Below are 209,385 nucleotides of genomic sequence, written 5' to 3'. Positions count from 1 at the left end.
ATGGATATTAAGTGTTAACTCATTGTCGTATTATAATTTGCATTTGGGGGGTTGCTAACAAAGAAGAATAGCTCTTTATACTTTTGTTATATGATGTCAAATGACAAAACTAAAACAATGTTGTAGTGAATTCGATGTCCTTTATTCAAGGGAAAACAATCCATGGATTGGGTGAGTACATGCCCCATAAGCAGTGGAACACTCTTCCCGAGGGATTTTGGGCAAGAGCAAGTTATTAGAGCATTGGAAGCAGCAAAACAGAAACAGGGCACGATTGGCTGGTGTTATATATCTGGCCTTATTAAAAAAAAAAAAAAGAAACAAGGAAATAAGTATAGAACCCAGAGTTGACTTGGTGTTTGGAGATTAGCTAACTGGATATATTCCATTTCTGGCCAAGTGAAACATTTACAGGAGCACAAAAGTTTGAGGACGTGGCATCCTGGGCAGGAACGGCTCCATCTTGGGCCTAAAAACTTATTTCAACAATGAATAACCTATCTTTAGCTTTTGCCTTGTTTTGATTAAGTTATCTGCCATTTTCTTATTTTTTTGCAGGGTTTTCTTGTACCTTCCAGATGGTATCCCTGGTCAGTTTTAGACGCTGGGACTATCTTCTGATCTGTCACCCATCTACTAACATTGTCTATAGCCGTGTCCTTTTCAAATAGAGATCTAATGTTTTGATGTAGTCAAATCCATCTTGTTTGAGAAGTCCTGTCTGCTGCGAGATCATACAGCTTCTTCTACCTTTGTTTTCACTTTTCACATCGAGTTCCATCTGGAGGACACCTTTGTATACAGTCTGAAGTACCGATCCAACTTTATTTTATTCTCTAGAGTGAGACAGTTTTCTCAATATCTGTATTCAATTTCTAAGCCTAACCAGGAATAAAGAAATTTGTATTATGGGAGGTGCCACAATGAAGTGACTAAGAGTAGAGGGTGATGGGCAAGTAACAAGGTGACTTATTGCCCTTAATATGCTCCCTAGAAGTGGTACCTTTCCACAAAAGTTTTAAGGTAATATATTGGCATAGTAGTCCTTGAGATTTTAATGATGAGACATCAGAAGAGTGGAATTGGTTAGAAGAAGGGGCTCTGGTTGGGAAAGACAGATTAAACCAGAAGGGACCTAGGGTCAAAAGTGGGAAAAGCCGTCTTGAAAACTCTTGAGGTAGCCTCTTCTGATGAGGGTGAAATGTGGAGTAAAGACAGGTAGTTTTAGAGTGGGCCATTTGTTCACTCACTCATTTATTCATTCACTAAGGTGTTTTTTTTTTTAAGTTTATTTATTTTTGAGAGAGAGCATGCATGTAAGCAGGGGAGGGCAGAGAGTGAGGGAGAGACAATCCCAAGCAGAGATCAGTCAACACAGAGCCCAACACAGAGCTCAAACTCATGAACCGTGAGATCATGACCTGAGCCAAAATCGGGAATCTTACGCTTAACCAACTGAGCCACCCAGGTACCCCCCCCCCCCCGCCCACCCCTGAATCCTTCACTGGGTTTTGACTGCCTTCCCTGAGACGGGTACTCTTCCAGCCTCTGAGGATGCAACCACAAAACGAGATTGACAGGATTACTGCTGCCAGTGCACTTGTATTTCTGTCATAAATTGACATTCTTACATTTCTGGGCCCCTCTCTACATTACCACCCACATAATTCTTCCAAAATGCCGATTTCATTAAGATACACTGATCTTAGGAACTTTTATCAGATTTCCATTGCCTGCTGCAGACTTGGCATGTAACCCAAGGTCATCCGTGATTTGACCACTTGCCTAACTCTCCCACTTCACCTCTTGCTGAGCTCCACGGGCTGGTCTCCAGTAGAACAAACCATCGCATACACTAACCTCGGGTGACCCCAATGTAAGGCGATTCCCCCATCTTGTCATGACAAGAGCACCCCAAAAAAGTTCTAATGGCCCGCTTGAATGTACAAATGTTTGGGGATATCGCTGAAAAGCCTAAATAGCTACCAGTAATATTTAACATATTCACTTAAACAACCAGGAGATAACCTGATAAAATGAAAGACTTTGGAAGAAATCAAATATAAGATGGCCCCTTTCCAAAAAATACCTGGGAGGAGCATCTTGCCTTACAATTTGGCCGTGAGGAGTGATTGCTTTCTATGGTTCCCTAAACCATGCCGTGCCTTTCCAAACCACCACGTCTTTGCCAATATTCCCTCTTCCCATAATGCACTGCCTCGGCTCTTTCCCCCAGCTGCTACCTACCAGTGGGCCCTGTAGCACCATTGTTACTGTGCTTCACACATCAAAAAGCTGTTACATGGCTCCCACACACACCGTGGACTCCTTCAGGTCAGGGGCTGCGTCTTTTGACCCTGGTGTCCTTGGCATCCTTCATAACATCTAGTATCCAGTACTCTTCCACGAGACCTGATGGGGTGGGCTAACAGTGAACCATGATTGAGGGGTTCACCGTGTGATGTATTGTCCAAACCGGACACCCAGAGAGTGCAAACGAGCACTATTGACGATCCTGCCAGGACACGAGGAACGGACCCAAACTGACGTGGGTACACTGGGTGGTGCAGTCATCCTAAAAAGGTGACAAGGGCAGGCAGCCTTAGGTTTCTCAGCCCACAATCATCGGCCAATATTTTTACCTTTCACCCGTCCAGCTTCCTTCCTGCGTATCCCCTCTTTTCCATTGCTCTTTCCTCTCTTACTTTTTCTGTCCTTGCTCAGCAAGACTCATACAAACTTGCTAAACCACAACACTACAATTTTCATCCTTCCCTTCACGAGGTCATTTAAGGGCGAGAAGAGCACACAGAATCCTGACGTCGTGTGTATGGCGCGTGGGGGGCAGGGCAGCAAACACCATGATTATAGCTCTTGGGAGGGATCAAATCTCAAGATCTTTTTTTTTTTTTTCTCACCTTAAAAGGGGTCTTAGTGACCCGAGCAAATGCCCAGTAAGTAGAAACTCTTAGAAGGAAGGAAACATGTGCGCTGTCTTCATCCTGAAGTCCATCATGACCTGGAGGCACAGTTAAGACATGAAATGCAGAGTCAGGCCGAAGGGCGTCACTGCATCATGCAAGAAAGAGAATCTTGGTAGGTTGGGAAAACGCCTTTGTGGGTCCGTGCAAGCCGTGTTCCAGGACAGTGATAAGAGCAACACTTCAGAGCCTGCTAGATCTAGTTTTGAATCCTGATTGCACCTCCTGCCTAGCTGAGTGACTGTGAGCAAGTTTTATTTATTTATTTTTTTTATCTTCTTTAAACTTAGTTATCTTATTTTTTTAAATGGAGGGTTACATCAGACCTACTTTGTGGGCTCATGTGTGAAGATTAAGTGAGATAATGCATTTAGCACTGTGCCAAGCATACAATAAACACTGGCTCAGTGCAAGCCGTTACATTATATGCACATCAGCAAGAGTTGCAAATGCACTCGTTTTGTCTGTATGAAAACAGTTATGCCGGGTTTAATGATCGGTGACCTGAGAAAGCAGAAATCCGGGTGCCTACCATGCGTCTGCCACCATGGAGCTAGGAGGCTCTTAGGTAGTTATTTCACTTCGTTGGTTGTTAGTCTCCTCTGCAAAATGTGTGAACGGGAAATGGTTCCTGTTTGAATTACCCATTGCTATGCCACACACCACCCCGAAACATGTTTGGCTTAAGCCAATAATGATTCAATCATTCTCAGGATCTCGTGAATCGCCTGGGCTCGGTTGGGCGGTTCTTCTGCTTTGTATGGCATAGGCCGTGGTTGTTCAGGCAGCTGCTTGCAGCTGGGTGCCCACCTGGAGCTGGAACATCCAGAATGGTGTCACCCACATAGTTGGCAGCTGTGTTTGTCAGCTTCGGTTCTCCGTCATCCTCCGGGGCCATTCTCTCTCTCCACGGCCCTCCAACCAGATAACTGAGACTCAGGACGTGGCAGCAGGCTTCCAAGAAGGCAAAAATGGATGCTTCAAAGCGTCTTCGGGTCTGGGTCACGTGTCACGCAGTGTTATTTGTAAAATATTTGTCAAAGCAAGTCGGAGGCCAGCCAAGATTCATGGGGGAAAGAAGAGACTCCTCCTGAAGACTTTCAAAGTCACATTTTTGAAAAAACGTGCAGGGTGGTACCGATTACTGTCACTCCTTTTCCAAGCAATCGCCGTAATCCCTATGGTTCATGTTGGCTCTGACCCTCCATATTTAAACCTAAAGTTTCAGGGCAATCCCACTTCTTGATTTGGTTTATGGACTCCATGAATTCCCCAGGGAGCATCTAGGGGGCTCCAGGATTTGAAACTTTCTCTGCTCTCAATTTAGCCCAAATAGAAATCCATTGTTTTTGTCAACCAGTATCCTCTCTGCTTCATTCTGGTGACCAAAATCCAGGGACCTGGTGCAGACACAGCTGGTTAACCAAAATGTCACCCCCCCCATTCTTCCTGATCCCCCCCCCCATTTTTCCAGTTATTTACATGTTAGTATCCTCAGATATGAGGCATGAATCTTCCAAAAGCTAGACATGTGACCCAGCACCGGCCAATGAGACATCAAGGCAAATCTCATGGGTGAACTTCCGGAAAAGATTCTCCTTCCCAAACAGAAGTAAAAGACTTGTAGGGAGAAAGCTCTGTCTCTTCTTTACTGATTTATGATCTCGTTGTGTGAAACTGGCTGTGGAAGCCACTTTGTGATCATGAGGGGTAACCCTAAAGGACCACAGAGAAGTGCCTAGACCTCTGACATGATGTTAAGTTCTGGATTTATCCAATCCTGAACTGCCTACCACTGAACTTCCTGTTACATGAGATAATAAATGAGTCCGTTACCTATGCTCAAAAGTATCCCTCCCCCACCCCTCTGAGTGTATATGTTTCTAGTGACGTTGACTCCACTCCTAACTCCAGGAAGAACACATAACCCATTACTAAGCAACTAGCACATGCCTTCACGGGACCAAGTAGTTACTTCACAGATGGACCAGGGACTCCGGCAGAGCCAATGAGGGTCAATGCAATTTATCTGGGGACCTTTGGAAAAAGGACTTTTTATTCCTGCTGCACCTAAAGGCTGATAGGATATAGCAGCTAGAGCCACTGTGACTGTTGTACCATCCCATGGACTTGAAGACTCAATGAGGAAGGCAGACTCAAGAAAAAAAAAGAAAGAAAACAGATTCTCGACAAGATCACGGAAGTTCTGCATCCAGCCATGCCTGAAGCCCTCATCTTGCATTTTTTCCAATTTATTTGACCCTCCCTTTCTAGAATAAGCTGTCCTGGTGGGCTTTTCTGTCATTTGCAAGGAAAAGACTCCTAACTGAGGAAGTGTGGCTATTCATTAAGAAACCACCCACCGAGTCTCCACGTTGATTTTAGGGTGTTCGCTGCAACTTTTATCTTGAACCTCTGTTCCTCAGCCAAGTTCATCTACTCCTATAGGTATTCTTGCCACCACCTGTAATTCTAGGGTCTAGTCATTAAGAGAAAGGCCTTGGGACTTGGCTTGGCCTTGGGTTCAAATCCCAGCTCTGCTACTGATTGGATCTGTGACCTCGGGCAGGTCATTTAAGTCCCATTAAGTTCTTTAGCTTTGGCATGTTTAAAATTAGGATAATAATGGTGCCTGCCCCCTCCCAGGGTTATCGTGAAGATAAAAGTAGGGAATGCATGCAAAATGTTTAGTCAGCATAGTGTGTGGCACATATGAGGCTCTCACAAATGTTTGCTATTTTCAATGAAAACATTATCTAAGGTGACAGGCAGAGTAATGATCCCTACAAAGATGTCTCTGTCTCAATCCTCAGAACCTGTAAATATGTGGTTTCACTGCAAAGGGGAATTAAGACTGCAGATGGAATTAAGGTTGGTAATCAGCCGACCTTATAATAAGAAGATAATCCCGGATTATCCAAGTGGGTCTAATGTAATCACAAGGGTCCTTAAAAATGGACGAGGGAGGCAGAGGAGGTAACCAGAGTGATGTGTTGTAAGAAGGTCTCGATCTGCTGTTTCTAGCTTTGAAGATGGAGAAAAGGGGCCACCGGCCAAGGAATGTGGGCAGCCTCCACGAGCTGCCAAAGACAAGGAAGCAAATTCTCCGCTAGAGCCTGCAGAAAGGAGTGTAGCCACGTTGACCACTGGACTTTAGCCCAGTGGGACCTGCCACTGAGCCCCTCCTCTACATCCTTCTGTGACTGCTACCACGGACGCAGCGACCAACAAGAAAGTCATAGCTCTACCTGCATGGAGCTTCCGAAGTATGTATTCTGTGGCACCAGGGTCTTTTGAAATCCTATTTGGTAACAAGCATGGGAGTTGCCAATGAGAACAAGAAGGCGTAAGTCCAGGCAGCTATGGGGCCGAGATGTGGCAGAGAAACCCATAAAGAGGGAAAGTAGTGGGTGAATATGGGTCGTTAACTGGGGCAAAAGCTGAGGCAGCAGATGTTTGCGACTCCACCTAAGATGGAGGTCTTGGGGTAGAACCGGAGTCTGGTTCCTCCACGCAGGGACATCAGGGAGGAGAGAAATGCCAGTTTTGATAACAAGGGGCTGTGAGAAGGGGACAGGAGGCATGAAAAATCACACCCTCTATGTACCTTCAACCCTTGCCACAACCTTTCAAGAGATGTTATTAGGCCCCTCTCCTGGAGAAGAAAATCAAGGCTCACGGAAATGAAGTAGTTGACCATATTTACACAATAAGCAAATGGTGAAATGGAATTTTAAAAAATTATTATAATTTTTCCTGACGAAGAACCACAAATTCTCCCCGTTTTCATCCAATGTCGACTTAGTGGTTTCAATGTTCTTTATACGCTGTCCATCTCACATTGTAAATTATTTGGGGGAGCAAACTGTCTGGGCTTATTGGCTCAGAACAGTACACCAGGAAGCGTTACGCTTAAAACCGTATTTCATCAATCCTTAGATGCCATCGGTTGAAATACGCACTAATTCTTCCGTACAGCACGAGGAAAGAAAACATGGTGAGGACCGTAAGACTTTGCAATTTGGGAGGTGTCAAACATGGAAAAAATATGCATCTTGGAGTTTGTAAAATACAGTAAAAAAAAATTTTTTTAAGGGTGTTGAAAGTGTCAAATCCCCTTTTGCGAATCTACTCCCAGCCTTACCATGATGTAGTCTTAACTCAAAATGTTTTTTTATTGAGATATAATTCACATACAGTGTTATAGTAGTTTCTGGTGTCGAATATGATTCAACAATTCTATTTTTTTTTTTTTCGAGTATCAACGTTTTTTTTTTTGTTTGTTTGTTTTTTTAATTTATTTTTGGGACAGAGAGAGACAGAGCATGAACGGGGGAGGGGCAGAGAGAGAGGGAGACACAGAATCGGAAACAGGCTCCAGGCTCCGAGCCGTCAGCCCAGAGCCTGACGCGGGGCTCGAACTCACGGACCGCGAGATCGTGACCTGGCTGAAGTCGGACGCTTAACCGACTGCGCCACCCAGGCGCCCCTCAACAATTCTATATATCACTCGGTGCCCATCACAATGAGTGTACTCTTAATCCTTTTTATCTATTTCACCCGTCCCCCCACCCACTTCCCCTTTGGCAACCACTAGCGTGTTCTCTGTATTTAAGAGTGATTTGTTTGTCTCTTTTTACCTTTGCTTCTTCATTTTGTCTCTTAAATTCCACATATGAGTGAAACCACATGGTATTTGCATTAAAATGTCTCAAGTAAGTTCCCTTTGAGCAATTCTATTGGAAATTTTTCGTTGTTCAAAATATAGTACTGTTAAGGAGACACCTGGGTGGCTCAGTTAAGTATCTGACTTCAGTTCAGGTCATGATCTCATGGTTCATGAGTTCCAGCCCCGCATTGGGCTCTCTGCTGTCAGGACAGAGCCTGCTTCGGATCCTCTGTTCCCGTCTCTTTGCCCCTCTCCTGCTTGTACTCTCTCTCAAAAATAAATAAACATTTTTAAAAATTTAAAAAATACAGTACTGTTAAGGATTATCTCCATAAACATTAATAATGAAATATACACCTTCTTGTGTGCGGGACGCTGTGCTAGGTACAATAAATGTACTATGCATCTTGATTTCTCATGATCATTTTATGAATAATTAGGCTTTTACTATTGCCATTTGCACATGAGACAATTGAGGCTCACAGAAGTTCAGTTCCTTGTGCAAGGCCATCCAGCATGTAAATGGCAGAGGCAAGACTTGAGTCTCTGCCTGGGACTTCAGTGCCTGTGCCCATAACCACTGTTTTTCGTATAAGCAACAACGGGGTGGGGCTGGGAGCGTCTATTTTCCTTTATAAAAAATTCTGCAAACATAACCCTTTGCGTCGTATAATTAATGTCTGCTCTCCCTCAGTCTCCCTGAGCCAGTTATCCCTCCAATAAGTGTTTTTCCTCCCAGTACTCATTTGTTCTTATTCTCTTACGGATCAGTCTCCAGAATTTTAATCATTCTTGGCTCACTTCTCTGACAACCGTACCAAAGACATGTGCTGGAATTGCAGTCAGAACAGCGCCCTGAAAAACGTAAAAAAAAAAAAAAAAAAAAAAAAAAAAATCAACAACCAACTTTTATAGTTCATCTGATCCGCACAGGAAATTAGAAAACACCCCATACTTAACTGGAAAAATACTTGAAATGAAATGAAAAGTGAGGTTTACTGTTACTTAGATTTTGATTAAAAAATGTTTATCCCTTATCTAAGGCTCAGGGACACTGGAAATGAAGGAGCTGAAGGCTCGCTTTATAGAACTTTAATGATCTTCTCTTATTATGTTATATTACTGTTTCCTAAGCCTGTGGTCAAATACAATAGCTTTATTAAAGCTGTGATTCAGTTAGAAAGGGGAATGAATTTTTCTGCCACCAGAGCACTGGTTGGAGGTGAGAGAAGGTGCTGGCACTGGTGGAAGAAAGCTCTTCCCCACAGAGGGGTGGGGGCCAGGGGCTCACGCAGCGTTGTGGGGGGGGGGAGGGGGATGGGAATGGATTCTTCTTCCTAGGAGCTAAGCTTTCCTGAGTTCACTGTGAAACAGCCCCGGGGGGTATTAGCTTCTGGTCCCTGGGAGAAGGAAAACAACCCAAAACAGAGAGGCGTTGCAATTTGAATGCAGGATAAAGCTGCTAATGTTCCCTCTCAAGTTCTCAGGCAGGAGGCGTTGATATAGTGATAAATGCTCACCTTTACGGAGCATTTGCTTGGGGCCAGGCACTGCTCTAAGTACCATGCGTTTGTTACATCATTTAATCCCCTCAACAACCCCATCAGGTGGATACTATTATCCCTTGCATTTTACAGGGGAGGAAAGTGAGGCAGAGAGTTAACACAAGTTCACACAATAAGTGGTGGAGCCAGGATTTGAACCGACATTTCTATTCGACTCCAGAGCCCATACGTGTGCTTGGCCGTGACACTGCACCGCTGACTCCCCACCTGCTTTTGCCAGCAGGTCTGGCACCCTGGAAGCTACTAAGGAGTGGGGGCGGGGCAGCCTCTGAGACACCCAGTAACCTCAATGCAGCCTGAGAAAAGAGGGATTTGGAAGGAAATTGTCGTGGCCTCCTAACCCAAGCAGGACCGGCTCCCTTTGAAGAGAGAGAAACGAAGCAATTTCAAAGAGTCGGGGGGGGGGGGGGGCGGTTAGAGGTCAGGGCTAAGCCACCGTAGCTAAGTGATGTAGCAATGCAAGCCTGTCATTGCTAAAGTGACAAAATAGAATATCAGGACACATTCAAAACAACCTCACATAATTATTATGGAAATTAACTGTTGCTATTTCTGAGACATTTTTGCCATCCATGTGAGGGACATAGGACATCATAAACAATTACTGAGGGGACAGAGGATGAGGAATTGAGACTTGGGGCAGTCATCCGACCTCAGCCAAGTTACCTAACCTCTCTGAGCCTCGGCTCCCTCACTTGTAAATGGATATATTAGCAGCATCTACCTCCTAGCATCCTCTAAGGCTTAAATGATGGTAATGTAGGCAAAGTGCGTGGCCTCATGCAGAGTGCACAGAAAGTGCCCAGTATATGAATATTTGAATTGCTTCTGCTCCTCGGTCAATCCCACCTGCTATGAAACTGAGTCCCATCTGTTTTGAGGGAAATACATTATTTACGCATGAAGCAGGGCGGGGGGGGGGGGGGGTCTGAATACCAGCAAATATTTACTGAGTGTCCTCTATGCCCAGGGAGGGTGTTGGATGCCAGAAATATAGCAAGACTCTCTTTGGCACTGGGTGTTTACAAAAAACCAAGAGGCATTTTCCGATTCTGAGAATAGTTTAGGCCTCCTGCTCCGTATTCCTATTTTGCCCTATCCTGCCTCTTTCCTACTTACGATTGGCAATGCCTGACTCCCACCAGACTATAAGCCTCCCTGAGGAAGTGACTAATTAATGCCTCAAGGGTGCATGTCAGGTGGCTGAGGGGGAGGGCACTCGGGGTAAGAGGCCCCCAGATAAGGGGAAGAGCTAGTGTGAAGTCTCAGAGTCAGTACAGAATGAGGCATGTCAAAGCACTGAAAACCAAAATGATCCAGTCTGGCTGGAGCTCAGAGAGCAAGATATGATTGGTGTTAGGTGAGTGAGGTCACAGAAAGAGCCTGAGGTGGGATTATGGAGGTTTTACAGCTCAGTTGTGGAAGCCAGCTCCTCAGGCGAGCCCCAGAGAGGAGTAGCAGCTTCGTAGCACTGTTCGAAGTCTAGACATTAGGCCCCAGAATGGTAGAATCGTGTGTGTGTGTATGTTTCTATTATTCTAGAAAAGGTAAACAGGGGGGCGCCTGGGTGGCTCAGTCGGTTGAGCGCCGACTTCGGCTCAGGTCACGATCTCGCGGTCCGTGAGTTCGAGCCCCGTGTCGGGCCCCTGTGCTGACAGCTCAGAGCCCAGAGCCTGTTTCAGATTCTGTGTCTCCCTCTCTCTGACCCTCCCCCATTCATGCTCTGTCTCTCTCTGTCTCAAAAATAAATAAACGTTAAATTTAAAAAAAAATTAAAAAAAAAAAAAAAGGGTAAACAGGGAAACAAAGGCCACTCAATATACTCCATGATGGAAGTTATGGTTCAGGGAATCAAAGTTTTACAAAACTGAGCTGAGGGTGGGAGGGATGGTAGAACAAAGGTCAGAAAAGCAACTGCTGGGATTTAGGACACACTCCCCCCAAATATGGCACCTTGGCATAGCGAGCTGAAAGAATTTGAGAAAACAGCAAAACAGGAACCTCATGCAACCGCCCCGTTTCTTCCCTCAAACAGATTGGGAAACTCCAGGGGCGCCTGGGTGGCTCAGTTGGTTAAGCTTCTGACTTCGGCTTGGGTCATGATCTTCTGGTTTATGAGTTCCAGCCCCGCGTTGGGCTCTGTGCTGACAGCTCAGAGCCTGGAGCCTGCTTTGGATTCTGTATCTCCCTCTCTCTCTGCCCCACCCCTGTGTGTGTTCTGTCTCTCAAAAACGAATAGACGTTAAACAAAAAATTTAAAAAAAGATTGTGAAACTCCCGTGTGACAAGTGCCCTCCCTATCTGTACCAGGAGGAAGGAAGACGTTTTTATCCCCAGAGATGGGGAATTGGGGGTCTGAGAAGTCTCCACAGCAGAATAACCTTGTTAAACTTATCCTCATCTTCCTAGCGACTTCCTCGCCTTGTACTTCTGCTAGCCCAAACCCCTCTGTCTTGTCGATTCTTCACAAATGTACTATTTCTTTCTCTTCTCTGAGGCCTTGTTCTCTTGTGGCGTCTCCCATGTGCATGTAAAAATTCAATACCATTTGTACGCTTTTCTTTTGTTAATCATTGTCAATTGAATTTTCAGACCCAGCTAGGCACCTTAAGAGGGTCCAGGAAAACTTTTTCCTCCCCTACGTAGCCTCTGACCCTCGGGTCCGGCTGCCCCAGACTCGGGGATTCTCGAAGGTCTGCCCACCCATGAGTCTGCTTGCAACTACCTCAGGAGAAAAATGGCTTCTCCACTCCTGCCTTCCAAATACCTCCTTAGGGGCTTCTCAGTGGCAGACCTGAACCTGAAAACGTGCAGGGGAAGGGGCGGGAAATCTAGTGCCAGCTCCTAGAGAAGCAGAGAGGGCATTGGCAAACCATTTCACTGTTCAAGAGACGTACTGTGCCACAGCAGATCTAAGACACGCTGCCATTTTATGTACCACGAGAAAAGAAAAACCCTGCCAGTAACACTGACACAATGCTTTCCTGTCATCACCAGTGAGGCACATGCCCATTTCAAAGATGTAAAAATGTGTGTGTGTGCAGTGGAGAAGTGCCTCTTATCACTGATTTGATTTTATTTAAAAAAATTTTCAGTTTATGTATTTATTTTGAGAGAGAGACAGAAACAGCATAGTGGGGGAAGGGCAGAGAGAGAGAGAGAATCACAAGCAGGCTCCGTGCTGCCCAGCGCAGAACCCAACACGGGACTTGAACTCAAGAAACTGCAAGATCATGATCTGAGCTGAAATCAAGAGTCAGAGGCTTAAGCGACTGAGCCACCCACGCGCCTCATCTTACGATGGATTTTAAACAGAAGAAAACGTTAATAACCACTGGCCGTTGTGAATGCTTATGTTCCAAAAGAATATGCACCTTAGGGAAACTGAGGCAATGCTACAGCCTGCCTCACTGTCAGGACCGATGAACCTCTGGGTGGGAGCAGAAGGGCTTGCCTCCCTGCCGCCCTGAACCGACCGCCTTGAATGGTCTCCCAGGCTTCCCTAAAGTGGCCGTGAGGAAACTGCAGATTCCCATTGAACCAGGAGAGCTAATTGCCCTTGCCTGCCTCAAGGCCAACCTCAAGGGTTTTTTCTTTCTCAGCTTTTTATTTTTTGTGAAATAATATCACACAGACCAAAAAGGGCGCAACACCGACAGCTAGCCAAGAAATGCAACATTGCTGGAACCCCCCAGAAAGTGCTCTGTGTACCCTGTCCTTCCTTTTCCCCTGAAGGCAATCTCTGTCCTGACGGCTCTCCCCACGGATCAGTGTTGCCTGCTTTGTAGGTTGTGTCTAAATAGAAATCACCCCGCACCCAGCAGGTCCTCCGTGGGTCTGGCCTCTCCCCCCCAGCGTCGGCTGTGAGATAGCATCCCTGTGATGGGCAGTTGTGGTTCGTTCATCGCGTTGATGTTTAGTTGTCCATTGTAACGGTGGGCATGTGGGCGGTTTCCCGTGTGGGGCTATCGTCCTGAGTGCCGCTGTCAAGATTCTAGCGCTTGGCTCTTGTGCAGGTATGTATTAGATACGTACCCAGGAGCAGAGCTGAAGGCCCATCGGGCCTTAGCAGACGCTACCCGGCTTTAAGTGTTGTGTGCAGACTCCGCTAACCTTGCTGTCGTGCCTCAGGAATCACGACAGGACCGCTCGGGAACTTTTTCAGACAAGCTTCCAGCCAGGGACCCGAACCCTGGAAGCACCGAGAAGAAAACGCCTTTGTTGACGGCAGATGAGGAAAGAAGGGAGCAGGCGCATCCTCTGTAGGCGGGAGACAAAGTTTGAGGCTTGGCGAATATACCAGCCTACAGCTGCAGCTGAAGGATTTCCCATTTTGGAAGTGGCTTTGGGGAGGGTCAGTTCTTGCTTCGCCTTGCTCCGCACCTTGTCACCCGGGCAGATGCAAAGCTCCTGGCTTCAGGAACCTCCATATGCATCCTTCGGTTGTGCAGCCATGGCAACGCGTGCTTTACATACCATCTTATTTCCAACAATGGGAAATTAAACGTTTGATGTGAAGCAATGTCAGGTTTCGGGTTGGAGGGTGGGGGAGGGGGCTAAGACTGTGTCTCCAAGTGGCAACTTGTCAGACGGAATGCCTAATGCAATGCACTTAAGGAAAGGTGTTGATACAAAGACTCCTTTCTCTGTGGCATGCAGGAAAAATATTTCTCACTGCCGGTTTCCCTCAGCCTGTCCTGCCCTTGCGTGCTGATGGCATCTCAGAACGTAAACTGTTACACACACACACACACACACACACACACACACACACTTATGCAGTCAAGCAGCAATTCTTGGGATGAAGCAGAAAAATTGAAAAGAAAGCTACCTATGTTTCAGAATGTGGCACCTTCTGGCGGCTTGCTGGCCAGAGCGGGCTAGTGGTAGTAGGTGCTCACTAAATACGCGGTTACCAGGTCACCGAATGAATGCGAAGCTTTTCAGCAACAGGGTGACATTGGAAATCACGTTTCATTTTCATTTTGTCCACCAGTTTCCTTATTATGACTCTTAATGACTTAATTCTGTGATTATCTTTATGCCCTAATAAAAGCGCTTTGAACAATTAGGGGCCGTCTCTCTGAAGTTGTATTTTAAATTAATTAGGCCGTGGATTTAACAGCTTCCACTGTCTGTTCATGCCAACATGCTTGAGAGCAGGAGGCGGGGCGGTGCAGTCCTGTTGATAGTGACAAGGCTGCGTATCCCTGGGGTTTTGTTTTCTTTTTCTTTACTTTTTGTTTCCTGCCCCCACTTCCCCATCAACATCAAAAGAGAAGGGGTGACAGGCGGGTGGAACTGGCAGGACAGGAAATCAGCTTCCAGGGTGAAAAGCAAGCAAATAGTGGTTCTCTCCTGCTTGTCTCCTTTCATGTTGAAATCGCCGGGCGGGTGCGTGGAGTTTCAGGCACAGAGCCGCACTGGCCCCACAGACTGGAAGCCCTCCTCTTCTCTCCCTGGCGTTGGGTTCAGGGGTAGAAGTTCTCAGCTCCTTGCCGCTTGCAGAGAATGTTACGTTAAGAGGCAGGTTTTTGTTTTTCTAATACACATGCATAAACACACAGGCACCCACAAATGTGTGAGTGCCTCATATTTAGAGTCAAGTCTGGCAGGTGGAAATGAGCCCTTTTGACAAAAATCTCTATTTATTGTATTATTTCACCAACAAAGGCTCAAACGCTAACTAGCTTTGTGAATAATTTGTGGATGGGAATGCGATCATTTTTCTAAGTCAGCCGGTGGGCTCAGTTCATTGCACTCCCCACCTAAAAATAAATTCTCTGGCTGACTGTGAACATACCGATATTGCAAGTGAAGCAAACTTATGGGGACCATTAAAGTGCCAGGGCATTGGAAAAAAACAGGGAAGTGGATACTGATTTGCATTTATGTCATAAAATAACTTGTCACCTTCAATTTATCACAGTAATTGGTACCAGAGGAGAATGTGTGATGCTTATACTGGGTTCAAAGCCACCTCTCCTCATCTCCCACTCCCTGCCTCACCCTCTCCTGAGATAGTAATGGGTGCACTTCTAAAGATAAATGATCTTCGACCTTTCCTAGATCACTGGAATTTGGGAACGGAGATGCAGTGATGTCTTCAAGGAATTTAAATGTCACAAGAATCCCATGAAGTACGTGCTATTATTATCCCCATATCACAGAGAAAGAAACTGAGGCACAGAGAAGTGGAGTAACTTGCCCAAGGTCACACAACCTGTAAGCAGTAGAGCCTGGATTTATGCCCTGACAGTTAAGATCTCAGAGCCCATGATCTCAACCACTGTTACGATCATGGCTGAGGTTATAATGTACATCCTAACATAAACATTGGGGGTGGCACACATCCCCCTGGATGTTCAGACTTAGAAGAAAAACATAGTGCAAATGACACCTCATTTCAAACGAAGAGAGAGACCTGGCCAGGAATAAGTAAGTTATTCCGACTGAGTTTAGAAAAATAACCAGTGGCTTGTGGTTATTAACCAGGGCAGTTCAGGTATGGCTCTCTTGATTACCTGGAATGCTTTGCATCCTGTGATTTGATTTCTCCAAGCTAACCAAAGCCACACATGACAGATAGTTGCCTCTTTATTAGGGAAATTCTCCAGGCCTCTCTCCACTTAGCTATGATCAGAGCATCTGTACATTTTAGTTCTATGAATGATACGTTGACTCCTACTGATGAATTCTGAAGTGTTGCTGAGTTTGGGTGCCCTATATTTCAGGAAGCAGGTGAATTCAGCTTCCTTTGATGGTCTAACATATGAACACCCTGAAAGAGTGGTGTTTTTTCCGGGCATTTCAGAGTATGTAATTCATGCTACATGTGACGATGGGCAGATCAAGGCTTAAATCTCCCCTCTATCACTTCAGTGGAACTGGGGCATCTTAGTGCACCTCTCTGAAAGTTGATTTCCTGCTCTGTCAAAAGAAGCCGATGGTACCTCCCTGAAGATTAAGTAGGGTAAGAAAAGCGCACACATTTAGCTGACGTTTTAGGGCACTTTAACGATTACAGCAATGAATGCCCACGCTTGCTTTCATTTGGCTCACGCTTTGGAAGTACGCTACGTGCACTATACTGCGTGTCTCTCTTTTTAAATCGCGGTAAAATACACATAACATAAAAGTTACCATCTTAAGCATTTTGGAGCTCACGGTTCAGTGGCATTAAGGACATTCACACTGCTGTGCGGCCATCACCACCATCCATCTCCAGAACCTTTTCATCTTCCCTGCCTAAAACTCTGGACCATTAAACACGAACTCCCCATTTCCCCCTCTTTCCAGCCCCTGACGACCACCATCCCACTTTCTGAAATTGACTAGTCTAGGTACCTGATGTACGTGGAATCACACAGTGCTTGTCTTTTTATGTCCGGCTTCCTTCACTTAGCATAACGTCTTCAAGTTTCATCCACGTTGTAGCACGAGTCAGAACTCCATCCCTCTTTAGGGCCAAATAGTATTTCATTGTATGCATAGACCACATTTGGCTTATCCGTTCATCTATCAGTAGGCACTTGGGTTGTTTCCAACTTTGCTATTATGAATAATGCGGCTATAAACAGAGGCGTGCAAATCCCTGCTTTTGATTCTTTGTGGTATGTATGCAGAAGTGGGATCGCTAGATCATACGGTAAATCCGTGTTTAATTTTTGAGACTGGGTGTCTTTTGTATATATTATTTGGAGTAGAAGAGGTGTTGACAGGTACCCTGGGTGATTCTCAGTTGTTCCCATCAGCGCTCAGATTCCTTCGAGGACCTACAGGGTAGCTCCATAAAAACGGGCACGCTACACATTCACCTAGGCTTCTCTGTTGCCTGCCTTTCCTCCCCAGTTACAGGTGATGGATTGCCAGAGCAGGGAAAGTAATCCCAAGGATATTAGTATGCAAACCAGAACGGGGAACAATATGGTTTAAAACTGTTTCTCGACTATTTTGCTATAGATATGTGTCTGAATGTGACACATACCCCACCCCCACAACACTCCCTCCTCTCTCTGCTGGAAGAGCTAAGCCAGGCACATTGGGATGTGTTAACCCTTCCCGAACCAGCATCCGTGACTTCCTCAAAGCATACAGGGTTTCAGCAGCCCTGACGCCGAGCAGTGAGTTAGCTGAGAAGCTGCCAGTTTCTTGATGACATCAATTGTTCCGTAACTGACAGACACTGAAAAAGTCTCATTATCACCAATAACGGGAGTACCTCATCCATATCACACCTGTCAAGGCAGTCAGGTTGGGTCGTGTATGTATCCAAAGAGCCAGCTCTAGCATCACACGCAAGGAGAATCCTGCACTCTGGTGATGTAGCTCACCGATCCAGCCCCGTCCCCGCGGGGAAACTGTAGGAGAACATCAGAAGTCACCATGATCCAGAAACCAAACCCAGTATTGTTGTTACATTGCGTTTAACCTGTTGCTGAGCTTAGCAGAGAGAGGAGCTTTTCAGGGGAAATAGCGTTGACTTAGAGCATGAGCAAATGGCCAGAGGTCAGTAGATCCTAAGCAAATGGTTAGGAGGGAGCTCGCTGAGCCACGGAAGTGCAGTTGACCCTTCAATGGGCGCCTGGTAGAGTCACCTTCCTAAGCTACCCAGACAGGGCTTTCTAGGAAAGTTACTTCTGGTCTGCTTAGAAGGGGAAGTCACTGGGATGGTGTGACCACCATGGGCTCTGGCAGCAGACAGACTGGGCTGCTTTGCATAATTATGCTGCATGGGGCAAATTACTTAACCTCTCTGTGCCTGTTTCCACATCAATGAAAGAGAATTAAAACAAAAAATCTACTTTGCTTTGACCATTTATTTATTTATTTATTTATTTTCAATGGCCCCTGGCCACTTATTAACTATATAGGCTTTGGTAGATCAACTCTTAATGAGCTAATGGGTAGAATAACTCCTATTTCTAAAGGATTGTCATAAGATGAGGTACTTTTTAGGACAAGTAAATGGTTCATATACATATTCAATAATTGTTAGTTATGGGGCCCCTGGGTGGCTCGGTCGGTTGAAGTTCAGACTCGGTTTAGGCTCAGGTCATGATCTCATCGTTTGGTGGGTTTGAGCCCTGTGTCTGGCTCTGTGCTGGCATCCCGGAGCTTGCTTGGGATTCTCTCTCTCTCCCTCTCTCTCTCTGCCCCTCCCTTGCTCACACTGTCTCTGTCTCTCTCAAAATAAATAAAATAAACTAAAAAAAAAAACCCTTGAGCTATAAAAAATTTTTTTTAATTAAAAAATACAAATAAATAATTGTTAAGATATTATCATTTCCAGCTACCTTTCATCCTTTTGATGGTCGAGGGGGCATAAATAATCAGAATGTGTATATAAAAAATAAAATTTGGACTCAAAAAGAAAAATATCTGTGTCGGGTTTGCCTGGGGACGTTGCCACTGCCATTTCTGCCAGGATGTCTGATGCCACCTCCCACACCAGAAGGCAGCTAGACGCCTTTCATGATATTCTGTCATCAGTGTCGTGGCTAAGTGAGATGCCTCTGGAGTCAATAATCAGGGATCAGATCGTGGCACCTCAACGTCTAAGCTTTGTGCTTTTAAACAATTTCTTATTCTCTCTCTTTTTTTTAAGTTTACTTGTTTTTGAGAGAGAGAGAGAGTGAGAGAGAGCACGTGAGGGAGGGCAGAGAGAGAGGCGACAGAATCAGAAATGAAGCTGGCTCTACGCTGCCAGCCCAGAGCCCCATGGGGGGCTCAACTCGGGAACCGTGAGGTCATGGCCAGAGCGAAGAGGGATGCTTAACTGACTGAGACACCCAGGCCCTCCTCTTGGTCTCTTGTATTGTCAATTTCCTGATCTCTAGGACAGAGACAAGAATTTCACCTGCCTCAAAGGCCATGATTAAATTAAATGAGTTAATACTTGTAAAGGGCTTAGCATGCTACCTGGAACGGAACAATGGGAAACGTGTAATACAAGTCAGTCGCTATGATTACCCAGAAGCTTTCCTAGGCAACCCCTGCAGCTAGAGGGGAGAGGCGCAGCTGGCTCACACCGACATAGGAGCGCTGCTGCTGTGTATCTCTTCCCGACTCTGCATATGCACTGAGAGCACCCTGCTAGCCTGAAATCGGCCCCCCCGTGGGAGCTTTCACACCATGAAAATTGGCAAACACTGCAAATCAGTCCCTCTCCCTCCTTCCTACCCAAACCCAGTCATTAAACGTTTACCAACACACTGCTGGGTACGAGGGAACTCATGGTGCCACTAAGGCTGCCTTTGCACAGCTCTGGGGCCAGGTGAGAAGAGGGGTGCCAGGCAGGTCAAAGGCTGCTCCCCAATCAAGCTGATGGGGAGAGGCAGATACTCTGTAGTCTTCATCACTATCTGTCCTTGTGACAATGCATCAGATGAAATACCTGTTGCCAGAGGCCATCTTTCCAGACATCACTTCTCCCCATCCTACTTTTGGAATATTCTCTTTAGTCGGGGATCTTTAATTGTAAGCAACAGAAACAAACCCTGGCAAACAGAAGAAAAAAGAGAAGTTTAACGGTAACAAATCACACGTTCACAGGCTTGAAAGGGAGTTTGACGTAGATGGCTTGGAGCAGACAGGTCCCAGGCAGCTGCAGAAAGTTCTGGTATCACCAACCAGAATAAATAGGCTTTAAACTTTTATTTTATTTTTTTTTCCCTTGCTTAAGAAGCAAACTCTTAGGAGGGAGAATTCAATTGACTGAGTTTTTAGATCTCATGCACACTTGTTGACTACATGAGGGCATGCATCTAAATTTAGGACTCAACCAAACTGGCCACAGCCGGGTATTTTCCCAAAGTAAACCAGATGCACTTGAAGAAACGGATGCTGGGTGGCCACAACCAATGCAAATGCTCATTTTACCTTCAAGTCCTCCTGGTGGGAAAGGTTTTGATGTCCCTCTCTGCAAAGGGGGTGGCCATGCCAGCTGAACTTCACATCATGGTCTTTCACAGAATGTGTTGGCAGCCTAGATCAGTGCAAAAGCCCTAAGGCCCACCAGACTGCAGAACATAATAAAACCAAGGGAAGAGCTGCCTACCTTTGGTTTGAATAATCCCAAAGTTCATGGAGATCATGAGACTGCACTTCGCCGAGCGATCTCCGTGTGGCCTTCTCTGGGGAAAGACTCAAGAACTTAATCAGTCCTTTTCACCTCCAATTTCTCCCATTCCTGCCCAGGGTGATTAATGCCATGATGGCTTTGATGACAGCTCCACAGAATCCCCAGGGATCTATAATCTTGGAATGACAACCTGAGGCTATTTGTTTCCTCCAAGATGCTGCACATTTCTATGGGCACCAACTAAGGCCTCGGGACAGTCTTTTGTAAACCTGTCAGAAGGACCTCTGGGCGTTGGCGTGCCTTTTCTAGTTTGAATTTCTTTTCCTTCTATTCCTCATTGTGATCGATTTCAGAAAGGTGGTTTTATCCTCTTTGGTTTGTTCTTTTTTTTTTTTTTTTTTTTTTTTTTTTTTTAACAGCTCTGTAGATGATGGCCTTGTTTCTTTGACACTGTCTGGATGATCTCCCTTTATTAGCAGGTTTTTGTGGCTTTTTCTTTTTGAGGCATATGCTAAGAAATCACTAGTGAACCCCCAAAGACATACGAAGCCTGCTTTTCAAAGGGCGAGTCATGGGAAGGGGGTCAACATGGAAGCTTCTCGTGAACTATTGATGTGACAGTAACACAGACAGCGTTAGGTGTTTTTCAAGGGGATCATTAAACACAGAATATTTTCCCACACAGGCAGTGGGTGGAAATGGGTAAAAAAGAAGCCACTTAATCTGCCTGTGTCCTAATGGTTAATTCCTAATGTTTCCTGATTCTTTACTATGTGTTAGGTGTTTTTCTAAGTGCTTTACATGTGTTAGCTCATAAAAGGTAGATCTTCGTATTTTCCCTATTTTCAGAGGAGACTGAAGGTCAGAGAGTATAAGTGCCCAAGGTCACAGAGTCAAAAATGGAAGAGCCAGGGTTAGGACCTAGAGTCTTCCTCTAGATTCCAGCCCTCTGCTATTAAGCTATGTATAGTGTCTCCCTAAAGGGCAGGGGTCATCCCCTGCCCTCTGTGCCTGGTACTCGGCAGGTGCCTGCTTACCTTTGCAGCCTTAAATAGCAATTCTCCATCTGGGACCACACTCTCCAATCACACTGACCTTCTTTGATTTCTAGAGAGCAAGCTCCTTCTCCCTGAGCCTCAAACATGCAATTCTTCTGATTGAAATGCTCTCCACTCCCTCTTTTCCCCTCTATGCTGGCTGACTTCCACTCATTGCTCTGGTCTCTGTTTAAATGCCACATCCCTCAACCTCCAATGTGAGGTTGTCCCCTATTAACACTCTCACAGGGCCATGTATTTTCCTGTCATCCCATTTATTACAGTAATGATTTGCTTAATGTCTGTCTCCTCTACCAGGCTTGACACACCAGAAGACCAGAAACTGTGTCTCTAGTTTGCTGACCTGCCCCCCCCCCCCCACCTAACACAATGCTTGACCCAAAGTAAGCAGCCAGGAAATATTTGGGGGATAAATAGATGCTCAGTATCTGCTTGCCAAATAAATGAATAAGGTGAATGAGGCAGGGCAACCAAAGGTAGGGGTTATTTATTTTTTATTTATTTTTAAATGCTTATTTTTTTCATTTTTGAGAGCGAGAGAGAGAGAGAGAGAGAACAAGCAGGGGAGGGGGCAGAGAGAGGGAGAGAGAGAATCCCAAGCAGGCTCTGTGCTTAAAGCCTGACTGGGGCTTGATCTCATGAACCATGAGATCATGACCTGAGCGGAAATCAAGAGTCAGAAGCTTAAATGACTGGGCCACCAAGGTGTCCCTATTTAATTTAATTTTAGAGAGAGAGAGTGGTTGAGCATGAGTACAGGAGTGGGGGAGAGGCAATGGGAGAGGGAGAGAAAATCTCAAGCAGGCTCCATGCTGCGAATTGGGCTCCAGCCCAATTCGGGGCTTGGTCTCAAGAGGATGGGATCATGACTTGAGCCAAAATCAAGAGATGGACGTTCAAATGACTGAGCCACCCAGGCACCCCAAAGATAGGGTTTAGGATGACAACCCTGCTGTTTCATTTGCCTTATACCCAGGGGATGGTATTCAAATTGCATAAGGAGCAATCAAGTCTTAGTCTTGGGACACTGGTCCAAGAGACTTCCTGCTGTTTTAGGTGTTAACCTGTTAGTGGCTGGATCATGGGTATAGGGCATTGTTCAGGAGAAGGGCGGGGGTGCTTGGGAAAGCGGGAGAGGCTCTCTGGGGACTCAGGGAAGTAGGCATTTCTCAACCGAGTTGGAAGTATTTCAATAGTCTAATAACCAATGTAACTGCACTGATATATACTGCCCATATATGAGCCATGAGTAATCGCTTGAAAATAACCCAATAGGGATTTCATGTGGAGCACCAACTTCTGAGTTGCTAAGTCTAGAGGCATTACAATAATTTGTACGGTATGAGTCACGCACCCGGGATCACAGCATCGGAAAGGATACACGCTTTCTTTGGAGTTGGGTCATGAATATATATTAAAGGGAGACTTTGGATAGGTCTCCAACTGCAAATGCACGGAGGAAAACGGGGCCATTCAGCAACATTTTGGAGGACATCTTTTATTAGCTTGATGCCTTGAGAAGTCAAAGATGCTCAACCTCTTCTTCATTAGCATTTCGATGTTGCTAATAATAGATCTCTAGAGATGGTCTCTCTAAATGACAAAACTGATCGTGCTGCCCCTGGAAGTGCAAGGTTGAGATTCGTGTGTGATGGTCACGTTGTTGTTTTCTTCACAAGGTTGGCAGAGTCGGGTCTCGGGTCTTCAGTGTCCAGCAGCCAAAGATCAAGTGGTGATGGCTGGACCTTGCATAGCTGGGAGCTGTGGCGGAGGCAGGAAGCTGACTACAGACGGCAAGTGATTTTCCCTGAAGTTACTTGACCTTTCTTTAATCCTAAATGTCACCTGCAGAGGCCCGTGCTCTTTTGCCTTAATGTGGCATTGCTTTTCCTGATCTAATGCTAATTGAAGGTCAATCTGAGGGCTAGGTGTTCCAGAGGCAAAGGCTGCCCCTTGGCCATTCTACTACATGTGGTTCTTTTTAACAATCCCTCCTCATTGCCCTGCCCTCTTGTTCTCAAGCTTTTCCTTTTTTCTTCCCTTTTAATCATTTTCCTGGCCTATATCTCAAATTTGCTAGTGGCAAACGGAGCAGAATTTGTTATTGACTCCTGGGTCACTTGTTTCATGGATTATTTCAGGTCAAATCCTATTAAAGTAAATGTCTCCACTGTAGGGAAATCTCTGAATAACCAAACAGGGCATTTACTCCTCAAGTAAGGGCCAGCTTATCGCAAGCAGAATTTGATAGCAGGGTTTAGAAAGAGCTCAGGTGGACTTTGTCTCCAGCAATAAGGCAAACTACATGACCTAAAAACCTTCCCTCTATAGAACACCTATAAATGTTTTATAAAATATAACAAACATCTTTTTAAATGCATAGCCGAGCTCATAAAAATGGAAGGAAAATCCCCAGGGGTCCAAAACAGAGAGAATCAAAATCAGAGTGATAGGTGTGAACTGAAACTGGGTCTGCCTTGAGAGAGAGAGAGAGTGTGTGTGTGTGTGTGTGTGTGTGTGTGTTCTTGTGTGTTTCATGTGCTCCAGCTGGGGGTGGGTGGGGACTTTGGATCTTTCCAACACTCTACATAAAGGTAAGACCCTCAACAAAACTATCCTTACAGCAAAGGGAAACGTGAGAGAAGATTGCTGGTCTTAGCCTGAACTCTGGTCTGGGAACAGAAAAGTCTCCGGGAAGACTCCTCCTGATGTTATCCGTGTATAGTACTTAAATTTACATTCCCGTCTGGGACCTCAACTTCCGGGCAAAATAATTGATATGAAAGTGAGCCCGTTATGCCTTTTAGCTTGGGTTGCCTGACAGAAGGGAATGGAACTTCTTGGGAAGGACAGATGTGCAAGTGTCACAGATAAGAGCCTGGATGAGTGTGGGCTTACACTCTGAAATGATAAAATACGAAGCTTTTGGGAGTCAGGCTGCCAGATTTAGGAAAACAAAACAAAACAAGACACCTAGGTGACTTTGAATTTTAGGAAAAAAAAATAATTTTCTATACAAGCATATCTCAAATATTGCTTGCAATATACTTACACTAAAAAATTATTTGTTGTTTATCTAAAAGTTAAGTTTCAATTTAAATTTTATGTGGCAACCCTATATGTGCAAAAGTCAAGAGACATACAAGTAACAGGATCAGACCACCCCAGAACCCCAAAGACTAGACTAATTTAAGTGATTGAATACGTTAAATGATTGAATGCATTTTGAAAACACGAGAAAAGAAGAAAATACTAAAAAATGGGAAGTTTTGAAAAAGAACTGAATATTACTTTGGAAGACAGTTTGGCAGTTTTTTACAAAAGTTAAATATGATCTTATCACCTGACATAGCAATTTCACTCCTTGGTATTTACCAAAGGAGAAAAAAAGCTTGCATACACACAAAAACCTGTGCGTGGATGTTTCTAGCAGCTTTATTTACGATTGCCAAAGACTGGGAGGCAACCAAGACGTTCTTCAGTGGGTGATGGGATACATAAGCTGTAGTGAATCCAGACAATGGAATAGTATTCAGCACTGAAAAGAGATGAGCTATAGAACCATGAAAAGACAAGGAAGGATCTAACTGCATATTATTAACTGGAAGAATTCAATCTGAAAAGGCTACGCATGTATGAATCCAAGTATATGACATTCCAGAAAAGGCAAAACTGGGGAGACAATAAAATGATCAGTAGCCATGCTTCAGAGGAGAGGGAAGAGTTAAAAGGCAGAACAAAGGATTTTTAGGGCAGTGAAGCTATATATTTGGATGTTACTATCATGGTGGATACGTGTCACTGCACATGTGTTTAAATCCGTAGGATGTATAACACTAAGGGTGAAACTTCATGTAAACCTGTACTTTGATAATGATATACAGTAAAACCTTGGATTGCAAGTAACTTGTTCCGCAAGTGTTCCACAAGACGAGCAAACAATTTCTAATAAATTTTAACATGAGAAATGAGTGATGTCTTGCAATACAAGTAGCATGTGATGCTGAATGTCACATGATCACAACTGAGCCAATGGTTCTTCTCTCTCTCTCTCTCTCTCTGCGTCCCCCTCTCACTGTGGGATTGTAGGTGATTGTCTCCCATGCTCTGATGGTCAGTCTCAGCTTGGAGTGTTTGGCAGAAATCAGTGATTTTTCAGAATGTTGGAAGGTGCCCACAACTGGCATGAGTGTATTTTTTGTCACTTCGAAGCCCCATTGGACATCCCTTTGCATTTCCATATGAGCGTAAGCTTAGGAATGCTTTGCTTCATTCTAGGTCAAGTTGCCTGCAGATACAGATCCTTTCCTCTGCAGCCTTATTACCAGTTACATTACATACAGTATATGACAAGAGTTTATTAATACTGTCCTGTAGCCGATATCCACGAGAGTGTGTACAATGGTCCCCGTGCACAAAAGTGTTGAAAAGAAAGGCAGTAAGAAAGAGATGTTTATGGTGGAAGTTAAGAAGGAAATCATCAAGAAGTACAAATGAGCTATGCAAGTGGCCAAAATTGCAAGATTTTGTAAGACGTTTACGTCTGCATCTCCTCTGCAGAGGAGGAGGAGAAAAAGGCAGAGGAATCCCTCACTTCAAATGAGATTGGGGAGATAGTGTAAGATGCAGGAAACAGTGGAAAATTTTGTAGATAACAACCACCAGAATCAAGACGATAGCAGGGTGAGCGATGAATCTGTTTAATGGCAATGCAATGGCACATTTCCACGAAAATCCTCAAAAGGAGGCAAAAGCAAGTGTCATTGGAAAGGTTTCTTGTTAAATGTGCAGGAAAAGGAAAAGATTCCATTGAACCAATAGACAGCAGTGATTCCCTTAGTGAAATGTCCTACACAATAACCCTCCTCTCTTGTCTCCCTCACACCAGCCATGAAGGTTTTCAAGGGTAAGTGCCAGCTAATTTGTTTATTTTTCTTTATATTTTGCATTTTCTTTATTATTTTGTATTATATTACAGTATTGTAATCATTTTTATATGAGTATTTTTGGGTTGTAGAACAAATCATCTGGGTTTCCATTATTTCTTATGGGGAAATTTGCTTTGATATACAAGTGCTTTGGATTACAAGCATGTTTCCGGAACGAATTATGCTCACAAATCAAGGTTTTACTGTGTTAATATGGGTCCATTAATTGTAACAAATTAACACTCTGGTGGGAAATGTCTGCTGGGAAATTATGGTTTGGACATGGTGATAATGGGGATGGTTATGAATGTGTGTGTGTAGGGAGTATGTGGGAAACCTCGGTACATTTGGCTTAATTTTGCTATGAACGTAACATTGCTCTAAAAGGAGCAATTTCTTAAAAAAAAAAAAAAAGAAAGAAACAAAAAGGGGGAAGCTGGCTGGCTCAGTTGATGAAGCATGTAACTCTTGATCTCAGGGTTGTGGGTTGGAGCCCCACATTGGGTGTAGAGATTACTTAAAAATAAAGTCTTTAAAAAAAAGGAAGCAAAAAGAACTTTTGGAAATAAAAATAAAGTTGTTGAATTAAAAAAGACAAAACAAAACTTCAGGGATGGATAAATAACAGTTTACACACTGTTGGAGAGAGAATTAGTGAACTGGAAAACAGATCTGAGGAAATTACCTGGAGGGCAGGATAGAAAAATTAAGAGATGGAAAACATGTACTAGGGGCACCTGGGTGGCTTTGTTGGTTAAGTGTCTGACTCTTGATTTTGGCTCAGGTCATGATCCCAGGGTTGTAGGATTGAGCCCTGTGTCAGGCCCCACACTGAGCGTGGAGCCTCCTTAAAGATTCTCTCTCTTTCTCTCTCTCTGCATCTCTCCCCCACTCCCACTTTCTCTCAAAAATTAAATTAAATTAAATTAAATTAAATTAAATTAAATTAAATTAAATTAAAATTAAAAAAAGAAAACACGTACTAGAACTTGGGCCATGGAGGACAGAGAAAGATGACCTAACATGTGACCAATAATATTTCTAGAAGGAGAAAATAGAAGAATAAGAGAGATCAAACATTTGAAGAGATAATGACTGAGACTTTTTCTAGACTGAAAAAAACAGACTCATAAGATTTAAGAAACACATCATGTTATCAGAGAAAAACAAAAATAAATCCATATCCAACTACATCATGAGATTACAGGACACCAAAAACAAAGAGATCTTAAAAGAAACCAGTTACAAAAGACTAATATTAAGAAAAATGAGGGAATAAAAAAAGAGAGGAAGACAAAAGAGGAAAACTAAAAAGAACAATGTACACTTTGGTATTAGACAGATCTGTCTTTAAGTAGCAACCCCACCTCTTTGACCTTAACCTCTCTGAGGCTTAGTTTCCATATCTGTAAAATAAATATTCAATCCATAGTCATCGCTAATTCCCTGCAAAATGCCTAACACAAAGGCTTGTTTGTTAGTACATGTTAAGCAAAAAGGAGTTATTATTGACAGAAGTAATTTTCCCATGATATACATTCCTATAGCATAACCTTGCCCTTGAACCCAATCTCAGGATAATTAATATTTAAATGTATGCCATATTGCAGAAAGGTGGTGCCATTCCTGAGGCACAAAAACCTTAAACTTAAACCACTAACATGGGACTCCATCAACCCTGCAAGACAAGCTTTAGAGATCAACCCCCCTGTGGTCTTGCCATCAGGACATCTTTAGAATTACTACAAAAATCTCTCTTTTTGTAGTTTCCTTGTCTTCAGGACTTCCCTAAATTCAAAGATAAATCCAAAACCAACTTGTAAGCTTTCCTTGACCTTCTCCCAGAGCAGCTTACAAAGTCCTGCCACATGGTCCCATAGTACTTTCCTTTTTCATAGCATTAATCATGTATTGTTTCTGCTAGATAATGTTCCAGCTTCCTCATTAGACTCTAAGCTCCTTGAAGGCAAGCAACTTACCTATCTTGCTAACCACTGAATCCACAGTGATTAGCACATGGCCTGGAATTTTTAAGGAGGCGCTTAAAAAGTTACTGAATGTTCAGAGAAAAGAAATTGGAAGTTAGGGATGGAATTTATTTACAGAGTTGTTGTATATAAAATCATGGTATTTTCCTAGAGTTGGAAGGGATTCTAGAAAACATCTAGTCTTCCCATTGCTTTCCTGATGAGAAAAATGAGTTTATCGATTCACCTGAAAGTCTAGGGCTATTTATTAAATGGTGGAAATCAGACCCAAATGGTATCGTGTTGCCTCCGTGACCAAGATCATGGCTGTGTAAGTGAAAGAAGCCAGGCACAAAAAGACAAGTCATGTATGATTCCGCTTCTGTGAAATATCTAGAATAGGCAAATTCAGAAAGGCAGAAGGTCGATTAGAAGTTACCAGAGGCTGGGGAGAGGAGGGTTGGAGAGTTATTGCTTAATGATGACAGTATTTTGGTCTGGTATGATGAAAATGTTTTGGAAATAATGGTATGGTTGTACAACAGTGATAGCATAGTATCACTGAATTGCACATTTAAAGATGGTTAAGTTGGCAAATTATATGCTATGTATGTTTCATCACAACTAAAAGAAAAAAGAAATGAAAATCATGGCTGTGGTCATTCCCCACTCGCCTTGCTTCCCCAGGCCGTTTGTAGATTGGGGACAATTTCTTTAATGAGCATTTAAAAAAATCATTGAGGGAGGGTGCAAGCAGGCAGAGATAATGCCTGATGTAGGACCATCAAATTAAAAGTGACATTTCTCTATTATTAACCCACAATTTCTCAGCAAAGTAAAATCTCTAAGCTGGTACTAGAAAAATGCCAGTTCCATAAGCTATTTAATTTTTCTGGATAGGGTGTAAAATAACTGCTAAAACCATAAAAGATATCATATGGCACCAAATACAGGGGGAGAAAGAGTTCTTTTTTGTTGTTGTGAGTACTCAATGAACAATTTATTCTCTATTCTCCTAAACATATTAGGGTGCCATTAAGAGAAAAATTTCAAAAGTGTCAGGAAGACATATCCTAAATGGAAAGAAAGTTGAAAAGGTAAATAAAAATGAGCATTCCTTTCGCTATATTCGGTGGAGTCCTGCAGAGAAAAAAAATTCCAGCAAGGCAGCATTGAGACATAGTTTATTAATGCAGTTTCCCCCACAGCGGGACATAGAAAAGAGAAATTGGTAAAACAGTCACATTAAAAAATTATGACTCCTACATCTGATCTTTAGGAATACACAGAAAAGAAACTGTCCTCCACACATGGTTGGAACAGACTGCAAGTTACCTCCCACATTTAGTGGCTCTTAAAGGTGTTTATAGGCAGAACTTACTGGAAGATTTTGAGCAGTTCTCCTAATTACGTTTCGAAATAAAACCCTTGTCGTTTGCTTTTAAAGATTATACACCATGTATGACGTCTGTATTCCCTTTGGAGAAAAGTTGTAGTAGGTGGTATAAACTGGTTACAAGTCAAATTTCTCCGGAGTCTTAGAGCTGGAAAGGACTTTGCCCATCATCGTCTAACTCAGTGTTTTGCAGTGTGGAGTCTGTGCTTCACTGGTGAGGTATGAAATCAGTTTAGAGGGTCACAGCTAGCACTGGAAAGTAAAGAAGGAGGCGATAGAATAAAATTGAATATTAAAAGCCTTTTGCATATACTGTTTTGAGAAACTTTTGTTTCAGTTGTGTGTGTGTGTGTGTGTGTGTGTGTGTGTGTGTGTGTACACATGTTGGTTCACACTGTAAAGTGTGTGCCTTACTATGAGTTCTGGTCAAAAAAATGAGAAAGTCGCCAATGTAATCGCTTTCTGTTCCAGGTAAGATGCCTGGAGCCAGAGGGGGTAAATGACTTTCTCAATTACCGCGTGTCAGAAGTAGTCCAGATCTCTCGACTCCCAAGATCCTTAACATTCGACTCTGGTGATGGAAGAATACTAGTAGGTGGGTGTCAACGCTTGCCCTGTGGCTTCCATACCGCGGCAGCTGACATTCTAGTCCCCTTTTGGAGCAATTCCTGTGCTTCTGGGTCGGCTGGACTCCCCTTTCTCCTCCACTAATTCTGCCAACCTTACGCCATACAGCATCTGACGCTCTGCGAGGTGGAGCGGGTGTGTAGAGGGACAAACGTCAGTGGCCAGGCGTGGATAATCCACGACTGTTGGGTAGCTTGGAAGGTGCAAAATTCCACCCCTGACTGCAGCCTGGAGCTGACGAGCCACTCGAGAAACAGAATCACAGCCTCCCTGTGAAAAAGAGGGGGTGCCTGTGACCACTCACATAGAAGGCATTCTCAGAAAGGAGACAACCAGCTGACAACTGTGGGCTCTAGGTAATTCCTGCCAGACTCATGCACTCTGGCTGGTCTTCCCGAGCCGAAATAGAAGCATGCAGAAAGTGTTCTATGACTGCAAAGACAAAGCAGGATTATGAAAGAGGATCCTGCCTAGGATTCAAAGTGCCTCTGGTTTGGACTTAGAATGATCACCCTCATCAAGAAACAAACACTTGTAACGCATTTACTATGCGCCAGGTATTGTTCTGAGAGTATTATAAATATTCACTCATTTAATCCACATAGTCAACCTTTAGGCCTTGGTGGACTCTCCTAGTCGCACAAGGTTGAGAAGCATGGAGATGTGTTAAAATAATGTTTTTCTTCCTGATCCGAAGACAGGAGGGTGAGTACTGTTAATAGTGTAGAAACCATGTCACTGATGAAGTGAATTAATCAATAGCCAAATCCAGGGAGAAAAGGTCAACTGCCTACTTTCTCTTGGCCGAAGGAACTGGGGGAGGATTGTCCTTGCGAAGATTCATCACTTTCTGATGCTTTCCAGAAGTGGTGATAGATCTGCAACAAGCCATTTATTTACAAAAAAAATATTACCTTCATATATTTGTAGGATAGCTGCTTTGGTGGTGAGGCATCTGCTTGGGTCCAGAAAACACCCCCTCAAGCCCATGTAGAGATCAAACCTGTACCCTGGGCCTCATCCGGTGCTTTGCATGGTGCTGGGAGAGGGTCCTCAGTACTGTGTTGAATTCATTTATTATCACACTTCAAAAACCGAAAACTGACTTTGGAAACTGCTAGATTTGGCTTTGATGATGAAAATTAGTAGAAGTTTACTGAAGTTGTAAGAAGGGCAAGAGGTTTTTTTTTTTTTTAAGATTTATTTCTTTAAAAATTTTTTTTTAACGTTTATTTATTTTTGAGACAGAGAGAGACAGAGCATGAACGGGGGAGGGTCAAAGAGAGGGAGACACAGAATCTGAAAGAGGCTCCAGGCTCTGAGCTGTCAGCACAGAGCCCGACGCGGGGCTCGAACTCATGGACCGCGAGATCATGACCTGAGCTGAAGTCGGCTGCTTAACCGACTGAGCCACCCAGGTGCCCCAAGAGGTTTTTTTAAAGATGAAAAGGAAGTGAGGGTTTTTTTTTTTTTTTAAGTACCTATTACATGCCCTTATGTTTTATAGGTTAACATTAAATCCCACAATACTCTGATGGAATCTCCATTTCATAGATGAGGGAACTAAGTTAAATGATTTGCTGAAAGTAAATAGGTGAGGGGCAGGATTCAGGATACAGTTTGCCTGCAGAATCCATTACTCTTTCCACATCACGCTGTAGCCCGAAAGTTAAAAAAATTTTTTTTTCGTCATCTGAAAAATGATTTGGCCCTAGCACTATTCACTGACCATGGCAATCTTTAATTGATCTTTCCATGCCATAGCCTACCGATTATCCACGAGGAATGGCAACAGTTAAGGCCTGTTCTCTGTAATTAAGCCTTGGTTCCCTTACCAACTCCACCATGTAATTACACTTACTTCTCGAACAGGCAGATATGGTTCACTAAAGAATCTGAGAACAGCCATTTAAATGATGCTTAGTTTCTTGCTCTGGTTTGGTCAAGTCTGGGCTTGGGCACATAAAGAATGCTGCTGACCCTGAACTCAACAATGCTGATGCTACGTGGGAGTCGGGGTGTATTTCCTGCGTATTCTGTGAAACTTCGAACTTCTTCCTGCTCATCGTTTTCCTCAATGAACATGTCGAGTAAAAATGCAGGTTGCTAAATATTTATCCTTTTCTTGGAGCAGCCTGGGCTGACTTAGGCAGCAAGTCTCATATAGTTATTAATCATCAGAAATGGAAAATGTTTCTTTTTGAAAGGTATAATTATCAGAGGTCTCACACGAACAAGATCTTGAAAAGAAGATAGTATTTGCCATCATCAGTACATTCTGTGGCTGGACTAATGACAAAATTTGGCTTATCCCACAAAGTTTATGGACTTTTTTTTTCAGCTGAAATAAGATTTGGCTTAGCATAAGGCACTAAAAGGGTAAGGATGATATTAAATAGCGAAGTTACGCAGGGCTGTGTTGTAATGTGGAGTGAGAAGGGGAACCCACAGAGATTCAATTATCTTCAGGAGTCTAGAAAACCCTAGGCTTACAAATGCACACCAAATAAACCAACTATTAAAGTAAACAAAAGTTGCTTGGAGTTAAAAGTCATTAAATAAAAATGAGATGACAAGCAAGGTCACTTGGACCCAGAGATCGAATGAAATGTCAAGATTAAACACCGGAGGGTTTAAAACAAACACAAACCAACCCCCCCTCTCCTCTTCCCTCATGGGTCAAAAAGGAGCTTAAGACAATCCAAAAATATTTTCTGAGTTTGAAGTCCCCAAAAAGCAAGGATTCAAAGGTCACATACAAAGTACTGCCCACTTTCTTGGTCTCACCATGGCTATTCTGAGGGGACTGTGCAATTAATTAGTACCTGGGGGGGGGGGGAACTCTTAAGAGAGTTGGAGAGGTCCAGATGTTGGAGATTATGACCTCCTGGATAAAATGGAATTTAACGAAAAGAATTCATTTATGACTTTCTCTCCCTATTTGCAGTATGTGTTCAGCTTATTATCTGTACATATTGTGATGCACAGCAATTACAATGCTGAAAATAATGGGCAACACGTGTCCACTGTAGTTAAGTTTAAAAGGGGGGGCATTTGTCACATTTTAGTCTGCACATCTGGTTCTACATTTGCCAACTAATTAATATAGAAATATATTGCAGTGAAAATCCTTTCATATTAAAGTTTTATTTGCCAGGAAGTAGAATTCTTTCCTTTCCTCTCTCTCCCCCACATTTTATGCTGAATTCTGTAATTTCCAGCACTAGGGTTCATCTGAGCAAACAGGACAGAGAATCTGCTCTTGTCTTTGTTTAATTCTCCAAGTTCTGATAGTGACAATTGGGATATATATGCATCCTTTGTTTTGTAAAGCACATCCACAAGGGAGAAACCCTAAGGCTTATTCTAAAAAGCTGGTAGGGCATCAGATATCTCCCACACTTAAAACCACATAAATTAAATTCTAAATTTTAAACTCCCTTTTATTGAAATATAAGTCTGTTTAGCATATTTACAACACTTTATGCACATATATACACAGAAGGCAAATTCTGTCAAATAAAAAAGTTTTTCTTAATAAAAAATTAAAATAAAAACAAAGTAAAGTGCATGAAATTCATTTTCTTCTGGTGAACATCATCATTGTCAAAATTTTGGTCGATGGGGAGGGGGGAGGAAGAAGAAATTCATTACTTGACTCAGCGCATACAGCCAGTCCTGTATTTGTAGCCCTTAGGCCAAAATGACAAGTGGTAAGGAACAAGTCAGACTCATTGTCAGGGTCTGTAGGACCCCCACCCCGGTTCCGAAGGTCCTGCTCTCTTTGTCCTATCGGGAGCCTTCCCCCAGCTCCTAACAGTGATCTCACCATCACGGTGCTGGAACAAAGGCGGAACACAGGAAGGGGGCTCCACCAGCCAATGTCACAGCCCAGCTCCGGGGCCACCAGCGCAGCGTTTGGTAGGAAATGCAGGATTAGCTCAACGGCTCAAACAGAAGTTTTCCTTTTTCGGAAGGGGAATGCGGGGGCCAAGGAACGGGATGCATCTCCCACGGAGACGGCCACCCGGGGGCCAAACTCCGCAGCCCGTTTCTTCGGATCCAAACTCAGTGCTGGCACAGGGTAGAATCCTTTCAGAGGCTGGGCGGAAGGAATGGTTCACTTCTTCCCCCGGTGAGTTCGTCCTCCCAGAACTTTGAAAGGAAACAGCAGGAGACGGAGAGAAAGGGGCAGGTGGGTGAAGCTGAAGTTTTAGCCTCCCTCCCGCTCCGGCCACTGGCTGGGCGTTGGCCGGCTGGTCCCCCGCGGCGGCCGAAGCGACGGCCCTTCCCCCATCAGCCATTCCTCAGCCAGGGGTCTCTCTCTCTCTTCCTCCAGGGTACGCTAAGTCCCCGGTCGGCGGCCGTACTTGGCCTTACAGTGCAAAATGTGCTTGGCGAGGAAGTCGAGGCGGCGCTGCAGCAGCTGAGCGTGGGGGTCGGCGAGCGCGGCCAGCTCGGGGAAGCGAGGCTCGTGGCGCTGGTAGAGGCGCAGCAGCCGGGCGGCCGCGTCCTGGCCGCGGTGCAGCTCCAGGACGCGCCGCGCAGTCCGCTCGCGGAACACGCACACCGACTGCAGCAGCGGCTCGTTATATTTGTCCCACATGCCCGCCACCCGGTAGCCGTGCACCAAGCCCGCCTCGTTGTCCAGAAAGACCAGCGCCCCGCCGGGGCCGCGGTGCAGGTTGCTGGTGGCGCGCTGCATGACGCGCGGGTCCCACTGCAGGCTGAAGAGGTTGCTGACGAGCCGGTCGAAGTTGGCCGTCAGATAGTCAAAAAGGATCAAGTCGGTCCACTGCACCAGGTCCACCAGCTCTGCCTGGCTGCGGTTGGCCAGCTCGCCCCCGGCGGCACGCAGGGGCCGCAGCTGGCCGTCCTCCGAGCGCCAGGGCGCGGGCACCACCACGTCCGTGAGGTTGGGCAGCCAGCGCGTCAGGCTCACCACGCTGCCCTCCGTCCAGTGTGCGGCACGAAGCTCCTCCTGCACCTGCGCCCACTGCGCGCCGCGAGCCTCCACCCGGGCCAGTGCCAGCGGCGGCACGTGGCGCTGGAGGCCCAGCAGGCGCGCCAGGTAGTAGGACAGGGCCTCGCCCTGTATCTGCTCGGGGTTGATGCCGTAGCGCACGCAGGCGCGGGTGCCGTCGGAAAAGCGGGCCAGCCGGTTGGAGCTGCGCCCGCAGCCGCCGCGCTCCAGGGCCACCACCCGGGCGCCGCGCGCCGCCTCCAGCCACGCCGCCGCCTGCGACTCCGAGAAGCCGCGGGGCACCTGCTCCTCCAGGCCGCGGCTCCAGAAGACGCCCCCGTGCACCACGGCGCGCCCCTCCGGCCCGAGCCGCCGGGCTGGCACGTGTCGCTCACGCTCGCCCGGGGGCCGCCGGGGCGGGCCGTCCGCGCCGGCCGCCAAGGTGAGCAGCGCCCGGAAAGTTTTCAGGGAGCCGCCGCGGGCGTCCCGCGCCAGGGGCGGGGGCAGGGGGAAGCGAGGCGCGGGCCCCGGGCCGCCGCTCCGGGCCGGGCGCCGCGGGAGTCGGTCTTCGGGCGGCTGGGTGCGCGGCGGCAGGAGCCCGCCCCACAGCGCCAGCAGCGAGCCCAGCGCCAGCAGCCAGAGCCCCGCGGCGGCGGCGGCGGCGTCCCGCATCCTCCTGCCCATGCTCCCCCGGCCGTGCCGGGGCCGCCGCCGCTTCAAGCCGAGCCCGGGCGCCCGGGTCCCGGCGGCGAGGCGGGCCCGGCAGCGTGCTGGCTCCGGGGCTCCGGGCGCCTCAGCCCCATCGCGGCAGCGGGGCTCTGCCTGGCGCTCCGCCCCGCGATGGGAACTCGCCTCGCCGCCGCTTCCCAGCTGCTTTTGTATTTCGCTGTGAGACCCTCGGGCGGGCGCGATTCACAGGCGCCCGGACCACGTGGGAGCGAGGGGGATCCCCCTCCCCCTCCGCGGCCGCGGCTCCCCGCCCCCCACTCCCCCGCCCCCTTCCCCTCCTCTTCCCCTTAAAGCGGCGATGGCTCTTTCCGCGCGGGAGAGGCGGCCCCACTTCGGTCGGGGACTTAGCGGCCTGGAGGAAGCCGGGCTGGCGGCGCCCGCGCGGGGGCGTTGGAGGGGGCGGCACCGAGCTGGAGTGGCGCGGGGTAGGAGGGCCGCGGCTCGGTCCCTGGTTGGAGAGGTCGCCGGGTCCCCGCGCCGGGGCAGCGCCGGCCTCCTGCAAAGTTCAGACTGACCCCTGCCGCGCTCTGGGCGCCGCCTGGCGAGTGTTGGGGCGGGTCCCTTCGCCTGCTCGCTTTCCGACGGTGTGATTCACCCTGCCTTTATGTAAATCCCTGGGAATCTCTCCGAGCCACGGAGGATGTGACTCCAGCCCGGTTAGAGGAACCGTCTGTATAGCAAACAACTTTGAACCGACCCCCCTTTCCGACTGTGCTTACCGCGGCGGGCCGCTGCAGGCGTGTGCGCTTTGACGTTGGCGCTTCCGTCTTTCCCGTGGGACTCACGGGGGCATTAAACCTGGCTGTGCAAGTAATAGAACACCCAGGGCAGCTCCTAGCCTTACGTTCATCGATTCAACAAAGCGTCGGTCTCAGGGCAGTAAAACCCACAGATTCTCCCCGTGTTCGAGGAGCTGACGTTCCTGGGAGAGGTTCAGGTTGCTAAGAGAGCATTGTGTAACCCAGGATCCGACCTAGTGCAGGAGGTAGAGGTGCCAGGGACACACACACACTCTCTCTCTCTCTCTCTCTCTCTCTCTCTCTCTCTCTCTCTCTCTCTAAAGAAATGATACAGTTTTGCCCACGAGGACACTGAGACAGGGAGAAGGCTTGCTCAATATGCTAGACTTAGCAAGTGCACAAACTAAAATTCAAACTTGGGCCTTCTGGCGGCGTGCCACCTGATTTTCCCTTCATCAAGAAGCTCATTACTTTATCAAGTTGCCAGCATCTTCATTTTTTTTTTTTTTAAATCGTTGTCATTTAGCCAGTTACTTTCGTCTCCAAAAGTGACTTTCAATTCGAATGAAAAAGAATCCTGATATTACATTTGACTTGCTGGTTTAATGGCTTAAGGGAAAAATAAATGATTGGGGAGGGGGTGGAAGAGAAAAAACCCAAAACAATGACATAACAGACCACATTGTCTTCCAGCCGCCTCTGGGTTCAAGCCACCAGGAAGGCTCTTGGATAAGAATTGACTTTCCCCCTTCCCTCTCTGCAGGAGCGTGTCCCAGAAACAAAACAGGTAAGACACAAGATGGGGGTGGGGTGGGGGTGAAGGTGGAATCCACCTCCTGAAAGCGGGGGTTTGACATGTTTTCTTGCATATGTTTCTTTTCCCTCTTTATCCTCCATCAGGTGCACATGGGGGTTTTTGACTTTATGAGCTCATCAGCTGGCACTGATTATATTTTATTCTCCAAAGAATGAATGTTTAGAGTTACAGGGCAGACGCCCTCATGTTTGTGGCTGAACAGAGGCATCAACAGACCGTATCTGGAGCCTTCTAGTGCTTACCCTATATGCCCTCAAGTGTTTCCATATTGGCTGAAGTGTGGAGTCTTTGTTGAATCTGTTCCACACCACACAGCTATATCATGCCTTTTTATAGATCTTATCTGATGATGCGCTGACTGTGGCTCCCATATGTATGCATCAAAACATATTAATTCAGTAAAAGATACTTTCTGCTCTGTGTATGCTCTGTACCTTCTGTTTCCCTAAAGGGCAGGGACTAATGTTTCTTGACAACCTTTTATTTTTCTTACCACCTAATATAATATATTACACCAAATAGATGCTCAGTAAATTGAATTTGATTTTTTGTCTTTTGGTTTAACTTCTGAGAATTTTTTTTTTTTTTAAACGCGATGCTTTCAGCTTGGGTAAACTGTAAGCAAGATCTCCACCTTGTGGGCACAAGTGGAATATCATCTGTGTATGCATGTTTCACAGGATAATTCATTATTTCAGTTAAATTCTGAGAATATTAGGCGGCTACCACAGTCTGTGACATGTCCTAGGTGCTATGGGGAAATGAAAAGTAGTCAGCGTCTTTGTCTTTTTAGCCGTTAACAAAAACTATAGAGAACTGCCAGGGATAGTTCACTGTAAACTATGAGGCAAGGAGTCCCTCTTGTTTGTTTCAGGGCTGCCTGGCACCGTGCCTGGCACTTAGTGGGTGTTCAATACGATTTGGTGAATAAGTCATTGGAATGTTAATGAGATTAAGTTTCGGCAAGTGGCATGTTGGTTTTTTAATTTTTATTTTTTTTTTACTTTTTTTTTTTTAACGTTTATTTATTTTTGAGACAGAGAGAGACAGAGCATGAACGTGGGAGGGTCAGAGAGAGGGAGACACAGAATCTGAAACAGGCTCCAGGCTCTGAGCTGTCAGCCCAGAGCCCGACGCGGGGCTCGAACTCACGGACCGCGAGATCACGACCTGAGCCGAAGTTGGCCGCTTAACTGACTGAGCCACCCAGGCGCCCCAGTTTTTTAATTTTTTTAATAAAATCTGTGTGCTACTAAAAGGTACAAAATAAGAACTTTCATTCAGTTTAAAAGGGAAAAAATATTGGTGAAGGCTCCACATAATGTAGGAAGAGGAAGCACGTGGCTTTCCTTCAGGGAGAGCTGGCCTCCAACCCAGCAACTCCACATCCCGGAATCTTTCAGTCATGTTCCTGGTACTGACGAAGAAAACTGGGCCTTAAAGAGGTTGGCTAAGCTCTTACCCCTAGGAAGATGGGCTGACCTTATCCTAGCCCTTTGCCCGTAGCTACAGGACTGAACGCACCTCATACCACAATGGGATGCGCTAACAGAAACGAACAAGTGCAATGAAATGCAGAGTTCCGTAAAACCAAAGGAATAAGCCAAAACGAAAACGCAAGCCCCCAATGGAATGCAGTTTTAAAATGGTCTTTGATGATTTTAGAGAGTATTTAAACACACCCCTGTGTTTTTACCTGTAAGATGACCACACTCCCTCCTGCCTTTACTTCCCAGTCCAAGGACACTCCTTGGCCCCCCACTCCTGGCCAAGTCACTGTGGCTCAGACTGTGGGATAGCACAGTCTGACACTTGCTTGCGGATAAAGGAAGGTGCTGCTCATCTGTCCCTATGAACCTATTTTCACCTTGAAAACTTTCTTAATATTCCTCGGAGCTTCTCCCTGAGCCTTGACTTCCAGTTGCTTCAACTTTTTCCATAGTTGTGTTTGAAGAATGATGTGACTCATTTAACAGTGCCTCCTGGGGAAGAGGGTGGGGGTGGAGTGGAGGGTTGGGAGCAGGGCTGGAGGCTTGGAGTTGGAACGCTTCCCAAGTCTGGCATTTCCACATTCTGGCTGTTTCCTTTCTGGCCAGTTATTTCCCTTCTATGAGTTTAGATTTCCACATCTGAGAAATGAGGGTAATAAATCCTACCTACCTCACGCAGTTGTTAGGACGTGCTAGCGAGATATTAATAATCACCACAAAGCTGGCAGCAAACACCGAGTGCTTATTATGGGCTTGGCACGGGGCTAAGCCCCGCACACGTGTTATCTGCTTTAACCTTTCCAGCAAATATGATTGTCCCCCTTTTACAGATGGGAATGCTGAAGCCTAGCCAATGACTAGCCTGAAGCCATATAGTAAGTAAAGGGCAGGGCTGAGATTCTAGAACGATGGAGGACAAACCCTTTGCAAAAAAAAAAAAAAAAAAAAAATTATTGCATTAAATCCAAGTAGACTCAACTCAGATTACATTTTGCTTTGAAATGTTCTCTGGGGTTGCTACTAAGTGAAACGGTTAAGAGACCAAATCCTCAAGCCAAATTGGGTTTAAAACTTCCCGGGCATGTAACCTTAAGTTACTTGACCTCGCTGTGCCTCAGTGTACTCATTTGTAAAGTGTGGTTGTAGGAGTATTGTTGGTGTTACTAATACCTAATGGTAACAATTATGTAACATCTGATGATTAACACTACTTATCGGTAACAAACCTTGTAGGTCATTGTGAGGATTAAATTAGCTCCTGTATTTAAAATGCTTAAAAGACTATCTGAGTTCATTCTTCTAGTACTTGTGTGACTATGTGTGAGTTTATTAGCTCTGTGACCCTGGGCAGCTTTCTAACCTCTCTGGGCCATGGTTTTATTTGGGTCTGCCTTTCCCCCATTCTCTGTCCCATAGGGTACCGTATTTTTCTGCTTGAGGATCACTTTCCCTTCCTTGGTATGTCTCTATTGGGTCTTGAGCTCAAGAATTGCTTAACTGATCCTGTCCTCACATACCTGGCTGCCAGGGGCAGGTATTTACACACCTTGTTCCAGGTAAATCCTGCTGGATAGCTAGAAGGAGGTCAGGAAATGTAGCAGACTTTGCAACTAATCTGTCTGCCTGAATGAGTCCTGCTTTTAAGAATACACCGTGTTTCTGGAGAGAAAGTCAAAATTGACATAAACCCGTAATTTATGGTGAGGATAGCATTTTTATGAACCTCTTTATTCCCTTTTTGACCTGCTTTTGAAAAAGATTCCTGTAGCCACTGGTGTTAGAAACTAGCATCTAAAGGTTAGTACTCTGGCAAATTAATTTAGCAAGTTTTAAAGCCGCTGCCGAGACGAACCTGTCAGATAGCGTCATACTCTAGTTACAGGGTGTGGTGATAAAAATACCGGGCTGGGCATTTGGGGACAGGATTTTTTTTTTCTCTGCTATAATTTAGTTCAACTGCAATTTTGTCTTCAAGTGGCAAAGGCCAAGAACTGGGCAGTAAGTGATGGGCCATCTGTTTTTCTCTCCTCATTAACGCCTGTGTTGGGAGCTTTGGTTGGTTCTCTTCAGCTTTCTCTTTTGTCCTTCTTCCCGGCAGCTCCCCATTCTCCTCCCTGCGCCTGGGGGCTGGAAGAGAAGCTGAGCCCTGGTTGGGCTAAGCCAGTCATGGTGTTTTCAATCCCCTTGCCCGCGTTAGGTGTAGGCATAGGTTTGTGACGCCATTCTGGCCAGTGAGACCTGGAAGACCCCAGAGATGTTTCCGGAAAAGGTATCCATATTATGGCAAAAAGACACGGAAAAGGTGTGGCCCCTTTTCTCCGTGGTTCAGGTCCAGCTGTGAGGGCTGGAATAGGACAGTCACTGTATAACTGCAAAGGGAGCTAAGAGGACACAGTGAGGCGGGCAGAGCAGAAGGAAGGAGCCTGGGTCCTTGGTAATGTCATCAAGCCCTCAAATTAATCCGCCCTGAAGCCACCTTTCCTCTGGACTTCTTGCGTGGTTGAACGCTCTCCAAATTGGGGCTTTTTGCTGTTTGCAGACCAGTGATTCCTAGATGATACCATCTCTCACAGAGGAGCTTACAAACCAGAGAGGAGCCAACACGTGAATAGGTCTCTCCCATCACAACTGTGCTCCTGGGCAGGCAGCGAAGTGAAGTCTTTAGGCACATGTGCCCTGCAGCCGGGTCCAGTCTTGCATTTGCTAGCTGTGCCATCTTGGGAAGGTCACTTAACCTCTCTGAGCCCATTAACTTATCTGAAAAGTGGAGATGATAACTGTGCCTGCCTCGTAACATTATTGTGCGGATGAAATGCACATTAAGCACTTAGTAAGTTGCTCAGTAAATATTATTGATTGCTCTAGTAATTATGGAAATATAAGCTATATGGGAACACGGAGGAGGGAGCAACAGATTCTGTCTACCAGGAAAGGCCAGGAAGGCTTCACCAAGGAGGCAAATGTTAAGCTGAGTCTGGAAGGGTAAGTGGGGGTTTGCAGGTCAGGCTTCGGGGAGAAGGGCATTCAGGCGAGCAGAGGGAACAACATGGGAGCTCAGCAGCCATGTGCCCACGGGCAGATTACCACATCCTTCAGGAGCTCAATTTCCTCATCCTTAAAAGCACTTGAGTATGTGGGATTAGCTTAATCCGCTTTTGATAAAAGAAACAATTCTCAGGCCCCCTCCCTAGTTTGGGAAACCCCGGGTCAGAGATCTTCTACAGCCCCTTCGTCACCCATCTAGGACTGTTTCCCTGCACCCTGAAGACATTCACTCAACAAACATTTCCCACTAAAGGGGGTGGCCCTCCCCAGCTTTGTTGATTTCTTTGTTCATTGCCACCCAGAGCTTTATCCGGTGCGCAATTAGCAATGCTGTCCCCGCTCAGCTTCCTTGGGAGCCCTGCACATCTCATCAGTCAGATAGATGCTGAAGCTTAATTAAGCTTGTAAAGCTTTCTGATTTTCTCAGATGAAAGGTGGCCCATAAGTACCAGGTTTTATTTTGGTGGCTCCTGCCAAGGGTTATTATAAATAGGGCTTCGTGTGCACTGGCTGAGCTCTTAGGTTGATAATGTGTCAAGACCAATCGAGGCTTCTGCGAGTGGAGATATTACCATAATGGTTCCATCATATGCAGTGGGTGTTAATGGAAGGGGCTGTGGAAAAAAAAAGAAAAAAACGTGGTGCAGGCAGCACACCCGGGATAGAGGTGGCTGCCAGTGAAATATCGGCTGCTCATGGGATCTCCATCATAATCATTAGCTATATTAGCCTTGGAGCCATTCCTCTGCCGTCTCTTTTAGACCAGACTCAAACTCAAATAAAAAATGGATGCTTTAACTCCAAATGAAAATATATTCCTTTGCTGCTTTTTAAAATCCATTTACATTAAAATGATGGCCAACAGGTAAGTAATTCATAACCGGGGGCTCCCTGCAGTGCGGACCAGTGTCATCAGAACTGGTGAGCAGCCTAAGTGGGAAAGCAAGAGACCTGCAGACCCGGGAAGGTCATGGCCAGTGGGACTGAATAGGGGCTGCAAGGGGTAGCTAACAGGCACTCGCTAGTGGGGAGGAGTGAATGGAGAGATAGCTTCAAGTCTCAACAATGAGATGGGGGGAAGCCGGCTAGAAGGTCTTCAGTAGCACAGCCCTGGTTATGAGTGTGCCAGCTTCCTGGGCCCCAGGTTGCATCGCCTAAAACCAGTCTTCCGCATCCCATAGGCAGACGGTCAATAACATCTGGGGATGATGATGATGGCGACGGTGAAGATAGCAGCCGTCGTGTGGTGCCTTGTTGTTGGTTGAACCGCCTCCGCTCTTTTGAAATTCAGTTAATCTTTATCCAGATTCCTATTCCACGGTTTGGGAGGGTACAGAGACTTTCCCTCTATTTCTGAGGGTCCCTGGGGCTTTGTTCCTCAAGCTTGTCCCTCTGCACCTGCTTCCTGCGTTCCTATTTGTTACCGTGGCCCCAGCATAAGTTAACGTGGCTGTCAAATTCGGTGTCTTCATGACTCCTCCTCCACCAAATCCACTTGGACCGAAGGTATGAGTTTAGGGACTTTACCGAAGATCTTCGGGGCTTCCCAGACTTGAGCAGGGAGGGTGTCTCCTCACTGTGCAAGGCCTGCGTCCATCTAGCCTCCCTTCCCCGTCCTCTGTCTCCTCCTCTGCCCTTGGTGGAGAAACAGGCAGACTTCCCCCTTACTCCGCGTAACACGGGGCTACTCCCACTCAGGCCTCCTCAGGACCTCACGTTCTATCTCAGGCCAACAAACTGTCAAAGTTTTTCTTGTGATCAAACTGGGAAGAGGATACCGGTGGACACAGATACCAACAGGGGGCTTCCTACACGCAAGGCGGTGTGCTGAGAGCTTTGCACGCACTTAATCTTTAAAACCCACCCCATCCTGCCCTGGAGTTGTTATTCCCCCATTTCACTGATGGGAAAACTGGAGCGTTGTGACAAGTAACACTTGGCCCAGGAGGCTTCCGCTAAGTGACACAAGAGGAATTCCAACTGTGGTCTGCCGAAAGAGCAAAGATACGTTAACCGCAATAGCACGTGGCCTCCTGGGGCTGAGAAACACCCTGGTGAGTTAGCAGAGGGACCTCTTGCTAGGGACTCGTCTCTTCCTCGGTACTGGCACATTGTCTTCCCCCAAGCATCGGAAACAGGTGCTTACTTAGATCTCTCCTGTGTTGCATGATTGAGCCCATCTACTACCGGGAGATATAGTGTGGACTGGAAAGTTCCGTGTGATTAATGTTGTATCAGGTGGGATAAGAATGGCCGGAAAAAAAGTGGGCTGACCTAACTGTCTCGGGGAGGGCGCCACTGCTCTGATTCTGGTCTCAGGGCCGGAATCGCCTGAGTATCGCACACAAGAGTGCCCACTGTAATCTCTCCTCTGATTTCTCCCCTCCCCGAGAGCCAGCTCTGAGATAAGCAGGCCTCTGTGGGGCCGGTCATGTTTGTTACACACCATACACCGCGACGTGCTTTTGAACATCTCTGGTTCCTTTTCCTTTCTGAGGGAAAAAGGAAGCAAGAAACCCCAGAGGCCGTTTCTTGCCTGCCTGAGTTTAAAGAATGGCTGCATTTTAGGGACAATACGGGCCTAAGGAATAGCGGGAGAGGGCTGAGGGTTAATGACGGTGATATATTTATATAACCCTTTGCAGTCTTGCTGAGTACTCTCCCGTGCCAGTCTGTTGGATTTTTATACCATCCTGCTAGGGAGCAGGAGGGGGCAGGTGTGAGTGACTGTTCGATGTGCTGAAGGAGGAAGCTGAGCTTCATTGCGTTGTGTGATGAGCACAAGGTGAGCAGCTAGTTCCTGGTGACCTGGAACTTGAACACACTTCACCTGACTTCCGCCTCAGAGCTTTCCCATAGCATTCCCTCTTTGCTCAGTTGTGTTCACACCTGCAGCCTCTGTCACTATTCTGGTTTTCCACATGGTTACAGGTTTATGTTACATGTATATTACAATGTCCACTAAAGCTCCTCGCTCCGGTAAGGAGGGAGGAAAAAAGAGCCCAGGGACAATTCCTAAAGAGCTAAAATATTTAAAAACTCCTCTCCCAATCAGTGGTGATGTCTATTTCTCCTGCTGGCATCTATGACAGAGAGGAGGAGGGAAAGAACAATCAAGAGAGTTAGGGGAAAAGAGAGGGATTATTGTAAAATCTTTTTCTTGGCTTGGCTCTTTCTGTTGGTTAAATAACCAGAGCATAAACAGGAGCTTTAACCTGAGGGAGTCAGAGGGAGGAAGTGGGAGAAATCACCAATCATTGGATTATTTTCTAAGTGACTTTTTGGGGGGTGGGGATGGGGGGATCATAAAACAACCCAAAGTTGGCAAGGAAGAAATAGTAAGAAACAAAAATATTTCTCTTTGTTCTCTGCTCCTGTGTAGGATACCCTTGCTCACACAGGGCAAAACCAAGCCAACAGACTAAAGCAGGTCTTTTCCCACGGAGGGGATCATTAGTCTGGCAGCTCTGAGTGCCCCTTAAGATCAGCAAGGGAGCTGGACCACAAAGAAGTCCTCCTGCCTTGGTTTTCTCATATGTAAGATGGGACATGAGTGCTTGCTTGCTTTTTGGGAGGTCTGGGAGAATTACATGAGATTATGGGAGTAGGTAAAATGGAGTACGTGAAAGGTCCCGATGGAGTTTCTGGCACGTTGCACATCATAGGCAGTCAGTCAGTATCACAAAGCACATGCCCAGCTGCATAGAGTTGTGTCTGAGAGGATACTTATAAGCTGTCAGTAATATTACTCCTGGAGAAGGGGTGTGTGTATGTGTGTGTGGGGGGGGGTGGGGGGAGGCGCTTCGACTTTTTGTTGTATACATTTTTACTTTCAATGTCCTAGAGTGTTTGGGGAAAGCATGCTGTGTAAATATTAATGGGTGTGTGTGGAGGGTCGAGTAAAAAGTTAGGATCACACAGAAAATAATAAAGAATGGGACATTTTGGTACTTCTGTCTTTGGGTGATTGTAAAATTTGTACCTGCTACATTTGAATTGGCTTGGGTGACAAGCGAAAGAAGCTGACTAAGTCAAGGAGCGAAAATGGGATTTGGTGGAAGGACATTGGAAGAGTTCACCCATGGAAGAACTGGAAATTGGGTGTTGGAAAACACCAGAACTCAGGAGCCCTAGCTAGGTAAGCAGGAGGGCCTCCTGTCAGGGGAACAGGTGTAAGACAGCTTCGCCCCACCCCCCATCACCTTCCACTCAAGCTTTTACATTCCGGGGACAGGGAATCCGATTGGTCCAGTTTAGGACAAAAGTTTCTGCATCATCTGCTCAGCCAGCTTTTACCACCACGTGACAGGGCAGGTGGTATATAGGCGAGCGCTTCCTAGCTGGACCATCATGCACGTGACACTTCTGTGTTGCTTGATTTGGGGCACGTTATCACCTTGCGGTACTTTTTATTTTTTTTTATTTATTTATTTAAAAAAAATTTTTTTTTTTCAACGTTTATTTATTTTTGGGACAGAGAGAGACAGAGCATGAACGGGGGAGGGACAGAGAGAGAGGGAGACACAGAATCGGAAACAGGCTCCAGGCTCTGAGCCATCAGCCCAGAGCCTGACGCGGGGCTCGAACTCACGGACCGTGAGATCGTGACCTGGCTGAAGCTGGACGCTTAACCGACTGCGCCACCCAGGCGCCCCGTTTGCGGTACTTTTTAGATAGGAATGGGAAGACTCTAACAATAAAGTAAGTAGAGTTCAGCAGTCTCGACAGGGTGTATTGTACGCATCTTTGATAAGGAGCCAATGAAAATCAGAACCAAGCAGCAGTCTGCCGTGACTCGTCATTCATGTGCCTAGCGACACGTCACAGGTGACACGCCTGCCTTGGGTCTGGCGATGTTCATTGCGATGGCAGACACACCCACACAACAATAACCGTGCGTGTCTGCTTTGACTCCCCCAGTTAGCAGATCCAGAATTTCCATAAATTTGTTTAGTGATGCCTCTCAGATTAGGAAAGGAGTTTGAGACCTTCCTTATTAAGGTAAATGGAAGTAATAGGACATCTGACATCTGTGATTGTTCTGTCACTAGCTGTTACTCTATGGTGATGGGGAGGCAGGGAACATGAAGAACTTGAATGCATGCAGGATATATTCGGTGGGTGGGTGTGTATGAGAGAGAGAGAGAGAGAGAGAGAGAGAGAAAGAGAATATTTCATTGCCCTAGGGCAGGATGATGTACCCAGTCTTGCATAAGGCAAGCTCAGATCCGGCCCGCATTTTCTGTGCTGACCATCTGTGTTTCCCAGGAAAGAGGAGGCCAGCCAGGGCCTGAGAGGTTTAGGAAAAAGTGAGAAGCAGGAAGCACGGCCAGTCCAGGAGGGGCTGGAGGAATGCTTTGTGTCCTTGCAATGCCTCCTGGCAACGCCAGCACCACAGAGGCCTGGCTTGGCTGCCTCCTCTCCCGTTAGCCCCGGAAGCGTCCTTCCCAGTGTCAGTAAATCCTCTCCCTGGCCACCCACCCGTTCCTTGTGACTTTTTTTTTTTTTTCCTAGGGATGGGTGTTGTTGGGGGAGATCATCAGAAACTACTTATTTGAAGGCAGAAGCCTCATCTCTACAAAGGATGGATAGACTGTTAACAGGTAGCATTCACTGCATCTGGCTGTGTGCCAGGCAACCCCCATACCCTCACAAGCCCTTGCCAGTGGGTTTTATAACCCCTGTTTATAAACAAGGAAACCAGGGGCCTGAGAGCTTCAGTAGATCCCTCAAGTTGGCACAGCTCTTAAACGGAAAAGCCAGAGTGGAACCTGGGCCACTGTGTCTCCAGACCACTGAGACCTAACGCCTTCCCCATGTAGGAAAGCCAGCTCAGAAGGACCCAGGACCCAGCAGCTCTGCCACCCGTCACTGGCTGCTCCGGGACGAGCCACAGAACAGGGAGCAGTCTCAGCCTTAACTATAACAAACAGGGATTTCTTATGCAATATCTTCTCCCCAAGCCAGCCAGCCCTATAATAATATAATTTAAAAAATTTTTTTTAATGTTTATTTTTGAGAGAGAGAGATAGAGCATAAGCAGAGGAGGGGCAGAGAGAGAAGGGGACACAGAATGTGAAGCAGGCTCCAGGCTCTGAGGTGTCAGCACAGAGCCCAACGTAGGGCTTGAACTCGTGAACAGTGAGATCGTGACCTGAGCCGAAGTCAGACGCTCAACTGACTGAGCCACCCAGGAGCCCCTGTGATAATGTGATTTTAAGCCAAGCCTTCGAGGCTATTCTTTTGGGGGATGTTTGGGAGACCAAGGCTCCATGAACTTCCAGGAAATGCTATCCAACTGTGAGAGCCCTCTGAAGAGCCTTTCTTCCTTCCTCCCTCCCTCCCTCCCTCCCTCCCTCCCTCCCTCTCTCTCTCTCTCTCTCTCTCTCTCTCTCTTTCTTTCTTTCTTTCTTTCTTTCTTTCTTTCTTTGCCTAGTGTTTGTTTATTTTTGAGCGGGGAAGGGGCAGAGAGAGAGGAGGACATTGGATCTGAAGTGGGCTCTGTGTTGACAGGAGAGAGCCCAATGCGGGGCTCGAACTCACAAACTGTGAGATTATGACCTGAGCCGAAGTCGGACGCTTAACCGACTGAGCCACCCAGGCGCCCCTGAAGAGCCCTCTTTCTACGGCCCCTGTTGGAAAACTTTGTTCCTCATCTGCAGCTTCAGATGCTGAGTGTTCTCACCTCTAAAGTTGCTGGAACAGGGCCATCAGGCTGAATAGTTTTATTGGAATTAAAAATATTGTGTATTTTGTGCTAACTGCCTCTGGCCGGAACTGGAATAGAAACGACGTGGCTTCAGACGCTACCGTGCACTAATTAAACCAGCAGAGAATGAAGCAACAGAAATACAACAACGACGAAAATGGGAGCTGTGGGCTTCAGGATACTCCCCCAGCAGGGCCGTCGAGTTGAAATTTCTATTATTTTGAGTGAATGTGGCCCCAAGGAATCATGTAGGGATGGTTTTTTTTCTGCGATTTCAGGGCAGTCCGTCTTGCAGCATAGGCATGTTAGTAACGCTATACTGTGCTTGGTTGGGAAAAAAAAAAAAAGTATGAAATATATGTATACCTAGGAAAGAGTCCAGGACGACATAGACCTGTTACCAGTGGGAACCTTGGGGAAAGGAAATTGGAAGAGAAAGAACTTTCTTCTTTTTCTTTTAAAAATGTTTTTATGTATTCCTGGTGTGCTTCTATTCATTACACTCGGCATGCATTTTTGAACAGACTGGAATGACCAAGGAAGGGGATGCCTTAGAGCGAATGATTCATACTTCACGACACTAGGTTGTCAAAAGGCAGATTAGATGGGTGACCATTAAGAAGCTGCCTGGAATGATGGGCCTGGAATGAAGACAGGAAGGGTCTGAGCTTGGCTGGTAGCCAGCGGGGATGGAAAGGAGGTGGGGAGGGGCTTGTGTGTCATTAAGAGCCAGGAGCTGGGGTGTGATAATTCATTTTAGATGGCAGTTTGAATGGGCTAAGCGGTGCCCAGATAGCTGGTGAAGCCTCAGTTTTGGGTGTGTCTGTGAGGGTGTTTCTAGAAAAGATGAGCATTTGAATCTATGGACTGAGTAAAGAAGATCCCCCTCACCAGCGTGGGTGGGTGAACTTCCTTTTGCTTGAACTGGGACATCCGTTGTCTCCTGCCCTCGGGTTTGGTGTCTCTGGGTCTTGGGCCTTTGGACTTGAACTAGGACTTAAACGATTGGCCCCCCGATTCTCAGGCCTTTGGACTTGGGCTGAATTACACCACTGGCTTTCCTGGTTCCCTAGCTTGGAGATGGCAGGTCACGGGACCTCTTGGCCTCCATAACTGTGTGAGCCACTTCCTACAAGTCTCCTCTCTGTGTGTCTGTATAGATCCTACTTTTGTTGGAGAACACTGACTAATACACGGGGGTATCACACAAATGGGCTTAAAGCTTGCAAGGTGCTACTATTTGCACGAGGATGGAACCTAGACATTGGTGATGAGTGAGTGGATGGAAAAATGAATTCCTTCCCAGAACACCCTTTGCTTTCAGATTTAGGCTGAACTCCTTTAAAAGCCTAATTAGGTCCTAAGTAATGGGGGTGTTTCTCATACTTTTCTCCTGACGTCAGCTATTCTTCCCCCAACCAGGGAGGGTTAAGGCCTTTCTAAGAGCTGGACCATTTCCAGACGACTCACTGGGTCCCTTAGGTCTTTTTATGTTCTAACTGTGAGAAACCCTCCTCTGAATGGCTTAGGCAATAAAGAAGTTTGATTGAAGGCACGAGTAACTAGAAGATCTTCTGAGTTGGTTTGATTTGAGGCCTCACCAATGTCCTCAAACTGCTGGTCCAGTCTTTCAAGTTTGGTATTCTGCTCTTTATACAACAGCAGCCTGGCTTCCTCATGGTGGCAAAATGGATGTGGCAGTTCCAGCCCTTACCTCCACAGTATCTAAAGAAGATAATGTTTTTCCCCTAGAAGTTCCTTGAAAAATCTCCCTTCAATTCTCATTGGCTCCAAGTGGGTCATGTGTCCATTCGGGACTGAGTCTCTTTGGCTAGAGAATGCTGACTGGCTTAGGTTTCTGGAGTCAACCACAGTTATATGGGTGTCAACCCACCCTTATATAAACTGTCAGCCCACTTTTCTCCCACCCATAGGGCCCATTACACCATGGGGGAGGGTTAGAAGGGCTATGAGGGAGCTGTCAAGTTCTAGTTTGGGATGATGGAGCAGGAGTGGTCCGTATTTGGGGTGGATGGTGGTGAAAGAGGAAAATGGCCAAGGTAGGTGGTGGATTTTCCAAATTGAGAAGCAGGACAGTGAGTGTGAGCTCTGCTCAGGAGCTCAGAGTCCTCTCTAGAGCAGCACCCCTGAGGCTATGGTGAGGGGCCGTGGAGGAGAATGATTACGAGGTGCTGGGAGAACTGGGCACAGAGAACCAAGGTCATGGGTGCTAGACAAGGGGCCTCCAGGGATTTGCCTAGCTCCGAGGGAGTGAGCCAGCCAGGGAGATGCCTCTTTCAAAGGGTCTGATGGCCTGAGCGGGCAACTGGTGAGTGGACCCCGTGGCAGCATGGAGCAGTGTCACCACACAGCAGGTGGAGGGCCACTGACCCAGAGCAGATCTGTGGCACTGAATGAGTTCATTTACGTAGAACACTTGGAATGCTAGGTGCGAAGGCCATGCCCAATCACTGGTAGCAGTGGTCTTATTTTTAATTTTTTTATTTTGAGCTTATTTATTTATTTTGAGAGAGAGAGAGAATGAGCAGTGGAGGGGCTGAGAGAAACGGAGAGAGAGAGAGAATCCCAAGCGGGCCCTACACCATCAGCGTGGAGCCCAGTGCGGGGCTGGAACTCACAAACCGTGAGATCGTGACTTGAGCCGAAACCACGACTCAGGTGCTTAACTGACTGAGCCACCCAGGCACCCCAGAAGTGGTCTGAGGACAAGGCCAAGATGGCAGAGCCAAGATGGGATCTGGGTGCTTGATGGTGGGATGAGTCACGCAATAACCCAGAGCAGCTTTTGACTGTTTATCTCCGGGCTTCTTTTATTTGAGAGAAATCTAAACCTCTGTCTGGTATAAGCTATTGCTATTTGTGTTTTATATGCAGCCGAGTCTGATCCCAACTGAGAAACTTGTGCCTTTCTGAACTTCCTATTGGGTGGAAATTAAATTCCTCACCGTCTAAACTGTTTGGAGTTGGTGTTGCTTTTACGTGCAATCAATGGCGTCCTCATGGTTTCCTCTTCCAAACCCATACTGTTAACATCTGTGTTGGCGAGTCAGCTACAACACAGGACTGTATTCTTCAATTCTCCGTGGCTTGTGGTGAGAGAGGTCCTAATATTGGGATCCCCACCACGTTCTACATACCTTTCCCGCCTCTAAGCCCCATCTTTAGGCGATAAATAGCTTCCAGAAAGCCCAAACAAAAAGCAGATGTTCCTGCTGGCGGCTCCAGGGGTGGTTCACCGTTGGTGGGAAATTCAGGCGGTTTCTTTGGCATTGACCTCAGCCTGCCATGGTAGTGCCCTCCCACCTGAGCAGGGAGGGTGAGGCTCTGAATAGCCTCCTGTGTGCTCCCGCTTCCCCACTGGCTGTCCTCCTCGCTCCCTCAGCCCGACCACGTGGGGTGCCTCCCACACAAATCCTCGGGGAGAGGAGCTTTTAATAACTCGCAAGGCAACTATTGACTCAGGTTTTGTTTGCTTGCCACTAAGTTAGCATTTAATAAATGCAGGATTCTTGGCTTAATAGGCCGGTCATTGTGTATTATCAAAATGGCAAATTAATTATTCAAAGCTGTGCTTGAGATACACCAGAGATGTAGCAGGGGTGGCCTCTCTCGTTCCTCATTCGCAGTAAACACTGCGTTTCTGGCCAGCCGGTGTGTATTTAAAGTATAATAGCTATCTTGTTAAATCCAAGTCTATTAAACCGAAGTGGAAGTCAGGAATTCGTAGGGGAGGGCGGGGGAGGGCTCTGTCCGTGTGTGTTGAGAGCATCCCAAGCCACCGGCTTCATTACTCCCACCTCGCCGTGAGGATGCCAACGCCCGCTTATAAAGCATGGCCGGGTTAATAATCGTTTGTCCTTCAGGGACAGAACCACCCATCATCCTTAGCCCGAGAAGCTTTCTTTGGATGCAAACCTGCACCGTAATGACCATAACGACAGCCACCCTTTACAAATGCCCGTTACGTGCCAAGTGCTTTAGACCCAGGATCTGCAGTCGTCACAGAAATCCCAGCTTACAGATGAGGAAACTGAGGCCTAGAGGGGTTAAACAGTCTGCCTAAGGTCACACGTGTGTTAACTGGCAGACCTGGGATTCAGACTCGGGTGATTTGGGCTCTAACGCTCATAGTCTCTCGTAAAGACTCCGAGGCCTTGAGTGTGTGTCCTGTGTCTCACACAGGAAGATGCTGTCCCTTGCCTCTTGGCTCAGAACCTGATCACTGGAGCTGTCTGTTTTACTGCCACCCCTGATGGCTCCCCAGTCAGGTTCCGGATTGTCCCGGCTTTGGATGCACCCCGGCCTTTCCCCATTCTTGCAGTGCCTCACTGGGGCCAAGGCAAGAGGAGGCCATCCCGACCTGTCTTTGTGCCTCTCTCCCTTTCCCATCCCTGCGTGCAGGACCGCAGGCTTTGTCCTCAGATGCGAATGAGATGGAAAAGAAATCCCCAAAGAGAAAAAAATATCCCATGTATCTGAGCCACTCATGTAGATTACCTGTTTGGGTTTTCCCCTGCCCTGCTTTGTGAGCCCGTCCGAGCTCCATCAATGCGGGCCTTTGGTTTACCACTGAGACCCAGCAGCCCGCCAGTGGAGAGAGCATAAGACATGAGCAGCTGACTGCCTGGGGACCTTATTCTAGCTCACAGTGTAGGATGCTGAGATGCACGGGTTGACCCTGCATGGGATGTTGCTGAGCGGTCAGGGTGTGTGGTTCGAACCAAGGAGCTAATATGGGGTGATTCTGTTTGTCTTCTGCTTAAAGGAGCCAAGCCATTCCTTCCTTCCTTCCTTCCTTCCTTCCCTCCTTCCTTTCTTCCTTCCTCCCTCCCCCCTCTCTCTTTTTTTCTTTCTTTCTCTTTCTCTTTTCCTCTTTCTTTCTTTCTCTCTTCCTCCCTCCCTCCATCCCTTCCTCCTTCCCTTCCTCCTTCCCTTCCTCCTTCCCTTCCTCCTTCCCTTCCTCCTTCCCTTCCTTCTTCCCTTCCCTTCCCTTCCCTTCCCTTCCCTTCCCTTCCCTTCCCTCCCTCTCCCCTCCCCTCCCCTCCTCTCCCCTTCTCTTTTTTTCATTCATTCATTCATTCATTCATTCACTTACTCAACACATTATTTGTTGTCGGCTTCCTTTGTGTCAGGCACTGATGTGAAGCATGAGGTCTCATGCCGTGTTTTGGAATCACATGGGCACGTCAGAGGAAGAAGCGCTGACAGGACAGAGAGTTAGCAGGTCTGGGTTTGAGTTCAGATGACCGGCTCCCCCGCTTTGCCTGGGACTTCCTGGTTTGGCCCTGAAGGTCCAGCATCCGCGTGGCAGTTGGTTTGAGCGCCTGTTCTGCCATCTGCTGGTCCGTCAGTCAGTCTGTGTTTCTTGAGGGCCAGTTATGTGCCAGGGAGTGTTGCGCTGCTGTGAGAACAGTGGTGAACAAAGCTGGTTTCCTGTGTTCGAGGGGCCCCTTCCAGGAGCAGCAGACAATACCAGGAAGAACAAATAAGATAATTTAAGGCGTGTCTCCGTGCCGTCCAGAAGGTGAATCAGGTACAGTAAGGTGGGTTGACTGCCTGGTGGGAGGGGCTGTCTGAGCTAGGAAGGTCAGAGAAGGCCTCAATGGCCAGTGACAAGGGAGAGAAGCCTCAGTGAAGAGAAAGAGGTGGTCAGGTGAAGACCGGGGAGGGCAGCTTTCTGAGGGCAGAGGCCCTGAGACGGACACACATCAGCCAGGTTTGGGATCAGAAAGAGGCTCAGTGTGGTTGGGTACAGGGGAGGAGGGAGAAGGGAGGAGGAGGGAGGGAGGAGCAGGGGCCAGATGATGGAGGACCTTGGGCTCCACACCAGGTGTGTGCCCTGGGGATAAATCACCGTCAGAAGAAGAGTCAGAGGTTCAGAGAGGTCAGGCAGAGCTGGCAAACATACTTCACAGGGCGATCTCCCCCCACAAACGTGCTTTCTCTGTTAGATTTTCTATCTTGGGGTGAACATCACCATTCACAGTTGTCCAGGCTCAAAAATCGCCTGAGTTCCTCCTTTCCCTCCCACCTCTGTCCCCATTCGGTTAGTCTCCGAATCTCGTCAGCTCCACCTCCCACTCAGCCTCCTGTCTACCTCCCCCTCCGCATCCTCCCCGCCCCTGCTCTTCGGCAGGTCTCTCGCCGTCCCTGTGCTGCACCGGCCTCCTGACTGGTCTGGCCCTTAATGTCTTCCCCATATTGATACACGTTGCCAGAACTCCTTCTAAACATAGGTCACATCCCACCACGTCCTTGCTTAAGCCAGCGGTACTCAGCATATATTTCTCAAGTTGAATTCTCAGAAGCAGATTCAGAGATGGAGAATTGTGTACAGGCATTGGGGGGGGGGGGCGTGCTCTTGGTTCTGACATGGTGAACTACGTGAACTGAATGTTGAGTATTGAACTAAGCTTTCCTTCCTGGGATGAAACCCACTTGCTTATGATGTGTTTTATATATATATACATATATATATATGTATATATATGTATATTTGTATATATATGTATATTTGTATAATGCTGGATTCAATCTGCTAATATTTTGCTAAAGATTTTTGCATCTATGTTCATGGTGTCATGGTATTCACTTATGCTATGTACAGTATTTGCCTGATTTTGGTATGCATGGAATACGGGCCTCCTGAAATGAAGACAGGTTGTGCTGGGCACAGGAGTCTAGGACAAGGGACTCCTGGTTTTATTTTAAGATTCTTAGCACCACCTGGTTTTTCGTTGTTCTGCCTTAGTACAGGAAAATAATTTTATAAAATACAAAAAAACAAAAAAAAAAGGAAAACAAAATTCAAACGTGATTTTTCATGAGTTGATTTTATTTTACTTTTTCCGAGGGGATATAGAGAAAGGAGTAAGGTGGTTGCAGGGGGGCTGGGTAACAGATAAAAGGTGGGATTGAGTAGGCCTGAACTTGACCCTAGGTGACCATTGCCAGACCCAGAGCACCTTCTGTGCCAGGAGCTGTGCCGGGCACTTTGTGTCATCTGATTTAATCCCAGGAGGAGCCTGTATCAGTTAACTATTGCTCTAGGGTAAGCCATCCCCAGACTTGGTGGCTTAAAACAACTGTTTATTCTGCAGTGAACACAGTAATGCAGCAGGCTTCCTTGCCAGAAGCCAGAGAAAGAGATGGGTGGATGAAAGATCCGTCCACAGAACTCTTCTGCCAGTTTATTCATCTGCTTCTTAGAACTGAATGCTGAAGGAGTGATTAAAAAGAGGGCATGTGGGGGCACCTGCATAACTCAGTGAAACATCCAACTTCAGCTCAGGTCACGGTCTCGAGGTCGGTGAGTTCGAGCCTGCGTTGGGCTCTGTGCTGATGTCTCAGAGTCTGGAGCCTGCTTCAGATTCTGTGTCTCCCTCTCTCTCTGCCTCTCTCTCTCTCTCTCTCTCTCTCTCTCTCTCTCTCTCTCAAATAAATAAACGTTAAACAATTTTTAAAAGAGGGCATGTGTACCGGGTAGGCATGTGGACTCATGTCATCCACGGAATAGTGCAAGGTACAAAGGATCATCTCTACACATGGGATGGGTGTTCTGCAATTTGGGCTGGGCAGTTACTCTTTGGTTTTGCCTGGGGTCACTTGTGGCACTACAGTCATCTGCCCATGTGGCTCAACTGGGGTAAAAGGGTCCCGGAAGGTGACTCTCTGGTGGTCACAATGTGTCTGGTGATTAGCTGGGGCTGCCAGTGGGGGTAGCTTGGTTCTTCTCCTGTGGCCTTGCCAGCAAGATACCCTAGATTTCTTAGATGGTGGTGGCAGTGTTCCAAGAGGGCAAACCCAGTGTGCAAACTCTTATCAGCTTCTGTAGGTGTCCCTTTGACAATGTCCCATCAGTCAAAGCAAATCCCATAGCGAAGTCTAGCATCAGTGGGGGAGGGGGACACACAAGGGCACAAGGGTGAGGGGATTCATCGGGAGCATGCAAATGTAACAGTCTGCCACAGGATGCTATGAAGTGAGTATTGATTGTTATCCTCACTTTATAGAAGAGAAAACCAAGTTAAATAGCTTGCCCAAGGTCTTCACTCATGTCTGGCAAGGGTGGAGTGGAGCTGGGTCTCACACTCTCTGCTCTGACTCCAAACCCCAAACCCTAAACAGGACAGGGTTTCTGGCACCCTTCCTTCGCATCAACTTCTTTTGCATAGTCCATTGTCAGATTATCCTGACTGATATGTTGAGACTCCTTTTCTCAGGTCTGCTGCCGGTCTCTTGTGAGTCTGCCCTCAACTGTCCTACACACACACACACACACACACACACACACACACACACACTCAACACTCAAAAGAGCATGACTGAACCATATTCTCTCTTTGCATGTATTCCTGTAAAGGTTTTTCATGGTACTTCCCACTCTGATTTGCTTTATTTATGGGGTCTGGGTGAATGAATGCTCGTCACATTCGTAGAGATAAATGGTATCTTGTACCATTCTGTGGATGAGAGGAGTCTGTGCACCTCCCTGGTACAAATGTCCCATTTGTAATCATCCCTGTGGCATTCAGTGACAAGATGGAAGTGGCCAAGAAGGCAGAAAAGTTCTGTGCTCTTTAATGTATCCATCTTCTTCTTTGGCTTCTGGCAGGGAAGCCTGCTGTGTTCCTTCTCTCCCACCATTCCTAGACCATCAGAGACAGGGGGAGTGGAGCGCTCTCCCAGTCATTGCCATCAGAAACCTTGTAGCATCTGACAGACCGAGACAGATTGCCTCTTACTCAGTGAGGCCTGTCTTGTTGACAGGGTCCAGCCTGAAGTCCCCAAGCAACATTCCAATGTTGTTATTGGCAACGTGATTGAGAGGGAAGCTGGGCCATTTGTCAACTTGGCCTTCACAGGACTATTAGAGTGCAGCAAGAGATAAAATGTATTTTGTTTTCAACAAGGTTCCATTTCTGTCCTACATGATCAACCCCAAAGATGTCATAAAAATATGACTTCTTATTACTCTACTTTTAGAGTATTTTGAAACTGTTAGGAGAGGTGTAAGCAGAGAACTGAATGTTAATCCTTACTGATAAGCACAATGCTCTTCCGTGCTTGTTATTTGTGTGATGGAATAATGCCATCCCCCTGCCCTGCTCCATAGGGGTGTCCCAGGTGAATATGCTTGTTACACAGCAAAGGGAAATCAAGGCTATGGATGGAATTAAGGTTGCTGCTCACACGATTGTAAAACAGGGAGAACATCCTGGGTTATCCTGGTGGGCTCCATGTATCAGAAGTGTCCTGAAGTGTGGTATAGGGAGGTTGAAGGGTCAGTCAGTGAGAAACACTCAACAAGCCACTGTTGGCTTTAAAGGTGCAAGGGGGTCATAAGCCAAGAGAAGAGGGCAGCCTCTAGCAGCTGGAAAACACAAGGAACCTTCCCCCCTTGAGTATCTGGAAGGAATGCAGTGCTGTTGGTACCTTGATTTTAGCCAAGTGAGACCCACTTCAGACTGCTGACCTGTAGAACTGTAGGCTCATAAATCTGTTCCATTTTAAGCCGCCAAGTTTGTGCTAATTTGTTACAGCATCAATAGGAAACAAATACACTACTGTTCGTTAGCTCCTTGAGTAAAGGTCAGTGTTTAAAGAGTACCCTCATGGGGCACCTGCGTGGCTCAGTCGGTTAAGCTTCCCATTTTGGCTCAGGTCATGATCTTGAGGTTCACAAGTTCGAGCCCCGCGTCAGGCTCTGTGCTGATAGCTCAGAGCCTGGAGCCTGCTCAGATTCTGTGTCTCCCTCTCTCTGCCCCTGCCCTGCTTGTGCTCTCTCTCTCTCTCTCTCTCTCTCTCTCTCTCTCCCTCCCTCTCTCTCAAAAATAAACAAACATTTTTTAAAATATGAAATTTATTGTCAGATTGGTTTCCATACAACACCCAGTGCTCATCCCAACAGGTGCCCTCTTCAATATAAATAAACATTTAAAAAATAAACAAATAAAGGGTACCCGCACTGTGTTTGTGGAGGGCTACAGCGCACACCATAAGAGCAGGATTCGTCACTTGTGGTGGGAATATTACGCCACCCATCATGTTTCCAGACAAATCCATATTAGAGCCACACTACTCTTCTACCAGAGAGACTTATCTGATTGGTGAGGCTGAATTAGGAATTAATGAGCTTGCTCTTTTTTCACTATAAGTTTATTTGCTGGACTGACTTAAAATTGTTATTCTCTGTTCTCTGTGGTATCATTGGGTTCACTCATGTGCTATGGTCAGTTGGCACGTTGATTGGGTGTTGGCTGCTCCTGACGGATGTCATTCACACGTTCACCAGTTACCCAAGCTTCCAGCTGGGGTACGCTGGTTTTCATCCTGGGCAAAAGCTAGCTTAGGCTTCCCCACTTGGCAGCTGGGTTCCAGGAGGGAGAATGCAGAGGTCTTTTTTGGTCCTGGCTCAGAAATTGCATAATGGCATTGCACTACTTTCCATTGGCCAAAACAAGTCATAAGGGCAGCCTAGATTCAAAAGAAGAGTCAAGAAATAAAGTCTGTTTCTTGATGGGAGCCGGAGTGACCCCATATTGCAAGGGCACATGCGTTCAGGGGTGGGAGGAATTTGTAGCCATATTTTTCAACCTTCCACACTCTCTATGGCTGCCTTTCTCAGGCTCGATGGCCTGAAGCTGGCATACATTCTTCTGTTCCGGCCTTTTCATGTGGTGAGCCTACTGGGGCCAGCTCTGCCCTTGAGGGGAGAGGCCTACCGTTGTCCAGCTTCTGTGACTGCGAAGAGATGGTTAAGTGTGATTCAGAGAGGAAGGTGTAGAAAACTCATTCAGGCCTCAAGGTCAGTCCCCATGCACCAGTCTGGGTAGCCAGCCATACACCTATTGTTAGGATCTCCTTCTGACTCCTTTGTACTTTTCTCAATTTCTTCAGAACTTGGGGGGGAGAAAGCCATGATCAATTAACGCCTCAGGACTTTAGCAGTAACTACCTGAAGGAAATTGAGAAAGAACCAGTGACAAGCAGGGGAATGCTGAGTAGGGACAAAACCAGGGCACTGTTCTGAAAGAAAAGGTTCAAACTACCAATATACATGAGGGAGTAGGACACACAAGACAAAAGGCTTTCACCATCCTTATGGAGCTGCTATAAAGTGTCCAACAATTTGGATGTTTAAGAAATACTGATAGAATCCTGGAAAGCATTTGCTGGTTTTGCACTTAGAGTCTGGTTAAGTCATTTTTTGCGTGATAGCTGATATTTGGACAAGTCTCCGGAGACAGCAGTGGAGTGTAATATGCACCCGCATATAAACATTCAGACATCTAGTTCATCTTTTTCTTGGACGACCCGAAGGCGGGTATGTTGAACATACACAGACACAGACACGGACACATTTTCACTATTGTTGATGCAACTGATAACGGGACACAGGAAATGAAGGGTCTCCAGGGGTAGGTGAGGTTTTTCCAGTTAGCACTTAATCCAGAAATCATTTTCTTCCCACAACAACGACAGTGATAAATCAGAGCTGTACGGAGGCTCTCGTTCCGTAGCAACAGCAGCAGCAGCAGCAGCAGGGTGGAGAGGCATTGGTGTGTGGCCACAGGCGGCTTCGGCTTTGTGGTTGCAGCAGACACAAGGAAGCGGTGCGCCATAGTGGTGCCCGTGCTCTGCTTAAAGATAGACCTGGGTTTTTCACTCATGGATTTGCAAATTACTCACTTTGAAACCTTGGGGAGGTAATTTTTCCCTCCTCCACCTGTATTTCTCCTGTCAGATGGGGCTCATCATACGCAATGCACGTACCTATTGTAAGAGTTAAATGAAATGCATCTACAATGTCTGCTCCTGTGCCCAGCACACTGCAGGTGCACAATGGTGACAGACACATCAAAACCAGATTTGCGGACCTGATGGCAGGAGCCATGATTCAAGCCATGCCATGGATCTGTGCAGCAGCGAGTGAAGATGGAAACAGCTAGGGTGGTAGAGATGTGGTTGAAAAAGGCAGTTGGGTTTTAACGATTGCCTTTTTAGCGACTACGTAGCCAGAGACAGTGTAGGAACTAACATACCACTTTCAGAGAACTCTCCAGGAACCCGTGGGTCTGGTCTGAAAAGCCACGGGCCAGTAGGACAGGGCTGAAGGGATGAGAGGTTGGTGTAGGATATACTGACAACGGAATGAGCGGAGCTGAGCTCACTGGGACAGTCAGCCCCCCAGGCTGCTCCGGAGCTGTGTGCACCCACTTTTAGTTCCCACTGGCAACTCTCCAGTCTTCCTCCTTTCCTTTCCGAAAACCCTACCTCGAACAGCTCTTGGAGTGCCCTAGCGTAACAGGTAAGTGTGCTGACAGAAATAGCAAGGGCACGCTCTCCCGGTCGAACCCCTGAGCCGGTCTCTCAACAGCTGGGAAAGACCATGTCCAGGCTAAGCTCCTTCCCCCACAAACTAGTTTCCTGGTGACTCTCTCAGATCTTTCTGCAACCTGCTGTAGTTGACAGAGGAGAGATTCAGACCATCTTTCTAAATATCGCCCTCATGTTTCTGACTACCGTGTTATCCTAACAATGGCTCCTTAGGGACAAGGAATCACATGCTACGGTGACTGGCGTCCTTGGGACTGTTCCTTGTTTCTCTCTCTCTCCCCTTGGGGTGGTACAAGGTGAGTGGGGAGGTGGATATGTCTCCTTCCAAGACATGGAGGCAAGAAAGACCTCCCCCCTCTGGATTCTCTGTTGCAGCTGTAGGGCGGCCAGACTTTATGCACTACAGCTCAGATGTACAAAACCAGAAATAAACGTCCTTTATTTTTTATTTTTTTTCACGTCCTTTATTTTAATGATCGATCTCCTACTCCGAAGCCCTATAGAAGTAAGGGAAAACTGGGACACCTGGGTGGCTCAGTCGGTTAAGTGTCCGACTTTGGCTCAGGTCACGATCTCACAGCCCGTGAGTTCAAGCCCCGCGTCGGGCTCTGTGCTGACAGCTCAGAGCCTGTGGCCTGCTTCGGATTCTGTGTCTCCCTCTCTCTCTGCCCCTCCCCTGCTTGTGCTGTACCTATTGTAAGAGTTAAATGAAATGCATTTAATACGTCTGCTACTGTGCCCCTCTCTCTCTCTCAAAAATAAATAAACATTAAAAAATATTTTAAAAAAGAGTTAGGGAAAACCCACAAACAAAACTCCCTGGGAGTTTGCTCGCTTTGCTGGTTCTCTGAGACTTGCTCATTATCTTCCTTCAGGGCCCCAGACCTGGTCAGACCTCCCTGAAAGTTGCAGCTTTCTCCACCGTGTGTCTTAGCGAATCTTTGCAGGCAGGCTCTTCACATCTTAACTCTTAGCTACCTCTACCACCCCTTTCACAGGCTCCTGAGAACTCTCCAGATCTTTTCTGTGCTCTGTCAAAGCCAGGAGACACTTGAAGAGGGATTGGGGGTGGGGCTGTCCCGGTCCCTGTCTATACAGGCAGCCACCTCTGTCCACGCTGCCACGTGGTACCCACCTTTGATGTGCACAGAACTCTTTGGAAATGCAAGTTCCCCTTCCAGGCTTGTGACTGACCCGGTGGTACTTGCGGAAGCAGAGCACCGGCTATCACCTGCCTAGATTTCTCCAGACCCGCCTTGGTGTCCCAGTGAGCACTCACACCCACCCCAGCTTGGAGCTTTAGACCTGGATGGGGTGAGGGGGTCAGGGCTCCAGGTCTCACTTGCCTATCCATCTCTGTTCACCCCTCTGTGCAGCTCCCCCCTCTACTGGAAGTACCCTCTACTCTCCCCTTGTGTCTGGCTGGAACTGTCTCTTTATCATTCTTTCTCCCTTTCATCTGGCCTTTCTCTCCCCCTCCAGTTCCAAAATGGCAGAAGGACTACAGGGAAAGAAACAAGATTTCCAGCAAGAAACAAGATTTCCAGCAAGATTCTGGAATCTCCCAGAAAAAGGGAGATTGCCACCTAAAATTGTTGTGTGAGATGTTATGGTACCTTTTGTGGATTTTGAAATTAGGAAGACCCTTAGGAATCTTCTACTGTAACCTAGGAGAGGCCCAGACCAGTAAAGTGATTTGCCCAAGATTACACCACTGATTCGTTGAATTGGGTCCAGTGTCCATTCTCCTTTGCCACACTACCTCCCTATCACCTGTTAATATCAGTGCTAAAATATTGCAAGTTGACAAGGGAGGAAGTACTAATAGTAATAGCCAGAGGCATCCTTCTATGGATGAAGAGGGATGTATTAGGGTTTTCCGGAACATACAGAAGCAACAGGAAACAGGATGTGTGAATGAATGAATGAATGAATGAATGAGTGAATGAATAAAGAGAGAGAAAGAGAGGACAGGGAGAGGGATAGGGAGAGGGACAGAGGGAGAGGAGCATGGAAGGGAGAGAGAGAGGGATTGATTTTAAACAATTGACTCACGTGAATATGGAGCCTTGGTGAATCTGAAATCTGATGGGACAGCCGAGCAACCTGGAGACCCAGGGAAGAGTTGTAGTCTGAGTCCCTAGTAATCTTCTGGCTGAATCCCTTTTTGCTTGGGGTGTCCAGTCTTTGTTCTATTAAGACCTTCAACTGATTGGATGAGGCCCATCTGCATTGTGAAGGGTGATCTGCTTTCCTCAAAGTTCGCTGATTTACATTTTTTTATTCAAAAAACTCCTTCACAGAAACGTCCAGAATCATGCCTAGCCAAATATCTGGGCAGAAGCTGAGTTGACACATAAAATGAACCATCACAAGGGAGTTAATGGGTTCATCATGAGCTGGGGAGATGTTACCAAAACCCGTTCTCAGTGGGTGAAGTTTCCAGAGAGTTAGGGATTGCATGGATTTCAGTTACAAATGGCTGACTTGGCCTCTGGAACACCACATGAAGAAAAGTGGGAAGGTAAACGATATTAAGGAAGGGGTAGGCAAGGGACGTTTCTCCCCCTGCTTTGTTATAAAGACACAGGAATTTCTTTTGAAACCAACAACAGGAACAAAATGGAGCCTTGGGAGAAATGTCTAGGACTAGAACACAAGCTGGACTCTTCCTGGGTCTCTTGCTTCTGATCTCCTCGGTTCCATTCTTATTCCCTGAAGCCTTGCTTCCTCTGCCTCTTGACCCCTGTGGCAACTGCAACGTATCCATCATACAAGTCCAGTTATCCAACCAAAATCATCCTCTCTTTTTCTTGATTCCATTTCCAGTTCCTGGAGGAACTTGGATGAAACCAACTTGGGTGTGCTACCCACTTCTGGTCCAGTCAGTCATGGCAGGGAATTAAGTTAATACTTTACAAAATAAAAAAGTGCCAGAGTCTCACTGCTGTGGATGAGGAAGGAACAGAGGGTTTCAACACGAACTTGGCAGATAGTGCCAAAAGTGACCTTCCCCGTCTAGTGGGTGAGGATTCCAGGGAGTTAAAGATCATATCTATGAGAATTGGGGTGGGGCTGTCTGCCTCCCCCTGGCACCCTACCCATTCTCCCTGTGGATGATGCTGGCCTCTGTGACATTTGTCAGTAGCTAAAAAGAGAGCCCACAGGAAATGCCAGGCTCCCTCATGCCGCAGCTGAGGGCACACTGGGGCTTGTAGCTGCTAACGGCTGTGGAGAATGGAGGGTCATGCCATGGCATCGACTGAAATGGGATCTCATTCACAATTCAGTTCATGGTCCAAGAAACAAAAATAATATTTAATGAGAAAAGTCCTCTTTGTTTAATTATGGTAAATGTCAAGGTTGAATCCAAGTGCTCTGCTTAAGGTCAAATGCGCAGTGCTATCAAAAAGCATTTAAAGCGGAGCTGATGGGCTATTAAAACCCAGACTAGTTAAAATGAGGCGCTGTCCTTCTGCAGTGATTTATTTTCCCCAGTTGGAAGCAGTAATGTTGGAGCTGGAACGCTCAGCAGCTTGTATGTTGTTCTTCCCTGATGTTCTCTTTAGGCTAATGAGGGACTCCCTAATGAAATCAATGTCCCACGGCTCCCGAAGAGTTACGTCCAAGGCTTAGGAATCCCATTTCCATTAAATCAGCGCTGTATGAAGGTTAGATGCCAGACTTCCCTCCTGGAACTTCTGCTTTCATGGGTCAAGGGTGAGACCCGGCATTGGTAGTTTTTTTTGTTTTTGTTTTTGTTTTTTTTTTTAAGGCTCCTAAGTAGAGTGTTTCTAACATGTAGTGGGGTTTTGAACAACTGGATTAAATGCTCCATCTCATTAACTAAGATGCCAGAAGCTGCTACCCTTATGTGTCCGGAGCTTTCCTCCTATTGTACTGTCTTTGCGCATAGCGTTCATTCAATCCAAATTTATCAGCTTCCCTACTGCCTCTTATTCTCAGAGCCCAGAGCTGCCTCCTAAGAGACTGTCTGTATGGGCGAGCTCCAGAAAGGGCCAAGTTGCAGTGCCGTGCTGCTCCTGTGCTTGGGGTGAAAGGGATGGGAGCCCTCGCCAGAACTTCCCTAGCTCCCGACTAGAGCAATTAGCAGAGATCACGTCTGAAGGCTCAGGGAAGAGATGAGAGTTCGGACTGTGGAATAGGCCCCTTCAGTTCTGAAAAGAATGGGAGAGCAGAATTTTCCTGAGCAGCGAGGAAATCCCTCCCCTGTTATTTATGCACACGGCTTCACTGCTCCTTCTTTCTTTCTTGTCATACAATAGAAATAATGATCCTGGTACTGGACTCTGTGCTGCACCAGGACAATTAATCACCCACCAAGTCATTTATTTCCTCATACTCTCTTCCACCAGGACCATTATCCTGTAGGTAAACAGAGGTGCCAGTAAATCACGGACGGAACACAAGTCGGTGGGAGAATAGTTGATTAAGCGTCCCCATAACTTACAGTTATATAGCGCCTCTCATCCCAGAGGATCTCCAAGCACCAGATAGACTGATGCATGCACTGCTACCCAGCCCCTATATATGTCATTTTCTACTCCATTGCCTCAGGGGGGTGGAATGTTTATTGCCCTTGTCATATAGTTACCCTCGAAACTGTAGGGATGGGTTAGGCGGGCGGAAGAGAAGGAACTTTTCACTTCCTTGTCCTTTCAGGGAGCAGAAATCAACTACCCCAGCAGGAACTTAGCAGCAGAGAGTAACCTACCCACCCTCTTGGGCAAAATTCCTTTGGTTTAGGAAATGCTGCAGATGCTAGAACATTCCACGTTTATTCTCCTGAAGTTGGTGACAACAGAGCGGCCATCTAGGTTGAGTGGTGCACTTGAACAAAATCTAAAGTAACTGTCAGCTGGGCAGAAATGTTTTAGGGTCTGCTGGAATCATAGTCCAGGGGAGAGAATCACTCTCAGGGAGGATAACTTCTCATAATCCTTTAGAACCATTCATGATAACTCTGCTCTTTAAACTTTAGTGATGTGTGGGCCCCTTTAAAAGAAGAGAACAACTTCCACTTCCTTCCCAGTGTATATACTACAATTGTTTGATTATGATGTTACTTTCAAGCTTGTCATTACAGCTCTGATATCTGTTTAAAACCCAAGTCAAGTTAAATTAAGCAAGTTGAATTGAGTTCAGTATACAGTTGATCCTTGAACAATGCAGGGCTTAGGGGCACTGACCATCCATGCAGTTGAAAATCCTTGTATAACTTTTGACTCCCCCCCAAACTTAACTACTAACAGTCTGCTATCGATCGGAAGCCTTGCTGATAACCTAAACAGTGGATTTACATATATTTTGTATGTGATATACCTTGTATACTGTAATCTTACAAGAAGTAAGCTAGAGAAAAAGTATTATTAAGAAAATCGTAAGAGAAAATACATTTACAGTACTGTACTACATTATATATACATATATATATACACATATATATATATACATACATACATACACACACATATAATCCACATATAGGTGTATACACACACACACACACGTACACACACGCACATGTATAATCCACATATGAGTGGATCCACACAGTTCAAACCCATGTTGTTCAGAGGTCAATTGTAACTCCATTCAATACAAGTTAAATTCAAACAAAACTAAAAAGCCAATGTGATGCTATTTAACAACATTAATTTAATGGGAAGGATGATGTTGTTTTGCTGAAACCAAATTATCTCTCAAAGGAGAACATGATATTGACCACTGCCTCATTAATTCTTTTGGCATGTGTATCCTACCGGGTGCCATGTGATGATCCAATTTTCCATCATTTCTCTCTATTTGGACTGCTCTGGAAACTCCCTTTGTGAAGTCTACTATTAATTTATTTGGACTTAATTTGGGGCAAACCCAACATTTCTGTGCTAAGTCTGTATCTGTGCCACTGGAACCAACAAGGCCATTGAGATCCCATGGCATGATTTGATTATATGGGATCATAAGAATGATGCACAAAATGGCAACATTCAGTTTTAACACCATGATCAGAAGGAAAAACCCCCAATTTAAAAAAATCCTCAAAAAATTTTAAGACTCTTCTAGGGTCTATAGGAGCCATGGACCCCATATTAAAACACACATGTTCAAAGTCATTGGGTTTAGGCCAGTGAAAAATTCTGGGGAAGAAAAGCGAAATAAGATAAAGAGATAGCATGCCAGTAACAATCATTCTTTAGCAGAATCATGGACACGAGAATGGAATCTTGTCACAGGCTTGGCAGAGACTACTAAATGTCCAAGCCTGTCTGTCCTCTTTCATTCCCCATTTAGTAAGGGACTCCCCCTGCCACCCCTGCTCCATGGGTGCTCTCAGGTCAGCTGGAGCCCATATTTCTCAGCTTCCCTGGAAGTTTGTCGTGGCCATGTGGCCAGAGTCTTGCTGATAGAATGGGAACAGAACTGTGTAATTTCCACAGCACTCCCCTAAGAGGAAATTGCTTCTTCCCCGTCTCTTCCCCTCTTCCCTCTGACAGTTGCCTACATGTGGTACTGCTGAACCGGCACAGAACATGCAGCACCACCCTGAGAGGGTCCAGAGGAAAAAAGAAGGAACCCCAGGCCCCAGGATAACCTCATAGAGCCGAGGGGCCAATCTCCCCTTCTTACCACTATTCTGTTGTATGAAAGAGACATGAACCCCTCTCTTGCTCAAGTCACTGCATTTGGGGGTCTCTTTGTTATGGCTCCTTAATCTATACTCCAGCTGATATGGAAAGTGATAGCTTAAGATCCTGCTGTCTTCATTCAGCAGTAGGTATTATGTACTTATCGTGTGCCAGGAACCAGAGAGGAAGGTGTTGATTGAGATGGCACATTTCGTTAGGGGTAGATCTGGGGCCAAAGGCAGGTCTTCTGACATCCGGCCCGGTGCTCTTGCCCCCACACGCTTCCTCCTCAGCCAGTTGTGTGGCTCATGCTCAGCCATTGTGATTAATTAGGGGAGGGCCTGGTGTTCCCAGAACTGAGTGTGGCCTGGTGGGCTTTTCTCTCACGTGACTTGTTTGACCCTTGTTCGGGATTATTTGGTGAACGGAAAAGTAGGGATGGTCCAAAACAAATTAAGAGGAGTTACTAGCCTAGAAGAAATGTGCATTCATCACTGCAGGACCAACCCTCTCCCCTGTGGATAGAGAGATGTACAAGGAGGCTCAATGTATTTCAGGAATATGACTTGTCAGAAATAACATTGTTAGAAAAAGGCAGAAATTGGAGGGAAGAGTCCAAGCTAGTGTTTATGCCAGGAAGAAAACAAACCGGAGGCAGTTTCCATGCCCCACCTCAACGTTCCAAAATAGAGTCTGAGAGACAAGAAAAGAAGGTAACAGAAAGCATGATGGGACATAATAGGTTTCCCTTCCCGTTCCCCAAAAGTTGTTCTTTGTCGCATTATCCTGTTTCATTTGCCTTGAAGTGTTATTATAGTCAGAAATTTGTGTCTTCATGTTTTTTTTTGGTTCACACGTCCATCTTCCCTAAAACAAGATATTTCCAGGGATGACTTATTTAGCATCGATTCTCTAGGGGCCTGAACAGACTCTCAAAAGTATTGCTGAAGGAATAAAAGAAGACATCAATGAATGAACGAACGAGTGGGAAGCATGCCGACACGGAACATGAGCTACCTAAGTCATGAACATGCCACAGTTCTGCCCCTTTGGTGACAGTGTAAAGATTTTGTCAATAAAGACAAAGAAGAAAAGCCACGAGGGTTAGCAGTTAGAGAGATGTTACCATTCCAGAATAACCCCCCGCCCTACCACACCCAGATTTTCATTGTCATATGCCCCTGCGGGGGCCCTGGGAGTGCTCCTTGCAGACCTCTTACCACAGAGGGGTGAAAGTGACCAAGGGCTCCGGCTGCTGCCCCTGAAATCCTATGAGTGTGCCGATGTCACATGTCCTTCTCCCAGCCGGTGCCCGCATGGCAGGCCTGGTCCTGGGAAACCGACTACTCTGACAGCTGACTTTGGCTTGAAGACTCCCTGACAGCTTTGAAGAATCCTCCTTGGGCTTCCACCCGACCTTCCCTCCCTGCCTCCTTCACTCAGGACCAGACTCACATCACAGTCTGGTGGCTCTCCCAGCCCCTTCTGACTCCCTCCCTGTTTGCTCTCACAGATGATTCCCCTCCCGAGTCCTCAGATGTTTAATCTCACATTGGGAGTCTGATTCTCAAAGGACTCGGGCTAACACAGCCTCTAGGAACAGTTCTGGGGCCCGTGTTGGTTGGAAGGAAGGCTGGCTGGCTAACCCCGAGGACCATGTAATTTTGAATCCAATGTCTGCTGTCACAGGGCCACCATCCAGCTTGCCTGTCCTAGATCCAGCCTAAATTTGGAAATCCTCACAGAAAAGCAGAGGTATAAGGCAAACGCTATTTATTAGTCCATACTCTTGATACAGGCATTGACAGGAAGAGTAAATATCAGAAGAAGGATAGGAAGTCGAATAGGAAAAACAAAGACATAAAAATCTCCTTTGAGTGCAGAACCTTTCTCGCCATGGGGGAGGATGTCAGCTTTGACAAGTGGTAACGTGTTTATTGAATTTTTGAAGGCAAAAGAAGGGAGATTAGAGAACCCAGGTGGCTATAGCAGCTCTTGGATTGGAGGCACTTAAACATACGGCTTTGTTGGCTTTGTGTAATTACAGAAGTAGGAGGTAATTGGAGAGAGCACGTCAAAAGCGTGCCTTGGAGGAAGACAATGGACGCGAACATTTTTTCTGGCAAATGGATTTTCCAGTCCTGACCTCTGCCGTCTCTGGAACACTCTCAGCCTGGCAAAACACAGAATGTTTTGGTCTTTTATTAAATTCTATCAATTTATACCATAACAAAAGTTATGGCTCAAGGTCTGTCCGTGACTATCATCAAGGTCTCATCTGGGCTGCTGCTGTTTCAAAACCCAGCCGGGGAGGGATGTTTCCATGTGATTGTGAGCCATCTTCAGGGGTTTTTTTTTTTTGGCAGGGCTACCGCACCAAGAGCCTCAGTTTCCCAGTGGCTATTGGCTGGAGGCTGCCCTGAGTTCCTCGCCAGGTGAGGCTGTCCACAGGGAAGCTCACAGTGGTGGAAATGGGGTTCATCAGAGTGAACAGGGGAGAGGGCTAGAGAGGACGAGGGTATGAGAGGAGTCAGAGCCTTTTGTAACTGAATGTTCCAAGTGGCATCCGTCTGTGTGACCACCTTCTATTTGTTAGAAGCAAGCTGAGAGGTACAGCCCACACTCAAGGGGAGGGGATTACACATGGCTGTGAACCCCAAGAGGAGGGATCCCTGGGGGCCCTTTCAGAAGCTGCCTCCCACACAAGACACAAACCGAAGCCTAAATAAAAAAATGAACTTGGCTTGAGGGCCTCATGGAAGAATGACCTGGAAGGGTGAGAAGCTGAAACTACATTTCCCAGGATATTATCCTTTCTAGAGCTTTGTTGGCTTTTGCAGAGGGCAAGTGACTGGCTAGCATTCTCACCGTGCTCGGCAAACTTCTCTACGCACGTCCTCATAATAACCGAATCTTATAAATGTGCCGCACGACCTCAAGCAGCCCGCTGCAAACGGAAAGTTTCCTTAAGTGTTAATGCTTTGTCCCAGCAGTTCACATGCACTGTGTATCCTGGGCCGTACTGTTTGCGTTTGTTTGAATATAAAAATACAAAAACGACTCGCCGTGGAGAACTGATCTTGCAAGGGGAGGCACCACGTGGGTGTAGCTCGGAGAGCCTGACAAAGACTTCACCCACGGCTTCTCTTTCGATGAGTCATCTCTGCTGAGTCATCCGTGCTTGTTTCCTCTGTGACAAGGAGAAGCTAACTACTATCACCTGCTAATAATAGGAAAACATTGAGAGCTTTTGCAACGCCTGTTTATTTTCTGTTACTTTGGGCATCCAGGCTCCCCGTTCACCAATTCTGTGTGGTCCGCACACCAGCCATGTTAAACACCCCTGGAGCACAGCGGCTCTCTCTGGCCTCCGGTTGTGTGAACGTGTAACTCCCTCAGCCTGGACCGCCTTTTCCTGCCTTGTGTCCCTGTGTGATTTTGCTTTCCCCTTTTTCATTCCGTGCAGGGAGTCAGGGGTAGTCTCGGAGAAACAGTGACACGTCATCTGAGTTAAGCGCGGCACCTGCTCTGTGTTTCCAGAGTTACCCTCATGTCAGTGTTCAGACGAAGAAATCTACAGTGACTGTCTAATATGATTCAACATTTCTTCCTCTCGGTGTGAACTGCTTGAGGACAAGGGCTGTGACTTTTCTTCTTTATACTCCAGCTGTGGGTATAAAGTATCCACTATTTGGAATATAACAGATGCTCAGAAAAATAGCTGTGGGCTTGGGCTGAATCAGTGGTTTAGCCAAACGTGTTGGTCGTAAGACCTCTTTATACTGTTAGCATTTCTTGGGATTTCTGAAGAACTTTTATTTATTGGGTTATAGCTACTGATATGTATCATATTGGAAGCTCTAACTGAATAATGAAGCATAGTTACTAAAACTTTTTATTAATTCATTGAAAATAACAAATCCATCATATATGTTGACTAAATGAGAATTTTTCTGGCCCTTATATTTTAAAAGCCTGTATGCTTAGAAGGGTCTAAGCATTTCAAGGCGGAGATAAAAGTTTGGCGGGGGGAACCTCCTAAGTGAGTACAAAGTATTATTCCTCCTCCTGGGTAGGTTCTCCTCCAAGAGTAGCTGTCCTGGACTTAGGGGAATGGGTTTAGAGGAACTGAAGAGTATGGATGTTGGTGGAGCCCTAGCCAGGAGATAGGCCCAGGAAGGGGAAAGAACCCTAGAGGGATGGTGCAGTCTAAGCGGGTTCTCCGGACCCGGGTCCGAGAGAGAGACAGAGAGAAGGGAATGAGAGAGGAGCCGTGGCACCTTTGGTGGTCTTAATGTTTTCCAGGCTCCAGCGTGGCCTGGGAGCAGGAGAATGATTCCAGGCACCCACATGTGTCAACAAAGTTGTGGAGAGATCCCCAGACAAGGAAGGAAGATTGCATCTGGCGGGGGGGGGGGGGGGGGGGGGGCGTCTGGGCCAAAGACACTGGACTGATGGCGGTAAAGTCTGCTGTTCAGATCTCAACGGAGCTCAAGATAGAGATTAAGCTGAGTTATAGAAAGTAAAATTAAAGTCCTTCCTTCACATGAATTTCTGGACCGACATTTTGTAGTTACTGCCACTGTTTTATAGATGAGAAGCCGAACGTTTGAGACAGCAAGGTATTTCCCCAAGGTAACACAGCTGAGTGGCTTGGCTGGATTCAGACATTGGAATCCCGGTTCCTAAACCTGGTGGTATTTTGTTTCCTGGAGGACTCAGCTAAAGGCTAGAGGTATTCAGGATCCCAGGCCACATGACGCTTCAGGGTAGACTTAGCAATGGAACTGTATCTGGTAGCTTGTGCTCTTTTCTAAGACAATGGCATTGAAGGAATATGGTGAAATCCTACGGTGAGTTCTGTTATAGGTGAGTTTCTGCCGACTTTTCTGAAGACCATGAGGAAAACCTGTGGACCGAGCCTCTGTTTTTTAGATCCCGGCTTTGCAGATTACTAACTTTGAAACCTTGGGAAAGTAACTTCATCTTTCACCTACTTTTTTTTTTCTGTGAAATGGGCGTCATGACATTTGTCTCCGCCTTCCTTCCATGTGTGTTGTGCACAGTGACTTCCTTCCAAAGACTGCGTTTGGGAAAAGGAGGAATTTTACAATGGTGAAACCTGACAGATGCCATCACAGCCAGGTAATCGAGGTCAACGTCATCAGTGATAAGTCAAGTTGACAAAGGAACCCTTGCTGATTTGCGCTGAGGAAGGCACTTGAGCTCTCTGGTTTCCTCCCCCAGACTTACAGCCTCAGTCTAAAACCACCACAAAAATCCCAGTTTTGATCTGCAGGACACATGATTAGCTTTTGCTAAAACTATTATAGTCATCAAAAACAAGGAAAGCTTGAGAAGCTTTCATAGTCAAGAGGAGCCTAAGGGGACATGACTAAAACTGATATGCTACCCTTGATAGGATCCTGGAACAAAAAGAGGACATAATGGAAGACGAAGGAAATCTGAGTAAAGTATGGACTTTAGTTAATAATAATAATATATCAACATGGGGTCATTAACTGTGACAAATATACCACACTGTGGAGACATGCGAGAACTCTCCACTCTTATCTTTTCAATTCTCTGTAAATCTAAAACCATTCTCAAGTAAGAAGCTGCTATGAAAAAGGAAAAAAAGCAAGGATATTGGTATGTGAGTGAGAAAATGATGTTGGATATAACAAGGAGGGATCCCTGAATATGTTTATTTGATGTAAAGAAAACTATAATTCTCAAACTCAGTTTTGTATGGTGGTAAAATACACACGACATAAAATTTACCATTGTAACCATTTTTAAGCATACAGTTCAGTGTATTAAATACATTCGTCATGTTGTGCAACCGTCACCACTGTCCGTCTCCAGGAATCTTTTCGTCTTGTAAAACTGAAATTCGGGACTCACCAAACGCTAGTGCCCCATCCCTCATCCCCCAGCCCCTGGCAATCGCCATTCTACCTTCTGTCTCTATATTTGACTACTTGAAGTACATCATGTAAGTATTTGTCTTTCTGTGTCTGGCTTATTTCACTTACCATAATGTCCTCAAAGTACATCCGTGTTGTAGCAGGTGTCGGAATTTTCTTCCTTTTTAAAGCTGAATAATACGCCATTGTATGTATATACCACATCTGGCCTTTCCACTCAGCTGGACATTTGGGGTTGTTTCCACATTTTAGCTACAGTGCATAATGTTGCTATGAACAGGGGTGTGCAAACCACTCTCTGAGACCCGGCTTTCAGTTCTTTTGAGGTAAATACCCAGAAGTGGAGTTGCTGCATCAAAAAATTCTATTTTTAATTTTTTGAGCATCCGCCATACTCTTTTCCACAGTGGCTGCGCCCTTTCACATTCCCACCAGCGGTGCCCAAGGGTCCCAATTTCTCCACATCCTCGCCAACACCTGTCGTTTTTCTGGGTTTTTCCCCCCTTAACATAGTGGCAACCCTAACAGTGGTATTCATCATGGTTTTGGTTTTTTCCCCCTAATGATTAGTGATGTCGGGCATCTTTTCATATGCTTGTCGGCCATCTGTACATCGTCTTCAGAGAAATATCAAGTCCTTTGCCCATTTTTGAATTGAGTTGTTAGTGTTTTTGTTGTTGAGTTTTAGAAATTCTCTGTGTATTCCGTATATGCAAATATTTTCTTCCTTTCTGTCGGCTGCCTTTTTACCCTGTTGGTAGAGTCTTCTGATGCACAAAATTTAACAATTTTTATGAAGTCCTACTTATCTATTTTTTTGTTTTGTTGTTTGTGTGTTTGGTGTCATATTCAAGAAACCATTGCCAAGTCCAACATTGTAAAGCTTTTGCCCTATTCTCCTAAGAGTTTTGGAGTTCTGGGTTTTACAGTTAGGACTTGGGTTCATTGTGAGTTAATATGTATATATTCAAAACTTAATGATAAATGTTTTTAGTAACCAAGCATTAGTGACAAAGTCGTGTGTCAACAAATCCTAGTTTTAACTGCTGGGGTGGGTGGTGCCAATACAGTGCTTTTTTGGCAACTCAGGCTTCTCGATTCAGATTGTCACAGTGCCTGATGTTCTTTCCTGAGCCCAGTCTTTATCTGATATTCACTGCCAGTTGGAGCCAGACTTAGCTGATCATTAGCATCACAGGAAGACTTAAAAAATTTTAAATTATATTTTGATTAACCCAACATATTCAAAGTATTTTAAGCGTTTATTTTTGAGAGAGAGAGAGAGAAAGAGAGCAGGAGCGAGCGCATACATGTGTGTGAGCCGGGGTGGGGCAGAGAGAGCGAGTGAGAGGGAGAGAGAGAGAGAATCCCAAGTAGCCTCTGCGTTGTCAGCACAGAGCCCGACATGGGCCTTGAACCCACAAACCGCGAGAGGTCACCATCTGAGCTGAAGTCAGACCATAACCAACTGAGCCTCCCAGGCACCCCCAAAGCATTTTAATTTTAACATGCAATTAATAGAAAAATATCAATGTGATCGTTTACTTTTTTTTTTTTTTTAAATACTAAGTCTTTGAATTAGGTCTGTATTTTGAGCTTACAGCACATCTCAATCTGCACTGGCCACATTTCATGCCACAGTCGCAGTCCTACACTCTCATTTAGTAAAAGAAAAAACACAGTCTCGCACACACACAACCATGATCTTGGAATTTTTTTTTTTTAATGAAGACATTTAGATGAATAAAGGAACGAATTGCCTTGTCCCTATTGTTCTCTGTCTTCTTTATGACTGTCTTGGAGGGCCACGGGACTTCATAGAGAGGTGTTCTCCGTTAGATACCGCAGGGTACGCTGAGTTGCACCATGGTGTCTGGGACTGCCCCACCTGAGTCGATTCTTTCTTGCATTGACCAGCTATCCCTGAGAGCATCCCTTGTACCAAGCCCAGCTGGGGAGAGCTTGCCGTGTGTGAGCCAAGAGAAGACATCTCAGAACGAAACCTACCTGACCAGCACCTTGATCTGTGACTTTCCAGTCTCCGGAATTGCGTGTGAGAAAAGCGTGTTGTTTAAGGCCTCCTGTCTGTGGTATTTTGTTATGGCAGCCTGAGGTGATGAACACACCGGATGAGTTTGACGTTCATCTAGGTGTTAGAACTCTTGATCTGAGGCAGGAATAGCCGTTAGAGTTCTTCTCCCTCCTATTAGGGAAGGACTTTCCCTTGGTGGAAACAAGTGCTGTATCTAATTGACCATTGATGTTTACCAAGGCTGGCAGGACGAAGGGGTGGGGTGAGGGCATGGGGTGGGGAAGGCGTGGAATTATTTGCCGCAGTGCCATGTATTTGCCATTCATGTATTTCTTTCGAGCTTTAACAGCTTCTGTCCTTATTTCCTCGAGTCCTTTTTTCCCTTCTTGGCATTGTAGTATTAATAACATGTTAGCAAATCCTCAAAGAACTTTGCACCCTTCCCCTTGACTCATACTCATGCTCCTTGGATTTCAAAAACAGTTGCTCAAGAGCCAAGAGTCACTGTCTACATTTACTGCATTGGGCTTTCCCTTTTGGCTTATCTTGTTTTTTTCCATTTCTGTTCAGAGTTCTCAAACAAGCTTGGGAGTGATTCATTAGTCATACGTTCTAACTTTAAAGCAAAAGCATCTTTGGCATTCAAAATGAAAGAAGACAATTAAAATGTAATATTATTGTGTTCCTTATCTTCGCCATCCATCCAGCTGTTATTTTTGAGCACCTTCTAGGAGTTAGTCCCAGAAGGCTGGGCCTTTGGGAGACAAAGATAAATAGGAGATAAAATCTCTGCCCTTGGGAAGCTCCAAGTCAAACGTGAGAGCCAGGTTCCATATCGAATGGTTATAATGTGTTAAGTGCTGTACTGGGAGGTGCTAAGGGATCACGGAGGAGGGCCCACTGCTGTCTGGAAGGGATGATTGAGGGCATTTTGGTTTTGGATTGCTAATCACACCCTTCCCCCTGCGGATTCCTTAATTCATTAAACAAATAAATACGGAGCCCTTCCTATGTGCCAAGCTCTGATCCAGGCACTTGGGATATATCAGTGAACAAAATAAAAATTCCTCCTCTTGTTGAGCTTGTGTGGTAACTGGGGGACCAAATAGATTGGGGCCTCATTTGAAGACCAGCACATCAGATCTATGAGCTGGTGACAGGGTATGAGAGACTGGTTTGGACCTGTGGCTGGGGTCAGTTGCTCTGCCTTCCCTCCCACTGTCTCTGTGGGAGGCAAAGGCTGCCTCATGCTGTCCAGTCTCAGGACTGATCTTCAGAAGGGAGGCCCTGGGCCCTGACCTGGATGTGCTCACCTCAGAGTAGGAGGAAGGGTCAGGCTAGCCTGAAAGAGAGAGCTTTTCCTAATACCGACATTCTGGTGTCATACTCCCCCTTCACACTAGGAGAAGAGAGTAGGAATGGGGCCAGGGCTGGAGAGAAGGACAGAGTGGCTTTCAGGGACCTGGAGGAAGGTGGGGAATGGGGAAGAAAGTCTCCTTTTACTTTAGATCTGGAAAAAGTGCAGCGATAAGGAATTCGATGATGAGGAATTACCCACCAGGCAGATGAGGAAAGAGGGGGTTTTAGTTCAAGAAATTGCAGATGCTGAAGCATAGGCTCTGCCAATAAAGCCCCTGTAATGTTTTTTAACCCCCACTGGATAGATGAGGAAACCGCATTGGGCCCCTCTCGTGCTCATGTCCTCTGGGCCTACCATTGAGTCTAGTCATTGATGCAGCAACCAGCTTGGCATAGGTGTGGCTCGCCTGACCACACCTCATCCAGACTGTACCTCACCTCTCTTGCTTTCTGCTGTTGGGGAGGAAGAACTTTTCCCGTGCCCTCTTCGTTTCCTCTTCTGCAGGCCGGCTCGTTAAACTGACAGAGACAGATTAGCAGGAGGAAAAATGTTACTTGCCTGTGAAAGTTAACAAAAGAAGTAACTAGCTCATTACATGGTTAAAGTTAGAGGATTAGAGACCTAACTTAGTAGGAGAAAGGGGAGAGGGGAAGGAGTTCTTCTTTGGGAAGAACAAATAGATTTCTCTAGAAAAGACAAATAGATTTTTAGGAGAATGAGCTGGAGATAAGAAGGTTTGTGATAATGTTTGCTTATGCAGGTGCAGATGGTCTTTCTGTTTTCCTGATGGCCATGACACTCCCCTGAGAGGGGACTCATGGCAGCCTCATTTCCCAGAAGTTTCTGCTTTTAGTCAGATAAGGAAAACCCTGACAACTGACAAGGTTTCTTTCTGCATCTTTCCATTTTCAATGACTGGCAGCTCAAAATAATCCTTATGCCAAAATAGCCGATTTTAAGGTGGCATATTCCGGCATATCCACTGCCTCAGGACTTCCCCGAGACAGCTGCTGGGGACGTCTGCAGGAACCCATACTCATACTCATGATCTGCGAGTGGATGGGTGGAGGGGTGGACGGTGGAGCCTGTCCAGAGCCAGCCCCTCTTTTGTTCCTTGGACCTTCAACACGGACCCCAGAAGGTCCCTCTACTCTGGGGCCCGGTTGTCCACCGTGGCGGCTAACTCAAGAATACCGCCTGGTGATGACTCTCCCTCCTTTCCTGCTGTACTTCCTCCAGTTCCCAGTCCTTCTCCTAGGTCATGTCCCCAAATACCTGCATACCTGCATAAAAGCCCTTGCTTATGCTCTGCTCTGTGGTGGAACCCAATCTAAGACAGAAACTGCAGTTCAGAACTGGGTGGGGACAGTGCCAAGATGCCACAGATGATAGATCATGGAAGAGGAATCCAGACCTGGGCTTCACTCAAGACCAGGTTCGTTCTTCCTCTTGCGATGGTGCCTTTCTTCTCTGCATGTTTTTAGTTGCTGAACTGTACTCACATTCACTGTTTTGAGTCCTCTAGGCCAACAGCTAAAATAAACCAGGAGTAGAAAAGAAGAAGATATTTTGTAAAGTTTGAAAACAGGAAAGTTACATCTGGTTTCTTGGGACTTTTGAGAGTCATTGCCATCAATAGTTAAATTTTGAAAGTTTGTCAAAATACTGGTTTTGGAATGGGTTCCTTAAAATTATTTGATTTGGGATCCATTCCATGTGGTTTTTATAACACAGAAGTGACTTTTTAAGACAGTGCAAGGCTGTTTGTTTTCAAACTGTTTTTTTTTTTTTGAACCGGACCTCTTAGGCAAAATATTTTTGTAACATTTTTCTACTATCTAAAAATTAAAGAATTTTTAAAGCAAACGGTTTAAAACCCTGTAGAAACCTATTTATCTGAGTACTAAGATTTTTGGATAAGTTTCACACTATTTAACTTCAAAACACTTAGTCAAAATAGCTTGGATCTGGGACAGATTTCAAAGCTGGATACTTTCACATGGCTCATCTAGATAACATGCAAGGATATATGGACCATTTTATTGTCGCAAAACATTGGTTTCCCATCATATAAATAAAGCGTAAGCAATAACTTCACATCATTGCAAAATCAGCTACATATTTGAAAAATTAAAACATCCGTGCAACGTGCAAATGGATTGAAATGTTTTCTTTATCAACAATATGGAAACTGTTTTGCAAAACTTTCAACCCAGCCTCCTCTTTCCCTCCCCTAGGATTGTGACTCCGTGGGTTGTACATCCCTGGATAGAGCCAGCACCATGTGGCCTTGCCTTGTGCTTCCTTGTACTGTCACTTGTAATTTTTCACAGCAGTGCTGTGAGGCACATAAGATTATTATCTCTTTTAACAAACAACCCCCGGGGTCAAAAAAGGTTTTCCTCAAGTACAGGTCCCAGGCCTCCTCTGGCTGCGTCTCTCAGATTCTTAGCCGTGGTACTTCCTGCCCGTGCCCCGTTTTCCTAACTTGGACTCACCGAACCTCTCTCTCGGGGCTGTGTACTTCCCCCTCTTCCTAGTCTTTTGCAGAGTGGATCTCAACGAAAGAACTGCCGTGTACCTGCAAACGGTGGCCAGATCGGTTGCGAGTAATTTGCCATCAGTCCCACCCGTGGATATGAGCTCATAATGATTTAGGTTGAGGCATGAGAGTAGGTTCAGGGCTATCCGTAAAGTTATGTCACTCCTGCACATTCCTATTCATATGCGATTCCCAAACGGGGACGGGGGGAACGGGTGCAGTTCGAGAACAAGACATCCCACAGTCCGTGTGAAAGTAGCACCCTTGGCCCGGAACTGAACGTTTTCTTTACATGTGGTTATTCTAAGCTCAGGCTAGGGCCGTGGGGCAAAAGTTACTGTTGGTGCCTATTGCTACCAGGGGGACAGAATTTGAAAGGGTGAGGGGTGGGAGTAGAGGGGATAGGAAGTGACATTCTGCGTGGTAACAGAAAGAGCTCAGAAACAGGGAATTGTAGGGAAAAAGAAAATATTTCTCCTTCTCCTTATGGGATGAGTATACTGCCTCTGAAGTTGGTGTTCGACTTTGGGTGTGTTTGATTTCAACAGCCAAGAGCCGGACAATAAGGACAAATACGAGGTATGTCCCGTTTCTGGAATGTTTTGTGGGGCCTCATTAAAATACTTTGTCGAAGGGGCGCCTGGGTGGCGCAGTCGGTTAAGCGTCCGACTTCAGCCAGGTCACGATCTCGCGGTCCGTGAGTTCGAGCCCCGCGTCAGGCTCTGGGCTGATGGCTCGGAGCCTGGAGCCTGTTTCCGATTCTGTGTCTCCCTCTCTCTCTGCCCCTCCCCCGTTCATGCTCTGTCTCTCTCTGTCCCAAAAATAAAAATAAAAAACGTTGAAAAAAAAAAAATTAAAAAAAAAAAAAAAAAACTTTGTCGTGGACAGATGACAGCTGCTGGTTAGGGCTCGTCTACCAGAATGAAACCATTTTGCCTCTGACTCGGTATAAACCTGTCAGATAAGTCAAGAATTAAGACAGTTATGCAAATAATGTAGTCTTTGTGAAAATGAGTAATGGGAGACCTCACCAACTGGAGTCAGGATGTCCGCAGTGGGGTTGCTCACACTCTGCCAGTTGCAGACCCAACAGGAATAGACAGACCTTGCCCTGGATACTTCTTTCCTGGGGCAGCACGAGGAAGAAGGTCTTTCCTCCTCCCCCGACAACAGCCCAGCCAATGAGAGACAGTCACAGCTCACCCAGTGAAAAGCCATTATACTTCCAATTCCCAGTTTACCCCAATGGACTTTTTGTTTACAACAGCCTCTCCAGATCTCCTCCTTTCCTCTATAAGTAGTGTTTCTCTGCTTTGTTTGGCCTACTTGTCTATGCTTTTCCGGAAGGTTGCTTGTCTTGGATTATAATTCCCTGTTATCTTGAATAAACCCATCTTTTGCTGGGAAAATAACTGGCGGTTTTATTTTTAAAGTTAACATCTTCAAATATAGTTTTCTCTGAAACATTCATCTAATTAAGGCAAAGGATTTTTTCATTTCGCATAAATTTTCCCCAAACTGCTTTTGGGCTCTGTTAACAAAGCCACTGTCTGTAGGAGGAAATGTCCCAAGATGGGGGTGGGGGGCTGAGTGGAGGGGATGGGGGGTGAGGGTACGGGGTGGTGGAGATAGTTCTGTAGTGAGAGAAATTAGAATTTAACAAATAGAATGGCTGGTTGCCTTTCTGCATTCCAGGGGAGACACTAATTCCCTTTGTTTGTAATTTCACTATATTTTAATTCCCCTTTACAAGTGGGCAGCTTTTGTGAAGGAGATCACCTTGATAAGTCTTGATGGACTTTAAGAATGAGAAAGGTGAGACAGCCCTCTCCGCCCCCAACCCCGTTTCCTGGCTGAATTTGAATGGGCAAGCGTGAATTGCTCTGGAGATAAAGTCCTAAGAATTAGGGTTTGCTAAGCTGAAGCAGAGTGAAGAAGGTCTCCAGAGGGAGAAGGACCCAAAGGGGAAGGAGACAGGAATATATCTTAGAGGAATTTGCCACAGCAGAGAATGACTGATAGATTTTAGGAGTGAAATGCCAAATATTAGTTTTTTGAGCATGTGTGGTTGTATGTATTTTGGGGTAGGAAACAGAGAGAGCAAAGTCAAACAATTTTAAAGGATCTACCATAAATCTAAAATGTTGATTCGGGAAGCCACACTATCTTTGTGTAAATCTCAGGTCCCACTCTTCCTGGCTGCAAAATCCTGCGTAGGCAAGTTCCCTAACCCCTCTGTGCTTCCATTTACCCAACTACAGAACACGGATGATAATGACTCACTCCCGGGGTTGTTAAAGGGAATAACTGATTTTCATCCATGTACCATCTGTAAAGGGTCAGGAACAGTATGTGGCTGCTAGTGAGCACGTTATAAGCACCATATGTATATTGTCTTTATCAAATATTTCTGAGGTGCTTCTCTTAACCCCACTTTGTCTACCCGTGCTGTCCCATTTCTTTGATCCTCTTTGCAGCAAATCATTGGAGTATTGTTTATCTTCTCAGCCTCTGAGGCTTTTCCTCACCTTCTGTCTGGAACCAGTGTTTCTCATGCTTGCTTTTTCGTTATTGTCCCCACAATGCGTCTTTCTGGGTGTTTTTTAAACTGCCTTCTCTCACCCATGACTTGTGAACACCGCAGACATCCTGTGTAGTTACGTACTATATGTTTACCTGTGCTCTAGACATAACAAGAGCAAGGTTTTTTTTCCATCTCCCAAGAATTGATTTTCCCTCCCTTGGGAATGATATCACCCCACTAAGAATGTGTGTCTTAAATCTACTCTAATCCTTCTTTTGTCCCCATTAGAAAACAATTCTCATTCAGGGTCAGATCATTGACCTCCATGTCGCCAAATCCATGGTCAGTTCTCAGTTCCCATCTTAATAGACCGGTCCTTGGCACCTGTACAGCTGATGACGCCCTCCTCCTTCATATACTTTCTTCAGTGTGCTCAGTGCATTCTGTTATCTTTGTTTTTTCTCCTGTTTACTAGTTGTTGCTTCTCAATTCCTTGCGATTCCTCTCTTCTTGTCTTCCTCTTGATATGGATGGAGGACCCTAGGGCTCAGTCCTTGATACTCTTCCCTACACTCACTCCCTTGGTGATGTCATCTGATACTCTAGCTTTGCTACCAAAAGTCTCTCCTGGGGGTGTCTGGGTGATTCAGTCAGTTAAGCATCCAACTCGTGATATCAGTGCAGGTCATGGTCTCTCAGTTCGTGAGATCGAGCCCCACATGGGACTCTGCTGACAGAATGGAGCCTGCTTGGGATTCTCTCTCTCTCCCTCTCCCTCTCTGTGTCTCTCTGTCTCTCAAAACAAATAAATAAAAACTTAAAAAAAAAAGACTCTCCTGGACTCTAGACTAGTATAATAATAACTTCTTACTCCCCTTCTCCATGTGGGTTTAATGGACCTCCTCCATTAACATGTTCAAGATTTAACTTTTGGATTCTTCACCCAAAGTACTTTATCCAAGATCTTTCCCTTTCTCTATTTTTCTTACACACTCAAGTCCATTAAGAATTCTGATACCAAAATAAATCTAGAATGCTCCTTCAAATTTACTCAAATGAACTGAAAAAATCAGGTGTTTACACACAAATGAGCACATGGACGCTTATAGCAGCTTTATTCGTAACTGCCAAAATGTGGAAGCAACCAAGATATCCTTCAGTAGGTGAATGGATAAATAAACTGTGGTACATCCAGACAATGGAACATTATTCCACACTAAAAATAAATGAACTATCAAACCATGAAAAAACACGGAGGAAACATAATGAATATCACTAAGTGAGAGAAGCCAATCTGAAAGGCTACACACTGTATGATTCCACCTATATGACATTCTGGAAATGCAAAACTATGGAGACAGTGAGCAGATTGCTGCTTGCCAGGGATTGGGGTTTTAGGGCCATGAAACTATCGTGTCTAATAACTGCAGTGGTGTATTCGTGTTGCTGTATATTTGTCAAAGTGTATGCCATTAAAGGCACAATACCAAGAATGAACCTCAACGTAAACTATGGACTCCGAGTGATAACGATGGGTAAGGGTAGGTTCATTTCATTGGTTATAACAAACGTGCCTGTGGGATGCAGGATGTTGACAGAAGGTTAAGTTGTGTGTGTGTGAGGGCAGCGGGGAGATGGGAACTCTCCGTACTTTCCACTCAATTTTGCTGTCAACCTAAAGCTGCTCTAAAAAATAAATTGTGTATAAAAAGAAATCCAGAATCTGCTATGAGCTTGGTGGGTGCCACCATCTGACTCTCTCCTAAATGACCACGATTGCCTTTTAACCGGGCTCCATGCAATGGCCTTGTCTCACTGTAGTCTGTGTTCATCCCAGGTTCCCCATCCTACACAGAGAAAGTCCAAAGTCCTGCACATGGCCTTTTTGGCCCTTCTTTCTGACCCTTGTCCTCCTCTTCTCCCTCTTGTTTACTGTGGTCCAGCCACACGGACTCCCTTGCTATTTCGTTAACACACCAGGTGTGCTCCTGCCTCATGGCCATTGTTTCGGCCATTCCCTGTCCCCGGAATGCTCTTCCATGTATCCTCATGACTCTGTCACCTCCTACAAGCCTTTGCACAAACGCTACCTTCTTAATGAGGCCTTCTTGTCCTCCAGTTAAAAACTGTAGCTCTCCTACCCTGCACTCTGAGCTCCCTTACCTGCTGTGTTTGGTTTGTTTTCCCATAGCACATCATTTTTAATGTACTAAATCATTTACTTTTTAATTTGTTGTTTATTTTGTCTTCCCTTGAACAAACACAAGGACAGTGACTTCTATCTTTTTGTTCACTGATGTATCTCAAGTACCTAGAACAATGCTTGGCACATATTAGGTGCTTGATCAGAATATGTCGGATAAGTGGGAGTCCCCCTACCGCCCCTGCCTCCAGGTCCTTCTGTGTAATGTCCTTCTGATGTCCTATGTACATACAGGCATATGAGATGAAAATAAGCCAGTTCTTATACTTTGCTGTATTCTGTTGCTCACAACCTTCAGTAAAAATCTTCTGTACACAATGCTAACACTACTTGGAGGGGCTGAAGGAAAGGAGTGTTCGGCATGTGATAAGTGGGACAGAGAGAAGACAAGAATCAAAAGAGATGAGTCGTGGAATGGAGAGAATCCATCAGAAACACAAAATCATGGTATGGTGGCCAGTAGAAACATACGGTCCCCAAGAATCCTTGGCGTTGTATATATACTGGTTGCCTATTCATTTACTATCCTATTTGAATGATAAATGAAGAAGCCACCGTCTACCAAGATTGGGAGACTTGGTGATATCTAGACAGCAGAGGTCTTGATCAGGATAGAAGCATCATCCCGATTCTTTGTTTCCTGATGCCGAAGTTAGCGTCACTAGGGGCAGGCTCTCCAATAACTGCTCTATAGTTTCTGTTTTCTTCTTTCTGTTGCTTTTATGAGATGATATCGGTTCTGATGACTGGGACCAAAGGTGTGGGTGGAGGAGGATGGGAGATTGTGAAATTGGCTGAAGTTCCTCAGGATCCTGTCCTGTTGGTCCAGAGACAGGTTCCTTCTCCCCCGCTCGCTGATGCAGGGGGTTGAAAACACTAGGACACAGACTCCAAGGCTGGGCTGGCCTCCTCTGGATTTGCACCGCAAATCTGTTTCCTTCTGGCTGTAATGCCTGGGATTGCAGGTCTGGAACATGTATTAGCGGAGCAACGTCTGGGGAGAAGAAGGCGGTGACATGGAAATGCTGGCTGCTATGGCAACAGCTGGAATAATAAACAACTTCTTTTCCCCCCTAGGAAAATCACAGAGCTTGGCCTTGGGGCAGCATTAGGAAGGGGAATAAGTAATACCCAAGTTAGAGCTCATGTTTGGCTTGATTTTTAACTCCCGGGTCGAAGAGGTTTGCTAAGCGCCTTATTGGGCAAATGGAGGGAATTATATGTCATCCAAAAGTTCCTACGCCTCTCTAGAAATTGCTTCAGATGAAGGCAACTCAGAATATTTGAAATGGAGAGTCAAAATTTCCCCTCCCCCGCGTCCGCCTTCCTCTTCTGGGGTAATCAATACTATGTGTTGGTGACAGTTGGGTTTGGGGTTGGGCTGTTACTGAGTGGGTGACGCTTGGTGGGTTGCAGTCAGTAAGCGGTACAATTTCCCTCCCATTTCTTATGTCAAGTGTACTCTAATGATTTCCCTTCTCAATCCCTTGAAGGCATCTCAGATGGTCCCCTAGCTTTTGGACTGCTGGCAGGTGTTAAAAAGTCCAGCCCAGTATAAATGAAAACTTTAATCTCTCATCTCAGTTGGTTTCTTTCCCCACCACGCCCACCATGTTCCCGGACCCCAACTTGGTGCTGACCTGATGGGGAAGGAAGGTGGTAGTGATAGGATCTGTTCTTCTTCTTCTTCTTCTTTTTTTTTTTTAAATTTTTTTAATGTTTATTTATTTTTGAGAGAGAAAGAGAGACAGAGTATGAGTGGGGGAGGGACAGAGAGAGAGGGAGACACAGAATCTGAAGCAGGCTCCAGGCTCCGAGCTGTCAGCACAGAGCCCTACGCAGGGCTTGAACTCATGAACTGTGAGATCCTAAACTGAGCTGAAGTCTGACACTTCACTGACTGAGCCCCCCCAGGTGCCCTTAGGATCTGTTCTTTCATACTTCTTGCATCTTGCTGTGCTTTGTGGCTCTGGGCTCCCCCAGGTTGGGAAGAAGGAATTAGAAGGGTGCCATCTTATTTGATTGGCAGTGTTGTAATCTGTTAGGCAGATGCTCATTTGAATGCTGGCTCTTCAGAGACCCCATGACTTACTCCACAGCAAATCCAGTCTCCTTTATGCCATTTGATGAGTTTATTGCTCCCTAAACTTGGGTCGTACCCTTTGGGGTACATACACCCTGGGATCTACTTGCCTCCTAGCCCTGTTCACTTCCATGGAGTTCTCTTGGCCCAGTGCTGCCCCCAGCCTTGGGCAAAAAGGGTACCAGCCCTGCACCTGCATTCCCCTCCCCCCACACCCTTTAGGGGACCCCATGCTTGCCCTTTTCTATCTGTAGCTCTTCAACTTGGTGAGAAATCAGTAGATCCATGAGGACATTCCCACCTGGAGCTCAGGCAGTCCTAATCCTCATCTGGGTAATGGGAGTCTGGAGTTCCCTACCGGAATGGCCTCAACCCTGTTTCCAAGGTCTTTGTGGTTTTCTTCCCCAGGGCCCCATTGCAGGTATGTACATCTCGAGGCTCAAGGAGTAGTCAAGGGGTGCTGCTTCCTAGGAATGTGGGTGGAACTCATGTGTGGATGTGCTGGAGCAGGAACGTTGGCGGGAAATGAAGGGGAGGCCCCGGAAGGGCCCGGCTTCACCACGCCTTGCATTCAAGCGTGAGTTCCAAGGATCAGGAGAATCTAGCTCCCCAAGTCATTATGGAATTACATTTGTCAAGGTAACATGATAGAGCATGTTTTCTTTAGCTTGATTCATACTTTACAAATATTTAGATATAGGATATGTGGGCCTCCACTTGTATTGTTGGTCTGTGCCCTGGAAATATTACAGGTGGCCGTGACTCAGCCTGTAGGAAAACTCACGCCTCCATGACGTGCTCAACCTTGGAAGCATAGGGGGCTGCTGCCTCCCTCTCACAACTCCCTAGCGTCACAGGTAGCTTTGGCAAGCCCCCACCTTTGTACTTCTCCAGACTAGAGGTGGGCATTTCTGTTTCCCTGTCCGTATCGCTCAAACTCTGGGGGCTACATTTCAGATTCTTAAAGGACTCTTTGGCACTCTACTTAGGTAACAGCACCTGGCGGTGGGTTTGTGAGTTGTCCCCTGGACGCATTAGGTTAGGAAGGGTGAGGTGTAGCCATTTCTCCCGGCAGACAAACCGAGACTGCAGGAGTGGTCCTCTTGGGGAGCATCTCCCCTTGGTCTGAAGCGGAAAGAAGGAGAAACAGGACTGTTTTCTCTACTCCTCTGAATTCCCTCCAAGAGATTTTCCCTCTGGGACCTCTTCCTCTTCCTATGTAACCTGAAGTTGGGCGAGCAGAATTGAAAGTGGAAGGCCTCTTTGCCTACCTCATGGTAAGACCTGTGTGCATGTATCTAGAACTTCTCCTTAGAATGTGTGGGGACTTGTCCCCTAGTTGTTTTCAGCTTTGGGCCTTAGCAGAATTCAAAGGCGGTAAGACAAGTCCCATCTGGTAATCTGTTATACATACACATCTACCCATTTATAGTCCTAAACGGGGCTTTTTCATTTGGGTGATGGTTTACACATTTCTTGAACAGCTACATAACATTTTGGATGCTACATGGGGCTCTACCATAATTTGTGTAACCGTTCTTCTATTGATAGTTATTTAGGTAGGTCTTTGATATTGTAAGTGGTGTTGCAATGAATAATCCTTTGACATATATCCTTGTGTCCTTATGTAAGTATTCCTAGAAGTATGGTTGCTGATCCAAAAGGCCCACACATTTTACATTTTGATAGGAAGCACATTCTGTGTTCTAGTAGGTGGAGTCGATTTGCACTCCTACTAAAAGTCTCTGGGAGTGCCCAAACCCCTGCCTGCACTGAATATTGCCAGAATCATCTAATCGGTGAAAGATTGTACCTCATTGTCACCTTAATTTGCATCTCTCAGATCACTAATAAGGTTCAGCATCTTCTCATACACGTTTTAGTGATTTGTAATCGTGAATTATGTTTATATCTTTCGGTAATGTTGCCTTGTTTTCTATTTAGAACTCTTTGTGTGTTAGTCATAACTGCTTGAACATAAAATATGTTGCAAATCTTTTTCCCTGTTATTCTCCGGATGCTTTTATCGAAAATAGATTCTCAAAGCTAAAGAATTGTTCTGTCCTGAACCAACTTAGGTTGGTATCTGTGGAAAACAGAGTAATGAATTAGATTGGCCAAAGTAGTCTAGCTGCTATAACCGATTACCCCCAAGTTTCTGTAGCGCAATTCAGTCACGGTTATTTTTCACTTTTGCGCAAGTCCCACATGGGTGTCCCTGGTCCGTTCTTTTCCAAGGTGACCCGTGGGCCCAGGATCCTTCTATCTTGTGGTTCTGCTCTCTAGATTCTTGGAGTCTTTTCCATTTAGCGGGCATATGAGGAAGGAGAGAGCAGAGCATTTCACAGGATGTTTTATGTGCCAGGATTGGCAGTGACATACATCACTTACCCCACTATTCCCTTGGCTAGAGCACAATCATATGGCAAGGGACACTGGAAATGAGGTCCAGCTGTGAGCCTGCTGGAGTCTGTGCTATATAGTAGGTGGAGCATCTTAGCAAATATACATACGTCTTCCATTCTCATCGTGTTACTGAAGGAAGCCTAGTGGCTCTGGGATAGAATGCATAGGATGATCCCTGCCAGAGAGTTTTCAAAACACAGAGGACTGTTTGAATGCCAAGAATCATGATTCCCTTGGTTTGAAGTCTTGAATGTGTAACTTCCTTGTGGAACAGGATTTAGTGTTCTTCAAAGGGACAAGGGTTTCTTGTGGATTCTTTTACAGGAGGAAAAGATCATCTGTTAATTCTAAAACACTTCTGGAGGTTTTCCTGCCCTTCCCAGGCTCAGAGATTTTTAGTGTGGTGACTGGGTGGGGGGGCCGAGGTCAGGCAGGCCCTGTGAGGGTTGGAGTTAGGAGCAATGCAGGTGGGGAGGTGGTTGGCCGAGCGCCCATGGGCCAAGGTAGAGCTAGGGGAGAGTTGAAATAAACAAGTGTTAGGGTTGGGAGACCACTGTTGGGGTTTGAGAAGGGGTGACCTGGTAAGGGATAACTTTAATAACAGATCTGGGCAGAGAGAGGAGAAAGACAAAAGACAGACTGGAGCTGGGATTTCTGACTCAAGTTCAAAATGGGAGAGAGGGGGCAAAAGCTAAGGCTGGCGAGGGAATTGCTCCCCAAAAGTGGCACATGAATTTCCAGGCAAGTAGAACGTTTTGTTATCTTCAGCAGGCTTGACTCTAGGCCAGCCCTGTCACACCTTGGGCATTGCGATGTTCCCTAAGCCCACGCCTCTATGTCATTAGGAAGTAGTGCTTCCCCATCTGGGTGGTCATGTACCTGCAGGAGTTGTCCTGGGGCTGCCGTGTGGCTCTGGGGCCCTGAAGGGATTTGGCTACTTGGAGAAATGAGGGTTAGGTGTTCGCAGCTAGAATGCCGGTGAGGAGAACAGTGTCCGGTTCCCCATTTGCGAAATCAGAGGGCTGATCGGAACGACCTTCGACATCACAGTACAACATTCACATTCCTTTATTTTTTTTAACGTTTATTTATTTTGAGACAGACAGAGACAGAGCATGAACGGGGGAGGGGCAGAGAGAGAGGGAGACACAGAACTGGAAGCAGGCTCCAGGCTCTGAGCCATCAGCCCAGAGCCCGACGCGGGGCTCGAACTCACAGAACGTGAGATTGTGACCTGAGCTGAAGTCCGACGCTTAACCGACTGAGCCACCCAGGCGCCCCAACATTCACATTCCTTTAGATGGGATGTTGAGGCCAGCGAGAGTCACGACCTGTTCTTTGGGAAGGGGTAATTAGTCCCAGGACCAAGCGGAGGGAAACAGCAGCCTCTCCCCAAATTACTCAGGCTCCAGTGATGTCCCTGACCTCAGGCAAGTTACTTTCTCCCCCTGGGACTGTTTCCCCATCTGAAAAACAGGGTGGAATCTGTTGGGGTGATTTGCTATATACCTGCTCTGACTTTCTGTGACAAACACAGCATGTAAAAAACCTGAGTTTGCAGGAAAAGAGGGGTCGTGATGCAGTACGATCAGGGTGGCACTGAATTCAGGGATCATCGAGTCGTCTTTATGCTGCCATATATTGCTCAAAGACCTTCAGTCTCCCTCATCACTCACTTGGGAAGATAAGGATGTCCACGCAGAGTGCTTAGTGCTGTGTTCTGGTGGCTTTCGGGCCTGGAACCCCTCCATACCCCGATCCCAGCACATCTCTGATTTCTATCTGGTGGTCTTTCTGTGTTTGTTTCACCCTTTCAACTAAGGGTGATGGTCCCTTAGCTTTGAAATTTGGCTTTGCTCTATATCACAGAGTCCCCCATTCTTTCCAAAAACCATACTCCAAAGCTCATGGGTAAGTCCTAACCAGTCTCACACAGGCTCAGAGTCCTGAGTGTCCCCTGGGGAGAGTTACTGAACAGTTACTGTTACAGCACAGCATTTTGTCTTTCTGTTTTCTTTAAATGTTATTTAATTTTGAGAGAGAGACAGAGTGCATGAGCGCACACGAGAGGGGGAGGGACAGAGAGTGAGGGAGAACAGAATCTGAAGCAGGCTTCAGACTCTGAGCTGTTAGCACAGAGCCTGACGCAGGGTCTTGAACTCATGAACCGTGAGATCGTGACCTGACCTGAAGTCGGATGCTTAACCGACTGAGCCACCCAGGTGCCCCACTTTGTTTTTCTGTTTGACCAAACTTTGGAGGGTGGCAGATGATGGTCAAACGACCTTTAACTCTGAGGGGCTGAGAATTCTTTGGGAAAGTAATGTGAGTAGTGGCATTTCCAATGGCTAGGATTTACTAGATGCTGGGCCATCTTGGAGAATTCATTTGCCCCATATTTTACTAATATGCAAGGAGTTTGGCAATCAAATGTACACTGTTAGCAGCCAACAGGGTCTTGGACAGGGACTGGAAGAGGTCCTGGCTGATGTTCTGGTCCAGTCTTGGGCTATTATTCCTTAAAGTTCTCCCAACATTTGCAGATGTAGGATATTGTTATCATTTAAAAAAAAAAAAAAAAAGCTTGCACCGTTCAGGGTCAAGATGATTGAACAGAACACTGGGCTCATTTTTCCTTATGCCAGGCAGCCCCTTCTAATTTAGCAAGCAGGAATGGATGGTAGTCATTGAGGGAAGTGTTAAATTGGTTAATTAGCTTTTTCAGAATGGCTAGCCAAGTTCTCAGCTGGTATCACTCTCCACTTTGACCAGGCCTGTATGTCCTCTGCTTTATAAGGGCACATCTGGGAAAGAGAAACCAATCTACCAACCCAGAGAGACAACTGTGGGAGAGAAGCTTCTGTGAAGCAGAAAGAATTTTCTGGAAGAACTTTCTCATTCATGGAAACAACCCTAGGCTGTGGGCTCCTTGAGGGTAGGGTCCATGTTTTGATCACTATTGCTTCCAGTGAGTGTTGAGTGGCAGCATCTGGAATGCACAGGTGAACCCAGGGCTTCCCCCAATACCCATGGTAGATACTCCCAGGGCTGGGGTGCCTTCTTTGATGAGTAAAGCCCCACAGTGACTGCCCCATAATTTGGGGCACACATTCTGCTGTGTTCTGAAACCCACACTGTTTCTTACTTTTTTTATTCAACATGGTTTTTGAGACCTAGCCCTGTTCCTACCTGTAAACTATGATTTTTGACTGCTGTATAATACTTCATTATACATTTATACCAAATTCTCTAGAGAGGGGTATGTAGGTTGCCTCCAGCAACGAACTCCAATTCCTAGCTAGCTCGTTCAAAGTATATCCTTGTGCTTATCTTCTTCTGAAATGCAATCTGTCTTTATTTGTTTCATGTTTACTCAGATACTTTGAAGGATTAATTCATTGCTTTCTTAACTAGTTTGTAAGTTCCCTTTGATCAGGTAATCATAGTATCCACTTTTTAGGGTGGTCGTGGGTATGGATGAAATCATGCGTATGAAGTGCTTAGCACATTATCTGGCAAGCAGAACATTCTCAATAGATGGTATGAGCCCTCCAGAGCCTAGAACACATTAGAACTTTAATAAATACCAATTACAGTAATGAATGTTTAATGACCTCTGGTGATCTGGGGTCTTCTTCCTCATAAAACTAGGCCCCAGAACACTTGAAACATGAGTTATTCAGGAGATGGTAATTACGGTGGCCACCATTAATCCTCCCAAATGATTCCCCATTTACAGATGATAAAACTGAAACTCAGAGAGGTTATACATCTTGCTTATGGTCATTCAGCATTGTTAGTGGCAGAATTGGGGCTCAAACTCTGGTCTAGCTCGAAAGCTTTTATTCGTAGCTACCCTGCTATATTGCCCCCCTGCGGGAAAGTGTGCTTAGATTACCACCATTTCAGCAACAACGGCTTTTATTTTCTCCCTGTTATGGATAGCAAAGAACTTAAGATTTAATTAATGTTTACTGAAACTAACACGTGCCAGGCCCTGCCATGGCCATTTTTAGGGTCCATTTGTGGAACTTATTGAAAAGTGCTCCCTCTGGCCAGATACAGCTGTGGGCACATGGCTTGCTCAGTGGAATCTGGGCTGGATTCTGGCCTCTGCCTGTCTCCTCACCTGGGCACCTGTGTGCAGAACACACACTGGCCAGGTGTGCGCTGTGTCCCTACGAACTTGCCGTGTTTCCTCACTGTCGCGACGTTGAATCTTCCTCCCCACACCAGTCCAATGGGGCAAATGCAGTTCTACGTGACAGATGAAGAGAGTGCGGTTCAGAGTTGTGGCATTTCCAAGGCCGTATGGTCTCACGGTATCCAAATAGGAGCGTTCAAATCAGAGTCCTTGGACTCCAAATGCAGAGATTGATCAAATATGAAGCCGAGGGCTCCAGGAGGGTGACACTGCGGGAAGGGAAAAGAAATACAGGAATCCCTGGGCAGTGATTGGGCAGTGGACCGCCCAGTTTGACCGCTCGTGCTCGGATGACCCTTGTGTGCCTCTCTGGCGAGGGGTGGATATGGTCCACTGGAACCCCAGAGGAGACAAAGCGCCTGGCAGGCAAAAGCCCTCTGGTGCAGGATCATCATTGAGCTTGGGGCTGTGGAAAGTGAGTGCCTGGAGGGCATTATAAGCTCCTAGAACAGGCCTCAGGCTTCAGCGCACACCGCTACTTCTGCACAAGGGATTGGTAAATGTACCTGCATTTGCAGAGTGGCACTTGCTCGGCCAAGGCCCGAGAGATCTTTTCACTGGCTGAGTGGAGCGAGACAGGCTGTTGGAGAGCCGGGTCAAGAGGTTGGCCCCTGGAGAAACTGGAGGTTTCCTCATCCTCCTTGTCCTTCTGTGATTTTTCCAGGCCTTTGAAGATTGCATTTCTGATCTCTCTGCAGATGCTTCCGTGTCCCCAAGTCAAACAGAATGTTCTACAAAATCATTACCTCCAGGAGGTATCTGCACTGCCACATTGACAGGAGGAGTGTTATTCGCAGTAGGCAAGGCGTCCACTGGCAGGTGAATGGATAAAGAAGATGGAAGAGGCAGAATGGAATATTTATTATCCAGCCTTAAAAAAGCAGGAAATTCTGTCGTTGGTGACAATACGGTGGAACCTAGAAAGCGTTATACTGAGTGAAATAAGCCAGGCAGAAAGACAACGCGTGGTATGATTTGTATGTGGAATCTTAAAAACAAAAGTGTCGAATTTCTAGAAAGACAGTAGAAAGGGGCAAGGGGGGCGGGAGACCTAGGGCGGGTTTGGTAGTAGGGAGCAGGCGTTCAGTTACAAGATGAATGAGGTCTGAGGGTCTGATGTATAACGTGGTGACCATAGTTAGTAATGCTGTATTATATCATTGAGATTTGCTAAGAGAATAGAACTTAAGTGTTCTCTCTCACACAACAAAGGTAAAATGTGAGGTGATGTGTTAATTGACTCTGTGGGGGAGTCCTTTCGCAGTGTATACGTGCATCAAATCATTTTGTTGTACACTTCAAATATCTTACGATTTTATTTGTCAGTTATACTTCAGTAAAGCCAGGAGTGGGGAAGTGGGAACAAAGATTGTTCTAGAACACCACAGATTTTTCTGTCAGTGAAAGAGATATATATTTGGCGGGGGCATTCTCAAGTTACTCTTTGGAGGCATTTCTTCCTTCCAATGCTGGGACTTTTTCCCTCAAAAACCTGTGCCAGGTACTGGAAATACCATAGTAATATTTCCTGCCTCGATGGAGTGTACATCTAAAGGGAAGCAGATTAATAAACAAGAATTTACAATCCCGTATGAGAGCTAAAATAGGCACAATACTGGGGGAATCAGAGAAGGCTTCCTGGAGGAAGCAATATCTAACCTGAGTCCTGAAGGATGAGTACAACGTGGAACAGGAAGAGGGCTTCAGGGAGAAGGTGCATCCTGTGCAAAGGCCCAGAATAAGTCAAAGCCAACGCGCTTGAGGGACCAAAAGGTTGGGAAACAAAAGACTTTTCAGCGTTGTTGTTGTTGTTGTTGTTGTTGTTTTAGCTACATTCATGCATTTTGCCTTGTTCATGGGCAGTAGGGGTCCTGGAAGGAATTGGAACAAGGATTAACCTGCTGTGAAGTTGAGAAAACCACTTTGGCTCCTTGGGGCAGAGAATTGGGGTGGGGCAGCGAGGGCCATCCAGATGTGGGATTACTTAAGAAAACCTAGAAACACAAGTCTCACTGGCCAGGAGGAGAGAAGACTTCCCGCCCAGGGCGTTACCTCTAGATTCTCTGAAGCCCCCGAGGCTGGGAGAGCCCGAGGTTCTCCTGGCTCCCAACGAATGCTCTGCCCCAAAGCTTCCCCCGGCCCCTTCCCTTCCAAGAACCAGGCCTTCCCTACTGCGGCTGATCCTTCCTTCCCACATCCCCAGGGCCTCCAGACCCATCCCTCATATTTCTTCCTGTGCCCTTTAGTTTTCCTTCCGATTCTCCTCTGATCTTCTCTTGACCTCCCGGGACCGACACCGAGATAAATCTGTCTGCCTCTTGGAGGGGGAGCCCGGTTCCTTTCCAGATCTGGCCTGACACTTCCCCTTAGCTCAGCAGGGCCGAGGCAGCGGCTTCTGTCTGGCCTGGGACTGGGCAGAGAGGCAGTGAAGGAGCTCTAGTTGCTGGGAGGTCTTGCCATATAGACTTTGGAGAAGGCGAGAAGACCTGATTCTGGTCTCCTCCGTGAGGAGTGGTGTGTGTGTATCCTGTCTCAGTGGTTCTCCAGCCTGGCCATAAGATAGAAGCACCTTCTGGCGCCTTTTTTTTTTTTTTTTTTTTTTCAAAAAGGACTGGTTTTCCACCCCAGAGTCTGATTGTATCGTCATGGGAAGAACCCAGACCTCCATCATTTAAAACTGCCCAGGTGACTTTAAGGTGTGAATATCAGCGAAGACAGCTCTCCTAGCGGCATGTTTCAGAGATTCGTAGGCTGAGTGTCAGTTCCGGCAGCCTTTTGGCTGGGCTTGCCTTGGACAAATCATAGCCTGTCTGAGCCTCATGAGTTTTCACCTCTGGCGGGGGTAGTTAGTAAGGACCTACCCTGAAGATGGTGAGGGATCTGCCCAAGCTGGGCATTTGCGATGCTGGGCACATAGTTAGTGCCCAACTGTGAGCACTGACTGCTTCTCTTTCTTATCATTGTACTTCTAGTTATGCTTTGGCCTAGCCCTCCTGTTCCTTTTTCATGCCCAGCCACTCTCGCGCGAGTTAGACGATCAGATTTCTAACACTCGTATGTGAGAGGGTATGTGCTAAAGGAGAAAAGTGCAGGGTTAAAATTCTCACAAAATGACTCAGTAGAAAAGTTGTCTCCAGGGCCCCCAACCCCATGTCCTCTCCCTGTGCCCTCAGGCTTTAGACAGGAGTTGAGGCCAGTGGAGGTCCACGTACCGAATACAAAGCACTTCAGCACTGAAGGACCAAGCATGCCTCTCCAAGGAGCATGGAGAAAGAATTCTTCTGGAAACTCTTCCTTTAATAAGTGGCTTCCGTGCCATTATACAATAAGACTTTCCGTAGCTTTCCTGTCAGAGTGTGTTCCATTGGTCTCTAGATGGTTTAGTCTCTACACCTGTGTGGGCTTTGCCTATGGGTGGACGCTGAGACCCCTCTCGCTTCCTTACTTTGGCTGTGATTCAGGGGCTCATGCTGGGTAGCGTGGTGGGGGGAAGAGTGACTTCTTCTGGGCAAGGTAGCTCTGCAAAGACTCCATCCCCTTCCTCCAGTATCATAAGCGTGTTTCGCTGGGCACAGCAGAAATGTCAGCAGAGGAGAGAAAGGTCAGCGAAAACTCATCACCCTTCCAGGAGAAAAAGCTCACGACACACTTTTCAATGATGAAAGGAGCGATGTGTCTCTCTCAAAATATTTGAGACGCAGAGATAGGCAGTGGTGCTCCAGAGCAGCTGAAACTGAGGCCCAGAGAGAGGCTCAGAGGGCCAAGTGACAGCTAATGGGAGACACCCCTGCGTCACAGCCATTGTGATAGAATTCTAGCTTTATTTTTTTAAGTTTACATATTTATTTTGAGAGAGAGGGTGGGGGAGAGAGAGAGAGAGCATGAGCGGGAGAAGGGCAGAGATTGAGGAGAGAGAGAATCCCAAGCAGGAGAGAGAGAATTCCAAGCAGGCTCCCGACTGTCAGCACAGAGCCAGACTCGGGGCTCGATCTCACAGGGCTGTGAGCTCATGACCTAAGCCAAAGTCAAGAGTCAGAGGCTTACCCGACTGAGCCACCCAGGTGCCCCAGCTCTGATAGAATTCTAACCCAGAGGGTATTGGTTGCCTTTCCATACAGACCAGGCTCTCCATGAAGGCAGAAAACAATGCTTTCAAATATGAGCCCTAAATGGATTGAGCTAAATGGATATGAGCCTTAATGGATTCAGAAACTTTCAGTTTCTGAAAGTTAAGCTATTTTAAGAAGCAGTACATTATCCCGAAGACTTTTTAAATGCTATGACAGCACCTGGATGTCCTATGCATTGAATCACTTCGTAATTCAACAAACACGAGTTGTCTTAGTGAGTATCTGCGTCTTCTGTTTTGCCACAAATACATCACAGGGGCAGACCTTGCAACGGCAGGCATGGATTTAACTATGTGTCCTGGAGAACTGAATGACCAGTTCACCACATAAAAAAGCTCTAATGCAAAATTAAAAACTATCATAACTTGGCATTAATCATTAACAATTATAAAAAATTATTATGACTTCAAAATTAATTTTTATTGTTTCCATTAAACTTTATTTAACAATGGTTAATTATTTCTGCTGAGCCAACCTGGCAATACAGTTAGTGAAAGAAAATATGTCAAGTGCACAGTGTCAGACATTTAAATACGTACACCAGAGGGGCGTCTGGCTGGCTCAGTCAGAAGAGCACGCAACTCTTGATCTCGGGGTCATGGGTTCAAGCTCCACATTGGGTATACAGATTACTAAAAAAAAAAAAGCAAAACAAAAAAAACACAACCAATAATATTAAACTTTCAAAAAGTACATGAATAAATACATAGACAAGAAACGATGGTTTTCATTTTATCATGGGAAAATTATTATTTTTCCAAAAGATGAAGAAAGCATTTTGGGAAGACTTAGTTTTTACGAAAAAGGAATGAATATGGTACTAATCTAATAGCTAGTCTGGGGGCGCCTGGGTAGCTCAGTCGGTTGGGCGTCCGACTTCAGCTCAGGTCACGATCTCTCGGTCCGTGAGTTCGAGCCCTGCGTCGGGCTCTGGGCTGACGGCTCAGAGCCTGGAGCCTGCTTCCGATTCTGTATCTCCTTCTCTCTCTGCCCCTCCCCCGTTCTGCTCTCTCTCTGTCTCAAAAATAAATAAACGTTAAAAAAAAATAAATGGCTAATAGCTAGTCTGATAGTCTAGGAATCACAGTATCCATGATTTCAAATCTAGATGTTCACTGGGTTTTGCCATTTCCTTTTTTTTTTTAATATTTATATATTTACTTAGAGAGGGAGAGAGAGAGAGCATGATCAGGGGAGGGGCAGAGAGAGAGAGAGGGAGACAGAGGATCTGAAGCAGGCTCCAGGCTCTGTACTGACAGCAGAGAGCCTGATGCGAGGCTCGAACTCACGAACTATGAGATCGTGACCCGAGCTGAAGTCGGATGATTCACCGACTGAGCCACCCAGGCGCCCAGCTTTGCCATTTCTTGAATGATCGATCCTATTAGCAGCAGCTACTACAACTATTATTGTAAGTATTATTAGTAGTATGGTCCCATTTGTCGTTGGCATCATTTATTTCTGCTTGCACAGGATCCCAGCCTCAGGCCCTGGATACTGTTTAGATTTTCCTTTGGATAATTACCCCTCCTCATTGGATTTGGTCTCGGATGGGATGTGAAAGTGTCAACCCTCCTTTGGAGGGTGACTCCATGTTAATGGAGCTGATTCATCCTGACAGCAACACCTGGAAGATACCGTCATTAGTTCCTGGGACTTACCTGGGCGCTCTCCTGACTCCTGCTTCCTGGTTCCTTCCAAAGCTTGACCAGTCAACCTGTCCATTGAGTCCCTCTACTGTCTCCAAACCACTCATCACATGTTCTGTTCTTTTTCCCCAGAGGTGATTTGTTTTGCTTGGTAATCAACTCTTACGTAATGTGCAGGAAGTATTATTAGTAAAAGCAGCTCTGATCGTCACTGCCTTTGTTCTCAAACTCATAGTAGCAATAACTACCTTTTACTTCCTATGTACTATGTTCTGGACCCTCTTCTTCTTCTTTTTTTTTAATGTTTATTTATTTTTGAGAGACACAGAGACAGAATGCGAGTGGGTTAGGGGCAGAGAGAGAGACACAGAAGCAGAAGCAGGCTCCAGGCTCCGAGCCGTCAGCACAGAGCCCGACGCGGGGCTCGAACTCACGAGCTGTGAGATCATGACCTGAGCCCAAGTTGGACGCTCAACCGACTGAGCCACCCAGGCGCCCCAGGACACTCTTCTAAGTAGTATTCCATCGTACCCTCATGACAACCCTGGGACGTAGCAGATACACACCATCGTCACCCCAAATGATGCTAGCAAATGTGGTGTCCCCAGCTGTGGCACAGACACCCTCGATCCCTAGGCTGCTTTGCTCTGAAATGACTCAGACAAGTGCCTGGCAACGTGTGAATCCCTTTATTTATATCAATCACCTCTTGAATTTTTGCAGAACCAATCATGTCTCAGTATGAGTTCTGTGTGCAGTTCTACAGGTGAGGAAACAGGGGCTCAGGTGGGTTAAATGCTTTGTGCAAGGTCACTCAGCTACTCACATTCCAGAGCAAAGCCATGGAGGAGAAAGGTCTGAGCCTGTCGGGAGAAGGATGAAGGAAACGGCCAGGTCTGTCCAGACTTAACCTCACTCACTGTGAGCAGAACAAAAGAACCTTTAAAAATGCGGAGAACTGGGCTGCCTTTGCAGAAATCCCCGGAGGTTTCAGCGGAAAGGGAAAACTTCCTTGTACTGAGATAACTTTGAAACCCTCACATCTAGGCCAGTTTTTTTTTTTCTTTCTTTGTTTCTTTCTTTCTTTTTTTTTCTGTCTCCTTTCTTCTTTGAGAATTCCAGACCTGATTAGATCATGCTCTGGACTGAGTCAGCCAAGGGCCATGGTTTCAATCACTGTGATCCTGATGACCTTACAAGAACATCTTAAAAGGATAAATCTATTTGTTTTACACTGAGATAATGGAAAATAAAGCAACCCCCGCTCCTCTCCAGGAGACCTTGCTTGCCAACTTGGTTTTCGTAACATACTTTTACAGTTGATTTATCTCCTCTGAAAAATGAGATTCAAAAACTAAAAAATAAAGAAGCCCTTAGTAGTGCCTGTGCCAAAAACAATGGCAAAAGCCAAGACCGTCTTCACAGAGCCTGTTACCAGAATTGGCAGGTTGATGTGCTTCCAGACATGGGAACAAAGACCCCAAATTCCATGGAGTCTGGGGAAACTTTCAGCGGCTGTATTTCCAGGGGAGTGAGTGAGGTGGAAAGTACTGTGTGGCTGCTGTTTGGCCCCCACCCTCGGCACCAAATCCCAAGGGAATTTTGGCCCTCACCCCAAACTCCTAGGGCAAGTGGGGTTGGCAATTTGAAATTTGTACCCAGGAGGTAGATAGGGTCATCTTGAGAGGATTATCTGGCTGGGGTGATTTTTCCAGGGGATGCTGACAGGGGCGGTGTGGGAGGTACTCAGGGTGATGGCGGAAGGACAAGTGATTTCCATCTGTCCTGCCTTTTGTAGCAGTTATTTCTAGGGGAACACAACTTTTCACAAGCGTGGAAGGATGGGATTGCCATTGACTTACTGTCTCTTTTTGGTAAAATGGGGGTAGTCTGGCACCTAACTCAGCCAAATGGGAGGCTTACATGAGGTGACAATGCATGCATCGTGCCTGGCATAGGGTGAGTGCCTGGGAAATGGTAGGTTCTTACCGTTACCCCCTCCCAGCTGCTTTTGAGCTGAATCACTCTGTGGTCCCACATATGGCCACTGGTCTGCCTTCAGGCGGCTGTGGCCTACTTAGATCACCTCCACATCTCCTCCTGTACTAATACCCTATTGCCCAAGGCCATTCCCCCCCTTTTATAGGTGGATAAAGAAACTGATGCCCCGGAAGGTTGTGCGACTTATTCAAAGTCACACAATTAGTAAATCTAACTCTATTGTTACCAGCTATCTGTTGCCGCATAACAAATTACCCCAAACGTAGCCTCTTAAAGCAATAAGCATGTAGTATCTGACACATTGTCTGAGGCTTAGGGATCCGGGAGCAGCTTAGGTGTGTGGTTCCGGCTCAGGGCCTCCCACGGGGTTGCAGTCATGGCATCGACCAGGCCTGCAGTCAACCAAAGGCTTGGTTGGCCTGGAGAATCTGCCTGCAACTCACTTACATGGCTGTTGGCCAGAGGCCTCCTAGTGCCTTGGCACGTGAGGTTCCCCACGCAGCGGCTCATGACTTCCCCCAGAACAAGTGATCCAAGAGAGAATGCGGACGGAAGCACAGTGGAACCTAATCTCAGAGGTGATGTAACATCACTCCTCCTGTGTGCTGTTGGTCACACAGACCAAGGCAGGTGTGCGGTAAGAGGGGACTCTGTGTGCATGGGCGCAACTTCAGGGGGTGGAGGCAGTGGACACCATGTTGGAAACGGGCTACCACCTACCCCTGGCTACTACACACGACAAGGACAGAAGTCCTTCACGTGACCCACAGCGATCTGTGTCCCTCCCCAGCCTCACTCATTGCCCCCTGGGTTCCAGTTCACATTGGCCTCATTCCTCACGTATCCCACGTTCCCGCCCAGCCTGCCTTTGTGTGGTGCTCTTTCCACCTAGACCACTGCTGTGTCACTCTGTCTCAGCAGTTCCTCTCTGACCTTTAAAGCTCAGCCCTGCCGGCGTGCCTCCAAGAAGCCCTCCCAGATGCCCCAGCCTAGGTCTGCTCTTCCGGTCACATGCACTGTGTTGGCAATAATCGAGTCACGAATCGGCTCACTAATTAATTGATAGTACCAGAGCATGTGGTCTGACGGGCAGGGAGCACAGACCATAAAGTCAGGCCTGCGTTCCAGTTTCTTCACTCAGAATCCTGAGTCCATAACCTTGATAACCACTTAAGATTTTTGTTTAATGTTTATTTAATTTTGAGAGACAGAGAGCATGAGGGAGGGAGGGGGAGAGAGAGGGGGAGACACAGAATCCAAAGCAGGCTCCAGGCTCTGAGCTGTCAGCACAGAGTCCGATGTGGGGCTCGCACCCACAGACTGCAAGCTCGTGACCTGAGCAGAAGTCGGATGCTTAACCGACTGAGTCACCCGGGTGCCCCTTCATAAACGCCTTTTAACGCCTATTCCTAGCAGGAGAAAAATAGCTATTTTGTACCTTGTCCTTCTACAAGGCTCTTTTCATTAGTTCTAAAACTAGGATCATGCTCATTTTCCAGACTGAGCATCTAGCCTGTGGGTTTGCTTCCAGACCCCCTACATTAACCACAAGAAAGCACTTTCTTACAGTATGATCTTTTATTTCCTTATTAATTTGATTCGTACTTGTCAGCAAGTACAGAGTTTTAAAAGTTGCCAGCACCGTTCTTTGTCACAGGTTTTCTTTGGAGATCAAGTCCTGCTTGTAGAATACATTTGGGGGAGAAGAGAATTCTGTTTTTATTTTTTTATTTAAAACATTTTTTTCTAATGTTTATTTATTTTTGAGACAGAGAGAGACAGAGCACGAACGGGGGAGGGTCAGAGAGAGAGGGAGACACAGAATCCGAAGCAGGCTCCAGGCTCTGAGCTGTCAGCACAGAGCCCGACCCGGGGCTCGAACTCACAGACCGCGAGATCATGACCTGAGCCGGAGTCGGAAACTCAACCGACTGAATCACCCAGGCGCCCTGAGAATTCTCTGTTTTTAGCCAGTCTTGCAATTTGGCCCACTGGACGGGCCACTTGGAGCAGAGCATTTAGTCCTTTTCTCTTAGGACATGCACACTCAGCACGCACGGTCACACGCACATCTACTTACACTCTCCCTGACCACTCAAACTCACAAACTCACACAGTCTCCCACACACACTCATGTACTCACATACTCACATACGCCCATACCCACATATACACCCACCCACACATACACACCCCACACCCACACACTCAGTTTTACTCACACTCGCATGTGCTCACACACCCACGCTCACGCACAGTCTTACCCGCTCACACACACACACACACACACACACACACACACACACACTCCTTTGATTTATTTGCTGGGATGATACAGTGGAAATTACAGAATCAGAGATATATACGTACGTGTGCATTTGGGGGCAGAGCAGGGATGTCTCGACTGAGCCTAAAATGGGATTCAAACATGCCTGTGGATGTGGTGGGGAGATTACCACGAGCTGATTTGCAGAAAGGCTCTCCCACCCCTCACTGGGAGGAAAAGGGGCTGGGTGGGAGGACCCCACGTAGTCAGACGCTGTGTCTGGGTCTTGTAGAAGGGAAGCTTGCAAGGAAAAGAACGAGGATCTGTTCGTACAATAGATCCTGGGCACAAGCAGGGGCACAAGCAGGGCCTTTTGGAGGTCTAGGTGACCCCATGTAATTCTCAGTGGGGGAGGGGCCGATCACCTCCCTGGAGAGAGGACCAGAACTTGCTGGCACCTGGAGGGGCCCGGCAGCTGTGGAAATAGTGGCAGGTGGCATCCTTGTGCGGACGTTGGCATTGAACTAGCAGCAGCCGTTAGTTCAGGACACGCTGTGTGCGCTCAGGGGGCTTGTGATGCAGGCAGCATACATGAGTGGGGCGGGAGAAGGGAAAGGCCCAGCGGCTGCCACGGGAGGCGTGGTGTCTGTGGTCACCACTTGCCGTGTGAACCCCCGGGAGATACTTCCAGGGGCGCCAGGGTACGAGTGATCTCACGGGCCGATGTCCTTCCTCTGGGGTCCTATGGAACAAAGAGCCGGGGATGTGGCGGAACAGCTATAATAGGTAGCCTGTTCCCGGGCACAGAGCAGACAGACTTCAGAAACTCAAATCGTGCAGAGTAAACCACCGAAGCTGGAGGCTAAAAGAGACCTAGAGGTCATGTAGTCCCACCCAGCCCTCACTAACCGATGAGGAAGCAGAGCCCGGAAGACAGGCACGTGGTCCAGGGGCGGACAGCTACGATGGAGATCTGGGTTCGAGCCTCATGGCGTCTTGTTGCCTGAGGGAGTGTGGGGAGCTTGGTTTATCACTGTTACCTCCTCAAGAGTGTTGACACTTGGAGGGGTGGGCTGATGCCAGAGGGCAAGCAGGCCCCTAGGTTGGGTGGCTCCGTGCCACGTGACTGGAGGGACAGAAGAAACCCAGGACACTTGAAACATCTCCCCTGACGGCATGCCCTGGACTCAGGAATGCCCTCCCCTCCTCAAGGTCATCCTTTGGTCTAAAGTCTTGTGCTTACTCGAGGAAGCGGGCCCTGGCAGGCAGCTTGGGAGAAGGGTCAGAGAAAGGAGCGGAAGGTCTGCAGCAGCAGCAGAAATGGCAGGTCTGGGAGAGGCCAGGGAGGGGAGGTCCACGGAGACGCCCAGAAAGGCGACCAGATGCTAAAATGGCAACAGTGGGGTGGAAGTGGAAGACAGGGACCAAACGGGCCATTTCCGGTGCCCCTTCAGGCAGGACTCCCTGAGTTTCAAAGGGCCTGATGTACATCCACCATGTGCTGAAAAATCCCCTTTGCCTAGATAAGTGATGTCCCAGGCCGGCCTCACGCTTAGGTTCCTGAGCCTTGTTCCGCTGCACATAAAGAGAGAGAGAGAGAGGAGAGGAGAGGAGGGGGAGGGGAGGGGAGGGGAGGGAAGGAGAGGGGGAATCAAAAGGAGAGAAAGGGAGAATAGAGATGGAGAGTGAGGGAGGAGGAGAGCAGAGGAAGGGGAGATATACAGAGAGACACAGAGAAAGAGCAGGCATGAGCCATAAATTGCTTCCAGGGTGTAAGGAACCACAGACACCCACTTTCAAGACCTTTGGGGGCCACTGTTTCACAGCATCCAGCTGCCTGGCTGCGGGTGGGGCTCTCACCTGACTCCCATTAGAGCTCCTTGCCTCTGGAAACCGGCATGATTTATGGGTCCCTCTGGGCCCGTGGTCAGACAGCCACCCCTCACCCGTCACGTCCTGGCTGACCCTGAGTTGCCCTTCTTGTTGCACGTGGTCTAGCAGGTGGATTTGAATTTCTAATGACTGCAGACACCTGTGTTTCCCTGAGGCGCTTGCCCTGGTGATGGAGACCAGACCCCGGCCTTACCCAGGAGGAAGAGCGCAGCGCAGGAAATATGAGAGACAGACCTGTCGGAGGCATGAAATATCGCGGAAAGCGTGGACCCTGTTCGGTTTCATTAACTGTTTACATTTCCCCGGCTGCATTCCACTGGTCACCTGCCCAGAAACACAATTGGAAACACAAACCTTAAATGAGATCAGATTTTCCAATGAAATATGATAAGAAAAAACCAAAAAAGGATCTGGAGCCAAATCACAGGTAAATGGGCCCAGTCCACCAGAGGGCCATTGTCGAGGAGCTCGGTGTAAATGCAGCCCCGGTCCAGTCTGACTTACGGTTATCCTGCGGCTCCGGGAGGCCTACTCTGAAGGAGAAGGGGTAAAGCAGGTTTGCAGAGCCCAAGGGAGGCACGTATGGACTTGGATTTATTGTGAATCCCCACCGGCTCCCTCCCAACCTCTTAACTTCTTTGGAGAATAGTATGCTGCCCCTGATCACAACTCTGTTGCAGCGGATAGAAACTCAGGATTGAAAGTTTAAGTAAGATCCGTGGTCCAGCCAGCAGTGCAGAGGGAAGAGAAGACCTCGTTACAAGTCCTAAATTCTTCAAGATACGGCAGGATCCATGCTGTGCACCTCCAAGCTGCTGAGCAAAGAGCAGCCCCTTTGTTCTGGGAAGCGTGGTTTGAAAACCACCTCTGTCAGGTCCGGCTAAGTCTGTGGTGCCAGCTTTCAAGGGTCAGCAGTGCCCTGATGCTGCTGCTTAAAGGGGAAAAGTGGTCCCTGCTGAATAATTCATGACTCTCCTTTAGAGCTTATTGAGAGAACTTTTTCCTCTATCAGAAGGATAGAGGAAAAAGTCCTCCTTACTCCTCAAACTTACTCCTTACTCCTCAAACTGTAGTACATAGACCGGCATCATTGGGATTATTGGCATGATTTACGTCCTTGTTAGAAATGCAAATTCTCAGGTCCCTGTCCCACTCCTACCGGATCGGAATAGCCCCATATCAGGGGCTTAGGGTTAGGCCCCTCTGGACATCCAGAGGTGGCAGTAATCAGGTTGGCTTTGGTAAGAAGCAGTCCAGGCTGTTGTGTTGTGTAACCTTGGTCCCTGCTACAGTGGTCATTCTGTTGATGTGCCTATCCTGCTAGGCGTGGGTGGCTGATGACAAATACTAGTTAATGTCAACTGGCTGAGTCATTTTTGTCTACGTGGATATTCCATGCTTATTCCATGCTGGATTCTTTCTTGTCCGCCATGATGACATTTTCTGGTCGTCTTTGGTGGCTGGCCACCCACATGCGTCTGTTCCAGACCTGCTTGGGTCCAGTCCTTTCCTCTCGGGCTCCTCATCAGCCAGAGAAGCCATTTGCCAGGGTCTGTGAGTCTATAAACGTTCTCACTTCAGGCTTCTTCTCCCATGCAAGGCAGATGACTAGGTGCACCACTCAGAGCTCCCCGCAACGGGAAGATTTTCCCTCGGTTCCTTTGTTCAAGTCCACTCTGCAGTGGCTCTGCTCTAGCCACCGTTCATTTTCAGCTCGTACTCACATTCCGAGATGTCCCATCTCTGAACTAAGCTTGAAGATTTTCTCCTTTAGCTATGTGAATTGGGAGCCCCCCCCCCCCCACACTTAACCATCTGGCTCTAGGTCAAATACCTCATATCCCCCTGGCCTCGGCAACACGCTTGGATCTGTTCCTCCAAAAGCAAATGCTGTAGATGAAGTGGCCTTGGTCCAGAACCCCAGGGGCCTATGTTGTGATTCTCCCACTAGGGCTTGAGGTAAGACCTCTGCTGCATGCGTTTGTTTGTTTGTTTTTGTTTTTGTTTTTGTTTTTCCAGCAGTGACACCTCCAACACCAGATGGCCTGCTAGATCATATGCTCCAAATGGCAGAGCTACTTGTACTGTGGCCCCTTCCTTGCTCCGGGCCCCATGCAAAGCTGGCTGCCTTTCAGATTTCCTGGCCCACCGACTGGAGTAGTTTTGCTGGATGTGGAATGTGCCGCCTCTAGAGCCCAACCCAAAGAAGACTGACAGACATTATACTTCATTCCTATGGTAGGGGATGAAAAATGCAGCAATTTGTCTTTCACGTTGGACAGTATTTCTCAGCATGCCCCTGATCTCTGGACCCCTGAAAACTTTACTTTCGTAGGGCTCTCTCCCACCATCTGAAGGGAGTTACTTCACCCAGGCCTCTATTGTGCTAGCCTTCTCTTACTCTCTCTGCTCTGTCATTAATGTGATGGATCAGTGTGATAATTCTGCAGGATGTCCAGAGGGTCCAGACTTCTTCTGCCTATGTTGTGGGAGCAAGAAATTAGCATAAACCTAGACGGTCCTAAAATGCATACTATTGTCCGTTTCACGTGAATGTAAATTTTTTCTGATTCTCTTTTCTGATCGAGCTGGAAAAGAACTCATTGGCTGCATACCATTTACCCCAGTCTGTGTTCATCTGCTCTAATAAAGATCCCATGACTATCAAGACAACCATTGTTAGAACTACTTCTTGGTTGAATGTGTAACAGTCTGTAGTCATTCTATAGGCTCCATCTGCTTCTTCAGGGACCTGACTGGTGAATTAATTTGAGATATGAAGATATGAAAAGGATTGCTGCTACTGCATCATTAAGATCTTTAGGGCTGTCGCTAATCTCTACCATCTCTCCCGGAATGTGATACTGTTTCTGATTCACTGTCTTGGGGAGGTGAAGGTAGTTTCAGAGGCTTTTACTCTGCTTTTCTGTTATGATGGGCATGATCCCATGTTGGAGTTTCATGGCTGCCTATGGCAATCCCAATTATATATTTGGAGACCAGGAAAATGATCACTGGATGGGTCCATGGACCTACTGGACCCACTGTGAGCTAGATTTTGGCCAGGATTCAATTTATTAACTTGTCTCCATATACCCCAGACAGATGGCAACGATGACATTTTGGGTCTCCAGGTATTGAGGTCATCTCAGACTGTGTCCGATACTCAAAACGTATGGGTATTTCCCTTTCCTCAGTCCATAGCCATCTGAGTAAATGATCATGTCTTATTAGAGAATGGTCAAGGGAAACATTACAGTATCTATTTGCCATGGTGTTACTGGTATACTTCCTTTTAGGGAACCATCTACCTCTGTAGCCAATAGTTCTTGGGTATGAAAACTGGCTCAGGGGGTGCCTGGGTGGCTCAGTCAATTGAGCGTCCAACTTTGGCTCAGGTCATGATCTTGTGGTTTGTGAGTTTGAGCCCTGCATCGGGCTCTGTGCTGACAGCTGGGAGCCTGGAGCTTGCTTTGAATTCTCTGTCTCGCTATCTCTCTGCCCCTCCCCTGCTCACACTCTATCTTTCTCTCAAAAATACACATTAAAAAAAAAAAAAAAAAAAAAGAACACTGGCTCAGGTCAAGAAATTGAGCAACGTTCATGACTTCCTATTGGGGTGACCCTCAGCTTCCTGCTTATCTAGTCTTGCTTCTTTGATTGTGTATAATAAGTAGCACCCTCCTTATGTGCCTATTTTGTTCCTAGGGATATTGTGTTCTACTAAACATCTCCACAGCTTCTTGTGGGTCAGGCTGCCTTGGGTTCCTTTCTAATTTTATTGGCTGTGATGGTAATTTGAGGGCCCCCTCATTTCTGGCAATTAAACACCACCACCTGGACTCTGTTGCTTTGAGTCCTCATCATTCTCACTGCTATTAATAAGCCAGGTTCTGTGATATACTTCCAACAGTCAACCCTAACCTGTAGAAGAAAACCATCACTGAATGTCTTAGTGATGCCAAGACCTGTCCCATCAGTACATCCCTGATGGCCTTGGGGAATAGTGTGTTCTCTTAGTCCTTCCACTGAACAAAATCTCTGATGGGGCTTTTCTCCTCGTGTAATATATCTGATCCAATATGCCTCCTTTCCTGGACCATTTAATCCCACTGTCTTCTATGGCATCTCAGGCATTACCACTTTGGTCAGTATGGGCTAATTTTTTCTCCAGGTTTCTTTTTTTTTTTTTTTAATTTTATTTTTGGGACAGAGAGAGACAGAGCATGAACGGGGGAGGGGCAGAGAGAGAGGGAGACACCTAATCGGAAACAGGCTCCAGGCTCTGAGCCATCAGCCCAGAGCCTGACGCGGGGCTCGAACTCACGGACCGCGAGATCGTGACCTGGCTGAAGTTGGACGCTTAACCGACTGCGCCACCCAGGCGCCCCTCCAGGTTTCTAAGAGTAGCAACAGGTTTGCCCACACCCAAGGGTTCTTGCCAGGGCACTAAATCCCATAGTCTTGAAGAGTACTCCCAAGTAAGTGAACTTGTGTTTATCTTTTCCTATGTTCTGTACTCCTCCATGAGGGACCCTCGCAATCAAATCCAATGGGTACTTCTGTTGCTACAGGCTAACCAGTTCTTACAGATCCACTGGGATTTGTCCTTTTCTTTCTTTATCAGACCCATCACTTCCTGAACTGGAATTTAAACCTAGCTATTGACCTGGCAGTGAGAACAGGTCTCGGGGCAGAGTCTTGAGGAAGACACCTGTTGTCTTGCAGTGGCGAGGCCTATGCTGTATCTTCCCACAGAAGGGAGTTCTAGCCCTTCTAGGGACTACAGATCCATCCATCTCTGTAGGCCTGGAAGATTCAGGGGGAGTCAGTGGAACCTCAGTCTTTGGGAGCATCCATCTAGATGACTCAATCTTATGTTTAGGAGTTCACATTTTTCCAGCCAGGGCCCTGATTTTAGCATAGTAGATCTGCTTTGATTAACCATCCAGCTCTCTTTGAAGCTTGGTGACAAAAAATATCAGAACCTGAGTTTGCTCCTCAGCAGTGTCCATTCTCCTGCAGGAGCTACCTAAGAGGACCATTGTCTTTCACGAATAATTTTTAAGTCTGTTAATTGCCCTTAGTTTCTCATGATCCCTCTGTAGGCATCCATTCAGCTTAGTAATCAGCTGTTTCCATTGTCCTCAAATGTGTTAATCCTCCATGATCAGAGGCCCGAATCATCATCTCAGCCAAGACTTTCCTCTCCCCCAGGATGTTCTTTTAAGTAACCACCTGTGAAATTTTTAGCAATTGGATTGTCATCCAGTTGTCATGCCGGGAAGTATCTGTGCCCCCAACACCATTTGGGATGGAGTCTTCTTTGCCAGCTGTGTGCTGAGTGAGGCGGAACCCACACCCGACCTTACCACCTCTTTTTTTTTTTTGGGTCATTCCTGGTACCAGTTGTGTTGGTGGGTTCTCTAAGAAACAGACACCAAGCAGAATTAGAAGTGCAAGACAAATTGTTGGTGGTGAGGCCTGTGAAAAATAAATGGGAGAGGGGAGCAGAGTAGGCAGGGAGTGCTCTGCCGGTCTGACACTAAAAGGCAAGGGGAAACAAAGGAAGATTGAGGAAGATACAGCTGACTTGGGTAGGACCTGGATGAGAGCCTCAGGCTGACACAGCTCTCAGGACTTTTTAGCCAGCCCAGTAGGGGCCCTAGTGTGAATATCACCTAAAGAGAACTCCTGCATTGGGTAGAAATGCCAGCTCCCGTACCCTCATGGACCAGAGGCCACCTGGGCATAGCACGGCCTCAATTCAAAGGCTAGAATTAGGGGCGGGTCCACACATCCACACATACCCCCAAATTGTAGACAAGAATCAGTGTGTGTATATTTTGCTAGGACCTATAGCTTGTCGCTAAATTCTCAAAGGATTTTTGATGCCCAGATGGTAATGTGATATCGTTATCAAGCTTCACTTGGTCATACCAACATTTTCTCCTGGTCTCTTTCATGCCCCCCCTTGTTAAAAGGGTTGGGCGTGTGCTTGTGTACCTGCTGCCCTGGCTTTCTCTGTGTTCCGCACGCAGATGAGGCTCATTTCCACCCAGGGCCTTGGCACTAGCTGCCCTCTCTGCCGGGCACGCCCTTGTCTCAGATGCTCCCATGGCACTTTCCTTCAGGCTCGAAGTGTCACCTTCTCAGGAAGGCTTGTCCTGATTCCTTCCGCAGTCACTCCGTGGCGTACTTCTCTGCTTTGTTTCTAGCATGGCGACTCTCACCCTCTGATCTCCTTCTTCGCTGCTTATATGCCTTTGCCCCATTGTGTGGAAGCTCCGTGAAGCAGGAATCATTCTGTCTTGCTTACCAAGCTGTCCCTGGTGCCTAGAATGTGCCTGACACATAGGAGAGACTCCAAATGTTTCCCTAGACTGAAGAGTAAGTGCCTGCCTGCTCTGTCAGAAAATATTTTCCTATGTCCCCCTTTTATATCTCCCTATTGCACCTTCTTTATAGCACTATAAAATAGAGATCTACTTATCAACAATTCAAACATATCAAAATTTTTCAGAAAATAACAGGTACCTATGGGTTCTCCTCAAAAGATAAACCGATATTTACATTTTGCTCCCAATTGCTTCAGATTTGTCTTTCGCTTCCTTTGTATTTTAGCTACAATTGCATGCCCCGTGTTTTGTGACACCCTTCGTTTTCAGTGATAACTGCTATCTTGGAGGTAGTGTATATCACTTCTGCATACGATTTAACCATTTACTGATTTGCATTTGTATTCATAAACCGTATATGCTATTTTTATGTGTCCTGGGATTTTTATATAATGGCTCGCGTGCCGTGCAACAGCATTGTTGTTGAGCCACAGAATTAAGTAACACTGAAGCCGCCCTACCTGTGGACTTCTTGCTATACAGGGTCGTAAAATACCCTATTGTCTACACCACGTGCATTGGGTTTGTTGTTCCGTGCTGCTGACAGCCTCTGCGCTGTGGGGGTCTCATTCCACGGACACTTCTCGCAGTTGCATCCTTAAGCCGGGGCTGGCTAGCAGTTTCCCTTTGGTCACAAGTGTACCAGGCTATAGACGGGTTTAGTTCCTCCTTTAATCCGGATTGCCCAATTCAGAAACCTCTTGTATTGGTACCTGATTGCTGTGTAACAAATTTAGCAACTTAATACTACACGGTCGATGATCTCATCCAGTGTCTGAGAGTCACGAGTCTGGGAGCACTTAGCTGGGTGGATCTGGCTTGGAAGGTTCTCCTGAGGTTGCAGTCAAGTTGCCGGCTGGAGCCGCAGCCATCCGGAGGGCCGGAGGGGCCGCTTCCAAGCTCATTCTCACTGCTGTTGCCAGAAGTTTCGCTTCCTTTCCGTGTGAGACTCTCCAGAGGGCTGCTCTCACACAACATGGCAGCTGGGCACTTCTCCCAGGGCAAGTGGTCTGAGAGTGAGAACGAGGGGGCTTCTCCAGCACAGCCCCCTTGCACACCCCAGCATCCACGTGGTCATCAGCCGGGAGTCATCCTTGACTGCTGTCTCTCCGTTATTCTCCACGTACATCAGAATCACGGGCCCCATCTGGTTGACCTCCGCAGTGCCTCGCACACCTCCCACTGGTGCAGGCAGAGTCAGAGGTACAAATCTGATCCAGTCACTGGCCCTCAAACTGGTTCCCATTGCCCTTAGGATAAAGTTCATGGTTTTCATAGCCGGCCTACATCTCTAGCCTCCTTATGACATGACCCTCCTCATGTCCTCTCCTGTCCCTACCCTCTATTTTTCTTTAGATCTGAAGCTCAAAGGCACTTCCTCAGAGAAGCTTTTCTGACCCTCCGACAAGATTCCCCTCTGCCTCTGCCAGTTAACATGCTTCTAGAATGTTCCATTCTTACATGCATTGCTTTTCACATTTGCTCCATGTCTCATTGCTTTCTGGTCTGTAAATCCACAAGGTGAGGGACCACACAGGTTTTGTTCAGAGCCATATTCCAAGGATTTGAAATGATGACTGGCACGTAGCAGACAGGCAATAAATTGAACTGAATAAGGGAGCAAATGCTTTTTATCTGGTAAGTATTTGTGCTTTCTCCTTTGCTTCCTTCCATGGAAGAAGTCAACTTGCTTTACATATAAATCCTATTTATCCTAATGAACAATGTAGCAAGATTGAGCCACATAGTCAATGCACAGAACCCCCTCCCAGGCTTTTTTCTGGGTTCTGTGACAAAGACTGTCTCCTTAACCAAACCCTTTTTTTTCTCTTTTACTAGACCTCACCCGTGGGCCTTGTCCTCAAGAGCAAGAATCCCAGCTTAGTGAAAATCTCCCAACCTTGGTATCTGATCACCCAGGCCTACCTTAGCAAGAATCCTGTCAAATTGGTTTAGCCAGAATACCCCCCTCTTATCCCTGAGTTTCCCCTTGATAATTTTCCATCCACTGATTTCTACCCTGTTCCTTGGCTATAAATCCCCACTTTTCCTTGTTGTATTCACAGTTGAGCCTGGTCTCTTCCCTCTACTGCGAAGCTCTGTTGCAGTGGTCTCTTGAGTAAAGTCTTCCTTACTGTCTTTAACAAGTGTCAGAATACATTTTCCCCTAACACTTGGATGGGGTCCATTCAGGTCGGGCCTCTCAACTTGTCTTCAAACAAATGCACCCCCTGTCCCGAGACCTCCAGCTGGAAGCAGAAATGTACAAGGCAGTATATTTTTCAGACATGAATTTCTTTCAAATTAATATAGGAACATAACTTACATCACTAGACCTGAGGAAAATGGTAGCTATTTAATTTCAGTTACATTTCTGAAGGGAGGATTTTTTGAAAACTCTTAAGATCAGATGTCCATACATAGTTATAATAATAGTCACCACTGATTGAGCTACCGTTATGTTAGCCAGCCTCATTTTAATCTTCTCACCAAAATTATAAGGTAGCTATAACCTCCTTTTTTATAGATGAGCAAACCGAGGTTCAGAGAGACCAGTGAACTAGCCCAACTTCAGCTAGCCAGTAGGTGGTAGAACCTTGATTCATACTGGGGTCTGCTAACTACAGTGCCTTTTTGGTGCCAGGGTACCCTGGTGCCTTCCCTTGGAGTTATTCATTCTGCTTTTGTCCCCTTCCCCCCTCAAAATAGCTCAACTGCACAGAACTGTGGAGCTAGCCGCTTGGACCGTGGTCAGAATTTTTGCCAGTGTATTCTGTATAAAGCTTTGCAGTTCAGTTGCGTAGCAGACAGCATTTTTTTAAAAGTGGTTTATAAATACACACGTCGAAGTCAAGAACAGGTTTCCCCAAGCGATTCAGGAGCCCTTCAACTATGAAGGAGGGAAGCTCCCTGGCTTTCAGCAATTTGCATGAAGAATGACATAGAGCAGGAAGAATGTGGCCAGAGAAAGCACCACGCACCTACCCCCTAGCCTGGCTCCCAGTGGAAAGGGAGTGGAGCTGTGCCAGACCTGGAGGCAGAACATTATTGCTCATTGTGTAGGTGAACAGCCGGGATTCATTAGGGCTGGAGGCTTCCATGGTGGGCAGGTTCTAGCAGGCTCCGGTGGGAGGGCACTTTGTCTTTCCCACAGACCTACCCCTCTCTGTCTCTCGGGCCCTGGTTGACTTGAACTTTGCGTTTTGTGCGGCGGAGGAAAACCAAACGTAATTACCCCGTTCGTCTGCGATGTTTCTCTCGGGTTTGCAGACCATTCTACCCTAGCCTTCTTTCCTCTGGCTTTCCCACCGCGTGGTGGCTGCTGGGTGCTGATCCCAAGGTACAGGTTGGAGACCGGGGAGCTGTTGGCATTCATTCACAAGGCAGCCTTCTCAGGGGTTTCTTCCTGTGTATTCACATGCAACCAGCCTCCCTGGTGGCACTGAAAAAGGTACAGGTTTTGCTAGAGTGCCTCATCCTTTCACGTGAAAATTAGTGGGTATTGTGACTTGTAATTAAATGGGTGGCTTGACTCCTTCTACTACAGCCCATTGTTGATTTCTGAGCGCTGATTATAAGTAGATAATTCTTAATTCCAGGCGTCATTCCCTGCTTCCCAGCATGGCAATTTGCCTTTTTTCACCCACGCCTTTTTGGCCATTTACTTCTGCCAGAAGTGGGTGTCGAAGATAAGGGCAGAAGGGGGAGATAACGGCAATAAAAATAGCTAACATTTACTGCATGCTTGGTGTATTTTAGGCACTGTGCCGAGCACTTTACTTCAACCTTCTGGGGGCAGATATTATTCTTCCCATTTAACGGATGACGAAACCAAGGCCATCACAGCTGAGAGAACCTGCCCAGGTGTACATGGGTAGTAAGTGCTCCAGCCAGACTCAGCAGTAGCCAGTGATCCAAGGCAAGTGCTTTTAAGGCAGAAATCAGGGAAAAGCTAGGGGGAAGGCTGGTCCTTCAAATATCCACCGTGTAGTTTGTAGCCTAGACTCAACAATTGTACACATAAAACCACTTTCCCCAAACCCAACAAATATTTCCTCAACTTTTCAGTGTCAGCTTATGAATACCAGTGATTCTGAAATGAGTTGGAAGTTTGTAGATCCTCTTGAGACTTTGAAGAAGGCTATGGCTCCCTCTTCCTCCAAACTGCATGCAAAATTTTGCATATAATTTGGGGAGGTTTGAAGGCCCTCCCAAAACCCCCTCCCAAGAGAGCCCATGGGATCCAGGTTAAGAAGCCCTGATTTAGGACAGTACTGAACTCTATTGCTATGAGAAGTTGAGTTGACCATAATGGGAAGAGAGGAAATTAAACTTGTGTAGGAAAATCGAAATTTGTGTAGGGCTGTACAGCCTCAGGCAAACTACTGAGCTTTTCTGTATCATAGTCCTGGCTTCCCTCTCCCTGTATAAGCCCAGGTTTATTGTGAAGTTCAACAAGGAAATATTGGATCATGCATGGCTTTGAGTTCCCCACAGAAATGTGTCCTGCTTCTTTCTGAGAATTCCTTTCCAGCCTCTGTAGCCCTAGGAAATCTGCAAACCCAAATAAGACAACAAATTAGCAGGGAGCGATTACTACTGTGGGCATTCCAGGAAGAGCAGTGAGGGCCTGTTTCCAGGTTTCTAAGCCTGGAGGAGCAAAGACCTGGCACTAGGGACTCCTTTAGGTTCATCATCTGGAGTCCTGCCCTGTTGGGGTATAGTTGCTGTAGGGGTGAGGCTGCTGGGTAATCAACCCAGGGAGTTTGAATGTGTGTGTGTGGCAGGGGCGGGGGTGGGGGGGCGGCGGCTGGAGATTCAGGATCATGGAAGAAGGAAGTGCTACTGTCAGCTGGTAGTAAGAACAGACTCTTGAGAGGCTCTAATACCTACCATTATTTGGAAACTAAGTCACCTCCTCCCCAGTCCCGTCATCAAAGGACTGGGGCTGGTTGACCAGACATAAAGTGAACCTCCCCTCTTCTCACCTCTGCCTTCCACCCCTTAGATATGCTGCTCTTTGGTATTTCCCACCTTTTTAAGGCTTTTTTTTTTTTGGTGCTTTTTTTAAAATAATTTTTTAATGTTTATTTATTTTTGAGAGCGAGAGGAAGAGAATGAGTGGGGGAGGGTCAGAGAGAGACGGAGACGCAGAATCCGAAGCAGGCTCCAGGCTCTGAGCTGTCAGCACAGAGCCCGATGCGGGGCTTGAACCCAGGAGCCGCGAGATCATGACCTGAGCTAAAGTCAGACGCTTAACTGACTGAGTCACCCAGGTTCCCCGGTGCTTGTTTTAATCAGATTTCACCCAGACAGGGAAGTTGAGGGTGAGGAAGAAGGTCCTTACCATAGGATTTCCTTGGTGTTAGACTGAGGCCCATAATGCAGATAATGATTACTCTTTAAAAAAATTTTTTTTTAGTCTTTATGTTTGAGGGAGAGGGAGACTGAGTGCGAGCAGGGGAAGAACAGAGGGAGAGGGAGACACAGAATCCGAAGCAGGCGCCAGGCTCTGTGCCGTCAGCCCAAAGCCTGACGGGGGCTCGAACTCATGAACCGTGTGATCATGAGCTAAGCTGAAGTCAGACGCTTAACCAACAGAGCCACCCAGGCGTCCCAATGATTACTATTCACTGAGCATTTAGTATGAGGTAGGCACTGTGCTAAGGGCCTTATATACACAGTCTCCCTAAATTCTCCCGTCTACAAAGTTTGATGATTATTTCCATTCTACAGATGAGAAGACTGAGATTCAAAGAGTCAGTTAGCTTGGTTTAGGTCATTGTATTAGGAAGAAAACCCCCAAACCCCTGCCCTTCCTTCTTCTGGGTGTGTCCCCTACTCTTGGATTACTACTATACTCATTTTGGAGACTTCTGATACCAGGTATGTGTGGGTTCCCCCCCCGCCCCCCCGCACATCTGCAACACCAGCTGGGTGTTGTTCTATAATTTTACTCAATCCTGACACTGCCTGGGGGGAGTGCCACATCCCACAGGTCAAGGGCTCAGTCTCATGAGACTGTCCCCCACTTCAGACATCAACCGCCAGTACTAGGTCCCCAAGTTACCCACAACCCCTGTCCCACTTGGCTGCAAATCTGGAGCGTCCCGTGACTTCCTCCTCGTTGGATTCGATTGCTTGCTTGAGGGGCTCACAGAGCTCAGGGAAGCCCTTACATTTACCAGTTTATTAAAGGGTATGACGAAGGATACAAATGAAGAGATACGTAGGGGAGGTCTGGGAGGGTCCCAAGTCAGGAGCTTGGAGTTGGGGTATATCATCCCCCCGTGGAGTTGGGGTATATCATCCCCCCATGGAGTTGGGGTGTATCATCCCCCCATGGAGTTGGGGTATATCATCCTACTGGTACGTGGTTGTGTTCCCCAAGCTGGAAGCCCTCCAAACCTCGTACCGTTGGGATTTTTCCAGAGGCTTTGTCATTTTAGGCATGACGGGCCATTAATTCCATTTTCACCCCTTTTCCCTTCTCAAGAGAATAGGGGGTGGGACTGAAAATTCCAAGCTTTCAGTCATGGCTTGATCTTTCTAGTGACCAGCCCTATCCTGGAGCCCACCCAGAGTTGCCTCATTAGGACCAAAGACGTTCGTATCACCCAGGAGATGCAAGGGTGTCAGCGCTCTGTGCCAGGAGCTCGGGGCAGAGACCAGCATGTATTTTGTGTGATCTCACAGACATAGAGTCAGAAAGTGGTGAATCAAGGTTTTGAACACAGGGCTCTGACTGCCGAGTTCCTGTTCATGGTCACTTCCCTGCAATAGGCCCCAGAAGCAGGGCTGGGATTTAGGAGTTTCTCTCTGAGAGGAGTGCCTGGGCCAGGCCCCTGCCTATCCAGTCTAGCCTGAGCCCTGGGGGCTCTCCCTTCCCTAAGTTTCGCCCATCCTTCTTTCCTTCCACTCCATTGCTTACTGCTTACTCCTAGTCTGTCAACAGTCTCAGAAGTGCTCCCAATGCCAGCCTTGGCCTCCTCCTTCCCTCGGTCTGGATGCCAAGGTGGCTTTTCTTCCTAGAAATTTGCTTCGGGCTCAGCACCCCTGCTCCTAAACCGCCAGAGCCCCTCATTCGCTCCAGAATAAAATCCAAACACCCTAACCACTCGCTTCCTCTTTTCCTGCTCTCTGCCCCATCCACGCGACACACATTGTCTATCCTCCTGAGTTGGCTTTTGTTCTGGTACTGATATTGTTTATCCAAACCGTTAAAGATGTATTTTAATGGTACACATTGCCATGGATCCTTTGGGGACAAGAATAAATATAAAGTTGTACTATACACAGGCAAATACTGATGATTTCCCGGTGGGCCTGGTCAAATTTAGTCCTTCCTCCTAGAAAGGCCTCCCCACGCCCCTGCCTGGGTTGACATCCTCCCTGTCTGTCTCCCAGGCTCCAGGCGAAGCTTCCCCGGTTGAGGTAAACCTCCCGCTGCCCTGGGCCTGAATGATCACTCACTTCTCCCAACATGGGTTCTTCATGTGAGAGTGCAAACTGGGACCAGGCATGGCCTGAAGCCCCAACACTTCCCTGAGTTAGACCTGGCTGTGAATCCTGCCGTGCTGCTTCCAGCTGAGTGATCTTGAGCACGTCACTTCCTCTCAGAGGCTTGGGTTTCTGCGTGCGTGCTGTGTGGACGGGACCGTCTGTTGCACATGCACACAGTGCCTGCGGCACTTTAGCGCCATATTCACAGCATCCTAGGGAGTGGTAGAGCCCGACGGCTACGACTGCTGCCTTTGGACCTGGGTTCAAACCCTGGCTGTGCCACTTACCCACAGCGTGGCCTTGGATGAGCTGTTGAATGCTCATCCACTCAGTTTGCCTCCCTGTAAAGCGGAGATGATAGGTTAATTACAAGGAATGAATGAGTTGATACGTGTAAGGTACTTAGATCCCCGGCACAGACAGATTGATGTTAAAAATCAGCTATTGTCTAGGGGCGCCTGGGTGGCTCAGTCAGTTGGGCGTCTGACTTCGGCTCAGGTCATGATCCCGCGGTCTGTGAGTTCGAGCCCCGTGTCGGGTTCTGTGCTGACAGCTCGGAGCCTGGAGCCTGCTTCCGATCCTGTGTCTCTCTCTCTCTCTCTGACCTTCCCCCATTCATGCTCTGTCTCTCTGTGTCTCAAAAATGAATAAACGTTAAAAAAAAATAAAAAAAAAATCAGCTATTGTCTAATAAGCGTTCTTTCTCCTCATTCGAGATGTCATTTGCTATTCCTGTGTCTAGACTGCTGCTCTCACAACGGAGGCGGCAGGGTCCTCTGTGTTCTTTTATCCCTGAGCCTACTTCCCTGCCTGGCACACACTTTATGCTCCTGAACACTCCATGATTGGGCATCAGGGGAAGATGCCTGTGATGCAGAGGATAAGGTTTTCAAATTGTGATCACCTGGAGGAACTGCTGGGGGGGAAGCAGAACTCGGGGATAGAGGTGGGTGAGGGGGAGGGTTGTCTCCCTTTCTCCTCGGTCAAGGCCACGTTCTTAGTCAGACTGAGTCTGTAGTCCTGGCAGGGTTCCTGTGGGATGATGGTGGGGTGGGGGTGGGGTTTCGGGCCTCACCTGAGCTGCCCCACCGTCCTGCCTACCTTTACCCCCATCAGGGGTGCTACCAGCTCTCCCCCAGCATCACCCCCCCACCCCTGCCCCCACGGCTCCAACCCGGCTCTGGGCATTCAGCCTGACTCAGGCTGGCCTCCTGCCCCGGGCGTCCCTCGGCGTGACCACACCTCCCAGGCCCCGCAAGGGTTAATGCAGCGGAGAGGAGAGGTTTGGGCTGACGTCGCTCTGGCTGAAGGTGGTTCCCCTCGGACGGACGAGGATGAGAGAGCCTGGCGAGCTGAAACCCGAGCTCCCGCTCAGCTGGGGCTTGGGGAGGTCCCTGTAAGAGCCGCCTGCCCCAGCCTCCCATCGGTCCCTCCCCAGCAGTCACTCTGGCACCGGCGCGGGAACGATGGAGCTGGGCTGCTGGACGCAGTTGGGGCTCACTTTCCTGCAGCTCCTTCTCATCTCATCCTTGCCTAGAGGTACTGTGAGTAGCGTTCAGGACCCCCAGGGGCACTTCCCTCCTGGGTATGGAAGGGACCCCCCCCCCCGCCCCTCGGGGGGGGGGAGCCCCGAGAGGTGGTGGTGCTAGGTGGGGGGCTGGGGGGAGCAGAGGCAGCGCTGGTGTAATTTGGGGGGCTTGGCTGCTGGTGCTGGAGCGTCTGTCCTCCCTGAGAATGGGGCACCGTTTTATCATCCCAACTGGTGGGACTGGACTGCCTCAGGAAGGGGTACCAGCTCCAGGGCACTTTCCTAGTTTTCATTTTATCTTCGTAAAGCACAGAAGTACCTCCGGGAATCTATCCAGTCTGATTCACCTCCTCTGACTAGCAAGAGGGAGAAGTTTCCCCTGGAAAGAGCCCCCCCAGAGGTGAAGCGGGAAGGAGAAAAAACGAACCAAGAGCGAGGCTCGCAGCAAGGGTGTTCCTCCCGGTGGAAGTAGCTTGCTGAAATCCTGCAGTCCCAGCCTTCTGAACAGAGCCCCAGCCTGGGGGATTCACCCACTCAGCATATATACACTTCCTTCCCATAAGAATGAGAAAGAAGAGAAAAAAAACACACACACACAAAAAAAACCCCAGCCGGGGTTAAAAGTGCAGAATCGTTTCTGGGGACACACAGTGTTTGTTTGGAAAGAGCTTTGGCTTCTGTGTTTTTCACTATCATTTTCTGCGCCGCAAACCCCATGTCAAATGGGCTCCCGGGACAACTGAGGCTGAAATGTGACCCAGAGCTCCTGTGGGGCCTCTTGACCCCACGAGGGAATGGCAGGCTTGTCTTGTAACTGCTCGCTGGCAGGCAGAGAAGCAGGGACTTCTGGGTGCATCTGTCCTTACCTGGCTCGAGCGGGGCCAGGAGTCAGGAGGTAGGTGAGACGTCCTGAGGGAAGGGCAGGCTGACGTGTGCAGATGTGACAAAACAGGGCAGCTTGGGGAGGAGCAGGGAGTGTGTGAGCATTTGCTACTCGCCTTCTGTGCTGGTCACCTGTCACCTTGCTGGTTACTCGTCACCTGTGTTCTACTTAAGAGGTGGGCGCCCCGTCGCTGCAGGTAGCTGGCGAGTGTCCAGGAATGAATCAGGGTTAAGTGGGGTGCTGAGGGCCTAAAGTCAATAGCCTGCTGTATAGATAGGGGACTCGACCATAGGCACGTCCCTTCATGATGAACAAAAAGCCAGGACACGTGAAAAACCAACCAACCAACCATTTTGGTCAGTACTTTCCACCTGTAGCCTGCCGGCCCCAGGTGAAATCTTCCTTGGCGCTCTGCTCTCAAGCGGGGGTGTTTCATTGGAGTTTTGCCTCAGTGGCATCTGGGGACAATAGATATTGAAGGAAGAAGGAGCCCACGAGGGGCCTGATAGTCCATAAACACAAGTGCTCGCCCAGGGGTAAGTCACCAACTTTCATTAGGATTCCTCCCTGTTCGTCTCTTCCTTTTGGTGGCCCTAGCCCAACTCCATTGGGGGGTTCCTTCCCAGAGCACCAGGGCTCCGAGGACTGGTTCCTCGGGGCTACATCAACCCTCCCCTGCTTCCTTTTTTTGTAACACAGCAGGTAAGATGGCTCAAACCCACGCCAGTTAAAAAACAAAGGTCAGCTGCCCCTCTCTTCTTGCCCGGGATCTGGAAAACAAAACCCATTTACTCCTGACCCGAGAATCTCTTTTACCTTTGGCTACGGAAAAGCTTCGGGAAGGGTGCCTGGCAGTCACGCTGTTGACGGAACCCCGTAGCACCCTCCAGCAGCCTCACGTGCCTAGTGAGGCTATTTTGGTGGTTGAACGTCCACTGTCAGAGGGGAGAGGGAGGAACAGAGTGGAGAAGGGAAATAATTCCTCAAAGAGTGAGTGAGTCCACTCCCAGCTGGAATGCTGAATCTGGCCCCGTCTAGAAGAGCCTGGAAGCAGATTTCCTCTAATTCCTTTTCTAAAACGAGCGTTTGATGAACTGTCAACATCCACTGGATGTTGTGTGGATGGCACAGGGGGTGGTTGTGGCTCATTGACACGGGACACATGCTGCAGGGTGAGAATGCAAACATTAGGCCAAGTGACAACCCAACATAAACAGCATGTGGGGGAGAAACCCGACTCCAGTGACTTCACCAGACAGCAGTAGCTTTGCCAGCAGGATTCTGCCTAAGAGGAAAAACTCATGTAAAATATGTGACTCTTGGGAACGAAACCTTAATGTGGATAATTTTGCAAGTGTTGCTTCCAAGAGACATTAGCTTGCGGGGAACGAACGTAGAGGCAACCGGGGAAGATAATTTGAAGCCCAGATATCCAGTGGGCAGGAGCAACCAGCCGAGAAAGGGAATGTGGAAAGAGAGCAAGGGGAAAGGAGTGGCAAGAAAAATGAGATGTTGGTTTATGATGGGATGTGTTAGCAAACTCCAAGGAGAGAGCTTTGGAAATTGGGCCATCTTGGCTGGGGTGGGTTTTCGTGGGGACCACGAAGACAGTGTTCCCCTGATCGATAACTAAGAGCTGTGGCTTCTCCACTGGGAAAATAATTTGACGGTGGGGCCATGGATTTTTGGAGCTGGGAGCGACTTTGGAGATCACTTAGTTTTGAGCACCTTAATTTCCGACGGCAACGTGATGAAACATCTGTGGACCTTTATGTTGTGCCCAGTCTTTGAGCCAAATTCCGTACGTGCATGAATTCTCAGGCCACCCTAATAAGGTAGGGGCTGTTATTATCCTCATTTTACAAACGGGGTTTAGAGAGGTTCTGTGACCTGTTCAAGGATGCACTGGCCTGGTTTCTCAAAAAAAAAAAAACCTAAACGTTTGACCCAGCAATTCCATTTCTGGGTGTATACACAAAAGAAATGAAAGGGGGGACTCGAACAGGTATTTGTATACCAGTGTCTGTCGCAGCCTTATTTCCAATAGCCAAAAGGTGGAAACAACCCCAGATGTCCATCCATGGACAAAGTGGTATCTATACACACTGGAATACCATTCAGCCTTGAAAAGGAACAAAGTGCTGATACTGACTTTAGCAGGGCTGAATTTTGAAGACATTACATGCTAAGTGAAAGAAGCCAGACACAAAGGAAAAATAAATACTGTGTGGTTTTACTCATAGAAGGTGCACAGAGCAGGGAGATCCAGGAGGGGCTGGGGGGGAGGAGAGTTGGGCGAGTTCACGTTTAGTGGGCGTGGAGTTTCACTGTGAGATCATGAAAAAGTTCTGGAGATGAATAGTGGTGTTGTTTGCACGAGCTACTGAACGGAACACTGAAAAGTGACTAAAATGGTAAATTTTGCATTACTTATAGTTTGCTGCAATCATGATGAAAAAGACAAAGAATGCACAGGCAGATGAGTGGAGCCTGGGGTGAGCTCAGACTGTCTAATTCCTGAGCTCAAACTCGCCTGGTACCTGGGTGACTTAAATTCCCGCATCTAACGGATGGATTGATTATGCTGACGTACATCTCCGCTTGGGATGGCTTCAGGACCCATGTGGTAGGGGAGAGTCCTTCCTAGCTCCAGTTTCGGTGGCACTGGTTGCCTGCGGCGAAGAGGGAGACTCGTAGAGCTGAAGGTCTGGCAGTCTTTGGGTCGAAATGCCTGCAAAAGTATTTAGGTAGTATTTGAGGTAGGTTGGTCCTCTCTATGGCCAGACACCCCACCTTTTCAACCTACGTGTATGTTCCTGGCTACTTCCTACTGGCAAGTGAGATTCTGACTGCGTTCCTGAGAGGGGCGGGGCGGAAAGGGAGAGTGAAAGCCAGAAGGCAGAGCGCTCAGTGCTGGTTGGGGAGAAACACATGAGAGGATTGAGTAGCTTGACAGGACTCTTTATTTTATTTTATTTTATTTTATTTTATTTTACTTTATTTTATTTTTAATGTTTTTATGTATTTTTGAGACAGAGCACAAGCAGTGGTGGGGGGGCGCGGGGAGGGAGGGGAGAGGGAGACACAGAATCCAAAACAGGCTCCAGGCTCTGAGCTGTCAGCACGGAGCCCGACTCGGGGCTCAAACTCATGGACCGTGAGATCATGACCTGAGCCGAAGTAGGATGCTCAACCGACTGAGCCACCCAGGTGCCCCTCGACAGGACTTTGAAAAGAAGGAATGTGAATATAAACTTGTGGGTTTTGTAGAACATGTAGAACCTCTGTGACCACCAACACTTCAGTAAAATGTTTTATTCCCTTGAGCTCTCAAGAGTGAGCTTTTGATGGAAACAGAGGATGAAGCTGGGTAGTATGTCTGGGTCAATAAGCTGGGGACAAAGCACCTTTGGACATGGGAGCCCAAAGGCAGAAGTGGCTTAAAGCATGTGAGTCTCTCAGAAATACCCAGAAGTCTTAGGGAAGGCTTTGGAATACCACTGGCATGGACTGAGGGTTTGATTTAAACTTACCTACATCTGAGTTACACTGGCTAGACAGAAATGGCTGAGATGATGGTGTCTGGGGGGATCTAGTGACTGGCCTTAAGTCAGAAATTATTTCCACCTGTCCCACTAGGGGCGGCCAATCCCCATGCAAGAGAAACGCCTCTACCTGCCTCCCCTGAGACCAGCTCTAGAAGCTGCGATTGATTTGTTGTATGTGTGGATTGGGGGAGGTGCCATTTCAGTGATAAATGAGGGAAGTTTGTGCCCCGTTTCCCCCCAAATGTGGGAGGACCTGTCACCCTCACTCTGGGATATCTGAAAGTCACAAGAGCCCAGCTCCCTCCCCTCTTTTTTTTTTTTTTTTTTTAATTTGAGAGAAGAGGGAAATGCAGTGTTTACATTTTCCAGTTCCTGAATTCCAGGGTAAAGGGGCCAGAGGCCAGCTGGAGCTTTGAAAGCTACCAGATCAGTGGCAAAAAGTCTACCAGCTTCCAAGCCTGGTCTGTGTTTAAGGAATTCTGCTTGTCAGCCATCATAAGGTCTGGGCTGAGGCATTAGGTTGACAGTGAAATGTGTAGGAAAAAACAAGTTTTGCTTGTACCTATAAGCAAAACTACTCAAGGAAGGCAGAGAATTAGAGTTGGTATTGTCAATGGGACCTTCCACTGCTCCCGGCTCAGCTCCACTCCTTTCATTTTTCTGGGGTACAGTTATCTGTGAGACAGACCCAGAGCCCGTGTGGTTGACAGCAGAGTGGGTAGGGGTTGTACCTCAAACCCTTCACCCTTGATGATGGAAGCACCAAATAGCCTCCCATCCTCTCGTGTATAAGGGACCTGACCGTAAGTTTGGCCACTCAGATAATGGCGTTTGTGGTAAATACCAGGCTCTGTCCTATGAGCCTTACGTTTAATTTATTTAATGACACATGGAGGAACTTAGGTAGAGAGTACTCGCCCTGGCCACATGGCTGGACATCCATGTTGGAGCCCAGACAGTCTGGCTCCATAACACACGCTGGTGCCCTCCATGACACTGACTATGGTAGGTAGATGTGCCGGCTGTATTTTGGCTGACTCATAAAAGAACACGGTGTCAGTAAAGAAATCAGGTTATCCCTTGGGCATTGAAAGTGCTCAGAATTGCAGAAGCGAGGCTATATGCTCACCACTGCGGAGACGGAGAGGATGCGGGAGGAGGGAGAGAGGCATCAAAAGCCTCCGTGGGCCCATGTGGGATCTGGGACGGGGGGGTGGGGGGAGCCGTTCCCTGAAGGAAACTGAGGCACTGAGCAGAGACCCAAAACTTTAACCAGTTGCTGGGAGCGCTGTCCACAAGATCATGTGTCTTATTCTGAACCAGCATAGAAAGTGAGACTTTCTTTGTCTCGTGGTCAACTTTTATCATCGGAATCACGTGTCTGTTTGCAAGGGGATAGAGTTAAGGATGAGCCGTGTTTCATGTCCAGCCCTGATACTATGTAGCCTATCTCCTTTATGGATTTATTCTGTCAAGATCATCAGTGTGTAAACCCTTAACGCTTTGGAATGGGAGAAGCAGGCCTGGAATAAATAAAGGCAAGCATTTTTTCCCCTTCTTTTTTGGCATAACGCAGTTGATGGATATAGCAGGGGATGGAGACACCATCCCCTTCCAGTAAAATTAAGATGGGCTTTAACCAATTCATTTCAACCATGAATAAGGATCTACTGCCTACCAGACACTAACGTGGAACAGTTAAGAGAAGTGCCCCCATCGTCTGGGCAGCAAACGAAGACACCTATTTCTGTCACCCTTCAGCCTCTGGAGCTGGGGAAATGCCTTTATTCCTGCGGTGTGGGTGTCTGTGTCACCACCCTCCCTGAGGTTCTGGCCGTTTCAGAGGGCTGCGTTAGTGGTTTGGCAGTGAGTCTCCATGTGAGTAGAAGTCTGGTCAGTGGGTTTGGTGATTGGAAAACCGGGGCTGCCGCCAGAACAGAGTGAGGAACGCATTCAGGCAACGTTAGCTCATGGGGAGACAAGGCAGTTGTCCTCATAAGCTGAATCCACGATTGGTTTAAAAAAAGTTTTTTCAGCCAGTTGAATGGAAAACCACTAAATGGAGGGGATGTTGACCCAGTTTGCTTCAAGTCAAATGAATCATTTGAAGACTGAGGAGCTGAAGGGTCAGTGTTTTTCAGAGCCCCCTCTCCACTTCCTTCATAGGATTCCTTGCATGTGATCAGTGAATCGCCCTCATGCTGGGATCTTCCCTCCGGATCAGCACTGAAAGTGGAGAGCACCTGAGATGTCCCAGGACACGTTGCCTGAGTTTAGCTTCTAGATGGTCACTTCTACTCCCATACTTTGCCACATCCCCTTGGCTCACCTGGTTGTGAGCAGAAGCGGGGGTTTGGGTGCCAGTAAAGAATGTTTGTTGCAGGATTTCTTGGTCTGGCTTTCTGCCTCCCAGTGGGTGGTTGGCTGCCTGCTTCTGTGTGGTGCTCAGCCTTCCTTCTGTGCAAGCCCGGCTCCCCTGGCCAACCCACTGGTGGAACAGAACAAGCAAGCATCCCTAGTCTTTGTAGAAATGAGATACACACTGCAGTTAACAAAAATATTCACAGTAATAGACCCAATGGATTCCTCATACTGCACCATCGAGACTCCCGTGTGACAGCAAGAGCCGTTTCTAACCTCACTCTTTGTCAGAACTAACCTTTCCCTGGGAATCACACGTGCTTCACGTGTCCACATTCAGGTATTTATTCAGCAAACTTGATCACGCACCTACCCCGGGGCCAGGCGCAATCCTAGGTACTTGGGGATGTCATGATGAATAAGACAGGGTTCTTTTCCTTAAGGCACTTGAACAATCTATCGAAAGAGCTGTTGGTCCAGTCTGACATTTTTCCAAAGTGGGTTTCATGGCATTCTAATGCTGGAAGATATTCAGCAAAAATAAACAAACAAAACTGAGGGCATTATGATGAAAAATGTCTGGGGAATGTGGAGATTAACTGTTCACAAAGCATTTATAGACACTGCTAAGCCCTGCAATAAAGAAAGCAGTGATTAGCATTTTATAAGGTTAAGCACAGAATGTCTTTTCACACAATACCTTATACCACCAGTGGAGTTACTGCTCCTTAGAATATAGTTTGGCAAACTACTCCCTTGCCCATAAGGAACGCAACGCTGAAGAATACCTCACCATTACGGAGGATAAGGGAAGAAGGGAATTTGAAAGTCTGTAAAACGGGGGCTTCTCATTAGCCTTCTGCTGAGGGCAGGGCAGGAAGTCTGATGTCCTAGTCACTTACCACTCCCTGAGAGAGTGAAAGAGCCATGGATTTGGCCCCGTTCATGTTGAGAAACATCCTTGCCAGCATTGACCTGCATGGTTCATTGAGGAAACTCATTTCTCATAGTCAGGTTGCCTACAGTAATGCAGTCCGTCTGGGATCATTGGACAAACTGAATCTGATTAACAGGTGCCCACGGTGACGCAGCAGTTCTGGGGAGTGATGGAGCTGTGGCTTGACTCCCCAACTAGACTGTATCCTTGACTGTCACCAAGTCTCCCCTTCACAAGGCATCCTTCGAATCCCTGGAGGCACTGAGTCCCAGGACTGTTCATCACCAGTTACCCTCTCTTCTCCACTCCTCCTTCCCCCACCCTGCACACCCGGAGGCTTGTCTCCAATCCCTTGTTATTTACCCTGGTGCCTGCCAGCTCGGGAATAGCCCAGTCACTGTGACCGAGATTTACACACCCTGAAGTGGTCTGAGCTGTTTACACTGGGGCTGTATTCCAAAGAGACAGCACGTGAGTTTGAGCTGCTCATCAACCCGCTGTTTGCTGCTTCTGGGAACTTCTTTGTTCCTGCCTTAGCTAAATATTGTTCTTGTTGTCATGCAACACGCTTCTCTCTTGGCCCTAGCATTGCCTGCCCCTTCTCTCTGCCCTGACTTGTTTCAGATTGGATAACTGCGGTGGCAATGGGTAAGGGAGAAGACCTGTTGTTCCCTTAAGGGGTACCTTGCCAGAGTAGACTCAAGTCATCCATGACCTCTGCAAAGATCCAGCCTTTACTTGCCATAATTCTGGAATTCACCTTTGATATAGATATCTTGGTATGGATGTGTCCAAGTTTGAATACACACGTACACAGAAGAGTGGAGATGTGGATGTGTGTTTGTATGAATATGTATATGCACGGGGTGTAGAGTATTATGGTTTAAAGGATGGGGCAGGGTTTGAGTCCTGGCTCTGTTGTTCGTGGCTGCTTTTCTCTGGCAAGTTACTTAACCTTTTTCATGTGGCCTTACCACCTTCCAACCTGTAGACTGAGGATTGTAGTGTATTATGGGTTTATTGCAGGTGTTAAATGAGAATCTACTTAAAGTAGATTAGTGAAACGCCTCGCAAAACAGGAGTGCTCAGGAAGTTACAGTCGTCTCCTTCTCTCCCTTCTACTGTACTTCCCACCAGCACACATTTCACAGGATATCGAGAGGAAACACTGGCGGCTCTGTGTGTAGTAGGGTGGGAGTTACAAGGTCCCCTTGAGGCCCTCTTTGCCTCAGTCCACAGTCCTATCCTCTTTCCCTGTGGCTCTGTCAGAAAAAAAATCCCCTGAAGATTCACCGTAAGTTTCTCTCTTTGAGCCTTGCTGCCTTCCCTTGGTTTTAGCATGCATCCACCTTACAACCTTAGAGGAAATGCCCTTCCGCACAGTGCCTTAGTTTCTCTGTGTTTGCACCAGGGCGAACGGTAGTTTCTTGCAGGGGCTGAGAGGTCAGTGTTTTTTGGAGCAGGTGATTCTGGATCCATAGTGTTGGTGTCCCAAACAGGAGATGCTCCCGGCCCCCTGTTGCGATTCGAAGGTGGAGCCAGGCAGGAAGCCTCCGGCAAAAAGAAGTTCCCCCTTCTCTTGTTCTAGCCCCCAGAGCTGGGGAGGTAGCTATAATGAAGGCTAGCCTGCCTGAAGCTGCTGCCAGCTTAGGGTTCCTTGAACAGGACATACCATCATAAACGCATCATCCTCACTCAACTTCCCTCCACATTCGACCAGTGCTGTTGGCCAGCTGGCTCTGGCAGGAGGAAAATCTGGCTTCTGCCGGGCATCAGTGACCCTGGATCTGAAGACAGTAACACTAACCTTGGAAGCTATTGGCAAGGAGGGAGATGTGGCCGACCAAGACTCCTGTGTAGCCTTGACGTGCTCCGATTCAGAAAGAAGGGTTTGAAAGTGTGGAAGATTGGGGGCAGGTGGGGTGGTTGGTAGAATTCTTGGATCCAGGGAAATCCAGATTGGATTTTTAGGGTAGAGCTTAAGTTTTATTGTTTTTAACTTGGCCATTCTGATGCTTCGGTTGATCTAATAATTTGCTGAATTTGATTGCCAAGTGCTTTTAGATGCATTATTAAATTTTTTTTTGTAGTAGCCAATTCTACTGAGAAAATAAGACCCAGTCAGCTCGCTCGTTTTCCAACAATGGAAGTAACCCAGAAGCAGCTGTCCTTCAAGGATTTCCAGCACCACAGTTGTTGAAGATAATGACAACTGGGGGCCCTTCCAAATGCCAGAGTTTAGGTTTTGTTCCCTTTGGCTATGGATGTCGACTTTCTATTTCTAGAAGAGAAGCAGCAGGAGGTGAGGTATGTCCTATTTAAATGGGTGTCTGAAGAGGGAGTATTAGGAAAAAGAGACGAAGAAATCTGGGAGCAAGGCGAGGAATTCAGAATGCCATGATTTAAACATGAGCCTACTGCTGAAAAATGCCATGTATGTGTGGGCCTCAGGAGAAGACATTATTACTCACCCCCTTCACTCCCTTCACCATCTGTGTCTCAGCCAAAGACGTGATGGCTCTTTATTCTGCAGAGAATATTGGTAATGTCTTGACAAATCTGTACTTTTTCTTTCAAAGCCCTTTCTGCTCATCGCCTTCTTCCACCGCAATGACGTCGACAACACCATTGGCCTACACCTCTCCGCTTGAAGCTTTGGGGGAAGGTGTCTTGTCTGCAATTGTCCAGCAGCGTAAAAGAGGGACAGATTTCAGGATTAAAATTTGGGTGGTCTGTTTCCCAAACGTGTCCATTTCGTCACTGCCGAATTTTTAATCTGCAAAGTCAGGGGAGTGAACTCTCTAGAATGAAGCTAGTGTGTTGGAAGGAATCTGTTTCTAGGCTCCGGCTCTAGAAAGAGGTGGGTTCTGATCTTCCTTCTTTCACCTGAAAACTGTGCCGCCCGGGGCAGTTTATTTACCCTGTCTGTTCCTCAGTTTCCTCATCTGTCAAGCGAAGAAAATAATACTTACTTTGAGGGGTGGCTCTGAGGATTCAGCGAGCTGGTGTGGGCATGCCCTGCGGGTATCGGGGCCCAGGGTGCAGAGGAGGGAATGAAGAACCACAGCGGAGAACAGTGTGCTTAATAAAGGGTGGGTAGGGACAGCTCGTGACACTGACTTTTACCTCCCCGTCCCTCCCCATTGTGTGCATGCCTAAAAACCAGATTTCTACAGAATCCCTGAGAAGTTTTCTCACTCCTGATACCCAGAGGCGGTGATGAAAACCTTGACTGCACAGCTGTCATTATCTCATTAACAAGAGGAGCTGTAAAAAGGGGCAGCCAGAGGTCACCGAGTTGGGGAACCCAGCCAGGCTGGGACCAAGGGTCTCTGGCTGACAGGTTGGTTCTCAAAGGCTTAGAAAGAGACAAGGAGTCCCCGAGGGCCCAGTCAGCATTGCGTAAGCATCACCTGTCCCCTGACTCACCATCCTGCCTGCCTGGGGTTTACCTGTCATGGATCCCGATCCCGCAAGCAGGAGGTCTGACCCTGGGGGAGTCAGGAAAGGCCTGTGCTGCCCGGACCTCAGCATGGGGAATGCAGATCGCATTTTTTAAAGTTTATTTATTTTTTGAAAGAGAGAGACAGAGCACGAGTGGGGGAGGGGCAGAGAGCGAGGGAAACACAGAATCTGAAGCAGGCTCCAGGTTCTGAGCTGTCAGCACAGAGCCCGACGTGGGGCCTGAACCCACGAGACATGAGATCATGATCTGAGCCGCAGTCAGACGCTTAACTGACTGAGCCCCCCAGGCACCCCCGAGTTATGCGTCTTTTTTCCCCCTTCTGGTCTCGGAAGGTTTACGGAATGCAGGACGGTAAAGGCTCAGTAGAAATTTTAGTTACATGTGGTTACACGGGAGGACCTGGAGGTTTCGGGGGACAGAAAGGAGGGCTCTAGCATCAAGGAGGAGTGAGCACCTGACAAAAGTGCCTTTCTTTGCCACCTTCTGGGGTGGTCTCCACCAGGGCCTTTCATCTGACAACTGATGTTTCCATCTCGCAAGGAACAGGCTGACCCTTGTTTTCATGGAGAATCCTCTGGGTTTTTTCAGATGGACCTTAACGGCCATCAGTTTCAAGTTATTTCCTTAAAATGTCGTGTTGAGAACACAGTACTCGAAGGCTACGGGGACACAGTCCCCCGCCATCCTGTGGAGGTTAGCACCTGCTGTTTGAGGGATTATGGGCTCTCCATCTTGTCAGCAGGAGGGAGAGATCAGAGCTGGACAGCCTTCAAGCAGACTGTCAGGCTGCCGAGGGACCCTGCAAAATAACGATGGTGACAATGACATCAGCCAGCTTTCTTTCATTGATTCATTCATTCGACCTCCATGTATATGAAAGCTGAACTTGGGCCAGCTGGTCAGCATTGTCCTCATTGCCTTGGCATTCCCACTGATAGAGCAGGACTGAGAGCTCGAGTGCCTTCCATTTTCCACAGTGAGTTCTGGAAGAACCAAAGCTGGACCAAAACAATGGACTCTCTACTCTGGATAGGAGCTGCTAGGATGGCTTATGCCTCTAAACATGGCAGCTGTGAGGACAGAGCTTATGATAGCAAAGTACTTTGCAACTCTCTTGCTTTTATTTGCCCTGATTTAAAACAGAGGGGAGCAGGGGCACCTGGGTGGCTCAGTCAGTTGAGCATCCAACTCTTGATTTCAGCTCAGGTCATGATCCCAGGGTCATGGGATTGGGCCTCATGTCAGGCTCCACACAGAGCATGGAGCCTGCTTAAGATTCTGGGGCACCTGGGGGGCTCAGTCGGTTAAGTGTCAGACTCTTGGTTTTGGCTCAGGTCATGAGCTCACAGTATGTGAGTTCGAGCCCCACATGGGTCTTGCTGCTGTTAGCCTGTTGCCTTCTTTGGATTCCCTGTCCTGCTCTCTCTCTGCCCCTTTAATTAAAAAAAAAAATTTTTTTTAATGTTTATTCATTTTTTGAAAGACAAAGAGAGACAGAGTGTGAGGGGGGGAGGGGCAGAGAGAGGAAGACACAGAATCCGAAGCAGGCTCCAGGCTCTGAGCTGTCAGCACAGAGCCTGATGTGGGGCTCGAACTCACGAACCGCGAGATCATGACCTGAGCCGAAGTCGGACACTTAACTGACTGAGCCACTCAGGCGCCCCATCTGCCCCTTTAATTTTGATGAAAAAATTAAAAAAGAGGGGAGAGGGCACCTGCACACATGAGATAATTGTGCAGCAATTTAAAACCACTTTTGGAGACTCTTAAGTGTCAAGAGAAGACATCCATGATTGAAGTAAAGAAAAAGAAACAGTGGTTTCTAACCAGAAACGTTATATATGTCACCAGTTTCCAGAAGACTATGTGTACACACGTATCAGTATCTGTATGTGTATATATATGTCCGTGGGAATAAGACAACTTGAAGCTTGCTGTCTATCCAGACAGCAAAATATTAAAGATATTCCTCAATATTTTTCCTTCCTTTATGATTTTATTGTTGAAGCTTTCATAAGGAATCTTTGATATTAAAATGTGTAGTGTTTCATAAAAAAAAAAAAAAAAAAAGAGAGAACCGTAAATATTTTACCCAGTGGAAGAGCTCGGCATGAACAAGTGTGAGTGGCACGCAGAACTCTCGGAGCTCGATTTCGTCATGGACGTGTGTTCTCAGTGCCTTGGTTTATCCCAGGCGAGTTCTTTGTGCTTTATTTGTGCTTCCTTCCTGGGAAGCGCTGACGGGATAAGGAGCATTTGCAGCTTATATAAGGTTTTGTTCTTAAATGTGGACGGCAGAGTAAAATTTGCTCACCTTCCGTAGCTGCTCATGCTGGGGGCGGTCCTGGCCCGTTGCCCCCTGAGCAGTGGGTTTTTCATCCCCTCCCTAGGCCCACACGTCTGTATCAGCCTCCTGTCCCCCCAGAATTAATTGCCCAGAAAAGCTTTGGCATTTCTCTTTACTTCTTCTCCTACCTAGCTCTTTTCCTCCTTTTCCTCGCTGGTAAAGTGAAGAAGTGAGGCTACATCATTTTAACTTAAAAGAAAAACCTACTTCCCTGGGTCACGTTGAAGATTAAATTGCATGAACAATATAAAAGCACTTTAGGTAAACACATGCTGACATGCTTTAGTATTCACACGTACATCCAGTAACTTCTGCTATTGGAGAGGTTTCTCTCAATCCTACTTTCTGGAACTGGCCTCTAGCACCATATTGAAATTCCCTGAAATCTACACAGCAAAAGCCAAATGACCAATATGCCTTTTCTGCAAATGTAATTCTAAGAAATGGAGGGAGGAAAAGTCCAGGAGATTGCTTTTGTCTGCTTACCGCGTTTTAAAATCTCTTCAGCTGGTCAACTTTAATTATTTCTTACAGAATATTTCACTTATCTATTTATTTCTTACACATATATTTTGAGGGCACCTTCTCGTCTCTGTTAAAGCTGGGGAGAAAGAAGGGTGATGGATTTGCCAGACCAGAGGGAACAGGTCGAGTCACAAAACCATTAAAACCATTGCCTCCTCTGGCACTTACACGGATTTCTGAGTTTTTGGTTTTGTTTTGTTTTTTAAGATTTATTTACTTATGTATGTATGTATGTATGTATGTATGTATGTATGTATGTATTTATTTATTTATTTATTTATTTATTTATTGAGTAATTGCTATACCCCAGGTGGGGGCTCGAACTCACAACCCCGAGATCAAGAGTCACCTGTTTCACTGGCTGATCCAGCCAGGTGCCCCTCTACCTGTGGTTGTATTTAACATCCTCCCCCCCCCCCGCCCCAGCAACCCTGTGATTCCCATAGATTTGGTACTAATGTCCCTTCATGACCATCCATTTGTTCTCAGAGCATCCTGAAGTTTCCTTACCACAGTTAGTGATCATGTGTCTGTGAGGTCATTTGCTCTTAGTCTCCTCTTCTACAAAACAGTGACTTCTGTAAGGCTGGAAGGGTGTCTGTTTTTCTCTCCATCATATCCCAGCACCCAGCCTCCTACAGGACACAAGCAGACACTTGGTAAATACTTGTGCAATGAAAGAATGAATTTGTCAGTTCACCCGTATTCTTGGCACTGTGTTCAGTGGGGAAACTGAGGGACGGGGTGGTTAAACCTTTATTTATTTATTTATTTTTTTTCTGAGAAGACGCAGCATGTTAGTTCTGTTAGTATGTTACCGCGGTAACAAATTACCACAGACTTACTAGTAACTTAGAACAGCACACCTTTATTTCTTCCAGTTCTGGCGGTCAGGAGTTTGAAACGAGTTTCCTGAGGCTACAGTCGAGGTGTCGGCCTGCCTGCATTCCTTCAGGAGGCTCCAGGGGAGGGTCTGTTCCTGTGCCTTGTCCAGCTTCCAGAAGCTGCCTGTGTTCCTTGGCTCGTCGTCCCTTCCTCCATCTTCAGAGCACGTCAGTCCAGTCTCTGCTTCTGTTGTCACATCTTTCTGAGCATCCTGCCTCCCTCTTACGAGGGTCCTTGCAATGACGCTGGGTCCACCTGGACAATCCAGCATACTCTTCCCATCTCAAGATCCTTAAATTAGTTATATCTACAAAATCCCTTTTGCCTTGTAAGGCAACATTTTCATAGTTTTGGGGGGTTAGGATGTGGACATCTTTGGGAGGGCCATTATTCTGTTTGCCACCCACAGAATCCTCGAAAAGGAGCAAGTTGGCGGACCTGGCAGACAGAATAGCTTCCCGGGATCATTCCCTTTGGTTAAGATGATACGGCGCCTGGGACGTTACCTATGAAGTTAATATGATGGGCTTGGGAGGGCAGAGGTGGACTTGCTCATTGAAGTTAAAAGAAATGTCAATGAAGGCATTTTAGGGAATTAATTTCTGGGTAAAAAGGAGGCCAGAATATTCCATGGCTGGGCCAGAGGTGTTGCCTGCTGCTTAGGGGGAAATGGACGTCACTCTCTGTTGGAGTAGAGCCGACCTCACTTGGCCTTCTTAAGTTTAAAGGCTTGTAAAAGTTGCAAATTACTTTTATCCTGCCATTGCCCTCCCAGGAGTTACTCGTGCTTATAAATTCTTAGAAAAGCCTGAAGGATGTAGGGCTTACCCTAAGGTGAACAGAGGGAGGGCTAAGACACGAGCCACACCCCACAGGCATATTTGCTGTTCCCGGGGTTCAGATTGTGCACGGCTGGACAAGGTGGGGGCTGGACCCAAGGCAGGCAGCCTGGACCCACTGTCCCAGGCACTTCTCTACAGATGGAAAGTGCCTTAGTTCCAATAGCAAATTATTGTAGCTCCAAGCTGGACCTACTGGATGGAAATACTGGACTATTGAAGAGAGGTAGCTCGGGCGTTAAGGCGGATTCATTCAATAAGCATTTATTGAGCGCCTTTTGTGTGCCAGACCCTTCCCTAGCAGCCGTGAACAAGTTAGATGTGGCTCCTACCAGCTTATGGTCATGTAAGGGATGCAGACAATAGGCAAGTAAATGGAAATGCAGAAAATGAGTATAAGTTGTGGTAAGGGCTAGACAAGGGAACACTTAGTAGAGATTATCATGGAGGGGGCGGGTGGAGCTATGCACTTCGGGGGGAGAAGTCAGTGAGAACCTCTCTGAGCAGGTGTCATTTATCATAAGGCCTAAAAGGGTGAAACAGAGGCAGTGGGAAAAGCAAACGTGAAGGCCCGGAGGTGGACAAGAGCTTGGTGGTTTTGAGAAACTTCTAGAAGGTGGGAGACCATGGCCAAGAAAACGTTTGGAGGGGTAGGGAGTGGTGGGTTCTCAAAGGCCTGTGGGCCATGACGGAGCATTTGGGCTTTGTTCCAAACGCAGTGGGAGCCAACATGAACATTTTAAGTAAGGAACTGGTATGCTATATAGTAAAACCTTAGACTGTGAGTGTTGTGCAAAACAAGCAAGCATTTCTAATAAATTTTAGCTTGAGAAACGAGCCATGTCTTGCAATATGAGTAGTATGTGATGCCGAATGTCACATGATCACAGCTGAGCCAATGGCTCTTCTGTCTCTTCTCTCGCTGTGGGATGGTGGGCGATCATCTCCCGTGCTTGGATGCTCGGTCTCAGGCCGTGGTGTTTGGCAGAAATCAGGGATTTTTCAGAACATTGGAAGGTGCCCACAGCCGGTACTGGTGTATTTTTTGTCACTTCGAAGCACCCGTGGACAGTCCTTTGCTTTTCCATACAAGAGTAAGCTCAGGAATGCTTTGCCTCTTTCTAGGTCTGGCTGCCTGCAGATAGAGACCCGTTCCTCTGCTGCCTTATTGCCAGTTACATTAAATATGGCGTATGACAAGAGTTTATTAATACTGTACCGTAGTCAACATCGGTTAGTGATAGTGGAAGTCGTCCCACACAACAACCCTCCTTTCTTGTCTCCCTCACACCAGCCAGGAAGGTTTTCAAAGGCAAGTGCAGGTTAATTTGTTTATTTTTCTCCATATCTTGTCCATACTGGGCACCTGCAGGTAGCAGCCGTGCTGCATGCCTTTTCGTGGCTGAGTAATATTCCACGGTCTGAGTACCATTGTATCCTGCACCACATTTTATTTACTGACTGATCTCCTGATGGACACTTGGGTTGTTTCCCCCTTTTGACTCCGAGGAATAATGCTGCAATGAACATTGGCCTACACGCATCTGTTTTGGGTCTCTGTTTTTGATTTTTTGGGAAGATAGGTGGGAGTAGAATCGCTGGGCCTCAGTGATATTTCGATGTTTGCCTTTGAAGGAACCGCCACCCTGGTTTCCACTGCACCCGCCTTACCTTCCCACCAGCAGCACACGAGGGTTCCAGTCCCTCCACATCTTTGCCACCTCTTATTTTTCTTTTCTGTAGCCACCTGGTACTGTGAGCTGGTATCTCTTCATGGTTTTATTTTGCATTTCCTCAGTGACTTGTGATGTCACCCATCTTCCTGTGAGCTTATTGGCCATTTGTTTATCTTCTTTGGAGAAATACGTCTTCATGCTACTTGCCTGTTTGTCTTTCTGAGGTGGCGTCGTAGGAGTTCTTTATGTATTTTTGATACGAAGCCCTTATCAAATCTTTCATTTGCAAATCTTTTCCCCCATTTTGTAAGCTGCCTTTTTACTTTCTTGACATGTCCTTTGTTGCACAAAATTTATTAATTGTGATAAAGCCCCGTCTATCTGTTTTTTCTCTGTTGTTCACGTTTAAGGGTCGTATTTAAGGACTCGTTGCCAAATACGATGGAGATTTACCTTTGTGTTTTCTCCTGCTCTTTCTCATTTTTAACCATTATGTTCTCATCTGCATTTTCTTTTATTTAAGTTATTTTTTTAATGTTTATTTATTTTTGAGAGAGAGCGAGCAAGCAGGGGAGGGGCAGAGAGAGGGGGAGACAGAGAATCCGAAGCAGGCTTTAGGCACCAAGCTGTCAGCACATAGCCTGACGTGGGGCTCGAACCCACAAACCGTGAGATCACGACCTGAGCCGAAGTTGGACACTTCACTGACTGAGCCACCCAGGCGCCTCTTGTCTACACTTTAGAAGTCATTCACTTCATCCAGCCAACATCAGAAACATGGGGAGCCAAGTATCTATCCCAGTGTCTGTCCTGGAGGGGCCCGTAAAGTAGTGGGGGAAACAAAACCTCACTAGTGAGTGACATTACAGTAATCTCTACCAATCACTCCCAAATGCCATCCTGAGGACCTTTGCTGGCTGGCCAAAGTTTGTGGGGGGAAAATTAGAAAATTTTTCAAAAAGCTAAATTTATTCCATGTCAGGAACCATCTCTTATTATGCAAGTGGTTCCTTGCTATGATGCTAGAATGTTCTTATGACCTGAGGCTGACAGGAGATGGTGATAGTTTCTCTAGATGGTTCTACCTGGCAGGTTAAGGATGATCAACTCAGCGTCAGGCTTCCAAATTTAGGAGGGGAAAACAGAAAACTAAACTGTGAAATTCGAGAGGTTAGAAGCCACCACAGATCCTAGTGTTGGTTTATGTGGGCCTGCAAAGCATGTTGGGGGATCCTTGCCCAGGGTTTTCAGGGACGACTTCACAGAGAAGCCAGATTCGCTTTCTCCCTCAAATATCTGACCTATTTCTTCTTCAGTCATCGTCTTTGTGCAAAATTTTTAGAAACTGAGAGTGGATGAGAAAAAAGAGCCAATCAAAACTCAGTCTGTTTTTTAGGCTGGGTTCCTCTGGGCAGCCTCCAACCGAGTCCTCTTATAGATTTTACCAGATGGTTTTTCTTTTTCATTTACTTAAGGTATGTTTTAAAAAAGAAAGAAAGACAGAAGTTCTACCCAGAAATACTTCTCTCTCTCTCTCTCTCTCTCTCTCTCTCTCTCTCTCTCTCTCATGGGAAAGAACGCTCAGTTGTATTTGGGGACTGAATGAAGTTTTGCCAATGAGTTCACCCTGGTAAAACATTGAAATTCTCCCAGACATACTAATTAAGATACTTTTTGTCTTTTTTGTTGGTGTTAGCTTTGAAGATACGATAAAAATGGCATGCTGCAAAATCGAGGAGCCAAGTTTGGAGGAAATGACATGGTCTCTGCTTGGCAATTAGCCTTGAACTTGAATGGCCTCGTCTAGAGAGTAGTCTCCAAACTTTTTTGATGGCCCAAATGTCTGGGCTATGCTATACAGGTGTTCAGTTGAGTGGTTCCTCCTGGAGTTGTGCAGTGTACAACCTATGTAGCTGTAAGCAGTAGCCGGATGCACCCCAGCAAAAATAGAAATGAGCATAGACACTCAAGAAATGTATACTTGTTTATATTATTTTTGTGTATTCGCACAGATTATATATTGATAAAACATCAGTTCTTAGCTTTTTTTTTTTTTTTCAAGAAATAAAAATGAATAATACTTCTAACACAATTTCATCTGTGCCCCGGTGGATGGTTTTGAACACCCTTCAGGTCAGGCCACCCCACTTTGGAGACACTGGCCTAGGAAGAATCCCCACGGCCTTCTCTATTGTTCAGGCAGGATGATGCATTTATTTTATTTATTTATTTTTTTAACGTTTATTTATCTTTGAGACAGAGAGAGACAGAGCATGAACGGGGGAGGGGCAGAGAGAGAGGGAGACACAGGATCGGAAACAGGCTCCAGGCTCTGAGCCATCAGCCCAGAGCCCGACGCGGGGCTCGAACTCCCGGATCATGAGATAGTGACCTGAGCCGAAGTCGGACGCTCAACCGACTGAGCCACCCAGGCGCCCCAGGATGATGCCTTTATAGGGCAAGGTTGCATCGTCCCAGTAGAGCCCTCATGGGTCTTACCCCTGTGCTCAGCTGCCGGTTTCCATTTCAGAGTACACGGTCATTAATGAGGCCTGCCCGGGAGCCGAGTGGAATATCATGTGTCGGGAGTGCTGTGAATACGATCAGATCGAATGCGTCTGCCCTGGAAAGAAGGAGGTAGTGGGCTACACCATCCCTTGCTGCAGGAACGAGGAGAATGAGTGCGACTCCTGCCTCATTCACCCAGGTGAGCATGGAATGCGAGACCTCAGGCTGCCTTCGGCTTTCCTGAGGTCATGAATGGGAAGAGGCTTAACATCCTGGCCGACAGATACCAGGAGGCTGTGATGCCGCGACGTGAAAAGTGGCATGATTCTGCCCTGTTCTAACTTCAGGCCAGGGAAGTGGAGGAATTAGAACCCTCTTCACCGTTAACATGGGAAAGCTGTGAATTCATCCGCTTTTTCGGTCATTTAATGAAAGACTCAGCAGCTCCTATGGACCATAGCAGATACTGGGAATACAATGATGTTTTTTTAAAAAAAGACATAATTCCCTGCATTCCCAGAGCTTGTAGCCTGGCGGGGGCGATGGACGAGTAAACAGGCAGCTACAGTACACAGCGTGGGGAGTGCCGTGATAGAGAAGCACCAGGTACCATGGGAGCGGGGATGGCGACGGAGGGTGGCTGTGGAGCTTACTGGAGGAGGTGATAGGTGTGCCGAAGGTGGAAGCAGCAAACTGAACGGGGTGGAGGGGGTGTGGTAGAGAGCTCAAGCCGTAGCCGAGAGCATGTGCTAAGTCCCTGTGGCAAGAGAAAGCATGGGGTTTGGGAATTGCATGTTCCTGGTCTGGCCAAAGGAAGCTGTGTGTGTGTTGGGGGGGGGGGGGGGGTGAGAAACATGAAGAGTGATAAACAGACAAAGAGAAAAGATTCTAAGAGAGCTATCTGAGGGTCCAACCCTCATAGGCTTTGCACGTTGTGCTTTGACTTTAGGCTATATCCTGAAGAAATTTTAGCAACATTGGAGATCTTTGAGTAAAGACGTGAAACACGATTTTCTCTTTGGCTGAGGTATGGAGAAGGATTAGAGGAAGGGCAGGCCAGGAGGCGGGGGGGGGGGGGGGGGGCGGGATGTGTAACGGAGACCTTAATGAATGCCGAAGCCTTGCAGATGGAGAGAGGTGGCGGGATTTCAGAGCAATGCAAGGGAGTGGAATTGACAACAGTTTGGGATTGGCTGGATGGGGAAGGGAAGGGAAAAGCAGAAGTCAAGGATGATGCTCTGGCTCTGAGCTGGACATTTAGGAGGGGGTCCCAGTAATATAAGAGCATCTGAAGGTGAGACGGGACCTTCCCAGGCCACCGTGTACTTTTCTTTGCCTTCTTCCGAGCCACCGTATCCCCACCACTGAGGGGACAGTGATTGTCGTTTTTCACTGCAGTGCCTGTCTGCCCAGAGGCCCGTGAACACCCTGAGCCTCAGACTGAAGATGTTTCCAGTGTGATTAGCAAGCCACCGAACAATTTCTAGGCGCTTTCCTGTCTGCTCCCTGGCACGTCTGGCTTTTCCCAGGGGTGTCTTACCTTTTCCCTCGTAGGCCAGATCAAAAGGAAGATGTAGAGAGTTTCCAACACGCTTTCCTCGGGCTGAAGACCGAAAGGATGTCAAAAGTGCGTTTGGGGAATTTCTCTCGTTTCTGCTTTTCCCCCCTCTTTGACAAACACCCAGAATGACGCACGTAACTACCAGGAAGTTTCTTTTGTGGGAAGCTATAGAAGTGGAAAGAAAATGGGGCTCAAGTAAACAAGTGATATTTCTAAACTGTCTTCCTTCTTAGAAGAGAGCAATGCTGAGTTTGGAAATTCGAGTGACCTCGGTATAGCCTTTGTCCATTTGATCTAGAAAAGAAACCAACTGCCCCAATTTTCTGATGGTTAGTGTGGTTTGGAGGGAAATACTTGAGTAATGCTTTCGGATTTTCTAAGGAAATTTTGGGAACGAAACCAGGGTCTCTCAACCCGGGATCCTTGGTAGTGGTATCAGTCTTTGAATGATTTTCAGTATTTCCAAAAGCCTGGTGGTCACTGTTGGGGTGAGGGCGGGGCTTTGATTTTATGATAAGTAAGAGAACTTCATAAGTGGTGCTGTGTGCTTCCTGCTACATTGTACAGACGGCAGTCAACACCTGTCTCAGCTGTACCAACCTCTTCCTGTTATGTCACACAAGAGGCACCCGGTGTCGCCCCCTTGAGGAATGCTAGGAATGATCTTTGGACCTAAGCGGTGACCAGCTGGTTGTTCCTGAAAGGGCAGGTTACATAAAGGCTTGTTTTCTTTTTCTCATGTTCAGAATAGTGAGTTGATGCCCTAGCAGTTCCTACTGGTGATCAAAGAACCGTGTGCATGGTGTGTGTCAGTGTGAAATTATGAATTTAGGTGCTTTTACTCATGTGGCTTAATCCATTTCAGTCATGATTCATTTTCATGCATACATCCCCCTATCTCAGGACACTGGGGGGCCCCCCTCCGTGTCCATCTGTGTTCTTCGACATGACCACTCTAGTGTTTGAGATCTTACTTGATTTCAGGCTCTTCTTGTGTATTTTCTGCCCCAGATCTGGAATCAGCCATTCCTCCAAGGAATTCTGGGCTGACGCCATAATCTGGGCTCCAAACATGTTCCTTGTTCCTGGACTGTCCTTGCTGTACAAGGCTATCATTTATTTATTTAAAGTGGATGGGGCTAGGAAATACGTATTTTTAAACAGAGAAAACAGGAGTTTATGCTGGTAGTCAAGTTCAAATGTAATATTCCGAGGTGGTTTAATTAACTTTGCTAATTTTATATTTGCGTGTCTTTTCTGTCATGGTGAAGACACTGTTTCCTAATGGTATTTACCTAATCATTTATTGCTTTATCTTATAGCATAATATCATTGTACAAAATAGCAATAGCACTATTTTTTTTTTTTTTTGCGGTAACACTATTAATACTAACAAGGCCACTGATTATTACGGTTTTTATTGACCTTAGGCTACATCCCCCTAAATATAGTCGTTCTTTCGTCTGTGGTGTTATACCACGTACTTGATATATAGGCAGGTTTGTTTCCATCTGTGTTCTGTATTTGACAACAATATACACATTCGTATATACATTTATATATCTTTCCCCTGGCACAAAAGACAGCCTACGATAAACACCGCTAACTACCTTGCTTTTTGTTTTCCTCTTAACAATATATGCTGGAGATCACTGACTGACCGGATGGATAAAGCCATTTTTTTTCCATTTCTTTTTATAGTTGCATGTAACTGCATTGTGTGGACTCCTATAATTTACGAGTATTTGGGTTGTTTCCAGCCTTTTGCTATTATAAATAATACTACAGCGAAGAGCCTTAGACATACATCACTTAGTATTTTGCAGTGTTCTTTGGGGTAGGTTCCTGGAAGAGAGGTTGCTGAGTCAAAGAGAGGTGCCTATGTCATGTTGCCGGCCTTTGTATCGTCCCCCGTGTACTTGGCATTCTCAGCAGCCGGGTATGAGGGTGCTGTTTTCCCAAAGCCTTGCGACACAAATCGTTGTGGATTTTTGCCAGTCTCAAAGGTGAGAGATGGGATCGCAGCACAGTTTTAGAATCTCTATTCTTTTCCTCATTATGGTAGACAACCATCTCCTCTGGTGGCAGTGGTTACAGGCAGGTCCACACCCAGGCACGTGGTGGTGGGGATGTCAGTAGTGATGTCCCACGGTGTCCCGCAGCACTCGGGCCCTCCCTGGATCGAGTGTGCCGTGTATTTTCGTGTGGCTTGAGGCTAGGTAGCTCTGAACTCAGTCCTCTGGCTTTTCTGGCAATGCTGTGAGCTACTTAGTGTCTTTGCGTCATAGCCTTGCTCATCTTGATCACCTGGCTGTTTTTTGTGGCTTGCACCCAAAGGCCTTGAAGTTACTGTGCCCAGAGAGAGAGTTGGCGGGGTGGTTAGGGGCAGACTCGGAGTCCGTTTGCCTCCTCAGTGGCAGAGTGGATAGGGAACCAACGCAGGGAAGGTGCCACATGGGTGAAGATGGCCTTTGGAAAGCATGGTGACTCCCCTGGGACCCGGTTGTGGGCCACATGACCCACTGGGATTTGATGAATCATATCAGCAGCTCTTCTTCTCTGGTAGGAGGAAGCAGTAGGACAGGGAAGCCGCATCAGGGTGGCGTGCAAAGAGAGGACTGCAAGTGCACACTACGGGCAGATGAAAACCCAGTTTCAGCCCAGATCACAGAGGTGTGCTATCAGCTCAAGGAAACGCTGGTCGTCTCAAATGGTTGAGAAACCTGGATTAGCAGTTCATCTCTCCATCCACCCACCCATCCCTCCGTCCATCCGTCCATCGCGTCCACTTATTCATTCATTCAAATAGTACTTATTGAGGGGCGCCTGGGTGGCGCAGTCGGTTAAGCGTCCGACTTCAGCCAGGTCACGATCTCGCGGTCCGTGAGTTCGAGCCCCGCGTCGGGCTCTGGGCTGATGGCTCGGAGCCTGGAGCCTGTTTCCAATTCTGTGTCTCCCTCTCTCTCTGCCCCTCCCCCGTTCATGCTCTGTCTCTCTCTGTCCCAAAATAAATAAAAAAAATGTTGAAAAAAAAAATTTTATAAAACAAATAGTACTTATTGAACACCTGCTATGTTCCAGATATCACATTAAGTGCTGGGAATATATTGTTGAACAAGATGCAGTTCCTGACGTCAGCCTGCCGTAGGCAAACAGACAGGCAGTTAAACATTGAGCAGGTTCTGTGCAGTGGTAGGAGAAGCCACGTGCAGGTATGGGAGTGCAGAGTAAGAATTATAGTTCATATTTGGGGGGTAGGTACTATGTGCCGAGTCCTTTATATGTATGTGTTCATTTAAGTTTTAAAATAACCCTTAGGGGCAGGTACAGTTTTTACCCCCTGTTTTACAGATGATAACATGAGGGCACGGAGAGCTTCAGCAGTTTGCTCAGGGAAACACAGCCGGAGAACTTAGCTCTCCATTTTGATAAGTGGGATCGAATTATCTCTATCTTTCATCACTGCCCCCCTCCCCTCAGGAGACTGTGTTTTAAAAATGACCCTTAACTGGGAACTGCTCAACCTTCTGCTGTGGCCTGCTGGTGGGGGCAGTGCGACACGTTCTGGGGTGAGCCCCTTATTAGGCGTTAAGGTTGTTTCTCCGGCATACTTGGGTTATGGAAGTATATGGTATAGAAGACTATTTAACAGAACAGGAAGATACTATCTATTATTAACTGAAAAAGTAAGTTACAAAAACAGAATGTACAGTCTATGACACAAGCTTAATTTTAAGAAAATGTGTTTTTGTATATACACAGAGAGGGTGTGTTACCAACCGTTGTTCCTGGGTGATGGACCGTTAGGTGTCTTTAATTTAATTCTCTTTGCCTGTCTGAATTTTCTAAATATTCCACAATATGGACATAATACTTTTAGAAAGAGAAATAAATATGCTACGTTGATAGATTCTAGCTTTTACTAGAAGTAGGTTTATGTTACTTCAAAATGTCAGCCACTAACTTGGAAGGTGGTTCAGAACCCCCCCCCCCCCCCCACCACTCCTCGCTGTGGATTCCGGTGACTCTGGCATTTTCCTAGGAATGAGTATCTTTTCCCAAGGGCTCAGGCACCTTTCTAGGCCTAGAGGCCTTCATCTGAGATGGGACCCTGAGAAGGTACGGTGTGTCTCTCATGCTGTCCATTAGAACCCGTAAGTGCTTTTTTTTTTTAAATTTTTTTAAAATTTTTTTTTTTTTTTTCAACGTTTTTTTTATTTATTTTTGGGACAGAGAGAGACAGAGCATGAACGGGGGAGGGGCAGAGAGAGAGGGAGACACAGAATCGGAAACAGGCTCCAGGCTCCGAGCCGTCGGCCCAGAGCCCGACGCGGGGCTCGAACTCACGGACCGCGAGATCGTGACCTGGCTGAAGTCGGACGCTTAACCGACTGCGCCACCCAGGCGCCCCTTAAATTTTTTTAAACATTTATTCATTTTTCAGAGAGAGAGAGGGAGACAGAGTGCAAGCGGGGGAGGGGCAGAGAGAGAGGGAGGCACAGAATCTGAAGCGGACTCCAGGCTCTGAGCTGTCGGCGCAGAGCCCGACGCGGGGCTCGAACTCACGAACTGTGAGATCGTGACCTGAGCCACCCAGGCGCCCCAGAACCCATAAGTGCCTAATCTAACATCCTTCTGCTGGGGAATTTTCCAGGCTGTACCATCTTTGAAAACTGCAAGGCCTGCCGGAACGGCTCGTGGGGGGGCACGCTCGACGACTTCTACGTGAAGGGCATCTACTGCGCAGAGTGCCGGGCGGGCTGGTACGGAGGAGACTGCATGCGTGAGTAGACCCCGACTCGGCCCCCTCCCTGTGCATGCTGTGTTCACGTGGCAGCTTGCAACACACTAAGGTTTGTCTGTTGGAATCTGAGTTCTGGAAAGCTGCGGCCAGAGGGCTTTCTAGGTAAGACTATAACAAAAAAAAACAAAGGCGTGTTTCCATCTGCTGGGTGTGGATGGTGGACATCTGTTTAGAATTGCCGACCAGGGGTTTATATGTGCTCTTAAATCTTCTCCTTTCTCCTAAATGAAGCCAAGACATTCTGCACCCAGCACGCCTCGTGTCTGTTAACACAGAAGCAGTTGTGTGTTAGCAGTGGTCAGCAACCGGTGAATGAGTCTTCAACCATGCTGAGTTCTGTAGTGCATTTTAAATATCAAGTTCTATTGGTGAATTTCTTGAATCCTGAGTTAAATTCCTGGCACCCACATCAAATTGTCGGCATGCCGCTTCTCCCAGGAAAGGGATTCTTTCTGGGTTTGACTTTGTCTCTAAGAATTACTTAATCTTTATTAGGGTTCCCCTCTGAGTTTCAATAAGCCCTTCAAAACGGAGTGGAAATCTAACCTCTCAGTTTAAAATTCCCCTCCGCAGTGCCCTGACAGTGACTGTCCCTCTGAGAGTCTGGAGCCACAGACTGTTATCTTGTTAAGCCTCTGTTACATGCTCCCTATTTGTGTTTTGTTTTTAGATGTTTATTTTTGAGAGAGAGGGAACCAGAGTGTGAGTGGGGGAGGGGCAGAGAGAGAGGGAGACACAGAGTCTGAAGCAGGCTCCAGGCTCTGAGCTGTCAGGGGCTCAACTCACAAACTGCAAGATCATGACCTGAACTGAAGTCGGACGCCCAACCGACTGAGCCACCCGGGCGCCCCGACATGCTCCCTATTTGAGTCAGAAACAGGATGAGTTGACAGTCCGAGCGAATTTACTCTTATGAATGATAGTCCCAGTTTGCAGAGATGAGTATAGAGTATTGTTGATTTTTTTGCCTGACCCCACCTGCAGCAAAATGCCATGAGTTTCGAGAGTCTAAGGCAAAGGATTTGCTGTGTGGTCTGCAGCTGAGGGACTCCGCTCTATCTGGAGGACAATTGGTGTATTAGAATTTTCGGATGAACCTGGATGTTAAATTATCCAGAATACAGATAAATTTATTTTATGTATTTATTTTTAAATGTTTTTTTTTTATTTTGAGAGAGAGAGAGAGAGAGAGAGAGAGCATGAGCAGGGGAGGGGCAGAGAGAGAGGGAGACAGAGAATCTGAAGCAGACTCTGCACTATCACTGCAAAGCCCGACGTGGGTGGGGCTCGAACTCAAGAAACCTGAGATCAGGACCTTAACCAAAGTCAGAGGCTCAACCAACTGAGCCACTGGGGCACCCCCAGAATACAGATACTTTAAAAAAATTTTTTTTCAACATTTTTTATTTATTTTTGGGACAGAGAGAGACAGAGCATGAACGGGGGAGGGGCAGAGAGAGAGGGAGACACAGAATCGGAAACAGGCTCCAGGCTCCGAGCCATCAGCCCAGAGCCTGACGCGGGGCTCGAACTCACGGACCGCGAGATCGTGACCTGGCTGAAGTCGGACGCTTAACCGACTGCGCCACCCAGGCGCCCCATACAGATACTTTTAAAAGTGCTGGGTTTTGGTTGCAGATTTAAAAACTTCACTGTCATTTTAGGTGGGTTCTAGGTGGATTAGCTGTGGGATTTAACCCTGGTCTGCCTTTGGCCGCTGTTCTCTGAGGGTGGTGTAGCATAAAGGTCAAGACTACAAGCTCTGGAATGACGCAGACCTGTAATTTTGCCAGTCACTAGCACCGTTGCCTTTGCCAAGTCGCTTAACCTTGCTAAGTTCAGTTTCTTTTTCTTTACAGTGGGAGTAATGCTACCTCCTAGGGTTAGTTCAAGAATTCATAATGCATATGAAGCACTTAATGCTTTGTCTGGCACATAGTAAAAGCTCAACAAATACATAAATACATCATTATTATTCTATATGCTCCTTAATTGCCAAGCTGGTAGGTGGCCCAGAAATAAAAACTACTTTCAATAAAAGGGTTTAAAAAAATTTTTTTTAATGTTTATTTATTTCTGAGACAGAGAGAGACAGAGCATGAGTGGGGGAGGGGCAGAGAGAGAGGGAGACACAGAATCTGAAGCAGGTTCCAGGCTCTGAGCTGTCAGGACAGAGCCCGGCTCGGGGCTCGAACTCACAAACCGTGAGATCATGACCTAAGCCGGAGTTGGACACTCAACCGACTGAGCCACCCAGGCGCCCTCAATAAAAGTTCAAGAAAGAAGAGATATAATGTACATGGTTAGATTTCACATTGACCTTTGGGGTAATGAGATAACTTTGGGGTTTTCTCCCCTTTGGATATGGGAAGTTGCTCTTTTTCTTTGTGAGTGAATAGAGAAGTGGTATGAGATGGGGTGGAGCCATCTGCCAGAGTCGGCTCACATATGACCTTAGAGGCAGGGAAAGTAGGTAAAGAGTTTAGATGTTTTTATATTTTATTTTATTTTATTATTTTATTTTATTATTTTATTTTTATTTTATTTTTAATTTATTTCATTTTAGTTATTTTATTTAAAAACTTTTTTAATGTGTATTTATTTGTGAGAGAGGCAGAGACAGGATGCAAGTGGGTTAGGGGCAGAGAGAGAGGGAGACACAGAATCTGAAGCAGGCTCCAGACTCCGAGCTGTCAGCACAGAGCCTGACGCGGGGCTCAAGCTCACGAGCTGTGAGATCATGACCTGAGCTGAAATGGGTCGCTCAACTGACTGAGCCACCCAGGCGCCCCTTTAACTTGATTTTATTTTAGACAGTACACCCAAGTGGGGGAAAGGAGCAGAGGGAGAGAGAGAGAATCTTAAGCAGGCTCCACACTCAGTGTGGAGCTTGACATGGTACTTAGTCCCACCATCTTGGAATCATGACCTGAGGTGAATTAAGAGTTGGATGCTCAACTGACTGAGTCGCCCAGGTGCCCCAAGAGTTTAGATGTTATCGTAAGAGCAATGGGAAGCCAAGAAAAATCTGTGAACTAGGTATGGCTAAGTGCTCTGAGAACATAGATAAAAGAACAATTAATCCCAGGGAGTCAGGGACAGGGGAGGTAATGGTTGAGCTATGCCTTTGTTCACCTGTGGGTAAAACAGGAAGGTGCCTAGGTCTGTGTGATTCTAGACCCCTTGTTCTTTTTTTTTATTTTAATTTTTTTAATGTTTATTTATTTTTGAGAGAGAGAAAGAGACAGAGCGTGAGTAGGAGAGGGGCAGAGGGAGGGAGACACAGGATCTGAAGCAGGCTCCAGGCTCTGAGCTGTCAGCACAGAGCCTGTTGTGGGGCTTGAACCCTTGAACTAAGAGATCATGACCTGACCCGAAGTCGGATGCTTAACTGACTGAGCCACGCAGGTGCCCCTAGGCCCCTTTTTCTTTTTTTTTTTTTTAAGTTTATTTATTTTAGAGAGAGAAAGAGAGAGAGAGAGAGATTGAGCACGAGTGGGGGAGGGACAGAGAGAGAGACAGAGACAGAGAGAGAGATAATCCCAAGCAGGCTCTGCACTGTCAGCATACAGCCTGATGCCGGGCTTGATCTCTCAAACCGTGAGATCATGACCTGAACTGAAATCAAGAGTTGGATGCTTAACCGACTGAGCCCCCCAAGTGCCCCTAGACCCCTCATCCCTAAGCACAGTGCTATCCTACCTCTGCTGGCAAGGCCCCATCGGACAGCTCTGTTTCCGCCGAGAAGTGGGAAGTGAAATCCTGCCGACAGCAGAGTGCACGTGAGTCTGTGACTGGGCAGGACCGAAGGTTTGGGACAGTGGCAGGAGAACTAAGGAAAGGCACCAGCTCGTGGCAAAGTAAAGCTTGTCCAAGCAGACTAAGGACCCCGCTGTAGCTGGATCCCCTGTGTAGGTGGTACAGTCCACACGGTTGGGCAGTGCTCGGGCGGCAGGGCAGCAGAGGGGAATAAAACCAGTCATCTGGCGGGTCCACGCGTTGGCTAAGACATGATGGTCCAGATTGGGGACCACATGAAACCGGAAAGAGGCTGGAGAAAGGGCAGTGACCAGAGGTGTCAGTGAGGTGGAAAAGCAGGTACAGTGGCAATAGAGTAGTGGAACGTGTAGGAGGGAGGGGTACTGTGATCATAGAGCAGAATTTCCAAGTGGAAGCTTCCAGGAGTAGTGGTGATAAGGTGTTCATCTATATTAGTCATTTGTGTGTGTGTGTGTGTGTGTGTGTGTGTGTGTGTGTAACAAACCATCTCAAAAGCACAAACGTTTATTTTCCTTTGTCATGCGTCTGTGGGTTGGCTGAGGTTCAACTGATTTCAGCGGGGTTGGCCTGGGTTGCGCTCCGGCTTCAGGGCTCAGCCCCAAAGGAGCAGCAGCTACTTGGGACGTACTCTGCTCAGGGTGGGTTGCAAAAACACTAGAGGCCGCGCCAAACACACAGGCACATTTAAGGCCTCTGCTCCCATCACATCCACTAACTTCCCCAAAAAAGTCACACGGCCAAGCCCCCGATCAGTCAAGTAGGGAAGTGTATACCATCCCAAGGAGGAGGGGGTACAATTATTTCCTAAATGGTTCTCCAGTCCCTCTGTATAAATAAGTGAGTTGTTTAGGGACAGGACAGGGAAAGAGAAGAATATTTGGATACAGGAGAGTGCTAAAGCAAGTAGTAATAAGACAGAAGGAGAGCAAAGAAATCCTGTGCGTGAGCCTTTCCTAATAACACCTATTGGTTGAGTCTTGGCTTTAGCCTCAGTATAAAAGTTGGCTGTATATGGAATCTGACTGGTTGGATAGTGAGAGTGCCCATGTGTAGGATCAAGGGTTTCTTGAGGATAGCAGATAACAGGGCAACTGGTCATGAACCCTAGGAAAGAGAGCGGAGAGCATCATTCATTAATCTACCCATCCATTCAAAAAAGATTTCTTTTTAATGTTTATTTATTTATTTTTGAGAGAGAGAGAGAGAGCGAGAGAGCGTGAGCAGAGCAGAGCAGAGAAGGGACAGAGAGAGAGGGAGACACGGAATCGGAAGCAGGCTCCAGGCTCTGAGCTGTCAGCCCAGAGCCCAACGCAGGGTTTGAACTCACAAAACCCGAGATCATAAGCTGAGTCGAAGTTGGACGCTCAACCGACTGAGCCACCCAGGCACCCCCCAAAATATTTCTTTAAAAAAATTTTTTTTTATTACATTTATTTATTTTTGAAAGAGCGAGACAGAGCGTGAGCAGGGGAGGGGCAGAGAGAGAAGGAGACACAGAATCCGAAGCAGGCCCCAGGCTCTGAGCAAGCATTCAGCACAGAGCCTGACGCAGGGCTCAGACCCATGAACCATGAGATCATGACCTGAGCCGAAGCCAGACACTCAACCGACTGAGCCACCCAGGCGCCCCCTAAAAATATTTCTTAAATAGATGCTCCTAGGTCCTGGGCATACAATGGCAAGACAGATGTGGTCCCTGTAATTTTGGATCTTGCAATATAGAGAGGAGAGACCAAAAAAAAAAAAAAAAATTAGAATGTGGTCAGCGCTACGAAACAAACAGAATAATGGCCAGATTCCTATCTCATTCTGTGTTGGTTCGGTTATGCTTGTTCAATTTCATTATGCTTGTTCTGAAAGCCTCTTTTCGCACATTGTATGTTGTTTGATCACAGTCATAAGCATTTATGAAGCATTTCTTATGGGTCGGTCACCAGGGAGAACAATGAGCCCTCAATGAGTTTACAATCCAACTTATGGAAACAGGGCTTGACTGTGAGAAGACTAGGTTCTTATCACCTGCACCTCATACTGGCATAAAATAAATGTGAAGGGAATTCAAAGGAGGAAGTAATTCATTTCGCTGTTTGCTGAGCGCTTGCCTACTGCTGGGCACTATGCTGCCTGCCTGTGTAAAGAAGGAGCTGAACGCTTGGTGCCCTGTTCCTGGCTGGAGCAATGCAAGCATTTACCCAGTAGATGGCACCCAAGTGATCCTTTCAGGCTGTTTAATTCAGAAGGAGGGCTTCCTGCTGAGTAAGATCTGTGGAGCCCTGGCATTTTTTTCTGAGTGCCATATAGAACCTTGGAAGGAGAAGAGATGGGCAAATGCCACAAAGGATCAGAATATTTTATATTTGAATTATAGAGCATTCAGTATTGAGCAGATGCTATAGCACCTTTATTTGCGCACTGTCCTTGACAATATTCTTAATAATCAGTATGACAGTCTTAAAACCCGTTAGGTGATTGATTCAGTCATAACAATTGACAGATTATATTAACCAAGTTCATAGGAGAAGGGCCTGAGGTCAGTGAGCCCAGGAGAGGACTTTCTTCACATCCTCTTGCCTAAGGAAGATTGGTTTAGTAAGCTCAGAGTATTCCAGGCTTCAGAAAGGAGCTGATTCTTTCTTCCTTCCTCCAACTTTTTATTTTGAAAAATTTTATATTCACGGAGAGCTGAAAGAATAGTACGTTCATATGCCCTTCACCTGGATCCACCAATGATCATTTTCTCGCATCTGACTTTCTCTTTTACAGCACTATGAACGCATGAATTTAAATTTTTTCCATATTTTGCAATGTTATCATCATTTTTCTTTCTGATGCTCAAACTGTCCCAGAATTGACCAGTGAAGACCTTTCAAGCCAACTCTATAGCATTATTCTCTAGGCACTTCCTTGCTTTCCTTCTGCCCGCCCCTCAACCAGATGTTTCAAGTTCACCTCGATTGTTTATGTCCAAGTCCTGGCGCCAGCCATTTCTCCATGAATCCTGGTTCCTTTTGTAGGGAGTGGTTACTATGAACTGTGAGCTGGACGGTGGCTAAAAAGGCACTGATATCTCAAGTCAACATTAAGGCTTCCCAAGGCTTCATAAACTGGAAAGTTGACTTCTTAAGTGGAACCACTTCATTGTACTTCAGAGTGGAATTTGTTTGTTTGTTTAATTTACTTACTTTTATTTTGTTTTAATTTTTTTAATATTTATTTTTGAGAGAGAGAGTCAGAGTGTGAGTGGGGAGGGACAGAGAGGGAGAATCAGAAGCACGGAGCCCTACACGGGGCTCGCACTCATGAACTACGAGATCATGACCTGCCTGAGCCAAAGTCAGATGCTTAACTGACTGAGCCACCCAGGTGCCCCAGAGTGGAGCTTATTTAACGTGGCCCTCAGGCTGAGTTCTTTAGCCACCGAATGAGATGAGCAATGAGAGGGCAGAAGAGCCACCCAGGATGCCATACCTTCAGCTCACATTGCAGTGACCCAGACTTTCAGGCTATGGAGAATCTAGGGGATGGAAGGTTAGGAAGTCAACCCAGATGAGAGAGGATTTATGAGGAGAGATTATGGACCCTTAATACATTTTATCTTCTTAGCCATATTTTGGATAGAACAGAGGAACTGGCCACGAGCCATGCCTAAAAACATGGGCTAGAATATGAGACAGGAGGACGATTTGTGTAGCCTTGTTCTTGAGCCATAATGTGGAATGATCAAGAGCAAATTTTGAGAGAGAGAGCGCGAGCAAGAAGGCTCACAAATCTATGTGCTACTGATATATGGAGCTGTCTTCCTAGGGAACCATAGAATCACCAGGGAGGAGTCCCTGAAAACTGCCTCATCTTGTTCTGGACTTATGTGTCCTGAAACTTCCAGGAAAGAAAAGATGCCCATGTCGATCCAAACTGGGAACTGTATTCTGTGGTGGTTACCAACTGGGCTTGGAACTAGTAGGACCTGGATTTGAATCTCTCCTCCCTCTGTGACTTGGGGCAAAGTTACTCAATCTTTGTAAATCTGTTTCCTCATTTACAAAATGGGATAATAATAGTGGGCCCTTTGTGGGTTTTTGTGAGGGAGGGTTAAATGAAGCACTATCTGTAAATCCCTTAATATGGAGCCTGAGTCATAGTAAATGCTCAATAAATGGTGGTTGCCATTCTTATCATTACTAAGCAAGAGACAGCAAGAGAGCTCTTGTTTTTCTTTTTTTCTTTTTCTTTTTTTTGGGAAGGAAATGAATGTAGGGCCAGAGAGCAAAAATAGTAAAGTAGAATTCCCTAAGGAACAAGAAAATATATACCAGGCATGAGGAGGTAATCTTCCCTGAACAAGTATTATATGGTAAGTAGTATTTTACATCTCATATAAAATCATATGAAAATTATATATATATATTATATATATACTATATATATTTTTTATATATATACTGTATATATTTATATATAACATATTTTATATTGCTAAAGCTGTGACTGCAGGGAATTCATGTCTGAACCTTTGAAGAGGATTTTATTTTATTTTATTAAAAAAATTTTTTTTAACGTTTATTTATTTTTGAGACAGAGAGAGACAGAGCATGAACGGGGGAGGGTCAGAGAGAGGGAGACACAGAATCTGAAATAGGTTCCAGGCTCTGAGCTGTCAGCACAAAGCCCGACGCGGGGCTCGAACTCACGGACCGCGAGATCATGACCTGAGCCGAAGTCGGCCGCTTAACCGACTGAACCACCCAGGAGCCCCTGAAGAGGATTTTATATTGTCAAAGAACTCATCAATCATTGCTCAGTTTCTGGCGAAGGTGTAGGAGGACATGAAAAAGGCCTTCCTTCCTGCTCAGATAGCAAGAAATCAGTTGATAAACCAAAGAAAATCCACAGTTTTCTTTAAAGCTGTCAAGTATCCGTGAACACAAAATCTAAAAGAATCTAAACTCCAGAGGAATAAGTTCTTCCTGGGTAGGTGGGTCATCCAGGATACCTTAGACCAGGGCTAGCTATGAGGCTGAGGGCAGGGCAGGTGAAAGAGGTGGGGGGGGGGGGGGCGGCTAGCCAGACTTGTGATGAACCTGTGGGCCAGCCTGCTGAACTTGTATCTAAAGGAGACCCCAAAGTAAAGGCAATTCAAGTATTTTCTTAAATGAAATTGCACCGAGCAAGCAGAGTCTCGGGCAAGACTGCAAAGCAGAAGATCTCGGGATGCTGGAGTTTTGCAACTTCAAAAACTTGGTGATTTCAAAGTCTCAAAAGCTCACAGTTTCCCAGTCTTACAATTATGGAGGTGGAGGAAGCTGAGGGGGGGAGGTTCAGGGGGAGTGTTGAAAATCAAAGACAGACTTTTTTAGGTTTCTGGTGCTTCAATTTCAAGATCCCTCTAGAAGAATCATATATCCCGTCCTGCTTCATACTAGTTTAATTTCTGATTGGTTCCAAATGATCAGCCCCTCATCTTCCCTGCCTAATGGAGGAAAGGATATTACCAGTCAAAAGAAAAATATGTATTTTCTATTGTGAAGAAGCAAGAGAATATAGCCTTCAGTGTAGAGAAAAAAATCAGTCAAAAGAAACAGATCACGCATGATCAAATACTGGAATTTTCAGTTAAGGAATCAAAAAAACCACTTTTTAATAGGGGCACCCAGCGGGCTTAGTTGGTAGTAAAGCATGCAACTCTTGATCTCAGGGTCATGAGTTTAAGCCCCATGTTGGGCGTAGAGCTTACATAAAAACAAATAAATAAATGAAATAAAATAACTTTAAATATACTAAAGGTTCCACAGGAAAGAAGAGATGAGAAATTTCAGGATATATTTGGAAAGTGTTAAAAAGAAATTTCATAACCGAAAACCATTCTACACACACACACACACACACACACACACACACACACACACACACACTACTGTATTCATTGGAGGGGACTAACAGTTGATTGGTCACAATGAAGAAAGGATTGGGGAACTTAAACACATATTTAATAGAAATCAGCCAAACTAAAGCACAGAGAAATCCTTTTTTTTTTTTTTTTTTTTATTCAGCAGTTGAAGTTCTCTGTGCTACCCAAGCCCAGATCCTCTCTTTTGAGTTGGATTGGCAGAGTTCAATCTCTACTATTTTTGCAAAGATCCTGATGACTTTGGGGAGGACAGACTTTCTACAGCAAAGTGGCAGACACTGTTCTTGCTGGCCAGTTGTTTCAACTAAGCGGACAGACCGCTTGGTACAAAGATGAGGGGCTTTCAGAATGGTTTGATTGGGCGGGGAGATGTTTGAGTTTATCTGGTATAGGCATTCATTCAGTTAACAATTATTTGGACACCTGCTCCATGCATATAAAGGTGTGAACAAGACAGACAAGGTCCCTGCTCTCACAGAACTGTGTCATGGGGCGGGGGGGGGGGGGGGAGGCAAACAATTAAATAAACCATCACTCTAATGTATCGAATTAGTTGAGATTATAGGCCAAATCATAAGGTGAGCCATGGAGTTATTCCTAGACATCTGACAGTTCCTGATTAAGATCTGAGCCCCTGATAAAAGCCATCTTTTAGCACTTATTATGAACCAGGCATTGTTCTAAGTGCCTTCATGTCCTAAGCCATCATTCCTCATCAAAGCTGTTTTATAGGTGAAGACACTGAGGCACAGGGAGGTTAAGTAACTTCCCTATTGTCATGTAGCTTGTAAATAGCAGAGGGAAGATGCCAATTCAGAAGCCAGGCCCCAGAGCCCAGTCTCTCACCCTCTATCCTAAATCGTTTCTTGTTGTGGGAGGCACTTGAGGTCCTCTGAGTTCCTGTGCAGGGGCCTAGCAGGTCATGGTAGGATAATACAAGTCACGTGAAAGGTGTCAGCTCCCCCCCAGCTCCTGGCCTGGAACGTGGGTCGTCCCCATGTCATCATCCAGGCATTTCTTCTGCCATCAGTGTCTGGGTTCCTGGGTCTAAATGGGTTTAGGGATGTAGCCAATGCTGTAAGGAGGCCCTTAGGAGCCTTGGAGCAGGCTGGGGCATCCCCAGCGAGTCTTGCGCCAAAATAGCGTCTCAGATCCAGACAAGACTCGAGAAATAACACGATTAGTTGCCGTTTATTGAGCATTTTACCTATCGGGTACTGTGCTAAATGCTTTACAAAATGATCTATCTTGTTTAATCCTTACAACAAATAAGAAAACAACAACATGGTGGAAGGAAGATTCTTATTTCCAAATGAGGAAGTCTTGGCCTTGAGAATCTGGAGAACTTGTCTGGGGTCACACAGCTAGTAAAAGGCTGAGCGGAAGCGGACCCAGCCTGACTTCACGACTGCCCCTTAATCATTTTGAGTCTTGCCCTGGAGTCCTCTCAGAAGGAGGGAAGAAAATACAAATGTCTCTGTCTGAATGCTTGCTTTCTTTACTCCTTTCTGCACCCCCCCCACCACTCCCAAGAGGAAAGATTTAAGAAACAAAACAAACACAACAAAACCCCAACCATGTCTCAGAAGTTTGTTATGTCTGTCTCTTGCTCCTCCTTTCCCACCCTCCATGCTGGAGATAGCAAGACTTTTGTCTGAGTGCTGCGGTGTTCATTTTTGTTGGGAACCTTCCAGCTCTCTTGCCAGTTTAGAAATTAATGGAGATTTCCCTTTGGCTCTGCAGCAGTAGGGTCTCTCTAGCTAACTCTCCTATTTTGGCTTATAGCAACAGAGAAGGGTCGGGGGGTGGCGGAGTTGGAGAGGAGTCCAGGATTTGAGAGCCCAGGGGACAGTGTGGCTTCACTGGCAAACACCCCTACACACATACACACACGCCCCACTTCCCCCTGCAACAAGACATCGTCGGGGAATCTGAGCACGTTTCCGGGCCCACTGCCTGCTCTGGTCTTTCAGACTCAGGACCACCTGCTTGGTTGGCCAGCAGTGCCTCCTTGGCGGGAACACTCAGCTGTGTTCACTGTTCTGCTCTAGACAGAGAGGTGCACTGAGTCTGCCCTGCACCCAGGCCCGCCAGTTCCCGGGGAGGAGGCAAGAGTGGAAAGGGAGCTGAAGGAGCCCCTTGGGGTGGGCAGGAGGTAGGGCTCCTTCCTCCTCTCCCCTGTGCCCAACACCCCTCCCCTGAGCACATTTCTGAGAAGTGGCCTCTTTGTGTCTGCTTGGTTGGAACTTGTCCACCGTCTTGGGGTCAACTCCTCCCTTCCCCCCAGAGGGAGAAGGAAAACATCAGGAGGAACCGAGGCATGGCATGTGCTTTGGAGTCCTGGCTACTTCTGAAGGACAGCCCCGGGCCTGCAGGACCAAGTGGTCTTGCATTTCACATGGCCAGGGGCCAGCACCCGGGTGGGAATGGAGGCCCCAGCCTCTCCAGAGGCTGCATGAGATCCTGGGTCTGGCTAAAGCCTGAATGGTCCTGCCAAGGAGACCTGACTGGGATGGGCACCAGCACCCCCGGCCATGAGGAGAGGCCTAGTTTCCCTGCTGCCTGAGTCCAGCTTCCATATGCAGGGAAGCAAGCAGGCAGCATTTGCTGCTGCTTCTCACTCAGGGTCCCTGCAGGAGGTTTGCTGTGGGAGCTGGGATTTAACACCTTGCAGGCTGGGAAGCTGCCAGTCCCCAAAGGGTGGAGGCTGTGCAGGCAGGTTTCTTTTTTTGTCTCTCACACCCAACGTATCACTTCCGTAGCCGGGCAGCAGATGGGCGGATGGGGGCGATGGCGTGTGAGGTGTGCAGGAAGGAGGAACGCGCACTTCAGAAAACACGGCTGAGGGTGGGGGTGGGGAGATTCAATGTCTCTTTTTCAGGGCAGTGGAAAAATCCTACTGCTTCGAAATGTGAGTGGGACAGAGCTACACTAGAAAGCCCCCAAGACAGTTGAACATACCAGCCAAGACCCAGCATTGGTACTAGACAGATCCAAGTTCAAATCCCGGTTCTGCCACCAACCAGCAGCAGCTAACATTTACTGATGTCTCTGCTTAGGGCTTTCCGCCCATAACCTGATTCAAGTCTCACAAAATCACATGACGTAGGTGCCAGTTTTATTCCCATTTGGTTCCGGTTTCCTGAGGTTCTGAGAGAGGAGGTAACTTGCCCAAAGCCACACAGCCAATGAAGATAAAGCTGAGTAGTGGGGTAGTGGGTAGAGGGTAGTACCCTCAAACCGAGGGTAGTGGGGGCTCTGAAGTCTCCATTCTTAACTAGTACTTTAGAGTTAAAACACTCGCTTGCAGACTTTGACCTCTTGGCCTTCTGGCCTTGAGGAAGTCACCTAACTTCTATCCTCAGTGTTCGGCATTTGGGAAATGGAGAGATGAATGGTGTTCTCCTAGGTTTCTCAAGAGCATTAAATGAGAGGGTGTTTGTAAATGTTTCAGCCAGTGTCTGGCCTGTGATAGTATCATCATTCATTCATTCATTCATTCAACCTATTTCACACCTGGCTCCATTCCAGGTGTACAAGCTAGAAAAGGTCCCAGCTCTACTAAAGTGAGTGAGCAGATAAGCTAGATAATTCTAAATAGTGATGTGTGTTATGAAGAAAACAAAAGTAGAATAAAGGCAGTTCCTGTAGAGACATGGGGTCTCTTTGAAGCAATGGCATTTGAACTTAATTTGCAAAGGACAGAGATGTGGAAGAAGACAAACCTGCCAGGCTAAGAGCAGCAAGTGCAAGGCCCAGAGTTGGGGACAGAAATGAGGCTGGTGTCACTGGGGCAGTGTGAGGAGACAGATGAGCGGGAGTGGGGACCGGGCAGAGGGTGGGCTGGGGCACTCAGTGAGGCCGGGCCATGAACATCTGTGGGAAGGTATTTGCATAGCGGGAAGCCTTTGGAGGGTCAAGAAAGCCTTTGGAGGAATCAAGAAAGCAATGTGATCTAATTTATCTCTTTAAGAGGTGGCTTTGGCTGCTGTGTGGAGAATCAAATATTGGTGAAACGGATTGCAGAGAGGGATGGCAAAGGCTGGGCGGGACGAGGACCCCCCAGTGGAAAATGGTGGACCATGCTTCTCCCTGGCAGACCAGGACAGCAGCGGTGAAAGTCCGAGCAAAGACATGACTTGTGCAACCAGCCTGGCAGTAGGTGTCACAAAAGCCAAAGCCTCACACCTCACAGCTCATCGGAAGCAGAATCTGAGCTCTTTCCCTGACATTGTAGAAATGTCACCACCACCATCTTGCCATGGAGCAGTATCCACTGACATTAATATTTTTCTTCTAAGCGATGAGAATTTATACTTTGGGGGGAGGAGCTATTGAGTGTAACTGCATACCTAGAGTTTATGAGGTCAAACTGGATTTCTGTATAGAGCAGGGTTAGAGAAACTTTTTCTGTGAAGGAGCAGCTGGTAAATATTTTCATTTTTGTGGACCCTGCTGTCTGTTTCTTGTCAGAACTGCTCAACTCTGGCATTATAATTTGAAAGCAACCATAGACCATGAATAAAAAATGGGTGTGGCTCTGTTCCAATAAAACTTTATGTGCAAAAACAGGCAGTGAGCCACATTTGGCCCATGGATTGTAGTTTGACAACTCTGGTAGAAAATAGTGTTTACTTACATGACCCAGATAATTTTATTCCTATAAAGCAATTCAAGACATTTTCCCCAAACTCTTTTGTGAAACTAGGGTGCATCTTGCACACCTGTGCTTATCTTAACACTAGAGAATATGATTTAATTTAATGAAGACTTAGTCCAGTGGTTTTCAAATCTTAGTGATTCCTGGGAGGTAACTCAAGGAACCAGGGCGATAGTGAGGGTGGAGGGCTTTTGACCCCCAGTTTCAAGCAGGAGAACCTCTTGGATCCATGTTTTTCTAATTGGTGGTTTTCATGAAAGTTTGTCTAGAAAAAAGGGGTTGGGGGCTAGGAAAAAAATAGAAAACCAGTAATGCAGCCCAGCTGGTGGAGAGCATGTCCCCCTTCTGGTGTCATGTGTTAAAGAGGCATTTATTACATAATTGCACGTAGAACAAAAATTGACACATAAATGTTCTAAGTGGATAGAAAGAGGTCAGGAAAGAGTTGCTTTGGGGTTATATTTGTGGAGTAGAGCATGTTCAGGGAACACAGACCAAGGGTCTTATGCAGATTTAGGCTTCAGACAAAGGCCACTGTGTCTACTTTCAAAGCCTTTTAGGGTGGGGGATCCTGGGTGGCTCAGTTGGTTAAGCATAAGTCTTCAGCTCAGGTCTTGATCTCACAGTCTGTGGGTTCAAGTCCCAAGTTGGGCTCTATGCTGATGGTGCAAAGCCTGCTTAGGATTCTCTCTCTCCCTCTCTGTCTCTCTGTCTCTCTCTCCCTCCCTCCTCCTCTCGCCCTCTCTCTACCCCTGCCCCACTCATGCTCTCTCTCTCTAAATAGTTAAAAATAAAGCCTTTCAGGGTGGAGTCAGCAGGTTGGCACATGGAAGTCTTGGGGAGGCAGAATGATAGAGTGGCTTGGACTTTATACTCAGATACAGTTAGGTTTGAATCTCTGCTCTGTCACTTAGTGGCTCGACAAGCTATTTCTTTTTTTTTTTTAATTTCTTTATGTTTATTTTTGAGAGAGCAAGAAGAGCACAGATGGGGAAGGGGCAGAGAGAGAGGGAGACACAGAATCTGAAACAGGCTCCAGGCTCTGAGCTGTCAGCACAGAGCCCGATGCAAGGCTCGAACCCATGAACCGTGAGATCATGACCTGAGCCAAAGTCAGGTGCTTAACTGATTGAGCCACCCAGGAACTCCTCAACAAGCTATTTCTTTAACTCTCTTGTTATACATTTTCCCAGATGGAAAACTGGAATGATATTACTTCCCTTTTCAAGCTGTTGAGTAGATTAAGTGAATTAACCTATGCAAATTTCCTAGCACATTGCCAGGTGCTTGAGAAAGTAATTTCCTTCTCCATTCTGTTCTCAGGGGTGTGGGATGAGCACAAAGGCTCTTTGAGACCTTCTACCATCTCTTTCCTGTTTATTCCAATTTCCATGCCCCAATCTTCTCTTCCCAGGATGTGGCCAGGTTCTGCGAGCCTCAAAGGGTCAGATTTTGTTGGAGAGCTACCCTCTAAATGCTCACTGTGAATGGACCATTCATGCCAAACCTGGGTTCATCATCCAGCTAAGGTAAGGGAAGGGGCTGGGATCAGAATTAGGGAGTTTGAGGTTATACGGAAACACAGTAAGAGGACTGAGTGCCCTGGATCCTAGTGACCAAAGGCTAACCATCAGAAAATTCAGAAAATGTACCTTATTCAGAAAATGTACAATGGAGCCTTTTGTTTGTTTGTTTGTTTGTTTGTTTTTAAACGTCTTGGCAATTCCATGGAATAAACCTGGTCAAAACTACAACCAATGAAATGTTTGTCATTCACTGCCCTAGAACAGGGGTTGCTTAAGTAATTTTGAACCAAGGATAACACCAACAAAACAGAATACTGATAGCAGTCTACCCATCCACAAATCTTTACCAAGTCTTCCTGTTCACCCAGCACTGGGCTGGGTTCTATGGGAGGAAAGTGAAAAAATTAAAAGGCACGGATCTAACCTTCAAGGAATTTATACTCATCAGCTCCTTTCGCTGATGTCCTCAGAAAACAATAACCACATCTGTAACAAATAAACCAATTTTTTCACTTGCATGGAAGATAAGTCATCTCTTCTTATGAAGCTTTGGGGTCCTCCCAAATATGCAATTTATGCCATAGTACAAAGTGTAGATCCAGTCTTGTTGTAACTGTAGATAAATAACACAAGAGAGAACTGTTCACTGCTGCATCCTAGTGCTGGGAACAGTACGCAGTACACATCATAGGTGCTTGATAGATACTTGTTGCATGAATGAACGTTGAAAGAACTTCTCCCTGCCTCCAGTGTATCTCCTTTTTCCTGGCAAACACCTCTCCTTTAACTCTCTAGGGAATCAGAGTGACCCACTCACCCCTAGGATTTCTAGGGATATTGTCCACTTAGCTCTTCCTTTTCTAACCAGGGGGGGAGGTTGGCAGTAATGGAAATTTCTAATCTTCTAGGGCATGGGTTTTCAATAAGTATTTTCTGGATGGATCAGTGGAAGTTTCCACATTCCAGCTGGCTCCTCAAATGGCTTTCTATCCTCTAGGAGGGACCGCATGGTACCCTGCCCGGGAAGGATCCAGCAAAACAGGTCCCCTTCTCAGTTCTCCTCATCAAGGCTGGCCCTCAGTGGCTGGTCTCCCCATTCCTGTAGGATCTGGGGTTGGGAGTGAGTCTCATCAATTGGACTTTTCTAGAGGAAGGTTAGCACAAGGAACATCTGAAGGCCCACACCCTTCTGCTTAAGGTGCTTCAGGTGGGGTCTCCCAGAGATGATGAGGGGAGGTGTTAAATGCTGCATATTATTTCAGCACCTCAGGGACCAGGCCAGATGGTCCCCCTAAAGGGTCCCCTTAAAGGAGGAGCTTCTCCAAGATCCAGGATATAAAGGAAATCTGTCCCCAAGCAAAAATCCAAAATGGTGGAGGGATTGGAGAAGCACATCACCTGCCTGGGAATGCCCCTAGGGAGGCCTGCAAATAGGTAGATTTCTTTCCTTCTAGTCAAATCTGGACCTGCTGCCCAGTGATAATAATAATCATAGGATACCCTGATGCATATGTACAGTGTTCAGACCAAAAGCCAAGCGGTCATCCCTGATGCCCCTCTTTCTATCACCTACCACAGCCAGACCACCACAAAATCTATTTTATTACCTGTAAAATAATCTCAAATCCATCCACATCTGACTCTAGTGCCGCTATTCCACTTTATACCACCACAATCTCACCTCAGTTCTCTCCTGGCTTCCTAACTGGCTCATGTTTCCACTCTTGCCAGCTCTGCTGCTTTCTCTCCTCAGTGACAAGAGTGACCCTTTAAAATCCTAAGTCCAGGGGCGCCTGGGTGGCTTGGTCGGTTAAGCGTCCGACTTCAGCTCAGGTCATGATCTCACGGTCCGTGGGTTCGAGCCCCGCGTTGGGCTCTGTGCTGACAGCTCAGAGCCTGGAGCCTGTTTCAGATTCTGTGTCTCCCTCTCTCTGACCCTCCCCTGTTCATGCTCTGTCTCTCTCTGTCTCAAAAATAAATAAACGTTAAAAAAAATTTTTTTTAAATCCTAAGTCCAGTTCTGTTGTCGAAACCTTCCAGTTTTTTCCTATGAGGCTTGGAATCAAATCTGGATTCAGGATGCTGTATCTGGATCCTGCTCTCCTCCTTAGTTCATACCAGTCTCCTCTTTACACTCCATCATGCAGCATCCCTGACCTTTCAGTTCCTCAAATGCGCCAAACTCATTACTGCTTCAGGGCCTTTGCACTTACAGAGCCCCCTGCCTGGGCCTCTCTTCCCCATGACCTTCACATGACTGGCCCTGTTTCATCATATAAGTGTCTGCCCAGATATCAAGTTCAGAGGGGTCTTCCTTGACCACATTGCATAAAAAGCTTACCCTCCCCAGTCACTTTTCATGCTCTTACCCGGTTTATTTTATTCACAGTGCTTAATAATCTATTACCTTGTATTAGAGGTTACCTTGTATTCTGGCTTCCTTGCTTATTATTTGTTCACCAAATCAGAACTACTCTCCATTAGGGCAGGCACTAGTTGGGTATATTTAGTTGGGTCACTGCTGTGCTTTCAGCACCTAGAACAGCGCCAGCCACAGAGCAGGCCTGCCACAGATAGATGTTAAGTACATGAATGAACGAGGGTATGAACATAAATACAACTTGGAGTGTCTCATATTTTGGTTTCAGAAAAAGCTGTGATCTCTTTTGGGTGGTGGCCTTGTCCCTCCTCCTTCCCTTTTCAGACAGAGTTACCAAAGTCCAGAGAAAGAACTGATCTGTCAAGGCCCACCGTGAGCTAGCAATGGCATCTGGATGAGAAGTCAGGTCCTTAGATATTAGACCACGTTTCACAAAGCATGATTAATGGGCCTTACAGTCCTTTACAAAAAGTTTTGTGATAAAAACTTTGTAAAATAAACACTAGCCATACATAGTTAGAGGTCTTCTTTTTCGTAAGATCCTTAGGTGCATTTAAAATATACTGATTCACTATGTTCTAGTGTTCTCTAATCCTGACCCTTGAACTTTTCACCCAAAGTGGTAGAAATAGACCTTTGTCCCAGCTTTTCAGGTGGCAGTTGTGCACTCTTCTGTCTTTTCCTGCTTCTTCTCCAAAACTCGAAGGAGAAGATACAGATGTATATTCTGTGAACTCAGTACCCAGGCATTCCCTTGGGAATATTTTGAAAAATGGCTTTTCCTCTCTTGCTCTGGGATGTGGCTGCCTCCTGTCTTGTCTGTTGGCAGTGGAAGCTTGCATTCATCTTCTGCTTTTTTGATCTGATGTATTCCAGTATTTCCAAACCTGAGACCCTTTTAGGCAAACACACGTTTATCAGATCTCCCCCGTTTCTGAAATTCTGATATAGTGCTACTTTTTCTACTCTTTGGGGTAAGAATTATTGCTACCCAGAGGATAATTACCTTCATATCCTTCCATTAAAATAGAAGAATGTGCAGAGATTTTGTTCTTTTATTGAGTTTTGCAAGGCAATGTATACTTTTTCCATTCTTCAGTTGTAAAATTATACTATAGTATCTATTCAACCATATCTTCATCAATATTTGCTTGGCATCTCTATATGCCAGGCACTGTGTTAGGCACAATGAAAACATTGATGGAATAAGACAGATGTTCTCTCCTACACTCAAGAAATTTGCAGTCTAGTGGAGAAGATAGGGATTCATGCATGTGAACGCACACACACACACACACACACACACACACACAAAATCAAGAAGATAAATTTGAGGAGTTAAAATTAGTATCCTCACTATGAAGAGAACAGAGGATCTCCTTTAGAAAGAGTTGTCAGGGAAGTGTCTTTGAGGAGAGAATATTTAAGGTGAGGCCTGAGGATAAGAAGGAACCAGCCAGGCAGAATGGGTGGAAAAGTTCCCCTGTAAGAGAGGCCAGCTATGTGCAGAGATTCTCTGAATGGAATAGGTACTCCCTCTGTCTGGGCATGCACATACACATGGGGACAGCAGACGTATACATGCCCCTCTGTTAAAAGAAATTCATCTCACCTCACATTGTCCAGGACCCTTTTTCTATCAGATCAGGCCAGTGGTACCACTCTTCTGAGACCTGTTCATCATCTGGTCTGGAACTTGCTCAGGGGTCTCAGGAGTCTCAGGATGGTCAGGGCCCACCTGTTTTGTGCTGTCACTCTCTCCACCCACAGGTTCATCATGTTGAGTCTGGAGTTTGACTACATGTGCCAGTATGACTATGTTGAGGTCCGTGACGGGGACAGCAGCAATGGCCGGATCATCAAACGCTTCTGTGGCAATGAGCGGCCAGCTCCTATCCGGAGCACAGACTCTTCGCTCCACATCCTCTTCCATTCAGATGGCTCCAAGAATTTTGATGGCTTCCATGCTGTATTTGAGGAGATCACAGGTAAAGGCCGTGGAGACAAGTGTAACATCTTATGGGTATGCTCCAGATGAACATCTTTCTGTGCACGTCTCCTTCTCCCTGCTCAGCCTTATTAAAACCCAGTGGGCTGAGTTCTCAGAAGCAACCTACACATCGAGAAGGAAGAAAGAAATGGCGAGGTATATTTCACAGATGTTCGCCAGAAGCATAGCTAGGAATTATGGACGCCCTCGTATGCTGGAGCAGGGAGAGGGTAGGTAATTTGTCCAAGGTCACAAAGCGGTTGGCTCTATGGATCACACTGGGGGGTGGGGGGGAATCTCATGGTTAAGAGCATTAGCTTTGGAGCTCTGGCAGATTAAGCCATGTGACCTGGGGTAAATTCTACTTCTCTGAGCCTCAGTTTCCTAATCAGCACATAAGGGAATATGCCTAGATCCTGCTCCATTACGGAGGCTCTGGGAGATGGAGTGGACGAAGAATTTAGCCCAGTGTCTGGTATGTAGGATGCACTCAATAGCTGCCCAACCCTAGGCCTGCCCAGAGCCTCCCTCTGTCATCTGCAAGATAGGCATCAAAAGTGTTTAACTCAGTGGTGAGGGCCACTTACTTTGTGACCAACTCTGAGCTTGACTTTAACTCCTGCCCTATCATATCAGGAAGTAGGATTTGACCAAAATGCGCAAAACGCTCCATCCTAAGAAAACTCCCTCAGCTCTCACTGTTCTGAGATTGAATTGCATCAGGTTTTACAAACTAGCCCAGGTTTAAAGTTCTGGGTTTTTTTAAGTACCCAATTAGGCATTGTTGTGGCATTTTCATCGCTGTGGCTTCCTATGGAAGGTATGATACGAAAGACTCAGGAAGAGTGATGGTGGCAGTGGGATCATCCTTCTGCAGCCTTGTCCTTTTGGTGAGACTGGGAGACCCCGCCCACCTGCCCATCCCTTGGAATGTCTCCACGTGAGCTCTCAGCAGCTGCGGCTCCCCTGTGTGCCTGCTGCCTTCACAGAGGATGTCCCCTGTAGAGCTGTGCGGGCCTGGGGGTTCTGGAAGTGTGCTTCTGTGGTGTGATGTGGTCAGCCTCCGGCTGATCCGCCCCCTTGGTAATATGTGGCTGGCCGAGGCTGGGCAGGGGGTGGAGGGGTCACACTTGAGATACTTGTGTGGGTACTCGTGACAGACAGCAGGGCTGGCTGTCAGGGAAGCCAGCTAGAATTAGTGGCAGCTTGCCAGCTTGTGACCCTGTGACTACGGGGAGGGCCAGGAGGGTCCTTTCCTCCCCCGAAGTGGACTCCTCAGCCCCCTCTGGAGAACTTTGGGAAATGCTGGTCTGCGTCGTCAAGTGGAGAGTAGCACTCGTGGCTTCTCACACACCCTGTTTGCACGTGTGTACTTGAATTTTCTCCTCAGGCTAATGTCACCTCCTCCACACCTGTGCATGAAATCCCAGCCTTCAGGGTTTGTCTCCCATTCATCCTCCTCTGCTGAATCTTCTCTCTTGGTCCAACGGGTTGTGACTTTGCCCTATTTTGAACGTCTTACAACACTCTCTCCCCTTTCCCAACGCGAAGTGAATTATGCTTCAGGTGATAGTGGTTGTATATTTTTTGTCAAAAAGCCCTGATTTGGTAAACACGTGTCCTGTTCATCTTTCTGTCTCTCCAGTTGCCTCACACAGAGAAAGCACTCAGTTTGGGCTTGTGGAACTGGACCTAGCGATCTATTTCCATGTCAGGGTAAATGAATGGAGGGTTAGTGGTTAGGACACAGACCTCCGTTTCCCAAAGTATTCTCTGCAGAAGAATAGTTCTCTGTAAAATGTAGGTTCTGAGGCCAGATAAGCTTGGGAAAGGCCAGACATGATGTGCCTTCTTAGATATCTGCAGTGCACATTAGGACATGGAACATTCTGAGAAGTTCTGCAGTAAAGAAATCTGGTTCGTTGCCATTTAATACCAGTAGCACTTGCCCACCATATTTGAGCTTAGAACCCTTTCTTAGTTGAACGTATCAACATCTCAAGAGACTAATGTTTACAGAATGTATGTTAGGAAATTCTCAAGTACGCTTTTGACAGTGTCATGGAGATCTTCCAGTTCCTTCCCCTAGTACCCAGGACCCTGAGCTTTCTTAAAAAAAAAAAAAAAAAAAAAAGATCTAAAGCTGCCTGAGGACGCCTATCTCCCCTGGAGTCTTTATGGGAGGGGTAAAGGCATGCTTCCACTTTAATCCTGTGGTGTGCCTGTTTATGTTGGCTTTAGGCTTTTCAGACCATAGAAGCATACTTCTGGGGCCTTTGAAAATATCAAATAACATCAGATAAGCACCGATTTTAGGCATTCTCAAGTGACGGTAATGTGGATCCAGTAAAAGAAGTAAAAATATTGCAAGAAGACTGCAAAAGGCAAGTGAAAGACCCTGGTCGAGGCTCCAGGCTTGAGGAAATTGACTCACCGCAGTGACGCTGAGGGAAATTGCCTTTTCTCTTACAGCATGTTCCTCTTCTCCCTGTTTCCATGATGGCACTTGCCTCCTTGACAAAACCGGATCTTACAAATGTGCCTGCCTGGCAGGCTACACCGGGCAGCACTGTGAAAATCGTGAGTATGCTTCTGGAGTGAGGGTTGAGGAGTCACATGGGGCTGGCATGAAGAAGGCTCTGGGAGCTTATGAAGTATGTTGTTTCTTGGTGTTTAGGACAGTGTGTCCAGGGTGGCACATAATGTGGACATTCCCGTCGAGTGGTTCTCAGGGCTCGGCTGCCTCTGAGTCAGGATATTTGGAACCACTTAGGTCTTCCCGTTGACATTTCCACATCTCCCCCACTGCATATAGTTCTCAAAAAGATATGCCTTCAAGGGCTTGAATAATATTCAGAGCTCAAAAACACGGAAGAAGTGCCAACAGGAGAAAGCCACCATCATAAAATCTCCTGTGGCTCTCAGTCTGAACTCCCTGTCCTTTGCAAGATCTGAATTTTGGAGTTGTGCCCCAGGGAAGCATTTATTGATTCCAGTATGTTGTTGCATGGTCTGAAGCCATCAGCAGAGAGTAACTCAACATCATGACCAGCAATCATTTATCAAGGGTCACTGGTCACCAAGCCTTGTGTATGACATGTGTCGCAACCAAAGTTTGAGACCTGAAACAGGTGTCATGGACTGCAACTATCAGCATAGAATGAGATGCGCACAAGAATAAGAAGAATCAAAATTTGGGGAGGGGGGCAGGGGGAGGAAGTAAAGGAGGGCAGATAATGGCATAGGCAGGGGTTCCCCCCAGCAGATCCTGAGTGGTGAGTATGAGTCAGGAGATGAATTAGGACGTGCTCCCAGAGAAGCTGGCAAGGGAGTGGGGAAGCTGGACTGGGAAGGGAGGGAAGCCAAGCAAAGGTGTGATTTTAGGCAAAATCCAGCCTCAGTGGAATCTGGAATGTAATTTATACCTCTGCGTGTATCCTGGCTTTATAGCAAGGAGCTGGGCTTCCATATCCCCCTTGCAATCAGCCATTGACCAAGGGCTGCCCTGGATGAGTGGGAGAACACGACTGACGTTCTGTGTATGTGGGATGAGTGGTTCCAGTAGCCCTTGAATAGTCAAGGAGATCTCAGGTGCAGGCCAATGGAAGCAAAACCATATAGACTGGGGGATGGGGGCGGTGTGGGACCCACAGAAGCAGTGAAAAGGCATCTGAGGACAGTGAGTGCTATAACCACTTGCAACTAGCATGCACTGGTACTTTGGGGTCGTCCTATAAGGTGCCTGGTCTGATGGCATTCTATAAAGTTCAGACATTTTCCAGTCAATTTTATCAGTCGTCCTTATCAACAAGGCAGACGGAAGCCGTGGTGTCAATAGTGTACCCTTGAGTGTGTCATTGCGTGGTGCTGATGACCTTGATTTGGTCCTTGATTTGGCTTGGCACGGCTAACCTGAGCATGGTTATGCTGGGGGCTTAGAAAAATATGTTCTGCTTCATGGCTCCTGCCTCGTTGGAACCTGCTGTGTTGTGTGCAGGGCAGGGAAGAGAAACGCTGCTTTCTCTTTGTTTTGAAATTGTGTGTAGAGAGTGAATCTGGAATCTCGACAATGGCAGATCCTGAGCTTTAAAGGGTTCAATTCAGAGCGAGAAACAAGAAAAAGGGGGAAGGCTTAATTTCTTGATGAACTAATTACACAATGCTAAAGCTTTGAAAAACAAGGTAAAATTGGAGAGAAGTGAAGTATTATCGAAGAAGCCAAAATGCATTAAGAAGCTGGGTCAAATCAGGGCACAGTGAGGATTTGGGGGCGGGGGGAGGGAAGGGTAGAAATTGATCAAAAGTTGTGACTAAAATATTTATGAGTTGCTTATGAGTCAAACATTGACTTTTCAGCATTTCCATTTTGTCCAGAACACAAAGCAAAACAAAACAAAATACATATAATGAGAAAGAATGGAAACTATGTCATTACAAACTGATTCATATCTTGAGTCACAAACTGGCTCAAATCACATCTGACCTCAAAACACCAGCATAGATGCACAAGAGAATTCTTCCTAGCTACTTTTTAAAATGTCCTTAAAAAAACCATAGTTCCCTTTGTACCTTGTAGTTGTAACTGGGTGAAGGTATTGGTGGTGGGTATCTGATACATCATTTGCTGGCATTCATGTGGGAGACCAAATGTTTTATTATTTTTTTAAATAAGATTTAGGTTTGTTTTTCCTTCTAGGAAATTCAGCAGGAGTCCCCACTAACTCAATGAGGGGAACGTCACAAAAATTAGCTGTGACAGTTTACCTTGTAATTTCTGAACAAACCATAGCAGATTTCTAGAATAGCCTATTAGTTAGAAAAACCAAGGAGGAAAAAAAAAAGTTTACGTTATTGTTTTCCTCCTGAGTATACCACTGAACTGGAATAATCTCCCTGGAGGAAATTCCTTCAAAATGAACAAGAAACTCAAGCATTCTGGGATTCTTTGTACATTCTGAAATGCCTAAATTGGAGTAGACATTTGTTTTACAAAATAGCTTTAAAAGCACCGAGTCAAATATTGGTGAGAATTCCATCTTTTATTTATGTAGTACCAAATCTGATGAGGGGCAACCACATCATAGATGCTGCTTTAATGGTCTGCCCTCCTGAAGGCTTTGTGAAAAGGTGGATGCCCCTTTTAACAGATGAAGGATTTGAAGCAGAGAGCGCGAGGCACTGAAATTCAAAACGAGACGCTAGAATGCCACATTTCCCATGTTGGTCACGGTCTCCCAGACGTGGTTCTCGCCATGTGGCTCAGTGGAACTGTGGGTGAACAATTGATAAGCTCTGGTCATGGCCTCATGGTCCATTATGTATTCCTCTCAAAGGACTTACCTTCCCAGGTAAGCTCTGCCTGTCACTCTTTTCTAAAGAGCATCCTGACTCCCTGTCTCTCGATAGAAGCTATTCTCATTCTTTTCTTTGTGTATATTTAAGAATGTGAGTGGGACTGGAATAAAAATAGATATTATACTGACTTACAGAAGAAATATGTGCCTATAAAAATAATCAAATAGTCCAGAGGTGTTTAAAATAAAAAGAGAACATGACTTTCCCTAACCGACCCTAGTAGACTGTTACTATGGTCCTTCTGGACTTTTTGCTATAATGTACAAACCTAAGTTGTTGAGAAACCAGTATTTTAAACCAGTGATTCTCAGTTGGGGATGATTTTGCCCCCAACTTCCACCCTCAGGGGCGTTTGGCAACCTCTAGAAACATTGTTGGTTGTCATCATGGGCGGGGGTGGGACGCGGGGGGATGTCACGGGCTTCTAGTGGGTAGAGGCCAGGGACGCCACTAAATATCCTACAACGCATGGACCCAGACCACAGAGTTATCTGGCCCAAATGTCAGTCATGCCAAGGTTAAGAAGGCCTGTTTCAAACAAAAGTTTGTTTTCAGTGTGCTGTTTTCAGTGCCTGTACATGGATATTTTTTCCAGGCCACTCCATGTTGGTCTACCTCATTAAAAAAAAGGGGGGGGGGTGATTTTCTGTGTATTCCATCATAGGGATATATATACAATTGTATTCATCTAATCCCTTAAGATGGACTTGATGCCGTACTTAATATATTATTATAAAGAGAGCTTCAGTGAATATCCTAACATCTACCTCTTGGTTCATATGGAGAGGAATTTTTGTAAGATAAATTCCTAGATGTCGAGCTGTTAGTTCAAAGGGCACACATATTTAAACTTGGGAGAGCTGTTGCTGAAACTGTCACTAAGAGGTTTCACCAGTTTACGAGATGAGCTGTTATAAACACCAGTCCTCCGATTAAGAATTAGAACTCGCATTTGAGAGACAAGGGTCTGCTCTTGTCAAGTTGAAAATGGATTTCTTCTCCAAGGGAGACAAGTGGGTCTGAGGGAAGATCTCATGGCCGGACTTCCTGGGGCTGTGAAGACAGAGGAGGAAGCAAGCACCCGCGCAGGCGGGCACCTTCAGTTGTGGAGAGGCTGTGAGAGCCCCCAGTGCAGTTGGACCATAGGTGCTGCCCCCCTGCCCCCCTGCCCCCAGGTGTCTCCTCAGACTGTTTCCCAAGGAGGAGCGACTTTCCCCTGCTCTCGGGTGACCTCCTCTGAGAGCAAAAAACGGGAGTGGCCCTCTCCTCAGCATTGGGGCCAAGCTAGCCTCCGGCCAGCACCCTCAGTGACCCCAACCTCCCTGGGCCACCGCGTAAGAAACTGCTCCCCCCACCTCTTTTCCCTCTGAAGTTTCCTGTTTCTTTGTATGGGACACAAGGACAAACTAAGTTCTTGAGTAAATGGTGGGAATCTTGTTCTGTAAAAGTGAAGAGCGAGGGCTTCATTGCCCCGTTCCAGTTTCCATGTTGCCTTTGTTCCTCTGGCCCAGTTGCCGATACCCGGGCTCTCCCCTGCATCCTAATGAAGGACGATGAAATGGGCTAAATCTTGGGGCACAATGCTCACACTGCGGGCTCTGACGCGCTTTGAACAAAACAAACCGGCTTCCACCAATTAAAGAAAATGGGGGAATCTGGATTCGTTTGGGGTTTGGAGCATCAGAAGGTTTCCCGCTAGCCTGTCCCAAGGACTGGGAAGAAAGAGCCCCAGATGAGAGGCACACTTTATACTTTAGCTTCAAAGGGGCAACCGCATTTCTCATCAGAATAAGTGATTGGGACCTTGGGGGTTTTCATGGAAACGGTAATGCTGATGCAGTGAGAATGTGCCGAGGCCAACAGTGGGTCAGGATCACCTCTCCGATCAGAGACGTAAGATGCGGGGCTTTGGTGGGATTCGTGCAGATTGTCCCAAGATCACTCAGGGGCGGCACTGTTAAAATGGAATAGTTGCCTGGATTTTTCACAGTTCCAAGGGCCTGTCTCGTCCTTAATTTATGGAAGACAGGTGCACCTTTGTCTGTAGTCTGGAGGTGGTACATCCCGGGGTGGAGAAGCTTGGGCTCTGTGGCCAGAAAGACCTTGGTTTGACTCTTAGCCTGCAATTTACCAGCCAGAGGACCTTGAGCAGGTCGTTTAACTCCAGCCTCATTCTCCCTGTTTACAGAGTTCAGAAAAATAATGCCAAATATTTCTCAGAGCGTTTGTGAGGATGCAATGAAATAATCCATGTAAGGTGCTGAGTTGAGTAATAGGAGCCATTATGTTTTTTAAATTTTTTTTAATTTGAGCGTAGCTGACACATGATGGTATATTAGTTTCAGGTGTATGACATAGTGATTCAGTTTCTTTATGTGTCACGCTATGCTCACCACAGCTGTGGCCACCATCTGCCACCCTACGCTGCTATTACGGTATCATTGACTGTCTTCCCTATGCTGAGCCTTTTGTCCCTGTGGCTTATTTATTCCATAACCGGAAGCCTGTATCTCCCACTCCCCTTCGCCCATTTTGCCCATCCCCTACTTCCTTCCTTCTAGCAACCACGAGCTCGTTCTCTGTAGTTATAGGTCTGTTTCTACTTTCCGTTTGTTTATTCATTTGTTATGGCCACTTAAAAGTTTGGCAGAAAGCAGGGGACCCTCCAGATAAGGGGTAAGGGGAACAGCACCAGTTTTTACCAACTAGATGATTATGACACACCTTTCTCGGGGCTCCAGGGCTTAGGAAAATTCTCCCTTCGACTTTCTAAGTTTCCTCTGTGAACTGCTGTTTGTAAATCATCGCCAGATACTAAGAACTGCTACCTCTGCGTTTGCATACAGGCAAGAAGGATCTGGTTTTATCAGGGCAAGTAGACACTTCCAGTGTCGTTGTCATGGAGGCATCCTAGATCCCAGGAGAAGACACCCACACTGGGCATGAGGGATAAGGAGCCTTTGTAACCAGGGCAGCTCAGAGTGGGGGCTTTGAGAAGTGATGGATGGAGTAATGCCCTGGGAGGAACTGGATTTGGAAACTCCAGGGCAAGTTGCCCAAGCATCATTGTTATCTGGTCAACCTCCCTTTTCCTTATGGGGATTTTCAGAAGTCACTCACTTCACATGTGGCGGGCCCTATGTCAGTCCCCTGGTGGTCATATAGGAGACTGCTGCCCCAGGGCATCCCTTACATGTTTCATTACAGGGACAAAGCAATAAAGAGAACGAGCAGTCTGGCTTGAGATGGTATGAGAAGCAGAAAGATAATTCCATGAAGAGTCCTGGGGAAATCCATAGTTGTTACCCACAAGCACTTGATGGCCCAGAGCCTTCAGAGATTTCAGGGGCCCCAAGAAGACCATCAGCTAGTGGACTGCTAACTCCTCATACACTTCCTTACACCTGTGCCTCCCGTCCACTTCTGTCCCTAACATGGAGATGAATCTCTGACATCCTTCTTGGTGTATTTAGAGGGATGCCATCCCGTTTAGATTAAGATCTGAAAAGCAAAAGCTATAACTGAACACAATAGAAACTGCCTTTATGTAGTTATCAAGGTATTTGTTTGTTTAATAATTCAGGAGGAAGTTTCCTTTTCGTTTGGATCATTCCTTGTTGGGCGAACCTGAGTCTACATAGACGACATGACGCTTTAGCATCAACTCTGGTGGGCTCTGCGGGCCTCCAGCCTCTTAGCCAGAGTGTTGCCATATCCCATTCGGGGTAAGATGCTTTGTGGTCGGCATACAGGGGATATATTTTGCGAGTCAGCAATCCCTCTCCTTATGGACAGCATTCTAGCAAGTAACAAGAGGACAAGTGAGGCCACATGGTCAACTTTCCAGTCTGACTGTCTCTAAGAGCTTGGGATGGAGCACCCATCAGTGTGGGGAGGGCCAGACCCACCACTGGTATACTAAGAATTTGCTTCCATTTGCCTGCCCCTGACGGGGCCCTCTTGGCTTTTGCTTCGGCAGATGAGGTCACTGACGCAGGACTTATCGCGGGAGGCAGATTTGATTTTGGGTCTGAAGGGGTGAAGAGGCAATCCATTAGAGCGGGGACGGGCTGTGTGCCACTGATGGAAGGCACTGGAGGAGGCAAAGAGTAGAAGAGCATGAGAGCAAAGCAGAATGAGCTTCTGGTGGGAACAAATATCCCTGCCTTCCTGGACCCTGAGACTGACCCCAGCCCCCTGACAGAGGCTAGAGGGGGGCCCCACTTTTCTCTACAGGCTCCTGCCTTGTGGGATATCAGCACTTGTCCCTCACCCTGCTTCGGAAGATGAAAGCTTCCTCTCTGCAAAATGTAAGACCTTGTCACTGGCCTCCAAATACGAAAAACGACAAAGGTAGTTGCTCTTATTTGTGTCCTCGGCACAGGCCAGACTCTGTGCTTTATGTGACGTTGTCTCATTCCATTGTCTCAACATCTCCACGGGGTGGGCACTATTATCCACGCCACTTTATATATTCATGTAGCCGAACATTTTTGAGCGTCTGTTACGCTCTAGGCACTCAGGAGCTTGGACAGGGCTATACCGTATGTTTTTTCCCTTCTATTTGGCAGAACTAATCTTAGCCTTTCTCAAGTGCAGAGGAGAACATCCCATGCCACACAGTTCCCGGTCACAGCTTCCTCTAGTAAGGCCTTTGGTGATGGTGATGGTGGCGATGAGAATTAGTAAGTGGGCAGAGTCTCTTAGGACTCTTCTGCAAGGTCGTTCTCTTCATCCCCAAGGCTAAACAGAACCGAATTGCCTAGCCTGGGCCATTTTCATGGTGAGCGTTTCTTATATGTTGAAAAGTTGACAATCAATACTGCTGGGAGACATTTTCCCTGGGAGTTTAGCTTAGGACCCACCTTCTACCACAAACCCAGCGGCTGACTCAGAAGCCTGAGATTTGGGGAGGCCCCTAGAAGACTATCACCAAGCAGGTCCACTAGGTAGAGGGCAGCTAAGTTTCTACCAGTGACGTAGGTTACTCAGTTACTCTACCAAATAAGTGTGTGTCAGGTTGATTTTGAACAAAAGTAAAATGACTAGGACTTTCTGAACATCTTTCAAAGCCGCCCTGTCTCTTAGACACAGGCAGTGTCAGCTAAGTAAATAGGCCATCCAAACACCGGAAAAATGGTATCCGAAAGACACAGTGTACCAGGGGCCAAGGACAATACTGATTAAGATCAAATAGCTAATTGTAAGCCTCAGCCTCCAAATTGCTGCCGGATGAATAAACAGCAGTGTGTGCAATCCAAGCATAATTTCACATGGATACTGTCTCATTCACACCCGCAGAGGGCTGGAAAGCATCAGGGGGACAGAATACCATTGGCTGGAAAGAGATAAAAAAGGGTTTGTAGTGGGAATTACATCGCCGGTGGGTGTCATTATGCCTGTTTGGGGAAGACTTTTGTGGAGGTAAAAGATAATTGGTTCGGTCCAAAGGCACTAAACTCAAATATAAGCTGAACAGGAAGAGAGGAGACCAGAGCCCATCCGGTCGTTATCTCTGGGCGTTGGTCTTATGTTCATTCAGGTTTCCAGGATGAGCAAAGCCCCAGTGGGAAAGTTAATGCCTTTTCCAAACAGAATGTAAATTCTGTCACAAACTGTTTCCTTGATTTTGGTGACACGTGAGAATGGGCGGGTACCAAGGGTATGCTAAGAATTGAGACCAACAGCCTCCACCACCCAGCCCCCAACATCAGCCAGGTGCTGGGGTCACGAATTGTGTTGACTTGGGATCTGTTTTCTTTGCTGAAATTCCCAGATAATCTCCCAGCTCTGAAACTCAGCTCCTATTTAAAGAGACAAAATAGTACCCCGGTTTAGTTTTTTCCTCGCGTGGCTATCTGGCTGCCATAACTAGTTCATTCATATACGATTCGACAAAAGAAATGTGTGCTTTTTGATGTGCAGTTTTGTAAATGACATCAAACCATTGCTGAAAGCCAGGAGGATGTAAATAATAGTAATTAGAAGGAATCCAAGTGATTTAGAAGCAGGGCAAGAACAAGTGAAAGAGAACACTAGATCAGATGAGGGAGTTAAATGCAGCTTCCACGTTTGCATTAGGAGAAATGCAGCTGCAGATGTCTCTGATTCTGAGTGTTCTGGCAGCAAAGGCAAAAAGGGAAATGCCTTAGATGGTACGGCTCTAATTGTATATCAAGTGAAAGTGGACACAAGTTCATTGGGAGATGCAAATATCACCCATCCTGTTACAACCCCTACTCCCTTTTGCTCCTTATCTAAAGATGGGTGCTGGGGAAATGTTTTCCACTTCAGTTTTGTAAATAACAGAAATCTAATCTTTTTTTTTTTTTTTACACCAAATATTTCTAAAAGCTAAATCCATCCACATCTCCTGAAAAAAGAGGTAGCTGGACTTTATTATGTTTACACCATCACTGTGTATACTGACCCACTGGCTTCCAATCCCAGGCTCCTGCAACTGTGCCTCAGGGTTTTCTTGGGCTTCCAAAGCCCACTGACTCATATATATGGGCAGACTGGAGGTGCGGAGGAATTAATGTTTATCTCATCATCCTTCAACAAATGATTGATTGCGTTTGGTAGGTAATTACTCATACCTCTTACTCCTTCTGTAGAATAATTCTGAGGTAGGTTCCGCACTGTCTCTCAGAATTTGCCAATGGCATTGAGCCTCAGTTGTCCCCAGTAGTAGCTTTCTTGGTAACGTGAACTTCCCTGTCTCACTTCCCCTACACTACCATTGGTCCTTCCCGGGATCACCACCTAAATAAACTACCTGCACTCAAATCTCTTCCTCGCAGTCTGCTTCTGGAGGGACCCAACTGAAAGTACCTCATGAAAATATTTATTTGAGAAGCTAACTTAATAGAGGGCTGGAGCTCAGGTCAGCTAGATTAGCATTTGATTGTTTCTTTAAAATATTAGGTAAGCCTTCCATCAGTGCTGAATAATGTGTATTTCAGGATTGCACTGTCTGAAGGATGCTCAAAATATGATTGTATGGTTGACTTTAAAAGATCCAGTGTTAGACCCAAGAATTGATCTCTCTCTCTCTCTTTGTCTCACGTTTGTGTGTGTGCATGCACACACATTCTCTGTGCATAAGAGCCAGCCCCGTCCTTTATTCGGTGGGGTGGTGAAAGTGAGTGGAGACTCCAGTGGTGATAGCCTATAGTACCTCCCAAAGGACTTGAAATCTTCTGAAGGATTTGAGCAAACTTTGCCACCTAGCATTTCCAGACAGGGGCTAGAAAGTGAGTGGTCCTGCCCTCAGGAAACATCATTGGGCCTTCACTAATGGTCTTATCTTTGGTTATTGTGCCCTTGATTGACTGGTCATACTGCACTAACTTCAACGTGTGCCCTGGTTAAATGGTGATCTCTATGTCAACAGCTCTGCCTAGTAACCCAAGGGGAGCACAAATGTGCTAAGACATTCCAACAAGTCCCCAGTGGTTATTCTTAGCAGAAGCATCTGAATTAGAACCCGGTTCCACCTCCCCCGGGTTCTCTGTCTGGATTTACAAGTTTTCTTTCAGGTGACACAGCAGGCTAAGGGCTATCAACCCAGTTCAATCAACGGTGCCTGATGAAATCTTTGTTGCAACTCAGACTATAGTCAACTGCTGGGGTCGGTTAGTGTTTGCTGAGACCCCACAACGTATTCAAATTCATTTAAGGCCCCTGTGATTACCTTTGTTTTATTCCTTGGTCAGGGCCCTACATTCTTTTGTAATTTTAGAAGCGAAGTTATATATATTCCTCTGAATATTTTGTTTGGTAAAAATCTGACCTGGGGAATAGGTAGTTGGAAGGAAGTCCCCAAACCATTTATAACAAGTACTAAGTGAGGCCCGGGAGAACCTTCAGGTACCTCAAGTACTTTAGTACAATAAGCCATAACTGACATCACTTCTATTTCTGGGTTTAAATGAAAACGTTTCCGTATTAAAGATGTAGGAAAACATCTTCCAGTGCCTTATTCTCCTGGGCACAGAGGAAGCACTCATTCAATATGTGATGCAAGAAAATTAGTCCATGAAATCAATAGAGCTCAGCACTCCCCCACGTCTTTCTCTACAGAGAGGCATGCTGGACTTCTAAAAGGCAAAGCAGTGATTGGATTCTCTGGTTCCTAGGGGTTTTTTGATAGATCTTGTCTTCAAATTTGAACTTGTAACTTCAAGAACAAAGCAAAAGGAAAAGACAAATATTCGTGGGTGTTTGGTATATCATATTGAAATTCTGGCCTTATTCATGAAAAGATTATTTTTGTGGGGAAGGATATACTGGCGGATACTGATATAATGGAAGAAGAGGTCTGGGTTTTTGTTTGTTTGTTTGTTTGTTTGTTTGTCACAGCTGGGAACTGCCCCCACTCCCGAGTTTTGTGATTATTAGGGGGATGGGGAGGTGGTTCCACTTCCTAAATTAGGGATGAAGAGTGTGGACTTTGTCATATTCAATATAATTGAGCAGAGAACACAAAAAAATTGGTGTTACTTGTGTGTACTGAAGAGCCCCCATTCCTAAAATGTCTCCACATTATCTTGACATGCTCTCTGATATCTCCATCATCATGTCCATTTCCTATAGAGCTTCTGGACCTGGTCACCTCAGCTACCTTCTGTCGAGTATGAATCTTAGTGTATCAATCAGGGGAGAGAAAGCCGTAACTTTATTTGCTTTAGGTCAACCTAAAGCCAAGTCTAAGACTCATCACTCAGACTTGTGAGAAATTCAGTCTGGCATTGTTGGGGCCTTGTCTGTACCTTTGGGGGGTAAACAAGTTGCTGGCTTTACAAAGACAGCACCAAATCATCAGGGAGAATCTTCACGTGGATTCTGGGTCCACGCTGTTTAGCTCGCGAGGAAGCCTCTTGTCTCAGAGCACCTGATCCCTTCAGGTCAAACACCTCTGCTGACGTGGGGCTGGCCGGCCGCTAGAAGATCTGTGGAGGCTGGAGGCCCCTCTGACTAGAGCTGGCCTCCCTAGATGACGATCATCCTCCCCAAGATCTCCCAGGAGTGCTGAAAGGCATGCAGAGCTTCATGCCCAGGGCTGAGATGACCGCCGCTCTGGGGTCTTGTCACCTCCCGGGAGTGCCACCGTGGGGAGGCATGAGGGGCCCTAAAGCCCAGAGCTAAGAAAATAGCAGACCTGTCCTTGGTAACTTTTTCCCAAGCCAGTCATTGAGCTAAGCATTTGCGTCCAAATGATTTATTAAAGGAGGTAAGGGATCAACCAGTTGATCCCAGGATCGACCAGTAAGGGAGTTGGGGAAGCGAGATGGGAAAGAGGAGGAAACCAAGCAAGAGTGATTTCACCTGAACTCCCAGACTCAGTCCGATCCTGTGGGGGTGCTGGGGAGTATAAATGATGCCTTGAGGAATAGGAGTTGAGCTTTTGTGTTTATACACCTAGCAGTCATTGTCTATAGGCAACCCTGGGGTGGGCATGAGGGGACCAAAGTCTAGGCATTTTTCAGCTTTTCATATGGGCAAGATGGTGCCCGTGCCTGTGCCCAGGGCAGTCCTCTGAAGGTGGCAGGTGTCAGCTCTCGGCAGTAAAGTGCACATGTGGAAGCTGAGCTGGTAAAAGGGGATGAGGGGACCTGGGTGGGGCACTGACAGACTTCATTACAAGAGCCATCTCAAAACCATCACGTGTCCTTCATAAAGTGGCATCACCGCGAACCACCTTGTACTGTTGCCCTGAGAAAACAAGAAAGCAAGGTTAGAGAGTCTTTCTTTAAATGTTTGTCTGAAACAGCAATGCACCTCGAGATACTGTTTTTTGTTCATGAAATGGCAGGTAAGGTCATGCTAAACTTAACGTGTTTAGCATCCCCAGACTGAGTCCCAAAAGTAACAGGGAGATGTGCTATTTATTATTAATCGTGGAGTATATTACTTAGCAAAGCAGAAGCTTGGTGCTTCTTCAGGCCAGGGATTCAGATGTTTTACATTCTCATTTGGCTTTGTGTGGAAACGTCCATCCCACTGAGGAGAAAGGAAGCACAAAGCCCTTGAAAAATCGAATAGAAAAGAATCATGGATCTGTTCAACGGGGAGATACAAAGGATTCTAAAAAGAGAACCCACAGGTGAAGTGACGAGATAGTTTTTGAAATGTAACCCTGGGGAGGTGCTCTAATGAGACGCAGATGGTCTATAGACCCAACAGGTAGATGTCTAAACTGGGAGAGAAAAGGATGGGTGGAGGAAGTCCTAGAATTCTCTTCAAAAGCATCCTAGGAGAGTGTACAGCTTTGGATAGGATAGGAAATAAATGAGAGGGAAAAGGAAAGGATGCCCACTGGATGTTTGAGACACGAATACAATTCTGAGGCTTCATGTTGCTTGATTAAAAGAGATGAGACAGAGACCACGGCTGATACCCGGAAGTCGGAGTCAACATCCTGGACCCAGGTCTCCAGCGCATCATGCATAGACATTACCAAGAAGCTAGACAATAGAGTGGCATATTGTTTTACATTCAAATAGACCCAATAATAGGTCTTTAGATTTCCTCATGGGTTTTCTTTAAAGTGTATGAATTTGGGGAATTGAGTTTTAGAAGTTGCCTACTTTGTAAATAAAGGCAAACAGGAGAAAAGGAAACTATGTGTTATAGAAATTACTCCTCAAAACAAGCCCAGCCAGATAAGTGCTATTATCCCATTTTTCAGGCCAAAAAAAGCAAGGTTTGGAAAATTATGTCATTTTCCCACACCCTAGTTCATTAAATGGAAGAATGAATAAATTTTACCCTTTATCCCCTCCACCTACTAACAAATATTAATTGAGGACCTCTGGTGTAACTTATTCTGGACACTGGGGACCCAAATAATTATTTCAACCTATATCTGTCTGATTCTGGAGGCCCTTCTTTTCCCCCCAGACTCTAGTGACAAAGCTCATTTAAATCTGAGCTCACAGTAGGTTGGATTATTCTGTGATTATGCAAGATGGTAATGAGATTTACAGGGAGGGGAGAGAGTATGGGAACATAAAACAATGCATGGCCCAGTTCATGCTAGGTTTATAGGCTGAGCAGGGAGGACCCAAACCATTTTGCCTGCTATTTTAAAAAATAAAAATAACGAATGACCACAAAAATAATAAACACCAAACTTTTATGGCTACAGTTTTTGATTGTCAAACATGGGGAAAAAATGATAAAGAGGCAAAAATCCTTTTTGATGTTACAAGCCAGAGAATGACTATAATTATTTTAAAGTATGTTTTTCCCATCTGTATTTTTTTTTTTTTTTACCCCTTTGGCTGCTTAAAATTTTTTCTTTGATTTTGGTTTTTAACAGTTTTGTGTAATAGGTCTGTGCCTGGTTTTCTTCATATGTATCCATCTTGGGACTTTGTGAATCTGTAGGTTGATGTCTTTTATCAGTCTTTTTCAGCCATTATCTCTATATACTGAGATGCTAGGTACATGTATTTGTTAACCTTCTCTGTATTCTTACATGTTCCTGTACATTTTCACTTTTTTTGTCTCTTGGGCTTCATCCTGAATTTTTTCTTGCGAGTTATATTTCAGTTTATTAATACACATAAGCTGTATCTGACTTGCTATTAAACTCACTTCATTTAAATTAAGCTTTAAATTTCTGTCACTGTAACTTTTCTGTTCTACCTTTCTCCTTTGGTTAGTTTCTCAGGTTTCCAGTCTTCTACTGAGGTTCTCAATTTTCTGTTTTATTTCCTTGAGCACATTGAGCATATTTATTTTCAAGTGGTGTCCTAAAACTACACATCTGAATCCTTCCTAAATCTGTTTCTATTGCCTGTATTTCTCTTGAATTTTAGCCATTGAGTTTTTTTTCCTAAGATTGAATTTTTAAGTAATCTCTACACCCAACTTGGGGCTCGAACTTATAATCCTGAGATCAAGAGTCACATGCTCCATTGACTGAGCCAGCCGGGTGCCCCAGCCATATAGGGTTCATTGGACCTAACTCGGAAGCATCATTCAGCACTAGGAAGCTCCATCCTGCCGACCATTCATGAGCAATAACTTAAAATCAAATAATAGTTCTCTGTTATAAGATCTCATCAAGTTTAAGGTGCATTGTTGATTTAATTATAGCTTCTTTGAGAATTGGAAGTAAAGACATACTACATGAAATGTATATATGTGACCTGATTCAGACATGTCACTTAAAAAAGAGTAGCATCTAAGAATTCTAGAAATATGGCAGAACTCCTCAGCCTTGGGCAGACCTGTTTGTATATCCTGACTCAGTTTCTCTTGGAGTCTCCCTTTAAATCCTCCTCAGGGAGAAAGGCAGATAACCTAAATTGTCCCAAGGCTTTGTTACCTCCAAAGGCTTGAGAACTTTCCAGTGCATTCCTGCTGGTTAAGCCCACATTAAATGGGGAATTGGAAATATGATCCACAAGGATGCTGCCATTAGGAAATCACAGGGCAGGAGCCTGGTGGACCACAGAAGTCCTTACTTCTAAAAGGGGAGAAACCCAACTATCAGGCTCACGGTAGAAGGGATTTCTTATCTGCTGTTGAAACTGCTGTGATTCAACTATAGTTCATTTTCTTTCAGTATTCCAGGACTGGTCTTAAGTATCACCAGAATTTTTCTTGGCTGTGAGCTATAGGAAGCAAAACTCAAAATGGAGAAGAAACTGCCCTGGTGTTGCACAAATCATGCGCTTTGCACAAAGCATGGCCCTTTGATAAGCTAACTAACCACAGAGTGGAGCCCCTGCCAGGGCCAGGCAACGGGGGCTGTGACCAAAATGAAGAATGCAGCCCCCATTAAGCAGAAGCCACTTCTCAACGCCAGTTGATTGTGGCCATGTGGGAACACAGGCCCAGGGTTTCCGGATCTGAATTTTGCTCAGAAATCAGTAATATGGATTTCTCTGAGCAATCTCCTGATTTTTATGTTGGCAGTGAATTCCATTTTCTCACACTTGCAGGTATGACGCACCATACCTTTTTGAGGTGATTGCAGACTGCAGGCTCAGGTTCAGGCTACACGTTCTGGGCATTAAGTGATCTCCGCTCTAAGAAGGGAGTCCCATGACTGGAGCAATATGGAATGCTTTCTCTGCCTCTCCCTCCTACATCATAGAGGCATTCTTGGGAATATAAGCACTGGGGATTTCTAAGGCCGCTTGAAGTTTCAAAAAGTGCATTGCTCTCCATATGCCATGTTGCGAAAGCTCTCTCAGGTTCATTTCTTAAGTTAAGGTGGGGTTTTGGAGTTCCCCGTTGTGGAAACTGCTCCTAGTATGTAGCCCAAAAGCATACAGAAGATCCTTGAAATCATCTGCCACATGGTCTATGGGCAGTCTTAAAGCAGACAAACCAGAAATTTGATTAATATTAGCAACCCTGCCAAATTGGCACAAAGGGAAATTTACTCATTTTTACTTCTCAAGTATTTTAGAAGTGCTATATGAATGGAATGGAGATTCTTTTCTTGCCTGGAGGCAGGCAAGCAGGTTGCTTGAAAGGTAATTGGGACGGTTAAGGGAAGAAAAGCATGTCAGATGCATGATCACATTGCGTGGGGACTGTTTCATAGGGATGAGACTGTGTCTGAGACGAAATGATTAAAAAGAGACCAGGGAGGCTGACGGAGCGATTGGTGCCCAAGTGCAGTAATTAAAGGTCGAATTCCTCAGGGGACTCCCTCTGTGTCCTTACACAAGCAGTATTCACCCTTGTGCCATAATCCATTTGAGAAAAATATGTTACCTGATAGAATCTTTCCAGGAATTTTCTGATACCCTGTTCAGTGCTCGGACACTGGTGTTATAGCTGGTGTTGACATTTCTGCTCTCCATTGCTGTCCAATGTGAGCTAGAGAATAGAAATGCCTTTGGAGTGGACATTAAGTGTTTATTTAGTTAGAAAGCATATAGTTGGAGATCAGGGGAACTTTGTTTTATCTCTCAATCTATATAGTTTCTAGTATTTTTTCACCATAACTTTCAGCACACTTGGGTTCCTGAAGATGAAACATAGCATCTAAATTCATTTCACACATAAGGCTTTGTTTCTAGTAAGTTCTACATTCTGGGTATAATACAAATAGGAAACTGAATGGTCTTGTTGAATTGCGCAAGCTTTAGGGAATGGAAGAGACAGCACAACACTGAAAAGCAATAACCCCTGGGTACTGGTCATAAAATCTAGGTGCAATGTTTATTTTGCCCAGGCCTGCCCAGCTCCCACAGTTTGAGAAGGAAATGAACAAGATCACAGGAGAGCCAGTGGCTATGTCAAATTTATTTATACACGGGATGAAATACTTCTCAAGGGAAGACATGTGTAACGTGTGCATTTTCTATTACGAGTTTTCTCTTGGTGATTCCTCTGGGTACAATCCTTAGCAGGCTCCACCTCACTGCATTTTTAATTCAGTGAAACATGAAAAGATTTGGTTCTAAAATGGAATACTTCACACTTTTAACAGCTCCTCCCCCCACCCCCTTTTATTTCTTCTTTTAGTCCTTGAAGAAAGAAACTGCTCGGACCCTGGGGGCCCAGTCAATGGGTACAAGAAGATAGCAGGTGGCCCTGGGCTTATCAACGGGCACTATGCGAAAATCGGCACTGTCGTGTCCTTCTTTTGTAATAACTCCTACGTTCTTAGTGGCAACGAGAAGAGAACTTGCCAGCAGAATGGAGAGTGGTCGGGGAAACAGCCAATCTGCATAAAAGGTAATCTACAAGTATTTGCGAGAGCCACAGAAGCAGACGGAGCTGCGGACTTTTTGGTAGTTCCCATACATGGGTGTCTGTGAGCCCCTGAAAAAAGAAAATGCCTTTCCCTCTTAGGTTCTCCCTGGAACCATCCATAACTCCCAGGTGGGAAGCCATCTCTGAAAACATTTGCTCCTTTTCTGGACCTCCAGAGAACCTGCTTATCCTAATCACAGCTTCTTGCTGTGATCAAGATAGTTATCAGAGCAGTTTAGGAAAGATGACAGGACTGATTTAGATATGCAGACCCAAGAACAAAATTGACGCAACCAGTGTGCTTCAATATAGCTGTGTTTATCTACTGTCCATGAAATACAAAGTCAACACAGGAAACAAAAGAACAAAATAGACACACCGTCCTGCCGGCCTATGTGGCAGTAAGTTTAAGATGTTAACATAGTGGGGACACCTGGGTGGCTCAGTCAGTTAAGCGTCCAGCTCTTGATTTCGGCTCAGGTCATGATCTCATGGTTTGTGAGTTCGAGCCCCTCATTGGGCTCTGTGCTGGCAGTGCGGATCCTGCTTGGGATTCTGTTTTTCTCTCCCTCTCTCTGCCCCTCCCCTGCTGGCGCTGTCTCTGTCTCTCTTTAAACAAATAAACATTAAAAAAAGATGTTAACATGATGAAAGACATCTTAACAAGATGTCAAGTCCTTGAGCATTCAAGGCAGAGTTAGAGGAAACAGATGAGCAATGTATGTTCAGAGAAGGGAACAATCAATATTGCTTGAAATGGGGATAGCTGTACACCGCAAGTCAGAGGAGAGCCAATCTGGGGAGCTGGGAAGGGTTGGCAGAGATAAAGAGCAATCGGGATGATATTGCCATCATGAGACAAAGGAAAACAAGGAAGTATAGGCAGGAGGGAACGGATCATGCTAAACTCAAAGTGGGGCCAACTGGGAATCTGGGAGGAAGATGGAAAAGGTTGGTTTGGGACCAGAAAAAAATGGAACCTTGTACAGAGAAGCCTGAAACTTCCCCCTTGGCACTGGGGGTGGGTAGTTTCTTACTGAACCAGGTCAACAGCCCCTGTATTTCAGTGGCAGGTCACAATCATCTGGCTGTTTCCTGGGAAGAAAAGCATGTCCTTGGCCTAGATTATCCAGATAATTGCCTTAATCCTCCACTTTCCCTTCTGGGTGTTTGTCAACAACCCAACTCCTGGGAAAAGAAATAAAAGAGAATTGGTTTGTGAAAGGAATAAATCACTTTAGACTTTAGCCAGAAGCGACCTTCGTCCCCACCAGCACAGACTCTGATTCTTGATTTCATTAAGTATGGACACGGTGTTACATATGTCCTTGGAGATTTTTGTCAACTCTTCTCTTACGAATTAATAACAACCAAAGTTCTCTAGTTTGCTAATTAGACGAATGTTGGCTGCCTGATTGGGAAAGTGAAACGAGAAGGATTGCTTTTCACTTGTGAAGAAAGAGACACTTCAGCAAAATTACGCTGGGCTTTGAGGTGTCCTTAAATGGTCATCAGGAGCCTCAATTTCAGAGAAAGGACATGAGGGAATCAGCTACTCAAGACTTCCCCATGGTGGACACTGACATCTGGTCCTAAAGGAGAACCTTGTAGTTCCCTGCGTGGGGCTTTATGTTAGAACCTTCATTTTGACCTTGACTCCATTTTCCAGCAAGGTCACTAACGCTGTCGTGTGAACAGAGAGTGCCAGTGTGTTGACTGCCAGGGTTCCACATCACCTAGGTAGAGCGGCTTTTCAGAGGTGCGTGCTCTACGTGGCTTCTTCGGAGGGGCTTGTCAATTTAGATGGAAGGCGGCGAGCTCTTTCGCTAGGGAGCTGTCCAAGCTTGGCCGGCATGCCTCCCCTCAGAGACCGTTGGGGGTGTCCAGAAAGGGCGGTCAGGGATGAATCTGAGCAGGTAATATGGGAAGAGATTATGCAGTGTTGTCTCCTTCGTTCTAGCCTGCCGAGAACCAAAGATCTCAGACCTGGTGAGACGCAAAGTTCTTCCAATGCAGGTTCAGTCAAGGTGAGGTGGAGACACCCGAGCTCTGCTTTAAAGGCAAATGCATGCTTTCCCCTCCCGCCCCTTTTCTCGCCTTGCGTTTGGCCAAAGACACTCTGGGGTTTCTTAGGGACACTCAGAGCTAACTCCTCATGAAAGAACAGGGCCTATTAGGGGGAGGCTGATAAGCCAGCTGCCTTTGGCCAAGAGGTAGCAACTGCTGGAACGTGTACACGGTTCACTGGATCGTGGGAAAGCAGGTGGTTGATGGGAAGTGAGGCTTGAAGATGATCCATGAGGAACTGGATTTTAATACTCGAGTCTTCGTGAAATTGCTCTGTGTTTACTAGGGTACCTTCTACCGGGATGGCCCTCCTGCCAGACTCAGGAAGATGTTTTCTGTAGTAATCAACCAGAGGAGGCACGCCGGTGGCACCCAGGAACTAGAGACAAACGATCAGTCCCGATGAGGGATGCGGGCCCTCAGATCTGCCCGCCCAGCCTTCCTCCAGGGAAGACAGATGTGGAGGCCACCGGTGGGGATGGAATAGGCCCATTTCTACTACTTCTCGCCTCATTTTGCAGGAAACACCATTTCATCTCATCTCCTGCCATTCTTCTCCTCACCCTCCGCTCCGGCCACACAGGCTGCCTGGCTTGTCCTCTCTACCCCTCCACGCACGATGCCTTCAGAGCCTCACAGCTCTGTCTGGACCCTGCTTCCACTGGATTTCAGTGAGGCTTCATGCCTCCCTTCCTTCAGCTCTCTCTCAGCTTTTTAACCTGGCAGAGAGACCTTCCCTGGTTGTGCTTTTGAAAATAGCAACCCCCCAAAATGACAACTATGTTGTGGTACCATTTAATGTTTTCTCTTTTTACACCTTATATAAAATTAAGCCACAGCCAACCAGATAAATAAGTAAATAAGCAAATAAAATAAAGGTAGTAATGTCACTACCACCCAGACCGCAGAGCCGACTTCTCTACTCTCTGGCATTTGCTGTGACTCTGTCTTCGGCTTGGCTTCTATCCCCACCTGTCGTCTCACATCCATTTTTTTATTTGTTCAAGTTCTATCTCCACCCCCCCCACCCCGCCCCCAGCCCACAAAAATAAGTAAATACAGTTTACAAGCACAGGAACATTTTGTGTCTTGTTCATGCTCGGGTTCTCCTGCCAAGAACAATGCTTGCCACACAGGGGGCACGCAAGAAAACATAACCACCCCGAACATGGACTGAATGAATGGGACTGACAAACAATGGCTCGAGACCGGCTTCTGTCTCTCTTTAGGGCTGTATTTAGTATTCTTGGGCAAGCTCCTACACTTGCTAAGCCTTTAGTTGCCTCTTTTGAAAAATGAAGACGATCATAATAACATGTGTCTCTGGGGATTGCTGAACAGATTAGACGCAGCCCCGATAGGCAGCATTTATCGAATGCTATGTGCCCAGTTACTCTTCTGAGCGCTTCCCATGAATTAGCTCATTTACTCTTTGTTACGCCCTCTGAGGTAGGGATTATCATTATTACCATTTTATTATAGATTTTATTACCAATTTTATTACGGATGGGTAAACCGAGGCTCAGAGAAATTAATTAACTTGCTCCAAGTCACATTGCAAAATGCGGATCCAGGATGCAAATCCAGGATCTTCACGGTCTTCAGGGTCTTCAGGGCTTGCTCCCTTATGCACTAAGATCTAACTAAGTCCTACGTAAAGGCTTTAGCAGAACACTTGCCCGGATGAACACCTGTCACTGGTAGTTATTGCTTTTAGGGTTGGTAACAGTGCATCCCAGTGACCAGAACTGGCCACAGCCAAGTGACCTGAAATCTTCATAAAGCAGGATATTCCTCAGTCTCTCACCCTTCCTCCGGATATCTCCTATTTCTGTCTTTCCCTTTTCAGGCAAGGCATTCCCTTGGGAACAGTGGCTGTAGAATACAAATTCCACTCCCTTTCCTGATCTTTATGACCTACCTGGAGCTGGACTCTCCGCTAAGTGGGATAAACCTGTTCTTTCCAAGGAGACGTCTTGTAGAGCAGCCCCTGAGCTATTGAAAAAGACTATAGGGCTTTGCATTTTTAAAGCGATTATAATGGGAGGTTAGGTGACAAGGTGCTCGGTAGCTCATGCAGATGAAAAAGCAAGCCTAAAACTTGGTTTTAAGGATCTTTCTGGAAGATAGGCTGCTGGAAAGTGGATATACATATCTCCAGCAGCCTAGTCACCCAAGAACCCCCAAAGGCAGTGTAGTCTTTCAACAGATGGACCAAAAGATGAGCTTGTTGGCCAATTCAGAAGCTCCTTGAACTGCAGACCTTGTTCTAAACTGGGCTCAAGATTTGTTGAATGAAATCAGTGTGGGTGGAATATTTGCTCTGAGTGAAGTGCCGTGCAGACACATGACACACATTTCTTCAGATGATATCAAATGGCCCAGTGGAGACACCAGGTTGGGAACCATAACTGCTCAGGTGCTGCCTTGGGTACCACCTTAGCTTCCTGTGTACCCTTCTGTGTACTCTCACTCCCCTCTCTGGGCTTCCTCTCCCCATTCATTCAACAGAGATGAAAACATTGTTTCCTAAAAGAATTCTAACTTTTCAGTGATCGTTAGCACTGATGCACCATGAACGCAAGCTCTCCAATGTGTGTGTGTCTCCCCCAAGAACCCCTGAGTGGTCTCTGGGGGCTTTAGCTCCAAGTGCGCATTTGAAAGGCCTTTTCGCATTTACACACAGTACGCTGTGTTTCTGCCAATCATTGTGCCCTGAGAAAGCTCGATTCTCTGAGGTGTACTAATTATATATGCTGATTGCTAAATCAAACTACTGTATCAACACAGTTTAGTTCAAGTCAATTCCTAATGCTACCCCATTATGATAATGTTTGGAGGAAAAAAGACGCCTGGATTTCTCTCATTCAAATGAACTTCCTTTCCTGTTTAATTTCACAGTTAATTTTTCTCTGTGCGCACGTATAACGTACCCTTGGATCGCAGCTGTTACACCAGATACTATCCTTTGGTTAAAATCCTAGGCAGCTGGAGGCATGCCAGAAATGGAAATGGATGAACAGAATGAAGGTTGAGGTGTGCAAGAGAATTTGCTCAGTGGCAGAAGGGAAGCGTGTGTGTGCATGCGTGTGTGTGTGTGTAAGTGAGAGAGAGACAGAGAGGAAAGAGAGGGTGGGGGAGGTGAGCGGGAGGGATAGAGAGAATGAGATAGACTTTTTGTTTTCTGCTCTAACCAAATATCTACGTGGGGGGCTGGCATGGATACCATAGGGGCCGCCATGACCGTCTCTCACCCTGTTTTCTCTGGGCCCGTGGGCCCCAATGCAGGGAGACGCCGTTACACCAGCTCTACTCGGCGTCCTTCAGCAAGCAGAAACTGCAGGGCGCCCCCACCAAGAAGCCAGCCCTTCCCTTTGGAGATCTGCCCCCCGGGTTCCAACACCTGCACACCCAGCTACAGTACGAGTGTGTCTCACCCTTCTACCGTCGCCTGGGCAGCAGCCGCCGGACATGCCTCAGGACCGGGAAGTGGAGTGGACGTGCCCCGTCCTGCATCCCTAGTGAGTCAAGGCTTGTCCTGGGGCTGGAGCCCCTTACATCTTCCATGGTTACTTGTGAAAAGCCCTTAACCCTCATGAAGACTTTTTGGGAAAGGTTTCTCGTCCAATGGTCTTAGGTGAATTTTTTTGGAGGGGGCATACTTCCTTCTGAATAATTCTCTTATGTTTCCTTGGATAAAAGGGAGAGAACCGTCATTACACACAGGTGGGGAAAGGACTTAACAATTCCAGAAGGCTTCTAATTATGTCATCTTGGATATCCTGTCTAAGCCCGTTTTCATGCTCATCATCCAGTGGTATTGAGTAAGTAATTGTTACTAATTAGGTGATGAGCTTTTAATTACCCATAAGGCTAAGATGATGATTACTGAAGTAGTATGTGGAAGTTTCTGGAATAGGGTCTTGCACATAGTAAACTACCTTCCCCATCCTCTTTGTCAAAGGAGAACAGTATGGCTTAATTCTTTGTGGTCAAGTTTATAATGATAGTCATTGATATTTTGAGTCTAACTGTTTACATACATGATCATCCAGCCTCCTCAAGAATTGGGTGAGACACGTGTGATTCCTGTATCCATTATCCATTTTGTAGGCAAGAAGACTGAGGCTTTAAGAGATTAGGCAATTTGCCCAAAGTCCTATTGATAGTTAAGTGCCTGGGATCCAAAGCCTTCAATCTTCACCCTAGACTTTATAGCCAGCCATGACAAGGTGGTTGGTAACTCTTTAGTGGGAAAGGAAAAACAGCTTAGATGCTTAGTGGTCATCACGTGCACGGTGCTTACCTTTCCAGGTTTGTGTTTTCTTGACTGAGTAACACATTCCCCTTTGGATGGGATAGTCTGAGTTTATCTCACTGAGCCAATGCTTTCTCCATAGTCTGTGGGAAAACTGAGAACATCGCCGCTCCAAAGACCCAGGGGATGCGCTGGCCGTGGCAGGCGGCCATCTACAGGAGGGCCAGCGGGGTGCACGGTGGCAGCCTGCACAAGGACGCGTGGTTCCTGGTCTGCAGCGGCGCCCTGGTGAATGAGCGCACCGTGGTGGTGGCTGCCCACTGCGTAACTGACCTGGGGAGGGTCACCATGATCAAGACAGCAGACCTCAGAGTCGTTCTGGGGAAGTTCTACCGGGATGATGACCGAGAGGAGAAGACCATCCAGAGCTTGCGGGTGAGAGAGAGCTGTCCCCTGGAGACTAGGCCTCGGCTCAGCAAACTCCACACCAGGAAAGCAGCAGGTGTGCCTGTGCCCACACCTTGGCACTGTAGCACCCAGCCAGAGGCTGGCATGTAGCAGGTGCCCAATATTTCACGTAGACAGATACTAGAAAGGGGCACCTAGAAAGACTAGGGAGTCTTTTCTCCCTTTGTTTTCAAAATAAGATTGTAACAACTATCATCTATCATGGAGATCATCAAAAGTTAATCACCCATTATGTTTAGGTCACTGTACTAGGTAAGCTTTGAGGACACAGAAAGATTTTATCCAAGGTACTCCTGATCAATTTATAATATACATCTGTCTTTATTTGCCTCTTTCCCTCCCTTCCTCTCTTCCATCCACCTACCCATCTCCCTCTCTATCTATCCATCCATCCATCCATCCATCCATCCATCCATTTATCCATCTATCCATTCGTTGTTGATCTCCCATAGTACGCCATTCACAGGGAATAGATACAGCACTGATACATAAGAATAGATACATGAGGCATGGTTTTTGCCCTGAGGAGTCCACAGGCTACTGGAAGTGACGGACCAGTATGTTATGATTAGTTTGACACAAGAGAAGCCCCGAGGAAATGTGCCCAAAGGTAGTTGCAGTGATAGAACACGAACATAAAAATGTTAGAGCATATCACAAACGTAGGCTCCTAGAAGCTCCCATCAAAGTGAATGATCAGCAAGGATTGGGACAATCAGCAAAGACTGTGGAAAAGTCTTGTAGAGCATTCTGGGTGGAGCTCTGTCTTACTGGCTTACACATGAACGTGTATGGTGGGCCAGAGATTGCAAACTGGTCGCCTTGAGGGGTTCGTGTTTGGATGGCACTAACATTTTTTTTAAGCCAGTTCTGTGCCAGCATTTAAAAATCAGGAGGTTCAGATGAAGGTCTGGAGTCTGTTCTCTGGCCAGGTTAGAATGCTGCCCCCTTTCGGCCGGGCAGTGGTCAGCCGGAGCAAAGTGGCCGCTATCCGCTTTAGATGGGTTGTGCCACACTGTTGTCGGCAGCCCCGTCTGCCGCCCCCACTTAGTTAACCCCACCTACCAGGCAGCAGTGGGCTTTTCACTTTGCAGCCCCCGAAAGAGAGCTGATGTTTCCCAGGACCCCTTAAGCAAAGCGTCTCCAAATAATTACGTGTGTCCCTAAGACGTTTGCTCCGAATTTTATTTGGCCCCAGGGCTTGCCTGTTCTTGTTCACTGTGCAGCTCCTGGCTCACCACTACTGTCCATTTCTTGCGTTTGTAGATTTCTGCAGTCATCCTGCATCCCAACTACGACCCCATCCTGCTGGACACAGACATCGCCATCCTGAAGCTCCTGGACAAGGCTCGTGTCAGCACCCGCGTCCAGCCCATCTGCCTCGCTGCCCCGCGGGACCTCAGCACCTCCTTCCAGGAGTCCCGCATCACCGTGGCCGGCTGGAACGTCCTGTCCGATGCCAGAAGCCCGGGCTTCAAGAACGACACGCTGCGCTCAGGGGTGGTCAGGGTGGTGGACTCGCTGCTGTGTGAGGAGCAGCACGAGGACCACGGCATCCCCGTGAGCATCACGGACAATATGTTCTGTGCCAGCCGGGACCCCCGCTGCCCCTTCTGATATCTGCACGGCGGAGACAGGAGGCATCGCGGCTGTGTCCTTTCCGGGACGGGCATCCCCCGAGCCACGCTGGCATCTGGTGGGGCTGGTCAGCTGGAGCTATGACAAAACATGCAGCCATGGCCTCTACACGGCCTTCAGCAAGGTACTGCCTTTTAAAGACTGGATCGAGAGAAACATGAAATGAGCCTCGGCGCCATTGAGGTGCTTTTCGTGGGTCCATCTCTACGTGTGTTGCCTGAGGCAGTGTGGACCTGAAGTTTGATTCTGCCTGTGAATTCGGCTGGGCCAGGGCTTCTGACTTCAAGATCGAAACTCAGTGGAGAGTGAGTAGAGCTCACTTTTTGGTAGACCGCTGCCTTCCTGGCTGCTGAGACCATTTGGAAGACACCACGGCTGCTTTGCAAGGACGGAGTCTCCTCCAAAAAGACTATGCGAATAGCAAAGAAGTGGTCCCCGTTCCACCAGCCCAGTGGCTTTGCCCACCTGCCCTATGGTGGTGTGAATGTCATGGCCAGCTCTGGCGGAGACAGCATTGGCCAAGAAGTCTGGGTTTCATGAGGTCTCTTCCAAGACTCTTGCCAGACCACATTCCAAAGAGCCGCCTGTGGGACAGCCCGGAACAACGGAGCTTGGACGTGGCTCTGGCTTTTGTGTACATTGCCACCGTAAAGTGTGGTCCTTCTCTTTCTCAATCCCCTGTCCATATTTTAATAAAACGAGGGTTGGCTTCTGACCTACAGAACCGCTGTGCTATGGCTCTCATTGCTGCATGCTGCTTCTGATGGCTTGAAGCCCCTTAAAATAGATCCTCAAGTCATAATTTCAAAACAATGCGTGCGGCAAAGCCAATGCCATCTTTTCAATACCAGCCCCTGAAATTGCTGGGTTATGGGCTGGAGGAGGAACAACATGGGGGCCGTCAGAAAAGGCACAACCAGAGGAAAATACCAGGGATTAGATGATTTCTAGTGTCCCCTCTGGTTCTCATGCTCCAAGATCTAACCCAAAACTCTGCTTTGAACTTCTGTCCATCTTGATGACGTATTCTCATAGCATCTGAACTGGAATCACCTATTTACTCACACTAGATTGAGATGTGCCAAGAGAGTGAAGCTCCACTGTTTTCCAGAAGTGATGTGATTTTCTTTTCAAACGCTACCTGGCTCTCACCAGATAGCGGCGGGAAAAAAATATGAATTCAGTCCCTGAAGTGATCTTTTCAGTAACTTTCACTTTTGTGTGTGTTTGGAAGGGGGGGGCTCACTCTTTTATCCTTTCTTCCCTGCTCTCCTGGCCAGTCTCCTCTCCTCCAAGAGGGTGCCGTGGAGGCTACCCTTCAAGTACTGGGGCACAATGAGACTCCGGAGTCCCTGCTGGCTCTTGGGTGTGTGTGGTGGGTCCTTCCCATCCCTGGCCGTCCTGCCGACATTGACCTCGAGTGCTACAGCGGTAACCACTGAAACTTGTGCCATGTTCTCTCTGCTCCCCTGGGGCCCAGCAGCCCTCCCTCCTGACATGGTACTCCTGAGTCGTGGGGGTGACTCCCTTTTGACCCTGGTTTGGATCCCTCGGCCTCATTGCCACAGCGACAACCTTCTCTGGTAGCCATCCTGCCAGACTCTCAGTGACCTCCCCTTCTACCCTTGGGGCCTTTGCGAGAATATCTCGGTCTTTTCTACACTTCATGAGGGCTGAGAGCCCAGGGTTGGTACAGGAACCTCCAGAAGATACTCATCTCCTATAGACCCAAATAGGAACACTACACTTTCTCAACCTCCTGGAGAGAACTTCGACCTTCAGCTCTTGGGCCCCAACACAGGAGGTTGGGATACACTTGTCTCCCAACCTGCCTACTATCTCTGTGTCTTTACGTAATTCCCTGAGCCAGGAGACAGTTTCTGGTACTTTATCATCTTGTCGGACTTTCCTGGGGCTTTCCAGAATCCACACCCACCTCCTTTCTCATGGCTTAGTCGAAGAGCAATGTATTAGTTATCAACTTCTGAGTAACAAGCATCTAATGTTTCGTGGTTAAAACAAGCAATAGTTATTCTCTCCTAGCCTCAGTGGGTCAGGAACCAGGGAGCTGAGCCTGGCACGATGCCGTAATCATCTGAGACCTTAACTAGGGCTGCGGCATCGGCTTCGACAGATATTGTTACCAAATTGCTGCAAGGTTTTTTCGTTTTCTTTTTTCTTTTTTTCTTTTTTTCTAAGCCTAGAAAACTTGGATTTTGAGAGGTATAATGGGAGTCTGAGCAAAGAAATCTAGATTCAACTTCCTGCCTCTCAACTTCTTTTCTTTTTTTTTTTTTTTTTTTTTTTAAATTTTTTTTTCAACGGTTTTTATTTATTTTTGGGACAGAGAGAGACAGAGCATGAACGGGGGAGGGGCAGAGAGAGAGGGAGACACAGAATCGGAAACAGGCTCCAGGCTCCGAGCCATCAGCCCAGAGCCTGACGCGGGGCTCGAACTCACGGACCGCGAGATCGTGACCTGGCTGAAGTCGGACGCTTAACCGACTGCGCCACCCAGGCGCCCCTCAACTTCTTTTCTAAGTGACCTGGGGCAAGTCACCTAACATAGCTGCCTCAGTTTCCCAACTGTTAGGTTGACATAATAAAATCCATCTTTTGTGGTGACTGTGATGATTAAGTCAGATACCGTGTAAAGTGCTGAGCATAGTACATGGCTTATAGCTCCGTGCCTGTAATACGAGGCGGGGGCTAGGCTGTCCAGCTGGGCACAGCTCCATAGAGCCTGCATCTGTGCCTCTGTGGGCATATCCGACATGGGTGCCCATGTGCATAACCTGTTCTCTCTGTCCTGACCCACCCACCCACCCCCCCGCCCCACACCACTCCCCAGACCATCAGTTCCCTACTTTCTTGACATCCTTTCCGTCCTTGCTCCGTCATTCAGACTTGGTTCACCTTTATGTCATCTCAGCTATGACTTTGATCCCCTCAGAAGTTGAAACGGGCCTGAAATCCTGGCATCCCTGCCTTGGCATACTTGGTTAATGGGCCCCATGCCCATTTCTCCACCACCCCAAAGATCTTCCCGTCCCGGCATTGCCCTCGTGGGCTGCAAGCATTCTGCCATGCTGACCGAAATCTCTAGGTCTGGACAAGAGAGTCAGACACCAGCCTGTCCCTTGGCCACATCTGGCACCATAGGAATGCCATCCATATCTTCATAACATGGCCTTCACATCCTAGCATGGGGCTGTGAGGATGAGAGATCTCTTTCTCAGCTGGGAATCTGGAGTGGTCCATCAGTCAGGGGTTTTGATCAGAGAATCAGAACTTCTAAGAGTCTTATAGAATAGGGGGTAGTAATGAAAACATACAGTTGTGGGCACTGGCAGGGAAGTCTGTGGGAGGCTCTTGCCTTGGCATCTGGTGTTGAACCTGGAATCAACAGGGCCAGCAGTCGGGAAGGAAAGCCGGCTGGGAAGTTGGCCGAGCAAGGACAAGCTGAGACCCCCAAGGATGAAGGGAAGCCCATGTTTTCCCTTGCCGTCCCCAGCCGTCCTGACACCCTTAGCATGTAGCTGTACGCACACCTGATCCAGGACACTCAGAGAAGCTTGAAGAGCATTTCCGGCAGGTGGGCCTGGGTGCTGTCCCCCTCACCCCCCAGCAAGGTGAGCCGGTGGATCAGTGACCTTGAGTGTGAACTATCACAGTGACTGGTGTGCTACCAGCTTTCAGAGCAGGGAGGTACTGCTCCACTCCCCTCTTCAGATCCCATGGAAGTTCCTCTTGTGCCCACCCGCAATCACATAAGGAAGGGAATTTTGCATAGTTCCAGCTTCCCCTAGGTTGACCTGGAACAAAAGCCATTGCAAATTATGGGATATGAATGCTGGACAAGTGTTTGTCCATTCAGGATGCATTCGGGGGGGGAGCCCGAGAAGGCTCCTGCTTCACCCAAAACAGTTTGGTTCTGATTTGTTTTGAAGTAGTTCTTTTTGTCTTTTATGCACAGGCCGCCCCCAGTGTGGAACGTTCTATTGGCGAGGCCTTGAGGAGCCGGCCTGGCACTCGCAGCTTAGGCTATGGTGTTCTCTTGTTGAAGGTCAGTAATTTCCCAGGATGCCAGCAGCAGTCAAGATCATTCTGTGACTGTGATGGAGCAGAACACCAAGACCACATTATCTTGTCGGTGAACAGACAAAAGCAGGGTCAACCATACAAACCACAAAAACACCAATTACTCCCTCTCCAGCTCATGTGTGTGACTGGCTGCTTCTACCAATTGCTGTTTTAGCTTTGGCTAGTTTTCCTTTTAGGTAAGATTTATTGAGATCGCTATTACAGAATGCCCTCCACTTACTGATAGTACCTGAGCTAGAATAAAGTCCCACTTCCTTGCAACCCCTCCCAGATAACCTGATAGAAGCCCAAATCCAGTAAGTTCTTTCTAATACTATCTAGGTGAGATACCCTACAGTTCCCCAGGGTGTACACGCTCTTTTATGTCAAAGAGCAGTTAAATCCAACTTGCTTAGCTATTGGTGTATTTCTGGTGGTCCTTGGCTGGAGGTCACTGAACAAAAAAATGTATATGCCCACATATGCTTCCATGTGTATCGTAAGAGTTTTGCCTAAATAGAACTTACTTAGATTTTGTATATCATGTGATAAAATGTATACGATATATAAAATGTAAGTAAAGTCTATATGATTTAGGCAAGCCTCTTGCCTTCCTTAGGAGTGGCCAGGCTTACACATCAAGAGGACTTTTTCAAGAGTAACTGAGTAGTGGACTCACACTGTATTCTCTCACATCCTCTCCAACAGGAATTGAGATGACGGGGCAATCCAAGCAGGCTAGCATTTCCAGTTAACCTGACATTCACAGGGTAGTTAGCACTTCAGCTGAGTCTTTGGAGTGGTGGATGGGAAGGAAGTAGGATATAAGAACTTGGCGAGTGCATAGGTTTAATCATGGAGAGGGACGGCCTGGAGAAGGACCAATTATTGCCTAACATGAGCCCTTTATTGCAGTGACCGGTCAGGTTGGCTAGCCAAGGCAAGGCCAGTCCAGGCGAAGCCAGTTGGTGGTGGGTTTCAAATGCTGGGGTGAATAATTTGGCTTCTTATTGCCCATCGGCAAGTTTCAAACTCCTGTCGATGTTTCCAGGAGCGAAAGGGTTGAAGTGGAATTCTAGACAGGCCTCTCAGGCTGACCGTGCAGACAGAGGCAGTGGTTAGAAGACCCAGCCTGAGCTCAAATTCCATCTCTGTCAACTTGCACGCTGTGACCTTGAGTGTGACATTCGATCTGTATTCTGCAGTGGCCTCTTCTGTAAATGGGACTGGTGTGATGCGTATGTGAGCTCGGCATGGAAGGCGCTGTCTGACCCATTGCACTTGGTCAAGAATGGCCACTGTTATGGCTGTTGTTTAGCTGTTCTTGAGGAGGAGGAGATTGGACGTCTGGGAACCAGTTATGGGAAACCTTACAAGGGGTGGAGAGGAGAAGAGAAGTCTTTCAATGCGGCTGAGGTCCCAGCATGTAGAAATAAGTTCAAAAATCTGCAGAGTGGGGTTGACAACAGGAAAGGGTGGGCAGAAATAAATAGGGGCCTGGGTTAGAAAAACCAAAAAGTCTGAGAGCAAGGAGCAATGGGATTGTGTAAGTGGAAGGTGTCTGGATAAATTTCTGAGACAAAGTGCTAGGCTTGCAGTGATTTTTTTTTATACGTTTCCCATCTGCATGTGTGTGCATGCGTGTGTGTATGTGTGTGTGTTGGGATGGAGTGGGGTAGGGGGGCTATGTATATCAAAAGGGACCAGGCTGAGCTGGCCAGTAGAAAATATAGAGCTATTTCACCCCCTCCTTTCCAGCATAACACACATTGTCCTCTGAAGTTATGCGTGTGGGGGCTGAATATGAATCTTTACAGTTCTTTGGGATTTCAGATTTTTTCTGCTGCCAGATTTGTCACCTACTCAAAACTTAATGGGCCTTCCACATTCACCTCCTATATCAGAACATCAGTCAATAAAATCTCTTCTATCCCTAATTCAATCAAGAGTTGTGAGTTCATGGATTTTCTACCTGCCTGTCATTCATTCATCAACAAAAGTGAATAGAGTGCTTACTACGTGCAAAGGACCGAAACACTACAGGGGGGCGAAACAGGCTTGGTGCTTGCTCTTGGTCATATAATCCGAGAAATAAGAAATCACGGAAGGAAGACACAGGGTGCTGTGAGACCCTCTAGCAAGGGTAGCTGATTTAATCTGAAGGGTGGGGTAAAAGCTCGCCTCCCCCCAGTTGGCTAGCAAATGGAGCCCGGGCCGTGGGGAAGACTGTTCCAGATAGGGAGAAAAGTATGTGCCAAGGTGTTGAGAAGCAGGGCTCCTGGCCTGTTTGAGACACTTCTAGAAACCAGTAAGTCTGCGGTTGGAAGCGTGAGGAGAACAGTGGTACGGTGTGTGGCTAGAGATGGAGTCCCATGGGCCATGACCACCTGAGGAGGTTGGAGGATGAGGTGAGTGGGCATGGCCGGGACCACCCTGCACGTATCAAACGCTATGAATTCCTACCTGTGCCCTCGGAATTAGTGAGATCAACCCAATCAAGTGTAGCCCTCGGCTTTGACGTGGGGTTTTTCCATGGCACTTCTAACCTGGACAGGAAGACCTTGAGTGTCGTTGCTTTGACACCATCCCCTATTGTTTGGACAGCGAATGATCGTAGATGAAGAGGAGCTAAAAGAAGGCTGACGGCCAATGCAAGATGCAAAGAACTGAGACCCTTAGATCTCAGCTCTGGCCTGCCTTCTATTTTTCTCCTTCTTTAAGATCCTGTGAAAATGTTGAGTGAAACTATTCGGATCCCCAGGGCTGCTGGAAAGACGAGAACATTCTGGAGTGGTTTGGTAGCCATTTGTGGTTTCTCTCTGCTTTTCCTGGCAGCAGGACCTGCCTTCCCTGGCAGGGCTCTGCCCGGATGTGCCGTTGAGGCCCAGCATTTTAAGAAGAGCGTCTCAATGGCTGAGTTTTTCAGGGCTCGCTTCACATTTGTATTTCAATTCACCGAGTGTTTCTACAGAGGCTTGTAGTCTAGGTTTGATGGAGAGTTTTGTCAACAAAGGAAAAAAAAAAGTCGGTAAAATTAGCGAATAGCTTTCTCAGGTGAAGAATAATATTAGCGATTGAATTCTCAGAGAAGAAAAACAACAGTGCTCCGTTCCTGAATTTATGGTCTCTAGGAAAAGGTAATTCCAGACCAAAGAGAAAGAAAGGACGTTATTAATCCCTGTTTGCAAAGGGGGACAGGGTGTTGCAAATACAACATCCACGTGCTAATAAATGAAATCTTCAAGTGGACTGGAATGGTTCTACTTTACCTGTTATGCAAAGGCATAATTCAGCCTCCGATTTGAAGAAGAAAAGATCTCTGAATCTATAGTCTTCGGTTAGAAGAACCAAATTACCTGGTTGCTCTCTCTTATTCTCTTAATAAGGAAAATAACTTTATAAGAAAAAATACTTTTGGGATTTGATACAAAGCCTCCCTCGGAATAATCATGTAATTTCATTAGGAGGTGAATACAGGCAATAGAACAAATCACGTCGCTGGATTTTCTGAGGTCACGAGAGCCTGACTTGGGCTCCTAATTCACTCCTTTAGCCAAATCCTTTAGCATTTAACCACCACGAGCCGGTGTCAAGCAGAGAAATCATCTCAAATATAAACAGTGTTCACCCTTTGCCCATCAGAAGGATGTCACTAGGGAATATTGTAATGTGCCAGCAGAACAAAGGGAAACACGCATAACTGGCATTCTTTGCCAGGATTAGGAAAAATGGGGGTAGAAATGAAAACACCAGCAATCGCTCTCCAAAAAATATTTCCGCTTTATCCAGGATCAAGCTACTAAAAAAGAGACAGACACTCTAATTCAGATTTTTATGGTTTTTACGGCGGGCGTAAAGAATTTGTGCCAACCCTGACATTTAGCCTCAAGCCATCTTGTAGTGGAAGATGCTGACATACAGGAATGATATACCAAGAACTCAGTTCATTTTTTCCCCATTGTCTCCTTTCCTCTTTCATCTCTACTGAGTAAATGGAACGAAGTCACACTCTTTCCATTAGAATTCATCAGGAAATAAGTGTAGCTAGCAAACGTTTTAGTCTCCCTGAGCTCTCTACTTAATGAGACGCTTTCTGCCTCAAGAATGGATTATATTTAGACCAAATTCTCAGTCTGAATTGAGATTTCTATGAAGTAACATCTCTTTCTCATCAGCGTAGAGAGGGAGTAAAAATAGAACTCTCTTCTCTCCTGCTAATGTGTGTTAACAAGGAGAGAGTGAACGAACTCAACGCGTATCTTACCGCTCCAAACACAGGGGAGATGATGATTTCCTTTACTCTCTATCCAGCGACCACGCTGGGACAAACGGAACCACAGGCAGGCTCATCTATAGCTGTCCTGCGTTGTTGGCTCCAAAGTGTCACCACTGTTACCACTTTCGAGTAGAGCAGCCGCAGCCAGGAGACTGACATAATACAGATGATGATAGCTGTCACCTCATGCCAAGAATTGAGCGAAGTGCTTTATATGATGTTGCCTCACTGCGTTCTCATCCAAGCCCAGTAGATGGGGTCATTACCACCCCACTGATGTCCAGAGGTTTAAGTGACTTACTCAAGGTCATTCAAAATGGCGAGAGAGATGATGAACTCAACTGGAAACTCACTGGTCCAAAACCAGATGGGGTGGTTCCCAGGTTAGTCTAATTCTGAAGCCCATGTTCTAGCTTTTGCTGTGACCATCTCAGCATTCTTAATACACTGAACTGGGGCTGCTGCTGTGAAAATTCTCCCCCTACCAGTTATCTAAGTACCCCCTCTGTTTCCAAAACCTTTTCATTTTCTTTTTTTAAAAATTTTTTAATGTTTTATTTATTTATTTATTTATGTGAGAGAGAGAGAAAGAGAGAGCGAGAGAGTGAGAGAGCATGAATGGGAGAGGAGGGGGTGGGGGTGAGACACAGAATCCGAAGGAGGCTCCATGCTCTGAGCTGTCACTCACTGCAGAGCCTGACGTGGGGCTCGAACTGAAGAACCTCGAGATCATGACCTGAGCCGAAGTCAAACGCTTAACTGACCGAGCCACCCAGGGGCCTTAAAACCTTTCATTTTCAATTTCATTTCAGACTTCTCCATTTTCTCTTGCTGATGCTCTTGGCTTCAGGGACAATGCTGTTGAGAATACTATCTTTCCCCTAAAATCGGAAGGAACATTATACAATAATTTTCACTCGTCCTAAAAGTAGCTCACATATTTGAAAAATTAGCACATGCACATTAATTGTCAGGGTGAAAGGGCCCCTATATCTTCCTCTGTTTTATTGCTTTTTAAAACAACCTAAAGATGTCTAGTCTTATAGTCTTTATCAGGCCAAACTTTTAAAAGACCGATCAGACATGCAGCTTCCGTTTCCTCCGCTACTTAGGAAGGTAGGGGGCAGACATCCAGTGTGTGATACCCGCTTGATAGGTATCACTTTCTTAACGTTTATTTATTTTTGAGACAGAGAGAGACAGAGCATGAACAAGGGAGGAGCAGAGAGAGAGGGAGACACAGAATCCGAAACAGGCTCCAGGCTCTGAGCTGTCAGCACAGAGCCCGACGCGGGGCTCGAACTCACAGACCATGAGATCATGACCTGAGCCGAAGTCGGACGCTTAACCGACCAAGCCACCCAGGCGCCCCATATAGGTATCACTTTCACAGCTACAAGAATGGCTTCCATTTTATAGAGGAGGGAGTTCAGTGTTCGAGGGATTAGGGGCCCACTCGATGTCCTGGGGGAAGGAGCTGGGCTTTGAACACAGGCCTGCTCGACTCCAAGACCCATACAAGTTTTATCAGAACAACTACACGGAACCTGAAAAGACAGATTTGTTCACTGGGTGGTTCTGACTTGGCAAAGAACCGTAAGAGTGAATGTCCCACCGAATGAACCAAGGGTGGGTGGTTTTCTCATTCCTAAATTCTGGACAACATCAATAATCTTTAAGAGCAAGTGTGATGAAATGGTTATTGCATTCAGGGGGAATCAAATTTAGATTTCTCAGACATTACTAAATGACAGTCCCTTTTAGAGAGGGCACCCCTTCGGTCACTTGGCAGCTAGTTCTCGCTCTAGGTCACTTTCTTCTGATAAACTTTGAACATTGAAACATCTCTCCTCTGTTGTCATCATGGGAGGGAATGGACTTCTTTAACAGCCTTTTATGGGAAATTGGTGTAGGACTTTTTTTTTTTTCCTTTTCTATATTAGGAGCCTCCCCCACCCCTCACCCTCCATCGAGATGCAGTAACCAATCTCAAGCAATCTGAAAGAGAACCAAGACAGGAAATGAATCCTTTACAAGAACATAACAGGAGGAGGGAGAGTCTTTACCTCTCCTTTGGTCCAACTAAGCTCCAATAACGAGGCTAATGATCGGACAAGAATGTTAAACACTGTGGAAGTTAGGACTGGAGACTTGGGGCCATTTCGTGATTTTTTTTCTAGAAAAGGGTCTAGTTGAGTCTTCTCTGATGGAAGATGCTCCAGGTGGAGAGGTCCCCGCATGTCAGGGGGACAGCCTGTTCCAGTAACAATGGCATCATTATTACCATAGGTTGCACAGCAGAGGGGTTAAAAGCCAAGTTCTACAGGAAGATTGCCTACACTCAAATCTCAGCTCCACGCCCGCTTTATCCAATGGCCCTGGGGCTCCATCGTCCACCCTTCTCCATCCTGCTGTGTTCCCCAGGGAGGCTGGGCTGCAAGGACAGCCCAGGAATTGCAACAATGCAGCTCCCCGCTTTGGCCAGTAGGGAGCCCCAAAGGGGAGAGAAGAACCGGAGGGATGTGGGATCAAATTATTTATTCCCAGCACCCATCCAGCAGGTTGTTGTGGCAACAAAGCTCTCTGGTCCTGTTCTGCATAGGGCACTCTCCTCTAGATTCTAGTAGCCTCCCTTCAAAAGTAGGGTAGGTAAGGGGTGCTTTACAACTACCAGCCCAGGGGGTCTGGACTATCCCTTGGAATTTTCCTACGCCCTTCTCATATAGTCCCTTTATCAAACTGTGCACAACTTACTTAATTTGAACATGCCATCGTTTTCTAGCTAGCACCTGGACTGCTACGGCCACTCACTATCTGTGTAACGTTGGGCAAGTTCTTTAGTCTCTGTTGGCCTCAGTTTTCTCCTCTGTAAAATGGAGTTAATAATAATAATACTGTCTTCTGTAGAAGGCCATCTAGAGGATCAAATGAGGTTAGACATATTATGATACTTTGAGCACACAGTAAGGATTCAGTAAGGGTTAGGGGAATACCACAAATACCCTGCAGTCCCTAGACACTACCTGAATTCAACCATGGTAAGTCACTTCTCATAGCGTGGGTTAGACCTGGAGTAAACAATCAGTAGGCAAAAGAAAAAAGATCCTTTTTGGTAAAAATTAACTTTGAAAGCCTCTTAAGTCACCTATCAGAGCAGGGTACGGAAAAACGTTGGCATTCAGTGCTACAGAGTAGTTCTTCAAGCGAACTTTGAGAACGCTCGCGCTAGATCTGAGAAAGAAAAATCTATGTGCAAACCTCAGAGCATCCCATCCCTTCCGCTTTGGCCATAACCATGGCATCCGTGGAGGAGACAGATACTGGACAATTCACAAGTGTTCCTGCTAGCTTGTTGGGTTGACCTGGTTCTGTTCTATCAAGTCTCCATCAACTTCATGCTGCTGGCTAGGAGACTTACGGTTCGTTGTGAGGATAGGGGAGTTTATGGGATCATACTTGAGGTGACTTTAGCAGAGGCGGGGCTCGCAAGCGAGCTCCGTGGCAAACGGTCTGTGTCTAGGGTGACCCTTTATTGAGCACTCAAGAGGTGCCAGGCTTAGAGCTAAGGATTTCCCACATAGAATCCCATTGAATCTCACAATGATCCTGAGGTGGGTGTCATTACATTCTCCAGTGTTTAGATGGGAAAGCTGAGAACCTAAAGTGCCCAGCCCAAGGTAACACAAGAGTCTAATACAGGTTCAGGGAAGTATTTAATGCAGGTTTGCCTGACCCAGAGCTGAGTTCTTATCTAGCACTGAGCTGGTGGGTATAGTGACTCACTCCCAATATTCCCTGTGTGCACAACCTAAGAAGAGAGCTCTGCGTTTGCCAGGAGAGAGTTTTTAAAATTTATTTATTTATATTTTGAGAGAGAGGAGAGAGAGAGAGAGAGAGAGGGAGAGAGAGAGAGAGATGTGGGGCTCGAACTCACGAATGGAGAGATCATGACCTGAGTGGAAACCAAGAGTCAGATGCTTAACCCACTGAGCTGCCCAAGTACCCCTGCCAGGAAAGATTTTTTTGATGCCCTGTGTTTGAAGAGAGGAGGGTCAGCCTTGTATCATGTCCTTCTTAGTTTTGTCTTTCCGAAGGCTAAACACACCAATTAATTCCATCTATTTCTGGGCGCCATTTTGTTGAACCATGCTGCCTGTACAGAATTGATCACCGGGGGAGAGGGATGTTTTAAAAAATACTGTAAGTTAAGGCCCCCACTGTAGGCTGATGGACCCAACATTTCTGGCAGATAGCCTGAGCAGTTTTTTTAATTAAAAATTTTTTTGTAATGTTTATTTTTATTTTGTATGTTTATTTTGAGAGAGAGAGACCCAGCTGCCCTGGGTGAGAGACCCATCCCACAAACCCACAGGCAATTATTTTTAAATGAAATATAATTGGCTTACAACACAGTGTAAGTTTAAGATGTACACCGTGTTAATTTGATACACTTATATATTGCAAAATGATTACCACCATCGGTGAGCTAACACCTCTATCATATCACATAATTATCATTTTTTTTTTGTGGTGGAAACAACTTATACTTAGTCTCTTAGCAACTCAGAATTTTTAATACAGTATTGCTGTCTATAATAACTTGGCTGTGCATTAGATCTCAGGTCATTTACCTACTGGTTGCGGGTTTGTACCCTTTAATAACATCTTCCTGATTCCCTCACCCCCGAGCCCCTGGTAACCACCATTCTACTCTGTGTTTATGAGTTCTGCTTTTTTAGATTCCACCTGCAAACTATAATCATACAGTATTTGTCTTTCTATGTCTGACTTGTCTCACTCTGCATAATGCCCGAAGAGTATTTTTTAACTGGATGGTTTAAAAAGTGAAAACAATCCCAGCCCCCTTTCTCTTTCCTTTTAGTTACTCTGCGTTTACATACCACCCGGTGCCCTGCTTTCTGGGCAGTGTGTGCTAATGAATGATCCCACTCAGCCCTCCGCGCCTGTGTGCAGGCACCGAGGGGTTATAATGGTGGAGTTCATTCACACTCATCTAAAAGGGGTGTTGCAGTGTCGCTGGGATCGTTAATATCTCGGCCTGGGATAGATTTCCAGCTGCTGCCTCAGCAGGAAAGTGAACTTCCTAAAATTGTAAAGAGAAAATGAGACTGTAAAGATTCTAAGCCCCATCGCTTCCCATACAAAACCACACATCTACTCCCGGTAGGGCTAAAGTGTCAAATATTAACACCAAGGTGTAAGAAGGTAGTTTTTCACCTACGAATTATTTTTAAATGCACGTGCCAGATTGCATAATTTAAATACAGATTAATAACATGAGTAACTACAATTTAGAAATGCAAGATTAGAAAGGCTGTTAAGTAAAGGGTGATGGGCTGATTAACATACAGATCTGGTTGATGTAATCAGGTAGACGGGAAGAGAGGAGGGGAGAGGGAAAGCAAGATACAGAGCAAGGTATGGACGGAGGAAGATGTTTGGGCTCAGATTTGGGGAGGGGGCGGGGTGAAGGGAGGAG

At 46.6% G+C, this 209,385-nt stretch overlaps 2 protein-coding genes across 2 annotated transcripts; one reads left to right on the top strand and one right to left on the bottom strand.

Moving 5' to 3' along the window:
- Positions 1–33,696: 33,696 nt before the first annotated feature.
- Positions 33,697–36,189, bottom strand: FJX1 (four-jointed box kinase 1). The gene has a single exon (XM_058688639.1). It carries the CDS (start codon positions 35,919–35,921, stop codon positions 34,620–34,622), a length of 1,302 nt encoding a protein of 433 aa, XP_058544622.1. The 5' UTR covers positions 35,922–36,189; the 3' UTR covers positions 33,697–34,619.
- PAMR1 (peptidase domain containing associated with muscle regeneration 1) lies at positions 35,571–196,250 on the top strand. The gene is given in 13 exon segments (XM_058688638.1): positions 35,571–35,679; positions 37,400–37,493; positions 140,427–140,603; positions 146,620–146,748; positions 162,529–162,643; positions 166,791–167,008; positions 169,483–169,590; positions 186,865–187,077; positions 189,056–189,122; positions 192,451–192,683; positions 193,563–193,855; positions 195,155–195,487; positions 195,489–196,250. Coding segments are annotated over 11 exon segments (2,043 nt in total). The 5' UTR covers positions 35,571–35,679; positions 37,400–37,493; positions 140,427–140,473; the 3' UTR covers positions 195,693–196,250.
- The last annotated feature ends 13,135 nt before the right edge of the window (positions 196,251–209,385 follow it).

Source organism: Neofelis nebulosa, chromosome 10 (assembly GCF_028018385.1).
Source record: "Neofelis nebulosa isolate mNeoNeb1 chromosome 10, mNeoNeb1.pri, whole genome shotgun sequence".
Taxonomy (NCBI): domain Eukaryota; kingdom Metazoa; phylum Chordata; class Mammalia; order Carnivora; family Felidae; genus Neofelis; species Neofelis nebulosa.
This window is presented reverse-complemented; position numbering and strand designations above follow the sequence as displayed.

Bases quoted from the DNA above. Each gene is read 5' to 3' on its own strand.
- FJX1 (XM_058688639.1), bottom strand. From the start codon at position 35,921: ATGGGCAGGAGGATGCGGGACGCCGCCGCCGCCGCCGCGGGGCTCTGG.